General features: G+C 36.3%; 1 protein-coding gene and 1 long non-coding RNA gene across 2 annotated transcripts; one reads left to right on the forward strand and one right to left on the reverse strand.

Moving 5' to 3' along the window:
* The first annotated feature begins 33113 nt into the window (after positions 1–33113).
* On the forward strand, positions 33114–210431 carry KCNH8 (potassium voltage-gated channel subfamily H member 8). Its single transcript, XM_085051068.1, has 16 exons — positions 33114–33300; positions 89698–89931; positions 104861–104992; positions 120041–120168; positions 122868–123108; positions 138314–138471; positions 143369–143576; positions 165399–165596; positions 169829–170028; positions 171798–172047; positions 176643–176857; positions 191007–191045; positions 192674–193029; positions 197304–197410; positions 198155–198231; positions 208927–210431. Exons 1-16 carry the CDS (start codon positions 33225–33227, stop codon positions 209635–209637), a joined length of 3330 nt encoding a protein of 1109 aa, XP_084907194.1. The 5' UTR covers positions 33114–33224; the 3' UTR covers positions 209638–210431.
* Positions 75267–81528, reverse strand: LOC146441152 (uncharacterized). The gene is made up of 3 exons (XR_014850406.1): positions 81313–81528; positions 81078–81216; positions 75267–75541 (listed from the first exon to the last, which is right to left on the reverse strand). It is a non-coding gene; the product is annotated as an uncharacterized LOC146441152 (long non-coding RNA).
* Positions 210432–249926: the final 39495 nt, after the last annotated feature.

Below are 249926 nucleotides of genomic sequence, written 5' to 3' on the forward strand. Positions count from 1 at the left end.
CTGCTTACCATGTTCTTTGTCTCTTATCTGATATATAAAAAGACTGTTTAAAAACTGTGTGAAAATTTTCAAAAACACCTTTAAAAGATTCCATTACTTAAAGTGATTTGGATAATTGTGTTCAATGGTAGCCATTATTTAAAAATATAATTAGTTGCTGAACTCAGAGAAGGAGGGAAATTTCTGCAGGTGTTTCTCATTATTTGCTATGCATACAAAATATCTGCATAAATTACCATTATTATTTCAATGTATACTAAGAGACAATAAAGCATTAGCAAGCAAAGAAAAATGTTGTTGACCCACAATCTGTGTTAGCAGCATAGAGTTTTGGCCTTCAGTGTTTTTGAGGCACATGTGCAACAGCATTCAAGATTGAAATTACAATTTTGCACCTGTAACAGCATTAAATATGTAACAAGAGTGTATCAGAAGGATATTGAAAATGCAAAGACATTAGGGGAAAGGCAGTAGCACATGCCTGTGACTGTGCTACAAGTATTGATAGACAGAACTGTTCATTCTATATTAAGGTTTCAGGTAAAGAAAGTCATTCCATAAGGATCTGAGCCTCCAAGAATATCTTTTTAAATTTATTGATGCTGCTACAGACTGATTTGTATGTGAAGTGCAGAGGCCATTTAAGAACTTCTGATTTTTAATTCTGGTTCTGAGCAAGATGCTTTAAAACTTTGCGAAAGTTTCTATTTGTTATTCTGTGAAATGGAGCAATAGTACTAATAAGAGATGAACAATCAGCAGAAAAGATCAAGTTATTGCCAGATCAGTCATTTGGAATATGTGCATTCTTTATGAATAAAAGTGAGAGGAAAATTCAGACAATCTTGAATTTCATAGAAATTTTTTCAAGTTTAGAAACTTGAAGTTCCTTGTGTTATTCACAGCTTGATAGTTTAGTTTTACAAAAAGCCCTTGTAAAAATAAGCTCTGATTACTTTACTAGAATGTTAATGTAAAAAAACCCAGCATTTATTAATTGCAATAAAAGTTTTATCTTTCCTATCTGAATATGTTTTATTTTCATCCTTTTGTTTCTAGAATTTTATCCAATAAAGGGGAAATGATAATAATCTGAAGTCAATGCATACCAATGAATAGTAAATAAATTAGTTCTCTTTTATTGATTATGAATGCTTTGCATCTTGTCACTGTAAGGGGTATTCATAGCACCCCACCAGGTAGAAAGAGCTGCCTTGAAGGGAGGAATAAGGTTTTCCCACAGTACACACTCCGGATGGAATGGTCTTCACATCAAGACTTTTTTAACGCTTCAAAGTTCATAAATTGATAACGAACTTATGCTCTGAAGTATTTATGTTGTGAGCAGACTTTGAAAAGCAGAACTTTTACAATACAATCCTGTGATGTTTCATATCAATAAGGGAGACACAGTCTGAGACACAAGCCCACAAAAAGTCTGGAAGGGCAAAGGATCATAACCAGAACTCCTATCAGAAAAGATTAGTATGGTCTTCAAATAAACATTTTCCAGTTTTTACAACAGAACAGAAATTTTTTTATTAGTTTTACAACCATCTATTTTTAAAAAAGTTTTTCAAAAGATAATCTAGTGGTAATTGACTTGTGTTTTTTACTAAAAGAATATGACATGTATAAATGCAAGATAACAAAGTGTGAATAAAAGACTTCAGGAGGATTGAAATAATGCAATTGCTATCTGCATAGAAATAGATTTTGGTCTTCTCCTTTCCTTATTCCTGGGATAATGCAGGACCTTGGACAAAGGTGTATAGAAAGTGACCAAGCTTTTCAGAGAATTCTTTATTTCCAAGTCTCCAAAATTCTCAAATGGATTAAAGGATGGAAATTGATATTCAAAGTCTCTAGGAAGCATCTTGATGATCAGGTTCAGATTCAATAGCAGAAAATATAATGATTGAGTTATGTCTTATGGGACTCAAGATATTTAATTTTTGAAAATCAGTAGTATTGGTAAGTAGCCAAGTTAGAAATTGGTTAGTTATCCAGTAGTAATTTTAGACTAGTTTAGTCCATATACTTACCAGGTTTCAATGAGCGTTGTCTTCCATTGAGCAATATTCTTCTATCCTTACCATTCTAACTTCCCTTGCTTAATGTAAAATATTTTCTTTTCTGAGTAGGTTGTTCCCTTGTGCTTGTTTTGATCTCTAAATGCTTTTTAGCTTGGAAGGCCTGAATTTTTTTTGTTCTATGTTTGTTTGTTTTTAACAGGAAATGGATAAGAAATTGTTTACAGTTAGTAAAAGTATAGTTATCTAAAAACATAACATGTACAAAATTTAAGTGAAGGAAAAGCAAGGATTCCAGAGCACCTGATAAGTGTAAGGATATACTGTATGAAGATGTCTGGCCAGAATGGTTATGCTGTGTGGCAACATTTAGAAAACACCATATCTTTCATTTACCTAAAAACTAGCTCGATATAAAGTGTTGCATTTATTAAACTATTCCTCCTCCTAAAAAAATCCTGGAACTTAAAATTCCATGTGCTATACCAATACCTTTAACAGTTCAAGAGAATAGCTGGATACTAGCCTTGAAATTTATAAGGACTCTGATAGTCATAATTTTGGTGGTGTATCACAGTAACATGAAGGAGCAGATTTATTCATTCTTTCTTCTGAGATTAAATGTAATTGGTTTAAAGAGATAATCATTCTTTTGTTTGAGTTTTATGCATTTCTTATGAAGAGCTAACACATTTTTCTGCAGTCTGACAAAGTGTACAGTCTTTTATCCTCATTTCCCAGTGGATAAATACTTTGTTAATTAATAAAGTATTATACTAGCACTTAGTGTCTACATTTAACAGTGGAAGGATTTTATTCAGATTATGCTAATAGATTGTCTGCTTTCTTTTTGCATTAATTGCAACCTTTTCAAGTGATATTTTGGTAAAAGAATTGTCCCCATAAATACAATGGGCTTTTTTGGATTATTTTTGTTTGACTGTTCTGAAATAATGCCTGTTACATATTTTTATTTATCCTATTAAACTGGATGATTGATCATATACTAACAATTATATGACTTGCAAATTCAATTTTTCTTCAGCTTCTTAGTTGTTTACAAGTATGTCCTGGTATACATATGTATCTATCTGTAGGTAAGTACTTAAAAACAGCATGTACAAATAGCAAACAAATTTGTGAGTGTCTTAGTTTCTATTGGTGCTTTTTTTTTTTTATTATTATTATATAGCTTTTTTATATCAGCTAAATCACATCCTAGGGTGGTACAGTTGCTGAAGAAAATGTATGAGATTTCTCATAAAGCAAGATTGAGGAATGAGAAAAAATAATAACCAGAATGAAAACAAAATTTCACCATATACACTTACCTCTGGAACAATATTGTAATTCTGTGCATATTGATGAATTGAGTTGGTCCAGATAAAAGTGTAACTTCAGTGGCAGATCTTTGCATCAAGTCTATAAGAGAATGTGGGAAACAGAAGATCATCACGGAATTTTACTATGGGACATTCTTACTTAGCCTTTACCTGTGTCTATGTCTATTGAATGAGAAGAGGAAACAGTTTCATTTTCAAAACATTTTGGCCAAATTTCCTTGAAAGAGGAAATTATTTGTCATAATGGGAAAGCACATTGTATTATCTGGCTCTGTATTTCACATGTAATGATAAAATCTCCTTGTTGGACACTTAAAACTAGTGGAACCTCATTGCATTCTGTGGGAGTCTGGTCATACCAGCCTGTAAATAGAAAATGTGACATTTTTAGAATACTCAAAGCAAATCTAGATGTGACCTATAGAATTAATTCTACATGAGATGTGTTTTAACATATACTGCAATTAATCAATCTTTTTCTTCTCCATTTGCCAATGATTCTGCAGAAATGCTGATACATTGAAAATGAAGTTTTCTATTTAACCTCTTACTTATTCAGCTTGTTGTTCTTATTTTCAGATAAAAGGCTCTCTTAAAGGCATAGATAATTTTTAAAGATCTATCTGCAAGCATAACAAAGATAATAATTAAATCTGCTTCATTAACGTGTCTGAGGTACTAGAGATATATTAGTGGAGTTTCCAGTTTAGAGCTTAGCCCAGGTGCACATGACTCAGAAGGCATATAACTTTCAGTGGTTTATGGTTCTGCTATCTATGATTTTTTTTTTTAATAACTACAACTATTTCCTGCAAGTCTAAATAAATAAATAAATAAATAAATAAAGTTCTAATTTTTGGGCGTTAAAACTGATGGTGTATATATCACTCTCTGCTACCAGGACATGATTCCCAGCCTTTCTCATGCACCCATGCTGTGATACCTCAATAGCTTATATGGCAGCCTCTGCACAGAGATATCCAACCCCAGAAGAATTGAAGCTCTGCAAAGGGGCATCAAGGTACCTTGGCAAAATTACCTGCAAAAGCATATTCAACACATGTTCACAGTGTATTTAGACCAGGACGTATCTAGACCTCTCTGTTGCTGCTTCTCATATTATATTCCTCAAATTTACCTAGGAAAATAGGTGAAAATACAATGGTAAAAAATACAGATGCACCTGCCAGTACTTTACATCATGTAAACCACCTCTACCATCCAGATATTACTATGTTTCTTTGCTTTACTGACCACACTCAAAAAAACCCCTGAACTGAATGTTAGATAGGGACAAGTAAGTTCAGACCTGGGGAGTCTTCTGACACTGGTGAATCTGAAAAAACATATTTCTTTCAATTTTTGAGACATCAGTTTGGTTCTTAAAAGCTTACAGAATTTGAGAGGCTAAAGCATGAAGAAGCTTTCAAAGGCATTTTTCTTGAGATCAGGAGCATGCTTTTGCAGTAAATCATCCAGTAACCCCCATTATCATGATATCTGTGTTTTGAAATGGTTGAGACTTAGAGATTATACAGAAGTGGAAGCTGAGTTTTTTAACGTGCATTGCAAGATTCACCAAGATGCTCATGTCATATGTTCAGCATCTACAGTTTTGTTTCCCAGATCTGTTCCTAATATATGGCACAATTTGCTGATACAGACTTGGCCAGCTGTACACCTCAGAGGATCTGCTAGCAACTGGATTCACAGATTGAGGGAAAGAAGAATATCGTGTGCACAAAACCTTGTCACTCTCTCCAAGGGGGAAATCTTTATTACAGAAAGGATCTTAAACTTCTTCTGCTATCCAAGGGGATCAGCGACCCTCAAGAAGACAACGTGTATGATATTGAACATCTCCCAGATTCCTGGAGAACCTAAAACTTGTGATGCTTCTGGAGCCTTCCTCGAGTCTGAAAGCTTCCTGCCTCTGATGACATGGTCCTAGCAGCTACTCCTTCTTCATCTTCTTGTAAACAGTGCTAAAGCTGTGAGAGAAAGCAGAAGACTTGGGCAAGACTGACAACTACTAAGAGGAAGATGCTCAACTAACTAAAAGAAGCTCCCTGCCTTTTTTCATCACTGAAAAAACAGCTACATAAGGGCAGTTTACCAATTCAGTGGTGTTGACTGAAGTGCTCGCTTGAAAGAAAATTAAACAAGCTCAGAAATTAATGGTACAAAGGTGACCTTCTGATAGTAGAAAATCTAGTATTTCTGTGGCACAGAACCCAGAATGCATTTGTTCTTTGGAATGAAGTAATGTTTTTAATTACTGTGAAATGTTTAGAGCAACCAGCAGACCGGTATTAGCAACTTTTCCAGATAAACAGGAATCTTTGTCATTAAGCATGTTAAAATTTGATACAAACACATTGCTACCTTTAAAGTGGAACATTTTTCTTTATAAACCTCTAAATATTGTGATAGCTATCAGCTGCCATTCATTTAAGGACAGTGATGTAAAATGGCTGGAATATCAGAAGCAAATCTGCAGAACCTATTATATTTTTGTAACATATTTGGAGGCTTTCCAATCCACACTTTCAATATAAGACTAAGATGGGCAGTATTATTGGACTATTTTTTGGTAATGCAGTTTGCCAGTTTGTTTGGAAGGCCCTGGGCAATTTGATTAGTGCTGTTTGATGGAGCAGTGTCATCAGCATGAAGTGGAACAGCTCTGCTTGTAAGTGTCTGGCAGGAGATCCGAGTTTCTGAGCCTCATACCGGCATGAGCAATAAACAACATGTTATTGTATGCTCCATTTTATATTTTTATAGCTGAAGAAAATTAATAATGCATGAGCATCCAATAGGTTTCCATAAGACTCTGCCTTCAAAATAAAAATGCAAACTACAGTTTGTGGTAGTATAAATGTCTGTATAAATGTCTGTACTTCATGTCTGTGAGCATACTTCCACATCTCTCGAGGCAACAAGAACATGGGCTGAATTCTGGTCTTGCTGAAGTCAGAGCTCCACTAGACTCAGATGTGCCAGCACCTCACCCTGGTTTGCAGTGGTGAATTGTGGCAATGTTGCTGCTCTAGAGACTACATCAGGTGCTGCTGCTGCTAGGCAGTGCAGATGGAGAACAATTCCTCTTTGTAATGCTCAGCTGCCCTTTTGTTCCCCCATTTCAGGGTTGCAGAACAGATTCTGCATATACTTTCCTCATCAGAGGATACATATGAATTCAGACTTGCCTGTGTCTGTACTCTGAAAATTAGCCCTTTGTCCTTCTTTTCTGCCAAGAAAAGTCTTCCAGATTATCAATCATCTGAAGTTGCAGAAGTACAGAGGTGTAATGGGGCTGTTGGCAAGTGCAGAGTTGACAGGATCTGGCACTAACTGTGCTTTTTGGTCCAGAGCTCTTGAAAACACATAACAGCTGGACTGCTGAGTGTGATGGTTTCCATACCAGAACCAACGTGTGAACACTGCTCATCTGAAACATCAGGTAGGATTTATTAGTTGATGCAAAATCAGAAAGTGAAACACCTTGGAACTGAGCTTTATAACTAGATAAGATTATTACCAAAGTAATATTCAGAGTATTTTCAATTTGCATCTTACACACAAACCTCTTTGTTTTGTAAGGTGGAGTTGAAATGGCTTGAGTTCTTGAAGCCATTTTCTGCTCTTTATGGCACAGCTGCAGAAACCCTAGGTGTTTATATGCAAATTCTTGGATGGTCTGCCATTGAATCAGATTACATATTATTTTTCACTTTGCCTTACCCAGGACTTATTTATGCTTTACAGCTGTAGTTGTGCGGTAACAGATTTAGGTCTGTGAAGTGCGGGGTTAATTCACAATATGCACTTAATCAAATTTAGGGTTAAATTGTCCAGAGTACATAAATCAATCTTAATATTGGTTGTGAGGGACCAGAAAAAAATCACATTTAGCATCAGTGGAGTAGTGTAGGTTGGTGATACCTAGTCTAGGGATGACATCTGCCTGGAAAACATATTGCCACAGTGTTTTGGACAAATATGAATATGAAAAGCATATTCTAGTTTTGGACTTCATGATGTTGCTGTGGTGTTTCCACTCTGCTTTGCAGTGCTCTGAAACCTGATTTACTACATCACATAAGCTAAATTGGAATAAATAAACTCAAAGGCAAAACCATGATGTAGAATTTCAGCTCCCCTTCACTGCCTCTGACAATGAACTAGTCTTGGCTGTGCAACCCACCATTGCCAGAAGTCAGGCAGAATTCAAGTGTTTATGGTGTTATATAAAAACCTTAATTTGCCCTTTACAAGAGCTAGGCTCAAGGAAATTCCTTATTTATTTATTTTATTTTATTGAAAGAACAATTATAAGCTAAAACCTAGGAGGCAGAGAGATTTAATTTTCATTTCTAGTGTTTGATTACACAGAGTGACACCTGATGGCTGCATGGAAGATTGTTTTTGTAATGCACATTGTGATAGATTAACAGATTTGCAAACTGAAAGGATTCTATTAATGTGAGCCACCTGGAAATTAGCACAAGTCTCATCATTTCCTCAGGTGATTCTGGTTGAGCATACCCTTAGAGAAACAGTGCCATTGATCACCTGGAAACACGGTGAGTCCTTCAACAGGTTAAAGTGTTTCTGTAAAAGGATATAAATTGAATTAATGTGCCCTTATTCCAAGGTGGCTAATGGGCTAGGTGACTGTTCTGGTCTCTTTTCTGGTGTGCTTTTCTAAATTGTTTGTTTGTTTGCTGGGGTTTTGTTTGATTAAAGTCATTAAGGTATAGAAACACTGCAACAACCATGGGTAAGTTCTTCTGTTATTTATGTAACTTTGTGATTAAAAAATGAATGTATCTTGTTTGTTTATTTTCTCTTTCCACAAAATTTCTAATTCTGGCTAATAATTCTGGGACATAGATATGATCATGTGTGTATTTTGGATAATATTGCTTCAACTAAAGGACCTTAGGTGAAGAGGTGGTGGGGTGCTGGAGAGAAGGAGAACTTGTTAGGTGTTTTTAGTAAAGACTAGAGATCCTCCTGCTTGAAACAGAAGAAAGGATTTAATAATAATATGTGATTTTAGTGGTTTCCCTGTTCACATTCTGTGTCTGTGCCTGTATATTTGAAGAAGGTCTAGGTGTCTCTTTCCTGTGATGCATGGATAGATACTCATTAGGAGCAAAGTACCAACTCCTGGTAGGTTGGCTCTGTGTCATAAGTCTAATATACCAGTTTCATTTCAGAGTAGGGATTTAGTTTAAGTAAAAGAAAACTAAGTTCAAAACCAAGGGATTAAGTTGCAAAATCTGGTTAACAGTTTTTGTGTGGTTAAAATTCTGATAATTTCTGTGTTTAGTAAGATAGATGAAGTTTCCATGCTCTGAAGTATTATGGTATTTAAAATACTTCTTGAATTTTATTATTGATATAGCACTTTCTAAAGTTTGTGGTCAACATGAATAAACAATTAAGAGTATTTAAAAATTAATTGACTTTAAATGTCAACTGTTTTGAATTCCATGGAAAAAAACTTGGTCAACACCTATAAGTGGTATTCCACTGCAAGAATTTAGTGAATACAATAAAGGATCCTCCATACAAAAAGTATAATATTTGCAGAAGTAGGGCCATACTTTTCACATCAGTAGTTTCACATTTCTTAATTTGTAGAGATTTTCTAAGTAGCTGTATAACAGCTTTTATGATAATATAGAGATCTGCAATGTTGATAAGGATTTAGATTACTAAAGAGAGAAGGCAAACAAGATCAAAAATATGAGGGACAATGCAAAATAGAGTCTTATAAAAAGGCTGCCTTTATAGCTCATCAGTGTAAATTTCTTGGCAAAATGCTCCTTGAGCTAAGTAAGGGTTACTTATTCATGTGAACACCTGACTTATAAAATCAATCAAGCACTGATATCAAAGATGTCTGGCTTTTGCATCTATTCAGGTTGATGCTTCCATTAACTTAACTTCATACTCTAAAAGCATATTTCATTTCTAAATATGCTGTGTATAACTCATTAACATCAGAGCCCCCAGCAGTAATTGCCTGAAAGTGAGTAAAGAAAATCGGAAAAGATGAAGAGCTGAATTGCTACTTAATGAAAGAAAAAAAAACCTACAGACAGACACTTAAATTGACTGTCATGCAGTAGCAAGTCTCTTCTCTATGGAAAACATTCAGACTGCATCTACAGTTTGTGTTGGGATGTTTAAAAATGTGTTAAGTAATACTAAATACTACTTAAAAGCTCAATGTGCTTCTACTTAAAAGCTCAATGCACTTCAAATTGTGCTTGTTAATGATCTTTTCTTTGTGTTTACAATATTTTTTGCTTCTTCACTCTACATATTGTGGTTATGTCAGCCTTTAGAAAGATCTTAAGAATGAATTAAAATTCAAATTTGAGAATGTAGGAAGTAGTACAAATCTGATTTTCGGAAAACTTAATTTCAGGCAAAGCAAAACTACCACTTTCATTATCTGATTGACCTTTGGGAATGGAAGTCTTTTGATTCCAAGATAGGACTAAGAATGTGCTTGCACATGTTTCTTGCTGGTGGTCACAGTGTGACAATGGAGATGGCTTCTCAGCAGAGTTTGTCAATGTGGCTCCCCTGGCAATAATGGCTCCATTTGCCTTGATGCAGCTGGATTGGCTTCCATCAGCTGCAGATCTGTCTGGGAGTGTGCAGGGAGGCAGGTAGACAGCAGCTTTAAATATTTTAACATCATGAAGGCAAATAAAGGTGAGGACAACTTTTTTCAGTTTATTGGGCTACAGTGATAAATGCTTGATTTGATTTTTATAATGAAGAACAAGGATGTTTTTGTGTGTGTGCTGCTAGAAGCTAGATCGAAACATTTTGCAGGAGCTATTGGATTTGGATTAGAAAGTAATTGTTGTTGGTGCAATTTATATTGATTCCTCTGGTGCTTTTACTCCTGCTTTGTGACAAAAAATTCCTTGTCAAGACAGTTCTTCCAAATTCCTTCAGGTAGCTGCTTGGGAGAAGAAGATGGTACAGCCCACTGGCATGGCTTAATTCTAAATCATTCACAACTTGTGCAGGGACTCTTACTACACGATGAATATTTGTCATTCTTATTCTGGAAGCTAACATTTAAGTTTAATAATGCAGTAATATTTCTTTTAAAAACATATATAAATGTCATCAAAGTAGGAACTAAATTTTTAGGTACCCGTGTGCTGTGTGGTAAGGGTGGACTGGGATGGAAACAACTACTGAGAAAACTACCATTGAGGTATGGGAAGACTATTGTTTAGGAAGATCAGTATTTTACTGGAGTAGTTATGGAGATTAATTTCTCCCTGTAGCTCTACAAGGTGTCATTCAAAGATATTCCAGGTAGCACGTTTTGTTTTGGATTTCTCTCATTTCAATCAAAACCCCACGTTTGGCAGAGTCAGGATGGGGGGAAAAAACTCCAACACTTTTCATGGCTGCTAAAGTTTAAAAAGTTCAGTATTTTCAAAATAATGTTGAAGTTTATCTTTTTACCTTAGCTGTGAAATGAGGAAAAGAGATATTTATTTTCACACTGCACCTGTTTCTGAACACCTTCCAGTCATGAACAATATGATTCCTATTAGGCCACATGCCATTAATGGTATTTCTTCATCTCCCTAGAATGAAAAATGCATATAGACTTTTCCCACACATGTGTGGTGTTTTAGGTGTGTCAAAGCTGTCCTGCATGTCTTTAGCAGCAGAGGGAAGGTTGAAGGCTAAGAAGCTTTTAACAAAAGTAAACAGCAGAGTTTTCTGTTTATTCTTTAGACCTACAGAGCCTGATTTTATAGTTGTCAGTGTGCTCCAGCACAAGTGTGGTTTTTCTTCTTGCTTCTACCCCCACTAATTCCTACTGGGCCTAATTAACCCATACTGTCAGGGTAAGCACTTCTTTTGTATATATTTCATAAACTGTTCTTGGATTTAAATATATTTTTAGTACTTCACTCCCTCATGGTTTTATATTGTAGACATTCCAGAAATCTGTCTCTGGTAACTCCTCTGCTTTTCAGTCCCATGTTGAGCAACTCCATTTTGGTAAACCATTATGACCATTTGCCAAAGCACAGGCACAAGAATGGCAGAAGTATGGCTTGCTCTGGGACATGCACCCACCTCTGGCCAGGTCTTGGTGGCATATGTGCTGGGGAGTGACATTTTGGAAGAACCTGATGGCACATGCTTTTACTGAGAAGGCAGAGCAAGTTTGTCTCTACCTCAACCATGTGCTGTTTCTGGGCTTGTTTTCCCTATCTCAATCAGGTGTGGACACTTGTGGAGATGGTGTGGGAAAGGTGGACCGAGAAAGTACAACTGTGCCTGTGTCTTGCTCTTCACTATGGACAAATGCCTGCTCGGACCTGTGCTAACAGGTGCCAAGGAAACAGGATTTGTTCCTCACCACAGTCTGGGCTTATGACCAAATAACTTGTGTGAGATAAGTATGAGCTCAAGCCTAAGGGTGGACTCATGCTTAAAATCAATCCTGAAGTAGCCGTAGTAACTACTCAGCTAGGAGGGCTAAGTTTGCAAGAGCTACTTTGTGCCCCCAAAAATGTAAACACTGTTTGCCCTACCTTTCCTTAGTTGGTAAGATTTGTATGCATCCTGAGGTAGCTTTTTCTAGGAATAGAGTCTCTACATTGAAAGACTAATAAATAATTTTACAGGAGACAAAAGTCCACAACGAGTGAAGTAGTAAGACTCAGGAATTTAAAAAAAAATCTACCCGTCTGCCAAAAAAAACCCCACACTAATTATGATGTTTATATAATACTTTGACACTCATTAATCTAAATTGAAAACATGGGCTACAAATTTCAGTTCACCACAAGCCAATAACCAGTTACCTTTTGTTTTTATTATCATCTCCTGTTTTTCTATGCACACATAAAAATTCTAATCTGAGTGTCCAAGTGTTTCATTAGGGTTTAGATAAGTAGGACTCTTGCTCCAAGGAAAACAGTCTAATATCGAACAAAGCACAAGTAATTAAGAGGAGCATAAAAGAGAAAAAAAAGGAGATTGTAGATAACATAAATAGGATCCTGCTGCTTTCCTATATTTTTGCTTAATTCTGAAGTTGTCAGAGACTAAGTGATAAATAAAATCGGTTCTTTCCAGCTGCTGCACAAATACCAACTGCAGTTTTCTGGGCTTTATTTGTGGACCTGTCTTTGTCATAATGTATAAAAGAGGTCCGCTTTCAAGCAAATAGTTTTGTTGTCAGTTTGGAAAGTATTTTACAATAGTGAGCAAATGCAGCAGAAAAATTTGGAAATGCTGGAGAAGCTGGAATTTGGGCATTCAAGACCAATATCATTAGTGGAGCAGAAAATATGTGCCAGTGTGCCTGCATGGTACAGGAAATATTGTGAGACAGGGAAAAAAAAAATGTGGCTTGCAGAGAAAAAAGAGACTTGTAGGGGGACATTTTGGACAAAGACAAAATGGAAGTAGAATAAATGAATAGAGGTTAATGTAGTGTATTTGGCTTCATTAGGCATTAGGAAGTGACAGAGGAATAAGGCAGATACCTCCCATCCTGTGCAAAGAAACTTCAGGGCAGACTTGCAGCTAAACATCTACAGCCTACCTGTAGGCAGTGGCAACTCAGTTAATTGTGTATTGTTTTGAGGGTGAAAGTTTAGGTACACTGCTTCCACCAGGAATTGCTCTCAGATGCATTTGCCTGTACTGTGGAGGTACTAGGGATCCGTTTGCTACTTTAGTGAAGTCATCAGATTGCAAAGGTGACCATAAGGCAGCAGAGACCTCTAAGACCCAGGAGATTTTCCTTGCCATATGGTACTGGTTGAGATTCGTAGTTTTGAGCCATTCCTTATACATGCAGAACACTATAGCCAGTGCAGTGGATGCAAAGAGATTAAGAACCCATGAGATTAAAGCTTTTACCCTATTTAATATATTGGACTCTCACTCACTTCCCCACTCTCCCCCAGGTTATGTTCACTAGGTCTCTTCTTCCACTTCTCATCAGGGAATTTGCCACAGGTCCGGAAATGTTTGTCAGTTTGTAGTGTGCAGCTGCTTACAGTTTCCATCCAAGGTCCTGGTGGCACTAGTCTTCATCCATTTGTCTATCTTCAACATCTTCCCTGACTTCATGTGTCTTATTCCCAGCCAGGATCTTCTTCACCTTTTATCTGGATTCTTAAACTCATTTTGCGAGAAGAGTCTATCTCCCTCTTCATCCCCTCTCAAAAGATATTTATGTATATTGACAAGATTTCTTCTCCCCACCGCTCCATTCCCCACCTCCCTAGCCTTTTTTTGTCCAGAATGAACATTATCTCTCTCTTTCTCTGCTCACACATCATATGCTCCAAAAAGGATTGCATCCAGAGGAGGGACACCAAGCAGGTCAGAGGGATGGAGCACCTCTTCTAGTGAGAGAAAAGGGGGGAAGTGTTCAAATTGAAAGAGAATAGGTTTAGATTAGAGATGAGGAAAAATATGCTTAACTGTTAGTGTGGTGAGGCACTGGAATAGGTTCCCAGGAAAGTTGTGGATACCCCATTCTTGGAGGTGTTAAAGGACAGATTGAACGGTGCTCTGAGCAACCTGGTCTAGCTGAAGGTGCCTATAGCAAGGGGGTTGGAACTAGATGACCTCCAGGGCCCCCTTCCAGACCAAACCATTCTAAGATTCCATTTGTCTATATATTTGCAGTCCTTTGCTGGGCTTACTCCAGTAAGTGCATCCTTGTTGTATTCGGGGGTCCAGATGTAGATACAGCAGCACAGCTGTGATCTCAAAAGCGCTGACCAGAAGGATGGAATCACATCCCCCAACTTATTGGCAATGCTTTTCCTAGGATATGAAGGCACATTGTTGACTCATGGTGAGGTTGTTGTTCACCTGTGCTCTGTGGTTGCTCCCTGCAGAGCTGCTTTCCAGCTCACTGACACTGGTGCACACAACCCCATCCTACAGTGTGTAATGGTGGCTGGGATTATTCCTCCCCAAAAGCAGGGCTTGGCATTTCCCCTTGCTAAACTTTCTGCTGTCCCTATCAGACCTTTTATCCAGCATGATAAGGTCCCTCTGAGCTGTAGCACAACTATCTGGCTTATCACCCACTCCTCCTAGTTTTGTATCACTTGCAAATTTCTTGATGGGTGCCCTCTATCCCATCATATATGTCATTCCTGAAGTGGTATTGGCAACAGTAACCTGGAGTACACTACTGGTGACTGTTCTCCAATCCTAAAATTAGGCTTGCTCCTGAGAGTTCGAGGCTCTAGTTTGTCATACCAGCACAGATGGACACATAGCTATCTGACACATTACCATTCACAGTTTAAGCTGCTTTATTTTTCCATACGTTTCTAAGCTACCTCAAAAAGATGTCTGATTATGTCAGTCTCTTTTCTCATTCTCAGCTTTCAGAAACATGCATCACCAAATTTACATAGTAACCTGTAAAGATCAAAAGCAAGCCCTGCTCAATCCTGCTTTATTTAAACACTTGGACTGCAGTTTTTGTGCACAGATGGATGCAAAAACAGACTTGTTGTTCTGAGCTATCAGACTGAACTAATTAATGTATTTATATCGTTTGTCCTCGGTCATGAGTAATTGGTGGGAGGTGTAACAGCAGAGCTCAGGGTCAGTTTTTGTTATCATTGACTTTTCACCCTTCCCATTAGTCCTACCTTAAATAAAGTCATTTGCTTTTGTGTGACTCCCTTATCCTTCTCATAGCAAAGAGGAAGAAGACAACCAGATGCCTACACTTCGGGGGCTAGGTGAAGTTAGAAAAATTATGTTTTTAAGATCAAATTACGCTGAATTTTCCCCTGCCTCCCTTTCTCTGTCCCAAACGGCGAGCGCGCCGGGCTGGTTCGAGCGCAGCGCGGAATCTGCACTGCCGCGGAGCATCCGCGCGGGCTGCCGGCCGCAGTGCGGGCAAAAGGACGCTAGGGGGCGGCAGTGCCACGCCAGTCACAGCGCCGGGAGCATCCATGGGAAATCCTGGCTGGATCAGCGCTTGGTGTGACTGGCGAAGGAGCGGGGCGGGGAAATGCTGAAAGAACACCCACAGAAGAGTTATAATAAAAATACATGTATGCTTGTTTTCTTCCTGGACCCTATTAACCCTGCTTAAACCAGAAGTATTGCAACAATTTATCTAAGCAAACCTTTCAGGCGTGTGGAATAGAAATTTAATAGCTGGGAGGTGTAGTTTGCAGCCCAAGATTCCCGAGTGGGACACTTGAATTTGTGTTAAGCTTGCTGGCTCTCTGCTGAACAGCTTGTTTCTGTTACTGGCTTGGTTTTGCACTTAGAGTGTGAAATAATCGATTTCAGTGACCGATTAATAAACAAGGCTTGCATTTCACTAGATGGCTTACACAGTGATACAACACAACCAATTAATACACCCGTTCCTTTGATTTAAAAATCAAGCACTGCTGTACCTTTAAAGAGAGTTAACTTTATGCCTGAAGTAGGTCAAATTATTTCTTAGAGTGTTGGAATGCTGTTTCCAAAAGTTAAGTCCAAATATTAATTTCTCATTTGGGGTTATCCTCTTTGTTTGCAGGACATGTGAAAGGCCATGCTAAATAAAGGATAAGGTGGGTAGATGTGAAACAAAATGAAACTGTGAAGCAATTATTAAATAGCCATCTAAAAAAAGAAATCCTCTGTGTTCTCCCTCAAAAGAGGTTATGAATGAAGACCTCAAAGTATAAACAGTTGTGAAATGTTCTGTATCTGAAGAGAAATAATGTTAAAAATTTACTTTTGAGCCTTAGAAAATTTTGTTATGAAGTATTTCAGTGTTCAAAATTCCTAATTTTGACAAGGGAAAAACATCTAACACTAGATAAACCTAAAATTTTCACTTTTGAAACAGAATAGGTTTTAGGGGACAAAATTGGTTTTGAAGTAATGAGGCAAAGTATCAAAGCTTTACTATCAAAGCCTACCCCTTTTTAGCCCCCCTGCTAAAAACCAAGCCATGCACAACAAATACACATAACTACCCACAAAACTGGGTGAAGCACATGAGGCCTATGCTGAGTTTTTGAACTCTCACATTAAATAATTGTGCCTTTTGGGCCAACACTTGTTGTCACACAGCAGAGTGGTAAACTTGTTTTGCTGAATAGTTTCATGCAGTGTTTTTCTGTAGGTCTCTTCTGGGCCCTTTATGCATGAACTTACAATGGTATTTTCTTGATAATATTACCAGAAGTCACATTTTTGGGTAGATTCTGAGGAAACACGTACGGACAGCCTCATCCCACATAAAAATGAGCAGGCTGGGTCTGAGTAAGAGATAGAATTATGCAAGTGTTCCCACTTTATCTCTGAAGGAAACCACTGTAGGCTAAAGCAATTCTGTAAAGATCCAGAAATATTAAGTTTAATGATTGCAATTATGAACCTGAAACAAAAAGTTCTCTAAATGACCTGGGGGATTCGGGGTTTGGTGGTAGATGATTAGATGCTAGACTAATCATGGTGATGTCTTGGTTCCTTAGAGAGCTGGTAATTTCAAAGTGAAAGGCTCTGTGTTTGTTGTTGCATTTACAAGTTGTGGTGTGCTTAGACATTGCAGTACAGATTGAGCCTCACACAATTTGTTGCATGCTTTTGAAACTTGTGTGAATGCCTGCTAATTAATACATGTGATAGATGTAAGATTATGACATATGATTAATAAACTGATTATATATAATGTAGAAGGTAAGACATTGATTGTATTCTCTGAACCAAGCTGTAGGAAGTACTTGGTATTACAGCTGGGCTGTAATTTGATGCTTTTCTTCCCCCAAAAGAGGTTTTACATTCTTTTTGTAAGGTCTTGATTAATCACCCAAAACGAGCTGTTTATGTGCTTTGCACTGTCAAGTTCAATAAAACTTCATCCTGTTGTATCTTTTAATATGTTAGTTTGTGCAGTGAGTGATAGGACTTTTAGGTGGATTAAAGCCAATCTTTTAGTGTGCATTACTTGTTGGCTTTGGGTTTTTTAATTCAAACAAAAGAAGTTGTCTGATTCTGCTGCAGATGTAGCACAAACCTCGTTTGAAACTAGTTGAGAGTAGTGGCAAGTTACTTTCCTTTTATTGGCTTTAAGGTGTGTGTTTGTGCAGGGAACCCTCAAAATGGTCTGAACTACTTAGGAAAATCCTTACTTTCATTCACCATCCTCTGAATTGGTATTTTTTTCCTTTGTAAACCTTCATCTCTGGCAAATGCAAATGCTGCACTGAGGAGTTGCACACAACACCACAAATGGAAAGGAAGGGAGAGGGGGGATGTGCTCTTTGTGTTCTCCTTTCAACACTTCCCTCTCATGTAAAAAATTTGAAGCATTTGTCCAATTATTGTGGTGGCTCTTTCCGGAGTTGAAGAGGTCACATGTAATTAAAATGTGGTAGGAATGTCTGGATTATTTCAATTTGTGAGCAGAGGACAACTTTAGAAAACCCCAGTGTGCAGTGCCTCTGGCAGCAAATGTGGCTTTGGAAATCCCTGTGTCCCCAGACCTTGTGCTAGGGAACCTTGCCCCATGCATTGTGCTGACACAGATTTTGGCAGGGCTACAATAAAACCTGAATCAGAGGAAATATGTAGGCTGGAAAAGAAACTTGGTTTTCGAAGGTTACTCTGAATCTAGACAAATTTTCTGATTTGATTCACTGAGCAGCTACTAAAAAAAATCTACTGCAAAAAGTGAGGAGGCTGAAACCCTTCCAGGGAACTTAGGAGCAACAAGTCAGAACTTCTTAAGTTGGTTTTGTTTGCTTTAGGTTACTCTTCTGTTTCTTTGTTTACTTGTCAGTTGTAGTAATCATGGAATTTTTTTCTTAGATTATATGAGAGAAGGCAAAGACAGAATACTCTGCAGTAAAGAACACTGAAAACATTTAAGTACATTTCTAGATACATTGCTAACCGAATTTGAAGCTTAAAGTAAACTACCTAGACTGATGAGAGAACTTTTATTTCTTACATAATTTTCCTTTTTTTCCCCCCCAAACTGTAACAAACTTTTAGATATCAAAGCAAGCATCTAGTTGACCACTGTTTGTAGATTTTTGATCCACAGGCTTCCTGTGCTAACTTCAGTGAACTGGAGAGCAAACTTGGCAGGCAAAAACTAAATCTATGTCACACAGTAATGCTACTTTCTGTAAGTATAAACTTAGCTTTTGAGTGCATCTGCTCTTTCAATTAACTGTAAAGAATTCTGCTCTGCCAGCAGTAGAAGCCACAGAGCACCAATTTTTACATGATAAGCTGGTTGTGAAGCTCTTTTCTGAGAACTGGACTTGTGCCACAGAATTACAAAACATTAATCATAAGTGCTTCCAGTTTATTTTATGTCATTAGGAAATTGGTTTCCCTTATTTTTAATTTAGGCTATTTAGCAGTAGGTGGCATCCTACTTTAACATTATAGTGAGCTGGAGGCTTGCTGGCATGTGTTGCCACTCAGTCTAGAAAGTTCTGAGAATTTCTTTTCTGCTTCTACTTTTATGCAGTATTACCAAGGGAAGAACTTTTTTGGCTTAAAGTAAACAGGAATGTGCATGAGTTCTGATGTGAGTACTATTAACTGGAAGCTTGCTAGTACCATATAGTGAAAGTCCTAGTTGAAATTGAATTTAGAATTTGTTTTGCAAGACTAGAAGCAGACCTTTTTAAATCAGGAGAGATGAGCAAAATCAAATTATTAAAGGCTTTTCTGAGAAGCTGGATTGGTTTCAGCTTTCTCGGATGCTCATTGTGTTCTGTCTGCAGTACCAGTGGGAAGTGAAAATAATTAATCCTGAAAATTAGATTGAGCGGCTGCTCAAAGCAATAAAAGGAAGGAAATTAATTGCTGATATTGATACACTATCCTTAAGTCATCTCACTCAATATCACAAAGTGTCAGATTATGAGCTTAGGTAGAAGCTAGTGAAAAGAATATAACTCAGATGTGTTTAATGGAAAAAATCTAAAATAAAGTTTTGAAAGGAAAAAAGTCACTGATGGCTCTAAGTGATAATTCAGAAGGAAATTGGGAATGGTAGAAGTCTTGCGAAGTGGATGACAGGGAAATCGATCAGTAACTGAAGCTGGTTTTGTGAGGTCTTAATATACTTCACCAGGATCCCTGTGACTTGGATTAGCTATTTTCTTTTCAGACTCAACAAAGGTCCTCAGGGCTGCTTTAGCAGCCTCCAGAAAGGTTCCTAACTTCCTTTTTCTTCCCCCCAGTCCCCCTCTGAGGTTTTTGTGTACAGAAATACACTTTCAGTAGAATTTAAGTACAGATTGCTGAGGTATCCCTGAGTATTCTTTGAAACAGCAGTACTCACCCCAGTTTGAAAAGGAACTACCAGGAGTAGGTAATATTTGAAACTCAGTGTCATGAACTGGGTGAGGAACCTCTTTTATTTTAGTATATATTTATTTGTGTGGATTTGAGCCAGGACAGATTTACCTAACAGCTGCTCGTTCTCTTTCTAATATGATAATTGTATCATGCTGAAAAAGAAGAATACTCAGTGCTTAAATGTTTTTGTGTATCTGGCCCTTGTGATGCAAATAAGCAGCTTTTGTAATATTCGAAATCACATGGGTGCTCAACATAAAAATATTTCATTTATTGTCTAATCTTTTCTCTTTAAGCTGATCACTTAGATTTTGCATAAGAGAGGAGCTCTGTTTTAATAAGTGGTAAAAGATTTAAGCTTTGTTAAATGTTCCATGAAAATGTACAATGACATAAAAGGTGTTTAAACATTAGTTTGATATGAATTGTGTATTTAACTTCATTATAATAACTCATTTGCTTAACATCATTCATGTACTTATATAACCACCTGAATGTGGGCTGTGGAGAGACAGGTTTATGAAAGAATTTTTATGGCACACACTTTCATCTCAGTATTTATATTTCTGAAAAGAAAATGTTACAGTAACATGATAGGTCTTGGGCCAATGCACCTTGGGTATTCTGTCTCTACACTCTGCTTCATTACTGATGTCTTTGTGAAACATATCACTTACACATTCCATAATAAACAATAACACTGAGTTACATTCTGTTCTGTATTGCAGATGAAGCCTTGCTAATGTTATAGACTTTAGTGTTTAGTGGATGAGAACAGCACTCCTCAAATAAAATGATACCTTCCTGTTTATGTTTAATTCTTACTAATTTGCCATCCATAATGTAATTACAAAATAGGAGAAAATATAGTTAGAAATGGGACATTGAAATTTCAGTATGTGTAGGCTGTATAGAAAGTGAGAATAATAATGAAGGAAATATGGAATGAGTTGCTGTGAGGCAAAGTGCAAAGTATATAAGGGGGAAAAAACCCCATTTTAGTGTCAATTTCATGTTTAGACCATCGCTGGAAATACTGTATTTATCTTTTGCCAATTTCAACTGTTACTTAACATTTGCTGAAACAATTTCTTTAGATTTTTAAGGAAAGAGAATGGATTGTTGGCTTAACATCTAAATGAAACTGCTTAAAAAAAGTTGTTCTTTGCTAAAAATAGTAATTCCATGTACATCTAAAACTTATTTTCTAAAGCCAGATCAAGTACAGCCAAGTGAATTGACTAATCACTTCTGGGTAATATATATTTTTAGGATTTTTTTCAATGTTCATCTGCTCTGAGTCCCTGATACCTGCAGTGACAGCAATAGATCCAGTGAGAATTTACAAAATGTGTATGTTGCACAATGTTTAAAGCCAAGCACTGGAAGCTGGGTTGTATCTCCAGCGCCATCAGTACAATTACACCAACAGAGGTCTAGGCTTTCTGTCTATTCAGGAGCTTTAAAACATATAAGTAACCAGGTCATGCTGTGGCTGGAGGCAAACATTGACCACAGTCCTGGAAAAATGCATGTTGAGAGTTTAATACTTGAGTATGCTTATCTTACAAAATACACTGCAGCAAGTGCTAAAGGTATTTCACTAAATCAGAGCTTAATGTTAAGCACATTACCAGTCCTATATAAGTATATGTTTTAAGTGTTTTGCTGGATCAGCTCTGGAGAACATTAGGCTTGTGCTTACAGTACTACAGCACTGATTTCAAGTTCCTTTTTAGAAAAATAAGTTTAGAAAAAAGCATGTACTTACTTTAGCACAAGTTGTTTGAACAGGCTGAAGTGGATCCCTGCCCTTTATTTTGGTCAATAAACTGTGATATGAGAAGATTCTCTATTATAATTCTTGTAATTCTCATCTATTAGTCACAAAATGCTTTAGTAAAGATACAAATATTTCAAAGATAAACAAAAGTAAATTGCAAAAATTATTTCATGTCTTCAGAGTAAGAAAATGTGTTAATACTTAACGTGAAATGTCATGGTGGTCTCTGTTTTGGTTTAAAGGATGTGAAAGTCCAAATGCAATCCTACATTTTGTGCCATTTTAGGTAGAGTAAGAGGCACAAATATCAGAGATGTTAGAATAAGCTTGTTACTCTGTGAAATTGAATGAGATGAACTTTTAAGAGTATACCATATTTAGCAGCTATGACAAGTGTAGAATATTCATTCTAGAGTCTTGAAGTTCACTCAAATATGCAAATAGTCCAAATTTGGAAGACACATTCAGAGTTTTGAAATTAAATGTTGGTGAAGAACAACAGGATTATTCAAAAGGTATTACAATAAATCTGAGAACCATAGTATAAATTAATAAACTTTTCCTCTCTTGCCAAAGAGGACAGAATTAATTCCACAGGCAGGTTGGCAGTAATTAGATGACAATTTAGACTTTGAATTCTGTTTTTCTCAGCTCTGTACAAGAAAAATACAAAATGAAAATGATAGAATAAGGCAATAGGACTCTCATTTTATTTATCTAATAACGTACTATGACCTGTTGATTGCCAAATTCTTGTTTTTCTTGTTTACTGTCAGTTATATCACTATAATCCTTGGATTTTTCAGCAGGCATTTTCATGGACTGTTCACTTTTTATTTGTTACAATAGTTCCTTTTTTCCTGCAACTGAAACAAACCTCCTAAACCCTAGTTTCTGCAATAGTTATGATCACATTTCAGTTCTTTACAAGTTGTTAAAATGTTCATTCTCCATATAGTTTATCATAAAATATAAACAAAAACTACATGTTTTTGACAATTAGGGAGAAAATAGCAAAGTGCTTATCTCAACTGCCAAAAGAATATATCAAACTAAAACTACTGTGAGTGCTTATTCTCTGAATAGGGTAGTAAACTCTAGAATGTTACAGCTGTAAATTTCTTTCCAACCATTTACAGAGCCTAGATAATATCTGTCTCTTGACCTGTCTTGTAAGTACCTGACTTAAATTTATAAAGATAAAAGCACCTGTTTGGATTGCAGGAACTTAGAAGTTTATTTAATAGTATATTTTAGTAATATTAAATTCGGAAAACTGTAAGGTAATACTAATGAGAACACCAAAAACTGCACCTACATGGTTACACGTGTATATATAGTTTCTATAGTCTCAAACAAATTGGATTATAGAGATTCAAAATACTCAGCCCTTAACTGTCAATGTTCATCTGATGGGTGATCAGATAGTGGAGATATATAAAAAGATCTATTAATAATGTTGATATATTTCTTAGTTCACTTGAGTAAAGTTGTGATGCTTGTTTTTGTGAGACTTTTGATTGTTGTTCATTATGGATAACCTGGTAGACCAACTTAACTGGAAAAGTGATACTAAAAGGTGGGAAAATGAATTCTGTCCAAATCTTGAATTTCAAGCTGAATGTTTCTACTCACCCTGAATTTGATCCTATATTATGTAATGCCACTAAATTGTTAAAGATAGAATAACCCTCACCTCTGCTGTTTGACACTAGCTCACATACATGAATGTGATCACAGATTTCTGTCCCTTAGTATGAAACAAATTAATTTAGTTTAAATTTTAGTCTAACGAGGATTTTAGTCCAAGCAGAAAAATAAAATGCTAGTTCTTAGAAAATAAATGTGCTTCAGAAGAATACCTGGGAAACTTTTCCCATGACCAAGAGATCTTGAGAGATTATATAAAATCTTTATATTTTTAAAGTGTCCACAGATTTAGAGTGTTCAGTTATTATGAGCTTGGGAGAAGATGTGAGTTTTTTGGGACAGTGGCTTCATTATCTGTTTTAATGTTTAAATTTCAGGTCTTCATGGGACAAAAAGTGCTGACACAAATTCTGTACTGAGCTTTAAACTGCACTGTAACAGCAAGTGCCATCCTAGATAAAAGATTAGTCTTGAAAATTGTACCAAGAATATGCCAACTAGTCTATGCAAAAAGGATAAGGATGTTAATTCAACCTGACTAAGGAGTAGATTATGCTATAAATAGGACATTGAGGCTGCATCTACTGCAAGGCTGGTCATTTCCTACAAAATCCGTCGCATGTATATTTGCCCTAATCCTGTAATGTGATCCTCAGTCTAATCCTTACACCTACCTATTATGCCATACTAATTTTCTTATGCAGATAGCTGTGCATACCCAAGGCTTTACTTGCTTGGATCCATTGTGGGACCAGAGCACTAGTAATAGATGGAATACATAAAAAATATGAAAGATTTTATATAGAAGATAAACTAATAAAGGATTGATACATGAAATCTCAAATCATTTGAAATACTGACTAAAATTGGGACAGACCGAAATCTAAATGAAACCAAGAATTCTTCAGGTTTAAAGTGTTGTGAAGACTAGTGCAGTGTATTTTGGAGCTGACTGGAGTTCAAGATTCATTTCTTCAGACAAAGTCCAAAAATAACCCCTTGTTTCTGCCCTATTGGGGGTTAGCTGGAAGAAAATCACACAATGTGCTTTTGATGGATGTGATTCCAGCATAAAACTCATCTTAATCCTGAATTCCACATTCTCATAACTGTTTCAGTTACAGGCAAAAATGCTGCACTTTTTTCCTTTTCTTTGTTTTTTTAATTTTTTTTCTGGTCTTTGCACAATTAAGCATTGCCTGAATCTTGCTGTGCATTCTTAGGCCTGGTGTGCTGCCCACTCTTCTCTCCCTAGATTTCATCTCCTCCTACTTAAACCCTGTTTTCCCTGATGTCACGTGTGTTGCACAACAGATTTAAGTCTAAAGCTCAGTCCTGTGACAAACATGGTAACTTTAACCTATTAGATGTTTCCTTATCTGTCCATTTACGTAGGATTTCTTTGCCAATTCTTTGCCTCAGTCACTGAGATTATTTTTCTCTGAACAGTGAACCTTTTTCCCTGCAGTCTTCTTTTTCTATCTCCATCCCTTTGCAGTGTTCAGGTTAGCAAATGTCTAACTCAAATCACACGTTCACAGAAGACACATTTATGAAAATCTTTCCAAAATAAGGGAGTAAGATGTATATTTTTTAATAAAGGTGAAAACAAGGCAGTTGGTTTAATTTATTTGTGAAGATATAGAGTATCTTCTAAGTAGAAAAACATTACTTATGACTACTGAAGTATCTACTGGTTCTTCTGTTTAAATGGCCTCATGAGAACAACTAATGAAACTCTTATTAAGATGGAGAAGAGGTAAATGAGTTAGAGAAGATTAAAAAGCAAATCAATCAGTATTAAGGCTGATCTGTTATAGCCTTGATGGATCAAGTTAGACTCTTGTTCCTTAATTACTTGCAGTTTAACAGTTGTCTTCTGAAGAACTTGTAATGTAGAAATAAAATTTACTGCACATTAAAAGGTTGTGGAGGATTTTTTATCTTTTAGGGGTTTCTAAATTTACTTTTAAACAATCATACAATTGAATTAAGTGAGAAAAAACAATTCAGTGATCATTGGTATAATAGAAAAGTCATGCAACCTGAACTGTAGTTAACAAAAGCTTTATCTAAAATCTGTGGAAAATGGCACATATTGCCTTTCTTATAATTCTTAAAGGATATACATATAGAAGTATCTTTACCAATTTTACATATTCTAGTTGATGCAAGAATTCTGGAAAAAAGCCTAATCCACTTTAAACACTTTTTAGATGAGTACTTCTTGTTTTTCCTTGTCCTCTTCACTCCATCCCCATTTAGGGAAAGGTATTATTACCTTCAATGGTCTGACAAATTTATTATTGCCTCAACTAACTCTGGGCAAAAGATTTGATCTTGGTGAGTCTGTGCTTATACTAATAAATCATCTTAGGTTTTTTAAAGAGTATTTACATTTTATGGACTGGCATTTTGGAACTACAGTAATATATTTTGGAGTTAAACACATTTTTCTCTAACAATTTATGGAAATTTTTTAAGCTACTACTTATAACATAGTAATCATACATCAATTATAGTTTTTGATTTCTGTGATCATGGTATTTACAATCTTCTATGGCAAAGATTAAAGAGCTCAACATACATTTAAACTACAGGGCAATTAAGGTCACTTACTATGTGTATTGAAGTAGAAGGTACATTTGACCTGCCATAAGTATTAACCATGAATCTGTTCTGACTAAAACAATACTAAAATAATTAGGTTCACATAATCCAGTTATTTTTAGATATTATGAAAGGTGCTAAAAAACATGCTGATTATACCTACATAATGGGGAGAACTTCAGTTTTCCCTGTTGGTAGTTTTCTAAAGTAAAACTTAATATCTGACTTCAAGTTATTATTGTTGACTTCTACAAAGCTTGCCAATTGCACCTTAGAGAAAATGTGCAATTACTGTTCACACCCAAACAAGCCATATAATTGAGTGGTATCCATATTTACCATCAAACCCCCCTAAATATCAAAGAATTTGCACCTATGTCTCTTTAGTAGGATGTTTTGGTCGAAAAATTAGATGCCAGGTCTAATTTATATATTAATATAGAAGTCTATTAAAATATGTACATCTTAGCACTAATTTTTGTGTCTTTATGATATGAAGTAATTAAAATGCTTCTACACAATGAGCCTGGAATTTTCCAATTTTCTCTAACTTGTTTTAGCAATTAATCTTATATTTTAATATGAGATTTAATCTTTTTAAAATGCAGTAAAATTTAAGAGAAAAGAAGGAATAAGACCCAGTAAGGCCACTCAGGCTTTTATTAATGAATCCTCTGTCAAGGCAATTGCACTGAAAAAAAAATTGAAGATGACATCTAGTGAAGTACTATTGAAGTACTGTTTCCTTTTGAGTTTTCTGTGTCTTGGTAGTCTTTCGTGACTTGCAGTGATTTAGAACAAACAATGTTGCTGTCACTTCCTGCTCTCTTGTCACTTCACGAATGGTCACCAAAATCTTGACTCAAATTAGCACCACAACACTGCTAGGGACCAGCATAGCTGTACTGCTTAATTCTTTCAGCATTACCTGTGGTGCTTTGCAAGTCAGAAACATTAATAAAGTAAAACCAGCTGGTGTGTCTTATCCTGCTCTTTATTGCACTGGTGCAAGTCAGGAAAAATGGCTGAGTCATGCGAGTTATTTTGGTGATGTTGAAGAAGCTTGAGCACAATATGAACTGTGCTCAAAAAATATTGAGTGGGGAGCAGACAAAATTATTTTAGACTAATCTGGTTTAAGGATTTTAAAATAGGTGTACTTATGAAGGAATTTGTTCTGTCTTTGGAGTTGCTTTTCAATAAAGGTATTTAGAAAGTGATAATGAAATTTAAATAGCTGTTTCCCAGTGTTCAGGGGATATCTGTGTGGAAGCATGGCAGCACAATTTCTAATTAACTTCAGGGGATCTGTGGGAGGAATCACTTTTACATCTGCATGTAGGAAGATGATGTTTAAGGCTTAAGGACAAATCCCATATCTAGAGCTGTGCTTGTGATTGTTCTCTATTCAAAGCATCCTTCTATGTCTCTTATAAAATCACCTCTTAAACTTTTGGACTGAGTTCTTTGTTTTCACTGAGCACAGTCTTGTCTTGCAAATAATTCTAGTATTGTACTCTTTAAATTCAAGCAGATAAAAGGTAATGGATTACTTTTTATAATAAAATTATTTTAAACTCCAGGTCATAAATATGTGAAGTTCTGATATTACTATAAAGAATAGTCTCAACAGCTATATTGGTATTCACTAAGTGAATTCTTTCCTTTTCAAAAGAAAGAATTGGGGAAAAAATTAACACTCATCATTAACAGGTGAACTGAATTGGCAAGTTTTTTTGAGATGTAGAATAATCTACCACATCTCTTAACATCAGCATTGTCTCCAATGCCACAGGGAGGGTAAAAGGCTTATGATGTCTTCAGTATTCAGGAAACACAAAATAAGCCTTTACAGTGCTTCAGTCTCTTCTGAATTCACCTTTCTTATCAATTTTAAGAAGAAAACTTCTGTTCCCCTTTAATTAAGCATAAGGTTCATCACCAGAATTTAGTGTAGCTTTTTTTTTTAAATTTTTATTTAATACTAGTAGTATTATTTTTGAGGGTTTTGGCTTTAGTTTGGTGGGAGTTTTGGGTTTGTTTTCTGATGAAAACCAAATTCCACTCAAACCAGATATTGTTTATTCAGCTTGGGGTGCTAATTCTGTGCATAGAGGTACATTTCTGCTTTATGCTGTACTTTTTTCCCCATAAACAATGATTATTTTTTCCCCTCATGATGGTGCTTAATGGATGTTAGAGCAACTGAGTATCTTCTTAATCCTCCTTGTTGGAAACGTGGTTCAATAACTTCCTGAACACTATCCAGTCTATTGAATGACAACTGCTAATTTGTTTCTATCTTTATCACAGGTTGTTTGTGGTTACATGAACATTAACCATATCCACACAATCCTTGAAGGTGATAACTATGATTCTGCTCTTATTGATAGGAAAGTGGACAGAGAAATAGAAATTCTATAACCTTATTAATTTTGAAATCTGATAGTTATTCACCATTTAATCATTACTTTGGTTTGACAACTGAGTTATCTTTAGGTCTTAATTCACTTTCTGCTTTACAGAAGACAAGAGACAGCATTTTCTCTTTGTAAATCTAATGGACACTTGAAACCTGGGTCTGTGGACACATGAAGAGCTTTCTAACTGTACAAAAACACAATCAGTCTTGTATAGATCATTATTCTATGTAATTGAGCAACATGTATAATGAAATTTAACCTGACCTGTGGTTTCCTATACATTTCAAAAGGAAACAAAAGCATAAATTACAGCCTGATATGATGGTGATACTGGAATAATTAGAACCTTGTGGATCTACAACACTGATTTTTTTTTTTTTTTTCAGTATATTAGTGAATGGCATGTCTCTGAACATTGTTTGCATCCTTTTACATCAGGACTAAAAAGAAATGAGGCTATTGCCAAAATGCTTTATGGATGTCTGCCAGAAGCAGAGCAAAAGTGAGGTTTGAATATTTAACTTCATTTAAAGTACCATCATATATGGATTCTTCTGCTTACTTGCAACATTTTCCAGTTTATAAGAACTTAGTCTCCTCCTGAGCCAGATGTGCTGGCTTTGCCTTTGAGCTTCAACCCAAACTGTCCCTTGTTTGTCAGAGTTTTAATTATGCAGCTCTATTCCTGAAAAGTGTTGTTGCTTATGCACAACAAAAGGCAGGGGCCAGCATTTCTTGAAGCACAATGATCATTTATCAGGATAATATTCTTAACACGCACCACTTCTGACTAAATTAGCCTGTTCATGGTGGATGAAGAGCAGGTTGCCATTCTTTCCCATTTCCTACTATTTTCAGGCTCTTTCTTAACTCCCTTTTTTCCACTGGATGCCAAGGTTAAAAACAAATAAGTGGGTGGCAATTTCAAGCACAAAAGTAAGCTGCAGGCAGTCCTTGTTAATTTGATTTTTCACTAGCTCTTTTCATTTACATAATTGCAGCAGGTAAGTTGAGGGCAAATGGTTATGCCAGGTAGGCAACTCCTAACTTATTTTATGAGGTAATTCATGGTACTGTGGAATATTAATAACAAAATTTGGAAAAAGTTCAGTTGGTTAAATCAAAAATGTAGAAAAGGTGTATAATTATGACCAAAAATGCTACAAATGCTGCTCCTTACATATATTCTGTGCAAAACTCTATCCATGCCCTCATTTCTGGGTAACAAGCAATATCTAAAAAGATTATACAGTGCCTCACAATGTAATGTGCTATGTTGAGTGCCCAAGTTGCTGTGGATAAGTAGGGGGAAAAGTATGGCTGAGATTTTATTCATATACTGTTGAGTAGTTTGAAGTAGCAAACCTTATTTTCTTAGATAGCTCTTCTGGTCTAAATTGTAAGCCCCTGTCTAACCTCCTTTTTCAATATCTGGATGTTAATGGCATCCTGAAGAGTAGTAGCAGGGCTATTAGTCCTTAATTTCTCAGCTTTGATACTGTCTCTCTATAACTTTTATCTATATATTTTTACATACATTTGTATTGCTGAATTCAGTAAAATGCTCTACAGTGAAAAAGACAGTAATATGGGGAGTGGGCTATTTTCTTAAATTGGATATAGATTTATACAAAAAAAATCAAAGTTAGATTCCAATTCTTGCTTACCTGTCCTTGCCAGAAAAAAATATGTACCATATTAGGCATGATGTCTAGATATCCCAGATATTAAAATAAATATAACAAATTGAAAGATTTCCTGAAATGAGATAAAAATCACCTGGGTTTGTATTTTAATTTTCCTTAAACATTAAAAAAAAAACCAAATTAAAATCAGTCTGGGACTATTCAGAATCCCAAGTTTGATTTTCATTTAAAGCTTAAATTATTTTCCAGGTCTCGACTACAAACTTTCAGCTTCTCCTTTTACCTCCCTTTTACATATGATCAGCTCGTCTGCTTTTCTAAACTATTTCTTCTTAGCTCACTGAAGTTTCAACCTGTTAAATTTGTCTGCTTTGAGCAACATTAAGCTTCTGTGGTTTGCAGTTAACTCTCTGAAGTACCAGTCTTTGTTAAGGATGATTACTCTTATCAGTAAAGATTTATAGAATATGCTAAATACAAGTGCAAATTAGGATAGTGCACTTCTATAAACTACAAACCTCTTTTGTAGTTTGAGGCTTCTTACGTACATTGTTTTTGTAGTATGTTTTATTAGTTCTGCTTCAGAGACATTTGGGTGGCTGCTTCGTGATGTGTAGAATACAAACATAATTTTTAGGCGCACAATTGTTGCCAATTGTTCATACATAGTATGTAGCTATTTCCATAACCAATTTATACCAGTATGCCATGATCTTGAGTACTTGTAAAGAACAGCAAACTTCCTCCTTCCTGAAGTTCTCAGAGATGAAGAGGTCTTCAGCATGTTCTCCTTACACAGAATGTGATATTCCTCCTTCTTGTGCATCGGCAGAATTTCCTTGTTGGTAGAGCTTTCACTGCCATTGCTATTGCATCCTTCTGGCTAGTGGTAATGCATTTCAATAATTGTAATTTGTGTTCACCCCTATCTATATGAAATATGTCATATAACTCCTCTGGTCCCTACCCGTCCTTTCTGAGGTGTGTGTTTGCATAATTGTTTGTCATTCTTTGCCCAAGTTAAATTTTAAGGTTTTATTAAAACATTTTCTCTTTCATGTTTAAGAAATTTTCATGAGCTTTTAATAAAGCTCTAAACTTACTGAAGCTGCTATGTCACACAGCCTCAAAACACTATGATTACAGCTCAGACTTGGTGTGGCCACTTATGGGCTTGCAGACTTACCTGATAACAACTTGACTGCCCCTTCTTTCTTCCCTTTTGTGATGACCAAAATTGAGAAATACATTTATATCTTTAAATGTATTTATGGGTTAATATCTCCTGACTGTAGTATGACTAAGAATATATTCCTTTCTCCTTCACTGTATCCATACTTAAATGGTGCTCAGGCAGGCCGTGGAAAAAAGTGCAAACTGAAACACAACTGTAGCACACAAGTTACAAATAGGTAAGTCCTTGTCAGGTTTCAAAGGTTCGAATTTACCTTAAAAATCTCTGTTGCTGAGCAGTTTGTCAAAAGTGAAAATGTGATCATGCTCTTGTGGGTTTTCCAGGTATTGAAACAGAGATTTTTTTATTTCACTAGTAGGTACATGCTGTACCATTAAACCCAACTAGCCAGAGAAACTAAATGGGAAACTATCAAGAGAAATTAATTTTGTGACTGTGCTTATATTGAACTGGAAGATGTGAGAATAATTACAAAAATTAAAAATTGCTGGCATTCAGTATTAAAAATTGTACATTTTAAGGACAAGACTGGTGCTTATATACTTTAAGGACAAGGCTGACAGGAACTTGAAATTTATTAGGTAGCAAGAAACTGATGGTATTTTGAAGTCTTGGAGACTTCCAAAGTAGAGCACAGGCAGTCTCTCAGTTCATGTGCTACTTCTGAAAACTGATCTGGCAGCTCTATATCAAATAGTTTGTACAGGCTCCTGGTACAAGGGCAACTGGGCAGATTCATGATCTCAGTGAAATACTGCTGTATTCTTCAGGGGCAAGGTGGGGTTATCATGGGTAGGCTTTATATTGTGCTGAAAACTATGCATCAGCATTTTCTGAGGTTCCAGGGTTTTTCTACTTTTAATCATCTGTTGTAAAGAAAGACCCTTTTCACTTCTGTAGCCTCTCTCTGTGCTGCTTATGTTACAAAGTGGGAATCAAAGTCTTCTAACCATCTGGAGAAAGAGAGAATCCTCAATAAACAGGAATAGCAAAAAATACAAATAGCAGTACTGTAAAATAGCAGGAACCTAACAGGCTTCCTCTGCACAGTGACTTTGTAGATTAGGGTGTGTACTCCCACTTCTTTTCTCTAGGGTCTTTTAATGCTGAAAGAACATGGGGAAGTTTGCCATTGCTGCTACAGTAAGTGAAATGACTGTACTGTGGAGAGCTATCTGGCAATGTTTAAAGAGCCGTGGTACCAGCCTGAGCAGGTTACTCATATGAAAGTGGAATGCCTGCTTCTTTATTGCTATTGGTACATATTTATTTATTTTCATTTACACATTAGACCTTCTGGGATAGGATAAGTCTCAATTCTCTCTTTGACTGGCAGAAAAAAAAAATATTTCAGGAATCTTTCAGGGGAAAATGTTGAAAGAATGTTCTAGGATATATTAACGATAACAGTGGAATACCTATTCCTTAAATAAATGAAAGACCCTCAACATGCATATAATGCCTGAGACCACACAACTGGTGCAGCATTATCCATGTTCTAGTCTCACCCTCCAATGAGCACCTCCAGAGGCATTTGCTATCCCTCGAGGGTGTTTCCCCTTTCAGCAATGAGCCAGCGAGTTACCCTACTACCCTGTGAGTAGCAATGATATTGTTACTCATAAAACAGGGTGCCTGTGAGCTGAGAGGCTTGGAACCCTTCCCAGGTGCTAGAGCGAAAGATGTCTGGGTCAGCCGGGGGCGGAGGAGGCTCCGCAGCCCCCGGGGTGCCGCCGGTCCCTGCGCTGCCCCGCCCCACCCGGCTCCGCTACAGGTGGATAAAGGTGGCTCTTTCCCAGCTCCCTGCTCTCCTCCAGCCCATCCTCCTTCCCGGCAGCTCTCCATAGGCGCCCCCTCCCCGTTGCCTGTGGAGGGGTGCTGCAGGGGGAGCGGGCGCTGTCGGCCGGGGGCGCGGCTCCGCACCTGAGCGCGCTCCCCGCGGCGGGGGCAGGCCGGCAGCGCTGTGCGGAGCAGGGCTGACGAGCTGGGGGCTCCCGGCCCGGAGGCGGCGCGGCGGCATCCCCATCCTCCTTCTCCTCCCTATCCCTCCGCCTCCTCCCTCCCTACCTTCCCCCGGGCGCCCTCTGCACTTTCTTCTCGAACCACCCTCGTAGACAAACTTTGATGGGGAACCTCGCACCGCGCTGGAAAAATGCCGGTTATGAAAGGATTACTGGCACCCCAGAACACCTTCCTCGACACCATCGCCACCCGGTTTGACGGCACACGTGAGTCCGGGCTGGGGCTCCGGACACCCGGAGAAGGGGATGCGCGGGGGGCATTGTGCGTACTGTGGGAGCTTCCTCTTCCCTCCCCTCCGCCCCACGGGGCTTTCCCCGGTTCTAGGAGCCGGCAATGAGGAAGGAGAGGCGAGGGAGCTCCCAGCCTCTCCTGCTCTCTCGCCTGGCTTCTCCACAGCTTTGCAGGTGAGGAGGGCGCAGGGTCCCCGCCGTCCTCGATCCGCTGCGCGGAGGCTCCGAGGGCGCTGAAGCCCAGCTCCCTGCAGGAAAGTTGTGCGCTGGACTGGGGCTTCTCCTGCACCCCGGGCAGCCGAGACACCGCCGGGGAAAGCCACTCTCAGAGCTTGGGCTGGGCTTTGGCAGGAGGTTTGGGGATTGGGTTTTTTTATTTTTTTTTTTTTTTTCTCTTTAGTACCCCCAGCCCTAGGGGGGTACTAAATCTCCCTAAAAGCTGCATTTCTGTAAATCGGGCGCAGCAGTGGCAGCAGCTATTGCAGGGCGTTAGCGGAGGGAGGCAGGCAGGAAGGGAGCGAGGGCTGCTCGGGGCTGGCAGCACCATGGACAGGTCCCTGTCTCGGTCCCGGGCGGGTCCCGGCTGAGCTCCGCTCCCCGCCGCTGAGCTGTGCTCGGCTCCTCCCGCGCCGCCTCGGCCCCGCTGGGCAGCTCCCCGGCAAGGCGCTGCCTTCCTGCACGGCTGGCGTGCTCCCCCTCCGGCACGCCAGAGACAGGACCCGCCTGTGCCTTGACTTTTGTTTCTTCTTTAAGGGGGCTCACGCATATTAAAGCAAATAAAAGGAGGAGGGAAATAGCGGATTTGGGCCAAAATGGACTGCCATCCTTTTAAGAAACCTAGACATCCACAGTGGAGGATAATCAAACTCAGATTTGAGTTGCTCTTAGCTGTTTCTTTACTTAAAACATTTCTATCTAATTGGTTTGATATCTTCTTGGTTGAGTATCTATTGGCATTTCTGCTATGGTTCAATTACTGTGTAATTAAGACAACTGAACTGTGATTACTGAATCAGTAAGTTGTAAAATGTCAAGAAAATGATGCAGTCACTGAGATCAATTACAGAGAAGCACAGAACTGCATTATTACTGCTCTGCTAGTCTGAGGATACACAGATAATCATGATCCAGGGTTGTATGTAATTGATACTTCAGTATAAAGCAATCTCTCTCATAAGACTACTTAGATGTACCTTTAAATTCCTTCAACTACAGAGCTCAAAGTCCTTTTCCTTCTTCCTCAATCCTTTTATTTCTACAAAGTACTCGGGTATTATTTACTGTGTATTGAAGCATGTGGCTCTAACAAGAGTTTTGTTGCTGATACTGTCATTTGCTAGAAGAGCAGTTCTTCCCTTCTTTGTGCTCAGGACCCTCCCCCTTTGCAATGATTTCCTTTGCAAAGGATGGAGCACACAGCCTGACAGCTGTACACACAAACACTTCGCAAATTCTATACTGTTCTTTGAAGGTTCAATTTTCAATTTAGCAAGCAACGTTAGCAATGATATCCAGGTTTCTAATTAAATAATACACCAAGAAAAGGTCTAATCCCCATCTTCTCAGTGACACCAACAGGCAAGTGTCGTAGACAGGTTATTTCTTAGCTGAAATCTATACCAAATTTGAGCTACCTTTTTTAAGCTAGTGATTTTAGTGACCTTCATGAAGTGAAAGGCTGACCTTTTCTTAAACAAAAAACAGAACCCAGTGTCTTACATTTTAATTTAATGCTAGCAACTAATCTAGTTTTTTCTGGGATGTGATTGAAAAAGAATGAAATTAGGTGTTAAAGTTCACCAGAAAGTACAGAACGTTATCTTTTTATTATAGGCAGTGAAATACTCCTTTTTAGTTAGTTTTTCAGAATTTGGATTAAATGTTAATGTGGTGTATTCTAGAAGTCGTCATTGTACAATTTTTGGCATGTGAAATATTCCAGGAGGTTCACACGAAAAGATGCTCTATGAACTACATAGTCATACATCCAGTAAAACTTTGCAGGATGATACTATTCTATGGAAAACTGGTGGCATGTCTCCTAATATACATAATATACAGTCCTTTAGAGCGTTAGAGTAAAGCAATGAATCAGTTTAACATCACCTGAAACTAAGTTTCAGAAATAGAAAGCATTTCAGTTCAGAAACAGCTCATCAGCTTTGTTACTTTGCAAATGCTAAATTTAAATATAAAATTCATGCTTCTTTACCTGGCAAAAAAAAATTTCAAATAAAGAAGTGCAATTTTCTAAAATGTCTATACATATCTCACTATCAAGTAGAAAAATTAAAACCAATTTATTTTTCATTTAAATTGCCTGTGTGGCTGGTATTCCTGAGGTTGCTCAGGTGGCTAAAGCTAAAAGTAATACCCGTAGCTAATCCTTGCAGGAATCAGTCTCATGTCTTACTAGTTTTACAGGTGAAAACAGTCTGTGAAAATAATAGGACTGATACATGGCACTGAACCTGAGGTTATGTTTCACGAGCTTTGACTCCCCCATGATGATATTTAAATATTAAAATACTGTTTTGTGTCCAATGTACTTTTGTTTTGTTGTTTTAATATAGTCTGTAGTTAACAGACCTCTTTTCAATTTAAGCCCCTGGGAAGGATATATTATGTTGTCATCAGTGATAGACTAATCCACCAATGCATCTTTAATCCAGAAGAGGGATAATTCTAATTCCGGGCAAGAGTGCAAGAAGGGATTCCGATAATATTAGAAAATATGCTTTGCTTTGCACGGAATTTTAAAGAATTCATTGGCAGAACTTTTTTAGCTATACTGTTGCAGTGATTTATGTCTAATTAGCAGCTGTAAACCACACTATGAAATATTGCACATCTCAAAAAATGTATAAAGCAACTTCTTGGCAGGTTCTTCAGTTGCTCAGAATTCTCCCAGTAGATATTTTTTTTTGCTGTGTGTATGTTACACATAAGTATTCTTTACATATAAAACCACTAATATGTGCTAAACAAAACAATTAGATTAATTTTGGGGTTACTATTAGCTGTACAGGAGATTGCAGAAATCACCCGCAAATTTTCCCCTACCTGTGTTTGACATGTGGTAGAGCAGCACTAGAGGTTTCTTCTGTGGATTTCCATGGCAGAGCTCTCAGATCTGCCTATGTGCACTTATACTGTTACCTTCTTCCAATTCAAAAATATCTTTTGTGTGTCTGGCGTCTTAATTTAATGCTTTCTCAAAAGGATTTCCCCCCATCTGAAAAGCAAGCACCAGCTCATCCAAAGACTTTTTGCCCATTCTGTTAACATTGTGTTTATTGCCTATTTGGAAAACAAACATAAGCTTTTCCAAATGAGCGGTTTGTGGTTTTGGTTGGTTTTGGCTGGTTTTACTTTTTAGATAACAAAATAGCATTTTCAAGTAAGAAAATATTTCAAATATAAACCTATAATTAACCCCACCACCAAATATTATGAAACTGAATGTCTGAAGTAAGTTATTTCACTTCAAGCCTTTGAATGGACAATTTGCATCTTTTTGCTTCTTAACCCTAATTAGATTAGGCAAAGCATTCAGAAATAGTTGCACGGTAGGAAATTATGTTCTATTGTTTTCATATATATATATATACATACATACATATGCTCTATGCACTATTTATTTATTTAAATAGCTTAAATACACACCAAGGTGGTTGTTTCTGAAAACTTGCGAGACTTTCTCATGGAGCAAAGTTAACAGAGATTCTGAAAATAGCCTTATTAATTTGTATTTTAAAAAGGACAACAATTTTGTGTATGGAAATACTATAAAATGACAGCTGAAGTTCTATAATTATCTCCTGTTTGTCATATGTGATCAGATTCCAAATTAAGTGTGTACTTCACATTCTTATTGACAATCTTATGTGATCAGTCTAATTTGAAGATCAAGATGAGTAAATTCCTTCTTGCTCAGTGTCAATGGTAATAACTTATTAATTTTCTATTTGATGAACAAACTCTACATTCAAATGTTTTCCAATTAAAACTGTGCTCAAGTACTAACAAAAGGAACTTTGCACCTAAGCAGCAATTTTCGTAACATTTTTCTTTCCTGATAAAATGGAATTAGTTTTGTGATTGTTTTAGATACCCTTAAGGTGTGATTTAAAGTTACTTGATGAGAATACACAGATTTAAGCATACTAAATGTGATGTCAGCATTCTTTTGCTGGCACTGTGGGTAGAACCAGGTTGTCTCTTCTGCATCATCGGCAGTTAGTACAGAGCTGAAAGCCTTTGTGTATGGTGATCTTTCCAGATTGTAGGGTCAGATTCCTCCCCCACTCTTCCCCAGCTACCCCAGCACTTGCTTTTCTGTCTTGTAAACAAACTGGAAATGTCTGCTAGGTTGAGGCCATGCACTAACGCTTTCTGCAACTTTCTTGTCAAATTCTGTCTAATTCAGGGTGAATCTTATCCTCTCTACACCAGTCAAAGTGCTGCCTAATTGTATCACAGAAACTTCAAAAGCAGAAAAGTGCTTCTTGGCTGCCTGGTGGCTCTCCCACAAACAGGCTCAAGGAATTGCAATAGTATCAGATGTAGGGAAACAACGACTGAGGTTCCAGGGAAAGGAAGCTATTGACTCCAGGATCAGAATGGTCCACATCATAAGATAAAATGTGTTTCAACTACAGACTGGGGCACAGTATCTGGAAAGATGCTCAGCAGAAAAGTAACTGGGGGTGCTGGTTGACAGCAGCTGAACATGAGAGAAGGGTGTTCCCAGGTGGCCAAGAAAGCTAATGGCATCCTGGCCTTTATCAGCAATAGTGTGGCCAGCAGGACCAGGGCAGTGATCGTCCCTCTGTCCCTGGCACTGGTGACACTGCACCTTGGAGTACAGTGTCCAGTTCTGGGCCCCTCACTTCAGGAAGGACATTGAGGTGCTGGAGTGGGTCCAGAGAAGGACAATGAAACTGGTGAGGGGTCTGGAGTGCGCGTCCTGTGGGGAGGGGCTGAGGGAGCTGGGACTGTTTAGCCTGGAGAAAAGGAGGCTCAGGGGTGGCCTTATCGCTCTCTACACTACCTGAAAGGAGGCTGTAGCCAGGTGGGGGTTGTTCTCTTCTGCCAGGCAGCCAGTGACAGGAAAAAGAGACACAGCCTCAAGCTGTCCTAGGGGACACTTAGATTGGACATTAAAAGAAATTCTTCACTGTCCCTGGAGGTGTTTAAGACTGGATGTGGCACCTGTAGATATTGTGATATTGGACTCAATGATCTCAGAGGTCTTTTCCAGCTGAATTGATTCTGTGATTCTGTAAAGTCCTGTGACTGAAGAAGGGTGACTCAGAGTACGATAAGCACTGATCAAGTCAAAGAGGTTTCAAAGAAGTGACAGTGGAAAAGCTGGTGGTCTGTAAAACTGTCCCTCTGATGGAATGAGTGCAGGGAAGCTAATCTAGTTCTTTGTCGTAGAGATGATGTGAGTTGGCCAGAGGGAAATTTCCAAAGATGCTTACATTGTTGCTCTTATGTTAACACAGAATTGTTTAGCACTTTCACTTATATCTTTGAACAAGTAAATAATGTGGTGTTCTGAATTAACCATTTATTTTTCTCTGGGAAAATATACAGTCAACATCATAAAAAATATTGCCTGTTCTCAGCTCAAATCCCAAAAAAAGCTGACCTTGCCTCTCTGTACCTGCCTCTGTAAGACATGACCAGTGCTGCACCTTGCTGCAGTTCCATCACTATAAAAAAGCAAATGTGATTTTTAACACTAACCAGGGGTTGGATGTTGGAATCTGTGTCCTGTTGTTTCTCTTTGCTGGAAGTAACCAAGTGTCTAGATTAGGCAGCTAAATGGAAAATCTTTTCCTCTTTTGCACAAGTTTTGGGGCTGTAGAACTTCATAATTTAAGGTCGGTTTATCTGGTTACCTTTGCATTCAGCAGCTGATTCCAGCTTGAGCTGAAATTGGACCTGAAAGATGGAGTTGGAAGCGTTTCAAGGCATCTTAAGACCATGCTTCTTAATTCTTGAGTTCTGGTCCTAAGGATCTGATTAAAGAAAAAAAATTGCAGGCATTACTTTTAATATGCAGTCACTTAAATACCATGGCAAATGGTCATTATAGTGTATTTTATTCAGGGACCACGTTATTGTTAGTGAAGATACTGATGTATTCAAATTCTCAGGTGGTGTTCTCCTACTTTTGCTAGACAGAAATAAGAGAATGATAATTCTTCAGTTCTTCCATTCAGAGGCTATATAATTCAGCAATCACACTAATCTTAGATTAATGTTATAAACATAAAGCTGGACTAGCAACATACATCATTACTTTAGAAATAAAGTCTGTATTTGAATTCAAGGCAAGCACTTGAGATTTAAGAGTGAAAAGAATCATTCAATAAGGGGATTTTTTTTTCTGAATACTAGAAGATTATTATCATCTGTATTGTTTCTGGGTAGAAGCCTGATACACAGTGCAGGGATTAAAAAAAAAATCTGTATATTGGAAGTGACATATATATTTGAAAGAACGTATACTTTGTATGAGTGGAAGAAATTCTTTGGAGTATTTCTAAACCTTAGATGATTATCAGCATTCCCACTAGAGAGTTTCTGTAAATGTACCTTTTTTCCTTCTCCAAACACATACTACTTTTTTCTCTGCTAATGTTTCAATGAGTAAATAGGTTTACCCTGAAAACAGATTTCTCCTACTGGTATCATTGCATTTATACATTCAGCTTCTATTTTATATTTTTTTTATTTTATTTGTGCAGATAGCAATTTTATACACATTCCCAGTCTTTTTGGATGTAAAGCAAAGATGCTCAAAGTGTTGTTCAGGGCAACAATCAATAGAAATGCAACAAAAATTCTGCCTCAAGCACATGTAGTGTGAGCAAATAGGTATACAAAAATATATTAAAATAAATCAGGCAAAGTATGGGTTTACAGAGCATTAACTGCTCTTAGTACTATTCTGAGGAAATGAATTTTTCAAAGAAAAGCAAAGTACATATATTATATATGCTGTAGCCTGGAAAAGGTTCACAAAGGTAGTTGCTACAGCAGTTTTGCATTATCACAATCAAGCTTATCTTGTGTTAAAGTGACTAAAAGATAAAAGCACACAAGGAGCAACCTGCTCACAGAGTAATGTTGTTTCTTGCCCCCTTAATTTAAAAATAAAAAAATAAGAAAGAAGTAAAAAAGACAGAGTGTCAGGGCCGGAGGGAGAGGGGGAGGGGAGGCGCAGTGTGATAAAGATACAAACAAAACATTCTAAAGCCATAGACAGGAGAGAGACTTCCTTAACAGTAAAAAAAAGTCTTCTTTTGGACTTTATCTTGCTGAGTGCTTCTGGCTCCTTCTGTTTTCTGGGACTGATAGTAGTATTCAAAGGCTTTGGAACAGGTGTTGTTCTTAAAATACTGGTGCATTCAACATTGAACTTGACATTAAATATCGTCTGAGCATCCCTAAAGCTTAATGCTGGCTGTCAATCATTTCAAGGACAGCTGAAGACAATTGTGTTTTGGAGAAATATGTTGTCTTCCCTGTAGATCTTTTGAAGAGAAAACAGCTTCCAGTGTGCCAGCCTCAATTCACTTTCTTCTCAGGCAATGCTTATGATGACTAGGAATCTAAGATTATTTTGCTTTTTCTCTATTTTAAACCTATAGAAATACAGAAGGATTCATGTGAGCAGAATGGTCCTGAAATTCATTGTTACAGCTTTTATTGGTGGACTTTTCTCCTTGCTTTCCATCTCACTCAACAGCTATCTATGATGACATCTTATTTCAAAAGTATGAAAGAGAACTCTGAGCTGGTCTTTTTGTCATTTGTTTGATGTTTAGAATGAGAAGATTGTCCTCAGACAAATAGCTGGATTTTCTTTTTTCTCCCCCTAAATGTCAGATAACTCTTGGACAGATGATGAGTGTGTTTTTGCATAAATTCTGCCTATTCTCACATTTTGGAATTTATAATAATATGAAAAAACAATGGGAAAACTATATTGTTTTAGAGAAAAATATTTTTGCAGAAAGAACAACCTTCTTTGCGGAAGATTAAAAAGATTCTTTGGGGGTTTAAAAAACCTTCAAAAGTCAATAATAATAATCACCATGTATCAGTGACAAGCTGTTTTCTCTTATTTTTTGTTTATGTTTTTTAATAATCCAAATGAAAATGTGCAGTATTGTAATCCACTTATGTCTTTTTAACATATGGATTATGTTTGTGATTTCATAAGATATTCACTGCATTTATTAAACTGGATTTTTTTTTTATTGAATTGAAAGATCTTGAGGTTAGGAGTTTGGACTCAACAATTTCTCTTTTTCACTTCCAGAACCGTGGGAAGAAACATGCACCTTAGAAAACCTGTAGTTATAGAATTATATGTTAGGAATTTCAATAATTAAAAGTTCAGTGTAGAAGAGAATAGTTAATAAATATTAATGAAAGGTGTTGAGCTACACATTTGCCAAGATTAAGGAAAATTAACAGGATCACTGATTTTCAGAGGAATATATATAGCTATAAGCTGTGTCTCTCAGTGCTGTAATAATTGGGTGACAGCATAGGAGGAAAAAGGTGATAGAATAATGTGATTATACACTATATTTTGGGGGCCTTTCAAGGTCTTACTGTAAATTAGTGTTTGGAATTTTTAAAACATATTGTAGTTTTAATGACTGTATTTGAAGCAGAACTGTGCTCCAATATGGTATGACTGAGTTATCTTCTTAGTCATACTCAAGAGTTGCTTTTGTATTGAAAACAGAAAACAGATGCATTAGAAATCCTGACTGTCTTTACTACCTCTCTGTATTTTAACCAGAATATTTACCTAAAGTTGTTGGTGGGAGGTTTTTTTTTGTTTGGTTGGGTTTTTTTGGTTTTTTTTGGTTGGTTGGTTGTTGTTTGTTTGGGGGTTTTTTAGTTGACTTATTTGAGATGTTTAGAATTCATCAGGAGAGAGACTCTGCTGACAGTGCCTTGCAGAGTGTATCTGAGGGTGGCTAGAGCAAAGCATGATCCATGGAGATGTTGCCAACAACTTCTTGCCTGGAATTAGGCTGGTGGTGGCTCTTCCATTGTCCTACACAGAGTCATTCCCTAAGGAAAGGGGTGGTGGGCTCGGCTGCCCACATCAGTTATGTGAACTGGCTGCAGTGCAGCGTGAGACCACAGAGAGGATTCATCCTTTACACTCTTACAGCTGTGCTAAAGCTTGTGATGGTTAAAGCATACTGTCAGTTTTCCTTCTGATAGGGTGGAGGTTTGCATCCAACTGTTTTCAGTTCCCCTGTAAGAACTTGCCATTTTCACCTCTGAATCAGGGATTTTTTTTTTCTTCAAATTCATTAACAATTACAGTTAATTATTAATTAACTTATTTTTGTACCTGCAGAGGTAGCCATAAGTGATGTCTGAATTTTGAAAAAGTAACCTGTTCTCCTTTAAAATTTATTAAAAACCTTTAAAAAACCTAGATTATAAGCAACCTTAAACACAAAATTGATTTTTTTTTAAATTTTTTTTTTTTAAATTTACTTACAGAATGAACTGGAGTGTTGATTGATTTTTAGAGGTAAGGGATAGTCCTGGGCTGTAAAGTGTACAAGTGATCTTTGGCCAAGAAAGAAAAAAGGAGGGAGCAGCTGTGAAGAAGCAGAGATGGATTGACTGATGGGATTGCTGAGTGAGCAGCAGGTATTGCTTTGGAATGAACTGAATGCTTCCCCAAGCTGCTGATCGATCCCTGCAGCAGAGGCAGTGATCAACAAGAGTCAGGACAGACAGGTGGAAATTACTGCAGACATTTAAGCACGTCAGTCATAATTCTTATATAAATAAAGCAGGCAGGTGTTGAACTCTGTTCACACTGCCGTGAGCAGGATCCAGATGGGGATTTAGGATTTTGGTTGCAATTACAACTCTGTGCTAATAATCAAATTAGATAATGGGAGCAGTAACTCTTGGAGAAATGCAGAGTCTTTCTTGCCTGTGTTCAGTTGGAGCTATCTGAATTGCAGTTTTCCCCCACTTTTGTTCTAATTAAATAAGACAATTATGTATCAGAAGTGTGCTTCCTTTTGACACTAAAAGGATCTTCAGAAAAGCAATTATCTATCTGGATATTTCAACACTTTGTACTTCAAATATAAGTACAGAAACATATATGTAGGTGACAACCAGCTTTAATTGCAGAAGAAATCATGCTTCAGATTGGATAAATAGTTAATTTATTCATTTTTCTGCTGATGTGTATCTCCTGGGAATGATTGCTTGAACTGTCAGGGGAGCTGCAGGCCTTCTGTTCGTGCCTTTTGTGGCGAATAATTGTAATGTTGCTAATTTCTACTGGGTTTTCTGTGGGTATACTTCTTTAAACGTAAATAATCACAACCTGATATTGTGTCAATCTCACCTAGAATATATCAAATTACTGGAGAAATAACTTTATGTAAATAGGTATGATCACTCGGAAAGAACAAGGTGGAGATAGAAGCAGCCACTCTATGCACCAGAAAATAGGATGTGAAGTACAAGTAAATAGTTCAACTGGCAGTCTCACAAGTGACTAGCACAAGGAGGTCTCTTCCAGGAAAGCAGCAAAGTTGGGAGAAATGATAGTAATGTAAATAAATAGTCCGAAACTATAGTAATTAGTTTGCATTTTACATTTATTCTTCATTTTAAAACACATTTTCATTTTATGAATTCAGTGTAGGCAAGGTTCTGTCACAGAAAGGAAGAAAAAGGGCAGAAAGCCAAATAGAAATACTGTGTGACCCACACCGTGATGGATAGATCTTAATAAGGCGAGTTTTAGGAGTTGAGTGAAATAATTACAAGTAAAGCTAAGAGGTTAGAATTAATTGGGGGAATAACAGTAGGTTTTTTTTCCCTAGCCTGATATGGTTGATATGTCAGTTTATATGAACTGTCATTGAAAATAATACTTCCAGGTGTTTCGGTAAAGGTTGTGAGGCATTTTCTGCCACTTTTACATATTCTATTTTATGCTGGGATGACTTTCTAAGACAAGTAAGAATGAAGAAGGAGGAAGTTTTTTACATTTGTAGGATGATGGTATTGGCTTCTAACCTTTTTGATGCTCAGAAGTATATAGAATTGATTTTTTGCATTTAATTAAGATTTACATAGTGTTTATTCAGTGAAATATTTTTCTAAAGAGAAGTTAATGAGAAAGAATCTTTGTAATGGTGTTTCTTAGTTTGATAGTAGCTGTTTTATAGCTATTAAATTTTGACATATTGCTGCGCTGAGCACAGTGGTTTTATTTCATCTGTTTTAATGCTAAGAGTACGGTAGCAGTTTGCATAGCACTTGAATATTTTGGTGCTCATTTATCATGTCTAATTCATGGCTTCCAGGGAGAGTTTGTGAATGGCACAATAAACTGAATATAATGACAGAATAGATTCTTCTTGAAAGCAGGTGCTTCCTGATAGGTTTGCAAGCTTGGCAAGCAAAGTTTATGGTTGTACAATACTGCAGTGAGTTTTTTAAGAGTTTGGCTGTGTAAAAAATTGAATCTTTGCTTTTTGAAAGACCAGCATTTTCTTTGGCACATAAGACAAGACCATCTTGGGCCTCATGACACAGAATATGTCTGGAGCTGGTGGTACAAACTGGAAATGTCTCCCAGCCAGGCTCAGTCCAAATACATGGCTTGCTGTTCTCTTGCAGGGAAGCACCAATACATTTCTTGTTCTGGGAAACACTTTTCCAGATTAGTCCTTGAATAACAAACGGAGTATAAGAGCTGGCATCTACATAAACAATGTGAGCACTTGATGGGAAAGGGTCTGAAGTACAGCACTGTGTGACAGTCACAGCTCTGTGTGCTGGGATTATGAGGCAAGAGTAGAGAACTGTTCTCTGTATTACCAAGAAAGTAAAATAGTCTCCAGAAAAAATAAAATTTTCTGCAGAAATTTTATTTATTTATGGTAGTACTGCTGCTCCACACTAAGGGATATGCTTTTTACTGTTGTTAAATCCTCAGTGTTTCCCAGAAGAATTTCTATTTGATCTTAAAATCAAACATGGGACATTATTACAGAAAACAAAGCAAAATATATTTCTGAACTAAAACATTTATCTTCATCTTTTAATTATCTGAAATATTGGATCAATCATGAAACTTTATCAGGTTTTAAGCTTTAAAAGTAATTTTCAGAAACCTTTTACATTTTGTTACTCAAGATATATCATGATGACTGAAATAATTTCAAGATCTCTTGTATCATCCAGGTAGATCTGCTGTTAAAATATAGTGCTAGAGAAGTTAATAGTTATAGCAGAAGAGAAATAGAGAACTTACAAAAATGAAGGCTGTATTTTATTTTCACAAGTGTAAATTACTACAAGCGTTAGTTACAAGACTTTCACAACTAAAAACCACCCTCGTACCATGTTTGTTTCATTCTTGGCCCAAAAAGGACATGTTTCACATGTTTCACACCCTTAATCCTTCCAGCATGGTTACTTTATAGAATGGATTGTCGCACATGAAAGGCATATTTCCATCCTTACCCTGTAATTTCCAAAATTACTCTTATGAAATGTCCTGACAAGACCAGACTAGCTGAAAATGTTAAACTTGGCTTTAACTATACTGACGACAAACAAGAAGGAACAAAGCATAGAACTAGATAGTCTAGGTCACAGAAACTCATCTTGCATTAGAAACAGAAAATATCTAACTTCTTCTTATCTTGTAATGTTCTCAATCACAGACTTTGGAGAAATGAAGAGGATTTTTCACGACACAGGATTTGTAACAACCTACACTATGATGAAACAGCATGTCTATAAAGAGCAATTCTATCTTTACTTGCAATGTCTATCTTTGAGAACATTAATGCTCAGCCAGCAACACAAAAACTTTTCATATGAATGTGGTTTGAAACGTCCACGAGGAAAAAATATTCCTCTAAAAATGTACTCTCTACTTTTGAAAAAGTTCTTCTAATAACACAGCTTTCACACAGCTTTCAGACCAAAATTAGTAAGCAAATTGCATGAATGTTTAAAAAAAAAAAGCCTAAAACTGAAAGGGAACCCAAACAAACTTGCATTAGTAAAAATGTGCAATAATGAATTTATGTCCTTTATCACATTGATATATTTTTATTTCAGAACTTCAGGATTGCAATATCATGTTGTACCACACTTTGGGAAGCATCAAAAACAGAGTGGCTTTTACTGGTATTAACTGTGTTTTCTGAGGCACAGCTGAATCTGTTTTCAATCTACTGAAAGTAAAAATAGTACTACTAGAAATCTCTAAGGTGTCATGGTGTGTTTTCCTGCTTTCTAAATCATCAAGACCAGAATGTCCTGGAATTTTAACCAAATGCACTTATCTGTTTATTCAGTCTGGTACCTTTTCCGAATCCTTCTATTCCAACTGGGTACCAGTGATGGAACCTGATTTTCTCCCAAGACAGTGCTTGACCCAACTCAGATCAGTTGGAAAATTTATTTTGCCCAGTATGAGAGAGCTGTCCTTGAAGTGTGGGGACATTCACTCGCTTACTCGTTCACCAGACTAACTGTAAAAGTACTAGGAGTTTTTATTTCCATAAATAATACATAAGTTCCATACTTTTTTGTGAGAACTACAGCAAAAGCCCAAGTTCTTCTCCATAACTGAAATATAAAACCAGTGATGAGAAATGGAAACCTTTAAACCTTAGCCCTGGTATGGTCATGCTTAATATGCAGTGAACATGGTACCAATTCATAGGGATATCTAGCAAATTTTGGCTAATTCTTTCCTCTGTTTTTAATTAATCACTTTTGTTTCCTAATTTCACAAAGTGTTGTGATTCTAATATTTAAATTTGCTAAAATATCAGATAAAAAAGTCTCTTCTACTCTTGCAAATATGTGAAAGGAGAGACAAATGATTCTGTATGCCAAAGAACCCTTGTTTACTCTTGCAGTTGAGCTGCTATATGAACATTCTGTAATCCCATACGGTCAAGCTGACACTGAAATTTTGTGAAAATGGGGCATGAGTAATTTCTCTCCTGGCTGCTTTATAAGGCTTATTGTATCTTTCTTCCCTGATAAATATTGCTGAAAATAGGCAGGGGATTTAGTGTTGAGAAGAGAGATGGGGAGAGGAATCAGAGGTGTGTGGGAAATACAGTCACTTAAGTCCTGCTTGCTTTATTACAAAAAGCAGCAGTAAATTAAAACTTTCTTGAGAGATTCAGCAAGCATGGGCAATCCATAGGAGTTTCAATATCACCTTTTATAACACTCTGAAACAGATACCTAACTGATTCTGTATTGAAGCTTTCCAATTTAAGACGTTTTTTGCTTCAGTACCTTAAAATAAATGTGATACATTAATTCTGAGTCTATTGCTGTGAGGGAAGAAATAAATCAGTTTAAATACTTGGAAGATAGACATATATGCTATTTGTCCTTCTTGCTATTTTTGACAGGAGAGGGTTTTAACACTGAATACCTCTGAAAGATATAGTGAACGTGGTACTATTTTTTTTTCCTTAACTGGTTCAAGTTATTTTCAGAATGGAGTACTGGAAAGTGCTTTTCTTTCTTTTGTCTGCAGAGGGAATCTTGCATTCCTAATCTTTAGTGCTTCTTGGATGCACTTTAATTAAAGGCCTGAAATAGACTGTATAGCTACCCTTCTTAACTCCATAAAACTTATAAGAATCTCATAATAGCTCCTCTCAAATCTCACATCTGGAAACAGGGAAACCAATTATGTTTGAGTTGTCATTTTCTGTGTTTATGGAAGGATCTTGCATAACACCGTGAGAATCACACCACTTAAGAGAACTGATGCAGAAAGTGAAATAAAGTGGTCAAAATCAGAGCCACTTTGGTTTTTGTCTTGAATTAATTGCCATTCAGGTGGACTTGAGCTAATTTCAATAATAGAAATTACTTCCTAAATGGAATAATTTATTTTATTGAAACCATTTAGAACTAAAAGACTCTTAAATGAGTTTTCTAGAAACATTCATTTTTACACAGTTTCCGCTAAATCGTATATTAGCACATAAAATGAAGCAGCTGGAGATGGTTCTGACACTTGAGAAAAGACACAAATTTATATCCATAAATTTAACACATCTGGGTATGAAGAACATTTTTTTAGATATGTGTGATATTGGTAGCAGTTTTAATAGGCACATAATGTATTTTCTGATCATTAAAACATTGAGTATATATTCAGTTATTTAATATCTTTAATATTGCTAAATACAGTTTTCTTTTAGCTGAAAAATGTACTTGAGGAGTATGAACTTAGCTAGTTTAGTTATGAGAATCAGTCTGGTTACTGCTTGTTTGGTTTTTTATTTAATACTAAAATAACCACTAATATAATGACCAATGAATCCCACATTGCAAGATATTTCTAATCTTTTATGCATTATTCTGTGGTTTTCCCCATGAAAACAATTTCTTCCTAAAATAACAACATTATCTGGCATGCAGTGTCTGAACATCATGTACTACATTTTCTGTTGTTCTGTGCAATGGTGAAAATTATATCAAAGTAGTTTCTGTATAAACTGAACCATTGATTTATAACCTTTTATACCATTAAGTGTTTCAAAATAATTTTATCCTCTGTTGGAAAGACTTATGTAGTTATGCATTTATAACATTAAAAATCAGTGGAACAGAAATACTTTTAAATATTCCTTCAGAATCAATGTTTGTATAATGCCAAAGCTTTACTATTTCCATAAAAATAGGAGAGTTTGGTTGCCTTGGCCTGCATTCATACTTCCACTTGTAGAAATGGAGTAATAAGGAACAAGTCCTCCTGACAGATCTCAAAATACAGATATAAAATTATTTTATACATAATCATCCATGTCTGATGAGTCAGCATGCCATAAATAACTTGCAGTGCATTATTTTTTATAAGTGACTTCATTCTTAGGAATGTAATTTTCAGATAAGTCTAAGGAATGGAGTCAATTTTAAACTAAAATCTGAAATTTCTGTAGGACCAAATGTTTCAGTGTCTTTATTAGGAACACACTTACTAAATGGATTGCCAGACATGGAAAACGGACAGGCAGGTCCAGATGGTGTTTTCACCATCTGAAAAGTGTCCTTCTCTCCATTGATTAGAGTAGAAAAATAAAGAATAAATGCCTGAAATTTCACTAGACAAAAGGGACCACTGGTGGTCCTTTTTTCCCCTGTGTTTAAGTGGCCATAGAGGCCACGAATATGAAGATAAATCATTGAAGAATATTGGTCTATTAAAAAAAAAATCTATCCATCTGTGTGTGTATATATATATATATATATATGTATTTCACATCAAGTTCTAATTGCTGCAGTGATGGAATTCAAAACCAGTTCAAAGATAAAATCTCTTTCTGACAAACCAAGTTAGTATTGATATTTGAACTTAAGTCCACTGGTTATATTTATCATCACTAGTAGGTTTCATGTGGAGAGAAATGTATTGAAAGCTGTGTGTCCAATTAAAACTGGGGATGGTATTTCACAGGGCTGCTCTGATTTTAGCCAAGATCTGAACTTCTGTTCTTAATGAAGCTAAATTGCAAATTAAAACCCTTGTATTACCCTTGGCTTTCAATGCAGAGATCAATAGAGTAGATGAAGAAACAGATAAACGTGGGATGCTGCCCACTCTATGTTGCAAGGAAACACAAGTGGGTCAGGAGCGATTGGGTTGTTGTTTGCCACTTACCTCATGTTAGTTGATAATCCTGCAGGCCTTTGTGAGATTACAGTGGAACAGAGCAGTCCTGTAACAATGCTTCACATAGTAATAATAAGGAAAACAACCTCTTTCCCAGAAAAACATAAGAAGCTCTGAGCACCCACCAAACCTTAAGCCTTTTCAGAGTAAGCCCTTTCAGGTTGGAAATACTGTCTACTTCCCACTGTATGCTCTCTTTCAGTGTTCCTCAGAAACTTCCAAGCCCAGACTTCAAAAAGGAAAGCGGGCTGAGAATGTCACTCCACAGATCAGATCTTTCAAAGACAGAATATTTTTCATGGGAATGTTATCCTCATGTCCCTTGATACTGCTTGCAGCTGTGCAGGGGTTCCATTTCATATTGAGAAAATACACAGGCAGTAGGCTCATAGGAAGTATTTGATGTCTGTGCTTTGCATTATTACTTTAATTCAAACTAACTTATACCATGTCTCTTGTTAATGAGTTTGCATTAAATTGAGGTGTGGTCTGAATGACCCATAACAGTGGGGTTGGAATTTTAAGGTCCCTTTGAGCTCTAACTATTCTATGATTCCACAAATAGGTCACCTCTATGTCCTTTAATTTAGATAAAACCTGTTCTGTGTGAGCACTGTATGGTACCTGTGGTGTGTTTCACATGTGCTGGATGCATTTCACCCGACAAAGTGACCTGCTAATTCCATACAATCTGCAAGAGAGATCGAGTGGGCATGGAGACCTGGTACAGCAGGTGCTCTCTTGGCCTGGAATGGCAGGAGGCGTTGGTAACACTGTGCATGATGTCCTGTAGGGCCAGTGAGACCCCAGTAATATGCACAGCAGACTGGATGCTTTCTGAAGGTGGTGATTCACATGTTGCATTGATGGTCTGTCCATCAGAAAAGGCTTTGTCCACAATTTATGGATATCCCATGGTCATGTCATCTACCTTGCTCCTTCTAAAGTCCAGCTCCTTCAAAAGTTCTTTCCTGAGTGTGATAGGAGGGCAAATCTGAGCGGAAATTCAGATATCTGATCATTCTGGGTTGAGTAGAAGACTAGCATTTTTGTTGATTTAAGTCATACCTTCATTCTGGCTCTTGAGGCTGTTACTGTTACAAGGCTAAGTAAATAACAAAATTCCCTAATTCAATTTTCTTTTATCCTTGAAATGAGACATCATGTACGCCTAACTTGTAAGGGAGATCTGAAGAAGGTTTAATGTTTCTAAAACATCTTGAAGATGTACAATGACCTGCAAATATTGGCTATCATTCCTTAATTACTAAAAAAATATTAATTTCCCAACTCCATTGACACTGTTATTATTTTACCTTTTGGTTGTTGTTCTGAATTAATGTTTTATCAAACAAAAATTTCAATTTAACTTTTTTATAAAAAAAACCTTATTTTCATCCTGGTCAAACCTAAACATCTTTTGGGGTGAGTGGCCAATTCCATCAATGTCCCACCCCTGTTTGGCAGAGCAGTAAGGTTGTTCTAAATTCCAGCTGTTATGTCATCCACAGAACAGTACTGAAGCTGTAATATTGTTGACTTAGCACCAGCTTAACGGAAATTTTGGGTTTCATTGTTATGATGTCAGTTTTGTTTTGAGAAACTTTATGGTTTTTCTGTAGTTTCATATTCTCCAGATATCATTGCCTAATTAATTGAAACAGAAACGTGGTGTAGAAAAAGGTTTATTTCCACATTCTTTTCAGAGTTAATATATGATGTTGCTATGACTCCTTATAATTTTGTACCTCAAATACTCTTTTTTTGTCTCCTTGCACATTTTTTTCAACTGGAGTTATCCATTTCTTCTGAATGCAAAGTAATTTTTTTTAAAACATCATGATAAGAAACAAACTATAAAGAATCCTTCATTCTCTTTTTTTTCCCCCCTTTTTTTCTTCTAGGTACTTCATTGGCTTTTTAAAGTTGCATTTTTACTTACATTTTCTTCCTTTCTGTGTGTGAATTCTCCACACCCACTTTCCAGGAGTCAGGGTGATGGATAGATGGGACAGATTAGTGAAATTAATAGGTAGAAGACTAGAGCTTCTATTTGCTAAAGACTGTCAAGTCTTAGGCAAAAAATGGATATGTATTACTCTTTCAGAGACTCAGTGTAAAGAATCCTATGATGGACCTATTAGAATGCCTGTTCTGGAATTTTCATTTTCTTCCTCGCCATGAGACTTCTGAAAGTCTTTTCTTCTGGTTTGGTTTCTTGGTTTTTTGGGGTTGTTTGTTTGTTTGTTAACATCTATTTCATATAATTCTGTGTATTTTTACATTCTTATAATGCCTTTTTTGGTTTTCCCTCAGGACTGGGTGTACATGGATGGGGAGGAGCATGATTACAAATGCCCTCCTCTATGGCCCTCATGCTTTCCAGCTGCACAGCTGGCTGTCATTCCAGATGTTGTTCAGTTACCACTACTCTTGCTTAGGAAGAACTTAATTTGTTACTGGCTGATAAAAAAAGTGTACTCAACCCTGCTGGCTCCCAACTTGTCATGGGACAGGGCTTAGTCTCTTCCTCTTTTTTGTGTTGTATGCATTTTTCCAGGCCCACTCTTTAACTGTGTGTACATGATGTGAGTGGTGGCACTTTGCCTTAATATATTCTTTAAGATTTCACCAAAAATAGACTTTGAAACATACAAAACAAAGGTTTTACATAATCTTAGCAAGAAAAATATCTTCTGAATTGTAAAGTAAATAACTATTTCATGGCAATAAATTCCAGAAGTTTACTTTTATTTCAATCTTAACCTTTAAACCCCTGGAGGAAGGAAAATATCCACAGGACACTGCAGCTCAGCAATAGCTTACTGTTCACACAGAAATATTTAAAAAACTCCTATGTTTATATGCATCCAAAAATATATATATCATAAATGATAAATGGTGAGCCTTAAAGCAGATTTTTATTTGCAAGGCAATAGGAGAAAACACTTTAAAAAAAACCCTAAAACAATATTATAGGTGTTGTTTGCTATCCATTTTTAATAATAGGCTTTCCTGTTATGTGCTACAGTTTGTTCTGTTTCTTGAATGATTTCATAGAGACTTTCAGATCAGGATGTGCCATAAATAACAGAGTATAAATAATCTATCGTTATACAGACATTTCATTAATAATGTATTGCTGTGACAAGAATGAGCAAGCATAACTTGTAAGGCAACCTTTTCAAACATTAATAAATACATGCAACAAAAATTTGTAAAATTTATTCCCAAATTGTAGCAATACACACTGATATAACAAGGAGACAAAGTGAATGATTAATACACAGAAAAAAAAATAGTATTTGCAGACACTGAGAGTTGTAAATACAGACTATAATTTTCTTTTAATCTATTGTTGTGCTAGGTGAGAATATAACTACACCATTAGTAAGTCAACTGAGGAAAAAAGCTGATATGTTCCCTACTTCTGAAAATCATGCTCTTAAGTAATGGTGCTTTGTGCAATTTTGGGTGGATTATTTATTGCCCAATGATACACATATCAAAATGAAAAAATAGCATTAAAAAAATTCTGCTCAACAATTTGTTAAAAGCGCAACTTCATTTTTTTCCTAATGTTATTAATTTATCACAGGACATAATTTTCTTTTGTGTGTGAATTTGCATCCTGAGTACTTCCTTGCAATTAACTACTTAGATTTCTTAAGCATATTTTATATGTAGGATTTCTTAATGAAAACCATTCCTTTTGCTGTTGTCTCTTCCAGTGGTAATATGTTCCATTCGCTTCTGAAATTCTGTAGCCTGTAGTACGTTCTCCCTGGAAACACTTTGATAATTTCAATAGTTTATCTTCATGTTCACTTTTTTTTTTTTTTCTTTTTAAATACACAATATTAAACTAGAGGCAGAGGCAAAAATGTGTGGGACAATTTATTATAAAGAGAGTTGTGAGTTTTTCCTACATATCACATATGGTTATGTCTTAGAATCTTTCTGCTCTGTTAAAGACATGGAGATAATTGATTTTAGTAGAGAACAAAAAAGTGTTTAAATATCTGGCATTGTGCATGTCGTTAAGCAGGCATGTATTATGCTTTTATTTAATCAATTGCAGTTACCAGCAAATGAGGTCATGTCTAATCTATGGTATATTGCCAATGAAAACTATGATCATGACATACTTTAATGACATGCGAGGCACCAAATCCTCCAATTGTTTATCACAACAGGATAGTTCCTCTTCATTTTCATGTGTGATTTATATGTGGAAGGTCAGATGTGCTTTTGGAAATTGAAGCAGCACTAGCACCTTCTATTTTCCTGTACAGTCAGATTATCCATTTAGATTAATTAGCATAGAAAAAACACTACAAAGATATTTTGTTTATTAACAGTTTCAAAAAGTGAAATTACCCTTTTAAGTTTTTCCAAAAGTTGCAGCAAAATTATCCAGTTGTACACATGGCTCTAGAACGTGACAGTATTTCCCTACCAGACAGTGCTAGTGCTATGCGTGCAAAATGAGGATGGGGGGGAACACTCATCTGGGATTGACTGCATTGAAAAGCATAGTAAAATCCTGCATTTTTAGAAAACAAAGTGGGACTCTGATTATTTTGTCAGAGCAAAAATCCGTCCCCTATGATCTGAATCCCAGTGGCTGGTTTTAAATTCTGTTCAGCAATTTGGTTCCTTTGATAAGTGGCCTTGTTATCACACTGCCTTCTCTCACAAAGTTGTTTTTCTTTTTGTTCTTTATGCTTTATCATCACACCAAGCATCTTCCCAGTCTTCTGTCTGTAGGGAGATTAAGAATAGGTTTCTGTATATACATCAAACCCCAAGGGAAAGAGGACATCTTTGGGAAGATAAATCACATCATTTTGCTTAAATTGCTTACCAAAACCCTGATTTAGGAAAGGACTGAATCACAAACTTGAGAGGAAGTGTATGTCCAAATCTAGTGTCTTTATTTTCTCATTTTTCTTTTTTTTTTCTTTAATTTCTGCTTGAGTGGAAAAGGAAGGACATTACATTAAATCATGGGGTTTTTATTTTTCTATTCTGATTGTGACTGAAGCTTTTGGTTTATGAAATTATGGCTACTCAGCTTATTTGCATTTGTTTTTTGAAACGTGGACCTTCGTAATAGAGGTAATGCATCCCTTTATTTCAACATGAAAATGATAGATATTACTTTTGTGGTCACTAAGTCTTTCTTTTTTACCCCACAAAGTAGATGGTCCTCCTAATATAACTGCCTGATTTTTCTTTTTTTAACTTTTCCATATTATTTAACTCAATAATCTTGGGTGTTTCTTAGTTAGTCAGGGTTTATATTGCTTCAACCAAGATCAAAATTTGATGACTAGATATTTATTATGTATGCATGTAGAAGTATACATGTAGATTTCATAACTTCATTTTGCATAAAGGAATTTGTATAAAATACTTGAGATGAGCCTCTGTAAATTTCAGAATTTTCTATTTGGGGAGCCTACTAGAGTTTAAAAAGTGAACAATAAAAAGAACTTTGGAGACTCAAGGCACATCATTCAGAGCTTTTGTGAAAAAGCTTAAAAAGCTATAGCTATCTTAAATCCTTTCACAATATTTTGAAGGTTTTTTCCCTTTTCAGTTACAGTCTCTGAGATGAAGCCAACCACAAAATTCAACCAGGAAGTGGTGTTAGCTCAAGTTTTTAAAAAGTCGTTCAGGGGGTGCTTGTTACTTACTTGTTTGAAGTTTAGTTTTTGTTGTGCTTAGTTTCAGTTACAGAACATGTCAAAACCATTTTCCTGGCATATGCTGCATCCTAGGGTTATCTTCTGCACGGCAGTGTGTCTCAGTAATGATGGAATAACATCCCCACAGCAATCACACTAAGTAGTGTTGCTGCTGTATTTAATACTCTCTTATCTATTTTAATACAGTATAACAGGTGGAAACTGGAGGCAACCTGCAGTCAGCACAGCAGCCCTGCATCATGTTTTAGCATTTCTGTGGGAGCTACATAGGTGGTAGACAGATCATAATAAATGCAAGTAATTATATAAAGTTTAAGAAACTCTGTCAAAGTGGAGATAAATCAATAACAGAATGGTGGTTTTCTGCTTCACATATGTTTAATAGATATAAAACTAAAGAGTCCTAAGTGACAAAACAGTCCTCAAACAGGAAACTATTTTATGATTGGTTTTAGTCCATTACTTATTTTTGTTTCATGTAGGTGTAGATACAAAGATTTATTTAACAAGTCAACATGTATATGAATAGATATATATGAATATATAACTTTGACTAGATTATGTTTTTGTAAACCTACTTCAAACCCCAAATTTAACGCATTATTCTGTCACAAGTGTTCTTCTTTGGTATATAAACTTTGGAAGGAGGTGAAAAGGCTGTGAAAACAGACTTAAAAATTAATATTGGCTGTAAATTTATAATTTTAGGTAGGTTCTAAACATTAGTAAAGATTGATATGGTTTTCTTTTCTAGTCTGTCTGTATGTTGCTTGATTTTCTCTATTTTTTTCTGAATATATGAAATTTTCACTTTCTAGAACAAAGGCTGCTTTAAGTGATTTTAGTTAGTTTTTTTTCTTGATTTTTGAGTCACACACTGCAATAGTTAATTACCTCAGCACTCAAGCTAGCTCTTTAAAGCTTCTTTGTGGAACTTTCCCTGTCAGCATGCGGTGAAAGGGACTATCTCAGCACAGTGCTGGTTGCAAGTTCAGCTTGAAGCATGGCATTTCTATACAAAAGGACAAAACCTTTTCTCTAGGTCCAGTCTGTACTTCATGTATAATCCCAGCAAGCTAACTCTGCTGGAGAATGGTTTTAAATTAATTTCAGTTTCACAAATAATAACAACAGGGCCAGAGTCTGCAATCATTCCCTTCAGCCATGGTCTAATGATTATTGCACAAACAGCCATGTTGATTTACAATGTTTGTATTCTCTAGGGGGTGATTAGTATCTTCACAGTGCAGCCAGTGTAATGGATATTATTAATGTTCTTGATATGTTTTTCTGCAAAATCAGCCAACATAGATTAATCAACTTTCTACCTACTTTGTAGAGAGCTGGTGAGGAGTACTCAGGAGAAATATATGGTGACTGAGACAAGAGGTCATGGTTTCACCAGGTTTGGACAGAGTAAAAGAGGAAGGCAGCAACTCAGTACTGATCATCTTGTAATGACTATGTTTACTACCTCATGCCACTAAGAACTCCTTTAATTCCAGTGGAGCCATTTTCAGGGCACCTATACCCTAAGACTGAATTTATGAAGATGAGCAATGGTAGTAAATTATCGATGTGGAGCTCGGTTTCTACCAATTGTGGTCTCTTCCATTACTCCCCGTAGAATCCTGGAGGAAGAAAAGCAGCTGTTTCTCTGGTTTTACTTTCCTTCAGCAGAGGCAGGCAGGTAGAGAAAAATAGTAAGGAGCAACTGAAGCCTTGAGAGCTCCAATCTCTATCTACTTCACCAAGTGTGTTTTGAGGAGGGAAAAAAAGGAGTTGACTCATCTTTCTTTCCTAAAATCCTTCCCTAAATCCCAAAGACAAGAGGGGATTGAAACTGGGTTTTATATCTTGGAAGGAGCACATACTAAGTTCTCTGACCTATTTGGTGTAGCTATTGTTGCCTATTACCCAAGGGAAATGGAGAATTGCAGAGCACAATCCCAATTCAGGATGAAGAGCAAATGCTGAATATGGCCCATTGATTTTTAAGTTTGAGGAAATAATTAAAGCAAATTTGTTGTGGTTTTCACCCTGCTCTAATTACACAGAGCACTTCAAATGTAGTTGTTGCCAGATCCTTTTGCATATTCAGTGTAAGTTAAAATAATCATCTTGATTATCTGACAAGATCTATGTAAAGTGATCATAAAATAGATGGAATATGGTACTAATTTTCTTACTATAAAATGTTGCCTAAAACTGAAATGTTGTGGTCCCAGGAGTGATGTATGGATAAATACTCATCTATGAATTTGATATTACTTTTTCACATCACGCTTGTAAGTCACAGGAAAGTTCATTCTGTCTTTGTCAGTTTTGAGCAGAGAGGTTATGAATCTCTGACCTGTCATTATGATCACTAAGAGCTGAAAACTGAAATTAAGAAACTGTGTTTCCAAGGAAAGTAGTCCTAGCATACTGAGCTAACCCTGTAAGAGCTTTCTTTAAAGACAGCTGAGAATGTAAAATGAAAGACACATTGGTTACACATGCTTTTAAAACGATAAATAAGGGAATTACTCATTTTCCCTTCAAGTGTTTGGATGTATCATCACAGGGAAGAATCCGGCTGTAGAATGATAGAGCCATCTGAACTCTTCCTATTTAGATTCCACATGGTATTTAAAAATCTTGGCACTTTTTTTTGTTTGTTTTTGTAACTAGAAGACATGCTAAGCATTAAAATAGTATTTTTGAAAATTATTCTATTGGCCAAAACAAAGCTGGTTGTGTCATTCTCAGCTGACTAAAATGCTGTTTTAAAAGGAAAAATAATTATTTTACATAAGTCCTAAATTTAGACATTGTGATGCAGAAAATGTTTTTTTCCATTGCTTTTATTACCTCCCTTAACTCCTTCTCCATTTCATCCCAAACAGATTTTTTTTTCTGGAGAAGTGCACAATCTAAATTTGAGGCACAGATTCTTCTATACCTGTCCTAAAATTACTGGCTTAAAAAATGTGGGAATATGGACTGACATATCTATTATGCTGAATAGCAAACTGTCAGCAGTGATGTAGATGCAAAATATGAAGGAGGAACAATGGAAAAGTACATTAGGAATTACTGTCTTTTGGTAAATCTTTCATGTCAGTTTTAGTTTGGTGCAACTTAATTATTTTTCTGTGGAACTTGTTTATACAGTATTAGAACAAAATTTCAAATTCTCTGTGTGTACTAAGTAAAATGCTTAAATCTGCAAGCTGACATGTAAGATATTCATGCAAACAAGATTTCATGTCTCTAAGTAAACATCTCTACACAGATTCTTAGGTTTGCAGCATATGCAGCTATGATTACAAGCATAATGAGTGCAAGTACTAGACAAAGCACAGTTCCATTGAAGAAAATGGGAACTCTGTCTGCTGTTACCAGCAGGATTTAGCCTATTCAGATTTCATTTAATTCCTTGTTGGCAGTGGTATCAGTCTCTGCTTCTCTTCAAACATTAGACTGTGTGCTCCTGGCATAAGTAGAGGAAATGAGCAGCAACTCAAATGGTCTTGCACTTGCTGGCAAGGAGAGGAAAGAGCTACCAGAAATTGCCTTGGTAAAAGACAGAGCAGAACAGCACCATGAGGTGCCTAAAGTAATACCAGTGTGGTGCCTTGAGGTTTTAAGATTAGGGCACTGGATTCAAAGTCTGCTTAAGGTCTCATTTTGCGGTTTTTAAAAACTACAAGGTTTATATTTTAGCTGAAATTAAGGAATTTTTAATAGATATCTGAATTGTGTATAAAGGATTTTGGTAGATTTTATTTAGCAGAAATTTCTAAGCTCACACATTTGTCATCTTCTTAAAGCATTTAAGATTTTAAAAAGGAAGATATATATAAATCTGTAAACCTCATCCTTCAACAAACAACATCATCAGCCAATTCTTGTAGAGCTGCTTCTGTGAGACACAAATATATTACTTAGGCAGTTTGATATAAAAAAGATGATGTGTTGGTGCAAGGAACACTGAACAGACATATTTGAGTTACTGCATCTTCTCCAACCATGCTATTAGAAACAGGTGGAGAGAAAGGAAAGAGAAAGAAAAGAAGTAAAACTGATTAATATTTCTTCTTAGGAAATACTGAACCCCAGGGATAGTATTTCCTAACAGATGAGATAATGAGAGACTGAGCCAAACACTATTTTTGATGAAACTTGCATCATCGTGTCACATAATATGTATTTGTGATGATGTCTGTCACTGGGAGATCTTGTGTTCTAAAAAGAGCAACAGGGGAGGCTGAGCTGGGTTTTGTTTATAAAGGTCCTTTCAGAAGCTCTGTAGACTCAAGCATCACCTTTTCAGTTCTGCAAGCATTCATAATCACTCCATTACAGCTCTCATGCTAGGCCTTTTTTGCCTTTTTTTTTTTTTGGCATTTACTAGTTAATTTAATATAATAAAATGCTATACAAACAAAAGACAAAACAATTAAGACAAAACATAGAGCCTTAACTTTTACAAAGAATGGTCTTGCAGAAGTAAGTTTTGCTACCAGTCTTTAAAAGGTGTATTTGTGAGATATTATCCTTACTGTTCCCTCTTCATATATCCGTTTTAAAAATACCTTTGGAACATAGTGAACCTTTTGAGAAATCCATAATTATCACCTTTCTTATTAACTATTCTCTTGAAAGATTTAGTGTCTTGAAAAGGAGGAAAACTCCCTTCAAATATTTTCACATTATATAAAAATGTCCTGGGTTTGACTTTGAGAGTACCTTTTTCTTTGAAAAAAATCATGAGTGACTTTGACAGATTCCATCATACATAACAAATAAAATATTACATGGATCACAGATGATGGAAGATTTGTCTCATTGTAAAGAGGAGAAAAGTTTATAAAACAACAATATCTGGATCTTAACTACATGTAATTTAATGGCACATTCAGTGAAGTACTCTCCAATGAAATATTTAGAAGTTGGGGCTTTGGTCCAATGGTCCAATGACATATATTAAGAAAGTTTAAGTGTTGACAGCCTGCACAATTTTAGCTGTTGATCAGGAAAATATGCATTTAACATAAAGGTATGAAAATTCTGAACTGCTATAGATAACTGTAATTAAATGAATACAAATGTTCTTGGAGAGGTTGAAGCAGGAAGACACAAGGCCCTACTGTAATAGATCTAGATCAAATTTTAAGTGTCAAACCTTTTCTAATGTCTTTATGTTAGGACCTTTTTGGAAAGAGGTTCTGGCTTTCTAAAGGAAAAGGGAATAACTTGATTGTCTAAGACTACACCACTTCTGAAACCTCTGGTGACTGGTGATTCAGCCTGCAGTAAATATCACTTCGTCACAGCCAGGATTAGGTTGTGAACCAAGGGCAATACTCTGCTGGCCCAGCTGATTGAATATGCAGCTTATTGCAAACATTTTGTGTTTATTCCTCCATGTATTTGAGGAAATATATATGGGAGGTGAGTGTGTGAGCACAATCCTGATGTATGTTTTTAGTAAACGTGGAGAACAGGATTGGATCATGTTAACTGAATGTTCCAGTCCTGTTCCAGTCAGAAAAACATCCCAACTCATGAGGGAAGAAATCTGCAGGAAATTGCTACATAATTAGATCTTTCATTAACTTGTTCATTCCAGGCAAGCCCTTTGCTGTGCTTCACTTATTAGTAATGTATTTCTCCTCCATATGCAATAGACTTTAGTCTGGGTTTAGGCAAAAGATTTGCAACAGAAATCTCAAGTCATGTGTTTGAGGTTCTTTCCTCGAAAGTATAAAATGAGATTCTTTTCTGAATCCATGTCTCTCTCATAAACAAAAATTCACTAAGGTAAACATTCAGTTTAATCTACTGGTGTCTATCAAACTCTCACATTTCTTCCTCTGTTACTAGCAGCTTCTTTCTAGAAGTGTGCAAGATTAAATAGATGAAGTTTAAGGCATCTTTTGTAACTGTTTTAAGTCAAGTAACTTACAAATGAAATAAACAGACTAACGAACTTCTCAGCTAAAGGACTTTTTTTTTCTTCTTTCCACTTTGTCTTTTGATGATAATGATCATGTAACAAAATGAAAGGTAAGTGACTGTGGTGTAACTGCTGAGTATTTACTTGTGACAGTACATGTACGTGAGAAGATGACCTTCTGTGTTATGTTGAATAATACCAATTTAGGAGTCAAAGGGACAGAGGGAATCACTCCATCTTGTAAGGTAGAGGAATAAGGAGGTTTATTCAAGTCCAGCATGGGAAGGGGTCTGTCCTTTTGTCAAGAGAGTGAAAATGAAAACATAAGCATGAAAGTCAATGTCAGATTTAAAGACTACAAATATTAGAAGCACAATTTTTTGTTTAAAGATGATGAGATCACTTCTGTCTATGCATATACTGTATGAATGTGTCTTACCATGAGCTGAAGAGTTTTGAAAAAGTATTGAATTGGAATCACTATTACAATACTAAATATGACCCTTGGTATAAACTGTGATTTACACATTTGCTAAATTACTTTCTGACCATTTCTAATGTCTAATTCTTGAAAAAATAATTATTTCATTCAGACAATTTGAAATAGAGTTTGGAATTTTCATCTTTCATCCCTAAATCAATCTCCTCCTCAAACAGTTTAATTTTTCTAAGTATCATAAATACAATGAATTTTCATGCTTGTGTATCCTTAGTAGCAAAAAAGGATTTGTCATAGGTGAAGAACGTTACATGGAATTGAGATATTTTAATATAAGTGGCAGCCATGCAGGCAAGTCAATACATAAATATGAAATTACATTACATTTCAATGAAGTATTTATTTTATGTTCTTGTAAGTAACTATGCTTACTAGGAGATAATTTGTGACTAGAGAGGCATTTCCAAAAGCATAATTATTGATAGAGTTTTTCTCAACTCTCAAGAGAAATAAAATTACATTGGTATTATGAAATATGAGACTCAGGAAGCTATGACACAGCTATATTTTCAAATGAGTTTCCAGGACAAAAATACCAGCCATATATTTGAGTAGTGCTGCACAATAAAATGGGAAAGACCTGTTGTGGTAAACACAATCCAAGCATATCTTGAAGGGACTGGCATGACCCTGTGAAACTTGAAGTTTAAGCAATTGGAAGGAAAAAGAAACAATATTAGAGAAAGATTAATTCACTTACATTTGTCATCACAAAAAATATTTTGTCATAATTATCAGAATGGAGCAGTGGATGCTTTTCTTGTCTTGCTTTGCCAGTTTGGCTGCATTCATCAAAAATGTCTCTAAAAAAAATTCAGGAAGATTATAAACAACCTTTAAAAAATAGATAGAAAATTGCAATGTTATTATGTATTCAGTATTTCAAGTTAGTGTTATAACATTTGCTGTCAAGACTTCTGCATTTTATTTATATGAAATAAGTGCCACCACTATCCCCTCTTCGTACCTCATTTGCCATAGAATGGAAAATTCTGCAGGATACTTGTGAGTTGTCAACACCCAACAAGTTTCATGTTCAGTTTTCGGCATAAGATTTTAATGTTGTTGCTCTTGTTTCCAGACCACTTTCTGCTAAGGGAATGGGATGCAAGCCTGTAGGTGCTTGCTTACAGAATCTTATGTACATCTGCTTTTATAGGAATAATATCATGATGCTACTGAATTGAAGGAAATAGGATTATTTTATGCTTGGTTTGTCCCTTTATGTGCACTTACTGTTTTCCTGATAATCATGTAGTGTCTTGCAGAAAAATAAAATGTTGAATAAGATCTTTCACTCATTTAAATTTGAATCTTGAAACCAAAAGATAAGAAGTAAAATGTGTGAGCCCAACCATTTGAATGCATTAGTGATTTTTCTAAGTTGCTCTTTCATTATACATTTTTGACATTTTTCTTTTCAAGATCAAGTCTCCATGCCTTTAGGGGTTGCTCTGTCGTGCCATGTAGGTGCCACTACTTTTCGGAACTTTCTTTAGGTCTTGTGGCTACCATCTGAGTTCATGACCAAGGAAACTGTTTAAGGAAAGCTACATGGAGATTTCTCTCATAATCACCTTGCTGTAAATGTCTTAATTTAAAAGGATAGCATATAATATTATCCCATTGAAGCCTATGGCCCAATTCACAGCAGACACATTTAATATAGCATCATGTCAAATACACTTTGAGTTTACTCACCAGGAAAAGAACTGAAAAAAAACCCCAACTGTTATTAAAAACATTCACCTTAAACTTTCTTGTATTTTGCTGGTATTGTTTAATTTTTATTGAAAAGCATATTCTCCATATGCATATCACAATTACCATAGACTTGAAAATTTTACAGGATGCTTCTGGCTTTCCAAGAAAACTTACATTTTTACAATTAATTTTCAGTATGTTATTTATAGTGGGTTTTCTTTATTTTGAAACAATATGTCCCGAGAAAATTATGTCAGTCTGTGTATGGAGATCTATCACAGAACTGTCAGAGGAAAACAGCACCAAGCAGTCGTTCCATTACATCCAGAGAGAGGGCAGGAGCTCAAGGTAGGTGTGACCCACTAATGGGTCAGAATGCTAGATCAGGATGCAGATGTACCTGCTCTCTCTTCCTCTGGTCCGTTGTGGTCCACTTTAATTTCTGTTGAATTACTCTTAATCGAGTTCATCAGGGGCGGGTTAGACCCTATAGATTCTTGGATTGGGTCTTTTTCTGGTTGTAGAAGGTAGAATCCAATTTACTGAACACCTCAGACTATTTCCTAAAATGTGTCTGTTTTTGATGTACTTGTGGGGAAAAGGAGATAGCAATGAGCTGTACAGATCTGCCTCTTTTCTAAAAGTAATGCACTGGCCTTTCATGTCAGCAGAAATCATATGAAATTACTACAATGATGTAAGAACATATTCAAAGTAAACATAAACCAGAAACACAGCTGAAGATATCAGACATATTCAGTTACAAAACCTTTTGCAGGGAATTAAGGAAGATAAATGATGCACTTTTGTCTGTTTTGTAGGCAGTCATTTAATTCAGAAGATGGAGTGATCACAATTTAAAAGCCATATGCAACCTTCTGATTTTGAAAGTGCTGTTGTTGTGGTCTTGATGTAAATTGAAGCAGTTCAGCGTTAATTGAAGCATGTTTATGTTAACTGTTCAACGTGTGCTGAAAATTAGCATGACATAGCTGCAATCTTCCACTTCTTGCTCCCTTCAAACACTTTTTCTGACTGGGCTTGAACACTGTAGCCTGTTGTTACTGACCCAGTTAATATTTGCTTGAGAATCAAGAGAGGAAAACTTGCCTGGCCAGCAGCAGCCAAAATCTGGCATCTTGTTGTAGACTGTATGTTAAGTAAACAGGAAGATAATCTCATTCAAACACAAGCAGGTGATGACCTTCCATAAATTTTCTAGTTGAGAAATTAATTTTTGAAAGCTGTTTGCATTATTTTTCAATCATAAACCAGAAAATGCCTTCTCAGGGACTTTCTTTTAGTGCTGAAGTCTTTCTCTTCCAATTGATCTAACAAATGACGTTATGAAACAACACAGGCTATAACAAATGTATTAAAGGGTCTAGCTTCCAGTCAGAGGGCTGAGGTAAAAAGTTTCTGTTCAGTTTTTGTGTGTGTGTTCCTTAGGTTGACAATAAATCTATGATTTGTGATATATAACCAGAAAAATAAGAATGGAACACATACACAGATATGCCTGTAAATCCTAGTAATAGGCTTTTCATGGATTTTATTTGCTTTAATTTCCTTTTCATTTTTGAACATTAATATACTTTACACTGGCATTTCATTTCAGTTTAGTGTATTCTTTATAGTCTTTCACTGAAATCATTACTGCTATTGTACTCTTACATTGAAAACAGAATTGTCATCAAGTGTGGAATTAATTTCCTCCCAATAAATCTAGACTCATGATGACATTAAAACAAGAGTAACTTATAAGTAAGGTTTGAGGTTAGTTTTTTTTTCTTTCATTGCAATCTTGGACTATAATATCATAAGCTACTGGAACAGCATTGAAATTTTCAAATATTAATTTCATGGATGTGAAGTATTATCTCTAAGAAAATGTGTATTAATCGTTAATTCATTGCTTTTTCATTCTCAGTGTATTTTAGTTATTTTGTTCTAGATTCAAAAAAGTCCAAAAAAACCAAATCCAGAAAAAATAAACAAAAAACACCAAAACCAAGACCTGTCTATATTTTAGTCAGACTGCAAGTTTTATTGTTCATAAGGATTTTAAGTTATAATTGATTTCACCAAAATACCTGAAAGGTATAAATCTCAGTCCTTGGTGAAAAGTGAGAGGTTTCAGAGGATGATACATAATGTCCTGAGCTAGCTGTTTGCAGAGTATGATTCATCTAAGCTCCACGCTCTCCCTCCTCTTTGGCTTGTAGGTGTAGACAGTTTGTGCTAGAGAAGATAGGCTCAATTCAGGATGCTGGTGCATCTCACAAATAGTCTTGTATGTTAAAAGTATTTGAGGACAGAGAAGGAGATGTGTTGCCAGTGTGTTCCCCATAGCCAATGTACTCTCTAGACTGTTGGGAAAGTCAAGTCAAGGTATGCTCAGCGAGCACAACCTGAAGTTTACTGCATGCTGTAGGTGACAATGGCAAGCCAAGGCACAAACCTGATCTTGTGTTAATGGTGGAACATGTGATGTTAAACATATTTAAGGCATATTTTCTTTTTTCTCCTGTCTTCTTTTTGCCATATCGAGCTTGTCTATCCATCAAAGTTCTTGTGCTCATCCCTCTTATGTGTATGTTGTTTTTTGCATGCAGAAAAAGTCCCTTTATTTATATACCAAAGCCCTAGGTTCATTAAAGTCAATCTTTTAAATTAACTTCTTTTCAGAGAACTCAGTCAAGATAAATCACAGTAAATAGCAAACGAGACCATGTATAGCTAAAATTGAGTCCATAACCTTGTCAGGTCTTATATTGTCTGTAAGAAAACACTTTATTTAGGACCTGTTCTGCAAACAGTTTTACACAAGGGCACATTCAGAATTTCTACCCCTATTTATAAACAACATGAATCATACAAGATGACTCATGAGAATAACTGCATGTGGAAGTGTGGGACTGTACTGGGTATGGTTAGGCTGCTGGTTCTTGCTCAAGAAAAAACCCTGATTTGTAGATTATTTGGGTGCTTCCTTGGCAATGTGAAGCTGTGTGCTTCACAGTGTGGAGTCTCCTCGATGAGAGGAACCAGGTATCTAGGGCAGACAGGCATTTTCCTTCCCAGCCATATCAGGCAAGTACTATGAACCAGCAAACTTGACAATATATATTAGCTGATGCTTTTCTACAGACTGCATTGAAGACATGTTCCAGGACTAAGTCACACGTGTTTGAAGCACCTTTTGCATTTATAGTGGAGTAGAGGAATCCTGAAATGTTTGCGCAGGTGTCTTCTGTAAATAAAAGCAGGCACAAAATGGAGCTTAACCTTTCAAAGCGTTGAATTTTAATTGGTTTTGAGTGACAACAAGTTTTAAAACATTTCTTCCTTTTTTGACTTAACCAGATTTTCATAGACCATGGTTTGCCTTCTAAAAGAGTAGTAGAGAGGAATAATAAATGGCAGCTGAACTCTGCTTTTCCACGGCTTTTTGGACTATATTAAATATGGCTGCTTCTCTAATCTAAAATATCCACCTTAAGTCAATGCCATCTTCTCTCTTTATATCTTGTGGATAGAAATAGACAACTTCAGGGCATGATTAATTTGATCTGTCTGTGACATCTATGTCAAAACAGCTGAATGGTGACCAGGAAATTCCAATTGTCCTTCCATCTACAAAGGGAGACCAGATGTCTAGTTCAGATATGAAGTATATTTAACCAATTGAGACTTCATCAAGGTTGAAGAAATGGACATTTTTAAAAGTACAGTGAATATATATAGTCTACCTTTTCTTTCAAGTATGTGACTTTGTATCTGTTGTCTAGACATCTTTGGGGAAAAAATAGCTTAAAAGATCTTGCTACACAAATATGTCAGAACATACTGTAATGTGGGTGGCAAGGGCGTGGAATCCTGAAGTCTCTGTTTATAATACTTATTCCAAAATACAAGAATTTCAAACAATTCATATAAAAACTAAGAAAATTTTAAATATTTGCTGTTTCTCAGATATTCCAACAGATTTCATGGTGCTTCCACTCTTAAGTTTAGGTATTACATTTGTGAAGGAGAAATAGGAGTCTACAGTGGCAGCCATGCCACAGAGGGACATAATTTAAAATTTTCCTTGGTTCCAATTAATAGTACATTTGAAACTATGGTGGTGTCCATCATTAAAAATAATATTATATTCACAAGGCAGCTTTTTCTCAGGTAGTCTTTAAAAAATTTAGTCAGTCTATTAGTATCTAGACAAAATTTGTGGAGAAAGAAGAGTTAGGTGACTCAAACCCAAACTGCGTAATATCCTGGGATAATGATGACTGTGATTGGCTCAGTCACTCCTCGACTCAGTGAATGTTATCTGTTGTGTAGAATAGAAAAGACTGAGAGACAGAAATTGAATACATACATTGATAATCCAGGTATTTACAGATTCAACCAATGCGGGAACAATTCCTGCATGCTGGATAAATGTCCAGTCTTCTTAATTTCTGATTATTGGGAAAAAAGAAGGAAGGCAGCAAGGAAAAGATGCATGCAAATCTCCTGTACTAGGACGGGGAGGCACCTCTTGTTGAACAAAACCTGTATTTCCAGAGTCCAGCCTTTCTTATGAAATTGGCTCTTTGTTGTCAGGGTATTCAGTTCCAGGGGGCTGCAGGATCTGTGAATTTGAAGCCTAAATCTTGTTGCAAACTTTCTGAAGTTATAATTGACAAGCACTGCTGTGACTCTTTTACATATGCCTCAAGTTGCCACTCAAGTTTATGCTCCTATCGTGTAATAAACTTGAATCACTGCATCTAGAGACCACTTTCAAAGCACACTTTATAAATGCAGTCCTTCCATAAACACTGCTTTTAAATTGGAACTGGCAAGGTAGAATATGTAATAAATGCTTGCTTAGTTGATGGAAAAACTCTAATTTCATTCACTCATAGAAAGAAATCCAGAACAAATAAATGTCAGTTTTCTAGCAGGGAAGCCCTGTCTGTCTGCTACAGCTCTTTGTACATAATGGGAAGCCTGTTCATTTAGAAATATGCTGCCATGTCAGACTTAGCCGGCTTATTGATATTTCTGCTTATATCACTCATTTTAATTAAGAGTATTGTTGCATTCCTACATATATTTCTAGAGTGTGTCCAAAGAAGGCCAACAAAACTAGTGAAGGGTCAGGAGTGAGAGAGCTGGAGTTGTTTAGCCTGGAGAAAAGGAGCCTGATGGGGAACCTTATCACTCTCTACCTGAAAGGAGACTGTAGCCACGTGGGGGTTATACTCTTCTCCCAGGTGACAAGTGACAGAACAACTGGAAAAGGATTCAACTTGCAACAAAGGAGGTTTAAATTGGATATCAGGAAAAACACCTTCACCAAAAGGATTGATAAGTGTGTGAAAGGGCTGCCCAAAGAAGTGGTGGAGTTACTCTCCCTGGAGTATTTTAAAGATGTGTAAATGTGGCACTCAGGGTCATGGTTTTGTGGTGGACCAGTGATGGGTTAATGTTTGAACTCGATTTTGGAGGTCTTTTCCAACCTAAAAAATTCTGTGATTCTAAGTTTTTATTAGCTGACTTGGAAAATATTGTTAATTGGTAAGTAGTTGTCGCAAGTGACATAATGACTACTTAATTAATACCTTTTTCTGTCTCTGTGCTTGAAGAAATAGAAGTACACATTTTCAGTTTAAGCTGACTTCATTTATTCTACAAATTGTTTTTAATCTTGAGGTTGAGCACAGTGTCTCAGGTTAAATCAAGTTATTACGTTCATTCTTCTTTTCCCAGTCTTGCTGAATCTCTTCAAGATGACAATCTTCTTGGGAGTCAGAGGAGTAGGTTTGTATTGGCAAGGAAATCTGCCTCATGTTCTGTGTCTATGTCACAGATCTGTTGAGATATATTAGTGGATTACACAGTTGACTGTCAGAAAGGTTATCTACATGTTGCTCTCTGAAAATGTTAAATTCCACATTATAACTGGCTGCATGAATAGCCACAAACAATTAACTTCCAAGCCCAAATCCAATCCACAAACACTAACTTCAGTCTTCATCTTCAATTTTTCATCTCAGCTGTGGGCAGCACTTTTGGATCTTTTCAATAATCTTCTGACAGGGAATGTGGGACTAGAAAATGGGCTTGACTTAACAATATTCAACTATAGAAATTAATAAGAAAAACATAAATGAGAAAAATTAGAAGTGAGGGAAAATGGGAGATACTAGAAATCAGATAAGTAAAATAAACATGAGAGGGAAAGAAAAAGTAACAGTCAGTAAATCCCACAGTTACCCCAAGCCCCAAAAACTCAGCATCCTTCTTCCCCACCCCCAATATAATAATTGAAACCAATCCACTGATTTCTTTGGGAAGATTGAAACCCACTTTTGTATAGTTCAGACTGGGCACTGATTCTTGAAGACAAATCTACTATAACTGTTTCTGTGTTTTGATTAGTTTTGAATTTCATGTTTACTTCAGTTTTGTTTTACTTCTGGTGAAAGATCAGACACTAAAATTGCAAACTAGTCTGTTATAATCAGACTTGTGGAATGAGTATTAAATAACAGTCTCTCCAGCAGGCCCTGCATGCTGGAGCACAGTCAACTCAGACAGCAGTTTCATGCAGAGGCAGGTCACATAACAAAATCCATCAAAAATCTTCTCTTCTTGTAAAAGTGGTAATGAAGGTAACGGCCTTGCTCTCTGAAGTCTCTTCATATTTCTGCTGTTAGTGATTTGCAGATAGACGCAATATAGTAGAGCTTTGACATGGATGGGTCTTGAATTAACTTCTGATCTGATGTCAGGGAAAACATTGATTTTGTTAAACTTCTTATAGAGTAAAAATGGGGATTTTTAAGAGATTGGACCAAGGGAGTAGTTAATCAGTATTCAATTGCAGGGGAGATCTCAAAAGACACAAACACTCCATTCTAAACTTTACATAATGCTCCATGTGTTAATGATTGGAAAAATCATAATAAAAATTAAATTGCAAAATTTACAGAAGACCTTTATCTCTTTGGAATGTCTTTTCTCTGAAAAATCATTTGAACAGTCTATTAATGCACTTTTAGAGAGATGCCATTGGTGTTGCTTTTCTCTTATAGTTTATGAATATTCTAAGTATTAATTTATCAAGCAATTAGTCCTTTTGATAACATTGTACTTTCTCCCTTAAATAGATAAAGATGAAAAACCTATCAACACATGTTTCAAGCTTGTCACATATTTCCAGATTGACAGCTGAATGCTGTTTGGCACCCTTGTTTTGCAGGGAGAAAGAATTTTAAAAATGAAACAACAAACTAAAAATAGCAGGAGAATAAATAATGTAACATCTGTTCTAAAGTGGAATAACAGTTTATAAAAGAGAGAATGTGGAAGTTTAGTAACAAATTCTGTTTATTGACACTAAAACAGCAACCTAAAATGATTATTGCCTTAGTTACTGTTTCACTGGTTCTCTTTGATAACAATATTGCAATTTAATAAAATTGGTTAATTGCTAGATTGTGATCCTAAAATCATTGTCTCTCCTTGAGCAAGCAGAGAAAATATTTTGTACAAAATGCAAATTAATATTATTGAAATCAGAATCTAATTTGCCAGCTGCCACGGTAAAAGTGCTTGATTAAATTGAAATATTTTTCAAAAGTACTAAAACTTAATCCAAGCTTCCAGATTTCCATCTCCTCTAGAATAAGATAAATTTATTACGGTTAAATGAGTTGCCCTGGAGATGAACCAGAGTAACTGAGAGCATGGAAAATGAGATTTTAAATATATATATCTAAAGATGAAGAAGATAAACCCATTTTTAAAAGTGGCAAAAGCATGTATTGATTAAAATGTCATTAATTCCTTCTCATTATGAACAGTTTCTTCAGGAAATCAAAGAGACAAAATGATGATGCATGTCAGAAAAAGGTTTTTGGTTTGGTTCTGCCCTCCCATAACATGCTTCTTGCTTTCATGTTAAGCTGTAAAGTACATTTGAGTAGTGCACAGAACCATAGAATCATAGGGTCATAGAATGGATTGGGTTGGATGGGACCTCGAAGTTCATCTAGTTTTAAACCTCTTGCCATGGTCAGGGTCACCTTTCACTACACCAGGTTCTCAGATCCAACCTGGTCTTGAAGCATATCCAGGGACAAGGCATCCACACCTTCTCTTGGCAACCTTTTCCAGTACCTCACCACCCCCACAGTAAATTTCTTTCTAATATCTAATATAAACCTACTATCAGTTACTACTAATATAAACCTAATATCTAATATAAACTTTCTATCAGTTTGGAGCCTGTCCCACTTGTCCTAGCACTACATGCCCTTGTAAAAGGTTTCTCTTCATCTTTCTTGTGAGCTCCCTACAGGTACTAGAAGGACACAATTAGGTCACCTTGGATCCTTCTCTTTTCCAGGTTGAACCATCCCAGTTCTTTCAGCCTTTGTTTATAGGAGAGACATGCTTCATCCCTCTAATTATCTTGGTGTCCTTCCTCAACAGGTTAATGTCCTTCCTGTGCTGGGGACCCCAGAGCTGGATGCAGTACTCCAGGTGGTGTCTCAGAGGGGAGCAGAGGGGCAAAATCCCTTCTCTTGTCCTGCTGGCCACAATGCTTTGGATGAAGCACAGTTTTTCTGGGCTGCAAATATACTTTGCTGGGTCATGTGTCCTCATCCAGAAGCAGCCCCAAGTTTTTCTGGGCAAGGCTGCTCTTGATCTGTTCATCCCCAGCTTGTGTTGATACCGAGCGTTGTCCCGATGCAAGTGCAATGCATTGTTCTTGGTCCTTTTAAACCTAGTGTGATTCCCAAGGGCTCACTTCTTGAGCCAGCCCAGGTCTCAGTGGATGGCATCCTATTCTTCAGGTGTGCCAACCACACAGCTTGGTGTCATCAACAAGTTTGCTTTGTTCTTTTTTTGATATCATGATTTTGTTGTGCACACTCATGACTCCAAAGTGACATAATGGAATCTTACAGAGGTTGCACTTAAAAAGATATTATCAGGATTTTCAAACAGACTCAGAATCTATTAAATGGAAAATAATTGTGGGAAGCAAAAGTATAGAGTTTAATCTTGAGTTGTTGATATAATATTTACAAGAATAACCTTTTTTAATATATATTGTGACAGAAAAAATACTATGATATATCTAGAGACAACTTTTGCATACATTTGAAATCAAAGTAAAGAAAAAGAAAAAAAATTGGGAGAAATAATAATAATAGGAAATAAAGGGGCACTTTAGTTCCAGTGCTCTCACAGCTCTTGCAGGAGTTTTATGAAGGATTGTAACTAAAATCTGCATCTGCAGTCAATAGCAAGCACTAGAGTTTCTATTCTAGCTATTACTTTTTAGTTATGGATGCGGTGTCTTTGAACCTTGAACAGTGGTATTTTGAGAAGGTTAACAACCCAAAGGAAGAATTAGGTTCAAAAACCAAACCAAAATAAGAAAAGAAAAATCACCCTGCAAATCCCAGTGACTGAAATAGTTTATATGTACAACTTGAATAAAAAGGTCTTCTTGTGAACAAATACTCTGAGGAGAGTCACATCTGATCTGGGCTCTTCTGATGAGTAAAATTCCATAAGTATATTTGCTGTACCCTTATATGGTGCAAAACACAGCACAATGGTGACCTAATACTAACACCTTTAGATGACCAAAACCAGTGTATTTTAACAATTCCAAACAAAAATACCATACTCTATATCAATGATTTTACTGAATCTGATCTAAATCTATATCGAGAAAACTATGTTGTTTAGAGATTTTCACTTTCATAATTTTTATTATTCAATACCATTGCATCATTTTAAAACTCTGAGTAAGAAAATTAATATAACAATACAAAAACAACTTTTTGTCCTGATTCCAAGAAGACGAGATGTGTGGTGTATTATTCTCTGTCAGTTATCTTTCCCCAGAAAATAAACTTGGCAACTTGCTGGATGAATTAAAAAATATTACGTTTGTGCAACTGGCCTGCAAAAGAAACAATCAGAAGTCCTATAATGTATTTTGAGCTATTTTTTTGGCTCTCACTACCTGAGCAGTCCAAGTTGGCATACCCACATCTCTTGGGTGGAAGGTGTCCAGCTCCTGTGCTTCCAGCAAACCAACCAGCATGCACACTTTGGCAGGCCAGGACAATGAGCTTTTCCTTTTTGTGTATGAACTGAGATAGGGACCTGGAGAAGAAAGGGAGGAACTGGGGGAATTGTGAAAAGTGAATGTAAGGAAAACTGCAATAGAGAAGGGAAAAGATTTATGTACCATGGCATAAGGAATTATGAAGATGCTTTTTTCATAGTGGACTGCAGTTAGGAAGTCAGTGGCTATGAGCTGCATATCCATATACCTGATTATCCTACAGTGTTTTCCAATATAAACAATTCAATGATTCTATTATTCTACATCTCATTAAAGGAAATTTTTGTTCTTTCACAGCTAGTAATTAAGGAACATCTATAGTAGACTTGCTGTAACTCCATCATGAAAGGCCTCCTTAGTATTGTTTTCCTTGCAAATATTCCTAAAATTGGAAATCAGCTACCGGAAACACAAGTCCAAAGCAGAGTTTTTGCATGCACCTCATTTTCCTTTCAAAACAAAGCCGGGCATTGTTTGGGGGAAAGCACCAGGTGGTGCATCACTAATGGTGTCAATCAGCCATCAGTAATTCTGCGCTCTGAGATGGGGTGCTGAACTCAGTGGAACATCAATGGGGCACATCTGTCTTACAGCTGAGAAACAGGCTGCTTGGGAATTATCATGTTCCTGAAAAGTTTTATAGATTGCATATTAATCTTGTTATGAATGTGTTCTCTGTTTGCTTGTCACTTTGCAGAGAAAAAATCCTTTAGGAAATGAAACACCTCAGTTGCAAATATAGGTTGTCATGATCAATACAAATCTTGCTTACATGTCCATGTAACAACATAAGTGTTTGGCTAGATATGGATTTTAATTTCTCACCGAGATTTCTTTTTGAAACAACTCATACTAGGTTTTGAAGCGAAATAGAATAAATGGGTCATTTGTCTCTTCCAGTTTGGTTTGAGTTACAGAAAGTGTAATAATTACTCATTAATTTCAACAGCTGAATAGGACTGCATCAATTAGCCTCAGCTCCCACTTCCTCAGCATAACTTAGAACAGTACCTGAAAATGTCTGGCATGTCAGTAAGAAATAATAATTATTATTTTTTTAGAGAAACTAATTATTAGAAGTTAAATATTCAAATATTTTATTAGAGAAACTAATAATTAGAAGTTAAATATTCAAATAATTGCATACAAATATATTGAAAAATGTGAATGTCTCTGGATTTTAGTTGAAAATGTGGTAATGTGGTACAGGAATGTACTTGTAAAGTGAAATTCTAAAAATTGCCTCTCTTTGCAAAGGTAGATATTAAATGTAAGTTGTATAGTTTCCTTCACTTCTTGTGGGAGCTGAAATTTGTACAAATGATTGTTAGGTTACTCACTTTTCTACTGTGGGCATAGAGATGACAGAATAATATTGTTTAGTTGTATCTCTTGAAGGCTGGGACAAGATCAAGGGACTCAAACTCTGAATAAGGCTATTCATTCTTCCCTAGGAAAGCCAAAATGGAAGAGAAAGCTGTTCAGGAATAACATTAGTTGTTAAATGCTGCAAAGGCAAAGGTCCATGTGACTAACCTTTCTATTATAACCTTTTAGTACTGTAGGCTGAAAATCAAGAACATGTCATTCTCAGATCCTTGCTTAATTCAAGTTTGAGGCAAAAGCTATTTCTGTTCCACTCTAGTTAGTTCCTATTTCCTGAATCCAGTCAGAGACAGATATAATACTCAACACAGAGCCCCTTTCCTAGAGATTCAGACCACCCAAGAAAATTGTGATAGTTCTGGGCACTGCAGTGACAGTCGAGACCAGAACAGATGGGTAAATAGATGAGAAATAAGTTTGTCAGTGGTTTAAAGCAGAGGACCTGAATGACCTCTACAACTGAAAGAATTGCTGAGACTGCCTCTGAAGAATGAGATTTAGTGTATATGGCATGGATTTTGGTCCTCTAAATGCCATTCATACATTACCAATTTACTCATTCATTAAAAGTGTGGGGATAAAAAAGCCAAACTGAAAATCCTTTACTGAAATATCACCAGTGTATTTACTTTCCAGCCATCCAAGCACATTTACTTTTCTTGCATTTTGCAAGAATGTCAGTTAATCCATTATTGAGACTATATCTTGAGAAGAACAAAAGCTTATGGAAATGGTTTTCTTTATTTCTTGATTTATTTTTTCCCTGAATGTTGTCTTGCATTTTCATTACTATGCTGTAAGAAATAGTAAAAAAGAAAAAAAGAACTTATTACATTTGTTTTCTTTTTTTTTCCATAAAGCCACAACAATACATTATGAAAATTCATTTATTTGAAACTTTGATTAAATTTTTATTTAATTTCAGTTTTAGTTTAAATTATTGCATTAAATGCATGTATTGTTACTTGAAGAATTTTTTGAAGTCATGCTCTCATAAAGCAGAGCTAATATGGACAAGATATTTTTAAAAGTAAATTTAAATGTTAATTAAAACCTAGTTAGTAGTACTTCCAGAGAAACACCTAATACATTTCCTGCTTCTGAAGAACCTTTTGAAATATAGATGATTTGTTGGTGGGCTAGAAATATGGGGAAACATTGCTCTGGGACAAACCCAAAACCTAATCCTAGGGCAGTATTGTAATTAATTTTTTAAGATTCTAATCAATCACACATTTTTATATCGTGAAAAAATAAACTTCAAAGTATTATTGTAAAAAAAATTACCTCCTATGATGGCATTGATAATAAAAATATCTTAATAATATCTAAAACTCACTGTTTATGCAATTTTCTCTTTGGAATAACTTTAATGAAGTGGACTGAGGGAGTGAAGCCAAGAGGTTAACAATCTGACCTGTGCAGACTGTATCCCACAGTGTCCTCTAGAAGTGGCAAGCCAATTATGTCAATAATAACTTTCCTGAATTCACCCCACTTTTTAATCCAAAATTTTAACCTATTTCTAATTTTTTCCTCTCTGCTCCTTGCTTTAGTGTCTCTTAATTTTAATTTTGGTTCATGATTAAAGCAGGTTAGAGGACGTTTTTAATTTCTGTGTGCATATGCTCATAAAGAACCCTAGAACATAAGTGTCTAACAAAGTGCAAGTAATTAGTGTCACTGACAAAAGGTAGAGAGTGCAACGGGAAAAGGAAAACTCTCCAGTAGGCACCTTGGAAAGCAGTGACAGGATTCATACAAGACCTCTGGGCAGTTCTCTAGTGCAGTGATTGGCAGTGAGGTAGATGATTTTTCACCTGGTTTTTCTCTATTGCTGTTCACTTTCATCAGAACCTCATCTAACCCTCCCTCTCCTCCCCACTGGTTGTTATCATTAAATGGTGGCATTAGTGCTGATTGATGAATTAGCTGGAAGTGATGTGCATTTATTACCTGTCAAGTTTGTGTATTCACTTTTTACAGGTTAAAGTTTACTGATACATAAATCAGTTTTAATTACTTGCCTCTGCAAAGTCTTTTGCTTCTGTCTAATAAACTGAAATTCTGTGAAGTGAAATAGAGACAATGGGAATGGAGGGGTCATTGTTAGAAAAATGTCCCATGCTTACTGTAAGCACCCATCACTATCCAGCCTTATAGGTGCAAAGCTGGGAGAAGTGTGGCATAAGAACATGGCTATGTGGAGAATAAAGGAAAAATAATACTATAGAGACTCTGAAAACACTGCCTCAGCAATGCAGGTAAAGGTTACAAAGCTCTAAATAGCAGTCCTATAGTGTTGCCAGGGCTACAACTACAGCACCTGAGGCACCACAAAACATTTGTTATTATTTCTGATGTAAATCCCTGGTATCATGTTTTCTCTGCTTGTGTGAAATGGGTTATTTAACTTAAAAGGTCATGCTTCACACTTTTAGTTTTTGTTATTATTGACCAAGAGTTGTAGATTTTTTTAAGTTTTGCCCAGAGTTTTCATTATTGCTATTAAAACTTGAGAAAGTTTATCTATGCTGTTTTGCACAATCTGTCTAATGACCCTATTTGCTCATATTTATACATATGAAGTGGTCTGAAATAGAATAATTTTCATACATCACAATATAATCCACAAGTTCAGACTCCTACTTCATGCACCTTATTCAATTAGCATAAAAAGAAAACCACCCAAACCAGCAACAAAAAAATATTATTTTTTTTCTCTTTTCTCAGAATCATTTCAAGTTGAGAAATTAGTTCTACAGTATGTCACTAACAGATGTTCTTCCACCTTTATTTGGAAGAAGGGAAGACACGAGCACTGCCAGGTCATTTACTCAATATTTAGAGCCTGGCTATGCAAATGTAGTATAGAAATGTTCTGAATTCTGTCCTGGCTTGATGTTGACGTGACCCACTGCCTGTGCATTAAGACAATGCTCAGTCTAGACTAGACATGAATGATTTTGGTCACCACACCCTCCACATATGATAAATATAGGTCCTTATTCCGAGTAACCCCTTGAAGAAGTCACTTCCCACCATTCCAGTGGAGTTGAAACTCCTGACTCCAGTACTGAGGTTTAGTATGTTAAAGGAAAGGTTTGCACTGCTTTGGTGGTTTGACCACCTGAATTGCAAAAGGCATTTCTGCTGGTGTACATGATGCTGCTGGTTAAATTCTCCAACTGATTTTTAGTCTCTGAATTACTTTTTTACTTTCAAAACAGTATCTAAAGTACCAATGAATTTCCAAATTTATAGCACTGGGTTGCATAGGAAATGTGACAGTATAATCATGTTGTAATTTATAACTTTCTTCTACTTTTGGTGTTTGCAGTAAGTGTAATTTATAGAACCTTATTCCTATATTTTTAGTATTTTTCTCTGTTTGCTCAGTGCCACTTCTATTTGATGAGATAAAGATATAAATATCTGGCTTTCTACAAGTTATTTCTAAACTCTCAGAATTAATAAGATGATTCTCTCTAGCGTGAAGAGTTTTCAACCAGATACAAGAACCTGCTGCCATTTGTCAAGATTTTCCATCACTTTCTTCAGATTGGCCCTGGAGAAACTGAGCACGACTTCAAACTACCTACCATAACAACACTGGAATTAGATTCCAACAATCCTATACCTTTTTCCTGTGGAAAAAAGGTAGTGTTGCTTTTATCTTGCAAGTATAGTGCCAACAACTGGGTTTTTTTGCTTTAAACTATTTTGGACCTGTTAGAAGAATTTAGTTAAAACCTCAAATGCAATTTGTATGTTTTGATTGATAAATTCTCAGAAAACTTACCTAGGTCCTTAATGGCACTGATTCACTGCAGTACAGTAAATAGTAACATTTTCCTGGGATTGTGGAGGTTTGGGACTAGCACTAATTATTGACTGCTGGCTTATTGCTCTGAGGTGAGTCTCTTTCTGAAGTAAGGTTTGGGGTTTTAATGTTTAGGTAGCACTTTGGGGGGAATGGGGGAGAAAGGGTATTGGTTTTGTTCCATGGCAGAGTAAAAATTTTTTCCTTGTAAATGGCAAAGTTAGTTCTGTGATACTTAGTTCTGTGATACTTAGATATTTCCTGTAAGAAAGAACTAGAAATAGAACAAAGCAGGCAGACACAAAGGGGTCTAGTTTTGGGTAACTATCTTCAGTCCTGTCATGATGTTGGTGTATTTCTTCTCTTATCTGCACTAAGTCCTTTGAGGTTCAGTTCAGCGATTTTTTTTCTTTTTTAAACAAACCCTTCCTGTGCCTGATCTCTTTCATTGAGATGATACTTAGTCCAAATTATTTTTTTCTCCTAAGATAATCAAAACCCTGGCATTTCACTGTGTATTTATACATGTACTACTTTACTGCAAACAAAGTTCCAGATACTTTGAGTCTTCCAGATCATATTCACTTCTTCAGCCAAAATCTGGATTTTTTTTTTGTCCAGAAGACCATCTTATGGCAGTGTTCACTTCAAGCCTTTCTGGTTCCCTGAGCAGCTTCTTCCTTAATTATTTGTATATCATGCATAAATCAGTAGTCTAAGCTCAGGTACTCCTGCTGTAAGCTATGCCAGTCATTCAAGAGGTCCAAAGCAGATTTTTTTATAAGAAATAATAGCCCATGTCTACTTCACACATCTGCTTTTCCATTAAGGTTTGTTCTACGACCAAACTGACCCTTCAACAGTTTTTTTACATTTTTCCCCTGGATTTTTCATGAGATCTTTCTCAGCTCAGAAATCTGCTACGAGATGGTCCGTTTTCCTTTATTATAACTTAATTACACTCTCACCTGTAACCTACCTCTCATCCTTTTCCACCCTCAAAATACTGGTTTTTTACAGATCTTATTCAAGACAATGTCAGTGAGCCTTATATTGAAATTCTTAGATTTTTTTTTTTTATTCAGAAGGGGAGAGTTTGGGCTGTACTGTGCCATTCTTTATTATGGCAAATGGTGCAGTATACAAGTCTTCCTTCTGGAAATTACATATCCTGGACACTGTTCATTATTTTATGAACCATTTTTAATATGATTCCTGTCAATTTTTCAGAAGAACATTCTTTGAACAGACTTTTTTTCCTTCTGCATTATTTCAGATTAGTGTTACTTCTCTGAGAAAACTGTGTGCAGAAATTCTTGCTGTTTACAGAGAACTCATTTCACTGGAATACTCACATGGGAGTCTGCTTTATCTCCCCATTAAAATTAACTCAAGATTATCCTTTAATTTCAGTGACTGAGATACTAGCATATAAACTACAAAAGCTAAAATGGTTACTCTTAATCATAAAGTTCTGACACCTTAATATTGAACTACAATCTTTATAGGGGAAAATCAATACAGTAAAACTCACCATAAGCTGTCATGAAATTGTCATGGGGATCATAGGGGATTGTAAAAGTGACAGTGAACAGCCCAGGAATTATGTATCTGATCTATCACACATGAAAATCAGCTTTGACCCTCTTTGAGTAATAACTTCAGAGTATTATAGCACTTACATAAAATGAAAAAAGTTTCTTATTCAGAGAATATAATAGAAACATGTGGTATCTGAACAGACGGTGGTTTTGATATCGTTGTTTGAGTCTCTCACCTGTGAAAATCATATGCAAAAGCTGAGGATGCTTCCTCACCCTCTGTGGAGTCAAAGTTCTGCATTAGGCAGATGGTGCTGAGGAAGGATGACTGCTGCCCCTTTTGCCTTCACTTTAAACCCAGATGTGGGTCTGGTTCTGAGCAGAGGATACATGATTTTGTTCAAGTGAGGAAGCTTGGCACGAAATGCACCACTGTCCCCTGAGGAGAATTAATTTGTTTGTGATTCATACCTCACCGGAGTCTCTCCACAGGGCATAGCTTTGTCTCTGTTTCTTCCATGGTCCCTTCCATGGCTGCAAGTGTAATTTCTCCTCCTTCATTCTTCTTGTGAACAGTGGCTGAAGGTTCCATTTGCTAGGCATGTGGACAGTCAACCTTCTGGCCTTGCATGGTAGAAGCAAGTGGAAGGATCACAAAGCTTTTCCACTCTCTTTGCACTAATATCACTTTATGTATTATTTATTTATATATTTATATATTTATTTATTTTTATATTATTTTACATAATATTTTCTTTATGTGAAAAATCTGCTTCTAAATTGCACTGACTAGCCAGGGTCCTCTCTCATATTCATCCACCACTACTGACTTGCTGCTAAAGGAAAACCTTGCGAATGTTGGATATTTTGTGACTAGGCCTCTTGTCCCATCTTAACAAAAGCACTTTTAAATCACTCTTTACACAACTCATGCAGGCTTGGATGTAGTATCAAATATTTTTATCCAAAGCTAATATAAAAATATCCAATTTTAAATTTTTTATTTATTTTCTTTTTTTACCGATACCATTCTTTTGTCTATAAAAATTGACAAATTTTTTAACATGGTAACTTTCAGAGAGGAAACAAATTTCTATGAAATCTACTCATTTCAAAACCCTGCCAATTTTGGTGTGTATTCATGTACGTGCTCTTTTATTGCAGAAAGTTCTAGATACTTTGAGTCTTCCAAACCATATACATTTCATTTCAAGTGATAAGATGAAATTTCTCAATAGTAGGTAAATAGTTCTTGAACTCCACATCATCATGCTATAAAGAAATTCAGTTTCTTTTTTCCAGTATAGATGGTATCGAGATATTTTCCAAGCCCCTGAGCTACTACTCCATAATTAACACAGTCTTGTAAGAAGAAAGGAGCATTAGATTTCAAAAAGCCAGGAACGTGATCTTTTAAAGGCATTTCATACTGGTTTCAAAACATCTATCTTCTGTTCTTCCCCTCAGTTGTGCAAGCGTAATGTCTGGTAAATCTTTTTCCTGCATTCTTCCACTAGCTCTGTAAGCAGAACCTGTAACATATGTCTGCTTATATATTGCAGTATCAGTAGCAGTGAGTACATTGAGAGCAAATATTCAAATTGTTATCCACTTCAACAGTATTATAAACAGGTTCATCAGGCATGTTAGGCACTAAAGGCAAGTGTAGGCTTCTAAACCCACAAAATATCATGTGATGGTGAAAATTTGTATGTCTGTAAACTGAGCACCAATTGTGAGTAGGTGACATAGTGCTTGATACAGCTGTAAACAAAACAGCTTTCAACTCCTTATTTCATTCCTATTTCAGACAAGCGATAAAGGGAAGTATGGACAGGATCATATTAATAAATATTCGTTGATGATGTGGCTCTTGTCTTTGAAAATATTCTATGCAAGAAGAGTGTTTTCTGCAAAGCAAGTCATGGTCCCAGGCTCTTAAATCATTGGGCTATATGATTTGAGCTTGTGAGAACCCTATGTGTTAGTTTGATTTATAGCAATTCCATTTCTAAATTCCAGGTGAATTTTAAATCAATAGAACATTTGGAAAAAAAACCCCAAACAGCAAATCAAATGTTACTGAGTTACAGCAATGGCCCTTCTGCCTGGTGGATGAACTTAAAATTTCCAAACTTTCAAATGTGAACCTGTTCACTCTGCTCTGCAGTGGCACTCACAGAAGATACTGAACAGCAGCTGAACTTCTTCATAAGGGATATGAGGTTCAGTTCTGCCAGAAAAAAAAAAGCACCCAGCGAGTAATTTCTGAATGACACTGCACATTGTCACAACATGCTGGTGACTCACAAGTTACACTGTCTCTTGATTGTTTATGTCTTCTTTTTTCTGTTTTGGGGTTTGTTTGTTGGGGTTTTTCTTTTCACTGCCACATGCTGTTTTACTTGCAGCACTTCAATGCCTATAAAACTGGCATGTAAATATTTGACAACTGCAATACAGCTGTTTTAGTTACATCAGAACTGTGTACTGGAGGTCACTGCACAATCAATAACAAAACTAAAGCTCATCAAGTAGAATGAATTAGTTTTTTTTACTGAAAAATAAAACTTTGTCAGTATCAACAAAGCTTAAAGTTGGGAAAAGAAATATTTCATTGAAACCTTGATTCAACTAACATATGTGAATTTGTAATTCCAGCTAAATATCAAGAAAAAAACAAAGATCTATTTTACACTAATTACTATATCCTTCTGAGGAAATGATATAACTATTTACTTCTGCTAGTAGAGCCTAACTTTGAAGAATTTAAAAGTCATGTCTGCTAAATCCTTTTCCTCTTTACTATAGCTCTCCCTTTACAATTGCACTGCTTGTTTATTTGAAAGGTGCTCTGTGATGATAAATGAGTAGTAACAAAGTGCTACTATTTCAACAAAGTCCTTCTAAGTCTGATATTTTAGAGTTTCAGTAGATGCAAATGATACTGAGATTAGAAAAGCAATAGGAACATGCACAGAGATTTCTAATGGAGGAACAAAAGATTTTTTTTCCCTCACTGAGATTCCAGAAGCCCATTTCACCATGAAGTTCACTATTGCTTTTGTTTTTCTCTTTGTTTTTCTCTGGTACAGCCTGACTTTTTGATCTGCTTTTTTCTAGGAAAAGGTAATTTTACTGGTCATGCAAAAAGCTGCAGTCATTACTCTGGTATTGACCTGATGCACTAATGGCACTGAAAGCTGGGTTTGGGATCGTTAAACACCGAGCCTCTTAAGTGGCTTATGATCTGTGTTTATCGATAAGACTGGGGAATGATTTAGCAGCCACATGCCCAAATTTTGCTTAGATATCTCTGTGCTGAACTGCGTTGCAGATTAACTCTTCTTGTAGCTATAAATATTGTATACAATAAAGCATTTTCACTGTCAGACTATATATTATTGTAAATACAAAGTGAATGGTTTATTTCTCAGCTGCTGAATTCAAAAGTTTTATACTTCCTGAAAATTATTCCTCTCAGTTCAGGTCAAGTGGGAGCTATGGAAGCTCACTCCTTGAGCTGAGTCTATAGGGCCGGTTACTTTAAATACTGTTTTGTACTCTAAATTTGTAGCTGTTACCCAGTTTTATGAATACATTTCCTCATAATGAAATGAGCTGGTCAATTAAATCGATTATAAAGGTTACAGTGAGTTACAATGATGGGCCTTTTGTTCATCAGTCCATACTTGTACTTTATAATGCAATAGTTTTACCTTTCGCTGTACTACTGTAAACTCATTGGAATATAAATTCATTTTTAGAGAAGAGTGGGAGGAAGCATCAGTATAATCAGCTTTCTTTCTGACTTGTTTAAATCTGGATAAATCTTCACCTCACATTTGTTACCCAGTCAACTGTACTGGTATTTTTCAAGAAGAATTTTAATATTTCAAAGGGTATGCATTACAAAAATCATCTTGGTCTCAATCAGATTCAAAGGACACTAGCTGGCAAATGACTTTGAGCTCTAATTAAATTCACTTACATCTAAGTGTGCTGACATAAAGCTAAATGTTTTCATATGCTACTTTAATCATTCAATTAATCAGTAATCTTAACTGTTAATGTGGTCATGTTCTCCGTCACGGTAATTTGCATGAACCTGGAATGAGATTTGCCTTGTTAAGTCGCCTGTTTACGAACTGTGGAATCAAATCTAAGTGTAGTAAATCCTTTCAGCCAGAAGAATTGTTGATTGTTCTACAATCAATAGAGTAACTGTGTGAGTCATTTGCTTAATTAATGCAGCTTCTTTGATTGCTAAAGATTTTTTTCTTTTGCAGGATATCTTCTTCCCCTTTAATTCTTAAATAATTTATTATTTTAAATTGGAATGGTTGTTGGCTTTGCTCAGTTGCAAAACTCAGATAGGTGTTCTCTTCATGAAACCTTCTGGACTTTGATTGAAAAGAACTGTTAAAAGGACTGGGGAAGCACAATGATGAGATTTATAGCAGACACAGACACAGTAGTAAAGTAAAAACCCTTTTGTCATTTTTTGCTAGATATGACAGTAGGATTCACGGAGGGAGTACAGAGTATAAATGTAACACAGTGTCATTACAAACAGTCAGATAAATTGTGTGCATTAACTAGGAGGAAGAGTATCACATAAAGCCTTTTTCTTTAATTATCTCAATTCTAAAACTCTGTCATGGGATGTTTAGCAAATATGACTCTCTGTTTCAGATGGAATAAGATCCAAATTTCTTCTGGTTTTCCAGTTATAATTTTTGGGTATCAAGTCATTTAAACAGGGCAACAATATCTAAGCCTGTGATTGAAGGTATAATTAGCATTGTTCTGGTTCATCTTATTTGATTTTCTCTGGCTTTTTGCTGTGTTTCTGGCAGAGATTTCTGGAAACCACATGAGTCTTCTGTTGATCAATGTCCTATCCTCTCCAGTATGTTCTACTTCTGAAGAGAATGAAATGCAAGCTCCTAACAGGCTTCTCTCAAACTTTCATGTGAAAAAGTAATTTGATCTTCAGAGAAAATGAGCTTAAGGTGAAAGAAGGACAATTGAAAGAAATCTGCTTCTAAATTGCACTGACTAGCCAGGGTCCTCTCTCATATTCATCCACCACTACTGACTTGCTGCTAAAGGAAAACCTTGAGAATGTTGTATATTTTGTGACTAGGCCTCTTGTCCCATCTTAACAAAAGCACTTTTAAATCACTCTTTACACAACTCATACAGGCTTGGATGTAGTATCAAGTATTTTTATCCAAAGCTAATGTACAAATATTCAATTTTAATTTTTTTTAATTTATTTTACACAGGCTAACAGCACCTAATTTCTGAGCACTCTCTGGGCTCTCTGGCAGTCACAGTCCCAACTCAGAGATTTTCACTGCTGGGACTAAGGCCCCTTCCCAGTGGGTGGCTCCAGTGACCCCACAGGTGCCCACAGGACTCCCTGCACACCCCACACTCACACAGTCAGACCAGGTTTCCCCACCCAATCCAACCCAGCTTTCCCAGAGCAGAGCCTCAGATTACTTTTTCCTGTAAAGCCATTTATTCATGGCACAGCAACACAGAAACAGCCTGAGCTGGTGCCTCCAAGCAGGACCCTCAACAAAGGAACCCCTGGGCTTTTGTACCCTCACAGTCTCTCCTCACACAAGTCTCTCTCTTTCTCCTGACTCCTCCACTCCTGCTGTGTCTCTCAGTGTCCATCCACCTGCCTGGCAGCACCCAGCTTTGTGCCCTTTGCTGCCCAAAGGGTTGGCAGTTCATTGTCTGTTCTCTCAGGCTCCCACCCGAGCTCAATCTGCATCTCAGTGTGCAGCTGGCAAACTGAACTACCTGCACCAGATTTATTCCTCAAAAGTCCAAATCTGTTCTTTCTTACACAGATTTGCAGCAGCTCTACTCTGATGTTACAAATACCCAAAAGGTTCAGGGTTACATCTTTCTCAATAGATCAAGTATTTACCTTGGATGCATTTTTTTATCTAAGAATAAAATAAAAAAGAAACATCTACCAAAAATCTAATATTGTCTCCTGGTCAACTAAACCAAATAAAATAACTTAATATTCAGGCCATATTCATGCACGAGTAATAGCAAGTGATATTAAATATAAGAAGCTATAAAAATAAATTACAGAACAGAATAAACTTTTAGCCAGAACACTATAAGCTATGGTTTTGTTGGTTTCTTTTAATTTGCTTTATGCAATAGGTAAATGTTAATCACTTAATAAATGTTACTGAAGAATTTGATGATATATGTAATTAGTGGGCATAATGTTTCTTGATCCTTTAGTATTACAAGACATTTTTCAACAAATTATTTAAATATGTCCTTTAGTGTACTAGTTTGGGATTATAGGTGCATCTCTCGTAATTTGATTTGAACTTCAAAATAAAAAAAACAGCAAATAGAATTCCAATTGTATTTTCCTGATCTTGATGCTTTGCTGTTGAACTCAAAAAGTTCAGTAAAATTAGGCGTACAAGCTTTATTAGACATCTGCTGATATTAAGAGAAAGACTGGCTTTTGTTCTACCTGGTACTGGATTGGTATTTATAAGTAAACTGGTTTATTCTATCAACGTTAAAGTAACCTCAAGTGTTCTGGGTTTATTTTGTTGTAAGTGCCAATAGAGCTTGGCCACCTTGCATTTTTCATAAAATCATAGCATGCGTGGTAAACTCCAGTGTATTCCTGTTCATAATGATATTCAATCATTACTGCACATCCTCTCTACCTTTTCTGTCCTTCTGGTGTTCCATATTCTGTTTCATACAATTCTCAACAACTAGAATTAAAAAAGAAAAACAAAACCCCACAGCAGTCATTGCATCACATAATTGTGTCTGAAACAATAAGAAACATACAAGTAAATTAATTTGATAGCTACAAATATATTTGGTATGAATGATTGCAGGTCATGCCCTGTAACACTGTCATTATGCAGTGTGAGCATAGGATTTTAATTCTTTTGGCAGTGTGGGAATTTAGTTTGGTGTTGACAGGGGAAGCAGCCTGTTAGTGCATGAATGGTAATGATACTTATTCCCCAGCTAGGCCAATAAAAATGACAGGCTAAGTGAAGAACTGCACTGAACCAGAATGCATTTTAAAAACACATTATTTGGTGAATGGGGAAAGACTGTTTTAACATAACAATCATTTATTGAAAGACTTTAATTAAATTGGAACAAAATGTGGATAACTGAAGGAAAGTCTTAGGAGAAAATTGATCATTTAATAATCTTCCATTGTTTTTACAATACTGGAATCTTAGCTGTATAAGAGATAGTATTTTATCCCTTGGGTAATTAAAGAGTAACATAGCTGAAATTGTTGAGATTTCACAGATGTAGAAGTCTTGTGACAGTTCAAACTGAAAAACAGACCTATTTTTCCTCTATTTTAGCTTATGAATTCTGGCCCTCCCTTCCCAGTCATAAATAATATATCCCTGAATGGGGATTAGGTACATCAACCTGAGTTTTCCATTAAAATAATTCATTTTTTTTCTATAAATTTATGAATATTTATCAAGGGATTATGGGTTAGTTACTAGTATTTCCCCTTAATACACACACATGAATTCACTTGCACATAAGTCTGAAAAATGAGGGGTGTCTATCTTGGGACTAGACTGCTCCTAAGCTCCTGCTAGCAAGCTGTAAGGTAAACATTCCTTAACAAGCATTAGGCAAAAATAATCTTTCCTCCCTCCATGTGAAATGTAGACAGGTTCTGCCCGTACAATTTTTTTTTTTTTTTTTTTTTTTTACTTCAACATAAGGAAGCACAGGCAAAAAAACCCTGAGAAGTGCATATGTTATCTGGAAAGGGTCTCCCTGAAAACTGAAAAAGGCTGTAAAGGGCCAGAGCTGTTGACATAGGCTGAAGATGAAGGTCTGAGGCAAAAAGCCTCCAAAAACATTTCAGCAAGGGATGGGAATGAGCTGCCAATAGGTTCAGCTATTAGATTTGCCAAAGATTTGAAACCAAATTAGAGCACTGCCTTTTGCTGATTGATGTCCATGCCAATATGCTACTCTTGAATGTATCATACATGACAGTTGCAGCTTAAACACACTGAAAAATTATAAAGATCATTAAGTATAACAGAATGGTGAATCTTTAATGTTCCTGTTTCTTATGGGAGAAGTACAGTGGGACTCTGAAAGACCAATGACTGATTCTGGATGAAATCTTTTTTCCTCAAAAACAACAACAACCAACCAACCAACCAAAAAAAAACAAAAACAAAAACCACCAAATCAGCACTCACACACACCCTCATACACACAAAGGACAATAATTCCATGTAGTCTAGAATGTCCCTAATTCCACATAGCCTGGCATGTCCCTCAACTGTACTTTTAAGGATTCCCTTGCAAAATTATATTAAATAAATTAATTTGAAGGCTGATATAGGTCAGCATTATCTTATTGAGACCATAAAGTTGGGTTTTTTTTATGATCTAGCTGTGTCTGTTCAGACTGCAGAGTAGTCTGAGTGGCAGCATAACATAACGTTTGAAATTTTTCCATAATTTCAATATTTGTCACCAGTCTTTTGTCAAGTGGTTGTTTTAATGTGTTGATATCTATCTCAGAGACAGCTGTCATAAAGTATTCCTTGAGGAGACAGTGAGGCAAATTGCATCATAATAAGATGATCTGTGGACTATTAGACTTAATTTAATTTCAGAATAATAGTCTAAAACTAGAAGTTAGATTCTTTGCATGCAGTTGGGACCTTGCTTTTAAATATCTGTCCAGTTGTGCCTTCTCATAATGCTAAAGAAAGTATCATGTCCAATGGCTTAGAATTTAGACTGTAATTGACATTTTACTTTTGTGTTCTTCTGCAGATAGTAACTTCATTCTTGCAAATGCTCAGGTGGCTAAGGGATTCCCCATTGTTTATTGCTCTGATGGCTTCTGTGAGCTTGCTGGATTTGCACGGACTGAAGTCATGCAGAAGAGCTGCAGCTGTAAATTTTTACTTGGTGCTGAAACAAATGAGCAGATGATTCTTCAAATTGAGAAATCATTGGAGGAAAAGACAGAATTTAAAGGAGAAATCATGTTCTATAAGAAGAATGGTAAGTCTTTCTTTCCTGTTCTGCTAGTCCCAAAGAATGAAACTTAGCATAAATGAATATAATGTATAATGTTCATTTCTATGTCTGATTTAGTGTGTCTACCATCAAACCTAAAAGAATAGATTTGAATAGTGACAGTTGGGTACACACTGGGGCCATGTTTATATTAGTATTATTGATTTATATAAGTATGTTACAAAGCTGCATAGAAGAAATTCAAAATCCTAAACTGCATTGCAAGACTATTATTTGCACTCAGTATGACACTGCTTTTTCTGCTTTTTCTTATATTGAAGTTTTTATCCCTTACTGCTGAAGGTATAATGAAAATATTCATATTCACCATAAGGTAGACAGGCTACGTAAAATTTTCAATCCCATTAGTAAAATGCTGGGTTGGTTGAATGAGCCAAGTGATTTCTTCTCAACAGTCACTACACATAAACACAATAATAATGATTTTCAAAAAATGGAAAAGTAACATTTATATTGAAGTATGTATTGTCACATAAAGAAAATTTCCCGGCATTAAGCAACCCTCTAGACTGCAGAAGAGTTTAAGTTGCACCACCAAAGCTTTGAATCCTATGGCAAGGCATTTATAAGGACAACTTCATAGTCAAGATGTATGAGCCATGGAAGACAGCAGCCCATGATGCACACTTCCCAGCTTCTTTCATTTATATCAGGCTCTTTAAGTGTACTTACTCCACATATTCTTGTTGGCACATTCATGTGATCTTCAGACCTGTGACGCTACATTTGAGATGCTGACAGGATTTCAGCCAGTGTAATGGGAACCTAGTAATCCACAGGCTCCGTGGATCCATGCCTATTGAGTATCACTCTCACTTTTATTGTATGGCTGGAATTTATGGGCGTATGTCTAGACCACATTTTTCTCATAGATTCTACTTCTGTCTTTATTAATTGCCCTTCAGTTATTATTATTATTATATACTTCTAAAAAGTTATTTTTAAAAGTAAAACCTTCATAGTGACAAAACATTATTTAGACAGGAGAAGGCTAACTAATAAAGGAGAAATGTTGCTTATTTGGTTTTTGTTCATCATTGCTGCTCTTCACAGTATAAAAGTTTGAAGTTAAACTGGAAGATCCTGCTAAATGCTCCCTTGTCTTGTCTTTTTGGGGAGGCTTGGGGGTGGCTGAGGATGTTTGCTTTTGTTTTTTAGCATATAGAAGAGCCTCTCATCGTTTATTGAAATTGTTTCAGGCAGGTTATTCAAATAAAGTAGGTCCAAATTGCAAAACGTCTGAATTTAGGGGGAAAATTATTTTAACCTGGAAGGATAAGAGCTGCTTTTCTCCAGTATTGTATAGTGATAACTGGGCATGGTAAGAAGAGATATCAATGTATTTAAATTAGAGAAGTAAAGCTAAGACATTAATTTCATTGTCTTTGCCCTGAATGATAAATTGTGATTCCTTTACATTATGAAAGGGTGCTTCAAACTTATAAAAATATGATTAATACAGGCAGAAAGAGACTACAGGTCAATTATCAGAGAAGTAGCTGAATCACAGATAAACAGATAGAGAAAAATTGTTGCAGCTAAAAGAATTCTCCCTATCCATCCTACATGCATCCCTGTGTATAATTTCACTGGAAGCCACTCCAATACATTTTCTGAGTAAGAATAAATTTCCCAGACTGCCTATTATGTTTTTCATTTTCATGTATTTCTGTACCACTGAGAAACAGAAATGAATAGGCATTAAAATAACAGGAGACTTTCTTGTATGAAAGCAAAATTTATCTTAGAAAATAATCTTGGTTTTTCAACTGAGCTGTAAAGTGCAGGCCCTAAATGGTAAATCACCCATTTTACCTAAATGTTTTGAGTTTGGGTTGGGTTTGACTTTTTTTTCCAGAGGAAAAATTCAACATCTGAAGTTAAGCTTATTCAACTTTGTCAAAGAAGAGAGAGAGAGAAAAAAAGATGTCTTTGTGCAGTAAAAGGTTTTAAAAATACTTTAAGACATAAGAACTTTGGGAATATCTCTGAAATGATTGTGTGGATATAGTTCAGTTAATCTGATATAGAAAAGAATTGTCACTTGGGCTGGTGTAATGCCAGGAACATAGGTCAGTGGGAGACAAGTAGCTAGCAATGTCTATTTATCACAGGGTCACAGCTAAGTGTCCTGTTAGGACTTGGGCTGTAAGAGGGGAACCACTTTTCTGGCTTTTGTCTACTATTCAATACAGCTTTGCTCTGTAACTCCAAGACAAAATGAGCATTTTCAGGCCTCAGGGATAGTTCTGAGCTCACAGAATAGACTTCTTAAAGTCTTAAAAGTTAATAAACATTATGATATAAAAGTACTATGTGGGACGTGGATATATGAATACAATAACTTAGTCTTGGTTTGTTCTCCTGATTTGGTCTAAAATGTAGATTCAATGTGTCTTGTTTTTGGGGCAGACTTTCACGGTTACAAAACTGAATATGCATTGATTCCTTAATTGTCACATTTTTCAGTATTTTAAATTTGATTTAAATTTATTTCAAAGCTGATTCAGTTTTTATCATTAAATTAAACTGTTCATTCTAAGCAAGTAGTTGTGATCTGAATTTAGTATGCTTGAATATGGGCTTTTCACGATTATTTAACCATCATTTAAGAATTCACATAGCATCTCTCCTCAATAATTAATAGTTAAAGGAATGATTGCTATAACTAAAGCAACTCCAGCAATCCACATGCAATCCAATTCTGAAGTGACACTGCAGCGAGAGTGGTGTGCAAGGGTAGGAAGCTGAGAAAAGGGGATTATCTGTCTGTTGGATGAACTGCAGTATTTCATTGTCTGTCATTTGGGTTTGGATTTCAAGAGAAGAATCATCTTAAGCAGTTATGCTCTGACCAATCCTTCTGAAACTACTAGAAGTGGACGAGAACTTCTTTCTATGTTCTCATTTTGGAATTTTAATGAATTCTTAGAATAGGAGAAACTGCTTATACCTTCTCATCCTGAATATTTTCTGCCAAGTTAGCACAGAGCAGTATTAGAACTATAGCAGCAGCTTCAGAGAGAGATGTCTTTTGAAAATTTGACTCAAAATACACTTTTCATCATAGTTTTAGTATTTATTTTGGTTCCTCAGTCAGTTTCTTGGTTTTTTTTTTGACAGAGCTATATTAGATTCTTGGAGACAGTCAGAAAAGAAAACTATTAAAAGACAAGGAATTTTATGATTGTTGCCTTCTACAGAAAGTTTTGAAATTATATTGCTTAGGAGCTGATTTTTTAACTTTTTTTTCTGTTGCTATTTCTAAATTTTCTTTAAAACATCTGCAACAAATTAAGTTGTCAATTATGATAATGGAAACGCAAATTAACCTTTCAGAATTCAAGTGAGTTGTGAGAAAAATGCTCACTCCTGGATTTCTTGTTTAGAACAAGCTAAAAGCAGTTGGGCAGTATGATGAGGAACTGTATTTAAACAAAGCCTTCTTTGTCTACCTGTCAGACCTCTGCAGAAATTTATCAATAGTAAGTACAGGTAGTTAAATGAGGTCTTCACATTCCCTCAAACTGAAGTACAATTAAGCAGCTGTGTGGATTTTTTCCTTTTCTGTTATAGCCTCAGATAATGGTACAATAAACCCTGTAATCAATAACTTAGTCCAATCTAAGGTCTCCGTCTTTAGTTGCTGAGAAGGTCATACCTGGGGTCCCCTATGGCCCTATCAGACTTATTTCCTATGTCTCCAAATTAGTTTTGTAGCATTTGAGAAGATGTCTGTGCTTACACACTACCTTTTAAAACATGCAGCAGGTCCACAGACTTCCTTCATTGAAAGGAAATTGGCCTCTTTCTGTGTGTATGTGTAAGTTGTGTGAAACAAAATGTAATCAGCAGTGGCCACTTCTGATTTATGGATGTTTGAGAGGCTTCACTGTGCACATCACGTCTGTGCACCCCAGGAAAAGGGCAGTTTGCACAAGCCTTTGTGAGGAGTTAAAAATCCCCATGGAAAGAGAACTGGAGAAAGTGAGGGTTGCTGGGACTGTCTTTACAAGCTGCCTTAGGACTTGGCTGCAAGCAGAGTTTGCTTTATCAGTGATAGTGTACCAGGACTCAAGGGACATTTTGTCATCTTCTATGTGTACATTGATTTAAATGCTTTCTGGGTTATGTCTTAGGCATGTGCCTCATAGTTCTTGGTCCCTAAAGGCTTGGTAAGTAAATTGTAAGGTCTGGAGGATATGATATATTTAATTTCTGTATTTATTTCTTCATTTATCAAAAAGTCAGTAAGATTAAATCAAGGTATTTTGTCTCTTCTAATCACTGCATAAGAGTATGTATTTTGTTAAGTCTATATCCTTATCTGGAAGGTCAGGATTAAGGTATTGTTCAGATGGGCAGAGTATGAGTGGAGAAAGGGTGAAATTCAGACAGTCTTACTGAGTTACTGGATTCATCAGGCAAAAGGCAGTTTGAAGTCTGGGTGTAACAGTGTTCTCACATGAACAGCAATGACAGCCACAGGCAAATGACATACGGCTCAAGCCATGAGATATCATCCATTGCCTCTGCCATGTCTGTGGGTGAAAAATATGGCTAGAGTATAGCAAAGGCTCCATGACATCATTTATATTTAAAGCATTCCTCGTGTAAAGCAAACAAAAAAGCTTTTTTTTAGACAAAGAGTTCAATGTTGTTTAAAATCATGTAAAAATTAACTATAAAGAAATTGATGGGAAATTATTTTTTTTTTAATGAGAGAAAATTGAGTTTTCCTCAAGCTGCTCTCCTCTACAGAAGATATTTTTCTCATTGCAGAAATGATATCTGTTCTTTCCAACTAGAATTTTAAAGAAATAATTTTAATGGTTGTCCAAAAATATCCTATAGCATTTTGAAACATGGGAGTTTTATGGTACCAGTTTAATATTGTCTCCCTTCTTTAACAATCTCCTAAAATCCACCATGTCTTTTGAAAGTTAAGCACAGCAGTAAGAAAAGAGGCATTTATTAGAATTTTCTAACTGCAAAAAACATATTTCTATGCAGAGACCTCAATTTTCTAGTGACATCTACTTACTAATGTAGAGGAAGCCCCTTGACAAGTTGCTTGACAGAGTAGTTTGTAACAATGTGGCCTCACTGCTGCTTCACTGCTTCTCTGCCTTAAAAGTGTCATCTAAAAATAAGAAAGCTAAAAAGCTTTTGTGGTAGGCTTGCTCACATTTTCTAAATTATAGTTCAAAATACAGGAGAAGGGAAATAAAAAAAGCAAGCAACACTGAAAAATTAATCTGAAGGTAATATCTAACTGCAATTAGCTGAGCCATAAAAATAATTTGTAACTTTATAAAAGGAATGGAGTTTTTTTCTTCTTTCTTTTTATGGTTTTTTTTTTCTTTTTTTTATTATTTTTTGGGGGAAGTGTTCTTTTTTTCTTTTGTTTTTTCCGTTTTCTTCATCCATTTTCATTTCCCCCTTTCATATACCTCGTTAATCGCTAGGAAATTTCGTTGATTTTGGGGAAGTTTTCCTCTTTAAAAAGCAGCAGGGAATACGTACAGAAGGCAGGTCCTTATTTTCCTCTGTTTCACAGAAGAGGGAATTTTTGTCTCCTTTTCTCTCCAAACCCTTCATTTGATTGACCCATGGCTTCTGATGAAAGGTAATATGTGCCTCTGAAATGTTTTGATGTTTCAGAGACAGTCCCAGCTTCTGCAGCAGAAGAGGAAGACAGAGCAGGCCTGTGCTCCTCTGCAGCACCCTGGCTTAAACTCTACAGAGGCCTGGGTGAAGCAGTCAGCAAAAGCCTGAGAGAAAACAAAACAAGGGGAAGACTTTCAGTTAGAAGGGGGAAAAAAAGGCAGCAAAATCCCCTGTGTGCAATGTGTTCTAAACCATCTGAGATACTTTTCTAGAATTTAATGAGATTTCAACAAGACTGCAGCTTACTGACAGTGCTGATATTTCGTTCTGGTGGCATTCACGGTGATATTGGCTAATAGCTTCTTTCAGGAGAAACATGATGTATTAAAAGTATAATTCACTGAGAAAAGACTTGTTCTCCTAGAACCACATTGACACGTAAATAAATCTGTATGAAATTTTCCTGTTACTTGTTACATTGCTACAACGTGATGCCCTTCACTGCCAATGAATGCAATTAGTGTTTCCTCATGGGCACCATAGGCTTCCAGCTGCACCTGATATGAATGGCTGTTAGTCCTGCTGAATGCTTTTTTTTTCTGGGTTTTTTTAGTTTTGTCTGGGGTTTTTTTGGGGTTTTTTTTGTTTGCTTTTTGGTTTTTGGGTTTTTAAGGTTTTTCTTTTAGTTTTAAAAAGATATTTCATCGTGCTACTTTCTATTAGTCCATTTTTAAGAGGAGGTATTGGTATTTATTTGGCAGCAGGATGTTCATAAGACATCAGACAGTCACTCTTCAGCTGTTCTTACAATTTTGTGGCCATGCTGAGTCTGCTACCTTTTATTTCTATGAGCTTTAAATCAAGCTTCAGCCAAAAGTTGACTTGGGTCCCTGTGTTTCATCATGAGCTAGGCTGTTTTTTGGATAAAGAAAGCTCAAAGTACCGTTCCACCTGATGACTCTATGCCTCTCTGCTGCTGACATTTCCTTATTTTGTCCATGATCCCTAAATCCACATACCAGATTCTCATGCAGGCTTTTTGCCACCTCCTGTTCTGACCATTGCAATGAGCCCTTGCTTTGGACCCATAGTTTTTTGGAATAGTGGTAGAAGGCTCATGTGAGTACTGTCTACTGAACCTTCTCACTGATTTGGGTAGGGAGTTGCAAAAGCAGTTTAATTTTATAGAGCAGTTAAATAACCAGAAGGTTTAAACCTACTGCTTTCCATGTGGTGGGGTTACTATAATTTGTTTCATTGGGCAGACTCAGAGTCTGTTTACAGCATGTGCTCACATGGATTCAAGTGGTGAATTGGGAAGATTAATCCTCTCTGCCATGTTACATAATTGCTCAGTGTCTGTTTCAAAACCCTTCTGTACAAAAACCCCAAAACTGGCAGGATGGAATTATCAGTTCAGATCCATGACTCGACTCCTTCTCAAGTCCCAGCTTTAGCCCCTTTCCTTCCAGAAAGTTGCCAAAGGAGTGCATACGAAGTGCAGGTTAAAGTTCTTGAATCATATTCTCAACAGAGACTCCTCAAAATTGCTGAAATCGTCTGATTAATATTAACAGACAAGACTAAAATAATAGAGAAGGATTATAGAGCAAAATATTCTCTGACCTAAACGTGTGGAAAAAGAAGTGCAAAATAAATTGATCAGTTCCTAAAATGTAGCCTTGAAATGTAAGTGGATAAGTAACAAGCAGAATCCCCTTTTTCTCTGTGTCATGTCATAAAGCTTTAGAAAGCTTTATGAATAAGCATGAAGTTGCAGCCAGCACCTCTCCTAGTGCTGAGAGATCTCCCATCCTGCAGAGTCCAGGCCTTTTGTTTCTAGGAGCTGCCACTGCCAGAGACATCAGAGTGAGGGTCAGAAAAATATTTTGCAGATTCTTTTGTTATATCTTTATCACTTGTTTTTTGAAACTAAAAACATGACATTTTTCTTTACAGGTGTAGCTGTCTGTTTGGAGATTGCAGGGATTTTGCTTACAGAAAATTTCATGTCATCTTTGAAGTCTCTCTTTCCAGATAATAAAATAATGAACTTAAAAGTAAAATAATGTGATTTGAAAACATGGCTATGTTTAGGTAAATGTGTGTTTTAACTTCTTCAGATGTGAAAATATGAGACACAATTTCAAAATAACAAATACGTGTTTTTTCATATGTTTATATCTGAAAATATATGCAAATATATATACAAACATACATAGATGTGTCTGAGAGACCATCCTGTTTTAAGAAGATTTCTTGCCTTCTCTTCAAAAGTGCAAGTTTTCAGTAGGCTAAGAAATCATATTTACTACTGTGATTACATTTACATGTAGACTCTGACAGTCGAAAAGAAATAAGGACCATAGGTTATAAACAAGTTTTAACAACAGATTCAAAAATACAGTAATCAATGGGAAGCAAATTTGGTTTATTTGGAAATTGCTCAACTGAAAGCAATGATGTAAAGACTAGATTGCTCAGGAAGAATTGAGCCTGAGTATTTCTGAAGCAGTCTGTATAAAGATATTGAAGAAACTGTATTTTGTTTTATTTTCTGTTTCTTTTGTTTGGTTTTGTTGGGTTATTTTTCATTTTAGCGATAGATATTGTATATTTGTTTATATAAACATATATTCTCAATTAGTACTTTCCCAGGAATTTGTTGACAAATGCTGAATGCCTTGCACTAATATAACTATGACAAAGTAATGATCATTGGAAGTGAAGGGAAAGTAAGTTGCAGACTGATAATGTTTATGAGTCTGCCCTGAAGCTTTTTGCATTTAAACAGAATGCATCTCACTTACCTAACTGAGTTTTTAGATAATCCTGTGTGTTTTGCTAATTGCCATAACTGTAACCCAGTAAACGTATTACATCAGGAAAGTACTTATCTCCCTAAATGTCATTTTCTTTTCTAATCTGGATGGAGATAGGAAAAGGAAATTAGAGCAGACAAAAAGAAAATAGTACATTTAAGGATGATGTCTCTCATATTGCATTAAAGGCATTGCTTAGCTCTCTACTTTTGTTCAAGGAAAACTCAGTGTGACTAGAAGATTTTGAAATGGTTTCATTAAGTAGGAAAGATAGTGGAGCTATACAAGGAGAGACCAGAAAGCTGAATAAACAAAGCTGAAATGTAGATGTGCTGGAGCTCATAAATTAGTTCGTATAAAATGTTCACTGCAGACTGTACCAGCTGTTGGGCTGTTGCATCCAAAGACTGTTGCACTAAGGCTGGAAAAGATGTGCACTCAGACTAGGAGCTGCCATAACACTGACAGACTGTGTCCAAACAGTGATAAACAGAAACTTTGGGGTTGTGAATTAATCTTTTCTCTGCTTAGCATTGGCAGTCTGCAGGAGAGGAAAGGATAGGAGAAAAATGTGCTGAAAAGGGTCTTCTTTTAGAACATCCTTTCCCTCTTTTCATCTCTCCATCATGGCAGTGATGGCAGAAAAAGTTAGACATGCTGGGCAATATGAGGTGTATGACATATGAGGCACTGAATTACTTGGCAGTAGAAGGAACAAAGTATAGGTTGAAGCTGGGAACAGAAAAAGCTGGGAAGACATGGAAGTGTGGATTTGCACATCTCTGATCAGATGTAACAGATTTTAATAACTGCACGTGGTACTCCATGGGGTATATAGAGGATTGGAGAGCTGTTTTTAACAAGTTTTAAATCAACTCCACAGGATAAATAATTCCTGGTTTATTCATACTGAAATGAATAAATACTAAAAACAATTTTTACTTTGTTATTAAAGTATATACTATCACCTTTCATGTAAAAAATTCTTGGGATACATCTATATTCTGGTTTGAGAAATAAATAAATTTTGGAATGGATCCATTTTGGATGCATTAATGGATTTTAAATCCATTTTGTAATGTATTTACATTGACCGTTAAAAATTTTAGGGAGACTTACTTCCAGGATACAAGCATGATCTGGTGGTCACACAGAAGTAGGGGAAACAAGTCCTTGAGTCTTCTTTACTATTTGTATGAAAATGTTAACACAACCACCTACTCCCATATAAGTCCGTTTCATGATAGCCCATATGAGTTCTTGGTTTTGCAATATTTTCTAACCCAAGAATGTCACTAAGGTATAGCAGACAGGCTGGCACCTGCAATAGCAGAATTCAAGAAAAATAAATTATAGACTCTTTTAAATTATAAATTTGATTTCTGTGGAGATGATGGAGATGAATGAGGTGATAATTTGCTTAAAGCAGCAGAACTTTGCATTAGCTTTGTTAATTGATCATTGCCAAAGTTATGATATTTACAAAAGAGCAAGTGCTTGAATTTATAGCTACACTTTTTCTTGCAGCTCCTTTCATTTTTCTGTTTAGTTCAGTTGCAATTTTTTGAGCATTGTTTTCTTTGCACTTTGCTCTCCTCAACAAAATGTTGACATCTTGTCAAAACCACATAACTTTCAAAATTATATGATATCAGTGAGGCTGGGAATCTTTGGCTAAACTAATGAAAGAGAGAGTTTGGTTTCCTCAGACAAAGTCTTTGGCATCCTTGTCTGCCAGTGTTGAAATGCACACTTTCTGCAATGGAAAAGCAGGAATGATCAGACTCAAATATCTCTGGTGTTGTGATGCATCCAGAGGCAACTTTATTTTGCTAATAATTAGTAACCACCAATGAGACACTTTTGTAATGCTGAGGATTTTGCATCAATTTTGTTGACAAGTTATTACAGCTATCTACATGAAAATATTTTTATCTATGTCTTCTACACAAATCCCTGGAAAAAGGGTGATATGTTTTAATAGTTTTCTTTAAGACTTGATTTTCATCTGCCTAAAAGAACATTTAGTTTACTAAGTCACCTACTTAAACAAAAATAAATATTCCATTTTTATGGTCTTATGAAGCCTAATTCTGCCCTCTTATGCATATATATCTTATTATAACTATTCCTTGAAGACCTATTGTTTTGTGCTATAAGATTTGTATATCTAATATGAAAGCCATTTAAACTTTCTTTCTTTCTTTCTTCGGATATTTGGGTTCTTAGCATAGGAACCATTACATTTGGTTAATTTGATATGTTATGTGCAGATTCAGAGCTTCACAAAAGAGCTTGATCCTCCTTGCTTGTACCACAGAGAAGTGGAGATAGATCACAGAAATTTGTGCATTTGTTATTTCTGACCCCTGAGTGAAGGGACAGTATAAGCCAGTCAAAAAAAAGGCCTTAAGCTTTTCTTCCTGGAAAAAACCACTCCCAGATTGTCAAGAGCAAAAGGAGACCATAGCTTTGCATGAGTGTTACTCATTCCAAGTATTTCTTAGGTATATGAATGGCTAAAAAATATTCAAGTAAAACTTTAACAAGATGGGTGCAGAGTTTAATTATTTTATTAAACTTGCTGTGCATCATCCCACTTCATATCTCTATTATGAAACCTCTGCAAAACCCAAATATCCACCAAGATTTTTCCATTCTGAGTATTTCATTGGGCTGTCTGGGGTGGGCATGACTAAAGATTGCCTGTTATCGTACGGTGAGTGCACACAGCTCATCTAGAGTGCTAATGGTCTCAGCCTGTCCCATGGCTTAAGCAAGCCTTATTTTCTAGTGAAAAGAATGTTTGGCTTTGAAGGCTATTGGCATTCTAATGGCAGGGTTTTGTATAAAATCTCCCTTTTAAATGCCGTGATCTGTTGACCCTTGTTTTGATTTCAGGCTGAGGACAGACTTCTAGCTGTCAAAACGAGGAAAGGTAGAAAGGGCGGTTGAGAGAGTGACCATAAAGCACTCTCTTTTTTATGTATATATAAAAGGTGGACTATAGCCAAATTGCCTTGTGATAAGATTATGCTTCATTTGGTTTCTTTTCTCCTTCCCTGTGATGTGCTTATATAAGCCTTGAGGATATTAAAATATATTTTGACCCTTCACTTTATAATGCAGGAGAAAGATTAGACTCTTTCTCTAAGAGTGGTGGCTTGAAGCAATAAAAAGAGTCTGTATATAAATAAACCTCCAAAAGAAATTTCTTTGAAAGACGACTTTTGACAATACAGAAAACCTTTGTATGCACCATCTGAAGCACGGAAGGAATTTCTGTCTCACAGATGAGTGCATTTAAAAGAACTGTAACAAAATAGGGCACCACTTTCTTTGATGAGGAGAAAGTTCTGCTTTTGGCTTACAGAATTATGTGATGCTGGCTTTCAGTAAAAGCTATGTAACAGATTGCATTGCAGTATATTTTTCAAGAATGCTCCTCAATAGTGAAAGACACAGCACTTCTTTCCTTGGCAGAATGCAACCTTATGTTGACCTAGTCCTGACCTAAAACAGCTCATCTCATCTAGTCTGAAGACATCGTCATAACAATTTACTCCTTTCAAAGAAAAGGCACAAAAAAACAAAAACCAAAAAAGAACCAAACCAAACCAAAAACCCAAACAAACAAACAAAAACAAGCATAAAACCCCCAACAAACAAACAACAACAAAAAAGACCCCAACCCAACAACAAAAAACCCAACCACAAACAAACAAACAAAAAACCAAACAAACATACACACACACACACACACACAAACACACACACACACACACACACAGAAATACCACACCAAAAAAAACCAAACAACCAAACCTGAAACCAAACCAACAAGCTTAGGTTTAGAACTTCTAAAGATTAAGTGTATAAATACAGCCAGGACTGCCAGCCCATCACACAGGGCACTATCCTGGAACCCTTCAGGGGAGAAGTAGCCTGTGCATGTGTTGGATGTGTGTTTTGTTTAGTGGCATAAATATTTTATGTATGTTTGCTTTGCTTAGCTTAGTCAAAATATTTTCATTTATATTAATAGAGAAGAATGAGAAAATATAATGAAAGGAAAAATGATTGAGAGAAACAGCAAGTGAAATTAAATGATGACAGGATGTGGAACAATTTCAGTGACCAGTGTTCAGTGACAAGTGTTCACCTATAAAGAATTCAAATGCACTTTGATTAGACCAAAGAACAAATGCATTAAACCATTAAATGTTAAACAGATTTGTCTCTATTTCTAATGATGACCATCTTATAATAACTCAAACCTACAAATCTATAATTTCAGACATTATCATAACTGAGATAGATTTCTTTGAACATGGCTGAGGTCTACAACTTTCTTTCAGAAACAGTGTTAATGGCTAACATTTGTGTCTGTGTGTGTAGAAAAGACATGAAACAATTGAAAAGAGAAAGTAAGATATGCTTCCTCTCCTGGAGGAGATTGAAACAGCTGCTTGAAAGACCATTGCCACTGCTGGTGGAGTTTAGAAAAAGGAGTTGAGAGTGATTTCTTGCCCACTCAAACTACTGGTAGAATGCAGCCAGAGAGAAAGTAATTTTGCAGTAGGAGTTTGGCCAGTTTAGAAGTTATAATGGTATTTCATAAACACCTATAGTTCTATTTTTAAGCGGTAAAGTTTCTTAATGCTTCTTCTCTTTGAATGGACCACTTCAGATTGAGAGAGTGGTGGCTCTCTATAACATTTGACAGTAATGCTGCTGAGCAGCTTTTCCCAGAATGGAAAATTAAAGTGGAAGAAGGAATAGTAGAAATGTCTTCCTTCTGATTCTGACATCAGTTTTACCTTCTTTTAAAAGGGCATATTTTCTTCCTTTATCTTCAACCTAAAAATAAAAATATTTAAACCCAGAATAAAGCCAGTCTGCTTCTTTCCATGTTTTCTGTCCTCCGGTTTTCTTTCGTCCCTTTCCAATGTCTCTCTGTCCCCTCTGTAAATACTTTAAGTGGAAGAGTTACCAGAGTACTGAACTAGTAATGTTACTCTCAAAACTGCCTGTGTGACTCTTGGGAAATTTGATCAGGACAGAGAGGACCAGATGGATTTCCTCTGAAGCGTATTTTTGTAACTTTGACTGTGATGGTCCTTCAAAAGTAAAGCTGCTGTTTCACCTCCCACGCTCATCTATGGTGTTCAAAAGGCAGCCAGGGAACTTCCACTTGAAAATCTAAGTTATAAATCTTAACTGTGACCTTCCTGTGCCCAGTTCTTTTTCAAAAGTGAAAACTTCAGAAGACAACACAGCAGGAAGTGACTAATCTGCTTGCTGTTCCTAAGAGCCCCTCCAAAGCTCAGCTGTTCATTTGGCAGTAGTCAGCTGGGGCAGCAGTTGTCCAGGGAACTAGTCCTGTTTCCTTTTATTAATTAAATAGACCTGTGCTTGTAAATGAATGCTAAAAATAGTATGTTGTGAAGCAGCAGACTGTGGAAGTGTAAAGACATGTACAAAAAAAATATTTTAAACTCTCTAGTGGTGCTTTTATCTCTTATAAATAATATTAGTAGGCTGGTGGTGGATGGAGGTAGTTAGCATTTATACCCAAAACCTGAAAGGGACAAAAGTCTGGTACTGAGCTGAGTTACCCTAGAACAGATGGGATTGGGATCTAGGCTGTTTGCATCTGGGCATTAAATATTTTCTTGTTCCGAGTGGTGTTAATAGGAAACTCTTATGGATGATGTCATGGGAATTGAACAACATATCTTGCAAACAGGACATGTGATGCAGTCAGGGGAAACAGTAAGAATTTATTTTAAGCTGCATAATTATGTAGCAAGTGCAGACAAAGGTTGACAAGAATTGAAAATATTGTCAAACTCAGCATTGTTCAACTTCAGTCTTAACAAGCTGAACTTTAAAGGCAGTAAGGAAGATAGCAGATAATAATTTTAGAGATGATGTGCGATATTATATATCTCATCATCTGTAAGATAAAATTAGTTAATTCTATTTCTATTCTAAGACTGATATCTGATTAGTTTAAATATCTTTGAAATAGTGGAATGATGCTCTGACTATCAGGTCTTCTGTCAAGAGGTTTTAATGAGTATCAAGTCAGATGATTAAGGTAGAATGATTCTATAGCAGACATGAATGCTTCAGATGCCAAGTTAACAAAGTGAAAGCTGTTCCAGGAAATAAGCAACATCAGTTGAGAGTTCAAAGGAAAGCATGGTTTCAGAGGAGTAGAAAGCTTCATTAAACTCTATTAATGATCCCTGTAGATAAATTTTGCATTTAAATTGTGTTGCTTCTGGAGAAAGCAGTATTACAGAGCTTCAGCCAATGATGCAAAGAGATTTACATGAGCTGAACATCTGTGATTCCCTGACTACTGACCTCCTAAATAAGCAGTTCACTTTTTTCCCCCCCTCTTTCTGCTAAAAAACAGCTGTTTGAATTAAATTCATTCTTTATCCTTGCAGGGTCTTCATTCTGGTGCTTACTGGATATTGTTCCTATAAAGAATGAAAAAGGAGATGTAGTACTCTTTCTGGCCTCTTTCAAAGATATAACAGACACAAAAGCGAAGATTGCTGCAGAAGACAAAAAGGAAGGTTTGTGTGAATTGCAAAATCTTTTATAAGAATCAGCATTTATGTTTTTACGAATCACACCTGCATGAGCATTCTCTCTCGGGTACACTTTTCAATGTAGAAACCTCCTACTTTCCAAAGAAGAAATTAATATATGACATGGAATGAATACTAAACTGTCTCATTTTGTTGGTTTTTATTTTATATATATATTGCTGCAGATTCTGTAATCACGGCATTTAGGAGACAGAGTACTTTGTCCTAAAAATTAAATTTGTTTTTATAAACCATGATTTAATTTACTTACTTTCTGGATTTACAGATGTATATTTTGGAATTTGGGAAAAGCTAGACCTTTACAAACACTCCATCTGTGAATCTGATTTCAGCACAGCTCACAGATAAATGAATATATTTTTTCATGTTTTCCAATGAGCAAAGTTTAAAACAGCTTTAAAAATTATTTTGCCCATTGAGAAGCTTATATGTTTTTGTGCCATCTAGTTTTCATTACATTTTATTAAATTATAAGATTTATTGCATCATCAGGATTATCCACTAGTATAAGAAACACATTCTCACTTTTTTTGCTTCTGAAAGGAAACACTGCAATGATTGTCTCATGAATTTGAAAAAAGCTTGTCTTCTGGTAATGTCTCACAACTGCCATAAAATAATTTTGACTGTACAGTGTAATCAAGGTTTGCTAAATTTTGCTAACACAAAGCAAAGTCAGTGTGGAGGGATGTAGGCTTTGCAGTGAGAATTGACTTGTGCAGCAAAGACAGTGAACCTATTCCAGATCTGCATTTTGTAAAGGTATAGTGAAATAACACTTTAGTTTAGTAACTTTTCAGTGTCAAAGGAATTGTTTAGAAAAAGTTTTTCTGTAGACACCAAGAGAAGCTCTTAGAATTCTGTAAAATGTCATTAGTGTTGAATTTTCCAACCTGGTACTACTCTGGGATCTATTTAAATTTTTCACCTTGTGATAGACAGAGTCTTATTGATCTCTTCATATTTCAAAAACTGCATAGTTATGGCCCTTAGAACTCCTTTAGTCCTCATGGGTTTCTAAAGTAGGAGAACAACTAATGTTCAACTTTTTCTGGTTTTAAATATTAGCTTTTTAACAAAAAATTATACTTCCGTTACAGAGATGTGTAATTCATTATTCTTTTATGAAATTTTAGTACTTTAAACTAGAAAATAATATACTCCTTTGTGCTGATGAATACTGATAAATCAACATTTATGCAAACAATATCTGCCATTTCTGTACATCTGGACAAGTAATTTCACTGTTTTCTCACTTATCAAGCCCTGAATATTGAAGAGATTTTTTTTGGTTTTGTTGCATCCTTTCCTTTTTGCACTGAGCATATTTGAAAATTTCTGAGCTGAAAGACTGAAAAAAGGTTTTGAAGTAGTACACAAGAATATTTTGCTACTTTACCTTACATTCAATTCCAACCAATTGCTACCTCTTGAAGTTAAAAAATAAAAATATAAAAAACATTTTACCTTGTTTCTCCTTAAGCCTCAGAAAACCTTACTCATAAAAGTTTTAGGAAAGTAATTTATTAAATCCTGATACGTGGGACCATGTAGGAGAGAGATTGTCAGAACATCTGTGCTCTAAAGGCTAATTATTTACTTACAAATGATGCAAATTTTCAGGATAGACTCAGTGAGAAATCACATTCCATATGCCACTGATGACTTGAAGTAGGTATGTTGCTGATTACTTGCAAAATGACAGCTATTGTTTATCTCATAAACATTTTGTGGCTGTGTGGTTATTTTAGGATGGATTAAGATGGTCTTTTGATGTGGTTTCATGTCAAATTATAAATCTAAGCAGATTTTAACTCCTGTTTCCCGTAGCACGTTCACAAGTTAATACTTCTTCTCCCACTGTGTACTGACACATGAATGCACTCAGGCTGAGCTACATTACACCAGCAAATGCCCATTCAATTGCTACAAGCTTATGAATATTGAAATTTAGCTTTCTTCCATGGTGTATTCTTTGGAGCATCATCCTGAAACTTGGTTGCTCCTTCCCTTCATACTAATTTTAAAACCATGACAATCATTTTATATTATTAACATTATCAAAGCCGAAAGTAGTATTCCGTGTGGGGCTTTGACAAATAGAGTGTTTTATACAATAGAGTGAGATAACAAACAGGATTAAACCATTTACTCAAAATATTTACAAACAATTCCAGCATTTTAATTTCATGTAAATCTAGCTGGATAAAAAAATAAATGTAGTGGTATATCAGCTCTTTTAAAAAAGCATTAAAATTCTCCTTATGCAAAGTGATTTACTAATATTCCACTAGTGAATATCATCTCATTAATGTCAGAAAAGAATTCCCAGTACAATCTATGCAACTCATTCAGTGTCTGAAATTTCAGACTGGTTAACTTCCAGAAGTAATTGGTGCTTCTTTACTTAGACCACAGCTACTATCAGGCATGTAGGATGCGCCTTGTATTAACAAAAAATTGAGCTGGTGTTTCATTTAGGTGTATGAAAAAACCTTTTTCATGTTCAGTGATTGATTTAATTTTGCAAAGATTACTGAATTTGTCCTTTCAAAAATCAAATAATTTTTAAGCCTGGAGTTGAAATTAGCTGCTGCTATAAGGTAATTGCCATTATGCACAATTTCTATCACCTTTTTAGCATATCTCTTGAGGTTAGTTTGTGTATGGAAGGAGAACCTAGATACAAACATTCTCAGTACAAAACTATTCTGCCCATGCAAGGCCCCTTTATCAATGTTTTCATCTCAGTCTCTCTCTTCTTTTTTCTGCCCAGAACCAACTTTTATATTTTCTATGGGTCATGAATAGTCATATTCCATCTCCCTTTAATTTCTAAAGCCCTTAGAAAGCTTATCTAACAAAATTCTTTCCTCCTAAGTCTGCTCCTTTGGCATTCCACCAGCACTCCATGGTAGCACAATCTCACTGATTATGCCTCCAAAACTCTCCTCCAGACTCCTGCTTCCTTGGGTCTTTCCCACTTTTGATTTCACCTATTTCTTCTGTAAAATTTTGTTCTCCTTGTACTTTTAGAGTGACACCTTCCTGAAGTTTGTCTCCTGATTTTATGGCCTCTTTATTCTTGTGCCTTGTATATTTACTCTTGCAAATCTCAGGAACCGATTCTGTCTTTGATTTTCTGCAGACATTTTCTTATCTATTTTATCTCATCTGTTCACACAACTTCAGTTGGTCCTTTGTGCCAATGTGCCTTGCAAAAGTCCACTTTTTACATTATTTTCCTTTACCCAGCCCAAATGTCAGATGTCGTCTGTGACCTTTTCTTTTGAATGTGTCATTCTAAATACAAATTTAACAAGGTTTTCTCGCTTTCTGTCTGTATAAAAGTTTCCAATGAAAAGAGCCCTATCAACCAATGGGAGGAGCAGACTCTGTTCTAATACTGTTATGTAAGGAAAATGGAAAAACCCATGCCTGAGAAGTTTGGCAGGCTTTAAGAAATGGTATGACAAGCAGCAACTTTCATACTTCTTTGGTTTGGTTTGGGTTAGGTTTTAAGTCAATTTGCCAATATCCTTAAAGGCTTCAGTTTTTCAGTATTAATAATTTGCTTTCAACAACACATGTTTGCCCTACTTGTAAGTTTACTGTAGAAATACATTCTGCTTCTCATATGCTTAATAATATCTGTAATAATTTGCTGTTGTGAAAAGCAACTCACCACCTATACTTCCTAAAACTAGGCTTTTTAATCAAATTGATTCCTTCAGGACTGTTTCTTAAATTGTTTCATGGGAGTTTTTATCCTGGCCTCCTAGTTTAAAATGAACTACTTTTTGGCAAACTAATTAAAAGTTCCATTGTCCTTTTGGAGGAAAAGTGATTAAACTGAAAATTCAGTTCTCTAGATCTGGACTCTGGTGTGGTATGGCTGGGTCAGTGCTTTTTCATTTCAGCCCATGAACTTTCTATTAGACACTAGAACATATGCCAAAATTTAGCGGGAACAAAGGATTTCAGGTAGGAAAATAAGAAGTTAAACATTCTGTGACAACTTTCAGATTTCCAATCTGAATGTATAATACCAATGTGTTATAACTTAGGTTACAGAGATGTAAAATTCCACTGCTAAATATATATATATATATAGTCTCTGCTAAATGTATAGTCTCTGCTAAAATTCCCCTGTTTGACTCATTCTACAAAGTGTCCTTTAGTCTTCATTGGTAATCTATTTGCTTTTGTTTTGTTTTGTTTTTATTGCGAAAGTTTTGAACTCTTTGTTTGAAAACAATTATTTTAGGACACATTTTCTCAAATTTATTCCAGAATTATTATAAAAAATGTGTGCAATATATAGTAACCACAGGATCACATGATAGTTGAGGTGGAAAGGCATCTCTGGAGATTATGTGGTCCAAAATTCCCTTCTCAAAACAGGGTCAGGTTGAATGCATTGCCCAGAACCACATGCAGATGTGTGCTGAATGAAAGATAGAGACTCCAGAACTTATCTGGTCAGTCTGTTCCAGTGTTTGACTCTTCCCAAAGCAAAAAAAAAGTTTTTTCTTAGACAGATTTTCATGTTTCAGGTTGGTCTGCCTGTTGGCAAAGATATCTTGACCCTCAAAATAATGTGACTTAAAAGTTGGGCTGCATCTTTTGCCACCACAGATTAAACTAAGATGTATGTTATGGTTAGGCTAGCTGGCTTTTTCTGGCTTCTTAGTAATCCTTATGTCCATATGAATTTCTAAGGAGACAGATTTATTTTGATTATGCATCATTTGTTGGAGGGAGGAGTTGTTCTTTTCAGTGCGCCAGAAGTGAAATACCATGTGCCAAACATTTTACATTCCAGATTTTTTATGTTGAAAATGTCTATTTGGAGCAGAAATGGTCTCTTGTTAAAAATTCTGCAATGTGCACTTTGATTTATTCTGCTTAATTACTGTCTCAGCTACTTCACGATTGCTCAAGCTACTGAAGTGAATATTCAGGAGACAATTTTTCATTTTAAGGCTTCTTACACCTGTCAGGAGGCAGTATGTTGAGATGGGGAACATAAATACACAGTCACTTGGATTTACAGTAACCAAAGCAGTTAAAATTTTTTTCAGGAAGCATGGGCACCATGCAGTTCTATCAATGGAGGAGGTGGGATAGAAGCAGAATTTTACCCCAATATTTCCACTGCCCAAAGGAAGAACATAGTGAGGAAGCCTTTATTCTGCAATGACATCTTCTCTAGGATGACTTTGCTGCTGGCTCACCATCAAAGTAAGAAGGGTCTGAAACTCTTCTGCCATCAGTAAAGATAAACTCCTTTTCCCCTGGTCTGTGCATGATAACTTAAACACCTAGGGGATAAAAATAGAGTTGCCTTTCTCTCCTTATTCCTTTCTGCATTTGTGAGCACGTAGATGCTCTCCCTCTCACCTTTTCACCTTCTTATTCAAGCAAATAAGTTGTATTTGAGCCTTGAATCTTTAGAGACATGTCAATCTTTGTAGCCCTTGCTTTGGCTTTTCACCGAGTGTTAAATGCATGTGGCAATTCCATTCCAGCACCTCTCAGAGAGGCACAGGGCATGTTCTGGAGCTGAGGGAAAAGTGTCCTTTGGGATACATCTGGAATGAAAACAAGAAAAACAAAAGCAAATTTTTGGTTCTTGTGCAAATGCAGAGCAGCAGACTGTATAGTGGGATATCCTGGAAGGTTGAGAGAATATATATATTAACAACCAAAAAGTTCATATTCACCAGTTACCAGATAAATTTATGCCATTGCTTCCAGATTCTCTGTAGGAAACCGTTATCATGCTGGGGGGAGGACAAAGAAGTGGTTTTTTGGGGTTTGTTATTTTTTTGGTTTGTTTTTCATTTTGCTGGCAGATTGTTGGAAAATATCTTCAGACATTCCTTTTAGAGTTTGAAAACAGTCATGTAAAACAGACAAGAGAAAGCATGGAAGAAACAGGGAATGTGTTCAGTGCATGTGTTGCTGATTCAAAGAACTCTTCAGAGTTGTGTGGGTGTGGTAGGTGGCTTTTTAATGAGGCATAGGGTTTACAACCTTCTTATAAAATTTACAACCTTTCTTATTTCTATGGGAAAAAAATCTGAAAAGGGAGAAATATCTTCAAAGACTTTCATTGGCCTAGACACAGTCTGGTATCTTACATTTTATTAAGAGACCATGAGGACTAGAATGCATATTTCATGTGTACTTTGTGTTCAGAAGCACATTTAGGAGGCCTCGGGCCGTTTGCAGAATTTAATTGTAATTGCAGTTATAGGGCCTGTAATTCATGCTGGAGCTCCTCAGAGCAATTCTGAGGTCTTGTAAAGACAGAAAATAAGACCTGTTACAAGCAAGTTTTGCATAGCTGTAGAAAAGATGAGTTTACATCTGTCCTAAGTTGTATAATAAAGGTTGTAAAACAGTTTATGACCAGTCACCTTCATAGTCTAAAAATCTTATTCCTTGAGAGATAATCAGAGATACTTTCAGGGTGTTTTAAAGACCACAAGGAACATATACACAGACATCACAGGCTTTTGAACTTATATATGTCTTAGCATTAAAAATTATTTTTAAAAAAACTGTTCCCCTCCCCCTGCTCTTTCAACTCAGGACAAGTTGCATTGACCACAAATCTTTTTTACAGGTGACTTATCTGGTTCTGTATTATAGATAAATCTATAAAGAAAACAAGTCTTCATTCTCAGAAGACTTGCTTCCATTACAAGATATCAATTACTCAGGTACATATATTACTATTTTCCTTAAGTGAGCAAGGTGTACTTTAACATCATCTGTGCAAATTTTTTTTAATTACTTTTGCAACGAGGAATGACTTTGAAATTATGATCACCTTTTTCTGAATATTCAAAAGGAGGACACAATATCAGTAAATAAAATACATTAATGAATTAATGGAATTAAAGGGAAAAACACTTAAGTTCAGTGATGTTATGTCCTTTAAGTACTGCATTCATGCAGAGGAAAGGACGTTAACACTTGCCAAAGTGAATGAAACCAACTTTCTTGATGACTTAAACAATTGGAATTACTTAGGATTTAGGAGTTCTTGAAAAATATTTCAAATATTCTCTTTATTATTACAGTTATGTTTTTCCTCATAATGATATATGAGCATATCACTGTCTCATGAGCCTTATGGGAATTCACTGTGGGAAATACAAACTATTCTAGGAAATAACAGTCACATCCAAAACCAGCTGGAAGTGAGTGATGACCCAGCTGTAAATTCAATGCTATGTTTTGTTCTTTAAGAACTACATATGACCACTCAATTCAGTTGAATCAATAGACATGTTTCAAATTTCATGGCATAATAAAAACAGCAATTTTCACATTTGTGAGACAACTCTAGAGTAGTAGCAATACAAGGCTGGCAAATAAACTATTTTTACACGATTATGAAATAGCTATTTTTGCATTGGAATATCTTTCTGCATTATAAGAGTTCTGTAACTTTTTGGCAGTAGTGTTAATAAATGAGAAAATAGTTTAAAGTAATTCACTTTCAGAGTTCTTCTGCTGAAACTCAATCTCTTGGAAGCAGTTGAAGAAATGCATGTCTGCTTGGATTTTTTTTTCCCAATTCTGAATTTTATGAGATAGATGCAAATATAGGCATCTAAAAAGGAATATTTATTTATTTATTTATTTATTCAGGGGTGCACATCCATCAACCAACAAAATGGAAGAGGTGAAAGAAACCTTCTTTTGGCATTGTGTGTCTGTTTCCTCATGTCTTTATTTTTTCATAATAGTAGAAGAATCAGCAGACCAAACAGTTGTTCAGGATTTTTTATCTCATAAGCATACCACTGTTTAAAGGTCTTTCTAATTCATAAGAACATTAATAGTAATGTATATTATTGCTTCTTTTCTCTTTCTGTTCAAAGCTGAATTTTCTCTGAGGGCATAATACTAAAATTATGATAATCATTCCTTTGATTCTGTGTAAAATTGGCCCCTTTAAAAAATGTTCTGTAATAATGTTTATAGTGTATACCTGGTATGTGTGTTAAGTACATCTTCTTATTGAATCAGTTAATCAGTTAACAGAATTAAAAAAGCAGCTAGAGGCTAGCCTGGATCCAGCTAACAGCAAACAGTTATGTGAATTGTTGGTTGTTGTTGACAGAAAGAATGTGTCATACAACCAACAGAACTCCTGCAGCCTCTTGCCCATTGCAGTGCTTTTATTCTGTCATTAATACCAAAGAAGACTTTTATCAGCTTTCTCTTTATTAGCAACTGCTGATGTCCTGTCCCCTGAATAATAACTGAAAATTTGTTAAAGATTTTTGAAAGCCTAGTAAAAATTCATACCAACCTTCCATATAATCTGGTTTTAGAGAGGTTTCTTTGCATTCATGCAGATTTGCTTTATCCCAATTGTCTCCTTTAGAATTTCCTTGGCTGTTTGGGTTTTTTTGAGGACTGCCTATGAAACGTGTTTTGTGTTAATGCTACCGATTATGATTTGGTACCATTGTGTTTCCTTTAGACATCATTGTGTTTATTTTATTGCACATGGGTTATTCGTGGGGGTCTATGCAAAGATCACACTTTCTGGTGTAGATTTCCTTACTTTGTGATGCAAGTGATAAGGGCTTCTCAAGGACAAAAAAATCTTGATTGCACTTCTTACAGAAAGCCTTTTATAGATAGAGTTGTAAGATGAATAAATGACGGAGAAAATCTTTAACAACTCAAAAAGGAACTGTATAGTACTTGTAAGATATTCCAGGTAAAAACATGTCTCTGTGTGATTGGGCTGAGTGGTTGTGACAGCCTAAAGAGGTACACAGGAAAGGTAATGGGGGAAGTTTATTTCCCTGCCTGATTTCAGAATAGAGCAGCAGGAGATATCACTCAGGCACAACAATTTACCAAGGTGCATTTTGAGCAGAGAAGGGCCCAAACAGCATTAACCTGCTCACAACATTAATCTGGTTACTATGTGATTTCCCGTGTTCCACTGTGTGCATGGAGCAGCATCATGGATTTCCTCAAGTCTCTCCCTATCTGGACACCTTTTAGCAATTAAGAAAGTCCATTTGTCCTGTTCTACTTTGCTGTTGTTTTCATTTAAAAGGAACTCTAGTTCACACATTCAAGATAACGTTATTTCTATGATAAATTTTCTTAGGTGGGAGTTGGCATTATTTGCTGTTTCATCTCATTATCAATTTAACTTTCTAAACAATTAAATAAATGAAAAAGTTCTTATCTACTCTGCCAATTTATCTAGTTTTGAGCAAAATACTAGGAGGATAAAAATTTTATCTTTTTATTCCTCATACTTGCTCCTGGCTTAGCTCTCTAAATAGCTAAGATGAAGTAATCTCATTATTTTATGAAATCTACTTATAATCGTGTACACTACACTGTTAAGCAAAACTAAAAATTAGAATTTTCACAGAGAACACCCACTGTAGGATCCATGTAAGCCTGGAACTCACTGTTTTTCTTTAGGACTCTTCCTTGCAAAGTGTTTAAAGATATCTATATCTATATCTATATCTATATCTATATCTATATCTATATCTATATCTATATCTATCTATATCATCTATATCTATATCTATATCTATATCTAACCTAGATCTGTATCATCATCTATCTATATCATCTATATCTATCTGTATCTATATCTATATATCTATATGTCTATCTATGAGCTATCTATATATTTATATATCTATGATCTATACCTATACCTATTTCCTACTTTCGCCCAATCAGGGTTATTGCACATCATGACTTGAGATAGTAATATTTACACTTTTTGAAGAGGATAGTCAATGCTCCTGAATCAATCTTACCCTAAGCCTAACAGCCCCACTTGCCATGCACACAGGACAGCAGTGGCAATCAAGTAGCTGGGGCTGGAATAAAACTTTGAGCATGGAACTAACATCGCTGTGAAAATATAAAAAAGCAGTGAAGAGTCTGTAATGGTGAACCTGTCTTTCCATGGCTACTGTACTGCAGAAATACTGTTAAGAGGTCCAGCTCTGCAGCCTCACAGCCTTTAGGGCAACTCTGTCACACTGGCTGTTGGCAGAACTACCTTCTCTGAATAAAGTTACTCAGGTGTGCATGTGTTTCCATTGCTAAACTCCCAGGCTATTTTACATCATCCCTCTCTACTTCATTCACATACTGCCAGTATATTGTGTTCTGGGTTAAATTTGAAAGGTGCAGGTTGCTTTTATTCATTCGCCGTCTTTATATTTTAAATTAACACAGAAAAATTTCTTGGATTTTCCAATGTAATATGAATGAAATGCTAGATCTTAATTTTCTGGTTTGTGTCCAAAGACACTTGTATTGAAAACTTTCAGTGGTAATGATTCATGATCAGAGTGGGAGATATTTCCATATAACAGCATGCTGGGTATCCATCACACCTTTGGGAAATATAGGTAATGGTTTTTATTCATGCATATTTTATTAATGCATAATAAGAAAAGTGAAAACAATTCTTTTGAAGGGATAATAATTAATGATATGAAAAATGAGGAAAAACTACCAAGGCTGAGACATTTTTTGTAAATAAAGTGCAAACTTTCTGGCCAGAGCAGGTTAATTTATTTGGAAAAAATGCATTTCATGGTCCCTCTCATGCCAGATGCTGTCTGCTCTGGAGTAAGCATAGTGTTTCTGGATCACATCAGGATTGCTCTGTTTTCACTATGAGAGTGGGGAGGCACTGGAAGAGCTGAGAACTGCAACAGAGATGTGGTGGATGTTCCATCCCTGGAAGTGTCCAGGACTAAGTTGGTCTAGCAGAAGGTGTCCCTGCCCATGGCAGGAAGGTTGGAACTAGATGATCTTTTACGTGTCTTCCAACCTAAAACATTCCATGGTTCTGTGATTCTATAAATGTATCAGACTTTAACTGGGGAAAGAGATCATTATAAACCATAAAGTATTCTGGACTCTAACCAATGCTGTGCTCTGACTATTCTGAATTTAAGAAAGAATTCTTCATCACAAGTGTTATCAAGCTTGGAACAGACTGCCCATGGCAGTGATGGATTCAGCACCTCTGAAAATATTTGAATGACACATCAGTGTGGCACTTGGGGACATGGTTTAGTGGTAGAATTTACGATTAGTAATCGGACTTGGTGAACTTAAGGGTCTTTTGCAACCCCAATTATTCTAGGATTCAATGAAATGCTTTGAAGGAGAGCAGACATACATTTGGTGGCAATTTAGTCAGTAAAGCTGACTTTCCTGTTCTGCATTGCTAGGTCAACATATACCTTGGAAAGTTTGTCAGAAGTTGTCAGGGTTTATATTTCTGGTTTTTACCTAAGAAATAGAGCATTTTTTCCCAAAGGGTCAATAAAAGAGTTATGGCTCTACTTTCTTTTAACCTTAAGTGGATGATAAGCTTTATATTCTTATAAAAACACAACCAAAAAGACAAGTTACAAAGGCATTTGTGTCTGTTCGTGCTTTCTTTTACTGCAACCTTCCCTTACAAGGTTGTAAGATGTCTTAAGCTGTTAGGAGAGTAATGTTAAGCTTAGCAAAGAGGTGTTGTATTAGTTTTTTTTCTTAGAAAAGATTTCATAATTGTCATGTCTGATGGTTGTGGTACTATACCTATCCTCATTTGAAAGAAAAACAACCAGAAGGAGAGCAATAAGAGTTTAAAAATGTACCAATTTTCTGACAAAGTAAAGGGGAGAAAAGACTAAATTGCAAGCATCCTTTTTAAGAGCTATCTTGGGGAGGGGATTACCATCACACAGGAGGGGGGGTGTAGAAGCACCAGGAAATAGAGCCCAAAAATCTGAGATTTTTCTAGAACAAGATTTCTCACTATGTTTGGGGAGATGAGAAATCTTTTTGATTCTAAGCACAAGGAAAAAATAAGCCAGTGTTATAAAGTGACTTTCTGCTTATGTTTGGTTTTATTCTTAGATCCCTTTTTTCTAAGATAAACCATGGAAAAAAATAAAAAATCAAGTCTGTCAGGTACCTACATTTTTGAAGAACCAGAGAGAAACAGATGGGTGTTTATAAAAAATGAACTGTCTCTTCCAGAATAGTGAGCTGTAAACTATGACAAGGAAAGAAGGAAGGTTACAGAAGATAATCACACACATATGTAGAGGCACACCTGGTGAACAATGTAGCTTGCAAGGACTCAGGATTGCTTCTTTTCAAAGTCACTGGGAGACCAGAAAGTAGGAGAATTCACAAATGTCATTCACTTATTTTTGGTGTAAGCTATTGACATGTGTTTTGATGGCATCTTAACTTCACAAGAAACTATTTTTTTCACTGCTAATAACAACCAAAAAAACTTTTTCCCCCTTCTCTTTAGAAAGACAACTATTACTTCATAATGAATGTAATGCTTTCCTTATTGATGCAAACTTTTCTGTCCCTAGGAGTTGAGTGACTTCCAATTTTAACATAGAGATAGCATTAATCCTTTGCAAGTAGTGGAATTGGCATGTGATGGAAGCCTTTGCTGTGAAAATATGCAACTGGTGTGATTCTAAGTGCCATATCAAGCCCCACAGTCTGAGCAGGTTAATGAGTACAACATTCTTTGTGACTGAAACACTGAACATAGGTAGGAGATATGGAATCTGTGTAAAGCCAAAGACTATCGGGCTACTGGCACATAAAATTTAGAACCTTACAAGGAAGTTGTCTTCATTTAAAGAGTGGACAGAAAATGAAAACAATGTGATTTAGATATATAGGAGAAAAAGAAACAATAACTGAACATGGGTACATGAACTCTGTCCAGTCTTATGACATTCTGGAGATAGAATTGTTGACAGCTTTCAGCTCAGTCATCACATGTGAGAAAATGGCACATCTGAGGTTAAGTTATAAAAAAAAAATCCTGAAGACATTATTACACTGTTTTATCAGGCAATTGTGTATCCGTAAGTTCAAAGTTGCATGTTATTCTGTAAAAGGGAGCTGCTTAAAGGATATATCTAAAGAATATATTTAAAATGGGGTGGGAGATCTAGCAGGAGTAAAGAGAAGACTTCCAAGGCTGACCAGAGGTAGAGAGCTCCACTTCCACATTGGAAGGGCCTTGTAATTGCTGGGAATGCTGGAAGTACTCAAAGAATCTCCACCTGCAGGCACCATCCCTGCCTTCTGAATGCACTTCAGCGTGGGTCTCACCATACATCACATCACCAAGGCTGTTTTTTCTGCCATCTACCAGGATGGATCCAAAGGCTGGAGTACCTTGGGCTCTGTAGGCTAAGGACAAGGACAGGTATTAGATATGGTACAGCAAGAAGATGAAGCCTTTAGCTAAAGCATCTCAAAAGCATTGCTGGCCAGAAACTTGAGAAAAGCCTACCTCATAGCTGATCTGAAGCCTATTTTATTGACTATTTTTGTACACAGTAGAATAAACTGAGTGGCCTCATATAACATGGCAGCGTAGGTTGAGAAAGGGAAGAAAGACAGGACTGTAAATAGTTTTAAAGATAATTTCAAAGTTATATGACAAAACCAGGCTACAATAGCTGAACAATACTACAGTGGAGATGCAATTCAATAGACTTAAATTCATTTTTGCCTAGAGAAAGAGATAAGCATTTTGTTCTTACCCAGAATTTAAGAACATTTAAAATTTAGGGTTTTAAATGGTTTGATAACTGAAAGATTATTTTTTTTAGAACCAGTATTCATTTAGTTTGGTCTTTTCTGAAATAAGGCTTTTTTTCCTATCTTTCTTCATTGTAGCTGACACAGATATGTGTTGGAGATGGGAAAACATGAAGCTTCTCCATGTGCCTCCTTCAACTTTTGAGTAGCTATTTGGCTTTGCAGTACAAAGGTTTTTCCCTCTTTTTCTTTTTTTCTTTTTCTCTTTTTCCCCTTCTCCTTACTGATAAAAAAAGTCCTCAACTAGAGAATGCTCTTGCATGAATTACATGAGAAATTCTTTACTGAGAAGTTTGGAAAGCTTATCTTCCTACACTTTTTGTTATGTATGGTTTTGTGCTGTTAAGCCAAAAATACATCAGTCTCCTATAATACAAATCTTTCCTGCTTTTCTAGGCAAGTTTCAAGATGTAGCTATTTTGCTTGCTGCTAAATTCTGGCTCTGCTAATTAGTTTTGTGTTTTGTTTTTTTTTTTCCCCTTAATTTGTATGCATTGAATTGACTTTAATTAAACCTCCTTGACAGACGGCTTCTTCCTTTATTCCCATAATTTCTTTTTTCTTAATCCTGACACATCACAAAAAGTCTGCTTTCATTTACTCTGGCATCAATTCACTGTAATTCCATCAGAGTGACTGGAGTTACTTTGAATTTACTGCTTTATAAGCAAGAACAAAATTTGTTCCCATGATTGACAATTACAGACATCTGAATGGAGGTAAAAACCACAAGTCTTTCCAAAATAATGTTCAGTCTTTACTCTTAATGGGTTTCATGTCACCAAGGAATATGTCAAGTGATTTTGCCTGTGGCCATGTGGTGGGAAAAGAAATCTAAATGCATGAATGTAAGAATTGGCTATTACTAATGAACAAGCTTTCAAATTAGCACCTTCTGAAATAATGGAAGCCTAGTACAAGTCAGACTCTTTGTTTTTAAAAAGTACACCACATGAGATTTTTTTTCTTTCTATAAAATGAGAGAGAGAATAGGACCACCTCAAGGATATTTTCTGTGGTTACTTCTAGAAATGCTTCCCTTTGCTCAGTAATCTCTACTTTCTGAAACAGTATAGAGTACATTTTTCTTATCTATGAAATCATATGTTGCAATTAATTGCTTCAGAGTTGTGTGAAGGCATTTGACAACTAAAACCTCACAGTGATTTTTCTTCCCCCTTCAGGAGAGGGGATTTTTGGTTCTTTAAAGCAAAAGATTAAGCAAAACCACTCTTAATATTTACATTTCTACCAATGCCTGAAATGTCAGTACTTCAGGTCCCAAGGGGTAAAGTGCTTTTTCCTGATCTTTAATGGGTCCTCACTTCTGTTCTGCAGAAAAATGGAAAGGAAGAGGAAGGGCAGGATCACATTTTGAGTCAGCGCGCAGACGGAGTAGAGCTGTCCTTTATCATATCTCTGGACATCTGCAAAGAAGAGAGAAGAACAAATTAAAAATTAATAATGTAGGTGAAATTCTCCACATTTTTTTTTCCTTTTCACCCCAAAAATGTAGTCTTTGCATTATCTTAAAAAAAACCCCAAAATTGAAAGTGCTGTAAAAGGTCGGTGAGTACGTGAGAAATGTCCTGGTCATAATTTTACAGTAACAAGGATTAGAATGCTTTTGCTTAAGTACACTTCTGCCTACTGTGGTATTTGTCACCATATAGCAAGACAGTGCATTTAATCATACCACAAACAGACATTTAATGTCAGGAAAGTCATATTATAAAATTTCTCAGAACTTAGATTCCATAGGTTGTCAGAATTTTAGGTTCCAATTTACCTTGTTATCCCAATTATTTTATTTCAATTATTACTATTTGCCAAAAAGAAGGAAAAAAAAAAATAAAAGAGAGAGAGAGAGAGATTCAAGATATTGCTCCAAGACTCTTGATGCTGTTAAGGTCCAAAAGGTCACACTTCATTTAATCAAGTTTTCACGTGAATTTCTCCAGCTTTGTACTGTGATATCTATTTTTTAATTTCCTAATTGAAGTAGTAATATTTCTGTCTTCAAATTAATTCCATGTTCCTCCAGTAACTATAACTAATGATTAAGTTCAAAAAACATGCTGTGAATGTTGCTAACACTAAATCAAACCTTAGACAAACTAACAGGATAGCAACAGAAAGACTTCTAAAAAAATGTTCATGAGAAAAAATAACTCTCCTGCTCTGTGCCACTATGTTTCAGGAGAAAAGTTAATGCAGAGGAAAACTAGAGATACATATGAAATTAGTGTGTTCATATTTAAAATTTGCTAGAGTAATATCAGAGTCTGTTTCAACAGTGAAAGGCTATAGTTATTAGAAGCAGGGGTAGCAAAAACAGTTTCTCAGAACAGTATTTAGATTCTTTTTTGCATATCATTAGTTTTAATAAGGTAAAGTCTTTGACACAGACACAAGAACAAAATGGTCTTGTTTTGTTCCTTTTTTTTTTTCTTAATGGTTAGTGGAGGATCAAAGACAGAAAATGGAAAAAGTAACCACCCTGAGAAGATGAGCTGGTACTGGGCATGTTCCTATTATTGGTTACCAAACTTAAGCTATAGATATATTAGGTATTATTACATTAGAAATTAAAAGTTGAAAAAACTTGGTATAGATTAAAGACATGAAAATACAAAACTGATATATATTTCATAGGGAATGCAGTCACTTCCGTTGAATGTAAATATTAAATGTTGAAAAATTAATAAATGTTAAAAAAAAGTTACAAATGTTTCATGTTGAAAAAGCATAATAATAAAAAAAAACGTGAAAAATATGACCAAGTCTTCCAGGGATATTTTCATTGTATAGCAACATGATAATATTTTTTAGGAACATGACTTTTAAGTATTTTTTGATGACTTACCTGTACTGTCAAAATCCTAGTCCAGATGTTATTTTACCATGTTAAAACATTTATTCTGGGACTAATTTACTACCTTTAGTACATGGATTTTTGGAGCTATGGATTGTAAAAAATATGAGGAACACTTTCTTTTCCATGGTTAAAAAATGGGTTGACACTAAGAACAGTGATAATTCAGCTGCTTAGATTCATGAATGAGAAGCAAGAATAGAGAAGGCAATGGCATCAGTGTTTGAAAGGAAGCACAAAGAGAAAGGCTGTGACAGGCAAATGCATGACAGACAAGGCAAACGTAGTTAAGTCTACGGTCATGCAGGTTTTGTCTTTTTAATTTCATAGTGAATAACTTCAAGATCAGAAGTAATCTTAGCTTTCTGAATACACTATACTGTTTTGGGAGGCTCTGTGTTACTGGAACAGTACTAACCAGGAGCACAGTAACAATGAGGAAGAATTTTGTTAGTCAATAATGCAAGACTGTTCACGTCCCACATGCTGCTTTTTGGGAGGGTAGGTGTTTTTGTTAAAACTACAGAAGGTGAAAGCTAAGAAATTCTTAATCTTAACAATGAAATCTCCATTGCACAAAATGTTGGTAAGACAAAGCTTAGTCCAATGGCAAAGGCAGTCGGTTCTGAAGCCATATTATAGTGGATCTATGTTAATATTTTGATTTAGATCAGGAGAGCAATTTTAAAGAAAATCAAAAAGTTATTCCTGCTTATTGTGCTTTCATTCACATGAACTGGATTCCTGCAGATGAAAGTAAACCAGGAAATGGTGCTCCAAGTACTGGAGCTGCTCAGTCCATAGGACCAGGTTAGAGCAAGTCTGAAAAAGCCCCCTCACAGCTCTATGTACAGGAGGTTTTTCTTCAATACCATCTGTTTTTTTCTATATGTTCCTTTTTACAGTACTATGTCTTTGTGTATATGAAGTTCTAACCTATCTGTCCAGCAGAATAACATTGCTCTGCAGTGAGAATTAATTCAACCCAGGAAGAGTTTGCCAGATTCAGTCCCCTCCTCACTCTAATCTGTAACTTATTAGTCTTCTTCCTGCCTCAACATTCATAAAAGGTATTCTATGAAAAGATCCCTCTGCATAAATAAACGTCAGCACTACGTTAGAAAAAAAAGTAACATTAGTTCTTGCTACTTTACTTTAGTTCTTAGTTATTATACGTTGGTTTGGTTTTTTTTACAAAAAACACCAACCATCTAAGGGCTGCATTGGAAGAAATGCCTGTTTGATCAAATTATTGTTTTGTCTAATTTCATTTTTTTCTCTCTTTTTCAGAATGTTTTCGTAGATAAACCAGCATTTCCAGAATACAAAGTTTCAGATGCAAAAAAATCCAAATTCATATTGTTGCATTTTAGCACTTTTAAAGCTGGCTGGGACTGGCTTATTCTACTGGCAACGTTTTATGTTGCTGTGACTGTACCTTACAATGTTTCCTTTATTGGCCATGATGAGCTGTCTACAACTCGAAGCACAACTGTCAGTGACATTGCAGTGGAAATTCTCTTTATCATTGGTAAGATATATTTGGGGGTTGTTTGAGATCTCTTTTCTGACATTTAGGATTTTCACAGAATGTACAATATTACAGAAAAGGAAACAATCATCCTGTTCATGACTTTAAGAAAATCAATTGTAGCTGTATGGCTTGATATTTTACCTCAACTTTAGATTTTTTTTTTAATTTTTTTTTTAACTTTAAATTCATTTGGGTAGTTCTCCTGTTACTCTAAAGGGACTTTTGTTCTCAAGGAAGATTGAAACCCATTGTTTCACCCTGTGGGTGTCTAAAACCATCCCAGTATAGGAATGTGCCCTAGAATTGCTATAGTTTTGTTTACCATCTATGGGGTTATTTTTTTATTTCACAAACATTTAAAAAAGCCATGGACTATAAGATAAATAGATTTTTTTAAATATTGATGTAAGATTAAAACTCATACAGCAAAATGCATGTGTACAATATCAATATGCTCTATTGAAAACTGGGATAGTATTTAAGAGGTTGGAGTTTGTTATCTGATCCATTCTCTAAACTTTTTACTTCCATGATCCATTTAATTCTTACATCTTTTAAGAACCAAAAAGAAGGCAAGGTCATGTCTAATAATGTCTTTGTAGCAAAGAAATTTCTTTTCTTTTTATTTTTGTAGCATCTTTTTATCAATTTATTTCTGAATATGGAAAAGAATCCCTGACTAGATACAAACAGATTTTTCCCCAAGCTTTTACTGTTATAGTACCACTCAATGCTGTCATACTGACAAACCATAGCTCAGATGTCGCTATTATGCAGGTGGAAAAGCTATTATTTTTAAGAAATAAGGCAAGTTGAGTATGTCTTTCTTGAATATGAAAAGGATTGGATGGGTTCTGAGAGAGAAAGAAAATGAAAGAATAAAATAATTTTCAGGTTTGAAACTTTTTTTGCTTCAATCTTCTCTATTTTTCTTGAAAAAATATAGATTAGCCCAAACATTGAAAGCAACATTACAGTCTTCTCTAGGAGAACAAAAGAAAATTGAAACATCATAAACACTAAGCAATAACTCAGAAAAAAAACTTCTTATAAAAATTTTGAAAAGTTTATTCCATTTCTCTGTCAGCTTTATTGTAGACAGTAAGATTAGTAGGTGATGTGGCTGATGGAAGGATCAGATGTTATGATGGATAAGTATTTGTGTCCTCCTTTGGTCATTGTTTTGTCCTTAGACTTAAGGTCGAATTTTCCATTTTATGCTCACTATTAGATCTTGGTGGACTCTTTGACGTTAATGCAAACAATTCACATTCAAAGATACTCAAGCACTGCAGTGAGAAACTTGCATTCTGCAACACAGATCATCAAGGATCATCTTTTGTCTTGCATAAAAAGAGTGAGGTTATGACTAGTCAATCATAAACTAATGTTACTTTAGAATACTAAATCAAATAACCCTACTTGATATACCTGGGCACTCTTTATATACTCTTTATAAAAAGAGTAGATTTAAGGTTACAAGATTTTGACAATTGCGTAGATAACTGTTTTTTGTTATAAATGTGTTTATTTGAATATAAACACAAGAGAATAATCTGTATCTAACTGATTTATGTGCTGTAGTATTCCTCTGAAGCAAGACAGATGGTGAACTGCTCAGTGCTAATTTTCTAGTTATATATTTGCTGGAAATATGTAGTCTTTATATCAGTAAGTCAAAAGCAAAGATGTCTCTATGATCATAGAATAGCTGAGTAAGAAAAATAAAACAAAGAAGATTTTCTGTAAATTTTACTTCATATTTTCCAGTTAGATTTTTAGGTTTGTATTCCAGGAAATCAAACTCTGGCTGTAACTAAATGCATTCAAAGAAAGGTGCATGAGTACTAGAAGAGACTTTACCTAATCATGTTACCAGTAACCACAAACACTGTAGTGTAGAATACTGATATTCCTCCCCCACAGTTTGAATAATGGCTCAATTTTCCCTAGAATAATTTTTTTCCAAAGTTATTATCTGTTTTAAATCTGTAGTTCTGAGGGAAGGTTTATGAACTATTTTCAGGACATTCTCATACTGCATTTAAATCTCTGCAGTGAATTTAAAAAATATAGTGTGTTTATGATCGTCTCTCCAGGGTCCCTTGTCCGTTAAAATGTTGAATTAATATGTCTCAGAACATGTATAACTATATTGAAAGTAGTAAGATTGACAGCATACTTAAATTTAAGCATAACTTTCAGGGCATTTGGTGCACTGTGGCTCTGACAAGCACATCTTTGATGGATGATCTGTGTGCTCTGAGAGAAGTCAATAAGAAATGTTGGGAAAAATACTTCTTATGATGCTGCTGCCTCAGAAAGTCGTTAGGGAGGTCTGTCTAATGCAGGGTCTTCACCTGTATTACAGCTCTGTAATCAAGGATCGAGGTATCACAAAAGTAGTAATGGATCCGAGAAATAAAGTCTATCTACTTTGATTTTATTCAGATTTCTGAGAACATGGAGTAATATTCCTTTCATGAACATAGTTTGCATAAACACTTATTTGGACTTGACAAGGTCTTGGTTTTTAGCTGTGTTATCCAAGATTGACTATATTCTTGGGCATATGGTGTGACTTTTGGGGATGGTTCTGTGCAGGGCTGGGAACAGGATTTGATGATCCTTGTGGGTCCCTTCCAACTCAGGTTATTCTGTGATTCCATAATGTGTGTCAACCTATGCTTAAGCATGTTAAAAATACATATGGAAGTGTTCTTCTGACTTGGCTTGCTTACAATGAATTAATTGTATTTAATATTAATTAAATTATTGATATTAATTGTTTTTCATATTAATTTCATGAATTAATACGAATTAATTTATCAATATGAACTAAATTATTTATGAGAAAAGCATCTATTTAGATGTTTAACTGTTTTAACCTTTAAAGTTCTCTAAAACACAAACAGAAGAAAAACAATGATAACCACCCATTTTGTGACATCTTCAGGGGGGAGGTTGAAAGGCAACATAATTAGGACTCTCATATGAAACCAAATTTTTCACTTTTTTTTTTCCTGTGATCCCTTGTGTGATGTCATGGTTGAGTGTACTTTCAGATCTGTTTTCCTTTGTTGTATGTGCAAACCTTCTCTAACATCCCCCTGTAAATAAATCTTTTGCCTCTAACCAAAGGTAGAGTAGAACTTATTTAGTTTTAGAATTCTTTGATTGTGTTATGTACTCAAAAATCGTAACGAGATACAGAGAAAGGCTTTTTAGCATTAATGTTTTTAAGGAAACACATAAAAAATATCCTAAGAAGTGTTTCATCTGGTGAGGGATATTACCCGCTTTATTGCACTATTTTCTTCAAAGTTTAGGCCCCTGTATTTACACAGCCAATAGCTGGGTTCTTTATTTCTGGGTAGGTATGTCTGGGAGCCTGAATACCAATACTTCTAAGAGGCATAATGGATCTTGGTTATTTTTCAATAATACTTTTTAAGTTTTCTGTTTTCTGGAGAAAAAAAAGGCAGGAGAATCTCTCACCAATTTCATTCAATTTAATTATTAATAACTTTATTTGCATAACTTTTACTCTTCCATAACTATCTGGTGTAGTGTTTTTATTTCTGCAACAGTTTCATTCCAGTTTTCAGATATTGCCTTTCTTTATCTGTTTTGCTTTTTTAAAACTTTATTGAACATCTTGATTGAAGAAAGCAACAATACCTGAGAAATTATCAGTACTTTTTTGTTCACTCACAGGACTATTTGAATAAGATATCTTCAACAGGAGCTGAGATCAGTGCAAAGGTTCAGTGAAAACATGCATAGGTTTTCAGGATAATGGAAATGCATTATTTGCTGAATAAGATCAAAAGTGTCTGAGTATTTTGTATCTAAGGTGGCCAGGAACAAATATAGTGAGAAGAGCCCAATTTCATACTTGTGGATCATCTAGTTTTTAGTCAAACACAAACACTGCATACTAATATTACTATGAAATTAAATTTCTTATAAACAGACTGGCAACAGCTATTTTAAGTGATTTCCTGCAGCTTACTACTTTGCCACCTGTGGGAAAATAACACATAGCCATCTCTTCCTCCACTCTCCGCACACACATTCTCATCTGAAGACTTTATGGCTTACACGTTCAAGAGAGAAAATCGATCATGATTAATTTTAAGATTTCTTCCCTTTGTATACCTATTTTTCTCTCTCTGTCTCTCATTAAATGTTATTTAACAAAGTGTTTTATCAGCAGTTTCTGGGTTTTGAAGCAGCATGTTTAAAAGTGCTAAAGCTCTGATTTGTGTGACACCACATTGTAGATTAAAGAGACTTGTGGGGCCATTAGTATCTATCACAAATGTAAATGACTCAAAATCTTTCAAAAACTGTTCTAAATCATATAAAGTCCTTGAGCCTCAGACATTTAACATGTAGAGATTTAAAAATATGGTATAAACCTTGTAGAAATTCATGTCATCATTCACAACTTACATAGGCATTCAAGTATACATATTATTGTAATGAAAATAATATATGCTGACTGAAATTTGTTGGAATAAGATGAGGAAATATTAAATGCTATAAATTTTATTAGATTGCTTTAAAATGGAAGGCTTGTTTGCTTTTTTCTTTCATGTTCTTTTTCATTATTATAATGATTATAATTTCCTATATTTGCAAGTGCACAGAAGGTTATTTAAAATAATTTCTGTGTCTGGGGGACCTCACACCTAAGAAAACTTGTGCATTTTGAAAGAAAATAACAGTGGTTTGAATCATGCTTTGAAAGTGTGTTTTCAGGCTGTAATGTTCTAAAATTCAGGAAAGCACCAAGGGAGTGGTTTGAAGTTATCTCTGGGAATTTATTTCTAAGCAACAAATGGTGTCATCTGTGAATGCAAATGAACAAAACATGTTAACAGATAGAGTGACTTTGTTGATACACCTAATATTTGAGAGAGAGGGCCATAATAAAATGTTCATGGCTTATGGATTACTTAGTAATGTGAAAAAATGCACAAAATATTTATGCTGAAAGGCAGTAAAAAGTTTCTTAAAGATTCTCATTGAAAGGATCAAACTGAGGTGGGCAAGACCACTACAATGCTAAAAATCTTTCCAATAACCTTCCTTGCATACCATGCAAGGAGATCAGATGCTTGTCTGCACACAAGATTTTTGCTGTTTTCAAGCACAAAAACATCACCCTGGACATAAAGGAGACAAGCATAAGCCACAAGAAGTGATTACTTCATGGAAATAATTCTGTATCTTCAGGTAGATGCAGGTAAATGTTATGGTAATGGACACACACTGAAAATTTTACTTGTATTGCCTCTACCAAATTATCCTATCCTATCCTATTATACAATGGTAATACAATGTTGTATTTTTCAATAAGATTAAAGTCTTTTACAATCTAGGTAATCTCCAAGGAAATTATTTGATGCTGAATAGTTTACCATATTTTTTGTGAATTAACATGTGGTCCTTTTCCTTTTATTTTGTATGATTTATGGCTATTGTCTATGTGAATTGCTATCAAACTGCATGGGATAAGTTCTATGAAAAATATTTCAGCTTTTCCCTTGGAGCTGGTTAAAAATTGGAGGTGAATGAAACAGTTATGCTGCTGCCCACTGAATATTTTACTTTGATCTTTACATTGTTTTCTGCAATGTCTGTGTGAAGTGAACTCTGTTCATGAAATACCCAACAACTATGCCTGCTTCACACAGGTTGAATTTAGTGAAAAGTTACATCATATGATTGATGTTTCTTCACTCTTTGTATTTGCTTCTTTCTGCCATATTTCTGCAGGTTCTATTAAGAAAATTGTCCATGTAGAAATTTTCACACTTCTGCAGTCACATATACTAGCTTCTTTTCAAAGCAGAGCTAACAGTCCATTTTTCAGAAATATCTCAAGTTCTTTGCTTTTCTTTCAAGACTCCAGTCTGTATCTTACTTTGTAGAAAAGTCAATGGAATATCTATTAGCTATTCAATATGTTCATGTGAGGTTTCTCGCTCTGGGGAAGCGACAGAACCCAGAAACCTCACAAAACAAGGTCTGCCGCGGTGTGTACCTCCACGCAGTCCGTGCCAGGCAGCCCCAGGGCATGCAGAGCATGGCATGAGGCTCCGGCCACAGAAATTCTGCAGGAAACAAAGGCAAGGCAAAGGAACGTACTGGACCCCATCTCCAGTCTGCCAGGGAAGTTTATTAGGATTTTCATGTCGGTTGCAGGGAAGGGAAAACGGGGAAGAAAGCAGGGAAGCGAATAGGGGCTGGCAAGCTCGGAGATAATGACCCCGGGCTCCTGCTGGCATCGGCTTATAAGGGAAGGGAAAGGGGGAGGGATTGGCTCTCTCAGAGCCTATCCCAGGAGGTCTGAAGGGAAGACAGGCAAGGGGAATACACCAATAGATTGCTAATAAGGCAGGATCCATATTTCAAAAAGAGCAATAACACACAGAGCAGAGGAACAAAGGAAAACCTCGTGGAAATCGGAAAAAACACATTGCTACATTCATGGATTGAGTCTGTTTTCAAAAGATACAGCATAGTTTACAAGAAAGAAAGTCTCTCCAGTTTAGTATGATATTATAAGGGCCATGATATGTGATGCTTTGTTAGTGTATCAACTGCTCTGGGACTGAGGTTAGGTAATCACAGTTTTACACCCCCATAGTCAAAACAAGCAGCTAAAAAGGGTGAATCCCAAGGGCTAAGAATCAAAGAAGTAAGTACAAAAAATGTGGCTTTTTAAATTTCAGTTTTGTGGTCGTTTGTTCAATTCTGTGATTTGAAATAATGGGCTCTCAGTAAATAGTTACAAATAACCCCCCTGCCTTGACTCTGCTGTGCTGGTCATTCATGTCTACAGGGATGGATACAGCAGCCAAGGTGTGGTGTTTGATAGAACCACATCATGCTGTACTCCTGGAGGGAGTGACTTTGGTTATAAAAATACCCATTCAAAAGATGCTCTCAGATTTCTTTTTTTTTAAATATATTAATGGATAATTTACCCCAGTAAAACAGTATTTCCACTTGGATATGACTTCAATATCACATTACTTTCCACTCTAAGAACAAACAGTAAGGAAGAGCAAATCAGACTGTCAGTTACAGATGGATTTTGGGAGCCAGATCTGTTATGATCTCTCACACCCCAAAATAGATTTTCTTCCATTAAAATCACTAAAAATGTTGTTTATTTGACAAACTCTAATGAATCAAGGCTGAGAACATACATCATAGCACTGCCTTAGAACAAGAACCATGCCACTCCTTATATGCTGCACAGTGACAAGCAACTTGGTGTCAAATACTAAATAAACTCTTCTCACTGGAGAAGTTTGACTGGTAAAACAACTCAGTGTATTCAATAGTGACTTTAACAGAAAAAAGCCTCTGAATTATAGTTACTCCAGGCTAGCAGCAGTCTTCTTTTTCTTTTAAGTCCATCATTTTATATAGTATCATGTGTACTGTGGTACAGATTTTAAGAATTTGTGGCTTTTAACTGTGTTCTCATTGTTCATCCAAATTCTGGTTGTCTGGCTGAAGCCACAGGACTTCTGAAAAAAAAGCTTCTTTCAATGAAGGTGTAATATGGCTCTAAAATGTAATATGGCCGGAAAACATGTTTTCCAGACCCTGTGAGTGCCCACACAAACTAAATGGGTTGTTTGCACAGTATTCTGAAGTGCTAACGATCAGGAGAAAATTATATTTGGGGTTGCACCTGAAGAAAAATAACAGGAAGAGGTGTAATTCATAGCCATATTTTACCTTTTTAAATGTACACTTGCTTGAGGACTAATTCTAATCCTTTTCTGTGATTTTCTTTAGTGATAATGTTCTTCAATATGATTCTTTTTTTTTTCCCTGTTTAAGCAGTGGGAGAGAACAAATTTTTCTACTAAATAAAACACCATCCTTGCAGTACAATCGTGGATCTTGATATTCCATTTTAGATATCAAGTCCATTAAGATCTAAACATCATACCTTGGGATACTTAATTTCTTTAAGTTGTAGTAGTATAAAATTTGGTCCTGCTTCTTCCTTCTCACTGTTACCTACATCAAAACAACACATCTGAGACTTCAGTTATATGTAGTTTTATATGACCTTTCAGTTCATAAAGATTCTGAAAAGAACTAGAAATTTTGACAATCAATTAGACTCATCATATTTGACACAGGTTTTATTTCCAATAAACTGTACTTGGCCAAAGTATGTTTTCCTGAAGGCCATCAGCCCTTCTGCAAAGACCTTAAGGAATCCACAACTTTATTTAATTATGGCTTGTAAACTACATGTTTCTATTCTGTAAGTTTTTTTCATCAACCTGCAGAAGTTACATGTTGTTAAGTGTTTCATTTTTTAAATGTTGCTGCCTGCCTAATTCAGGCACACTGGATTGTAATTTAACATCTGATATGACACAACCTTGCTTTGCTGCTTCAATCCAAAATTAGATAAGAAGTATGTATTTAATGCATCTGGATTTCCCACAAGACTATTATTAGCTTCTGTAGTAATGACATGACACTATTTACCATAAAGAAACTAAAGTTTCTTATTAATGTCTCTTACCTAAAACTGAATTTTTCCTTCATCCTGGAGATGCCAGTGATTTCTTTCTCTTTCTCAAACAGATCTAGACTTCCATTCCAATTTTTCTATAGTTTATATTGGCTGTTACTTAATATCTGTTCACAATTTGATATAACTTTCTGAAAAAGAAGAAAAAAATGCTCTTCCTCCAGCAGCTGCAATAGGCTGCTATTAAGACATTGTTTTGATTATATTATTTATATAGTATGTGTTTTATTGTCGCTGTTGAGCAGCTAGCAGAGTAATGAAAGCACCAGTTCTCAGTGGCAAGAAGGAATGATCTTTATTGTTTTGATTTCATCACATATATAGAGTTCTCAAAAGTCACCCAGATTGGTCAGTCAGAAGCCTTCCCACAGGCCTGATTGGCCAGGCCTGCACTGTCCAAGTTCTGGGACACTGTTCCAACAACATCCAAACTTTATCTTTATTTATAAAACACAAGAAAATTTCTCATGGGAAAAACCTGTGCTAGCCACATTTTATTATGTATTACATAAAATACTTACATTTTGAGTTATTAGTACTTAGCCTCTGTTGTGGGGGGGGTTCTTTTAGGCTTTATTTGATGTCATAATGGCTCAGGTTCTTACACAATGGTATGAGCATTACTTTCCTTTCCCATATAAACACAATTCCATCTCCCTCACTTGATCATGTCAGTATCTGAAAGAAAATCATCAAGCTGATTGTGGTTATAGATGTCTGGAGTGAAGAAGCTGAACTGAAAAATCACACTTCCATTTGAATAAATTGTTCCTGGGCAATTTACTAGGAACATCTATGTTTATCTCAACAGTACAATAGAAAAAATAAGAGTTTATATAGGGACAGAAAAATTGTTCTTCTAACAATATGGCACTAATATTTCCTGGAATCTTTCCTAAAAGCTCTCTGGCCAGATTCTAATATTGTTATCCTTTTATCATTAAATAAAATTTGCTAAAATGATCAGATAGGTGAAAGAGCCTGGACTTTGGGGAAAGTATTACTAGCTAAAGGCAATCAATGTAAAATCACATAAAGGAAAATGAAAAAGAATACAAGAAATAACAGAAGAGTCGGTCATACCATTCAGAAGAGGGAAATTATGTAGGAAACTGTCTGCTTTGAAAATCAATGGGGTTAATATACCTAAATCATCCAGTTCTCAAGCACAGGTTTGAATGACTGCAGTCTAATAAAACATCACTTCTTATATTTATGTTACTTGCCCTAAAGGTACAGGATTTTTCAATTTCATTTAGTTCACCGTAAGAGACATTTAAACTGAGGTGTATTGCATTACATTTTCTGAAATCTAAAAGTTGCTCATGGGCATTTATTGAATCACCTGACTAATCACCTGACTAATCTTAAATTGTTATTCTGTTATAGCTTGATCATATGCTTAACCCCAGCAGGATTTATTTTTTTAAACAATCAAGACTAAAGAGAGAAAATAATGTTGTCACAGGAAACTCAGCTGCTTCAGGTAAAATAAACCTGTTTATTGGTAAAGGGGCTCAGCTGGCCTCCAGATTTTTTTTTTAAGGGATTAGAAATTGGGATTATACAAAACACATATTGTGCTTTTAAAATTGTACAAGGGGTATTATATTGAAATACATCTTAAGGATTAATAGGTTAGCTTGATGACTATCGGTTTATCATCTTTATTCCTTTTATATCATTTAGGAGACCAATCTGCATTATCCACTAAGTAGAACCTCCATTTTCTCAATGTAACCTTTTTTCCCTTTGTTGAACACCAGCTCAAATTGTTGTTTTCATACTATTCAGAGTAAATGCGTCTGTGTGCAAATGTGTTGCACAATGGAAATCTAGAGAGAGATGGTTTGGTCAAGGATGTAGCATGTCATGCAGACCTTCAATCCAAGAGAGGTCAGAAAACAGTTTCAAAACCTTATGGACTTGCTTTTCTCTTTTGAAAGAGATTTCCCAGCTCTTTTATGCCCAGCTATGAAAGAAGTTGCCTTTTCTTAAGAATTGAATATTTCTAGGGCATGGATTTTCATGGAAATCTTGTGAAAAAAAGAAAATACTCACAAAAGGTAAAAGCCATTGGAACACTAAAATAGGGAAAGTAATTGTTTAGAGCTTTTCAGTCAGATCATGTTATTGGCTATAGATATTTGGAATGAAAATATCACAGAAACATGTAGCCATGATAATTACAAGCTTGGAAGATATTAGGGTAGTAATGATACCACTGTTCTGGTATTTACTGCTGTGAATACTGTGTAAGAATTTAATTGGAGGAAAATATATAAATAAATTAGGAACTGCAACTCTATATGCATAAAAATTTCAAATTCATTTAATGGCTGAAAAAACGGGGGTTTGTTGTTATAAAAATGTTTCTTCTTTAATCTTTCAGTTTATCTTTACATGAGTTTTAGAGCTATCACATTTCTTACAAGAATTCCTCATTTTAAGGGATGTGTGCCCATACCTTCCCAGTAGTGGGAAAAATAGAATGAGGGAATCCACGCAGATTGAGCTAGTTAGCCATGAGATCCAACCAGGAGAAAAATCACGGTTGTGGTTTCACAAATTCACTGTTCATTGTCTCAGCATGCATCTGGGGAGGGCTTCTGGTCTGAGTTGTGTGGGGTTGATAGGGGAAGGAGATCAATCTGTAGGGTAGAGAAAAGGGAGACTCGGAGAAACACGACTCAAAAACCCGAAAATAATTGCATCAGCAGGCAACTGCGATCAGACGGTGTGTGGAGCAGAAGCCAATTTTTGTACTCAGTGTGTAGGGGTGATGTGATTTCTTGTTCCAAACCTGTTGAAATTGGAGGTCTTGGGTTCTCCCCGTTGAGTGCTTTCAGGTCAAATTCACCTTTGTGTTCAACAGAAGAGTAACAACTCACTGCTTGGAAGACTGACACTTTTTGCTCAAGGTTCACACACTGCAGTGTGCAGAGAAATGAGTGAGGAAGGAAGCAATCACGGCTGTCTTAAGAGACATTGGTGTTTGTTAACACAATGTGTATCTGTGTTAAACACAGTAAAAATCTCAGGGAAAAAGGCCTTATAGTTAAATATTATTTAAGGGCCTTTCTAAAAGTCTATAGGATAGCCTAGACTTTATATTGAGCTTTAATTTGCTTGAATCCTGACTTTTTTTTAATGTAATTTGAACTGAAATTGAATTATGTAACCCAAGAAGAACCCAAATTATTTCTTAATGAAGACAAGAATAAGGAGGTTTAACTCTTTTTTACAACAAGAAAAGCATGGTATTTAAGATGTGTGTGCTGTGCTTCAAGAAACGTGTAATGAGTTAAGCAGCTTGATATTTTCTACTGTTGCTCCTGCTTTAGTTTTAGATGACTTTGTAATGAAATGTCTCACATCAGAGACATTATTTACGCACTGTATTCTGCTTTCCTGAGCACATGACATGGCCTATGTAGCCCACAAGATCATTTAAAGTGATGATTTCCCATTTAACATGAAAAAAACTGTAATAAAGTAAATTCACATTTTTTCCTTTAGTAATAATCTTTATTATTATTTTTGGGTTTTGTGTTGAGAGATGATAAAGGAGAAGCGATTGCAGTCTTTGTCCCAGCCTGAAACAACTTTAAATATGAAGCTTGCACAGGCTGAAATATGTTGTTAGAGCATACTTAAAGATAGTATATTCAAATGCACCTCCTGTAGAAAAATTTTGACCCAGTAATTATCCAAATATATTGGAGCCACTTCATATATACTTTAAGAATCAGCTCAGAGATTAAACATCCCACTTGTCTGGTTTAGAGGTGTAAACATATGATTGTTGCCCTTCATGTTGTAGGAAATTATTAAAACTCATCTCCTCTCAGAGCATTTGGAACAAACTCAGCGCTAGACAAAACCACTAGTTTTGATTCTCTTGAGTTATCTGGAATCTCTGAAGTTTTACAATAATGATGATTGTGTTGAATTTCAGATTTTTCTTTCCATTGTCATCTCTTGGTAGAAGTTACAGCACAGTAAGATAAACCAACATTTCCTAAAATATTAAATAAGTATTTCAGAAGATATTATTAGTGAATAGAAAACATTTATTAAAAAGAAAAAATGTTTATCTTCCACTTTTAAAACCTTAATCTCAAAAAAACCTATGGAGTGTATAATTCTTAGAAATCATACAATCTCTCAGAAGAAACAGTAATTTCCAAACCTGTGTTAAAGGTTTTTTGTGCTCTTAGAAGTTTCTTGCCTCAGGAGTTCTGGTTTTGTTTTTTCCTTTGCAGATTTCTCTGTAAGTACTTTGGCACAGCAGTTACGTTGTAAATAAGATTGCCCAGATGAAGAAACTGTTTACACCCAAGTATAACTCAGAAAGCTGTCAAGAAATACAAGAGGGATCACACTTACTTCCCACCCTCTGGACTTTTATCTAATAAGTAGCATGCAGAAAGAAGCGCTTAGCATTTCCTTTTTTTTCCTTTTTTTTGTATATAGCTATTATCTGGGGCTGTTGTCCTAAATTGCTTTCATAGGAAGGCTGAAAAGGGTGCAGTGCAGAAAAACCTCTAATCTCTTCAATCTTGAACAGTGAATTGCATATTCACCTTGATAAGCCTTTGGTGTACTGGATGTCTTACATTTAAAACAAGAGTTTATCTCCTTTTCTGTTATGGCTTTAGTTGTTTCACAAATGCTAATGTTCAATAAATAAGCAAATACTTTTTCTGACTTTGATAACTACAGTTTGGAGTTTCTGAGACAAACGAGAATTTGAAGTTTCAAAATACTTGTGACAAACATCCTTATCTTTTTTTTTTTCTTACCTCTATGAAACAAATCTGCATGAAGGTGTTCTCAATGTGCTACCATACTGATCTGGAAATGTGTCTAATAACCAACTGTCTCTATGAAGTACTTGTGGACTTGAACTGAGCCCCTTACTCATTATGAACCATATGAAATAATGTAATTTTCCCATCTTAATTGTATTATTGAAAATTTCATGGCATTTTTGTAGCTTTCAGAATGCAGGGCTAGGTGAGACTACTTCATGAGGTATCCTGAAGTTATTATATCTCTGATTTTACTTATATGTTCTCTTCAGCCTGGACTTGGTTAAATGAAAACAGTAGTTCTTAAACCATGAACCAGTTATAATCTGCAAAACATCAGTCCATGGAACCAGAGAGCCTCTTAGATATATCTAGGTCACATTGTGTTAAAATTTTACACTAAATCCTAAAAAAATTGCGCAAACAATACTGTGTCAAAACAACAAGAAATTCCTCAAAGATTTCATTAGTTTTTGAGACTTTACTCTACTGGGTCAAAGGGAGGGAATGGTCAAGGTCAAACTGTTAGAAATACCATATATTTACTTCTAGCAATATACAGGTTAACCAGGATGACAAACGATCATAGCAGAGTCCAGCTTCAAACTGCAGAAGACAGCACAACAACTTTCTGCTAGTGAAACCTGGAAAATAATTATTTTCCAGACCTAGAACATTAGAACTTGGGATTTGATCGAAGTTTATCCTAAATAAATCTTTTCTGATACCCCAAAGCAATGATCCAACATTATTTTCTGCACGTGCTGGATCTCTCTCTGCTTATTCTCTTTGCCCTCAGTGGGGGAAAAATTTGTTTCCTGTCTTCTTGCATATTATGGTTAGCAGGCTTGAAGAAAAGGTCTTACTTTACACAGTCTTCATGTAACCTACCTAAAGAATTTCTAGGGAGAAATGCCAATCAATCTTTTCTTTCCCCCCTAAAGCTATCTTGCTGTAAAACACCAGCCTTAATGGTTGGCTGCACTCTTTTCTAAGACTGTAAAAGTCATACAAGTAACTCTCACTAATGTTAGTAGAAAAAATGTGCATTGCTTGGGGACAGATAATAGTTTTCATCTTGTAGGACATGAAAATAATTGAGACTCTGTTGTCAAGACCTGAACTTTTCTTCAAGTGCTAATATGTTTTGGCAAGATATGTTAAAAGTATACCTCATATTGAAAGACACGCATCCTGTAATGTTAGATGGCAACATACAAAATACACAAGTCACCAAGCAATTCATATCACTTTTTTTATCTCCACTATAGCCCAAAAAGCCTTTTGCTCAAGTGTGTTCAGCATTTTTCGGATGATAAAAAAATGGTTATCCTTGAGGATGATATTTGTCCTCTGTGCTGAGCAGTTATCACTAAAAGAGCTAAAATTACACCTTTTAAACAAAATAATAAGTGATTTTTTTATTTCAAAATAAATGTAAGTGTATTTTATGGACAAAAATAATATCCTGATTTTTTCATTTGTAGAAATACCAATATGTGGTACAGTTTAAAGGGCAACGTGTGTGGGTGTTGTTTTTTAATTCACGGTTCCTTTTGAATCAGTGAGTTATTAATATTTTAGACCTTCTGTTTACTCCTTGAAAAGAATTGTGCCTTAATTGGTTTAATTCCATGGAGGCGCATCTGTTACTACTACGTTTTTTTTTTGTTTCTGTATTAGATTATTCATCTGGTATTTATGATGCACAAGAAAGCCAATCAGTGTTTTGCTGGATTCCTGGTGTCATCTCCAGGAATCAAGAAATAAAAGTCTCTGATTCTGTTTATTCTTTGTCAAGCAGATATTATTTTAAATTTCCGAACAACGTATGTCAGCAAGTCTGGCCAAGTCATATTTGAAGCGAGATCTATTTGCATCCACTATGTGACTACGTGGTTTATCATTGATTTAATTGCTGCACTTCCTTTTGATCTTCTTTATGCTTTCAACGTCACTGTGGTAAGTACTGACCTGTTTTCTAAATTGTTCTCTTTTTTCAAGAGGGTTGGTTGATATGTTTGTTTTTTTTTTCCCCAGATCTGGAGACTAAAACTGAATGAACTAAAATACCTTAGTGTCTTTTACAGCTTTGTGGTGTATTTTCACACTGGATGTACCAATATTTAAATTCAATTTTCCTTGCTTTGTAAACAGTTGCATCTATGTTATCTTCATATCTAATTACTGTACTCAAATACGGTTTTCTATGGCTTTTGCTCTCTTATGGTGCATAAATTCAGCCCTTAATTGTTCAAGACTCATAAATTTTTACTGTGGTAAAGTAAATGATTGTTATAGTCAGTATTGTCAGCATTTTAATTTAGCCAGGAATTTTCTTTCTCTTTACTTCTGGGAATTTCGGTGAAAAAATTGCAGCATGACTACTAATTTTTTGTGTGTTCTAACATGGATTGGTTACAGTTGTCATTTACTTTGACTTTGGTTTCAACTCATCATTTTTTTCAGAAATGTAATGACAAAAGCCTAAATCTGTTTTGAAATGTAATGACAAAAAGCTAAATCTGCTTTGAAAAATGTCTGTTATAATGTCATGTGATGTCACAATCATGATGTGTTACATTTGTTTTGGCTTACTTATGCTAAAACAAAGGTTTCTATTCTGCTAGCCCTATTAGATTTTGTAGAGTTAGAATCCACTAAGCAAAATTGCAACAAAGATAGCAAAAAAAAAAAACAAACAATTTCCCCCCCAAGAAATGCAAACACCTCCCACCCCTCTGAATCAGAAAGTTTAGTTTTTGAAAAAAATGTTGGCAGAGGTTTCTTGATTTTGTGGACTTTTGCCATAAGAGACTAAGGTTTTTAGCTATCCACTTTCTAATTCCCAGAATTCTGATCTTTCATAAACAGATGCACTCAATCTCAATTTCATTAAAAGTGAGTCACAGAGAAGTACAGAGATTATAGGATAAACACATATCAGAAAAAAAAATAATGAGGAAAAACACTAGTCAGGAAGAATCCCATGTAAGGTATCATGTTTAATTTTATCATTTAGTTCCATTTCCTTCAATGGACTACCTTTTCATGTCATTTATTACATAAAGAACCATCAATCTGATGCTAGTGCAATAGCTTTTAATACCTGATAGTTGTTTCACACTGTTCAGTCACTCTTTTTTTTATAAAAGGTGGGTAATCTATTTAAATACATTACTATCTCAGTTTATGCCTTACATTCAAACCAAACCACCAGAATAATGCTGTTGGTTTAATTTCTATTAATAATTTTTCATTAAATGAACCAGGTTTGCCTTACCTTTCAAAGAGAAAATTTAAAAAACCGAAAACTATTTCTTTTGCCCCCACTGGAAGGGCTGATATGCTTTCCATACTTAAGTCTGGAAAAGTATTATCCAGTGATTATTTTTACAGTTAAAATGCCACAAAATAAAAAATGCTACTAAATAGGATTAATACACATCTCCTATCAGTTGTACCTTTAAATTTTTTCCCTTAATAAGACCTCTATATGATTCCTTGATGGGAGCACAGTGCCTTACTAAATCATATCTCCTATCAGGACAAGACTTGGCAACAGTTAATATAATCCTCAAGATAACAATGACTTATCAACTGTTTCAAGAACGGGGGGAGGTGTTAATCACATTACGCTGTTTTCAGACTTCATGATTTAATGAGCCATTTCCTCATGTCTGTTCTCAGATTTTCACTTCATCGACTTTCAGATGTTGCCTCAACAGAACGGTGAGAAGGGGCATCAGGGAGCATCTCACTCCTTTGCTGTTCAGGCACAAAGGCCAAACCTTTAGGGATGCTCTAAATTCTGCAAGCTATAGGTATAGTGCCATACATACCTATGTATGTATGGCACATATATGTCATAACCCAGTTGGAGATTGATGGAGCCAGAGTGCATGTAAATGCTGTGGAGTCTTTTGTTGTCTTTGTACGTATTTTAAAAGAAACAAAAATAAAACTGTATGAGCTGGCTCTGCTGCCTTTACACCTTACCTGGATTCTGCCCTACCATTAAAATCAGGGATTCTTTGGACATCTGAGACCACAGGCACATTCCTGCCTATCCTCAGTGCATGCTGAGAGCTTCTTCCATCCTTGTGTTCATCTGACATAAAGGATCCCTTAATTTTTTTAAATATGCTATCAAATATTACCATAATAAACGAGCCATTAAGCACTAGTTGTAATGATTGAATTGCTCCTTTCTGAGTAACTAGTGATGGTTATTAGAACAAGAATATCATATTTGAGGAAAAGCAGCTCACCAGGCGGACAAAAAATGATTAAAAATCTCTCCCACTAGTTATTTCTTAAAATGTATCCTGTTTCTTCATTAATTCATTTTTTTTATGTAGGAGAAGAGAATTTCATCACTGGTTTGTAGAACTTTTACTTTCTATCACTGCTTCTCAGGACTATGCTGATTGAGTTTGTTTTAGTCTCAGATAAAATTCTGGCCATCTCCTTTTGACAGAAAAAGGTTAACTCAGCTAGTCTAAAATGATTAACACAATGGAAAATTTTGATGATTTATATCTGTGGGCAAAGAAAAATCTATGCAGGCACAAGTATGAGTGCTGACTCCTTATTTTGTCTTCCTAAATTTGTGACATAGGACAAGAAGCTGCCTGATGGCATTTTAGATCTTCCAATGACATATTGGGCACAATACCAGAAGAGTGTTTGGCATGACTAAAGAGAAAATTCTGTGTAATAATATATGATTAATTACATCTGTGTTCAAATTTATTCAGAAATTATTTTGAAATGGGGCAGTACTAAGGCCTTAAAATGAAACATGCCTCGCTATTAAAAAGAGTATTATGATATATGATGCACTGGTTTTATATCTGTAGCATAACAAAAATGGTCAGAATTGAAGCAAGACTGATAACTGGTAGGGCGCACATATAATTGCAGCAGTCTTTTTGTAATATCTTTTTCGTAGGAATCTAAAAAAAAATTCACCTAAGTTATCATTATTTAGTTGTGATGTGGTAAATCATAGGCTCCCATGGAAAGATGAAGGCTCCAATGTGAAGGCCATAGCACACATACAATCATTACATACAAAATTATTGTGCACAAAATAATTATACAAATGTTTGTATGTCACTACAACACCTTGAAGAGTCAGTCATGAATAGAGACCCATTTTATAAGTGCAACAGTACCATGTTTGGTTCAAACAAGCTGATGAGAGAGAATAAAATGAGATTTTAGGTAATGAATTACCACAGAAACAGAGGCAGTTGGTATAGTTTCATGGCATAGAATAATTATAAATTAAAGTTATATGATTGTAGTAATATAAACATGGCAATTATTTCGAATATTTTGCAGCCTTCTGCCCTAGACTTGCAGATATTCTTGGGCTTAAGGCCACAGACATAACTAATTCCCTGACACTGTAGATGGAGAATTACATAAGATGAGGAAAAGAAATGCAAGAAAAGACCTTGTAAATATTTGTGTGCTCAAATGTCAGGTCTTATTTTAACAATGTATTTTGAAAAAATGTCATATTTTTGTTGGTTTTCTTTTTTTCCTTTCTATGTGTGAGAAAAAATGTAAAGGTTCTTGAGGAAAAAACAAACAAACAAAAAACCCAATAAATAGTGAGCTGCAAATATTGCCCTTTGAAGAGGCTCATGGGAGAATTACTTGTGCATTTCCTAAACTGTACTGACAAAAAAAAATGCTTTTAGATTCCTGATTTTCTTTTTTACTGGTTTCCCACCTACTCAATTCCTGAGACTGGAATAAAATGAATGAATTTTTAAGACTTTGAACAAATCAAAACCACCAGATGTTGCAGAATTTATCAGTCACTGCAGATCTAGCTGTTAGTGAATGCACACCTATAAAATTCAGCATTATTCAGCATTCAGATTTCAGATTATTAGCCTTGGTAACAAAACCAGAAAACTTCACGATATTCTGGATTAGCAAAAGCAAAAGGATATTGATTGAGCTGTGGTTTTAGACTTGCTTTGCTCTGCAGGGGATGGGGTCGTCCAGAGACTGCTCACTTTATGCTGAAACTTCTCTAAGGACAGAGCCACATACTTCATAAACTGATGTATACTTGTAGGGTGCTGAGAAGAATAGGTGCTGTGTTTGCCACATACACTTGAAAGGCAATAATACTTTATTTAAGGAATTTAAGAAACAGTATTAGAAATTTTAATGAAAGCATTTGTTGGACTACTACTTAGTACAGAGCAGTAAAATATGCCAATGTTCCTGAGAATAGGTTTAAATCTCAAGAACAAATCTGAGCCTTGTCTAACATCTCTGCTTATTGTTCTGCAAAATATCTGCTATATGTTATTACCTTTTCCATGCTAAATTATAAGGTGGTTTCATCTGATACACATTTAAATTAGGTCTACTGTTAGCTGAAGCTGAAAATCATTGTGTGCTTGAAGATATTTATTTTCTGGTTTCATGTTGCAGTCAAATGAACATTGGTCAGTTTGACAATTGTATTTGTTTTCTAGAGCTGGGAAGAATTCGTTTTTCACAAACACAAATTTTTGAGCTAAATCTGAAAGAAGACTGCATAAAAAACATAGACAACATGCAAGATCTAGTATTTCAAGTGTGTTTGGTTTAAATCAGAAATAGTAATTATGTATTAACACATCAAAATTTAACTTTTTTTTTTTAGTCATCTTTGCTGTTCTCTGCTTGTCTTGAGATTCAGCTATGCAGCTGAATGAGGAGTGGGCAAAATTTCAAAGAGCTTTAGAATTTCCCTTTATTGAAACGAGATAACTGGGTGATAGAAGCAAGCTGCTTACAAGTTGTTTAGCTGCTGAGAAGTGATTTTCTCTCCCTGTTCTCCTAGGTTTCCCTCGTCCACCTTCTGAAAACAGTGCGGCTCCTGCGCCTCTTGCGTCTCCTCCAGAAGTTGGATCGTTACTCCCAGCACAGCACAATCGTTCTCACACTTCTCATGTCCATGTTTGCCTTGCTTGCTCACTGGATGGCCTGCATCTGGTATGTCATAGGGAAGAGGGAGATGGAACAGAATAATCCCCTTACTTGGGACATAGGTAAGTTCTTCCTTCCTATATATGCATATACACACACATATATATCCATAGATGTATGGAAATGTATAAAAGCACATGTATAAGTCACTCAGTATTTCAGGTTTTGTTCAGTCTTATTATTTAGTGCTGTTTGTAGAGAAAAGGAAGAGATTGGCACTCTGAATTTCGGGTCAATCTGAAAAAGAGGGTTAAAATAAAAATCAGTTGGGAAAAATGGAAAATAATTAGATTTTAAGAGTGAGTCAAAGTTTGGAAAATTCTGGATCTGTATAAGAAATGGCTAGATGGACTGCATAAAGAATAGATAAGAAAACTCATCCTGGTTCTGCAAATTAGGAAAATTCATCAACAAAAGCATTCCCTCAAGTGTGCTGATTATTTCTTCCGATATATTGAAATAGACAGACCCTGAAATGTCTTCAAGTTAAAAACTCCCTTTGGAATTATTGTTTAGGGGATTTTCAGGCTTTGATTTTTGCAGAGCAGATGAGGTATTTATTAATGGAATGCTCAGTTTTGGTCCAATATTTTGTTTCTACCCCAGCCTTCATTTTGATTTAATTGAGTGTTCCAGATTAGCTCTTTAGATTTTAAGCTTTTCAATTTTTGCAATGAAATGTCTTCCATAAACAAAGTTTATCTAAAGATGACGCAGATTTTGCCAAGTGAAAAAATATTTGTTGTGGGGGAAATAATGCTAACACCTGTGACCAAAGGCTCAGTGATGTGCATTCAAACTGGAGATTGCCTTATTCTTATCCCGTTTAATTTCTTTATATTTTCCTAACCCCATTATCATCTGTCCAAATATCATCTAATAATGATAATTCTGAGGGAAAAATTACAATCATGTTAAAGGTGCTTGACTTCAGTCAGAGAAGTGAGGATGCTGGGTCAGGAGGAGGAAAAGAAGAAAGAAAGTCCAAGAAATATGTGTTTCTAGATTTTTGATAGGTTACATAAAGATTTGTGCAGTCTTCTTATTCTTCTAAGTTGGTTGTTTATTTGTCTTTTCATTTGTAAACCAGGTCTGTGACCTGCTGCTGAACTCCTTATAGAGAGCAAACTTCTGACAGAAAAGACTGCGGCTCTAGAGGAGAATATACAAAGAAAGCCCACTGTGCAAAAATTGGTCAAATACCACTAAGAGAGAAACAAATCCAGATAATAGTAATAATAATAATGTCTCTCTGGTGGGAAGTAGCTCTGAAGGCACTTTGTCAGCTTATGTAGGCCACAAACAATAGCTGCTTTCAAAGCATTCATTGCAGTCCAGACGATGATGATGGGCTGCATCCTTGCTCCCTGGGTAGGGCTGTTGGCCATGCTCCCCATGCTCCCTTTTCCCTGTGGCAAGGCCACATTCAGAAAACTCTTCTCATGTCCCCTGGGGCTCTTAGCATTTATTACTGTGAAAACATTGACCTTCACCCATCAGTCTTGTCTTTTCCTGGGCAAAGGCAGTAATAACCAAATGTCCCAACAACCTCATTAGACCCAATCCCAGTTTAACTGGAACAGAGACATTTCCCAGAAGTCCCATTTGTGTCTGGGTGTGAAGAGTGTTTTATCAGGGTTATCACACAATGATCATCTTCTAGTGGGCTTCCTGGGCAGGAACTGCTCCTTAACAGCCCCTCACCACTAACTTCCTTTGACCAGGGAAGTTAGACCTCGACAGACTCAGGAGCCTTCCCTGGACAGCTGTAGGCAGTGCACTTCTACATTGGATGGGCCAAGTCACTTAGTGGTGTGTGTTCTCAGCCATTCACCTTCTGCATTGAAAAAGGGCTTTTCTATTGGGCTTGCAGCCAGGGATTTTTTTAGGGGGTTTTTTTCTAAAGGTGTGAGTTTGCATTTTCGCCTGGTAGGCTCTTCTACCACCCTTGTGGATGGTCTCTAAAATATTTAGATGCTATAAATTTATAATAAAAATTATACTGCAATGACTCCTGTAATGCTCCTACAGATATTAGTTCTAGAGCTAAGTTAAATAATTTATAGATTTGGGGATTTATTTGGATTTCTTTGTTTGTTTGAGGTTTTTTTAAGTGTAACAGTTTTAAAATGTGAAAGTATTAGGTCCTGATTTAAAGAAAAGAGCTCAAAAAACTCCAGATATCTGTCATGAAGCTGTTGTTTTGCAAGGACCATTCTAGCACTGACAAAATTTCTGGTTAAGCTTATGTGTCAGATACATGGGCACAAAAAGTTAGGTTATGTAGTTTTTCAATCAATACAAATTCTCTCGCTCTCCACATGCAAACTACTTGCTGATGAAACACAATTAAGTCTCGGTCCTCTGTGGGCTGTATCTTTTGCTGTTCTGGTGATTATGTGTAGCTACCCTTTCTTTTCACCTTAAGAAAATTTCAAATGACAAGTTCACTACACCTCAAATATGTGCACTGGGGATAGGTTGAGGGGAGATTGGTAGGTGTAATTTAGAGTATGAGTGATTAAGCAAAGTAAAATGAGATCTGGAAATCATAACAAATCATAAGCAAATAATGCACACAGGAGAAATCTTGCTCAGAGTATTCTCAGTGTACTGAGAATATTCTGTTCTCCTAAAGAAAGACCTCTGCTAAAAAATTTGTGCTGTTTTAGATAGCATGTAAGAGAGATTTCTTACTGCAGGCAAAGCACTAGGATATGATCCTTAGTTTTATACTTACAGGTTTTAATTTTTTAACCTTTAATTTTGATACATTAATATCAAAATGAACTGAAGGCTCAAGTTTCCATCAATGTGTCCTATACAAACTTTACTCCAGGCATTAAGAGGCTTTCTAATGGACAACATTAAGAAATACCATGCAAAAATTATAATTCCTATTTTCTTTTTAATTAAAAGAAACATGTCTCTTCCTTGGAAATTCTACGAATTAGTCTTCACTGGAATGTCTCAGGTGATGTCCACCTGACAAACTGAGTATGGTGCTGTGAGTATGGATGCTGCAATGTGTGATAGAGCTGAATATAGGAATGGGTTTGGTCTAAGAAAGGAAAATCAAAGAAAGGAAAATCATGTCTGGAATGAAATGAAGATTAATTTGCTTTTTATGTTTGCTGCTATTTTGGGGGGTGAGGCAGTTACTTACTCCATTTAGTGCTTCCTCAGAAAGCCCGTAGCACAGATTTCAATACTGAGGTTTGCTAACACTTAAAGCAAACATTTTAAAGCTGCAGTACTGTTAGCATAATACTTTGAACCTTGCTGTGCCATCAGATATGCACCATAGCCCAGATCTAGCAGCATTTGCTTCTATGTCTGTATTTCTCTAGCTAATTTAAACAAATGTGGTGCTTAATTTGCATTTGAATTGGGGCAATGGGAGCGATAAAGTTGTTCCTATGAAAATACCCAGAACTGAAAATGGCATTTGCTTTGTTCTTGCTGAACCTAATTGCAAGCCTTTATTTCACTTTTTGTCCTTATTCAGGCAACACTCCCAAATAATTTTAAAATACGGTTACATTCACAAATTTAGCAACGTGCTTGCATAGTGAGAAAGGTGTAGCATCTGGATCTATTGTTGATGAACTGTCATGACAGTGGCATTGGGACAAGTATCAGTGGGGCATAATGTTAAAAACTGGATCTCTTGCTTAGCTCTAGTATTGCTAGATTTAACTGATTATGTGATTTGGAAGATACACAGTATGGGCACTGCTTTTAGATGCTGGAAACCTTTCCCTCAGCATGTTCTCCCATCTTAGGAAAGAGTAGTTCTATGTGCAGCATCTTGACTCTAATGTCTGATAAAAACCATGACTCCTGGACACGTCATTCCCACACACCTGAGACAGTGGTACAGTCCTTGTCCTGCTTTTCCCTTCTGGCATTTTCAGGTTTCAGGCATTTTCTTTTACATTTCACCTTGTTCCCCTCATTTGTTCTCATTGGTGAAGCAGATGTCTCCCTCAGACATGGCATGATTTTCACCAACCTGTAAAAATAAGATTAGTTTTCTGTTAGCTGACATGGAGCAGAGGCTAGACTGTGTTGAGCTTCTGGCTGATCCTAATACTCCAATTCCATTGGCTCCCATTTCTATAGTTTAACTGGCATCAGATTTAGGCATGGGCTCTTTGTTTGCTGACTGCTGTTTTGTATTAATATATACTGAGCTATTCCCCTTCAAGTTTTTATTAAATAGGAGAAAATGACTTTTCTATCTGTCTCTACAGGAAACAGATAATATTGAAAACATTTCCTGTTGCTGAAGGCATTCAGTCTGTGAGAACCAAGTGAGCAGCTGAAACCCAGCTGTCTTGGGTGTAGTGAGGAGATGAGGACAGGGCCAAGAGTCAGGATGCTGGCTCCCTTAGATAGTCAAAACTGTCACGTATAATTTGTGCCTCTTCTCAAAAAAATTTCCTTCCTGTCCAGCAGAAATTTAGCTGCAACTTTTTTTTAGTCCATCTACAGTAACACAACATTCTGACTAGGTAAGGATGGTTATCAATGCAAAATACAGTAAAAAAAAATAACCTGTGCTTTTATAGATAATAAAGTATATGTATTTACTTTGGAATAAGCTTTAAAATCAGACCTGTAAAAGGTATTTTTCTTCAGCAATTTAAATCTTTATTTCAATTGAATACCTCAAGTTTCATCTCAGGTTTTTACTCATTTTCTATTAGTTTTTTTTTAATTTACAGCACTCTTGAAAACCAGAACTCATTTGTTTACTCACTGTAGTTTCACATACTCTGCAACATAAAACTTCCTCCACACACTTTGTTTATGGCACTCTTGCAGTCAGAGCCTTTAAAAGGACTCAGATGCTGACTCCTAGCGAATATCCACAATTAGCTCTCACTGGCAGAATTAGGTACAGAAAAAGGTGTGCAGCACCTGAGTGGTGCCAGTAGGAAATGCTGAAAATAAGGCTGTGCCTTCAGAGCCTTTCACTCAGGTTTTATACGTCTCATGTTGGGCTAAAGTGAACAGCATGAATTCAGAAAACTACCTTCCCCACCGAGTCCTTCAGGAAATTTAGGTGCAGGGACAAGGTGACTGAAAGATCCCCACTGGGTGCAGATAGGAGAGAATCTCTAAATATCCTAAGCATGTAAAGATTGTGGCACTTCCGGCCTGATGCAGAAATTGGCTGAAATGGTTTTACCAAAATGTAGGTATCCTATGTCTTAGATGCAAACTTTGGGTTAAATCCTTGAGCTCAGGTTCCTAAATTCTGGCCAAGTCCTTTGTGGTCACCAGGTAGCTTCACTCTTGGCAGAATTTTGTAAATCAGCATCAAGGTAGAATATCTATTAAGAGAGACATTTCCCTGTAATTCTCTTGAGTTTCAACAGCCTGGGAAGTTTTAGTGCCAGGAACCTTTTTCCTAGTTTATGCTAAGAAACCAGAGGCAGCAATTTTTTAGTTTTCACAAGGTCCTTAGCAATTTTGTCAGGAATTCCGAAGGTACAGGTTTAAGCATATCCTTGACTATAGATATTTGTGGCATTGGTATATTTATTCAGGTTAAAATCAGGCTACCCTCTTTTTGGAAGAAGCTTTATTTTTAGATATGTATGTATCTGCTAGTTCTTCCACAAATAATGCATGTTAGTGAACTAACAAGTTTCTGGTGCTCTTAGACTCAGCATAACCATGAGGTAAATAACAGTAGAAATCATATTGGAAATATCAGTGCCATGACTTCCATTGTTGATCCATACAATACATAATTTGGCAAAGCAATAATTAACTTAGAGATGAAGACTTGGTGGTTTTTTTTCTTTCTTAGATATGCATTTTTTTTCACTATTAATGATCTCAGATTATTCCAGCATTGTCTCTGTGCAACACTTCCATCTGCTAAAGGATTAAAAAAAATTGGGTTTGAATGTGACATGAGCATTTTTTACTAAATCTAAGCATTCAAATACCATAACAAAAAGAAATATGAAAAATAATTAGATTTTAAAAATGTGTGATTTTTGGTCTGCTTTTGGACCTTATGAGACTCATGTTTGCAATATATCGTTAGCAAATTTGGCAACTTAGTTAAAAAAAAAAAGTAAAAATTGAGATTTTGTGTGATCACAAATCTCCAGGTAGTGGGCTGTCAGGAAACTCAGCTAACAGAAGGCACATGGTAAACTGTAGTGCTAAGGAATGGTCAGGTTTTGGACCCAGATGACAGAAGCGTTTGATGCATGCAGGTAGGTGTGCCTACTTCTGTATTCCAGACCTACCTTCTGCAGGTTGAGCCTGGACCTATATCAAAGCAGCTTCTAGTAATTTCAACAAATGTTCAGCTTATGAAGAGCTGGTACTAATGAACTACAACTGGAGCCTTGGGGAAGGCTGCAGCTGGCACTGCTCTCGTGCTGCCTGGCAGATGGCAAGGTCCGGCTCAGGTGCTCAGCACTCCCTGGTCTTCTTTAGTGGGAACAGCAGCTCAGTTTGTTTTGTAGCACTGTAAGAACTAAGTGAATCCTCCTCACTGCCAGAAAGAGTATTTGTAAATTTCCAAGGATCTCAGCCAAGAGAGCTGTGTTCTACTGTAAAATATTGGTCTGGTTTCACTGCTCCAAACACACACATCCATCAGGTTAGAGTTGGCGTGTGTAGATTTATGAATCCTCGCGTGGAGCAGAAAAGAACATCGTGCTGACTACATCGCACAGCGCATCGTTTGCTAGCAGTGATCAATAGTTCACTGCAGCCTGTCATCTCTGTACCTGAATGCTTGATTTTGATTTTTTCTTCCAGTCTGCTTCATTATGTTCTCGATTACCTGTTTTCTTCATTTTTTGTCATTAGTGATAACAGAACCTATGGTCCTTTCTGGTTTTGAAGAGGCATTTTTAAGAAAAATAATTTTAAAACACGTCATGCATGAGTGCTGATATCTTTAATTTAGTAAAATTAATTGTAATGCTCTGATGACCTGGGGTACCTCTATTAAAGGTCCATTGTTGTGTGGAGTAGAAATACCTGTGTACTCACCTGTTTGGTTTTTGTGGGAAGCCGGGCTGCAAATTCACTTCTAATTAATATTTGAAGGAAATGGTTGATGATTACCACTCTTGTGAAGTATTCTGGGGTGTCAATATCTGAGACACTCAACCAAGTAGTTTGAGTTGTTTCCTGCAGCACTATATGAAATAATTAGCCCCTGGAGTGTCATACAGAAATAATAAATAGGAATAAGCTAGACAACCAAAACAAGATGATCACTTTGAAGCTACGAAACTTTTCAAAGCACTCACCTTATGAATGACTACAAACACTACTTATTACATTGCACATACTTTGAAAAAGACAAGGATGTACCAAAATACCAAAGTATACTGAATTATATAGTGATGAAACACTCTAAAGCAGTTCAAACAGAAAATTTTAATCCCAGGAGAATATCTTACACTGGAATGCTTTTAAATAATTTTATTGCCTTTTTTTTATCCTTAAGAGTTTTACTCCTTTTTGTGAAAGTAACATTTTTATTGTACACGCAATGCATTTATTTTCCATGAATTGAGGTTCACAATATCTAGCCTTGTAAGAACAAATATAGATAATATCATTAAAATCATTAAGAAATTAGAATTAAAGTACTTATTTATTTCAAAACTACCAAAAATATTTCTTTAAAGTCTGCTGGATAGCTCACCTGAATGGTGAAAACAATTCTGGTGTAAAATACTATATAGGAGGCCAAGTTTGGAGAAGCTTATAGTGTGAAATATCAATGAAAGAAAACTTTTTTCTCTCTAATTGGGTTTGATTTTTGAATAAGGTAAAAATGAGAAAAAGTTCATCTAGCTTTTGAAGAAATCCTATATGCAGATAAACATAAATATTCACTATTTTTAGTACAGTAGAGAGACACATAGTAATTTCTGTGTTTGTCAGTCTGTTAGGTTGGACACAGAGAAATTTAACTGCTACAAGGGGGTTTTATGTGCAAAACTGTAATCACCAGAACATATGTGGGAAACATGTCTGGAGACCTGTCTGCACACAGTAATGACCTACTCTTACAAATTAAGGTCTTGGAAAGGCTTACCTGAAAACCTGGCCCTACTTTTTTGCCTGTTTTGTATGTTAAATATATATTATACAGATAAATAGAAACCATATATCAATATACTTTTTACAACAGGTTTTAGTTATTAAAATCCATCATTTCAGATTGATACTAGACCTTGTCTGCATTTAAAATATATACTTATATTTTAAAATATTCATAGAATTAAGTTTGTTGAAATTATTCACTTTTCTATTTTTAAACCCAAACCTCTGTTTTTGAGGTGCAGGTGTGTGAGATCAAAATATCATTTGCTGAGCTGAGCTGAAACATTCTGTTTGCATTTAGATTAACATCAATTTGTATTTTAGCTGCTCTGAGCCTTAGTAAGTTTTATTCTGCCATTCTTCCCTGCTGCTCTTTCATACAGGCTCAGTTCCTTGATTAAACTGTATTTTCCTTTACTTTGCCTTCTGATTGAACCATTTTAGCAATCACCAAATACCCCAGGACTGAGATACCCTATTAGATTTGAAGCCCAGAGGAAAATAGTCATGAAAGTAGCTTATTAAATGGAGTTGAAATTTGTACATTATTATTAATGCATTTCTAAAATTTTGTACCTAGTGAAAAAAATCTGGACAGTTTTTAAGTCAAAGGTAAAAGTCTGGAGTAAGGACAAAGCCCCCAAGATTTAACAAAGTGTCCTGCTGCATTGAAAAACAGATTACCTATGCATCATTTATTCATTCTACAAAGCAGTTTTTATCTCAGAGGAAAAGCTGTATCTGGATCAATTTCTGCAACCATAATAGAGATTCTTAGTGCCACATGTAGGGGAAAAATCTACCTAGTAAACACCTGGAAGAGGGGATAGTCCCAAGAGGTAAAATAATGCCAGGATCTTTCTATATGGCTTCTGTAATGGGAACACCAGAGAATATAGGTTTTTTGGAAGTTGAACATATTGTTTATAAAAGTCTTGTTCAATCAATTTAAAGTTACATCACAGTCTTTAACCCTCAACTGCTATACTTGCAACTGTAGAACCCTTGGCTGCAGAAAACCCCTGGGGTTTATTTAAACCAGCCAGATAGTTGAACCAGGACTATCACATGGGGTAAATTGGGTCAAACACAGCTTGCTCCATCCAAGTCCTGAAAAGTAGCAAGGTTGGGAAGCTTGTTCCAGGGTTACACTGCCCTCCTTGGAGTCCTTTGTAGAAATTGCTAAAACATTAGTGTCTTATACATTGGTGTAATAGGAAGTTCTGTTAGGATTTCTCAGAAATTTCTGCTTCTTGTTTTAAAGCTTTTGTCTTGGCTGTTCAAATTATAACTTTTCAATCCAGTTTAAACCCACAAAGGCTTTGCTATATATTTTGAAGTCTTTTCAGCAGCTTTTTCAATATGTGATGGGACTGCCTCTCAGCCGCATCACATAGGTAGAGATCCTAGGGTGTTAGAATGCCGTGTTGCATTCCAGAGACATCCCATCATGACTAAAATAGCTTTTCTTCTGCAGCATAAGCATTACTTAAATTTTTAATCTAGAGGTGTCCTTTGCATATATCACTATTTTCTATTTATTTATCCTTTTTTCTCTGCCCTTTACCAGAGCAGGTGCTTGATAAAAAAAGGGTTTTCTGCTGCCAGAATAGAAAATTATTTCTGTACAGAAATGAAATTATTCAAGAGTCTTTTCTTTCCAGGCTCTCTTCCATTTTCTTATACCCTGGAAAATATTTCTGTTCCTTTTGTACTTTCAGGTGACAGTGCTTAAAGTTAACTAGTAACTACTTTCAGCCAAAGAAGCCAATGTGAAGCTGTGAGAGTATGTCAATGAATTCTGTAGCATATAAAGTTCTACACAAGCCACATTCTGTAAAAATAATTATACCTAATTATTTTAAATTGTTTTTCATTGTCAGATTTAAGAGAGCTAGAGATAAAAATGCTAATGGTTCGGATTCCCTTATGTCACACATTTCAAAAAGACCTGTCATATCTGCAGACGCAGATATATTATTTCAGAACTGCTACAACTTTAAAAATGTAGTTCTTTTCCATTAAGAAACCTCCTTTCTTCTTTACTTTTTATTCTTTCTTTACATCAAGCTTGTATTACACTGCAAATTCTTGGGTGGTTTTATTATGTTTATATATAAATCTGGAGTAAAATATCCCCTGTTGTTGATTTTCCCCTCACAAAAGCCAAACGTTTGGATCTAAACTTCCTTGATACAAGTAGAACATCACCAAAAAACCCCCAAATTTTAAAATGTTACTTTTGTTGTCAAATCAAGGCATAAAAAACTAAGACAAGGCAAGAGCAAATAAAGTGCTAATGCCATTTATCATGTGGCTGCCTGTCAGAGGCAGGTCCCTGAACAAAAAGCAGCGCAGCAGCTCCTTAGATAAGAACACAAAGGAAAATACTTAGACAATGCTCTAAAATCTATGGAGCAAGCAAGGAGAGGATTGCAGGGAGGGTTAACATACTTAGCTGTTATCTAACCAGCATGGATGTTATTAATATAGAAGACAAGGAGAAATGGATGTCATGTAGGATGCAGCAGTCTATACTGACCCAAACTGAACTCCATACTGTCATAATCATCTCCTGTGTGATTATGCAGGCCAGTCAGAAGGAAATTAGCATGGTTTTATTGTAGTTCTGCAATTACCCTTTCATTTGTGGTTAGACCTACAAAAGGAACCTGTTTCTGTGCTGAGTCTTCTACCCCTGTTTTGAGGCTTCTGCCCCTGTTTTGCCAAGCTGGGAGGCTGCATTTGAACAGGTAGGAGGTGCTGAAAGTCGGCTTGATTTCTGGAGAAAGGAAGATGGCAGGAGAGGGGAAGGTACAACCTGTCAGGGACAACTTCTTGCATTACTCAGATTTTGAAAAGCAGAGAGGACTCTTACAGTGGAGTCTGGAAGCAAACATCTCTACTCTTGCCAACTGCTGGCAGTTAAACAGACAGAATGAAAATATGTGTAGAATATTGCACTGTTTTTTTAAAAAATATAGACCTCTTGATATCTTGCTTTTGCAAATAAACAATACCTTTTTTTACAAAGATTTTAAGGTATTGATTACCAATGTCATTGCCTGCATGAGAATTTATTTTCCAGTTCTGAGTCAGAACCGTTATATACTAACTCTTAGGACTGAGAAATTGTCACAAGGACTGAAAGACTTTAGTCTGTATTTCTCTGATGGTGAAACCTGGGCAGGTGAGAATTATTTAGAGGTGAGATTAATTAACCAACTATGCCATGCTGCACACATTTAGACAAAAAGTTTTGCTAACAACTCTAAAAATTACATTCTGCAAGATTTTATTGTGTGGGATATTTTGACATGTTTTGATAATAAAGTTTTTATTTTAAAGTCATCTGCTTTGCTTAAGGAGGAGAATGCTTATTTCTTTAAAAATACATTAATATACTGCCTGTAGTAGCTCAAAAGCTTTTTGGCATTATTTGGACCCTAAACACATAAAAATGCAAAACAGGTTTCTAAGTCTTTAGCTGACACCATAAAATAAACCCTCATTACCATAAATTTTATTGCAGGAACACCTGGGATGCTACCCATGGGTCAAGGCCCTCTTGTCTCCATTGCTGAATTAACACAGGATAAAAAGGCTGCTCTTGCCCAAGTGGGTATTACAGTCTAAATATGAGATAAGAAAAGCTCTAACAGATGGGTACAGAGAGATGGAGCACAGGGAAGCAAAGAGGGCATAGATGGACATGCTCTTTGCACCAAATGGACGATGAGCAAATGTGTCCAATTCCAAGGTTAGCTGCAAGGCATTTTATAGCCTGGAAGAGAACAGGAAGAGCCAGTTTGCTTAAGGAGCAGTGATGTTAAATGCTGAGACTCTGTGCAGTGACAGTGTGACCATCTCCTTAAAGGAGATGATTTACCAGTGATTTCTATACTTCTGATTATAGCCTTGCAAATTTATTTCTCAAATTAGCTATAAGTTTGTATGGTTTACCTGTAATCTAAAAATTAAATTAACATTATGCAATATTACAAAAAAGGTAGTTAATTTACTTATGCTACTAATTTATTTTAGTGTAAGAATCCTTGGACAATATACTGGGGAGAACAAAGCTATGTGATTTAAAAATAAAAAATAAAAAGCTTTTTTTCTTCACTCAAAATATATTAATGGCATTAGAGCTGTTTTTAAACTATTCCTAGTTAAAACACAAATTTTAACAAAAATAATTAACTATATCTAGTAAATTGCATGTATTGTCTGCTACTGTCACAGAAAGTTGATATAAAAAATTTCCCCATCTTTTCCTTTCTTTGGACTTGATGATCTCCTAGATCTTTTCCAATCTAATTGATTCTGTGATTCAGTGATGTGGGGAGGAGAAAGTAAACTGCTGACTTGCAAAAGAAAGAGGGATTTAAATCTCCCACATATTCAAACACAGCCATCTGACAAATTACTGTTGAGAAGAGCTGTACATGATTTTCACAGAGAAAAGTTTCAAGTACATCTCTTTTCTAAATTTACCTACTCCTTGATAAATGAGGCTGAAGGAATTTATGACCTAGTTCTGCAGGAATGCAGGTGCACTGACCACGTACAGTGGAGCTTCTTCACAACTCTAAGTCTAAATGTTTAGAGAACTATCATAAAATATCAAGAAGAATGTGCTCCTTGCAAGTCTGCTGAGCCAGCTCTTAAAGTCCTTATACACAGCTCTTATATGTAATAGAGACAGGTCTCTACCTTGGAATAAATGTATCTCTACTGTAAGGGGAATCTTTATCACATTATACTGTGACAGTGGTGTGGAGGTATATTGGAGTCTTCCTCATAAATATGAGCAACAGATCTGTCTGATTTGTTTAGCCACCCAGAGCTGCATGTCTCAGAGTTGCCACCTGCAGCCTTTTGAGGCAGCAAGGCAGCAACACAGCATAGGGGTGAGAGGGACAACCCACCCCAAGCCTTATGGAGGTGATAACCTCTATGTTCCTGCAGAGCGTTAGTTTTTTGGGGATTGTCTTTGAGCTCTGCCCAAAGGGACATCTCCCCCCAGTACCACTCCTTCCTTTCCTCTCTCACCAGAATAAACTCTACTTGTAGGCGTGAAGTAATTTCTCTGAAAGACAATATTTTGCAGCATGGTGAAAAAAAAAGGTAGATAGCTAATTCAAATGAATTATCTACCAACTTTGAGATGCATCTGGGGCTCTGACTGTGAAACTCTATCTGGGCTCATCCTCAGGGATTTCTCACAGCAGGAGAAAAAGTAAAAGCACAAAAGTTTATTTTGCAGACAAAAATAGATAGGACGTAATCTAGAAATTTTAAGATTTAATGCACAAACTATAGTTAGGTTCTGGCCAGAAATGCACAGGGCTTGAAATGTGTGGAGCTGTTGATAATTCATGCACACTGTGTTTTGTAGAGTGTTCCTGTAGGATTTTGCATTAGGTGGAAGAGATGCCAGACTCCAGACGGTTCTTATTTTTTGCTAACTAAATATTTTAAAATATATCTTTCCAACATTGTTTCCTAATAAAATGCAATCATTGCAAGTATTTAATATCAGGCCTTTTGTTCTTCCATTTATAAGTAATGAACATGCACAGGAGTGATACAACAGAGAAGATAATTACGGCCCAATTTTCAGGTTTTCAGCACTTCTGTGGGCCCAGCTGTGTTTTTGTTGCTATCAGCAGCATTGCAATTAGATCTTAGATTTTTCTTCCTCTTTTAATCCCTTGGTTGAGCACCTCTTCCTACTGAAACTACTTAGTTCATTGAATATTTATTTCACCAAGGAAACTTCATTTTCAGTGAGAACAATGGGTCAATATCTTGTTATGACTTAGTCAAGTTAGATGAATTAAAGATGAGAAAATCTAATTTTTCTATGATACTTTCTAAGTATACATTCAATTAGGTATACAACAGACAGTTTATTTACAAAGGGTATTAGTCAGCCTTATAAAAAAGATTACATAGGTTGTCATCTTTCAAATGAAATTAACTTTTGGTAGACTTGACAAAGGTTAAGCTTGTATCTAAAAATGCTCGTACCAAAGGGAATACCCATTTCATTAGGAAAGCTCTATGGATGTTAAAAGTCTTTAAATCCTCTGTCTCAATGTATGTCTCTAGATTGTCAAAAACTTTCCCTAAGGATCTTGGGGAAGATACAGTTTCCTCCAGGTTGTTGTACCTGCAAAGGATAAAGCAGGCATTCAAAAGGAACCAGATATGCAGGTAACCATTTCACCTACCTGCCTTTGACTACAGAGGCTTTTGCATCTTGAATGCCCAAGCCTCACGAGCAATGGGACATAAAGGGACCTTCAATTATTATCTTTGTTTTTCTCTTCTGACTGCATTATGTCCAAGTTCAAATTTTCTCCGAGTGATGTTAGAGATGCTTGAAAATCAGTGGTAGAATTCCCAAAGTCTGGCAGAGGAGTAAAATTTCATTTGATGTATGTCCAAATCCTGATTTTTGTTTTTTGATCCATAATTAAAAAAAAAAAAAAAAGTAGATACAAAGGTGTGAATTTTCAGTTTTATTAGAAATGTGTTTGTGCCTTGGATTTTGGCTCATAACAATCTCTTACTTCATTTCTTAATTTGGGAAGAGATGTAATAACAATTCAATCCAGTTTCTCTGCAATGGAAATAAAATGGCATATTTTTTGAATCTATCTATTCCAACTTCTCACATAACAAGGATCCTCAGGTTTGCTATTCATGAATCCTCATCTATAATTTTGAAGAGATGTCTCATCATGGTTTGTTTCTCAGAAGGACATGGCTTTGAAATTCTCAACTATTTTACTTGTAATGTCAAAATATTTCTATTGTTTGCAAGCTCCCCCAAAAAACTGTTAATGTTTTCACAGGGATGTTTAAATGACATGTATCTAGCACTTACATGAAAGAAGACTCTATTTTTGTTTATGGATTAGGCTTTAAAGAGATGAATATCTGAGATCTGAAGCACGAAATCTTCTTATAAAATTTGTCCTCTCCCCTCTAAAGATTTTATCTACTGATTAGAAAGAGGCATAGGGTACTTGATACAAAAGGGGTTCTTTTTCTTTCTTTGATTACATATTAAAGGGATTTTTTTGGGTGGGTTTTTGTTTTTCTATTATCTATAATATGGACATTCATCAAGTAAATGTGTATAAATTTTCACATATGTCCGTAGAAAATCTTGTGTAGTTTCCATCAAAGTAATATCCACACATCTCATATTTTGGCACTTGAAAATCTACTCAACCAGAGGTTAAATATAATCTGCTTGTACAATTTAAACATGGTTAACCCTTCATTACCTGGGTTAGCTGATGCATTGGATGCACCAGAAAGTGACAAGGGATTATGATCTTAACAGAGAAAAATGGTGGAAAACACTAAAATAGGCATAAATTAGATTTAAAAGTGTACAGATAGTGTGTTTCAAAGGTAAGAGAGAGGCAATGCTATGAACTGTGGAGGGCAGACCTCCCTGCCTTGCACTGATCCCAAGCACTAATCCCCATCCTTGCTGCATGCATGGCAGTTCCAAGTCAGCACAGCTGGTGTCTGGGCTCTGCTCCCAGGGTCACACAGGGCAGCCTCGAGAGCGCCTCGACCACGAGGACTTCAGTCACAGGCAGCTGAGATAAAACTATATTTCATATGGTCCAAGTTAAATCTGTTTCTTTTCTATGCCATGGCAAAAATTTCCCTCCACAAAATTTGAATATGTGGATTTGGCTGCAGTAGATGTCCCTTTAGTCCTGTAACACTACCAGTCTCATTCATACCCATGTTATATGTCTTTCTAGTTGAAGAATAAAGTCATTGAATTCATCATAATAAAGAATATACCCTCATAAGGACCATATTTTACAAAGCTAAAATAAGAAAACACATTTTTGGAATAAATTATTTGTGACTTTATAATTTCTAAGCAGTCTCAGTACTTGATAAGTATGTTACTGTCTTTATCATATTTGTTTTCTTTTTCATCTTGGGCATCTACTCTTTGAAGGAAAGTGTGTTAGCAGAAGAAAGACCAGCGGAACTAGATTAGTGCTAATTGTTCCTCAGTGTCACGGAGCCGTTATGGTTATGTCATACTGTCGTACTAATATTGAAATCCTTCTATTTTAAATTCTGTGCATTGCTAATTAACTTTTACTTATATTTAATACCAGTTAATTTTCTTCAAATATAAGCCTCTAGGCCAGAGCTCTTCCTTTGTACCCTGTACTTGTTGACACATCATATAGACACACCTTGGTTTCCTCTTACACATATAATATTTATTTATTGTCCTCATTTTGAAAAGAGCATAAATTTATGTCCTGTATTTTACTAGTGTGCAATTCTGCCATTTGAGCACATATGCTGGAGTTGTGTTTTCCCACTCTCAGAATTCTCACCTGCATTTCACGTTCAGGATTGTGTCTTGTTCTGGGGTTTTTCTGGGGCGTGGTGGGCGGAGAGGGGTTGAGAGGTAGTTTTAGTACCTTTTTATCCTAATCTGTGTGAAAGAAAAGCCTGATTCCGGTTCTACTTATTGACCCATTCCAATAAGGTCTGGCACATTTCCAGTCCTCTAGAAACAGTGGTTGAAATTATGATTGCTCCTGTCATCTCATCTCTGGAGTTCTTTAATCCTAAAAACATCTGCTCTGGTACCTGGGAGTCTCTCCTGACATGACAGGAAAAACTCCACTGTAGATCAAACCTGTAAATAAATGATCAGGTTTTGTGACAATGAAAGAGTAACAGCAATATTCCACAGGGTGAAATAGTAGGAATGGTGCTGTTTAGTCTATTAATAGTCTGGGGAAAAACTACAAATGCTTTAGCAGGAAGAAATTGAACATGTCAAAAACATTTTGGCTAGACAGGGATAAAAACAGCTTTGAAGCTCTTGTGAAGAACCTGAGTACCTTAAATGAGTAATCACCATGAGAACAGAGACAATGATTATTCAATAATTCAGCCATACACACAAGAAGAAGTAAAATGATTTCATCTTCTTATACACCTTTAGATTCTGAATGTATTATATCAGTCAGCAACATCTAGAGAGTAACTGTGCAAAATTCTTTGGAAGCAATCTTAGAAGCTAATGTTTTAATGTCTAATGAATGATACTTGGGGTTTGATAAAGGTAAAATGTATTCACTATGCTGTTATAAAAAATCTTTTCTCAAATATAATATTAGCTCTGGCCTCTCCTCCTCAAATGCACTTTAACTGTGATACATTCTGAAGAAGCCATATGGACAGTTGTAAGAAGTGATTTGGAAATCTAAAATCACAGAAACTGTAATCACAGGTACTTTTACCTAAAAAGATGGAAATTCACCTACTTGCTCTCCCTTAACAACTGTTCTGCCTTAAGGTTTGTTTTGTGGAGGTTAATACAAAGAAAGAGAGATACAACTGAAAACCTTGATTTCATTGAGATCAATAGAAACTTGGAACATTTTTCCCCCATTTAAAATGGAAATATGAGATGTTTATTTGCAGATCAGAGAGTGCAGCTGTGTAATGAAAGGATGGTGTGCCTTGCCTTGCAAGCCTGCAGCTCCTGGCTGCCTGGCTCTAGATCTGAAACGAGGAGCTATCAGCAGTGATCAGGGACTACTGCAGTGAGAACCAACACAGCTCTCAGGCTACACCATGATTTTAATTTAAAAATGCATTCCAGTGAGGAAGGATCTAATTTCTCTTGTATAGTTTTTATCTTCTCCTTAATGACCCTAAACTGTTCACTGCAATACACATTAGTAGTCATAAGATAGCGACTTCTATGCTGAAAGTTATAATCTATTTATATCAGAAGGCTGCATGTGCTCCAGTTCAGGACATTTTTCTATTATTATTTCTTTTCAGTTCAGCCAGAAAAACAAAACTCAGCCTCAAACACAGTCCTTAAAATAACCCAGTTCCTTTAGTTTACTCCAGTGTTTCTACATATTCTCTTTCTCTGCTATCAGCGTAGTATTGCTTACTCTCTCTCCTCACTAGCATGAAAGGGCCAACTGTGGTCTGGCCCTGTATGAGGTTTAAATACTGTCTAAACATTTTTAGAAAGTGATTATGTGAGAGCAGATAGGCTTTTCTACCTTCACATTTTTGCTAGGAATGCTTGAAGTCCCTAAATTTGATGTGGAATCATAACTGAGAGAAGCTTGGCCTTTGTCTCATACTTTTTAGGCATCATCCCTACTACTTCTTTCAGACATCCAGGGATGCTCTAAGTGGCACTCCTTATCCATACCTCTTTACTCTTCCTGACACTGTAGTGCAGAATAAACCAGAGAATTTTGATCTGTTTTTTAACTGGGGGGGGGGGGGAAATTTTGTCTTATTTTTAGATTAAGTGTTATGATCAATACATGCATTAGAAAATGCAACTATTTTCTACATTTTTGAAATACCAGAAGTATTTTGGTATGTTAAGTGTCTGGCATAGAAGGAAAATCTTAGTAGTATAAAATGAAGCTGCAAATTATAAGGAGTGTTGTACCTACACAGTGCAGAGAAAGGACCAGGCCAGGGGAAGGACTGATTTTCTGGATGTCTAGTAAATTAAATAATGTGGTTCACATCCAGTTAAAAAGTATGTCATCTATGGAGGTTTAAATGCTTTTTTAGGCTTCTGCTGATACTTGAGCACTTCCCAGATATAAGTAAATGAAACTCAACACAGATTCTTACAGCAATTTTCAAAGTAGCCTAATGGAGCTAGATATCCAATTCCTATTGACTTTTCCAATGGGACTTGATTACTTAAGTGTTCTTTTTCCCTTTGAAAGGCCTTCCTCCTAATTATGCTAATTGGCACTTTAAAATCTTTTCAAAGTCAGAGAGTTATACCTAGACAATGCTAATTCTGAACCAGACAAGATTCATAATGTTAAATTCTAGGAAGCTCCCTGTGACTACAAGGTATATTTATTTTTTTCTCTTCTTCCCTGAGGGCAGAAATTAATTACTCAAGTTTGCCAGGGAATCTGCTGAGAGCTGTTGCCTACAGAAACTGAAAAAGAAAAGACATTAGTCAATGATGCTACCTCATGACTATTTCCACTGGCTAATGAAAATGTTTATACCCAACAGTACCTTGTCTCTACCCTGAAATGGAAAAAGAATTGCAGTGCTATCATCAAAAATATGAGAAGTACAGTTGATCTGGAAGATATTGCAGCATTTTATATACTCTGGCTGAAACACCATTTAAAATAATTTTTTCAAAAGTTCCTGATTAAGATAATCTCTGCAAGCCTAAATAGAAATGAGAAGCTGTAAATATGTTTTATCTACAAGTCAGAGGATCATATTATTTGGGTTTTCCCTTTCAGATATACATTTTCTCTTCCAAGTCTAAATATCTAAATAATTTTACCTAATAGCTTTCTTTATGTTTAGGCCATTATTTTCGCAGCTTTTAAGAATTGCTAATCATTGCTAAGTGCTACTGTTGTAGCTCAGTGATAAGTCATACATCCTACTGAGGAGATGATTTTCTGACCTTCAGTTATACCTCAGAACTAGACACTGAATACTAAACTCATCTCAAATACTGGTGTCTTGGCCAGAAGAGTTTGTTAGAAATTGTGAAATTATTATATTGGTATTTTGGTAGTAGAATTATTATAGAAATATTAGAGAGACTTTTACTGATTGACATAATGTAGACTTTTTTTACCTTACCTTTACTGGGAGTATTGAATCCTTTAGGAGCAATGATGTTTCAGCATGATTGGATGAAAATCTTGCACATAAAGTGAGCTGTAAAGGAGAAACCAGTTCACATATATCTATCAGTTAAAGAATACAGTCACCCACCTTTCCTGGATAGCACTGGAAAAGCATGAAAAGTCAGAAAATGGAAATACACAGGCTGAAAATCAGTGGCTTTAGAACGCTTCCAGGAAGGAGATTTTCTCCTAAAAGGCATATCAGTTACAGTTCTTTAAAACAACTTATTTGTTTCAGTTTTGGAACTGAAACTATCTTGAACTGATCTTGAACTTTATGATTGTATTACTTTACATTAGGTTTAGATAGACTTTTTTTTAACTGTCTCCTCTCCGTCAGAGATTTTCTTAGGTTTTTATTCTATGTTCTTTAATGTTTGTGATTACATTCCCTACTATAGAAATACAGGAATTAAATCTGCCATACACAGGACCATGCTGCACTTGGGGAAATGTAATGTAATCACAGAAGAAAAAGTAGTGTACAGAGGACTAGGTATTGACTCAACTAGGCTTCTTTCCCCCCTCCCCTCCCCATTTTCCTTTAATATTAAATAATTGGGAGCCACGAATATAAAATGGTCCCACATGATTAATACTTTGTATCCAGGCAAAATCAAAGAGATTTACAAATTTCTTGTCTCATGGCAAGGTGAAACATTCTACTCGGTACTGCCATCATATGACAATGTAGATTGCTTTCATTTATGCTCTTGATTAAATTCCCTGTCCTACACAGAGTGGATGTTTTTCTTAAATTCCCTGTCCTGCACAGAGTGGGTCAGCAGGATCACACCCAGACCTTACTCTGCCATTACTAAGCCCTTCTGGCTGAGCTTTCTCTGGAGGAGAGCATGCCAGAGAGCACGGAGCTGAGCAGGGGAGCAGCCGTGGCTCAGCAGGACTACTCCAGGTGCTAAATTCCTACAGACTTTTTCCCCCAACTTAATTGGAAGTGCTGGGATAGATGCTTTAAATTTGCCCCCTAATTTTTCAGGCATTCTGTACAATGAGATTTCCCCCAGTTCCTATTTGGATTCATCTAAATGGATGCTGACTGAAGTGGAGGGAGAATAAGCTTCAGGAGGTGATTCAGTCTGTCAGGTCCCTGTTTACAACAGGGGGACCCCCAAACAATTTTTCTAAAAATAAAACTCTGTCTGTCAGGATTATTTGCTTTTGGCAGTTCTCCCTGTATACCCAAGAAAGATTCCCAGTCTCCCAAGCAAGCTGTTTAACAGGCAAAACTGGGCACACAAATTGATTTTTATCCTTCTTTTTCCCCTATCTTGATTTTTGTGAAGCATTGTGTTTATGCAGTTCATTCAGGTTGTGTTTTCCAGCTGCATATTTTCTCCTGCATTGTTGCTTTGGGGTTGTTTTGTTGTTGTTTTTTTTCAAATATCTGAGGCAGTAGCTAATTCTGCTTTCTCTAGCACACATAGACTCATATATCAAAATGAAAGGAAAGATTAAATGGACAATTTAGAAAATACTTACTGAAGCATGTTTTGAAAATTAATTCTGGTTTGTAAGTTATGTTTAGTTCTTTGAATCTTTTCTACTGTAAAAAGAAACATGTGAAAAGCTCTGAATATGTAATTACTATTATAATGATTTAGTCTTTGAATGTCAAAAAGCTTTCCAAGCATTAATTAATGGAAAGAATCAAATGATGTTGCATTGTTGCTGCAGTACTATTAGGTGATGATTTTTTTCCTTTTCAGTGACTTAATGGATTTTATAAATTATCTAATTAGACCTGTAATATGCAATTTAAAACCACTTGATTTCAATGCAGTAATGCAGTTCTTATCATAAAAAATCATGCATAAAAGTAAATATCCCAGGGACACAATACTTAATGTGCTGCATAAATTCCTACAGCTTAATGTTCTTTTTATTCTCATAATTGTGTGGAGAATATATTGTCTTTTAAATAGGTTGGTGTGGGTCTTTAGAGCTGCTTTGTTTTATATAATGTGTAGTTTTCATGGTGGTGTCAGGATTACTCAATAGTAATTCTTTTCATGCTTTGTTTTGCAGGTTGGCTTCATGAGCTAGGAAAACGAATTGAATCTCCTTATTATGAGAATAATACACTAGGAGGCCCATCAATCAGAAGTGCCTATATAGCTGCCCTGTATTTCACTCTCAGCAGCCTCACCAGCGTTGGCTTTGGAAATGTCTCAGCCAATACCGATGCTGAAAAGATTTTTTCTATTTGCACAATGCTGATTGGGGGTAGGTAAAATTAAGTGTCATGCAAAATGTTTTCAAGGGGTAGGAAAAAGGAAAATAAAAGCTGAAATTTTGCTAAATTTCTTTAAAAACAAACAAACAAACAAGCACAGTGGAACATTTAATAAATGTAATTTAAAATGGCAAAAGAAGAAAATAACTTTGTTTGGTTTCTGCTAAGTAAACTCTCTTAGGCAGATATATTTCTAACCTTTTGTTTATTAATGGTGATGAAAGACAGAGATTTGTAAGCCAAGACCTTTAGAGAAAGTACCAGAAGCTCTGTCTTTAAATTCATCTTCTTCTCACAAAAAATCAAGTGTTCTATTTCACAATGTGTACATAATACAGCTCAAAGATGTCACACTGGGCATGAAGGGTAACAGCAAGTCATGGCTAGAGTACTCTGTCCTCCCTTTTTTTTTCTGCTTGTTTAGTTATTCTGGAAATACTAGTAAGTATTTCTCTAAGGCTAGGCAGGAAAGCTCTGGTTGTCAGCTTTGCAGGATAAATTTTTCTGGGAAACAATAAATTGGAAATTTGACACTTGAAATCCAGGGAACATGGTGAATTACCTGTAAACTATATATTTGTAGTATTAAGTGCTATAACGATTGTTAAATTAATTATTTTCATTTTCCTCAGTCCTGAAAATGAGAGGCAAAAATATAATGAATCATCCAAGAATGATATAATTTTGTTTTTGACAATGTCACAAAAGCACAAGTAGTTCATTAATTGCTTTTGGTGGTTGCATAAAATTTTATTTTTAAAATACACTGTGGCGTCTGGTTTTTGGGACTTTCACTACATAAATCTGCTGGAAAGAAGGAAGGAGTTTTCATTTCTACTAAGAAATCAAGAGATCTCCTGTGTAAGGCAATGATGAATATTTAATTCAGTTTAATATGGCAGTGCACTCATAAATGTAATAGAGCAGAAGTATCCTATACATTTATTTAGTCCAGTTATAACAATTTCTCTTTTATTTCTTTTATTATTAAGTGATAGAAATAATATGCTTTCTGAGTACACTGAATAAATTGTGAAGAACTAGTCAACTGAATGGAATAAGAGGGAACTGATGACTGAAAGGGAAAGTTGCATATAGACAAGCAAGTAGGATAATGGATTATATATGCCAGGGTACAGTGAACAAGATATGTCCAGGTAAAAAAGCAAAGCAGGCTGACCTGCAGATATTTCCTTGAGAAACTGTATTTTAGATACCCTTGAGGAAAATCAGCAGAGCAAGGAAACCTGAAGGATTTAGAATGATAGTATAAATATTGGTGAGCATGCCTTAGAAAACTCTATTGGGAATTAAGTGTTAATCTGTATGCTTAGGAACATGATACCTCTTCATTCCTTAAAACCTGTTTTAGTGAATAGTTTTTGCTGATATTTATCTTTAAAATTCCCCAGTGGAAAGTGATGTTCTGAGAAAAATTGGTATAAATTTTTCAGACTTTTTGACCGAGCCATTAGTTTATGAAATTTTGGGTGTAATGGATAGGGTGAATTAGTTCATCAGCTGTTTTTCTGTACCTCCTTAATGTATGACAATGCAAACTGAAAAAATGAAGTAAATTTACTTAAACCTTGAAAAACTTTGAAGAAAAAAAGAAAAGGTGTTAACAAATAAATAACTTATAACATACCTTTTTAATATTTACTTACCTCCTCGTATGATTTTTTATTTTGCATGAATTTGAAATTTAAATTTTTATCAAGTCATATTCTGAAGATAAAAGATCTTGTTCTATACAGTATGTCTTCTTAATGTTGGAAAGAAAATTTATTTATTAAAGTGTAACCAGAATTCCTAGGATACCCAGCATCATACAATATTAATCAGATCTGCTCTCCAGCAGGTGATTATACCATGTTCTGTCTCGTACTTTCCATGTTCTTTCAGCAAATAATATATAGTTTTGTATTTAAGAGATTGGAGGCCCATTCTAGTAGCTCCAGTCTTCTCTGGAATCAGAGGTGCTCCTTTGTTCCCTGAGAAACTAAAATGTGATTTAGAATATCCATTAAAATAAAGGCCACTTTATGAAATACAGTTCCTAGAAGTTTTGAACTTGTCCTGCTTGGGTTTAGAGAGAGGCGTAAGAGGTTTCTCACAGAAAGTAGGGTAAGTGTATGATTACTTGATACAGAATTCTAATGTCTGTCACAGCCAAGAATAGCTTGTCACCATGAGAAGCAGTTGTCTTCCAATGTAATAGGCAAAGACAGGTTCTACAATAATAATAAAATTCTAGATGATATTTGTGCCTATAACTCCACTGAAATCTCTACACTCTCCAGCTCCTAACCTCGGCGTCTGAGAGACATCACACGTGATTCTTACATATACCTTCATATACCACCTAATGCTTTATCACTCCCCTCTTTTAAACTGATCATTGCACCCTTAAAGAGGCTACACTATTTCTTTAACTTGTTTATCTGTGTCTGGCTGAATTGTTTCAGCCCTAGCTGTCATATTTCTAGTATCATATCCTGTATCTAGTATTACACCAATCCCTTACATTTGTCCCTTTAGCTTCTGACATTAATGACTTAGCAATTCACTGCACCATCACTAACAATACCTAGTTGATACAGCTGATTATTTTTAGAAATAAATTTCCAGTTAGGTTAACTATTCTTGCTACACACATAATCCTTTTCTTTCTGCTATTTCTACACTGCAGTTCTTCATCTGGTTTTCTGCACTCCCTTCATAATAAGGACATAGATATTGTTACTAGCTCCTTTGTGTTTTACTCAGCCTGTAAAAATTTTCTAACACTCCAAACTACAGAATTTTCTTTCTCTTTCTACCATTTAAAAGTGCATCCTTTCCTCCTCCTGTTCCCCCTTTTCTCTTCTCACTCACATTTGGCTTCTGTAAATTGATATACAACGTCAACAACTTGTTTGTCTTGTTTAAAAGCCAATTCCTTTGCCACTCTAAGAGTCTGTCTGCTTTCTTTCAAGCACCATTAAGACAGATGTCCCTTTAGAGAAATAATGAAGCTCTTTAGTAGTTTTTTTCAAAAAAACATTTATAGATGTGTATATTCTGTATATCAGATCAATATCACATAACAGACAATTTAGCAGTGATTTTTCCAACTCAAAATAAGCAAACACATTTCTCCACAGACAAACCTAGATGACCTGTATCTGTAAATATTTCTTCAATTTTTCTTCTAGTTGTTTTATTACCAAGCCAGTAACTAACTGCAAACTCCAGGCTGTCAGAACTTTCTGATAATTTTAACCATATTTGACCCTGTCAAGCAACATAAGAAATCAGATTGTTTGTTTGAATATTTCTTTAAACCCGAATTTCTACCTTACAATGTGTTTTTTTCTGACATTTTTTACAAATATCTTCCCCAGAATACAATACACCTTTAAATGTTCTTTACAACCTCATTCCTCTACGCATCGTCTCCATTAGTAATTGTTTTTATTTATATGAGTTCTCTTAAATCTATTAAATTTTATACAGTTTCTAACTGACTCTTTGAGTCTAGTTTTCATATGGATTATTAGTATCATATTATTTCCTGAGCATGCCTATCTACATATGTTCCTTCCTGTACCTGTAGGGAGCCTATGAGGAAGATGGAGAGAGAATTTTTACTGAGGCCTGTAGTGATAGGACAAGTGGGAACGGTTCAAACTGAATGAAAGTAGGTTTAGACTAGATATTGGGAAGAAATTCTTTACTGTGAGGGTGGTGAGGCACTGAAACAGGTTGCTCAGGGAAGCTGTGGATGTCCCATCCCTGGAAGTGTTCAAGGCCAGGTTGGATGGAGCTTTGAGTAACCTGGGCTGGTGAAAGGTGTCCCTGCCCATGGCAGGGAGATTGGAACTAGATGATATATAAAGTTACTTCCAAACTAAAGCATTCTATGATTCCAAGTTCTGTTTTCCTTTTCTCTTAGGCTATGGACTTAATTTGACTTGGGCATTTGTTTGCTAGGTACTCTGACTAGTTAGAATAATTTGTTTTTCTACCCTGTCCCATGACTGTCACTGGTAGTGTCTCAAAAACCAGAAATGGATAATCATTTTAATACCACTGTATATTGCTCAAGCAGTCTTATATTAAAAAGCTTTCTTATATCTCTCAATCAGGAAATTTTCTCTCTGTGAAGATGCTGTTTATTTGCTCTGTTAAGTTTTATTGATCAACAAATCACTCCACATTGCACGTAATTTCTCCCTAGCTCTGATGCATGCCTTGGTGTTTGGCAATGTGACTGCCATAATTCAGAGGATGTACTCCAGATGGTCCCTTTATCACACAAGAACCAAGGATTTGAAGGACTTTATACGGGTCCATCACCTGCCACAGCAGCTAAAGCAAAGGATGCTTGAATATTTCCAAACCACGTGGTCTGTCAATAATGGAATTGATTCCAATGAGGTAACCAAATGATGGGGAGTTTGTGTTTGATTTTTTTGAATATGAACTTAGGGCTAAGGAGGGGGGAAATGTTTTTTTTGTAATGCTGTGTTTTGTGTGAAGCAACATACCAAAGGAAATCATGTCTGAAAATAAACCTGGGTTATCCCAAGAAGAGGATACACTATTCAAAAAGCTGGTTTTAAAACATCAAATGATGTACTAAAATTCAGTCCAGCGTGATTCTCAAATGCTGAAGAGGTGTTCATCAGAAACCTTTTAGATAATGCCAACAGAAATGCTATAATGAGTAGTTCTGTCTTTCACTAAAAAAAATATCTACATGGGGATTTTAGGTCTTTTTTAAATGAGGGATTTTGATGTCCTTTCCTCCCTCCATCTTACTTATTGCAATACAGTAAAAAAGTGATTTAGCTGGAATTTTTATGTTATTTAAATTACCACAGTTTTAAATATTGAAGAATGTAACATGAGAGTGAAATCAAAAGACAGATGGTTTCTACACTTGCTTGTTTTAAATTACTTATCCAGGTTATGTGTTACTATACTACAGGAGAAATAATGGCTTCTCTCTGCTGGAGTGTTATTTGAATGGAGCACTCCCTTTGGGTTTCTTGTTATCTGTGTTATAAAACTCAGTGTTCTCTAAAGATAATGTGGAAATAGGCAGAAAGATTTAGGGTTTGGAACATTCTTTTCCTGATAAATTCTTTTTGTGTTGTGCACAGCACAAAAAAACGGGATTTTCAGCAGCATCTTAGCAACAGAAGGAGCTTAGTGAGATTTACAAAGGTACAAAAATGACTTAGATGTCAAAGCTTTCCTAGATGTGGTAAATGATCACCTCAGCTTTTGTACCTCCAGTACCTTTAGTCACACTGAAAGTGAGTGACTGCTGCACTACAGCCACAGCTCCTGGAGAGACCATCAGTCTTTCATTATTTGCCTCCTATGGATAAAATGCCTTGTCTGAGCCACTTGGTCAAGCATTGGCTGATTGCATTGTTCAGATGCCACACCTCCTCAAACTACAAACAAAACTATGTTTGTGGGCTTGTAGCTTGAAAGGAAAAAAAATAAGGGAGACCTCCTGGTCTTTTAGTTTCCATAGCTTCTTCCATTGAGCATGCACCATGTCTCTGTTCCTTTCTCACCCCTCCTTCAGTGTCCAATTACATTATTAAAAAATAACAATTAAAAAACCCAGAAACAACAACAACAAAAAACCAAACAAAAAGAATTTCAAGGGATTTTTTTAGTTATTCCTCTTGCAGTGGTTTTAATATAGAAATAATATTGCATATTGATGAATATTATAGAAGGATTTTCAAGAAAGTCTAAACTATGTTCATGTTTGCTCTGTTTTCATTGTATGTGTTACTGTATACAGTGGTATACCTGAGCAGCCCACTGTGTTCTAACAGCTGAGAAGAACTTGGACAAGCTTAAATTGTGCCTTAGAGGGAATTCCTACACACAGTGTTGTTGACCTTTTTTTCCTGGGGGTTTTTTGGTGAGGCTTTTTTGGGATTTTCTCCAGAAGTATAAAGGCATATATTTATTCATGTTTTTCCTGGAATTTATCAGTGTTAAAATTTATTAAGTATATCACGTCTCATCAAGAGGGTAAGAAAAATCAAAGGGAAGTATTAGCATCAGTATGACATATGCAAGCAACACTATTAAATCAAGCCACTTCTGCAAAACCAGAAACAAATAAGTTTACCTTTTTTCTCTTTCTCATCATATTTTTTCTTCCTTTTGGACAGCTTTTAAAAGACTTCCCCGACGAGCTGCGTTCAGACATCACCATGCACTTGAACAAGGAGATTTTGCAGCTCTCCCTTTTCGAGTGTGCCAGTCGTGGTTGCCTCAGGTCGCTGTCTCTGCACATCAAAACCTCCTTCTGTGCTCCTGGGGAATACCTCCTCCGGCAGGGAGATGCCCTGCAAGCAATCTACTTTGTGTGCTCAGGTTCCATGGAAGTCCTGAAGGACAGCACCGTGCTGGCAATCCTTGGTACGTTCATCATTGTACTTTGAAAGAGGAAGAATGTTCTTCTGGCAAAGGAGGACCTTCACCACTAACTGATGGCTTTGTGTGTCCCCGTAGTGTGATGAGAAAGAATTTGTTTAATTTTAATTTGCTATACCTAGTCTATGTACACCCCACTATTTAGTTTTTCTTTCTTTAGTTTAAACTTCTTTATATTTTGACCTAAGGAGGTATCAATTGCTAGATTGTTAGCTGTGCAGTATTTCAGTTCTTATTTTCTTATATTTATTCCCTCTTTTTCTCCTGTCAAGAGGTGCTTGCTAGTTTTTGACACAAATTGCAGCTTTCTACTATGTTTGGTGGTGGTATTGACAGCTCAAGGAACATTGGTCATCAGTTCCTAAATCTTTCATGAAAGTTACTGGCCAGGCATTGCTCCCACTAATGAGCCCAAATAAAAGAAAGCAATATAAGCCTACTGACATTCTTTGGAACTTGTTTAGGAACAGCCCTTGCAGAAAAAGGGGTGCAAGAAAAAGCCTTGTGGTCAAAAACAAGCATTGTTGGCTCTGCTCCCCTAAGCTACATCTTCATGCCAACTGATGCTGTCTGCAGTCATCTCAGTATATTAGAACTGAGAAAAGCCAGAAGTTTAGTCCTGACATATTTTGTTTAGTTGTTTGCAAGATGATTGTATTTACTCATTGAGGTTTGAGCAGCTATAACGGTAAATTTCTGTGATTTGTCTCAATCTAATGTCTACTAAAGAAATTCTCTTTATCTTCACCTAAAGGATGATTATTCTTCTCTGAGTTAATGTTTATGAGGTTTTTTTGTGAATTCAAACATAAAATTTTACTCTAAATGTAGAGAATTATTTTATTACAATTTCAATATCTCTTTAGACTTAAATGTATTCTTTTTAATAACTTCTAATATTCTTATAAAACAGAGTTTAAAAAGAACATTTCCTTTTTTGCTTTCCTTCCTGTTTTGTGGGATTACACTAGTCTGTTGATAATGGAAGCTTTTGGTCTTCTGTAATTCAATTTCCTTTATTTTACTAGAATGCATTTGATTGGTCTTTTTTTAGAATATAAATGTGATACAGGTCCTATTTTTTTTCAGAACTCTTTAAATCTATTGATTGACAGTCCATATCACTCCATCACTCATTTGTTACTAGAAAGTTTTAGAATCTCTTGATTCCATAGGATCTCATAGATAAAAAATATAAAATATGGCTTAGAATAAAACATAAGCTAAAAGCCAGCAAAAGGTCAAGAGGTACTTCCATTGGAACTATTATTTCATTTATAATTCAATCTTCAGACACTTTTGAAAATGTTAATTAAAGCATAATTGTGTAATGGTGACAATCAACAAAATAAGAAAGAGATTAGTGGATTTCCGAGAGAAGTTAATGGAATCATAACATAGAAAACATAAACATAACACAGTGAAATAATGTTTTGTTACAGTGAATGGGAGCTTCATCATTTAAACCTAATTAACACCAGCAGAAAGTGAACGCATCAAACATGAAGGTCCCTATGAGAAACTGTTTTACTGATGTAATGTAAATTGAAGAGAACAGTTTTTTACCTGAAAATGCTGAGTTACTTGCAGTTCCCAGTATATTTTATAATTCTTTCCTGATTCTAATTCCAGTGGATTAGTTTTTGTTTACTGAACCTTTCTCACTAACAAGCAGTGCAGCAACAATTCAGGGAAATGTTCTCATTAAATACATATTTGGTTCCTCTAGAGACTATTACTTTATCTCTAATAATGATGGTTAAGATACGTTTTATAGGAAAATGTGTTTTAATATGAATTATGTACTGTTTGAGCAGGTATCTTTGATTTGTTAAAAATATTAGCCATAAGTTATTTTAAAAATATCCATAATGAGAACATTTATAACTTTGCATGTCCCTGATTTATGAAAAAACAGATGTGTCTGTAAGAAGCATTTACTTAAAAGCTTGTTCTCCAATTAGAGAAAAAAGGAAGAAAAGAACTACTAAGAATAGCTGAAATGATTCTGTTATGTAACAAATGTTGACATTCAAGGTACAATCATTTCATCACTTCATTAATTCTGCATGAAACTTCAGGTTACTACCTACAGCCTTCACTACAAGAATTTCCATTGGAAAAGAAACATTTATCAACACTACCAGATCAATTGTAGGGTCTTTAAGCATGCCATTATTTCAACAGTATTACTACAATCAAATAGAAATCTAATATTTTCTTCCAAAATGTTTATGCAATATTGATATTAATACTGTTCTTATGTCTATCAAGTTTCTAATTAAGATGTTTAAAGATCAGTTTTGGTATATTTGAAATATTCTGTCCCTTGTCCACATTAACAGACAGCAACAGATTAACATTGCCAACCCTTTGCTTAATATAATCAAAGAAATCTAAGGAATTGTGGATATTTACAGTAAAATGTTTAAATGTATTACTGCTTAGCTTTGTGCTATATTTTATTATGTAAGCAATACATATTGTGATGAGCAGTGACAGATGTTATTGTTACCTATCAAATTTCTCTTTCCCAGACTGACCTAAGCTCATAGCTACTCTCATTTATACTGAGATTTTTAAGAGATCCCAAAGTATCATTAATATATGTATATTCCTAGCATAAGAGAAAATCCCTCCCTATGCTGAGTTTATGATAAGTACTTTTGAGAAAGTTGTCCAAGCTCCATGTAAATAGGAACAATTTTATTTTAAGGTACTAAAACAGTGATGTTAATTTTAAATTGTAAACTATCCCATTTAAGAAGCTTCAGGGATGTTTGACTGCTTAGTTTAACTTACCCTGCAAGCTGACCATTTCCTGTGTAATATACAGCTGGAATCACATGCTGGGTGAGTTTTCAGATGTAACAGTCTCAACTTATTATTTATTGATCACAGAATAATGTAAGATTGAAGGGACCTTCTAAAGCTACCCAACCTAAACCTGCTTAAAACAAGGCAAACTTAACTCTGATTCCTCAGGGCTGTGTCCAGGCAAGTTTTTAATATCTCCTAGGATGCTTGCAATTCCACAGCCCCTTTGGGCAGGCTGTTCCACTGTTTGATGACTTTCATTTCCTGATTTATAATGAGAATTTCTTTTGTTACACCCTGTGCCCAGTACATCTTGCTGCCCTGTGCACTCTGAGGAGAAGTTTAGCTCTGCTCTCTTTGCAGTTTTCTTTTAGGCTGTTCAAGAAAATAATAATATCCTTCATTTGCCTTCTTTTTGTAAAATGGAACAATACCCCCTTTATCACAGATTATGCTCTTTACTCTCTGATTCTTAGTAGGCTCTTTTGGACTCACTTTCATATGTCAATATTCTGTCTTGTACTGGGAAGCCCAAAAGTGGACACAGTGCTCCAGATGAGGTATAACAAGCACAGAGGGAAAGAGTCACTCTGTGGGACTTGCTGGCTCCACTCTTGCTAGTGGCGCACAGGATGCCCTTGAAATTCTTTGCTGCAAGGACACCTTGTTGGCTCATGTTCAACTTGTCCACAAGGACCCTCAGGTCCTTTCATGCAGAGCTGCTGTCCAGCTGGTCAGTTCCCAGTTCATACTGCTGTAGGGAGGGTTTTCATCCGAGGTACAGGACTTGGCATTTGGTTTTTCATTGGGGTCCCCCTAAATAGCAGCTTTGTGTTTCAGCATATCAACCAATTCCAGCAGTTTGGTATTACCCATGACTTGCTGAGAATGCACTCCATCACATTGTAGAGGCCTCTGACAAAGATCATCTGCTTTAACTTTTGGGGAAAACCTCTGGTTCAATGATTGCACTTTGGAATTTATACCTCAGATCAGACATTTATGGAAGATTTTAGTTATAACATTTTTGTGCTCTTCACTATATGGTTAGTTATAGTTTTTAATACAACCAGAGTTCTAAGGCAGTCTTGTCCTTAAATTAAAATACAATGGCTGAATAATTCTTTCTGAAGCCATTCTTTCTTCTTGGCAGAAATGCCATCAAGCCAGAAATCTATATGCAGCCTGTACAGCTAAGATACATCATGAGATATATCTGTGCAACCATAGTTAATATAGATTGTGAATGGTTTTTTGGTTATTTTGAATGTTTTGCAATCCAAATTCTACATAGAAAGATAATTTGAATGGTCGTCTACACTTACTCATGTCATTGCTGAAATGCTGTCTTAACACCTGCATGTTTTAACAAACACATACACAAAATTCCCCACAACAGCTTTTTTGAAAAATAATTGCACCTGCTATTAGTTACTAGTGAAAATCTTCATTTTATGCATATTTACTTTATTGCTCCCTTAAATCAGCCAGTTACCTCTCTGGAAATTAGTTTTTGTACCTCCAATTAATTGCATATAAAGTTGCACCTGCAAAAAAAATCAAAAAAAAAGTTAGTATAAGATCCTTTAGAATGCTAATAATTAAACAATGCAGTAGCAACAATGGGATTTCAGGTTCAGGTGTAGAATTCAAAAGAGAATTAAAGAATTTTGATTTAATTTTTGATTCAAGAGAGATTTATGATTCAAAAGAGAAGTAAAGATTTATGCTTTGAAGATAATTATTTTTGTATTCTCTTTTAGGTAAAGGAGATTTAATTGGAGCAAACCTGTCCATTAGGGATCAAGTTATTAAAACAAACGCAGATGTTAAAGCACTAACATACTGTGACCTCCAATGTATTATCCTCAAAGGTCTCTTTGAAGTGCTCGACCTTTACCCAGAGTATGCTCACAAGTTTGTTGAAGACATACAGCATGATCTCACTTACAATTTAAGAGAAGGCCATGAAAGTGATGTAAGTATCTTTTAAAGTCTCTGCAGTTATTGTAATCTTTAAGGTATTCCTGATACTTTAGTAATTTCTTATAATTTTGTCACAATAAAGAAATAAGATGCAGATTATGTTAAAAGAGCTGCAGATTCCATTTGTTTGATAATTCAGATATTACCTACATTAATTGTTTATCAGTTCGTCACATCATAAACACTGAACAACTTCTCTGCTTCTCATTTTGCATAACAAACATCATCCATTATGAAAATTCTTCTTTAATTTTTTTAATTTTTTTGTTTATATCTAAAAATAGTTCATAGTTATATAAGCTGTGTGTCCATAACAAAGGTCTTTAACCATACATTTTCTAGAAGCTCATGTGCCAGCCTAATGAACGCTCATTTCATACCTCATTGGGTACTACTTTGTAGTTCAGGACGTCTTCACACACACTGAAGATGAAAAACAGTTGTTTCTCATACACTGTAATTAAAATGTTTTTCCACTTAAGTGAGTACTTTAATTTGAAAAAAAAAAAGCGAGCCAAAACAAGCAAAAACCCAAAACAAAAACCAAAGAGGAAATTCCAGATTAATCGCACCTGAAAGGTTTCAGTACAGACTTACTGAAGTACTTTCAGTGACCTTATATGGAATATATATATTTTTGGATTTTAATAGTGAGAAGTTTTTACGACATCTCTTTTTCTGACTTTATCACAGGAATGCTCAAAAACAGTTTTAGCCAAATTTTCAAGTTGGTGTTTGACAGTTTGGGTACTTGTCTTTGTTTTGTGCTTCTCATAACATTGAAATAACATGAATTGCCACTAGGATACCATCAAGACAGGGAAAAAATATTATGCCAAGGAAGAGTGCACCAAAATCCTTTTCAGTTCAAAACCCCAATGAGTTTGATAGATGGGCTGATTTTTCTACATAGCTTCTTATTAGGTGTACTTTGGTGCCAGTGTTTCCACAGCAACACTCTATTAAACCATTGCAGCAGAAAGGAGTCCATATATAAATGTGTACTTCTGGAGAGGAAAATAACCGGGATATCTCATTTGTCTGTCTCTTGAAATGTCTCCAAACTTCCTGCTGCTGAAAACAGCAGCTGAGAGTACACATCTGTTCTGAGAGCTTGGTGATTATTTTGTATAACACATTTCCCCTGGGGAGGAATGTTTGATCTGAAAAGGAGTAAAACTCCATGTAAAGATAGGGTTTGAAGATGATTGCATTCCCCTCTACAGTTTTGTCATGGAACTTGATGGATCCCCACAATGTGTTTCTCTGTGCTTTTCTGTATGATGACAAATCTGGGGATCACCCCTCTCAGCTGCCTTAAGGTTTTATAAATTCAGGGACAGCTCTTCCCAATTAGAGTCAGCTGGGTGATGTACAGACTCTGCTGAGAGCAAGCCTACAGCAGCCTTGAAGGTGAGTGTTTCTCAGGCTCTCTAAGGAGGAAGGGATTTAAATCAGTGCAGGACACCTACAAGTAACATTTTTTGCTTTAAAGTAGAAAATATTTAGAGCTTTTGTGAATATATGCTGTATTTTCATGGTATAATCTGTTACTTTAAAATTAAAGGAAAAAAATATGATGACATGGAGTAGCATCCAGTGTCACAGGCAGATACACAGAATCCAAGACAGATTATTGGTGTCACTTTCACCTACATCCTCTGGTTAACTATTAAACTAGTATTTCTCTTGTAGTGAAATATACCTATGCATCTCATTTCTTATCCAACTATTTTACCATTTTACTTATCAATAAGGATAAAGAGCAGAAATAAGGCAGGCAAAATTTGTACCACCACAGAAACAGGGCTCAACAAATGAGGAAAGACATCTGCATCAGTAACAAGTGTGCCTGGTCAACCACTCACTTTGCTTCAGCTGGAAAATACCCTGTCTTCATTAATACAACTTGCAAACAGAAATAATTTGGGTTATCAGATGGTTATTCTCAGAGAAAAGAAGAAAATTTTCAGATGTGCAGTTTGTGGGTATGTTAATATGACTTCTTCCCTTTTTTTTTTCCTTTTTTTTTTAATAGATCACTTTTCCTTGGGAATGGTATTATGGGAGAGTTTGGCAGCTAGGTCACTGTATCTTGATTCCTCCTCCCTAGTACAGGGAGATTTGATAGCAGCTGTGACTCCCTGCAGCTTTATGGAAATTTTGGATTTGGAGAACTTTACATAGTTAAACAGTAGATTGATTTATTTGAATACATCTGTTTTTCACTCTCTTTTTCTTAGGTGTTTTAAGTGACTGTAAATCTGTAACTGAACGTGCATTTAATACTTTCTGAAATGAAACAGTAGCAGTATTTAGGGTCAGGTGAACTGCAGGGTGAAATAGCATGAATTTCCCCACTATAACTTGTGAACTTTCTTTCAGTCCTGACCTAAAATGTTATTGCATTTTCAGCCAAAGTCCACCAGATCTACTATAGGATGAAGATTTATTAACACTTTAACCCAGCATTTAAAAGCTGAGAATGGATAAGAATTTAGTCCTGGTGATTTGTTATCCCCTTTCCACCTTCCTTGTGCTGTTGGAATGGTTCATTGCACACAAAATTGAATCAGAGATTTGAACTGAATTAGAAGCATGTAGACCAAAAAGGAGTCAGAAGTCATCTATACTGTCCTGCTCCTGAAGTGTCCAAATTCGATAGTTGGCATTAGATTAAGTATCTTCCCTACCTACACACACAAAAAAAAAAAAAATTGAAACAGTTTAAATTTGTTTGCTTGGTTCATTTGCAAGTCTAAGAGTGTATATAATGATGTGATCCATCTGCATTACAATCCAAGCAAGGTGTAACTGTGGAAAAGGCTCAAGGACTTCCATAGTTGTGTCACTTTTCGGCAAAACAAGGAGATGTAACCAGGTTTCCCAGTAACAAGCAGAAACTGTAGCTGGTAATTGATGGATTGAAAGTGTTGTTTAGCAATCTTGGAAAAAAAGCTCAGATTTTAATCATAGGAGCTGGCAACTATTTCAACCTCTAATGAGAAAAAGGTAGAGAAACAAAGGCACAAAATCAGGGAGATAAGGTCTCAATGATTCCTTATTATTACTCTTAAGCCAGGAATTGCTGAGTGATTTGTTATTATAACCATTATTGTGTATTCAGCCGTGGTGGCAGGATTAAACCATTGTGTGTGCAGTCACATTGGCTGTGCTACTATGCCATCTTTGTATACATTCTCATTACAGCAAGATGTGAATTAGGAAAAGAGGCTGTTTGTTTGTACATATTCTGCCCTTTGCTTTCTTTGCTGCCTTTTGATCAATAAGCCCATAAATATGTTTTTAAATGTATTCAAATATTTGAGGAGTAAGAAAATATTAATTTTTCTGGTAGCTGGAGTCATGACATTAAAACAATTCAGCCATTTCAACCAATTTTTCTATGTCTGTGATTATGTTTTCATAGTAAGGACACAGTTTGCTGAGTGACACAGATTTTGACATGTATAATTTTGCACTATGAATTACAGGTTGCATATGTCTTGGGCAGTGAGAGTGTCCCATATCTGATTTGATAAAGCTAAGCACTCAGAATTCTGAACCATCTCTTGAAGAATTCAGAATATGTAAATATTTGGACAATATCTTTGTGGACTTTGTAAGAGTTTATTGTTTCTGATTATTTCTAATGATCATGCAGAACAAACTACAGTGTAGATAATATTATTCAGATTAAAAAAAAAAAAAAAAAATAGTAACCAGCCAAAAACAAAACCAAAGGCTGGTTACAGCCACACTGGTAGAATGAACAAGAAGCCTCCTTGACACCTGTGTTATCCCTCAAGCTATAATTAAGTCCCAAAGGATGACAAGGCACATGCAGGGCACAATCTTTGTCTCACTAAACCTCTATCAATGTGTCATTTTCAAAAAGAAGAGATTATGTTCCTGAGGAGTCTAAAATCTTTGTTTGTAGATAGGACTTGCAACTAATAGGAATCTACTCCTTTTGTTGCCTTTAAGGAGTGTTTTGCCTCCTAAGAAAGCTTTCCTTCCCCTCTCCCCAAAGAAGAAGCTACTCTCTTTAAAATGAAAACACTAAGTTTATGAAACACAAGGATTGATTCTGTTAGTGCATCGCAGTGTAAATGAAACATGATTACAAGGTTTCATAAAAATGTGGTAGATTCCTTCTCTGGCTGGGAACATGGAATCTTACTGCACCCTAGTCAGGCTCCTTGATAATAAAATAAATAAATAGACAAATACATTTTAAAAGGCAATCAAGCAACCAAGAAGCAATAAAACCAAAGAATCTCCCCCCACCTTCCCTCTGAAAGGCATTGTCTAACAAAATAGGGATTAATTCTTGCCCTTTGGAGAGGCTGTTTAGAATTTATTAAATTTTAATGGCTGAGTTGAGAGGAGTTTTTAATATAATAAAGCTCAGGTTGTTATTAGCAATGTCTACGAAATTACAAGGGATGCTCCTCATTTTCTGTTGGAAAATCTGACAACTGACCAAGTCAATTGTTCGTAAAGGTAAAAGTAGCTCTAAGCTCTGGAGCTTACAACAGAGTGCACAGCTTGGGAAGAAAAATGTCTACAAATTCTAACCTAAAGTATAACAAGCTTTCTCATTCATTCCAGCTAAGCATTAAGTATTTTAAAAGCATATAAGTAATTCCTCTTTTTGTCTTTTTAACTGGCTTATTTGAAGACTTTTGTCTTTCTTTGTGCCAACTGGCAGCATGGCTCTTGCAGTCAAAAAGTAAATAGCAAAAAATATTTTGAATGCAAGCACAAAATTCAGAATAAATTCAGCCTAGCCACTGTTTGTTTTTCAGCTGGTAGATAACATATTTGGCATGCATTCATTCTTGCCTCTTAATTCATGCTTTTTCTAGACATGCCTCTATAGTTTGTTTGAATTTATGAATGCTAATTTCCAATATAGTAATAACTCTGTTACATATTTGATTATCTGTTATGAATCAGCAACAAAAATAGTATGGAATTTCTGATTTTTAATGCATTGATTGTCTGTATAGTAAATGCACTTTAAAGAAACAAGTTATCCTATTTGCTATTCCATTAATATTAAGGAAAAAAATAAGCACTTTTTTTTATAGTTGCTTTTAATCTTGGCAAGTTTTTTAAGATAAGAAAACCTAATAGAAACTTTAGTCACACACTTATTGATGAATTTAACTTCCAAAGCAAAAAAAATCCTCCTGTTTCATGGGTATTACCTGTGTGTTTATAATAAAATCCATGAGTTGAAGAAATGAACTTCTAAATCAGCTCTTACTTATATCTTGCTATACTTGTCACAATTCCTCCAGTCCAACCTCGATCATAGCTCATCCTGCACACTGCAGGACAACCACAGGTTGCAAAATACTTTTAATAACAAATAATTTTCATAGAACATTTCCCAAATAATCCCAACCAACTTTTTAATATGGGAGATGGTTTTGTCACACCACCCAGCAGCTGTGTAAAATGAAGTGGTTTACATTAAAAAAAGTCATTCAGTCCTACTTCAACAGCAGAGCTGGATAGCTTTCAGGAAAATTTGTAATTTTTAAATATGCTTACAGCACATTAAGCACCCATCTTTGTCAATAGTTTGTCTGGCAGAGGATCATGTACTATTATTGCAGGTGTGACTCACTGGTGTTTATTGTCAGTAAGTACAGAGTTTCCAAAATAAGAGACTGAGCAATTGCAATTTTTGTGTTTCTATACAAGAATTATTACAACAGGTAGAATATGGAATTGAATAAATCACCTAAAGCAACACAAGTCTAATACCTTATCTGCATGTTTATTCTAAAAAAACCCCAGCAAGCAACTAAAACAATTTTTAAATGGTGACCCAAGGGTTCATGCTCTTTCTCTTTATTCCACATGCTCATGGTTCCCTTTGCTCTAGTTGTTCAGCCATCAGTCACTTTGGGCTTCTACCAGAACAGCCACTGCTTCTGTCTGAAAGACACCATATATTAATTTTTACTTTATACCTCTTGATATGGAGTCTATAAACTTCTCAGCTTCTCAGTGATTATAATGTAGGAATGAAGGTGCTCCTCATACTGTCAAAAACTAAACTAATTTTTAAACTGTTAACATATAACTAACTTTGAGACATGACTTCTGATGTGTTCATCGGATTCTGTTCCTTACCTGCCTCTGTGCATAGACCACTCTCCAAGTAGTGCTGCTTTGAAATATAACTCAGGGTTTTCACATTCTACAAGCTACTCACATTTTTCGTTTATGCTTCTGGGATGATCTGGAATATTTTTTCTTTCTTCCTTCTCTCTCTCTCTCCCCCTCCTCCCAAAATAAATTACTCTATTCCTGAACAAGGCAGCACTATCAAAAGGTCATTTACACAGCTCAATTTCTTTATTGCTATGAAACAAGTCATGCAGCTGTAGTTGAGCATGAGCACTGGTGAAAACAAACAAAACCAGAGCAGTTAATTCACCTTTTTTACACTCAATTTCTGATAATAAATGGATGAGAGGTAGTTTGGGAGGGATCTCTGTCCTCTAACTCTCTGCAAGGTATTTCACAGGTCTCCTGCCTGTATTGATGGCCCTGAGCATGTTTTGGTGGATCTTTGGCTATTAAGTTGGATGCTTATTTCAAATAAGAGAATTGGCTGCAATAGCCTCCTCCATGTGCAGTGCTACAGTCAGTCCTTCCTCCAGTCCCTCAGCCTGGCAATTCCCTGTTTCACTTACTGTGGGAGCAAAGCTGACCTGGAGCTATAGTGTAAGCCAGGTCTGACCCCTCTTGTTGCAGTCTGGTAGCTCATGAAGTTTGTTCACTAGAAGTCATTGCTGAGCATGATGTGTGGTGCCTCTGAGCTATCTCAGCCCCAGTATCCCTCAAGGTAATCACCTCACTATCATGTTTCTAATATATCCTTCAATATGGTACACTGCTGAGAAATAATGCAACAAGGAAACATAATTCAAAACGGATAGACTGGTTGGCTTTTTTATTTTCTTTCCTAGTATCTTCACGTGAAGAATCTTTCTTTCACTGATAATCTCCTGTTTCATTTCTGTAGCCTCCTGTCATTCTGAAAATAACAAAACAGACACATTGTCTGGGTTTTGTCTCTAATAGTTTATTCTTCTGATTTGTGGTCATTTTCCAGTTAGAAGATTCACCCCACCACAACTTATTGGTGCAATTTTGTCACCTTTTCCATTAATATTTTTTTCATTAGTTTTTGTATTTTTATAAGTCTTTCCCATTTTGCACCTAAAACAAGTGGAAAATTCACTGTAAGGGTGAATCACAAAAGATGTGGAAAAGGACAAAGAGGAGGAGAGGAAATGAACCTATTTATATTAGTCTCGGAGTATGTCAGGCATATGTGATCCCTCGCCAAATTCTGACTCTTTCACTTTTTGTGAATGGGTTAAGAGACAGGAATTATGAGTATTAGCTTTACATTATTTATTAAAATATTTTCACAAGTGGAGCTTACCCCTTTCCTGACAAATACAAAAAAAACTTTCATTGTAACATGTTTAAATAAGTGACAAAATTTTACTTCTAATTTTAGCTTTTGAGTCCTTTTGAACACTCGGCATTCTCATTCATTTCACTTCCTGGGATTATTACATTCTGCATCAGATTATAAAGCTTAACCAGAGGGTAACATGTTGAAAAAAATCCAGGCTAGCAAAGCAGCTTATTGATGTTTTTAGACTGTTGTATGAGGGTAAAAAACACTGTGTCAAGCAGAATTTTAGACAGGAAAATCTCCTGGCTTTCAGAGTATTGCCTTGGAATCCAACCATATTTCTATTTTAATTAGACAGGCATGCTAGAGGATAACTATTTTCCAATATGTCTCAATGTGCCTTAGGGAACATGACAATATAACTTTTACAATATTAATATTATCTTTGTCTCTACGTTGAAAAAAAGTGGAAAATAGAATTAATCCCAATATAACTAAACTTGAAAATTATATCAATTTAGGGAGTTGATTGATTTATTTTTTTAGTTATTCCTTTTATTTTGCATTGATACAGCACTTATCTGTTAGTGACCTTAAATTTAGAAGCATTTTTACAATAACATGTCCTTTTATTATTCTGGGTAATATAGGACTAATTAATGAAGGAAATAAAATTACTAAAATTTCTTCTATAAAAAAATAATTCTGAAGGCATAGACTACCTTGATATACAACGTCAGACTGGTTTATGTGGTGAAGGTCCTACAAGCCTTGCAGAGTCATTATAACCTCAGGATACATGCTGAAAAGTGTGAAACTAAATGTAGTGTAGTCTTTGAGAAAACTGTAATCCATGCAAGTTGTATATCAAGTTGGCATTTTATATTGACACAAGTGTGTATTTTCAATTTTATTGAGCTGGTAATGTTTTTTGTGCAACTTTTCTTTAAACATCATAGAGCAGTAGAATAGCAGAGCTTGGAAAGGACCTCTGAAGGTCATCTAGACCCACCACTCTGCTCAAAAATATAAAAGCATGTAATAATGAAAAAAAAATTATTTATGTACAAATGCAAAGCTTTTACTGATATCAAAAATAATATATCTGCATGTTTTTCTTTTTAATCATCTATACCTTCACTCAGTAAAACTAGAGCTACACAACCTGCCTACATAAGTGCAACTAGAGTTCTGCTGAAAATGGATTTGGTACCCAAGACATACAGATCTCTTTTTCATTGATGTGGCAAATAATACCATGATTGTAATAATAGATGTATACATACATGACATACATATATACTGTATATACAGTACAGTAATGCATAGACAGTAAGTGTTCAGAGAGATTTCATTGCTAATTACACTATGTTCATTGTTGATTCCATCATTGTCCAAAATTGTTATTGGATTTCTATTGACTGTGTTTGGTTTTATGTCGTTACTACAAAGAAATCAAACAATTTTTTTTAAAATTCTGCACGGATATATTGCTGTCTTCAGGCAGGCACTTATTAACACTCCTCACATTGATTTGTCATGTGAGTGATAACATAACAACTGGCCAACACTGGGAATGCTTAGAAGTAGGCAATTGGCAATAACAGAGAAAATATTCTTCAATATCCACTTCCTTGTCCCCCTCTTTTCTTTTCAAGAGCCTCTCTGAAGTTATATATATGTATTTACATAAATTACAGTATGAAGTTTCATTTAAAGCTAAGAATACAGACTTAAAACACAACTCTTTCACAGTATCTACAGCCTCAATCTGAGTCTAAAAGAGTAACAGGCCAGGGGCAATCATGCAAACATTTATAATTTGGTTCGAAATCTTAGAGCTGGTTGAAGTTAAGTATATAAGCTTTATTGCTTTGAAAGTTGTTAGCCCTTATGGTAGTTTTTACTATATAAGAAATTTTTCTTGACTGTAATCAAACTATAGGAGTATTAAAAAGCTTTCTCCACTATATCCTTTTTCTGCAGTAATCTGCAAGCTTTTCCAAAAATACAACCTGCCAGACAGTACAGTCAGTTCCAGGTCTATTGTCTATTTTAACAATTCCTCCTTTTGTCTTCTTTTCACCTTATTGATAGTCTGTTCTTTAATATTTTTTTCTTTCTTTTTTTAATTCTTACTGGCACAGATTTAGTGACAAGTGCATTTTCAGAGCAGTTGAGACCCTAATTTTTTCTCCTGTTTTTCTCCTGTTTTGGGGTGGGATAGAGAGACGTTAGTATATAGAAGTAAAAATTACTAATTATACTATCCATGTTTCCCATTTATTTGATTGCTAATGCGGCACAAGTGACAGAGACATTAGTTTTTTTGTTTCTGTAGCATCTTTTTAACAACAAATGCAATACATCCAGTATTGCTAATGAAACAATTTAGGTATAATTAAAAAAAAATTATTAGTGCCGTGAGGTTAACATTCAGGTTTTAAAGAAACATATGAAAAGTAAACTTTTAGTACCAAATATAAAAGCTTATGTGAGAAGTTTGAATCCAAGAAAGTATTCATCTGCAAAAAAAAAAACCTATCCAAAGCTAACCACAACCAGCCAGTTACACAACATTTGTACCAACTCACAAGCTGAAACAATTACAAAAAAACAAAAGATTCAGGACAACTACTTAAAAGGAGATTGTGGAGTTCATGGCAATTCACAATTACTGTTTCCCTAAGACAAAATACCGGTGACAGATCTGCTGTTCAACTTTTGCTGCGAGTTCAGTGTGCTCTGTATTGTAAGACGGATCAGAGAATGATGAAAACATCTGCTTCCACAAAATACTCTTTCTTTATCTGTCCATTAAGCTAGGAAGAGAGATAAGAAAAATCCCGAGAAAATACAGGAACAAGCCTATGAACAATAGAAAGTCTTAAAAAGAAAAAAAAAGGGATTGAGGATGGTAAATTGCTCAGTAAATGTAGATATAAAACAATTATATCTAATTTAAGCTCTTTGTGAGTGACTGAGTCTTTTGTGATTTAGACTTGTGATACATCATTGAAAAAAGTCCTGTTTACAGCAAACTGAGGCCTGAGCACATGTGAGACATTGAATTTTGCAGCAGTACAATAATCTCTTGTTATGTACTTGTATCCTTTCCATTACCAGACAGTAAATTTGCAAAGAATAGAACATATGGTGTGCATTCTAGAGTTTTTTCCCCACACAGCCGGTGCTCCTAATGGGCTTTTCCCATTTCCAAATGCTGACTAAGAACATTAATATTCCAGTTTGATGTCAAATCCTTTCCTAAAAATGTATTTTAGCCTTTTGACTCCTCAGATACAAAGAATTAGTCATGTATTTTAGTACCTAAGATTATGAGAAAATCAGTGAAATTATGTTTCTATTTTCCTTCCTCATTTTTGTGAAGGCAACAAGAATCAGCCCAGCAAATGCTGGTAACATTCTTCTGAGCCCAAGCATGCAAATTTACTGGCAGGACATATACTGTATTAGCCTCAAATTTAGCTGCATCTCTATATTTTCCTTTTTAGGGTTTTTCATTGGAATTAATCTTGCATTATTGTACATCAAATTACCTGGGTTGGCCACAATTCCTGGTAGAGATTGTTAATGGATGACTACTGCCTCTTGACACAGAAAAGATTTTCAGATCACTGGCTTTCAATAGCAATTCACTAGTGTTTTCAGATAGAGAAATATTCTTTTTTGTGCTTCTAATAAATAATGTTAAGGATTACTGAATTTTTAAAATCTGTGTATTAAGATATTAAACAATTGGATGTTTATAGATTTGTGATTCCATATATAGAAGAACTTTATCAGTCTGCTTTTGGTACATGATCTATTATTGTTTTGTCTTGTAAAATTAAATTTAATAGCTGGCTTCACAAGACATGGAGAGACACCAGGGTTGAAACCAAAAATTTAATTAGACTCTTTGACATATAACTCATATAACTCATGCTAAAATCAGTCTTTCTGGTTTTTTCCCAATGCATAGTAGGTTAAATATCTGTGGTTTTTCTTTCAGCTGTCCATATCCTTTAAGAGCGGTACTTCTTTCTTTTAAAAAGCCAAGTGTATGAACTATTTGGCACACTCTTTCTTTTTGCATAAGGAAAAAAGGAGCATTTTACAGAAAACTGCACTAGTGTGCTGCCCTAAATAAAATATTTTAGCAGCCTAGAAACTAGGGCAACACCTTCTAATTATTTACTCTGATACTACATTTTTACAGAGATAAAGCTAGTGTATAATGAGGATTTTTAATTTAGTACACTTTGGCTGGCTTCGTCCAAGTTCTTGTTCATCTTTTCTTTTTGAGACAGGGGGGAGATGCTGGAACAAGTTTACAAACAAAATCCTTGAGAATTCCCTCTGGTCACAGATTAGTTTCTTTCACCAACTTTGAGCAACTAAGCCATAAAGCCCAGGCCCCTGCTGAGCATGTAAGACAGGGTATTCAAAGTTACAAGCAATAAATATGTTTGCAGCATATTATACAGAAGAAAGTACAACACTTCCAACTGTGGATTTTGTGCTATGGAAAAGATAGTTTATAAATCCATAGTTTATTTTAAAATATCAATATTTTCATACTGAAATTGTGCCCTGTGGGTTAAAGGAGACAGTTTGGGGAAACAAGAGAAGAAATTCTGATAAGCAGTTTCTCACATCAAATGCTCTTTGTTCATACTTGCCCTTTTCTGTTACAGTTCCTCCTGAGGACACTCCCTCCCCTCCTCGCAAAAAGCAACCTGTCTTCAAAAATTCCTTTACCTTTCTCTGGGGAAGGCAACAAAGTGCTGCCACTAACCCTATTCCCTCTGCAGTGACCAAGGCAGGGCAGGACAGAGCAGAGAGGGATCGATGGGTGGCTGTGGCTGCTATGCTGAGGAGCAGTGGGGAGGTCCAGAAGCAAGGGCACAGTGCTAACAACTGGTCATGCAGCTTAAAACCCAAATAATGATTTCTTTGTCTATGTTTGCAAGACGTACAGTCAGGGTTAACATGCGCTCAGGAGGAGAAAAACAAAAACAGCATCAAAACAAAAAGTGAGGGAAATCTTCACCCACGCTACAAATTACAAATGACAAGTCACTAAAAAGCCTTCAGCAGGAAAATGCATACTTTCTGAGACCTTTTTTTGTGAAGCTGCTAATGTTTGGGATTTGCCTGGAATTTTAATTAGGGCTGCTATTTAACATTCACACTGCACCTGCGCCTAGAAGCCAAGCAAACTGATGCCCCAAAATTCGTGCCACTATTTTAAACTACTGTTTTAAACTTACGTGCAAAGCAGGCCAGTAGTACTTCCTAATTCTGACTTTAATGTTTTAGTATATTTTTAGTTTCCTCTCATCCCGAATCTTGAGGAAGATACTGATTCTTCAATTGTCATAGATTACAATGCAAGCTGTGAGATTTCAATATCTGAGATCTCATCCTCTGCTAACATCATCTAGTACTTTGTCTAACTCAGTAAGAACACAGCAGTTATTTTGTTTACATAGCCTAATTATTGCAGTTGCTCTGTTTGGCAGTTATTAGAGTGTTTCTGCTACATTTAATGATACACCTGCTACTGGCTTGGTTGTTGTGCAGCTAAGATTTCTGATTATGAAAACTTAAATATTCTGTATTTGTATGTTATACCACCACTGGTACCTGAACTACAAAGGAGTTTTTAGGTTAACCTGAAAGAAAAAAAAAAAAAAACAACAAAAAACCACACAATTATTATTTTCAAATCTATGCCTAAAATTTGAATATTTAGGAGTTCTGAAGACTTTGGTCAAACAAACTAAGTTCCAATGACTTTCAGAAATGCCTAACTTCTACCTACATTTGGAGAAAAATAAATTGATGCTATGAACTGATGGGTTAAGTGCTTTTTGTCTTAGTATGTGGGTTTAGGAAAGCTGAAAATAATTTCTCAAAATTCTACCTGGCAGACTAAAATATTCCTGTAAATACAGTATATAGGCTATCAGAGACTTGCCCATGGTGAAGATATGGACATTCAAATAAACAGCAGAATTTTCATAACAGATACTATTCAGTAGTTCCAGTGGATTTTATTAGTAGTTACACTTGAAACTTGCATAACTTTTTCTTCTTTCTTTTGTTTTGTTTTGTTTCTGTGTAATCCAAGAAAAGAAAGTATCATGGCCCTGAATAGGTTAGACACTTATCTCTCTCCGGGCTACCTTGCTCCAGTCCCACCACTTTTGAAAATTCCTCAAAGATGCTGGAGATGCTTAGTTCATCTTTACATACAGACTAGGCTGGCACAGGAGCAAAAGCTAAGTAGGGCCAAAGTAGAGCACCTGTTCCTGTATTGCCATCCAACCAGCACTGAAACCCATCAGGCATGCTGTCCCACATCTACATTCATTCACAGGTTTGGAGTCTTACCCTAGGTTTTTGTTGAAGCAAAATGGGGTTTTTTTCACTAACTTTTTATTTTAAATATAATAACCTTTTTTTTTTTTTTTCTCACAGCACCTGTTTGCAAGGATTGTCCTTAGTTCAGTGTTATGTCACCATTTAATTTAATTAATTTAACCATATGGCCATTTTACAATGAGTCTTTTCTTGTAGTGACATAAATATTTTGGTTTAGATGTTTGCATCCTGTTGGAGGCCAAACTGTGCAGATGTACATATTTTCTACCTTTTTGGTTTGTTTTTTTTTCAGGTAATATCAAAATTATCCAACAAGCCTACACTATCCCAGGTATGTTGATCACATTTTAACTATGCCAAGCTTGAGACTTCCATTGTTTCAGAATGAGAATTTAAATAGCATCCTGCAGATAGTTCTGCCACTGCCCATTTTATGAGTAACAGCTTATGATCTTTTTTCCCAGGTGCTAAATTTGGATATCCTACTATAGAAACTGCATTTTAAATACATGGCTACCTAAGCCAAAGTTTTAAATATGGGCAATATTCATTCTTTATAGAGTTTAGGTTGTATCGATGCCAGGTCCTGTACTTTTTGATCATCATGATAGCCTTTGGATGACTGCTACAGTTGACAACAAGGCTTTTATATTTTATAAAGACTTGTCTTCTGTCACTGCTTTAAATTCTTACCTCTTCACAAATACATCTTAAAAGATCCCAGTTCACTAAATCTGTCAATATATACCAAGAGAAAAGCATACACTTAATGAAAGTGTGCTGTAACACACAAGAAAATTAAACCTATGTTGCAAAACATTTAGACAGATGCTAACAGGGGCTTAGAATATTTGGATAAATTCCCCAAATCTGTATTTCCACCCAGCCAGTCTGACTTGGCCTGAATGTGGGAAATTTGACTCTGCAGGGTCATCTGAGGTTTTCTGTCTAAAGCTAACAGTGCCTTAATCAAGCTTGATTAAGGGGAATAGCCTATTAAAAATAATTAATAACAACTCTTTTTGAAACCAGAAAGTTGCATTTGGTTCATTAATTTGACCTGGAACCTGAGTCTGCCTTAGGCCATTTACCATACCATAAGTTTTACCATGGGAACAAATGGAACTATTCTGAGTTAAGGTCTGATCCTGACATGAGGTCCATGTTTGCCTATCTCAGCACTCATGACAAGCATATCTTGTTACCACAAAAAAAAAAAAAAAAGAATTGATCTTTTACACTGTGCTTTAATTAGTACATAATGTACATAGCCCAGGTCTATGTTGCCTCTAAATTTCCTTGATTCCAACATCAAGCATCTAAATCACATATTTTTCAAAACCAGATGTAGTTCCACTTTCTGATGACTCAGTTCTGAAGCTGAAACTGTCACACTATTGGTGTATTAATGGGACTTTGAGTGAATTGAAAAGCCTGTTTACCATCGAGGCAATGACTTCAGTTAAGAAGGATACAGAGAGCATTGGGCTTGAGCTGAACTGGTGTCAATACTATTTATACATTATAAAAGGTTGCATATGAAAAAGTGTTATTATTTGAATTACCAACCTCAGATCTTTTCTGTGGACCACCGTGAGTCTGACAGCACAACATTCAAGAAATAATGCCTCAGCTAAACAAAATTAATCTTCTTAAGTGTACATAGGGAAAATGGCTTGTAAGAACTAGTCATGTACTCTTTCTTGGTAACAAAACATATTGCAGCGAGTTTGCTGACTGTGTCACTAGTGACCTTTTTGAATTTGTTTCTGTTTTTCTTGTGTCTGCACAGATAGCCATAGTTGAGGCTATGGATGAGTTCCAAAAAAAGCTCTCTCTATTGAGAAATGAAAGCTGTGTTAAATCTGGGTTTGTTCCAGGATGAACACCAGAAAAAATTGTCTTTCTGCTGCATCAGGCTCTGAATTTTACACTAGTGTGTTTTATTTGTTATTTTAGACAGAGCTCAAGGGAAATGGAAATATAAAGAAAAGACTCCCTTCAATTGTGGAAGATGAAGATGAGGAAGAGGAGGGAGAAGAAGAAAGCAACACGCTTTCACCAATTGATACACGAAGCACAAATAGCTCCCAGCAGAAGAAGACTGCAATCAGTAAAAGCCACCTAGGGAGGAACTTGAAGCAGCTGGCCTCAGGAACTGTGCCCTTTCATTCCCCCATCCGTGCTTGCAGTTCAAACCCCTCAAGAGCCAAACATGAAACAGAGCTTCATTACTACTCCAGAAGGAAGGAGAAAAACCTTAAATTATACCTGTCAGCACTGACCACCAGTGGCCCACCAGATCTGAGCCCAAGGTAACAGTTATGAATGGTTATTTTCTTCTCTATCATGTAACTCCTACAAAAAATATCATTATTTTGACACTAAAAGAGTAATTCTCTAATAGTTTGTACTTTTGTTCATCCCACATTATTATAGGAACCATAGCACACTATGCAAAATGTTATGACTTTAGAACTTTATTGCAAACTAAAGTATTTTTACCCATTAAAAGAGCAGTAAAAAAATGAGTAGCTGCAAAAATGGCTATTTAAATAGTCTGACCTTATGGTATAATTTTGTCTATAATATTCATTCCCACAATAGTACTGTGAAACATTCTGAGTCCATCAGAGACAGCAAAATTTAGAGAGCAAGTAGATTAAATTATAGCATAGCCATGAAAATACAAATAATTACTGGACTATAATGGAAAACTATTGCCTAGTAATTTTAGAAAATGTTTAGAGGTCTTTTTCATTAAAGGCAGGAAATCTGGTAATGGGAGTTATGTAGACATTAAATATAGATTTCAGGAAATCTGTTTTGCTATGTCTTTTGACATAGAGTCATATAAGAGTTTATTACGGTATAACTAGCGTAAAATCTAAAATAGTTTAATTTATAACTTGTATGCTACTTACAAGTGATTTTTGTTGCTAAATGTTGCAATGTAATCATAATTTTATGACTAGTTCTTTAGAGAAATCACAAGTATACATACAAGGAGGTGCAGCAGTTCATCTTGCAGTTCAAGTTTTGTCTTGGTTGACACGCTCAACACTCTTTTATTCATTAGAGTGGAAGTTTCAGAAACTTCCCATGGCAAACATGAAATAGCCACAGCTTGAGCAATATTTGCTTAACAAAGTGCCAGCTCCTAAAGATGCAGTCATAAAGGGGACATGGAAGATTAGATAGAAGCCTTTCCCCCTCATCATATATTTTATCAGTGCAGCTACTTTTCAAAGAGTAGCAGGATACAAACCAATTTTAGTTTTTTCATAAAATCATAGAAATCACAGAATCATTAAGGTTGGAAAAGACCTCCAAGATCGAGTCCAACCTTTGACAAAACACCACTATGCCAACTAAACCGTAGCACTGCAGGCCATATCCAGCTGTTTCTTGAGCCTCCCAGGGATGGTGACTCCACCAGCTTCCATGACAGCCCATTCCAATGCTTGATCACCCTTTCCGTGAAGAAATTCTTCCTGATTTCCAATCTGAACTTCCCCTGGTGCAGCTTAAGGCCATTTACTCACAGGTTGCCTGGAGACTGACCCCTGTCGTGATACAAACTCCTTTCAGGTAGTTGCAGAGAACCTCATTTACTTCAGACCAAACCACCACAGCTCCATCAGCCTCTCCTCATAGGACTTAGTCTCTAGATGTTAAATATAGGGTTAATATATGGGAGGATAATGTGTGGAAAAGCAGCTTCTATGCAAGCAAAATTGAAACGCATAGTGGATATTTTCTCATTTTTTCCTAAAGCTCGCAGGAATTTGGTTCAGTCAGCTATGAGTAAAGGTCATTATCATTCACATAATAAGTGATAATTCAGGAAAAAGCTACTTTTCATACTTTCTGCTGAAATGTAATCTTGCTCATTATTGCTCTGAATTTATGCAGCCAGAAATTGGCACCCAAGGCTGCAAAAGCAAATATGTAAAAAGTATTGTTACATATATTGTTATTTCCTGTTTCCATTCATAATTTTATAACTGCAGACTAAACCCATTAGTAGGCCGGAAAAATGGCCCAAGGTGTATTTTTTTCAGCCTTTTTTTGCAGACAAAATATTTTCCTATTATTTCCTAGAATGGGTTTATATTATCAGAATATTTAAACTGACAAGTTAGTACCACTTTAAAAAAATAGCCTTAAGTGTGTCCTTGTAAGTATTAAAGAGAAAATAAAACCTCATTTAAAACCTTCATTTATATTTGGTGTTGGACAGCAAGGGAAGGCAAGGGAAAGGCAAGATTCTGGTTGAAATATGCAGTCAGTGCTGTTTTGAGGTGCATAACTCCAGTTTCTCAAGAGAATTCACTTTTTCTGCTTAAGAAACTTGTTCTACTGTGCATGTTTTCTAGAGCAAATCAACTAGAATTCTTCAAAGGGTCTTCAGGTTCTTTCATTGTGCTCCACAGTGAAAGCAGTAAAGCCCAGAGTCTGGGTCAAATTTTTAAAGAGCTCTTGGTGCAAGGAAGAGAAGCTAGAATTGCAATTTCTAGAATAGACCCCATGTCATCCCAATCACCTTTTGGGTACTGCCTATGAAGTGAAAGAGCACCAAAAGGAAGAAAATGTAAGTGATAATAAGGGCAGCCCTAGGAGGAGGCATTTATGTAATTGAATCTCCTCAGACCCACACAGAGGAGTGCACTCTAGCCCTGAGCACCTGGATAGAAGAGGTCAAATGGTAGTCTTTTCTGAGTTTTTGGCTTCTAGGAATGGAGTTTTTTGTCTTCAGGAGAAAATTCAGGGCTGTACAATAGCTGATTCAGAAAGGGGTGAGACCTACCAATTGCTTTTGTCCCCTCACATTTTCAATTTACTAGGTTATGTAGTTCCTTAGTCAGCTCCTTGTATATGAATAAGCAAATTGCACATCACATATTTCCCACATAGCAGCCTGGCACTTCACAGCTAGTTATTTTTGCTAATATAATTTCTTTTCAGTCTGAATCTTTAAACACTTTAAAGAATGTAACACCTATTAATTCCAAGTCACATCTGAGTAAGCTTTCTCCTGTGTGCTTTAAAGGCAGTTAAAATGTTAGCATTTTATATAATTAGAAACCTCTACAAAAGGGATATTGATATTTAAAATCTGCCTGTTGAAGCAGTGAGGCCAAATGACATTAAATAGGTTGTACAGCAAATTTCAAACAAAGTAATCATTCAGGTTTTCAGCTGCAGAAAGCAGTATAGGCCAGGGCAGCTCAAGCACCACATTTGAGTCTCCTCTTCTACCAGAGGCTGATTAAGATTAAAGTGAAGTCTAGTAACATCCAGCTGGCATCATGAACACTCAGACATGACATGGAGATCTAAACTCACACAAAGAGCCCAAAAGGACAAGAACTCGCGGTATGCCTACAGAGGTTTAAGTTATATGGGTCTTTCAAGCCCACAGATATCACAGATATCTCTGTGTTGTCTGTTCTTTCTTTCTCCAGACATTTCCAGTCAATAAATTTTCTTGAAAATACCCTTATTAAGTGAAAAATCTAATTTTCATTATCACAAAGTTATCATCAATGACTCACAGGCTAAGAACTTTCTGTCTTAGCCCTCCCAGATTAGTATTTAACTCATCTGCCAACTGTAAGACAAAATATGGAGCTTGTGCCTGGACAAAACAAGAAATTGATGCTTCATATCAGTCAACCAGCAGTTGTATGATTCTCTTTCATTGACTTTAAAACAGCTTTCTTTATAGCACAATTTATTTTAACTGAGAACAAAAAATATTCATAACTATATATTTTTAATATTGTGCATTGATTCCTCCATCTGATACCTTTTTTCTACTTATTGCATGCAGAACTTGATTATTTTTGTAAAATACTGCTTATTCTTTTTTTTCCTTTGGCTTTCTTGACACTGCAAATTAGAGATAACTGCTATGCATGGGCAGAAATAACTAGCAAAAATACCTTTTCTAGTAGTCAGATCCAATACCAATATTAATGTAACTGGGGCACTGCAGGCTGGTCTGCACATATTTCTATATCAAATTTGCAAACAAGATTGCCCTGCCTGAGCTAGCTCATTTAAAATAAATTTAGAATAACTATTTGCATGGAAATGACGATTCTGACTGAGGTGTACAGAGATGTTTTCATAAATATATTATGTTCAGGCTTAGGTTCTGCCTAAGTAAGCCTAATAGAAGAGCTTGATTATGTGCAGGGAGATTTTAGCTTCACAAGAGCATAGTGAAGCTTCTTTAGGTTGTGCAGAAGAAAGAATAACAACAGATTACTTTAGATATGAAAAGCAAACTATATTCCATATAGGTTTGCAGAGGACCCAGAATATGCTACAAAATTAATGAAAATTTTGAAGCTTCTGTTAATTATATTTTGCCTCACATTCCTTCCATTATCAGTAATTCTAATTTTTAGTGACTCACAAGAAGTTTTACCAATATAATAGGTTCTGCTTTTCTCTAAACTTAATGTTGTGAAAAAAATTACTATTGTTTAAAAATGTGCCCTTTAGGAGTAATTTTTACAGTATAATTATGAGCATGATGTTTATGAAACTGCTTCATTACTCCAATTTTTCTCAACAGAATTGTCGATGGGATTGAGGATGGGAACCATAATGAGGAAAGCCAAACCTTTGACTTCAGCTCTGATCAGCTCAGGCAGGAATCCAGGTTATCTCCTACAACTGGAGGTGAGCTTTGCCTGGGAAAATCACTCTAGAGAAAATGGTTTTCGTAGCTGCTTTTGGTCCCCTTTGTTTCTTTGATCCTCACAAGTGGCATAAATAGTTAAAACTTATATTTGTACTCTCAGTACCATTTCAGTGCCACAATTGGTACATTAGAAAAATATAGCAAGGTCCTAAAGGTCATTTGTTGCTTTCCTGCTAACAGACACTCATGATTAAACAGTTTATGGAGGGAGTCAACTAGGTTTTTATACTTTACCAGAAGTATTGCAGAATCTGCCACATGCTCCAAAAACTTTGGGCGTGGAAGGTACTTAGCACTAGGACAAAATTGAACATTAAAACATTCTAGTACCTAGTTTTTTAAAAAAGGAAAAAAAACGCCAAAAATAAACATATAAAAACCCCCTCAAAAAAAAACAAACCAAAAAAACCCCCCACCAATTCATTAAGATCTGTACATAAACTTGGCTCTCAACTTTTTTGAAGATATTTAGAGAAGTGGAGGAATATGGAAGTACCTACATTTTTAAAGGAGTGAAAACCTTGAATAACAAGGGGTTTTAGGAAGTCTTAAATGGCCCACACTCTGAAAAGGCTGATAAAATAGCACCACAAAGTAATGGCACTTGTCAAGTTGGGGGGGATTTAGGTTTAAATTTAAAGCACTGGTTAAGTGCAAGAATAATATAGCTGTTTCCAAGTGATTATACTCTTCTCATTTACATGAATTTCAATTATTTTCAGAGGCTGAAATTGGTGCTGCTGTGCTCGTTATCAAAGCAGAAGAGACCAAACAGCAGATCAGCAGACTTAATAATGAGGTAACAAGATTTTGTGGGGGTTGAAAGACATTAACAAGGGTTCAATGAATGTTGGAGAATACTCAGAAATATGATAAATATGTTATAAATGAGCTTACAAAACCGGCTGAGGTTCCTACCTGTAAGGCACTTTGTGGCTTTTAACTCATTCTGAGATTAATTTCTACATGAAACCTACATAAGAGTTTGTGTCATTTCTAGGGCTAAAACCAAAGTGAAGTTAATGTATCTGATTTTCTTAGGATTTAGTCTCTTCTGGGTATGCTTCTATTTGTCTCCTTCCTCTCATTAATTCTCCAAGGTCCTTCTCCTAAATTTTCTTGTCTTGTTGTGTGCTGTGCTTTTAGAGAATTTCCTTGAAAGAAATCCAAATCCATTCATGTTCAAATTTATATAAAATGGTTCAAATTCTTTTACCTGTGTCTATTTAGAAGGAAAGAGAAGTTCATCCCTTCCTGCTCAAGCAATATGACCTGAGGAATGCAGGACCAATAGTGTTCTATTCCTCCCTTCTAACAACTTCCAATCTGTAATCAGCTATCAATCCAAGACTAAAGAGATGTTCTGTGACGACACAGTTTCATATACGCAGCCCTTGTAGTACTTTTTCTAACAAGATTAAAGCATCATACTAACTTCACAGTTATACTGCCAGACTCAAATTTGTTCCCAGCATACTCTGTCTTTCAACGTGAAAAGATTAGAGACAATTCCTTATACTTCCACATGAGGAAACATTTAAATAAGTCCCACTGCAGAGTTTTACTTCCTCCCTGAGTTATTTGGTTATGAAATAACCAAATGTCAACCAAACAGAAATGTCAGGTTTTACTTTTATTTTTCCTTATATATTGTGTACACTTAATCTAGATATTATTTCCCACTTATGAAGTATTGGGTTTGTAAACCTCTCTCATCCTGAGTAACTTAAATATCCTAAGCTAAGAGTGCATGCAGGTTAGATTCTATGAATGCATCACCTCATTTGTATGTCAAACTGTAGAGTTTGAACAAAAGTCTCATGACCCATTGACTATGGGGCATGAAAAGCTATAGGTTTATATAGCACTTGGTCAAAGAACTAAAAAAAAAAAATCTTCAATATGTTCATTGACAACACCATTATGATAGAAAATTATATTTCTTATGTAAGGCTTTTCAAACAGACAAATCATATTGATTCATCCCTATTGAGGACAGGAATTTTTAAAATAGGAGGATGTATTATGTGGCTACCCACAAGAGGCAATTGGAAAATACATCATGGTGACAGATGTTCCAAGGCAGGCATCTTGTAGATTATACAAACATTTCAACTGGAACAGTTCTGGGCTTCTCGTTGCTTTTCTAGTGAAAAGCGATAAATAAATAAATCTTGAAGCATGGTAATATGTTAATCAAAAGAAGGAAAAAAACCTCCACATGTTAAAGGTCATTTCTCTGCACATACAATTTTAATTTTACCCTAACGGTACTATCTGAACAAAATGTTTTGCAGCTTGTTTGCTCACATTAACATAAAACAGGCAATAAGACTAGATTTAGATTTCATAGGTAATATTCTGGGCTCAAATTCCAGAGATGGATGGGTATCCTCCAAGTCCTCCCATGGATCAAAATTTACATTGGAAAAACTTCATGACTGTAAGGCTGCTTAATTGCATATTCTACATGTTCTCAAACATGCCCCATCTGGAGTTTCTGAACTCATAATACAGACTTGGTGCTTACCCAAATGAGCCTCTGGGTAGACTTGCTGATATACAATACCTGTTGCTTGGAGGTTTTGTTGTTGTATTAAGTATTGAATACTTGTAGAGCCAGTGCTTTCATCATTCCATCATTTGATGATGACCAGTAATGGAAACTTATCACTGATGCTGCAGCAGACTACCAGCAGTAGTTAAAATACCAGCAGTGTTAGAAATCAGGTTCCCTATTAAAGACATGCAGTCTCTTCCTGGTAAAGAAAATATGAGAAAACAGGTCACAAGTAGCCAACAGCAGTAAACACTGTCATTAATACATTTTCCAGTGGAGACCAGAAGTCAATCAACAAATGCAAAAATAACTGCTTTCATGAAAGGCAATTGTATTACAACAGTTCACTAGCTAGCTTAGAAACATTTCAGCTGTTCATGGGGGGAACAAAGACATATGCCTTTCCATTCAGACTTTCAATACAGTCTGATGTTAGCAAAAAGAAAGCAAAAAGTTACCCCAGAGAAAAATCTACAAAATTAGCTGTACCTAGTTTAGAAATACAGCTGAGCTCTTGGCAGTATTTTAGGTGTATGGCGTTCACTACATAGTCCAAAGGACATTTCATTTGCATAAGAGAGTAACAGAAGTCAGTGCCTTGGTTTCACTTCTCAGATTTAGCACATTAACTTTAGCAGTAATAGATGCACAGATTTCCTCTAAGGAGGGTAATTCCAAAGCCAGCACAGTCAAAGGGAGACAAACTTGAACACACCCCTAATTGCTGTTGTACAGCTCCATGGTTTGGCTGCTCAGCCAGTTAAGCAGCTCCTTCATTCCCTCACCCAACCACGCTGCTTATTGAGCCTGAATGAGATCCAAGCTGATACAGGAATTTCCCACCAGTTCAGTATTGCAAGATGGAGTGGAATAGGACTACTTTATCTCCCACCCTATTTGTCACTGCCACCTAGTACAAATAATCACTGAATAAAGCAAGCATGACATTTAATATAGTTCAGTACCTTCAGTATATGGCAGGTGGGAATTAAGGTTCAGGTTTTGCTCTGATAAAATCACAATTATTTAAGCAATCATTTCAAGACCAGGTTACTGAATGTCTATCAGCATTGTACATTTGCTGAGCTGGGGGAAGCTTGATCCAAAGACCTGCCCCAAACTAGGCAGAGCAAGAATTCAGGAAGAGTATTCTGCCTTACAATCTGTGTTCTTCCTTTGCAGAGATCTGTACACCTGACCGGCTCTTTCCAATGCTTTTGTCTGCAAAAACTGATCAAGCGAGTGTATCTGAACACTGAGCATTTTTTCAGAGGCACCATTTACCTGTTGCAATCATAGATAACTGCTACAGAGCTCACAAAGTTAAAAAAGGGAACCACTAAGCAGATTTTCTGAGGTATACAGGATGGTCAGGATGTCTACATTAAAGCACCTGCCTATCACTGTCCCATTGCCAGTATGCTACTAGGCTTTCAGCTCTCCATCATTTGAATGCCACCGTATGAAAACAGCATGAAATACTTTTACTTTGATTCAGTTTGCAAACCCCAAATCTGATTATTTTAAACAGAGACCTGTTAAAATAAGAAAATGCCCAAAATTTAGACATATTTTCCCCCCTAATTACATGTATACATTCTCCATTCAAATCATGGCTACGTGGTTTTGAGCTCAGCTAAAAAGGCCATGTCACACAGTGCAAGCAGACAGACTCAGATTGCTTTGTCATGTCCCCTCTTTTTGTCATATGCAACCCAGCCTCAGTGCAGCCTCCCTCAGCTTCAGAAACGCTGATTTCATGCTTTACCACATTGGTAGATCCCACAATTACAGTACTAAAACAGTACAATGAACACAGTATTCACATTTCTCCCATTCAACTGAAAAACAAACAAACATGAGGAAATATGAATAGGGTCAGGTTTTGAGCTAGATAATTGCCTTCTATTTAGCTCCACATTGGAGCACTTAGTGGAAATTTAGCTATTTTTAATTTTAGGTTTTTTAAATGCAAGTACTTAAAATACTCTAAGCATCTGGCATTTATGCAGAACAGAGAAAATATATTCACAGGGATATTTCATTTCCATCTAACAAAAGGAACAATCCTAAACAAATTTTTTTTTCCAAATCATAAATTTTATACACATATTATTTTTAAATGTATTTCAGATCCAGCTGCCAAAAACCAATCCCATTCTCCTCTCAGTCTAGAAAAAAACCCATGTTTAATATTAAAAATATATGCAAGTTATAATCAGGGCCACTAAAGAAAATTTGGTAAAGTTAATCAGGCTTTCAGTTTTACATAGGGGATATACTGTTAAAGTTCAATTTGCAGCTTGAGAGTTCACATAATGAACTCTCTTGACTTAGAGATATTAAATACATGTTCTTTTTAACAAGTTCATAACTATACTATCACATGAGAGAAATTACTTTGCAGCAAGGGTTTCCCAGTAATTTGCTTTGTAAAACATTTTTCAACCACGGAAAATGTGGCAAAAGTGAACAAACGGCATTTATTGATGATGAAAACTCTTAAAACTCATCTATCCATTTTAGATTTTAGTTGCATAAATTTCACAATAAAGCCACAATATGAAACCAAGTATCATTTGTATTAAGAAATAAAAGCTTTCTAAGCCATAAATGCAGAGTAAATGCACTTTGCCTACTGAGATTTTTAAAAATATGTCTGTCTTCTCTTTTAGCACTGACATTCATATTTCCAAAGAACTCCTACCTTGTTGTTTTGTCTCTCTGCTCTCATTCTTAGATGGCTGTAGTGTAGCCTTTCCAGCTAACTTTTTTGTTCTCTTAATGTTAGTTTAATAGGTATTGGCAGATGAAGGTAACAAAAATAGTTGATGGTCTAAAGCTTAGGTTATTTCTTTCTGAGCACAACACACTGCACATCCATGACATAAGTCCCATCTGCTGTGGTGTGTCTCTTGCACTTTTCCTTGGTGGAAAGGCACCTGAGACAAAGAAATTAACTGAGATGCAGCCATGCATTATTCAAATCAACCAAACACCAAAAGCTGAGTTCTGATTTGAATAAAAAATGTTACTACCATGACAAAATGATGAGGACTGTCCAATTATTCTCTAATAGGCATTTCAAAATGTTTCTGTACTGAAAAGATCTATTTTCCCAACATCTAAATGTCAATGTCAGTGGGTATGCAAGTTCACAAGTTCACTGCTTTTTCTTTTCTGCCTAGAAGATCATAAGAAATAGTTGATTGGTGTACTCCTTCTAAAGTCAATTTATTCTGGAAACATGCTTTCCAGCAGGTCTCAGCAAACCAAATTCTTTTTGACTTTCTTTGCCCATTACATTTGCTAAAAGCTCTTCACTGATATAATTTTCTTTTGAATTGTGTTTGGTTAGATCTTTGAAGTCACTGACAAAGTACACAATCTCAAGCAGTCTAAGTAATTGGACGTAAAGAAAACCTCCTTCTTGAGTTCAGTTAAAGAAAATACTCTGTTAGTATACCCTGGGACTATGATTAATGTCCACAAAGTGTCATTCAGCAGAACTCCAAAGACATTTTTCTATAATACTCTGCATAGGCAGAATATTATAGTCATTCCTCTGACATTTTCTTTTGAAATTTAATGTTTAACATTTATCTTTCCTGAATTTCATATTACTGATATTTAAAAGTGAACATGAATTCCATTTGAACATTAAAAATAAACATTAAGTAAAAACAGATCAGGACAGGGTGCTAAAAGGAATATCTTAAGATGTCCATGGATGACAGAAAACTATTGATCATAAACAATTCCAATCATGTGAGAATCCAGTTTATGGGGATTACGTCTCCTTCATACTCTCAGTAGCTTTAGAAGAATGTCAGGCAGACAGTAACATCTTAGAAGTCTTCTGACAAGGTATATATTGCATCTAAAGTTTCTTCTTATATATTAAAACAGCTTTTCAGTTATAGAAAACTGTATTGTTTTGTCATGGTTTATTCTTAAGAATAAACATATTGCCAGCTTCTTCTCTCCCAGCCACCTGGGACTTCCATAATACTCCGTTTGCTTTCAATCAGTAGCTCGCCAGTTAATTTGTCTCTGATACTTTCTGAATTCGTTGAAGCAGTAATTTCCAAACTTGGTTTTCTTATTGCCACCACTATACTGACACCATCATGATTGTATGCCAACCTGAAGGCAGAATCCACATCCAATTATCATAGAATAATACAATGGCTTGTGTTGGAAGGGTCCTTAAAAATGATCTAGCTCCAACCACCCTGCCATGGGAAGGGTTACCTTCCACTAGACCAGGTGCTCAGAGACCCATCCAATCCAGCCTTGAACACCCCGAGGGATGAAGCATCCACAGCTTCCCTGGGAAATCTCTTCCAGTGACTCACCACCCTCAGAGTAAAGAATTTCTTCTTAATATCTAACCTAAACCCATTCTCTTTCAGTTTGAAGCCATTCCCCCTTATCCTGTGACTACATGCTCACGTAAATGATGCCTCTCCATCTTCGTTGTAGTCTCCTTCAGGTACTGGAAGGCTTTAATTAGGTCATTCCAAAGCCTTCTCTTTTCCAGGCTGAACAATCCCAATTCTTTTAACCTTTCCTTGTAGGAAAGATACTCCATACCTCTAATCAACTTTCATCTCACAACGTTCCGTCTCCCCTCTCCCTCCCTCCAGGTTCACTCTCAATGAAGAGCCACAAATCATTATTAGAACTGCAATTTGGGAACTCCTTTTATAGACTGAATTTCACAGGAACCTTGTTGACTTGAATACATTTAAATAATCTAGTTCTTTATATTTTTCCGGTTTATCCTTATGTGTTTAATAGCAATAATCTTGGTGTTTTAATTTACCCAGACAAACTGGTCACAGGAACTACCAGAGAGCTGGCTGGTGAGTTAGCACACAAACGAGCAAATTTCCTACTCCTACACAGAAAAGCCAATTGCACAACCCACCAGATTTCTGGATTTATTTCACTGAAACTAAACCATCATATCATTGCACAAATCCTATAGATTTAATCTGAACTCAGATTAGCTTCACTGGATTTTTTTTCCTTCTGCAACTAGCTTTATTACTAAAGCCATTAAATCAGAAACGTCTGTCATCATAATACCAATGGCCACAGAATTGCTGATAGATGATCAGTGAAGAGTCTGCCTTCACTTACTTCTCATTTCACTCATTCAACAATGCATTCAGTGAGAAACAGAATACCAGAAGTTAGTCAATCTGAGCCTTCAAAGACCACTCACTCTAGCTGAAAGTCTCCTTGACTGAGTGAAAAACTAGAACAGAAAAAGCAATGACAGACCAAGCAAGGGAATAGAGAAGCTGCCATATGCAGTGCAAGCAAGGCAGCCCCTCCACTTCACCAAAATGAGACTTCCACTTCTCAAGAAGCAGTTATTCTTCTCCACTTCTTTGGGTGTTCAGAAAGTCATGGTAGGAAGATATCTGGGTTTGAAGTTTGAATCTCAAAAGGGAGTAAACCACAGAGAGAAAGAAAGAGCAATGTACTAATCAGAATCAGATTCTAATCAGAAAAAAGTCTTATTCCAGGTTTATCTAGGAACAGTGAGGAGAGCTAGGCATTCCAGTCAAAAATTTGGCATAAAAAAAAATTGGAATATATAATGGAAAAACAAAGAAATCTGTTTAGCCATTTAAGCAAAGCAATAATAGCATCATCATCTTACATCACATAGAGTTTTTCATCACTCCATTCAATACTACATGAAACAAAGTACTCAAACTGCTCAACAGTTTAATACTGGTAGTACAGAAAAATACTCTGTCTACTGAAACTGTCAAAGTAACGTGAAAATGCAAAATACATCAACTAAAAATTTTATTTCCATCTTTATCTTAAAAATAACCTTTCCTGATAAGATAGTCTACTAAAAAGGTACCAGCACATTGCTTTCAACCAGTTTGAGAAGCGTCTCTTCCTGCTTGAAGCTAAATCTGTGTAAAACCCAGTTTCTACGTTCGGAAACACTGCAGTATCTTTTCAAGTCCTAGGAAGTGTTAAGGCAGCATTTCAAGTATATTTGGGATCTCAGAGATAATTTTAAAGCTGTCTGCATAGCACAGCGGGAACCATTTGTACCACTAGCTGTTTTGCCTAGCTCCTGAAAAGAGTGCAGCCTTACCAGCATGCCATGAATTAGCTCTTTTTCCTCAGGAGGAAACTGTACTGCTATCAATTTCTCTCACAGACTTAAAATTCTTTTTGCTTTTAATCTCTGTTCTTTTGCTTTCTCAAACACTGTGAAATTGTTAATAGTACTGATACAATTTTTTCTCCCTTACACCTTTTTGTTAGCATCTGCTCAAGGATCTCTGCAGAGTATAAAAATAATAGCATAAACAGTGTAGCATTGGTAGGAGTAATAGTATGCTATGTATGTGTATAAATATAATAATAGAGAAACAGATGATAATTAATAGTGATACAGGTACTGGAGGTTTAATCTTGTAAGATTAATACTGAAAGCCACATATTTCTTTTGTATAAGTGACATCCAGAATAGGTCCAAATAGATCTTACTAAATGGTAATGGTGAATTAAGTTTGGCATAGCTACTCTATCATACTGCTGTTAACCATTAAAGCCTGTTTCAAAGGGCTTTCTCAGGTCACTTTTTATGTTAGTGCAAGAACAAGTTTATGGGAAGACAACACTCCATGAGCTAGCTGATACGTCAAAAATAGTGTCTGGGCACTGGAGCAAGTCAAAATGAAAAGACATTCAAGGCTGTCACAAGTGCTGATGCTGGAATTGATTTTTGCTGTATTGTCTCAATGAACTGGCAAAAGAAACATGTCAAAGGATGATTAGCCTTCTAAAAGGCTTGTAAGTGATGAGAAATGGAAAACAAAAACATGGATCAAATCAAACAAGGTCTTTTAAAATTGCTGATATTTTCACACAGCATTCATAGTTTGGATAAGGTGCATACTCATAAGGTGGTGCCAATCTTTCTAACTGCACAGTTTCAGAAAGCCCTAAAAAAAATCAATGCAAGTTGGGAAATTGTGCATAGAAAACAGTTGCTGTGTTCTCTAGGTGTAGGGGCCAGTGATGATCCTAAAAAGAACTGATGACCACTGAATCTAGATAACTATGGTTTTGGTTGCCTGTCTTCCCCCTTTCTTGACAACTAGGCTTTTGGAGGTTTTGCAGTGTCATCTCCTAGTTTCCAACAGAACACACGAGTTCTTGTGTACTTGACTTGTCTAGGAATCTCTCAGTTTGCTTCCTTACAGTCTGACCAAGAACTTTCACTGGCTGCTCTGACCCCACAGGCAACCTGTCCACAAAACACTTTCACAACATATTTTAATTCTTCATATTAACTGAAGTTACCAGGCATTCAAAGCTTAATCACAGCTGGCAGAAGGGGATGTCATCTTTATTTTCTATCTACTGTACTCAATCAGGCAACAAGGCAGAAAGAAAGTAAAATGCAGAGACACAGAGGGATCCTGTCATCTGCCACTCAAGAGTCTTCTCCCTTTAGGGATTTTCCCTCCAGAGACAGTGTGATCATTACAAAACTATTAAACAATATGGTGGGTTTGAACTCAGCTCAGAGAGAAATGAATAGATCTATAGGAGCTGTATTGGAGCTTCCTACTTCTTTGAATTTCTATATAATTATTGTGCCTGTAGTAATACAATCAAACTCAGCCTGAAATGTGCTTCCAGAAGATTTCTTCAGAACTGTCCTGCCAGAAAAATGAAAATTGTATTTCTATTTCTGGTTACATGAAAATTAATCTGTGTAGGTCATCTAATCAGTGGTGTCTTTACTTGAGGTCAAAGAAAGGCCCTCTGAATTAGCCTTTTTTTCTTTTTGACATGTGGCTTGAAGACGAATGTGCAGTCATGTCTTTTTTTCAACAGACTATTTTCCCTAGTATTAGTATAAGAAACTATTTTAATGATAATGACAGTACTTTAACCTAAGACAGATTGATTAGCTACCATGGAGACAAGATTAATTTCTACCATTTGAAATGGTGAGTGGTTTACTTTTATGTTTGAGCTAGACTTTTCATTGCCCAGAACATCCTTATAAAGTCCTAGCAAATGTCCCCATCAATGTTCATATGTCAGTCTACTTTAAAACACAAATTCACAATTGAGTTCCCTCAATTCAGAACTTGACAATCTGATTCCCACCCCAAGCAGCACTGTTGAGGAAAAACTTCATGTAATTCATGAAACTAACTGGATGCTATCAGTAGTTTCAGCATTTAAAAGAAAAGCTCTAATAAACATGCTGATTCTTCCTTTCGCACACACACCAGAGTAATCTAGGCCATGGATTATTGTCTGTTATATGCAACACTTTTCAAGCATACACATAAATACATGGAAGCAAACTGTTTCCCAATCTTTTGTATTTTTAAAATAATTAGAGGTAGCAAGTGGGTTTTAGAGTTTCCAGGTTTTACCTTTTTTTTATTTTTAGTAGTAGTCCACAATATTTTCATATAACCACTACTTGCCAATAATTTAGAGTATGGATTTCTTTTATTTTACTGTGAAGATAGCAGTATACTTCACATATATTTCTCAACAAGATTTCACAAGGCCTCATTTTTATATAATTCATCATTATGAAATTGTTTAATAAAAAAGGTTTATGGTTTAAAATGTTTAATGGTTGATCAAGAACATATTGATGTCTTGCTGCCTCTGGAAATTATCTCAGTTCTGTGCCTATGACTATTTTTTATATGCAGAGAATCCTTTAAAATCAGGTGGATTAAAGTAGCTGGAAGGACTATTTCCCACACACATTAATAGAGCATATTTCTTTAATGTGGAGACACTGTACCATAGATCAAAGTTGCCATTGCTAGAAGGGAAAAAGGGATGTATGTGCATATTTTAGGCATGGTGCATAAATACATACTGTGATATTTTGACCTTTCATAACAGATGACAACTTTAAGTCAAGAAGTCTCACAATTACGTAAGGATATGAAGAATGTGATGCACCTTCTGGAGAACCTGCTCACGTCCCAGAAGCCTCCAGGATTCTGTGCTGTGCACAGCATATCTCGAAGTCCCACCCTGGATAGTCTGCAGTCTCGAGTGGCTTGGACTACACATCAGCCTTGCTCGCACATGCAAGCTGGGAACTTCACTTGTACCAAAGCACAACTTTGTCGTGGAAACACTTTATGTGACATTTGGAATACAGATCTGTCTTCTGTAGGCAGCAGTCCCCAAAGGACTGAACCCAACCTGCAAAATTCTATGGATGGTGAATTTTATTATACAACAGGCCTTCAAAATTCCCCTTCCCAGTATCAGGTAATTCAGAAAGACAATCTGCAATTTTTAAGATGCACCTCTCCCCATTCAGACACCACCCTGACTCCTCTCCAGTCTATATCAGCAACCCTTTCTCCTTCAGTGTGCTCCTCGTCAGAGACATCATTACACCTCGTGCTGCCCAGCAGATCAGAGGAAGGAAGCTTTAGCCAAGGAGCAATCAGCTCACTAAGCCTTGAGAACCTGCCAGGATCGTGGGACCTGGAAGGAACAGCTGCAGTAACTTCTGCACAGACCCCAGATTTCCCAACAGACATTGTGACAAGCACAAGGGATGTTAAAGATAAAGATTGCCAAGCCATAGATGTATGAGAAACAGTGAAGTGGTACTCAAAGCATGTTCCACAGCTACCAGTTTTAAATTTAGAGAGTACTGCATGACTGCTTTATCTGATCTCTATTTTGGCAATCATGGAGACTTACAAACATGAACATTCAGAATAAGAAAAAAATCAATAAGAAAAGGTAATGTTGGTTCATACTATAGAAAAACCAATAAATTTCTAGATTCTAGAAGCATGTTGAAAAACATTTTGAATACAGATATAACTTATTTGTCTGTTTGACAGACTTTTGTGATAGTCCAAAGACCCTGAGGGTCAGAGCAGCTGGAAGTCTAGCACAAAGAACTGTCACGGGTGGCTTTTGTTCATCGAAGCAAAGGTTTTCCCTGAGTGTCTGACTGTTGTTCCCAAACAATATCTATGGCACTGTTTGCTTCAGGTGATCGTGGGTCCTGCTGGTCTTTTTGTCAGTTCTGTGAAGGCAGAGGGACAATATTCGCTGCATGTCATCTAGACAATCAACCAAATAGAGCTGCTAGAGAGTGCTTAGATGTTGCACGTTATTTGTCATGTAAATGAAACCTCTTAATTTATCTAAAAATACTATTTTTATATACTTGGTATGAAACATGTACCTAAAATTATTTAAAATATTTATAAAGAGAATAAGAGTTTGGTTTCATTTTGGTAAAAGCTTGCAGTTTTAACAAGAAATGCACTACCATCATGTATTAGAACAACTGCTATTTATTGTTAAGATATTATGTAGTTTACAAATTGATTCCCTTTTATGTGCATGCAATTTGCAATGAATGTACTCATTCTGGTGGAATACAAATAAGGTATTATTTTATTTAAAAAATAAAAGAGCTGGAATGTTGTATCCTATAATAAGCTATCACTACATAAAATGTGTGTTGTTTTACTGATAACATTAAGTACTCTTGGTTTGTGTCTTAGTATCGCGCTGTCATTTGTAAGACCAAGTCAACATTTTGCAATACATTCCTGAATAAGAAAATTATATCAGGATAACAAAATTAAAAGGAATGAAAACTACTGAGCAAATTGAGGAATATAAAGAGAGAAAATTACAGTGATTTCGTAAAAAAAAAAAATAAATAAATTTAAAATAGTTGTTTATTTAAAGATCTTTTCGTTTCATCTCTAAAAACTAGGTTTGATTTTCAATTAGAATAAAAAAAAAAAAAACTTGGCAAATTATTTAATCCAGAATCTGATTTAATGCCTCATTTTTTTTTTCAGTGTTTAATGAACTAGAAACATATTGCTATAGAGCAACTAGAGCTACAGCTTTGCATTGGAATTTTGGTTTAAAGATGTGCAGTATGCCTCATATTTACATATTCTCTAGCAAGATTGCTAAAAAAAAACAAATCCATGCTTACAAGCCAAAATATATGTCGTAAAATGGATAAGTAAACTAAGCTATAGTTAATAATTAATGCAAACTGGTGCTTATCAAATTTAAATTTTTACAGAGCACAGATTTAGGTTTAACTTCCTTAAGAGGTTGTTTTGGGTTTTTTTATGAAAACTTCAAAGACTGAATATATTAACATTTGGATGTGTGTGGGAACACAAACCCCAGCTGATACTCTGCCCAGCTTACATCCTTTCACATCCATTTTCCCACAAATGGTACAAATTAGGAATGAAGTGTCATTTCTCATTTTGAGCTGCTTGAATTTTGTCAGTGTGTCTACACTTCAATGTGGATTTTATATACAGGGTTTCTTTCTTTCCCTCTATTCCAGTTTTTACTTAGTTTAAGGTTAAATAGAGAAGTGCTGATTAAGTGACGCATATCCCAGAAATTTAAAAACAACAAAATAATCACACATAGTAAAAAATACAGCAGCAAGTACAGGTCCATGTTATTGCTGCAAACAATCCTGGTTCATCTTTAGCCATCTGCTGTCGCCCATCCTGCCTCAGCAAAGGGCAGGAGGCTGGAAGAGGCTGCCTGCTCCCCACACCCAGGGCAGGGGCACACTGGCAGAGCCCCACCTCACCTCAGCACCCCATAGCCATGGTCCTCTCATGTCCTCACCACAGGGCACAGGCACTGGTTCCTCAGGATGCTTGGGAACATGCCGCACAGCTGTCCACAAATCATGAATCCTCAGCCAACTGTATCCCAACTATTGACTGAAAATCCACAAACAAACCATGCCTAGTTCCCAAAATAATTTAACAATTTCCATTGCACATATAAATTGGGAGAAGCATTTGCTTTCTCATTTTATGACATTTAAACCATTATGTATATGTGTTAAAGTTTTGGCATTGGGTTCTTTATTTTCTGGTGTAAACACTGGTGTCATGAGATTAAAACTGGATGCTTTGTCAGGGACTTTTTCTGTCAGCTTTTTATGAAAGTTTAAAAAGGTCAGTGGAAAAACAAAAAAACCACTTTGCATACATAATCATGGCTTTACAGTTGTACATTTAATTCTCAAATTAAAAAAAATGCATGTGTAGTAATTATGAAGAAATAGCACCAGGATATCTGTCCTAAGTTGCTCCTTGTTTCTGCAACTGTCAAACACATCCTAAACAAAGCTGGCAAATGCTACACCACTTGTATTGGCCATAGTTTCAAGGATCACACCTGAATTGCAGAGACTCTGTAAGATGGGCATCACACAGGTGAGTGTACTGCCTTCCAGGGAAAAGCTCAAGGAACTTCAGACAGGACAAGAGTTGATTCCAGGTGTTGTGGTTTAACCGCAGCCAGCACCCAGCCCCACACAGCCACTCTCACTTCTCTCATGTCACAATAGGCAAGAAAATTGGAAAAGCAAAAGCCAGAAAACTCACAGGTTGAGATAAATACAGTTAAATAGGGAGAGCAAGATCTCTGTACACAAGCAAAGTGAAACAAGGATGAAGGCAGGTGTTCAGCCATCTCCAGGAGAGCAGGGCTCACTCATGCGTGACTTGGGAAGACAAATCATCCCTCCAAATGTCCCTCCCTGCCTTCTTCTTCCCCCAGCTTTAACATCCAGATCATGGCACCATATGGTATGGAGCATCCCTCGGGTCAGTTGGGGTCAGCTGTCCTGGCTGTGTCCCCTTCAACTTCCTGTGCACCCCCAGCCCCTCGCTGGTGGCTGGGGGGAGGAAGAGGCCTTGGCTCTGTGTAAGCCCTGCTCAACAATAACAAAACCTCTCTCTTTCATCACCCTGTTTCAGCACAAATTCAAACCATAGCCCCATACCAGCCCCATATCCTAGCCAAAACCAGCACACCTGGCCAAAATAAGGTAAGGAAAGAGAACAGTCTTGAAGGATTGGACTATTTTAAAATCCCTGACACCTTTGTATTATGAAAGTCCCAGGAAAACCATTCCCCAAGCGAGTTTTGTTGGAGAGTATTTGCAACCAGTGCAAAAAAAAAAATCCATTTTGAAGGTGAAATGACAATTCAAAGGGACAAATGTGAAGGCACATGCATTTGGAATAGAGCAGACATTTCCAAGGAGGGTTACCATGGACATATTAATTCAACACACAGAGTGACTATTAAGTATATCTGGGATTAAAGTAACAACCACTGTGATATTTACACATTACCCTCAAAAGATACTCATATGAAAATCAATACAAGCATCCCACACCCTAATATCCAACCACCCAGTTCAGACAACTGACTTCATTCTTTTTACACTAGACTTTACAAAAATAAAAAATAGAATTGCTTTTTGTTAAGGATTGTTCTTCCCATCTAATTGTGCATCAGTTCACTTCCTAAATTAGCTACATTTTCTTCCTTTTTTGCATTTTCCACTGCTGTCAGTTTCTTCTTCTGTACAGTAACAGCATTTATTTCCCCTCCCTTTATTAATTTCCTATTTTTTCTACTAAGAATCGTCCTAGGCCTGCCACTAATAAACTAAATGGTTACTGAACTCAGTGATGCAATAGGACACTATATTTGGTCTCTGTCAAGACTCAGGCTGTAAACCACAGGTCTTTCACCAAAATCTCTTGCATTGCATTCTCACAATGCTGCAGTTGTTTTCACTGACAAGGGGGAAATAAAAGGAAAAAAAATCAGAAAGATGCACTGGAAAACAAACAAACAGAAATAACAAAAGTAGGAAATATGTCTTCTGCTTCAGATACATCATTAAACATGTTTGTCTTGTGCCCATGGTACCTACTAGATTCAATTTAAGAAACACTGCTTATCACAAATTCTGCAAATACTTACCATTTTTTTACAAATCATAACCAGTTCTTGTGATAACCTTGCTTTGACCATTGGCTGGTTATTTACCACAAATAACTTACTCTGATTTGTCCGTCTGTTAACTGCACACGAGATTTCAATGCATTTTTCTTTATGAGGTAATTTTGTAACACACTGTGTGAATAACCTGGTAGCTTGTAAAAAATTCTGTGTTTCACAAATGAAGTTTTGGGATGATAAAAACTGCTCTCAATATTTTCTGCATCTTATTTTCTTAATTTAAAAGCAATTGTCCTCACATCCCTCTCAGTAGGACACATTTTAGATATTTTGTGCTGCTGAGACTGCCACAGAAAGTGTACAGTCATGTTCCTGCATTCTAGAAAAACACTTCTAACAATTTCTTTCACCCTTAAAAGAATGAGGTTACAGCCTGGAATTTAGGCAGCAGTGGAGTAAGCAATATAAAAGGAAAAGGGCTCAGGCTTGATTTTCTGGATCCCTCCCCTATCTCAGTAAGAGGAATTTGCACAGATGTCATCAATTCCAGCAGCCCACATGGTACTGAGTCTTTGCTTCACTCAGAAAATCAAATGGCTTATCACAAGAAATCTAAGCTCATCTCATTCAGTATCTGAATTTTTTTGACGGCAAACTGTCAAAATATTTAAATATTATTAAAAAATCATTCACAGCTGCAAGTTTGTTTGATAAGGCCAAATACAAAATTGGTTTTACCCCTTCCAAGATGAGCATAAAAATCACATCATCATTCCCAGACCAACCATTCACCTCCTGTGTACTATATAAAATTCCCTTCCCAGGGTCTCTTCATTTCTCCTATCATACATTGTCAGTGGCAACAACAATGACATGAAACAGCAATTTCTGGCTTCAAAACCACAAGGAAATGCCAGAGATCTGATCCTTTCAGTTAGAGAAACTGGTTGATCAAAAGCAAATTTTATTTCATATGTACCTTGATACCAGAATTTCCTGGTCTTTCAAAATCCCTCAAAGAAGCAAGTTAATGAAGTTAAGAATTGAAGGACTCATGTTGATCAGAACTTAGAACCACAAAAGCTGTGCAAGAGGAAAAGCAGTACCTTTCTCTTTCAAGCTATTTTGAATTTTAAGATTTATTATGGATTCTTACATTTATGCCTTGATGGTGTGTTTTAAGTCTATGCATTTATTTCCAAGAGATTAACCCCTGAATTTTTTCTCCCTTCACAGATCTTCTGAAACCCACTGATTTTTTTTTGCTTTGTTAAATCCAAAGGTCTTATACACAACCAAGAAATGGAAAGGTAGGAAAAAATATATAAAATAGTTAAGATCTTCGTCTTCAGTGACACTGAATTTTACAAATTATGTATTGTAATTGTAAATGGCTAGTATGTATCTAACCATAGAATAAAATATCAGCAGAATTAATATGACATTAAATAAATGCTTTCACCAACTGGCTTATGAGAAATATTTCCTCAGTGTTCAAATTTTCTTATCCTAGTTGCTGCATTATCAACATCACATATTCGAAGTTCTCTGATAGGGTCCCTAGAAGACTTACAACTTCTGACAACTATTTGAATTCATTTTCTTTTTTACATGCTTTTGATCTATTACATTGATTTCTCTAGAAATGGAGAGTGGTGCAAGAGGTAAGACTGTCATAAAGGCCAGCTGTAGGAACTACTGCACAAAGACCCTGAGGCATCACAAGAATCACAAAGAAAATGCTCAGCAACAGGCAAAACTACAGGTTTGTGCAGAAGAATCCTAGCCTTTTAGAAAATAATAGTGAAGTATTAAGTAAATCAAAGAGCAACAGAAGATTTCTCAGGAAAATGTGCAAAAATAGAGAAGATTTTTTTTTTTTTTAATTTAAAGCTCATAGGCCTTCAGATTTAACAGTCCACACGTCCTCAGGATTTTTAGGACAGTCAGTGCAAATTTCCAAATGTCTAAGTGCACCTTATACAAACTAAAATTTCACATTTCATGTGTAGTGGGTAATGTTATATGTGTGTGTTCACCCTGTCCTGGCCTACATGGTAGCTCTTCTGATTCTTGATTTTTAGTAAAGTCTACCTCTGACATCTTTGTGCAATTAAATACACTTTGTTCTTCTTCTGCTAGTCCTAACACAATAGAAAATAACTGTGTAGTGACTAAAAATCCACGTATTTTGAGAGGTTTTGCCTTCATGAGACACTTAAAAGATTTTGCTTCCTGTTCAAAAAAATCAAAGCTTCCTTCAAGAAGAAGGAGATAAAAAAAACCTGCCCAGTGTTAACCTCCCTACGTACAAACAATCAAATCCCACACACCAGTTCCTTTTTGACTGCAGTCAGACACAGGACAGAAACAGCAGCACCCTGAGACAAATTGGAAGCACAAGTCTCACTAGGCTGTAACGTTACAGACTAATTATGCCTTTTTAAAGGCCAGCATTGTCAATCATTTACTTCCTGAGTTTCCTTACATGATTTTTTAACTTGACACATATATCTAGTGCTTCTGGATGTTTTTTCCCACCCCTACACAGCGCTGATCCACAGAAATACAGCTCATATTCTTACTAGAAAAATGCCAACATTATTTCAGTAACCATTCAAATAGCTTCTAAACAGAATTTTAAAGCCTGCAGTACTCAAATAAATGAATGGGTTTCTTGAATTATTCTTGTTTATAGGAAAGGAAAATGATAAGCACATAATAGAAAATATTTTTCATCTCACTCACATTAGTCTGAAATTATTTTCTAAAAGTAAATAGCGAAATTCTCTTCCGTGCCTTTGCTTGCAATGGAATTGTGGGAGGCAAGGACACAACACAGGATGGACATGAACATCACCACCAACACACATTCTCTGAATGCTACACTATCTTATAAAACCATTTTAAAATGTTACTGAGCCATGATTGTCAAGCAGCTTAAAAGTGTTCAGACATGCAATCACCTGCTTATTTTTTTCCCGTACAGAATTACCAGTTTGCATTACAGATTGTGCCACAGAATCTCTGATGAATGTATATATAGAGTGTAAAAATAGTTATTGGCACTTGTACCATATCAGAGACACAGCAAATCATCCTTATTCCTCACCTCTCCAGCAACATGAAAAGCTTTTTTAAAAAAAAAAGATTGCTGCTTGGTCTTTTGTAAAAGAGTATACTTTTATTGGGTTTGAATGGCCAGGTTTCAGCAGCAGGTGGCTACAGGGGTGGCTTCTGTAAGAAGTCTCCAGAAACTTCCTCCATGTCCAGCAGAGCTAATGCCAGCCAGCTCCAGGACAGGCTGGCTGCTGGCCAAGACTGGGCCAACTAGAAATGGTGGGAACACCTCTAGGATGAGAGATTTAAGAAAGAAAAAAGGTATTACATAGATGTAATTGCAGCCAGAGAAAAGCAGGGTGAGGACATGGAAGAAGAACAAGTCTGCAGACACCAAAGTGAGTGGAGAAAGAGGGGCAGGGGGTGCTCCAGGCACTGCAGCTGGGATTCCCCTGAAGGGGAAGACCATGGGGAAGCAGCTGTCCCTGCAGCCCATGGAGGTCAACAGGGATGCAGAGATCCACCTGAAGCCCACAGAGGAGACTCATGCTGGAGCGGGTGGATGCCTGAGAGGAGGTTGTGACACTGTGGAAGGCTCATGCTGGAGCAGGATCCTGGCAGGGACCTGCAGACCCATGGAGAGGGGAGCCCCTGCTGAAGCAGGTTTCCTGGTAGGACTTGTGACCCCATGGGGGACCCATGCTGGAGCAAATTGCTCCTGAGGGACTGCCTATGGGAGAGCAACCCACATAATAGCAGTTCATGGAGAACTGTTGCTTGTGAGATGGACTCACTTTGGAGAAGTTTGTGGAGAACTGTCTCCCATGGCAGGGACCCCACACTGGAGCAGAGGAAAGACTCCTCTCCCTGAGCAGCAGCAGGAACAACGTGTGATGAACTGACCATAATCCCCATTCCCTGTCTCCCTGCACTGCTGGCAGGGAGGCAGTAGAACTGGGAAGGGGGAAGGGGAGGTGGGAAAATGTATTAAGTTCTGGTTTTACATCTCACTATCCTGCTCCAATTTTGTTACTGATAAATTCAAACAATATCCCAAAATTGAGTCTGTTTTGCCTGTGACAGTATTTGCTGAATTATCACAGACTTTATCTCAATCCATGAACCCTTCATTATATTTTCTCTTTCCTGTCCAGATGCAGAGGAGAGACATAGAGAAGCTTTGGAGAGTGTCTACTGTACAGGATCAACTCATTAGACGTTTTGGTGCTGAAACCCAGGAACATGAGGGTTTTGAGAAAAGGATAGTAGCTGGGAGAGGTAAAATGAACTCCACCTTGGCCAGATCCAATGCAATCCTTAATACTCTCCTTTAGGACTGAATTATCAGCATCAAGAAGTATAGGGCATCCAAGGTGATAAGCTTCCTATTCCTATGCATACCAACATGTAAACGTAAGAGTTCTTTCAACCGTTGGTAAGAACAGAGTCTTTGAGCAACTGGCTCTTATGAAAAGCTGTTGTCTATATAGATACTTACTAGCAAAAAAAATTGAACGGGCAAACTGTAAAAACTGTCAGGGACATTTGACAATATCCTCCCCAGAACCATAGCACAGCACAATGTCTTTTGAAGCATTGGTCGCCCTTTGCTTCAATAAGAAAATTGTATTTGAAAATAAATGGCATCATATGGAGCTTAGTTTAGCAATTATTCACACTGCGGTAGAAACTGGAGCACCTAAAAGAGTTCAGGGGGCTGTTGTATTCACCACAGTATATGGAGATAATAAAAAGTTCAGAGAGCTTTCAACCTAACAAAAAAAGGAGAAGCACAAAGAGAAAAAGGAGCATGAAAAATTTATCCAAGGTCCCACAATAGCTTGCAGGGAAGCAGAAGCAGAACAGCTGGCTGCCTGGGCATGGGTCCCTCTGCCCAGCCCCGAGGCAGCAGGCAGGGGTGGACTCCCTGTCAGCCCTGCTGCGCAGCATCAGTGTGAGCTGCACCAGGGAGCAGAGCCCTAGGAGAGCAGAAAAAGTTTCCAAGCACAGATGTTAAAGGATTCCCAGGACTGTGCTCTTTAAAAAGTAGAGTACCTACAAACAAGACAGGTGGGAGGGTTGCCTGTGGTGAGGGCTGCATAGCACAGCAGTTTCTGTAACTCAACTTATTAAGTTTCTTAGAGCAGGTGCTTGAATTAGGCCAGCCAGTTTGATAATTAATTAGCCTCTTTGTGTGTGCAAGGTAGAATACAAGGAAGTCTCTGAAGGACTTGCGTAAGGTTTATATCGCACCTGCAATCCCAGGTCAGCAAGAGCAGCACAGCAGCCCCTTTTCCTTAACCTGCCATCGGACATAAAAATCACATCTGAAAAATACCTGCATGTTTTAGTGCCCGTGAGGATAAAGTTTGCCTCAGTCAAGTGTTTTCAGGGGCAAGAAGGCAGACAGCATGTTCCAGCAATACACAGCACATCTGCTGACTCTGCATGCACAGCTGTGCCAGCCTCACTGCTGCTGCTGTCAACCTTGCAACCACAGGCAGACAAGTCCTTGAGAGGCATTTTACATCCTCTGCTTTCATTTTTCTACACCTTTTCCCCCAGTCATTGTTCAAGCATTAGTCATAATACCCCAGGTCCTACCCAAAACCAGAAACAAATTACAACTTGGGAAACTGCAATAAAAATTAAACAAACTGGGAGGAAAAAAGAAACAATTATGTTCAATGTTGCCTTTCAGCATAAACTTTGCATGACTTAATATCCACTGAGCCCCTCAACGAGGTAAGGAAAAAGCTGGAAGATTTGGGAATGGGAATATGTTCTCCCCACATCAGCAGCAATGAGGCCCTTTACAGTTATTTACAGGCAAACTTCAAGTTTAAAATCTGAACAAATTCCACATTGTTAACAGAGTTGGATAACTCAGTGTTTAACTGATTTGTCAGCTGCTGCTGAATAAGCCAACGTAGACACAAATTCTTGTGCGGATGAAGATATTAAAACTGGAACCTGCCTCTAAAAACATTGTTCTCTTTCTAGGAATAGGGAGTTTAGATATTTTGTTATGTCTTTGATTTGAAGAAAAGCAAAGCCTCCTCAGTATCCACACCCTCACGCAATCAGGTACAACTAACTTCAGATTGTCATATGCATTTCCTTTCAGACTTTTCCATTTAATTTAAACTCTCTACATGTGGTCAGTTGGTTCAAGGTTACCTTCTGCAATGCCCCGGTTAGAAGTCCAAAATAGACCTGGTACAGGACCTTCCTCTTGGTTTTTTTCAGTGACCATTTGGTGATTAAATCTGCAAGCTGTCGTCTCTCCGACATGTTTTTTGCCTACCACTGTTAGCAGCATTTGTTCTTCAAACTACATATGAGAAGTGAAAGTTTCCAACAGTGAAACAGTTCTCTTTCTCTCTCACAAATAACAGCACTGAACTTTCCAGACACATTCAAGTATAGCCTAGAGAGTTTATGACAAATTCCTAATATTTCTAGGGTCCCTTGCCAGCTCTAAGCAGAGTTCTGCAGGGTGGAAGAACATTTAACTTTTTTTTCAGTCATAAATGCCAGTGGCAGAAATTAATTTTTTTTTCCTTAACTACAGCTTTATTGTATTTCTCCAGCCAGTGTATGAGCTTTCCTGAGTGAACTCTTAATTCTTAATATTGATGTGAATCCATTATCACTTTCTACTTTCTCACTATTGTTTGGTTTAAACCAGAATGTGGTGACTTAGAAATAACCTTTTTCCTCTCCACAGGGAGAGCTCCTGAGCTTGTTTTGTTTTATCTTGTGTAAATTCTGTCATACAAGCAACATTCGTGTAAAATAAATGGCTTAATTGCAAGATAAAAGGAATTCATTGTCCTATTTAGATTCAGCCAAATAATAAAACTGCTGATCCACACAGAGTGTAAATCTATTATTTTTAAATTGGTGACAAATGAATGTTGTTTTTATTAATCATTGTATGTATGTTAAGTGGCTGTTACAGGCTTTATTTATGACAGTGGTGCAAGGTGGCCTGGAACAATGTGCTTTGCAAATAATGACTATGAAAAGGACATGTGTTTCAGTTTGCTATTGCTCTTATTAATAAATAAGCCCTCAGAACAGTGGAAAACAGATAAAGTAGCACATAATGATTCACTGCCAGCTGGAAAACATTTAACAAGAAAAAGCTATAAAACAACAGCCAAAGACAGACAAACTGCAAGGAGGGGAAAGAATCACCAACACACGGGAAAGGTATAGCAAAAGCCTGCTAACTGTGAGGTTCATCAGCAATCGGTGGCATTATCCTGAAGTTTGGGGCAGATACAAGAGCTGTCTGAAGTGAATGAGGAACCTCAGGACTTAAGTTTTTAGGGCTGAATTCTTCTCTTGTTATTGTCAGTAACAAAAATCAAACAGACAAAAATTCTGACATCCTTGTTTTCAGCTAATGACCCACAGGAAGGTAATAACAGAAACCCAGGACCTGCTTTAGGTTGCCTGCTGGTTTGGGGTACATCAGGCTGCAACTACTCAGAAAGACTTTTTCCCACTAGACACTCTTTTGTTGATCTTGTGTCCTTGTTTTCTTTTCCTGCACAAGTTCTTAATTTACATTCCAGTTTGTTAGGTTACATTTTAAGAAAAAACATTTTCGTTGTTTTTCTATTTTTTCTCTATATGTTGGGTTATTCTGTTCTCTACCTTCAGGACATACTCTTCTTTCATGCTGGTTGTCCCCCATAAGAAAAAAAAAGATTTTTTAATTGTATATTCTCCAGCTAATCAAAGATGGAACATCCCTATCTATCATCAGGCTTTAAGGTTTCCATATGAAAGCTTACATAGCCTCTGCTTCAGATAATGAGAAAAGTTGATGTCTTTCTTCTGCTTTCTCCTTCTTATTTTTCAGGGTGCAAGGCTGGAGTAACATTAACATTAATGTGACTCAACAGCAACCACATGCAGCTCTCAAAACCACCAGAATTAGATGTCCACTCAAACTAATGGGTCAAAATTTATAGACTGGTAACATAGATACACATACAGCAATGTATTTTATGTACTCATAAATGATGAAAGTCTACCAAACACACATGCTGCACTGGGAATTTTCAGGTGAAATAAATTTAACTGGAAAATTGGGAATCACTGAACCTGAAATGCTTTCTAAAAATATGTGAGCTGCCACTGATGTTTAACAAAATCAAGAGAGGTCCCAGACAATTAGCCTGATAATCTTTGGGCTTTCCAAGTCTGCTTTTCCAGGGTAGACCCTGCTATACAAAACACCAGCAGTTTTCACTCTTGTGATACCAAACTGTAGGTGCACTGGAAATTTAGACCATGCATACTAAGGAACCCTAAACCTTAAATTGAGATCTCAGCTCTGAAGTTTCAGAAACTATGTCACATGCACATTAGTAAATATGTCCATTTCAACTACACAAGAAAAGTTTTCAAAAAACTTTCTGAAAAATCTCCTGTTTGCTTCAGATATAGCTAGAACACCAGATGCCCATATTTCTCATTGAACTGAATTCCAGCTTTGGAGCACCATATCTCAAGTATCTTGATAAAGTGTACTTTACCTGATGCTACCTCAATAAATACACATCCTTCTTTGTCATGCTTATTATACCCAAACATTTCAGAAAATAATTTTGAGCTGTTATTTTTCCATTAGTAGCTACTATAGAATGACTGAAAAGCCTCTACCATCCTTGCTTGATCTATTGTGAAGAGACCATTTTCTTTATGCAAGTGCTTTCAGCCAGCTGGGCGTGTGAAGGTCAAGGAAGGCCATGTTCCCTCTGCAAGCAGAGCTCATCTGCAAACCACAGACACAACTTTCCTATTATCTTCTGGTCCAAGTGGGAGCATGAATTTCTCATCTATTACAGGAGTCATAAGCAGCTCACTCTCTAAACAACAACTTTCTGAGGAGATCTGAAAAGTTGTATGAACCCATTGTCTAGGGAGGGATATTTTCTATAGTCCTTAGCTCCAAATAGAATACTTCACTCAGATAGCTGCCAATTAAGGCTTTCTAATATGTAATCAATCTCTCTCTCCTCTACATATACAATCAGCCTGCTGTCAGAATAAACTTTTTCACATGATTCTCTAAAACTGCTTTTAGATAAATTTCTAATACTTTAGGTGTTATCAACAATTTCCTTTTCTTTGATAATTCCTTGCTTTTCACTTCTAAAGTGATGTGCTGGAGGGATGGGAACACAAATTTCTAACCTGCAAGTAGTTTTCTGTTTGTCTATTTATACAATACTTTTGTCAGCAGGTGCAGTTCCCTAAGAAGCCTGAAATGTCACAGCAGAGTATTTGATCAGCTAAGGAAAGAATCAGATTCCACTCTGGGCAGACCCACACAACAACAATAAAAAGCTTCACCTCTCTCACCTTTGTCCCTGAACTCTCTAAAGAAACATTATGCATCAAATGGGGAGAGCAGTCACTTGAATAGCTAATAAATGTCATTATAACTGAAAACTAAAATTTCCTGAGGTATGCTCCACTTCAGGTAAAATCACAGTTACAGTTTCCAGTAAAAGAAACAGGACTTCTAAGACTCCAGTGCTGTATCAAACATATAGCTGTGCTGTTAAGACAAGTTTCTTGCTGTTTCAACTGTTACTTTCCATTCATTTTAAAACCAAGTGTAGAGAGCCTGAAAGGAGAACACTGCACATCTACTTAAAAGTCAACTATTTTCCAATTTCAGTTCATCAAAAATTTCAAAACTAATTTGTTCTTGTTCAGAGTGAGGTAGTGCCCAACTCAGCATATACATTACCAGTGAACTAAAAGCATATTTCTCTTTTTTCATCTTCTATGTACTTCTGCAGCTGATGATAACCAAAATATATTTAAATTGCAAATAACTCAGGATTAGACTAAAATCTGGGGTTGGAAAGTTAAGCCAATCTAAGACAAAAAGAAGACAACATTCAAAGCAAAGTCAAAACAGGTGGCACAGCTGGAGCTGAAATTCTTTCCTTATTCTTCCTACCTATCTTCCCTCAGCTTCATTTCACACCACACTCCATTTCACAAGTGAAGGAAACAAACAGCCCCAAAATTCAGCTTCCTTAAGGAAGCCCATTAACAACTGGTTCAGCTTCCATCAAGCTGTCTCAACTCAGACTCAATGGCTCCTTTGCCCACAGAGCAAGTCTTGTCATTCAGATCTGAGTACGCTGGTGTCCAGGACGTAAACGACTTTATAACTTGAGCAGTTTTTGGCTGCCATTTTAATTTGCTTCCTAGCCAAAAGATTTTTAGTGAATTGTGATAATCCTTCAAAAGCAAAGTCACAGCAGTAGGTAAAAAGCACCAGAAATAAACCTCTGGGAAGGGAGGTACTCCTACTGCAAAGAGGAGAGGAACAAAGAACACCACATGAGAAGCAATATGTAAAAAACTGGGAGGAGGGGGTCTGTGTGTGTATGTCTGTATGTGTGTGTTAAAAAATAATGGCAGTGGAGCTGGTAATTGCAGGGAATGGCAAGAAGCAAGCAAAATTCCCAAAACAGGAATGGACAGAATGGCCACAGCAAAATATTCTGCCAGGGAATTACAAAAGGTTTTGACAGTTGAAAATTCTCTGGGATTTTTGACAGCTCACAGCAGTGCCTTGTGACAGCAAGGCACAAATGCACAGTGCAAACTCTGACAATGCATACTCTGACAATGCATACTCTGTGACAATCCACACCACCAAATGCTTCCTTCTTAATAAGGAAGAGACATTTATTGCCAAAGCAGCTACAGCACAGAGAGTAAAAGCAACTTGGCAGTGAGATACCCAGCAGTCTGGCAATGACAGCAGAGGCAGGCATGAGCAGTCTGGATTCACAGGACAGCTCCCTCCAAACAGCCCATACCATCTCTCAAACATTGCTAAGCACTTCACACACCAGCTTACTCTCAACCCACCTTGGTACCAGTGCACGTCCTGCATTTGTTGAGCGACAGGCTGGCCACCAACACAGGCAGTCCAGTCTCCTGACAGCTTGCACAAGCCATTCAAATGCTCAAGAATTTCATTATCTATATGAAAATTGTACCAGTCCCCATCCCTGAGTTCCTGGTGACACTCAAGGTGAAAACTGTGGCCTTGTTATCTTACTCAATTACAGTAAGAAATGGATGCAACATTTTCCTGCTGCTCTCCAGGCAATTTGCACATTTTCTGAATGTAATTTTGAATGCTAGTTAACACCCAATCCCTACCACACAGAAAGCAGCAGGTAAAATTAAAAAAGGCAAAAGCAGTCAACAAAAGTATCTGCCTAGGAGGACAAAAATATCATGAGAGTTTCTGTCAATATATGGATAACAGGAATAAATGTTAGAGACCTACAGAGTGAAAAGTAACACAAAGGTATTTTACAGGGCTAATATATATCTAGATATTTGGATTTTTTTAAATACCACATAATTTGTGATGCGACAGCAACTTGTTTCACACGGTACATGGTTCTGATATCCATAGATCAAAAGCATACACAGAAACTCACAACTACATGCAGTGCAAAAACTGGTGGTATCACTTTTCCTATGTAACATCAAACTTTTTTGGAGTTTGTAAATGGAGACTAAGTTAACTAAAGTTATAAAGCCATCACTGGTGATTCTTTTTCAGCATAACATAAACACAGTGTTATATTCAGGTATCATTTTACAACCTCTCTTTAACACTGCAAAAGACAACTTGCACACATAACATAGCTTAAGATGAGAGTTTACTCTTCCTGATAAAAGTTTCCAGCCTCTGCTCCTCTCCTGGCTGATGCTGTGAGCACTGTGCCCTCTTTACAGCCTCCAGACTGCCAATCCCTGGAGGCCATCAAGCACTGGAGTAATTTGCCATACCAACCACATCCACGTGACTTTTATTTACACAACCAAACTTTCATTTTCACAAGAACCCCTTGCTTCTTTTGTACTAGAGGGATAATGCTGAGGGCTTCAAAGAAGTTGCACATTTCTGTCATGTCCCTTGAGAGGCACATCAACTTCAACAAAAATAATAACCATCTTCTCAATGACTTTTCCTCCCTTTTGTATTCTCCCTTTTGCCACACCCTTGTGAAAGCTTTAATATATAGTTATGTTTCTATATTTCTTTCACATATTTCCATTTTTCTTCCTCCACATTTTTATGCCCAAACACTGTCTAATATTTATTTGAATAATCCATTTCCAAAGCCCCTTTTAACTCACTCATAAATCACTAACAAATGACTTGTAACAGTGGTTTGTAATGATACTGTGTACTGAAGCATTTTTGAGTGGTTTTCAAAAGGAACATGTCTATTAACCCCCCTCTTTATCATCTCTCACTTTCATAGAAAATCCTGGATAAGAAGATTCTCATTCGAGTGTCTGCCACTTCTCTTAAGCTCTCTGAAGAACAAAGCAATTACTGCATATTGCCTCTGACAATTTTACTTATCTTTAATCTGCTCCTGAAAATCTACTTCAAATTATCAAGAGAAACACCACATAAAATTACTACATCAACCATAAATGCACAGTAGCAGGAGCACCAAGGCATCTTCTTCACAGAAAGGGAAATTGGGCATTGGGATGCGCTGCCCAGGGTGGTGGTGGAGTCACTGTGCCTGGAAGTGTTTAAGGAAGGACTGGATGTGGCACTTAGTGTCATGGTACAGTTGACAGGATAGTGTTTGGTCAGGTTGGACTTAATGATCCCAAAAGTCTTTTCCAACCTAGTTGATTCTGTGATAACGAGGAGCATCCAGAAAATATATACAGGCTAGCATCTGAATAAAAAAAAAACAGCTTAGAAACTGAGTTGTGATGTCCTCTTACCCTTTTGCTACCTTATGCAATTATTCAGAGAAATTCAGATATAGAGAAACCAGAACCAGGTAAACAACCTGGGCCTGCATACATAAAGAGATTTGTTTATGGTGACACATGAGAAATAGAAATCAGTTAGCTGAACCCAGTATTTAGATACAGTGAATAACAACATGCTTCCAAGAAGCAGGGGCAGGCTTTGTTGCAGGACATGAAGCTGTTTGCATTGTTTGGTACCTTTTGAAAGGACTGAGGCTTTCGTTTGTTCTGAAAGGTAAAGGCATTTGGCCTTCATAGTAATCTGAACTCTGCTATACTGGTGGTTACTGCAGCAGGCTAGAATGCAGAGTGGTATTAAGAGACCAGCAAACCAGCCTGGTGGGCCACCTTGAACACAGGGCATCTAAAGTTCTGAAAACCGCCCAAAAATCTTCTTCCCTATTCTGAGGCAAGTCATTATGACCACACTCTATAAATGGGCCATGTGCAATGCTGCATTAAAAATAAAGCTTAGCATACTAGTCATGGAAGTGGATTTGTTGCCTTTTGAATTTTGTCCCTAACTTGCTACTGCTTTCCCTGACAACTCTCCCACCTTTAAAATGGAGTAAAGATAAGAAAAAGTTTTGAAGTCAATTTCCTTAAAACATCAAGGTCATTTTTCCTTGCATGGGAAATACAGACTTTGTATCCGTTCTCTTTTTTAAAACTTTCTACATTTCCTGCTGCATGTGTTTTCTTTCCCCTTTACACCTTTCTCCTAGAAACCCATCCATGTACACTCTACATGCCAAATTATTTGTCATCATTTCACAAGTGACTGTTACAAGAGATAAGAAAAAGAACCACAAAAGCATGATGATACCCATCTCCTCTCAGCACCCTTATTATCTCCACCATACTTTATGCTTTCATATTGCAGGGATGTGATTTAACACTTCCCCTGTCCCAATACCCAGTGTGCAATGTCATGTACCACAACACACATGCAGTTCTAGGTCATCTCTGTCATGAAGAAAAAGACAAGCAGACAAAAGGAGGACAAGACAGGAAAGGTGAAAAACCCTGCCTAAGAGAGTAGCAAAGCTCCAGCCCCTACCACCTCACTGCATTTTCCACTCAACTATTTCTTCTTGTGCCAATTCAAGCCTTGGATCACTACACTTTTTTAAAGCAATTTGCACTGCATCTGGATATTGTTACATAATTATTAAAGGGCTGCTTATTGATGAGTTGTTTTCATACCTGCTAGACATGCCAAGCATTCAAAGGAGGCATATGTTTCAGCTGAGGCAAAAACAGCTACAGAAAGACAGCTTGGAGAAAACTCTGACTTTTCCATGACAATCCATTTTACTGGTTATAATTGTGGTTTGCAAACACCTCCCTTCATAACACATAACTATCTTTTTCTTAATAATCTTTATAGTACAAATATTTCCCTTTGAGCTGTGTTAGTGCAATCAGTTGAGTTACAGTACTTAAGCACATTATACTTTCTTAAAGCTTCTAATGATTGACTGTCAGAGCAGTTAGATAAAATTCTCCTGTGAACTTGCAGACTACACATAGCAGATACTCAGATCTGAATAATTCAGAGGCAACAAAAGCAGAATTACTTGCATTAACATTTTGCATGCTGCATTTAAGCCTAACCTAAGAAAGTTATCTTGAAAGGGATTAAATACTCTGAGTGGAATACCTTGTCTCTTTCTACGCTCGACATCATTTACAGTAAAGCGATTACTGGCTGTCTTAAAACAGATGTTTATTTATTTACCTTCTGCATTGAAGTATTTCTAGTGACTTACTGTAGAAAGCATGTTGTAAAAAACATAGCTTGTCTCCTTTCAATGAAAGTAATCAGATTAAATGCAATAATAAATTTGCTATTAGGATAGATTCAAAAAACATATCCTTAAAATCCACAATAGTCTTATGGCGTTCAGGTGTTATTTTTAACTAGAGCAGTATTGTCAAATGGTGCCATATGGTCTTTGTATGTAATACATCACCCCACTATGCTGTGACCTTCTGATAGGAGACAAAAAAATCTGCCAGCTTTGGCACTCCCCACAGAGATGGCCTGTCTTCCTCATCTGTGACCAGCACCCGTGCTGCCCAAGAGGCTGCACCAGGGTTCTTTGCCTCATCTCCCTTCAAGCAACTCTTCTTTTCCAACAGGTGAGCAATAAAGCTAAGAATCCCTTCCCCTTCCTTATTACACCATGAACTTCATTATTTACTTGCTGACCAGGACTTACTGAAAACAATTACCCCAGGACTGGGTGGAGAAGTTGAAGCCTTCAGTCAGAGTTCTTGTTAAGGAAAAAGACTGATCTCCTAACACTCTCCAGTTGTTGTTACAGACAGAGAAAAGTCAGCCTCACACTATATTTCTGCTTTTTGTGCACCCATTAAACCAGAAGTAAATGAACATGTTTTGTTCTGGCCTAGGCTTATGGCACTGTCCTCATCATTCAGACTAGCAGTAAACTCCAACTGCAGAGAAGGCATTAAGTTCAGAACCCACCTGAAGGAAGAGAAATCCAACATACAGAGGCTGGCTGAGGCTGCTAGCATATGAAAGACCATACTCCACAGATATTAGAAATATTTGAAGGCCAAATGTGGAGAAGAATTGAAAAGAATTAAGAATTTAACTAGAAGACAAGCCAAAAACACCTGCAAAATGTCAATCTCACACAATGAACTGCTGAATCAGTCTACTACAAAAGACTTCATATCACAGTTTTGATCTATGCATCGTAATCCAAAACTTTTAATTTACAAGCAGATTGTTTTACAAAGAACATAAATCATGTCTATTTAAATTTATTATAGACTGTTAGTGTTATTTTATCTAAAATTGAATTTGATAATTTTTAGCTACATGTATTTTATCAGTATAAGCCATACTTCTAACACCAGTTCATATCTGTAAAAGTAATATAAAAATACCTTTTAAAAAAAAATACACTGAGAACTCCCCTCAAGAGATTTAAGAGGATTTTTAGTAAATCATTCAGCTGGTTTGAGGTAAACCAGCTAAAAGATAGAACTGTAAATTACATGACTGCTCTTTCACTCACCCGCAGACGAATATTGGATTGCAGATTTAGATTTTTTTAATTGACAAAGACATGGTGTCATAAGAAAGGACATTGCATGAGCCTACAGCAGTTCCAAACAAAAAGGCAACTGAAACAACTGCTGAAACAACTAAACATTTGAATGCCACCTTGCTACTTAGTTCTACCATGTCAAGATACAAGACACACAAACCAGAAAACAGAGAGCACCCTCTCCGCACTATTTGTGGTTATTGTCCTAAGATCTGTTAACACTCATTAATTAACTAGATGGAAGTCTTTGAAGGCATGGGTGGTGCCTTTGTCAACTTTGCATATGCATTAAAGTTCCCTGCACAACCCTTCCCTTTGCTTCCTTGATGTTTCTCTATACTGCTGACACTAATATCAGCTTCCTAGCATCTTCCACCTACCCTTCAGCCCTTCTGTCAGGCTCATCAGCAACAACCTTTCTTTGGCATCCACAGCCCTTCATTGTCAAGCACAACAGCTGCTTGCTTTTTAAGAGTCACAAGCTTCGTTTGTTTTCCACAAGCAATTTGCTTTCACATTTTAAATGCTCCAGCCAATTTAATAATCGTGAGTGATAACCTGACAAACTTTTTCCCACTGAACAGAGTACACATGGCAGACATGCCAAAACAGAGCAATGTTTCTTCAGCTTCAATATCAATTTGCTTTAGACCTCAGATGATGAAAGCAGCTCCAATCACTAAGTACTGGGCCTTGAAAGAAAACCCACAAGAATGTGAAAGGTCCATGCATTATTCAAGGTGCTCTGAGACAGACCTGTAGTAAACAGACCTTGGTCTCATTTAACACAAACCACAAGATAACGAACAGTTAGTAACCACCCAGCAGGTGACCTGTAAGTATAGAGCCCTTAAATTAATAAAAAAGCTCAAGAGAAAGTTACTCTCCTATCAGACATCCATTTTGTTAGCATGTGAGGTTTTAAAAGAGGTGGTGAGTAAGTTTCTTTAAAAATACTACATTCCTCTTTAAAACCCTCCCATAAGTACTTTGTACAGATTATATATTATAGACATATTGGAAGTTTTCTTCTTGCACTGAGAAGGGATGTATAACTGTGCAAGAGGAGCTGAAACAGCATGTGCTTGGCTCTAAGGTTTTGATTTATTGCATTAAGTTGTGAGAAAACAAAGGTTACCTCAAAATACTGTGGCACATATGTTCATGGAGTTATTTTTAGACTTGCATAGATTTCACCTAAGAAAACAGGTTGGCATATGCTGTGCTGTGTGTACACAATAGGCTGTGGACCTGAACGTACCTGAAGGGTCTATAAGCAGTGTGATTTCATTAAAAAGTTAAATGATACAACAGGGAAAGATTCATATTTACTGCTGTATTGCCAGCATCTGCCAACAACTCTTCAATATTCTGACAAGCATCAAGATGATATTGATGCTGTTACTTTTAATTAAACTTACATTGATGTGTACCATGTTCAGGAAAGATGATCTTTTAGCATCAACTGTGCTTTTGAAATCAAAATATTCCAATTTAATTTTATTTTTTTCTTTCATTATAGACTGAAAATATCTAGTAAACACTCATGTTTCTTCTACTAAAGATTTTGATTTTGGAAGGGAATGACAGATTAAATAGCTTTTCTACTAACAAATATACTCAAGGGTTGAAATAGTGGGAATATCATTACTAAAAAAGTTCCATTCAATCACTTGGAAATAGAATCAAATCCTTTTTGTTTTCACTCACTGATACATTAAAAATTTGTGTCAGTGATGCAAAAGTTTTCAAAACCTTGTTTTTGTTTCAAGCAAAATGTATTTGTTAAATTAAGATGATACCATGAGACAAACTTTGTGTTTTCCAGAGCAAGATTGGAAAGCCGCGTTTCTATGGCTTTCTCAGATTGGAAAGATTGGTATCATAAGTGAACAAAACTTTTATTATTAAAACAGAGGCAATGCACATAATAGCTAAACAGATTCAAACAGGTACAACTATAAACATTCTGGAAAAATAACTTCACATATGATCAACAGAAGCTGTTGTGTATTTGTGTTCTCAATAAGTTGTCCTTATACTGGACTTGTTCTGGTGCAGACTTTTACAGTTTCCCCTGCATTTGTCCTGTGAAAGAAATGAAACCCAGAACTCTCTCTGCTGCTTGCTCAATGATTCAAGCTCAAAACCACGACAGAATGTACTGTGAGTAATGGAGACAGAGAACTTGTGGAGAGCAAAGACTGTGCCATAATGCAGGTTCTTAAGAGCTCATATGCAAACTAAACCTTGGCTTTTTCCAATTTTCACTGCTTAATTTGTCAACTTAAATTGCACATCATTATAGTAAAACATCATCATAGAAACAGCTTATTTTTACCCACACATCTACTTTTCAAGGTGTGCCAGCTGCCACTATACCTTCGCACTTTTGGCAGCACTGACAACTACAGCTGTAGCTAAGGTAAAGGGAGAAACTGAGTTTAAATCCCTAGCTTTGTAAATTCAGTTGCCTGAGAACACAGCTGTGTGCCCCAGTGTTACCAAAGACATGAACCTGATGCTTAGCCAACATCTAGCCATGTTCAGCTAGTTAGCCTTGCAAAAGAAAAAACCAGCTTTGCTGCAGGCTCCCCAGGGAAGTGAAGGAGCTCTGGGCTGCATGCTTCCAGCAGGGGATCTCAGCCTGCATCCAAGCAAAGCGGGCTGTCATCCATGGAACACTGCAAAATGCTGCTAATGATTCCAGCTCCAATCTCAGCTCCACCAGCTGCTTCCAGGCTAGAAAGCAAACTGGATGAGACTGGTGGAGTGACTATATGTTCTGTTTAGAGTTCATTTAACATCAGCTTGGGAATATCTATTTATTGTCTTACAGAACAGAGCACACATGCCCATAGAGATTTTGCTACTGCAAAACTTATTAAGAATAACATCTAGATACATCAGTTTTTAAATTTGAGGTACAAAATCTTTTAACAAAATTTAAGATATCTTAAGTAGAGCACTTGAGCATTTAGGATGGCAACTATTATCTTTCTTCATTTCAAACTTTCACTTTTCTGGCATTTAATGATTTTTTTTTTTTTGGAATATCTTTCTTCCTCACAGAATTACTAAACAGTATTTTCAGAAGACTTGCTTTACTTTATTTCTATCATTTGTGAGATGGAATATTTTAAAGCATAGAAGTGTCATAGATGGTGGTATTCACTTGCTAGGAAAACAGCCAGCTTCCCATTATTTCTCCAGTGAAAACATTTGACTAATGAAACTGGTGATAGACCAGTTGTAAAGGCTCCTCTGGGATACATTTTATGTCATACTGTGTTTTTCCTTTCAGCCCATTACTATCCTCTCTGGGTTTCAGGATGAAAATAAACTTGAGAGGAGTTCCAAGTCTGAATCTCATTTAGAAGTTAGCTGGATCTCCTAAAGACCAGCAGATGTGCTTGTCTGTTAACTTCCCTCATCCTCCTACCTCTGGTGAAGAATTTTATCAGGTTAGTAACTGCAATGACATATCAATCATTAAATAAATATGAAAGCATTTTAGAAGGCTTTAAAAATCTGTACATACTGTGCCCCTCTGCCAAACAGTAACAGATGTTGAGCCAGCTTTCAAACAGATCAGTGACATGGAATCAATGCTTGTTTGTATGTATCAGTCCCCTTGTATGTATCAGTCCCCAAACACAAATGATGTCAGATTGGTTTGGTCATGATCTTTTTGACAGAAGGTTTTAGCTTTGGGTTCTTTTTATTTTTTATGCAGATGGGGGTGAAATGTTATAAAATATTAACTTGCCAAAACCAAAACCATTGGAAAGACATTACAAACTACTAATATCAACCCCCTAAAATAATTTGAAACACTTGCTTAAAATTCTTTTAGGTCACACATGAAAGAGAAATATTTCAACTAAACTGATAGGCTTTAGACACGACAATAAAAATTAGCTGCAGCATCATCAGCCATGTCAAACCAGTTATCCATGTGCTTGCTCTTGCCCACCTACTCATCAGAGCAAAGGAAAAAAATTGTGAGCTACTTCAGACAACCTTGAGTTTGCCAACAGTGTTGTCCCATAGTAATACTTTGTTCAGGTATCACAGTCTTCAGTTTTCACTTGAGTTTTATTTAACACTTAAAAACTGTCAGATTATTTAATTTCTTTCTGTATCAGCCACAAAAGCTGCCCATCATAGGTCGAAAGGGTTGAGAGCTGCATGCTGCAGGAGTACTTCCATGCCCCATGAGCTGCTTCATCCCAATCAAATCTATTTCCTATCTTCATCCTTGCAACTGTATAGCATCCATCCCTCAGTTATTTCTGGTTGTCTCACAAATCACAGTGAAAATCCTGACAATTACTTATTTTCAAATTACACATAATAGGCTACAAATATTTTTTAAATTCTGAAAATTCCCAGCTCTAATTTTTCAGCTTGGTTTCCCACATGTTGTTTTGGCTTACCCAAAGTCACAGTCAGTCTGCTCCTCTTTGAGAGAGTGACAATACCTGAGTGGCAATATCTGAGCACTTCACAGCATTTCTATAGGACAGTCAATGGGAGGGCATGGAACAATTAGCCATATTAGAAGAAAATTTGTGTTCTCCTCAACTCTCTGGCTTGCTTCCATTGAGCCAGACAAATTCTATGTGTAGCTGGGCCAATGCTGTTGATTTTACTTTCAGCATAACTTGTGTCTGGGCCTAAACAGAGAGCTTGCTTATTACAGCATAGGACAAAAATTATTTCCTCAAAACCAGGAATTTGTTCAAGGTACTTGTGGCATACAGTTGATCTCCTTCATTGGATCTTCCTGTCTTTATTGTTGCTTAACACTCCAAGCACTCTTCCCACTGCGATCCCCAAGACAAATCAGCTCATCCTTATGGTACAGCTAGACAGGAGCTCTGGTGGAGCACATGCCTGTGGTCAGACCCATGGAGGTGGCCTACAAGCCTGCTGGCTTGGCCCAGAATTACTGCCCTTCCCATACTGCCAGTCTGCCAGCAGAGCAACTTCATGTCCAAAATCAGTTGCTGGGGATGACAATGCATCAGCACTCAAAGCTGTCTTTCATAACAGCAAGAACTTAGCCACAACTATATGATGATTTTAGGCAGAAAAGACACACTGTGATCAAGATATCTGTTAGGTCCCTACCCTATAACTTGGTGGAGGAATGTGGAATACTGAATGAAATATTATTATTGTGATAACTTGCTGTGAATAAAATTTTCTATTCTGCGTGGAAAACCAAAGCACACTATAGTTGATCACCATAAAAAAATGCTACTTTTACTTGTACTAGCTTAGGAAAGCTTTCACAGGCTAACTACAAGAGACCATGCTAAAAAACATACTGATTCATTCTACACGCTGTTAATTGAAAATTGTGTGTTCCTTGTTAGTTGTCTGAGGCAGGGTTAGGTGTCACAGGGCATGCTTGAAATAATCAGTCCCTTCAGAACTCTTCCATTGACGTAAAGAGGTTGCTGAAAGGCAAGGACCCTGCTCCAGAGATTCACTACACAGGTTTTCTTTCTAGTCTCCTGTCAGAAATTGTAATGTAAGCATTCCACAATTTTCACTCTTATGGAAAAAAATCTTTTGCACTATGCAGTAATTTTAAACTGTTCCTACTTGCACCATTCTAAAAATAATTTCCTCCACAGCAATTTTAAGCTACATGATTTTCTTATATTCCTCTTTATGTTCTTTATACAGATTTTGAGATTTGCATTACAGATTAAAGAACTCCTCTCCTACAGAAGGCAAACTTTATGCCACTCTTCATCTCAAATTTTTACTGTACATGAATATATATCTCTGGCAACTTAGCCTGGAAATTTTATTTTGACCAGGTACAGAAACAGAGCTGTATAAATATGAGTCTCACCCATGCTATTAAGTCATTTCTTTCTCACATCTATTCTCTCTACGGTACTCTGCCAATATGACTTTGCTCATCTGGATAAAACAGGAACATGAAATTGCAGCTAGGTTCAATGTAAATCTTTAAATACACACCAAATTTTATTCTTCTGGTAGTCCTTTTCTTGGGTATTGCACTAAAAAAAAATCTTCCTCCTCTTTCCTTAGATGACCAGACCTGTATCTTCTCCCCCATTCTCCTTTGGGTTGGGTAAGAAATGCCTTCTAAGTATGTGCATGGTTTTGCACTGCTGTAGATATACTTGGAGGTCATTTTAAGAAACATAGTAGTCAACAGTGATAAAAATTATTATGCAAGGAAGTGTTTGAACATCCCTTTCAGAGATTCCAAAATCATACTGCCAGATACTATAAATTTCCATTCTTTTATTTATTCATTCTTCTAAAGAAAGAAAGCTGAACTTTAGTTATATTTGGTTTCAAGCCTGGGCAGGGGACAAGCAACTCCTTCACTGACAAAAGATAGAAAAGATGAGTTAGGCAAGTGTCACTCAATGAAATTTATATTTTTCTCTCCAGCATGATAATTTTGAAGAATATATTTAGTGAATTCTCTGGTTTCTGAAAGCATCTTAACATCAGATGGAAAGAATTCTTATAATTCTAATGACAATACAGAAACCAGGAAATAACCTAATTACTATTTCACGATGTCTGAAACAGTTCCACCTTCAGCAGTAAAGGATAATCTTTCACCAGAGAGGCAGTGCTGAGGAAAGTAACTGACAGAACGTAGGCAGGGAATGACAGTTAAACATCTCACCACAGGTACCATGTTGAACTGTTGACTCCTGCCTGAAATGTCAAGTGGGTAATGTTGGGTTAAAGATATCTACATTTGAGGTTAACACAGATAAGAAGATGGAAGATGTACAAGACAGACTATTTAAAAATGGCAAAATCTAGTAGTGGAGATGAGGTTTGTCCGAAAAAGCATTATACCCTCTGTCAACCATCCTCACCTTCATTTGCAAGAGCCCTTTATTGTAGAGTCCTTTCATTGCACAGCCTTACCCTGATGCCTCTTGTTTTATTTCAATCATCTGTATTCAATTAAAAAGACCCCACTGCAGATCTCACAGTTTCCATGTAAAAATCACTACTGAAATTAATGGAAGATAAAGAGAATTACCTGTGGATGGGGCAAAGCAAAAATAAGAATTCCATAGCAGAAACTCTCAGAGTAACAGAGCTTTTCTGGAGAGCTCTGGAAATCAGAAATACAGTCATCCAAACAGATGCTGTCATCCATGCCAACACTATTCTCCATGACAGGAAATCTGTACTGAAACAGAAGTAATTTTTTAATGTATCCCAGGGATGAGACTCAATATTGCTCTAGCCTGAATTGTGAACTTATTTTACCCCTGAAAGACCTCATTGCCTCTAGAATGACACTAAAGGATTATAGCAACTCTTTGGAGTTGCAGGCTTTTCAGTTTCATATGTTTCCATTGACAGTCTCAGTAGAATAACCTCTGGCAAGATAGAGCCAAAGAAGAGATACCATTCAACCAGCAATTTTTTACAGGGAAAAAAAAAGGCTAAAAATAAATTCATATGATAAATTCTGTTTAAAAAAAAAAGTAATACAGAATACTTAAGTATGGGAGTGACTTATTTAGAGCAGGATAGCAGAAAATTGTTCAACACCAGCTTGTGAAGCCCATAAAGGAGAAAGCAAGGACATCAAAAGTAGCTTTCAGGTCCATGCAAAAAAAAAGACAGAAACACCAGTCTATCAAATAAGCCTTCAGAGAAAAAAAAAAATTGTTTACTATGGTAAAGAACGTAGGATACAATTTTTTTAAACAGCTATGTATATAATTAAACTGGATTGATTTTTCACAGGAATTGTACACAAATTCCATAGATGCCATCAACTGAGAAGGACATACATTAGCAAAACTTCTTTAAAATGTGCCTTCTGTTGCTGCAACAGAATCAAAAAATTACGGAATAGTCTGAGTTGGAAAGCATCCATCAGGATCATCAAGTCCAGCTCCTGGCCCTGCACAGGACCATTCCCAAGAGTCACACCATGTACCTGAGAACATTGTCCAAACATTTTCTGAACTCTGTCAGGCTGGTGCTGTGACCACTGCCCTGGGGAGCCTGTTCCAGTACTCCAGTTTTCACAGAAAGGGTAGAAGTTTAATTTTTGTAGATAACTTTACTTCTCTAAAGTATGGCTGAAATTGGCCATGTTTGAAAAAGCCATTTGGGAAAAAGTGAAAACAAGTCCACGTAAAACAGGTGTCTATGCACATTTAAAGCCAGAGAATTCAAATAAATGGCAGAGCAAATAAAATGTGGCAGGTTTATGGGACAGGCATGAGGTGAGGAAAATTATATGAATGAGCATTAGCTGATTCAAAAAAAACCCCAAACCTTAGTAATGATCAAGATGTCAAGAAACAAAAATAGCAATGCAGGAGGGAGAAAGAAATTGCTGCTGCTTGCTAGGTCAGCACAGGCATCCAATCAAGCAGCAGGAGCCATGCTGTGGTTCACTGATAAGATAAAAAGCAAAGTTACTTACAAAAAGTCATAGTATCAGGAACACAACCTACTTTGCAGCAGCAGACAGAGACTTAGGAAAAAAAGGAACTAATTTGGAGGACTGGCAGGACAGGAAGGCCAATAGCAGCTCACTCACAGGGAGACTGTAGCAAAGGAGGACTTAGAATAAACAGCAAGAATCACAAATTAAAAGTCTGGAGCACACTGGGACAACAGCTTGTACCAGCAGGAGCAGGGATGCTGACTGTAGTAAGTGGAATAACACAGGACAGAGAAAAAAAAGCTGAATGATATAACCACAGATGGAAGAATAATCTTCATAAAACCTTCCTCACCATCAAGAGCAAAGGAAAAATTTAACAATCATTATTATAACTGGCAAATCCTGGAAGGCAGACACCATGGCAAAAATTACAGAATGAACTTATACTTGGTCCACAAAACACTCTGACAACTTTAACAGCAACACAGCACATAATTTAACCAAAGGGGCTTCCAGGTGCTGAAAACTGGTTTAGACATACAGGCACACAATTCTTCAAAGACTCGGATAAGAAGGTTGGCGGAGGGGGTGGTGCGAGCTGTGGAAAGGAAACACATGAAGTTTTGCCCAAATCCCATAAAAACTCAGATTCTACCATGAAGTTTCTACAAGCAAGATATTTTGCCTATTACAGAACAAAGTATTTATCTATACCTATTAATTTTCACTCTTACTTTGCTAAGGAAGAATAAGACAGAGACAAGACACTCATTTTTGATGCAGATACATCTGACACCTTGAAAAATCCAACTTACAGTTCGGACTTTGAGCCCTGACAGAATGTAAATGTAATGACAGCATGGATTGCATTAACATTAATGAGATAGTGCTCTTCTTTCATAATGTCCTTCCAGCAACAAGAGCTGAAAGAACTAGCAAAGTCATCCTCACAATATGTTTTCAGATGGTATGAAAACAGGAAGAGGTGTCTCTGTCTCCAGTGGTTGTTGCTAGCTCAAAGGAAAGCAAGATTTTAGCTCACCTGACACTGCTACTTTAAGACTGCCTGTGCCTGGCACCTGCACAGCTGAATGCAGTTCACTGGATCTTTGACAGAACGGATGACAGGTTATGCTGCTCTGTTTGTCTGGCAGCTCAGGGTATTGATGGGCATTCATGTAAGGTCAGCATGAGTAAGGGCACCCAAGCTGCCTCCTTCAGGGGATTGGATGAGAACCCAAGGCAGACTGTTCTTCACTTCACACCAGCTCTGCTCCCAGAAGCATCAAAAGGTGCTGAGAGATTTCACATGTTCCAAATTGAAAAACACCTTTCATTCATCTACATCAAGCACAGAATCTCATGCAGTGTTACCTAGACTTAACGTGTGAGCCCAAGTGTGGGCATGGAATCTCTGGTGAAAAACACTGAGGACATCTCTCTTATTCCTGTGTTTAATTTCTTCCAGTCCCTTACTCTCTCTTTTCCTTATTCTGTTTTACCAGCATTTTTTTCTCTACCTCAACTGATCTTTGCTAGTTGCTGCTTTCCGTGAGTGCAGGTACAGCACACCCATGGCGTTTTCTCTGTAATTAAACTGTGAGCTGTGGTACTGCACAGCCTGGCTAGCTTGGCATTTCCTAAACAACAAAGCAAGCTGCTCACTGAAAGAAAAAAAAAATTTTTTACCCATTCACATCTTTCTGAGCTGCAGCAAAATCCTGGCACATCACTTCCTGTGGACTTGCTACCCACTGCAGGTTCAAGTGCCGCTGGCTATCATTAAGAAAGAAGAATTTCATCACTCTTTAGCAACAAATGAAAATCATAGTTCCAGGTGAAAATGATTCTCTGATCCAGCTGGTAGATTGCTCAATCCTCCAATTCCACATCAGAAGCAGCTCTGAGGGTTAGCCAGACTATTGGAATGATGAGACACAAGCAGAGAAGTTTTAACTTCTCTGGGAAGTTTTAACTTCTTTTACTTCCTTCATCATGTGATAGAACAATCTGCTGGGCTTCTGATGTCTCAAACACTGAATTCCCCAGTGGCTGTTACAACAAAAAACTTTTATTATTTTCAATTGTTTTGAAGTTTTTTGCCATTTCCCAATTTCCCCTGTATGCAAAACACCTGGCGTTTAAAGTCAGCGTTGTCAAGGCAAGTCACTCTTTTTTTGGTGACACAGATTAAAAGCATGGGGTGGGTGTTTCCATGGTGAGCAGTAGCCATAAAGGAAGGAGGAACAGCAGGCAAAGAACAAAGGGAAAACTAAGTCCTTTAGTTCTTAGTACTTAACAGGAATTGAAGTTAAATCATTAGGATACTTTAAAACCTGCCTGCAGCAAAAAGAGATAAATGTTGTGGAGTCACTTACACCCTCTATCCTGAAAATTTAGTTCAGTAAAAGAGCAGAATCCAAAATTCTGGAGCTGCTGAAACCTGAGTGGATATTAGATAGCGAATATTCTTGATCATTTGGACTGTTTTGAATTATTGAGCTATTAATTTTGAATCACTGTGTTATTTAGCATAACCATACTATTTTGTAGGCTGCTGTGATTTCAAGTCATTTTTCTTACTCTACAGCTGTCAAGAGTGAGTGGGAAATATCAGTTCTAACTGATAGTAAGCTCAGTTTTGTAAAAACAAGGCTAAGAAATCAGTGCACTCCCAAGATTCCAGCCCAGGGGTCTCTCTAAAATACATTGTGCTGAGTGAAACTCAGTTGTTCTTATCATCATCACACACCAAGCACGACTGCCACGTAACCTTCACGTGTTGGGCTCATGATTGCCATGTGTCAGGCACATGATTCTCTTCTAAACCAAAACTTGCCACCACATTCCAACTATGTTTTTGCCAGTGCTCAGGATATCTCACTTTTTCCCAACTCTTCCATTTCATTTACCTTTTCCTTCTGTTGTTGTGTTACACTGCTAGCTTCTGTTAAGCTTCTGATCCACACAGCCTGCCAGATTTTTTACTGAGCTGCTACCTGCACAATTGTTCCTCAGGTTAAAATCGAGGGGATATCCTCAATCTTGTCATCAGAGTAACTGAGGAAGACATTGAATTGTATTTCAGACAGGATGGATGCCTGAAGCATCCTACTTTGTTCACTCATTCATTCTGTCCTCCTGTTCTATAACTACTGAAATTGCTTTTACTAGTTACAATTAGATGTATTAATCTAGTTTGTTTGCGGGAACATAGTGCAAATCAACAACAAAGCTTTACTACAGGTATTCAGCATCTGGTTTTTTTCTATAAAAAATGCCAGTTACCTTGTCACTGGAAGAAATTAGATTGGTTTGACATGACTGTTCTTAACAAATAGACATTGACTGTTACAATATCAGAAGCTTCCTACACATGTCATACTAGCTAATAAATGGCTGTGAAAAAATTGTATCAAGACCTTTAGCTTTTAGCTAAAAGGTAATTAAAGATATTTTCTTGGTATTATAGAGGTAACACCTTACTGATGTTGCATTTTAAAAAGTTTTTCAAATGGCCCCAAACATCCACATGAAAGAAAAAAGTCTGTACGGAGACAGATTAATAGAACTAAGATCATGTATTTTTAGAATTTTAAATAGTAGCCATGCAACAGTGATCTTAACCAAAAAAAAAAAAAAAAAAACCTAAAAAACCCAGATTTTAGGGCATGCAACTCTTTCTGGGGCAGAGGGAAAAAAATATATATTCTTCTCAAACAGATAAAAGCTATTTGCGATCTGAATTCTACCACTTCACCACAGTGGACCTTAGCTTTTATTCTGAGAAACATCACTTCTGTTACTCAGAGTTATTAAACTTATCCAAATTTTAAACCAGCAATGGGTTCCATTGATATAAGCAGTGTCATGGGGATTTGTAACTTGATTTTATAAGGGATTTGATTGTCCTCTGAATTATTTACATTGATTTTTATATTGACTGCTTCAGAAAGTGTTACTGAAACCATTGTTGACTGATATTAATATTAAAGAGAGAAGACAATTACATTTTTTCTGAGATAGTTCTTTCTTTGTTTTTCACAGTTCCAGAAAAACATTGGGGAAGTTGAAGTAAATACTTGTGTGCTCTCCTAAATTGCATATATATCAATCCGTAAAGCAATTAAAGAATTAATTCTAATGTAACTGAAATATCTAATTTTTCAAGAAAATTTACAGGGCCTGGATTGCCATTTCTAGAACCAAATAAGCTTTTTTCCAATCATACAAGCAAGAAATCCTTCTAAGAAGTCCCTCTTGGTTCAAAGATCAGCAGTAGCTGCGGTAGAGACCAAAAAGTAGGAAATGGGGATGTAAACAAAAATTTAAGCACTTTCTTGAGTCCAAAGCATTCCCAATGATCCCTCTGGAAGCACATCCTAAGCCTTGCAGAGGAGCTTGCTATCAGAGATGTGCCTAAGCACCTTTATCTCCAGACGTGACCACGAATGCAAATCCAAACATTTCCTGTTAGTGAGAACACTAAACTAACTGACAGCCCGGGTGACAATTAAAAACACAGACAGCTTTGATTGTAAGGCTCATGCTGTTGAGATAAGAGAATTGGCTTTCACTCCACCTTTCAGCTTATACACCAGTAGTCAAATGGCTTTCAAAGCTGTTTATTTCTAGTCCCTACTGCTCTCTCCATGGGCTTTACTGCTTCAACCAACACATATGGCATTTTGCCTGCTCTCCGTGACAGCTTTTTCTTTGTTTGTAAATCAACACATGCTTTCTCAAATATTTTTTCCAGGTCTGGAAATTACTTTGCTTGAATAAAACATTCATCAGCATGGGTAGTGGGAGAGAAGGGGATATATTCATGTCTTTGCAACTAAATATAAGGGAAGATCGGCCTTCTCTCCACATCTCATCTCTCAGTCAATAGAGGAAGATAAGCATCCCAGGAAGATAATTTAGAGCACCTCCTTCTCTGCAGGCATTGTGTAGGTGTGTAAATTAAAAGCCAAGGCTCAGTTAGATGCATCAAATCTCACAGTACAAACAACCCTCTTTCCTTTTCAGAGACAAAAGAGTGCTTAGAGCTGCATCAACAATAAGACTTAGGAGGACATTTTAGGAGAAGGCTGTTACACCTGTGGTGTAGGTGTATAGGTCTGTTTTACCTATGCTGTGCTCCTGAATACATCTGACTCTGCCTTATACACTGAAAAACAGAATTGTGTAAAAGCCAAGTCATCTATTTAGAATGCTCAGTTTTTTTCAACTAGACTATGTATTCCTCTGCAAGATCACATTATAAATCTAGCTGCTCAAGAACTGAGATTAATTCCCCTACATTCACTAGAGTGGTTTAGGAAACACACACGTGGGATGTTTTAGGGTTGAGGGAGAGCAATCTGCTTTCAGACTGCTAATATGTAAGGTACATCCAACCCATCTTTTTAAGTTTCCCTCTGTGAACATATTTTTTCCACTCCCCAGCTTTTGCCAGAGGAAAAATCATTCACACCTGGTGGGTTAATACAATGCTTATTCCTCAAAAACCACTGGCCTATGGAGCCACACATTACTCATTCTGTAGGAAGAAGAATTGAAAAGCAACCAGCCCAGTTATGCCAACTTTTACCACTTCACCAGGCAGTCAGGTATGACTTTGGGGTCACCAACCACCGGAGACCACCAAAGAGACCTCCAGGACAGAAGAATCCATGCAGAGAGGGAAGGGAACATGTGTTAATGAGTTTGGAAAACCTATGAATATGTATGTAAAATATAGTACATAAACAGGAGATTATTCTATACTTAGCATGTATGATATTTCAGAGGAGATATCCCCTCATGCATGCAGCCAAATAAAGGACATTGGAAAAGGGATTGTTCTCAGGGCAGGGGAAAATCAGACCAGAAACCTAAACCCAGCTCTTCACCAAACTCATGGCCTTAAGTGAAGGTGAAGAATCAACCTGAAGGGAACCAGGATAATCATCCTCAGCTGAACCCTGGCTTACATTATTGGTAGGGAATGAAAAGGTACATTTTTTAAATTGATACAGGAACAACTTACTCAGTATTGAATACCTGCAGAAGAGAACTTAGCTCAGAATATATTAAAACCCACTAAGAATCAATAGGAATGGTGGACAGCCAAAAGGTTAGAGTTCCACCTCCTGTAACGAGGAAAATAATGAAAAAAGAACACAACAAAACCCATTGAGGAATTGAGTCTGTGATATCTAATCTCCAGAAGTCCGTACTTCGTGGGCAAATGACTGAAATAACAAAATCAATAGGAGTAAAATGTCCAATTTGTTTAAAAACCAATCCCATAAATAAAAAAAAGGCCACCTCCTGGAACAGTTAACAGGGAAATTCACCTGGAGATTACAGGCAAACAGATCTCTCTGAATCACCTAGACAAAAAGAGTGTAGGTATCATCCGGTATTGGTAGGTACATTTTCTGGATGGCCAGAGGCCTTTCCCTGTCACACCAATAAAGCTAGAGAGGTGGTAAAAATTATGCCTAAATCATACTAACCTAGGGATTTTGTATATGTAAGGACTTGGACTTTGAATCCTTGAAGGAAAAAATGTAAGGACTTTTCCAAGTCCTCATGGTAACCAACACTGTGCTCAAGGAAGGACTTGAACCCTGTATTCATCACACATGGGTAAAACCAAACGTGAAATATATCAAAAACAAGACTGACACTCAGGAGAAATTCTTTTTCTTTCAGTGCTTGTGGAGCATTTGTATTGCTGTTTTTCTACTTAGAGACATAAATCCTATTTATTGTTTTAGGTATAGAACATATTTTTCTTGTTACTTCTAGCCCAGGGAAGGCACCATCAAGTACAGAGATTTTCAGTCAAATTCCAAGAGATAGTCAGTGGCCTTGACTCACACTGCTCACAAAGTGGAGACCAATTGTGAATGATACACTTGGAAGGAACAAAAGTGAAGAGATAACTGCTTTGGATGTTGCTATATTGCTGAATGCCAAAGCTTCAGCAAATGCACCTTTTCTAGGGGCTTGAAGGTAATTATGAATGGCATACAATTTCAGTTTATGCAGGGGGCCAAAGAAGTTTTTCCACTTTCATTCTTCTCTCTCTGACTTCCCTCCATGTCAGGAGAAAGGATAAATCCTCCTTTGCTTCCACGACTATGCATGGAAAAGATAAAGTTACTTTATCAGATAGTATTGCAGCAGATAATAAAAGAAAAATGAAACGCAAAAGTATTTTCAATCTGCTACAGTGTATGGCAAATAATTTTGAACTACAGAAACAGCAAGACAAGCCTGGAGGCTGACAATAAATTTATGTAAACCCAGAAACTTAGATTTCTTTTTTATTAAAGGAGAATGCCAAATGAAATCCATTCCTGAGATGGGCTAGTGAAAACAGGAATGTATGAGAATGAGCAAAGAGCAAAAGCAAGTGAAAAAGGGATGCTTCAAGAAAGGATGGAGCCAAATGTTTTAGACTCTCATTTTTCACTTAAATCAGGTGTGAACTGCCTGCTTTTAACTCCCATTTGCAAGCAAACAACCTTCATTTTGATAAGGTGTGTTTGCTTTTCTATAAAAGAATTGCCCAGTTTGCAACATTTTCCTATCTTTTCCCACCTCTTCACTCTCTGTAAGAGATACAGTTTTCTTTCTCAAGGTTTCTTTGCCTTCACCAAAACAATCACTGTGATCCTAACCTTTTTACACAGTTCTTACACTGCTTATATAAAAAGCCAACTATAGTAAAGCTTCTCAAAACGTTCAGGTGTGTAAAAAACCTTCCTCCTCTTCCACAGGCAGCAACAAGCCAAAATGCCAAATGCAGAAGTCGATTGACATATTGATGTATTTAATAAAATTTTGCAAATTTCATTCATTGTGTTATTATACAGTTTTTATAGTTCTGATAGAAAAATGTGTGTGAAAATGATCGTGAAGATGCCAGAGAATCGTCTTTGCTGTGACATGCATTGAATTGCAACAACAAAGTTGAAGCTTTTGTCCTTCTTGTTCACATTTGGAAATTACTCAAACCTTTCAATCTTAAAATACCACATGCAACATAACTGCACCTGAACATAACTGCACATTACAAAGAGTTTTATGCACTGTAGCTATTACATACACCTGGGTTTTTCCAGTGTTTTTTTAAAAATGAAACTAAACTAAACAAAGAAAATCCCTTGAAGTATCAAACATTAAATTTCAATCTTAGCTATGGAAAAATTGCAGGATCTGTTTTCAGACTAATGTACTTGAAAATACACCTGTGCACAGGCACAGCATACAGGAGCCAACAATCAACCATACTATGCAAGCCAATCAATTTTTTCAAAGTATTTATATAAACAGGCAAAGACACAACAGTAAGCTTAAGGGAACATATTGTAGTTAGCATAAAAGGCTGAAGATAGTGATACACTGTTAATTAAGAATTCCAGCACAAACAGCAAAGGCTTCTCACACAAATAAAGAGAAAATTTAGTGTGGTTCCGGGAATGTTTTGTTTTGAATGTTAATTTATAGAAGTGTCAACATTGTATTGCTGCTCACTGTCCACTCTCCAAACAGCATGTAAACAATTTTTTCATTGGAGAAATATATTCCCTCCCTTCCCTTCACAGCATGAAAATAATGCTTTTTAATAGTTTCTAAATTCGAGCCAGTTCAGTTTCCATAAGCCCCCTTATCACCCCATTTATTTTTGTATAGCTTCAGAGCAAGGATGGGAAAGAATAACACTTAGGCCTCTTCTACAACCAAACCTCAGGTGTGAGCAGAAACAGATTGAAAGAGCATTAAGACTAAAAACCTTTTAGAAGCATCAGTAATTTTTCAGCATTTCCCACACGCACCTTGCTTGCAGACTTTATCGGAAATGTACATCTATCCCCAAGTGCACAGATACACCAGACATACCTTTCTCGTAAGTAAAAGCAACTCAAAATGTGGGAATAGGGTTAAAACAAAAGGTTCAAGGTGATGCAGTCTGGGGGATTTGGCACACCAAACATACCTGCCAAACAAAAATGTCTATTACTTCCCTCCCTACTTAGCAGGCACACTGCCAATTCATCCCAAATCTCCTCCCTTTTCCCCACCCAGTGCTCACCTTGCCCTTGCATTACCAGCTTCCTGTGGCATCCACAGTAGCCATTGTGCTTAAAGCAGCAACATTTTATCCCTCAGGTAGCCCCCAGGGGCCAATGATAGACACAAATACAACAGAAGAAATATACATGAAGTACACCTTAATGAGCAATATCCACTTTAGCCTCTCAGACATTAATTGCTTCATCCTTCTCAAAGCTTTAGGAACAGAAATTCCCACAGGGTGGAGAGTTGGCACAACGTGTTTTCTCCACAGTAACTGCCCTGGGTTGTTTCTATTTTGTCCTTCATGCAGTACAGCTGATGGATAATAGCTTGCTCCTAGGTCAAAGCTGAGATATTAAAATTACTATCAATAGCCATTTACAGTGCTTCTGTGTCTTTACCATCCTCCCTCACTTGATTTCATAAGAGAAAAACACACAAGTGTTCCAGGGGGATGTTCTCTGGCAGGAAGTGGGGGGCAGTAAGACTGGTCTCTCTTTCCAGCTCGCAAGTTATTCTGGCAAAGGCAGCAGTTGGAATAAAGCTGGAAAATCAAAGCAAATGTGTCCATATAGTACTGAGTAACTTCTAGAAGCTCACATAGGATGAGAAGCCAGTGCCCTTCTGTATGGCTTGATCTCCTGCTCACAGCACAGCAACAGCAAGAAATAGATTTCAAATTTGCATTGCCATCAAGCTAAACATAAGACGGAGTTTTGAATAGATGCATATCTCCCCTCCAAAGCTGATATTCATGCACAGGGCAAGGTTTTGTGAGTTGGTTTGTCTGATAGGGTGTTTTTCTACGCCTCATCTCATCCATAAGCCATACCGCTCAAAAGTGGACAAAAAAAGTCTGCGTTTGGGTTTGGAATCAATATTTGAACAGGTGAAATTGGACTGATGAGGGACAAAATGTGAGAGAACTTGTCAGAAATTATCTGATGACACAAGGGTTAATTCTCAGAACTGTTTAAGCCATTCCACTACTCAGTTGGTACACCTTTTCTATGATGCCTGAGTCACTTCATAAACCCTACTTCCATTGAATGCACTTGATCACACACTGGACCCCTGACATCTCAAAGTTACATTAGCAAGTTTATTCACAAAGAGACTCTAAGAGCAGAGTTAATCTCCTCTCTGTGTTGTTGACTAAATTAGTTAATATCATTGTGATGGTTTCATTTTTAAAAAAATCCATAAGGGAACAACCCATTTTGTCATAGAGGAATATATGCAATTACACAATAACAGCAACAAGAGCTCCTTCTTCCTTCCACACACACTAGAAACACTAGAATATAATCAGGAGCTGGAAAAATTAATCTCAAATTTTGGGGAGGAAACAGACTCCTGATTTGTCAAGATGAATAAAGGAGTCCTGAAAAGACAATGAAACCTATTCTTTCAGCTGGGGAAAAAAAAAACCCCACCATATAACACCTCTATTGAATTACATACTTCCTTCTGAACAATTTGCATATTTTTCTATTGAATTTCAAAAGAGTTAAAAGCAAAATTAATGTGATTCACTGTGAATGCCAGGAACACAATTACAGCCCATCAAAACCTGCACAAAAGGAGGATAGAATGGATGTGCACAGTAATGCAAGGCTTTTTTTCTTTTTTAAGGCTTTCTCTAGATTCAGCTAAGCACAAAACTAGAGGTTAGGTCTTTTTTTATTCATGCTCTAACCCACCTGTCCAGCTGTCCTGGTGTTATCTTACAACGTGTTTGCTAGCCTGACTTTCAGAGATCTTACATTAAAGCACAGCAATCTCTTCTTTAGCCTATCTAGCCTGAAGCAACTATTTTCTTTACCTGACATTCATTTAAAAAACATTATAGTCTAAATGTCCTGCCCTCTGTGGACTTTTAGGATTGCAATGCTTTGAGCAGCATCATATAAACTTGCTCAAGACACCATGCAACTAGTTCAGGAAAGGGAGTTTCAGAGATTTGACATATTCTGGGTACCAAGGCATCTCACTACTTTACTGAAGAAGGAACATGTTTTGAGCTCACTTCAGACAGTCTGTCCACTCACAGGATCCTGTGCACCATTGTCTGTGTGTGGTTTACATCACATATGTACTAATAAATGCTCTCTACATGGCGCATGTGCACCCTGCGTATCAGTATCTCTTCTCATGTCAAAAGTTACTAATCCACCCCAGAGATAAATAAAGACCTTTTCCCCCACATCTTTTTAACAGAGACACCCAATCTAGTGCCTACTCTATAGCAAGGGAGCTGTTCACTCAGATTCTAGAACAGTGGGTGAAGGAGAAACACCAGGATTTTTGTTCCTGTAAACAAAGGTTTAGTATGAAGTTACTGTTTCTATTCCTGAAAAGCTCCTACAGACAGCATTAATAGACAGATTCCTACTGCCTCGATTCTTTCTTTTATGTTCAATATGTAAATCACTTGTTGTGACTTTATCTATAACATTAGTAGTGATTTGATGGATAATTCCCCACCTGCTTGAATCATCTATTGAATGCAAAAAGTATCTCAAATGTCTCATTTGAGGAAAAGGTGATATTCTGTTTGAAAAAAGGAAAGTTTTACATAAAACTGA

Source organism: Lichenostomus cassidix, chromosome 2, assembly GCF_008360975.1.
Source record: "Lichenostomus cassidix isolate B80296 chromosome 2, HeHo_3.0, whole genome shotgun sequence".
Lineage (NCBI taxonomy): Eukaryota > Metazoa > Chordata > Aves > Passeriformes > Meliphagidae > Lichenostomus > Lichenostomus cassidix.

Bases quoted from the DNA above. Each gene is read 5' to 3' on its own strand.
- KCNH8 (XM_085051068.1), top strand. From the start codon at position 33,225: ATGCCGGTTATGAAAGGATTACTGGCACCCCAGAACACCTTCCTCGAC. The intron at 120,169-122,867 runs GTAGGTGAAATT...TCTCTTTTTCAG, and splicing joins ACAAATTAAAAATTAATAAT to AATGTTTTCGTAGATAAACC. The intron at 172,048-176,642 runs GTACGTTCATCA...ATTCTCTTTTAG, and splicing joins CACCGTGCTGGCAATCCTTG to GTAAAGGAGATTTAATTGGA.